Source organism: Panthera leo, chromosome A1 (genome assembly GCF_018350215.1).
Source record: "Panthera leo isolate Ple1 chromosome A1, P.leo_Ple1_pat1.1, whole genome shotgun sequence".
Classification (NCBI taxonomy): domain Eukaryota; kingdom Metazoa; phylum Chordata; class Mammalia; order Carnivora; family Felidae; genus Panthera; species Panthera leo.
The window spans coordinates 28,881,088-29,136,309 of NC_056679.1; the positions used below are offsets into that span (position 1 = coordinate 28,881,088).

The 255,222-nt window shown below is 38.1% G+C and overlaps 4 protein-coding genes and 1 long non-coding RNA gene across 31 annotated transcripts; 3 read left to right on the forward strand and 2 right to left on the reverse strand.

The window, feature by feature from the left end:
- Positions 1-1,786: 1,786 nt before the first annotated feature.
- NAA16 (N-alpha-acetyltransferase 16, NatA auxiliary subunit) lies at positions 1,787-66,342 on the reverse strand. Of its 9 annotated transcripts, XM_042927101.1 has the most exons (22): positions 66,017-66,342; positions 60,965-61,049; positions 59,047-59,147; positions 57,999-58,028; positions 57,288-57,317; positions 55,093-55,227; positions 52,338-52,491; positions 48,049-48,168; positions 46,954-46,980; positions 45,437-45,532; positions 38,907-39,013; positions 25,952-26,024; positions 22,681-22,850; positions 22,178-22,330; positions 17,149-17,277; positions 11,605-11,818; positions 10,341-10,534; positions 9,013-9,121; positions 8,478-8,576; positions 8,006-8,149; positions 4,330-4,427; positions 1,787-3,199 (listed from the first exon to the last, which is right to left on the reverse strand). In XM_042927101.1, exons 1-22 carry the CDS (start codon positions 66,068-66,070, stop codon positions 3,002-3,004), a joined length of 2,520 nt encoding a protein of 839 aa, XP_042783035.1. In that variant the 5' UTR covers positions 66,071-66,342; the 3' UTR covers positions 1,787-3,001. The 9 variants fall into 9 exon arrangements, with proteins under 9 accessions (XP_042783035.1, XP_042783006.1, XP_042783071.1 ...); XM_042927072.1 differs by lacking the exon at positions 57,999-58,028 and having other exon boundaries at positions 57,288-57,445; positions 59,043-59,147; positions 66,017-66,341; XM_042927137.1 differs by lacking the exons at positions 60,965-61,049; positions 66,017-66,342 and adding an exon at positions 57,520-57,563 and having other exon boundaries at positions 57,999-58,016; positions 59,043-59,083.
- On the forward strand, positions 65,931-134,593 carry MTRF1 (mitochondrial translation release factor 1). Of its 6 annotated transcripts, none has more exons than XM_042927179.1 (12): positions 65,931-66,034; positions 84,305-84,441; positions 84,588-84,720; positions 86,605-87,030; positions 91,432-91,523; positions 93,122-93,203; positions 93,412-93,519; positions 102,651-102,748; positions 110,369-110,486; positions 125,868-126,004; positions 129,471-129,569; positions 134,218-134,593. In XM_042927179.1, the coding sequence occupies exons 3-12, from the start codon at positions 84,600-84,602 to the stop codon at positions 134,329-134,331; spliced, it is 1,395 nt and encodes a 464-aa protein (XP_042783113.1). In that variant the 5' UTR covers positions 65,931-66,034; positions 84,305-84,441; positions 84,588-84,599; the 3' UTR covers positions 134,332-134,593. The 6 variants fall into 6 exon arrangements, with proteins under 6 accessions (XP_042783113.1, XP_042783120.1, XP_042783093.1 ...); XM_042927159.1 differs by having other exon boundaries at positions 65,932-66,034; positions 102,651-102,823; XM_042927171.1 differs by lacking the exon at positions 65,931-66,034 and adding an exon at positions 66,416-66,550 and having other exon boundaries at positions 102,651-102,823.
- Positions 68,278-84,254, reverse strand: LOC122213046. Of its 2 annotated transcripts, none has more exons than XR_006199420.1 (3): positions 84,166-84,254; positions 70,413-70,572; positions 68,278-69,061 (listed from the first exon to the last, which is right to left on the reverse strand). It is a non-coding gene; the product is annotated as an uncharacterized LOC122213046 (long non-coding RNA). The 2 variants fall into 2 exon arrangements; XR_006199418.1 differs by lacking the exon at positions 84,166-84,254 and adding an exon at positions 72,516-72,669.
- An 8,773-nt stretch (positions 134,594-143,366) lies between the features above and the next one.
- On the forward strand, positions 143,367-213,519 carry KBTBD7 (kelch repeat and BTB domain containing 7). 12 transcript variants are annotated; one of them, XR_006199428.1, is made up of 5 exons: positions 143,367-145,551; positions 155,863-155,999; positions 209,574-209,709; positions 211,254-211,325; positions 213,464-213,519. XR_006199428.1 is itself a non-coding variant. In XM_042927227.1 (3 exons), the coding sequence occupies exons 1-3, from the start codon at positions 143,772-143,774 to the stop codon at positions 160,969-160,971; spliced, it is 1,920 nt and encodes a 639-aa protein (XP_042783161.1). In that variant the 5' UTR covers positions 143,367-143,771; the 3' UTR covers positions 160,972-161,096. The 12 variants fall into 12 exon arrangements, 8 of the variants coding, with proteins under 8 accessions (XP_042783161.1, XP_042783199.1, XP_042783189.1 ...); XR_006199430.1 differs by lacking the exon at positions 213,464-213,519 and adding an exon at positions 211,629-211,659; XR_006199436.1 differs by lacking the exons at positions 209,574-209,709; positions 211,254-211,325; positions 213,464-213,519 and adding exons at positions 147,935-148,003; positions 154,403-154,465 and having other exon boundaries at positions 155,863-155,878.
- A 4,601-nt stretch (positions 213,520-218,120) lies between these two features.
- Positions 218,121-223,545, forward strand: LOC122213088 (kelch repeat and BTB domain-containing protein 6). 2 transcript variants are annotated; one of them, XM_042927303.1, is made up of 2 exons: positions 218,121-220,484; positions 223,508-223,545. In XM_042927303.1, the coding sequence occupies exons 1-2, from the start codon at positions 218,594-218,596 to the stop codon at positions 223,516-223,518; spliced, it is 1,902 nt and encodes a 633-aa protein (XP_042783237.1). In that variant the 5' UTR covers positions 218,121-218,593; the 3' UTR covers positions 223,519-223,545. The 2 variants fall into 2 exon arrangements, with proteins under 2 accessions (XP_042783237.1, XP_042783230.1); XM_042927296.1 differs by lacking the exon at positions 223,508-223,545 and having other exon boundaries at positions 218,122-223,025.
- The last annotated feature ends 31,677 nt before the right edge of the window (positions 223,546-255,222 follow it).

Sequence of the window (255,222 nt, forward strand, 5' to 3'; positions counted from 1 at the left end):
AAGCATCTGACTTTGGCTCAGGTCATGATCTCGTGGTTCATGGGTTCAGGCCCCTTGTCAGGCTCTGTGCTGACACCTCAGAGCCTGGAGCTTGTTTCGGATTCTGTGTCTCCCCCTCTCTCTGCCCCTCTCCCTGCTCATGCTCTTTCTCAAAAATCAACATTAAAAAAAAAAGGCATTTTAACTCTCTTGTATGTCTTAGTCAATACCTCCAACTCCAATCATGATAGTAATGCCTAGAATTTTAACAGTTGTAAAGTTTCTCTAAAGATAACAGTACAGTTTACAAAAATACTTGATTACTTTTCTTCCATATCTGTTGTAGCATCTTCCAGATTTTGTATCTTTTAATATTGCTCCAAAAGCATTTTTTGTGATAACATTTGTAAGGGGAAATCTTCTGAAGTCTGTATACTTGAGGATATTTATGCTGTCGCATTCCAATACTAATTTGGCTGGATATAAAATTTTAAATTCAAAGGTATTTTTCTTCAAAAAATCCAGAGGGAATGTTTTCTTCAATATTCAATGATGCCTTTCATAAATCTGCTTCTCTTTCGAGAATAATCTGCTCTTTTTCTCTGTAAACTTTGAGACTGTTCTTTTTCTCTTCTATTCTAAAATTTCATTATAATCAACACTACTCTCATACTGTGCTTGATTATTCTTCATGGTAGTTATCACTACCTAATATCATATCCTATATGTTTCTCTCTCCTCCCACCAGAAAAAAAAAAAACTCCATGAAAATAGGATTTAATTTTGTTCACTACTGTGTATATCATACCTAGAATAGTGTGACACATAATAGGTGTTCAATAAATACAAACTGAGTTATGGTTCTTTATCTTCTAGGCTTTGCCCATGAAACTCATTCAGTTCCTCAAGAAAGAAATCACAAGAAACTTGAAGCCAAATTCTTAAAGTACCACATTATGCCTTGACTCTGTGTCTGTTCCTATCTGTTCTGATAAACTTGGCAGGTTCACCCAAGACAAAGGACTTCTCACTTTTCTCTTGAGACTAGACACTTCTCTAAGTATTTGGGTCTCAGATGCCTGTCCTTTAGCTTTCTGAACTGTAAAGGGCAATCTGCCAAGGTCGGAGGCAGGCAGGGTGGAGATAAGAGGTGGGGGGGGAGGGGTGTGGGACATGACACACCCTTGCCTCCCTTAACTAAGAAGGATCCCCAACCATATCCCAGGATTATTTAATGTTTACACTCAAAGTGGGATGGGAGTAGGGAGAACAGATCCAACCTCTATCCGCTGACTAGATTTCACCCTGTATCCTGCCTTCCATACCTTGAACCTGACTCCTCACATTTCAAGTATACCCACCCAATAATTCTCAGAAACCCTAAATGATCCCAATGGAATACTTTTTAAAAGACTGCTGCTGCTGCTGAAAAAAATAAAAATAAAGAAAAAATTTAAAGACTGCCACTGCAGCACATATTCCACATTAATTACAATTAACGGGAATCTCTATGCAAGTGGCTTCTTGCTGAAAGTAACATAACACATTACAGATTTGCCAGGATTATTCAGTGACAAAGGTTACCTAGTTCTAAAATTATTAAAACACTAAAAAAGAAGTCAAGCTGCTGTGGCACCAGAGTTTATTGGTAGGTGTTTATTTTAATATTTTAATATTTTTAATAACGAACTTTCTTTTTAAAAACTTGTAAAAATTAAGATGATTAAGTTTTTATTCCCTCAAAGAAAAAGAGAAAACATTTTGCAAAAATATTTTGTGTGAAGTAATAACACAAATACAAATAAGCAACTGTGTACAAAATAATTTATTACAGCATATATAGGTTGGCATTATTTTACAGTGAGTTTTTTTTCTCTTAACAATTATGAATCTAAACAGCTTAGAGTGAAGGAAAATCATTTTAATTAGAATGGCTTCTCTAAATAAAATCTCCCTTTTTGAATTTGTATTTGCCTCAAAGGAAAGTATTAATATTAGACATATTTACACAATTCTGAAAGAAATCTACTGAATGATTCCATTATTGTTTTCTGTACAGACAGAACAAAAACCTTTTACCCCCTCCCAAAAAAATATTGCTGAACCATGTTTTAATAATTAAACTAACAGGAGTTTAAATTCTCATTTTGCTGATACAAAAACATTTAATAGTCAATGCCTGGCTGTAAGAATAAGAACGAATGTTTCCTTGTCATTTGCATTCTTCCCTATTATGCTCCCTTGAAGCACACTGTTCAGATATCAAATACTTGTTGACACGCAAGCAATTTAGTCAAGGAAGCATAAGTCTTACCCGGGAGTCTTTAAAAGACTGGTCTAGAGATATGCAACAAACTTACCAGTGAATTTCCATGATTAAGAAGCAAACCAATCCCCACATTCTGAATCATCTACATAAAACTGGAGTACCCTTACTCAATAGAAAGTATCATTTTCATGGATACTAAAAAAGAAGTGGTAAATCACGAAAAAAATTAAGGTGGAAGGAAGGGCAAACTGAAATAAATTTTAAAATAAACCCCAGTGTCTGCCAAAAAAAGTTCCATATTGTTTTTAACAGTTAACACTTTATAACTGACATGCTTTAATTAAAAGGCAAGCAAATAAACAAATACAACAAACCAGTAAGAGATCAAAACATAGTTTCTGAAACCAGCATCTAAAGAAAATAATACAGTGGGGCTGTATACAACTTAGCTTAGTAAGAAATTATATTTATGATACAGAAGTGACAGCACCCATCACAATGCTGATAATTTGAAAGTTTAAGAAAACTGTACAAGTATAAACAGGTAATTTTTAACAGATGTTTATGTAAATTGGCAGAGTCAGATAAAGAATAAAATAAGCTTACAGAATACTCCATTTAAAAATTCTATCCAAAAAAAAAAAATTCTATACAATTATTTCATTTCATATCTATATTAAAATACACCCTGAAAAAGAAACCCTGATCTGAATTCAGCTCTGAGTCTTACAGGAGTCAACCTTCTATGGGATTTCAAATCTCATTTGCCAAGACATCATAGTTAGCTGTGTGGTTTAGTGCCACATTGTGACTGTCGACCTCATTCACAACGGGCAGGAAAGCGGAAGTAAAAGGAAGCAGGTTATGACAGGCCATCCTGTATTCTTCATACTGGGAATTACAGTTCCCAAAGCTGCCATCAAGCAGTGCCTCAGAAACCTTTATTAAAGTCTATTGGAAAAGGGGAAAATAAAAATTATTTTTAAGAGAAAATGTTGGTTAATCATCACTTTAATCAGAAGATGCAATTTGTTAATTAAGCAAAAGAAAACTGGTTTCGCCTCAGTGTAAAAGAACTTCTTGCTACCCACAGTAAGAAATCACCTCAAAACAGGAACACTTTAGAAGTCAAATCGACAGAGCCTTAAAAAAGCCATATGCTTCTAATACTTGAAAAAGTGAATCTCTGAACCTAATCACTAAACTGGAAATATCCTTTATTAACAACAATCAATAGTTCCCATGTACTGAGTGTTTACTGTGTGCCAGGCAGGTGCCAAGCCCTTCACAGTTTATCATTTCAATTAACCCTTAAACCAAGTACATGAGGTCAGGAGTACAGACACACCTCATGTTATTGTGCCCGCTCTGCTGTGCTTTGCAGATACTGTGTAGCAACCCTACACTGAGCAAGTCTATCAGTACCATTTTTCCAACAGCATTTGCTCACTTTGTGTCTCTATGTCACATTTTGGTAATTCTTGCAAATATTTCAAGCTTATTCATTATTATTATATTTGTTATGATGATCTGTGATCAGTGATTACGACTCGCTGAAAGCTCAGATGATGGTTAGTATTTTTTAGTAACAGGTTTCTTTTTTTAAATTAAGTAGGCTCCACACCCAACATGGGGCTTGAATTCATGACCCTGACATCAAGAGTCACACCATCACTGACTAAGCCAGCCAGGAGCACCATAATAAACTATTTTTTTAGTTAAGGTATGCACATTTTTTTTTTTAGACATAACACTTTTGCATACTTAACAGACTACGGTATAGTACGAACAGAACTTTTATAGGCACTGGAAAACCAAAACGCTGATTTGACTCACTTTAGTGTGATATTCACTTTATTTGCAGTGGTCTGGAGCAGAACCCACAGTATCTCCCAGGTATGCCTGTATTTTCACCCTCGTCGTATGAGGAAAAGGAAGCTAAGAAATGGAAACTTGCCTAATGTGACTCAGATCCAGACCCAACTCTGAAGGCCCACTTAAGAATTAGGTTGTAAAGACACACATTTTGCCAGATCACTCAGTATCCATCAATTTGTAAAACTTATTCTGAAAAATCTTACCTTTACATTTTTATCTTTTATCGTTTCATCCAGTCTAGTGGCAATAGCAATTGCTTTTTCTTGCCTTGACTTGTCCAGAAAATACATCATTTTAGCACCTGAAATACCAAGACACTACAAAATGAGCAAACTCCCATATCTTACAATTGATTTGACTGACATTAACCAGTGGCTTAAAATCTGGTTCCAATGACTTAAAGTCAGCAGTGAGTTGGAGATGCCTCCTACCAGAACTGGTGAGCCAGGTACAGTGTCTCTTCCCAACTCCCAATTTAATGACATCCTCTTGACAGCCTGGCACCACAATGGGAGTGCTTGTAAATGGCAAAACACTACAAAGCAGGGCTTCTGTCACAAAGAGATGGTTGTTAAACACTTACCAGGAGACCAGATTTAACAACCGATCCTTTCCCAAAGAAACACTGTAACTGGAAATATAAATATGGGCTGCCCTGTAGTATCAATCGACATTTCAGCTAAAATAATTTTTTTAAGATGATACGCTAAAATAATACATCTAAGGAACAAATTACTGTCACAGAGAAGTGTGGTGGAGGGACAAAAGGAAAATGGTTGCATGTTCACAAAGAAAATAAGTATTTTTTAAAGCTTTTTTAAAAATCCTTATTCCTATGTAATTTTTCTGCATCTACTGAAATGATCACATGGTTTTTATCCTTTCTCTCTTACTGATGTGATGTATCACACAGACTGATTTACAAATAGTGAACCATCCTTGCAAGCCAGGAAGAAACCCCACTTGATCATGGTGAACGAATTTTTAATGTATTGTTGGACATGGTTTGCTAATATTTTGTTGAGGACTGTTACAAGTATGTTCATCAGGGATACTGGCCTGTAGTTTTTTGTTTTTTGTCTTTATCTGGTTTTAGTATAGGGTAATGCTGGCCTCATAGAATAATCTGGAAGTTTTTCTTCCTCTTCTGTTTTTGGGAATAGTTTGAGAAGAATAGGTATTAACTCCTCTTTAAATGTTTGAAGTCGCCTGGTCCTGGACTTTTGTTTGTTGGGAATTTTTTGATTACTGATTCAGTATCATTACTGGGTAATTAGTTTGTTCAAATTTTCTGTTTTTTCTGGATTCAGTATTAGGAGGTTATACGTTTCTAGGAATTTGTCCATTTCTTGTAGGTTGTCCAGTTGGTTGGCATGTGCCTTTTCATAGTATTCTCTTACAGTCCTTTTTATTTCTATGGACTCGGTTGTTATTTCTCCTCTTTCACTTCTGATTTTGAGTCCTTTTTCCCTTTTTTTTTTTTTTGAGTCTGGCTAAAGGTTTATCAATTTTGTTGATCTCTTCAAAGAACCAGCTCCTGGTGTCATTGATCTGTTCTATTGGTTTTCAGCTTCTATTTCATTTATTTCTGCTCTAAATCTTTATTATTTTCTTCTACTAGCTTCGTGCTTTGTTTGCTCTTCTTCTGTCTCCTTTACGTGTTAAGATTAGGTTGTTTACTGGACAGTCTTCTTGCTTCTTGATGTTGCTCTGTGTTGCTATCAACTTCTCTCTTAGAACAGCTTTTGCTGCATCCCCAAAATTTTGCACCATGTGTTTTCATTTTCATTTTTTTCCATGTATTTTTTTTATTTCCTCTTTGATTTCTTGGTTGACCCATTCATTGTTTATTACCATTTTATTTAACCTCCATGTATTTGTGTTCTTTCTACATCTTCCAGAAAATGCTTGCATATTCACAAAGAACATATTTTTAAAGCTATTTTTCAGTAATATTCAGTTTACATTTCTCCTGTAAATTTTGGAGATTTTTGTTTCACACCTGGGGTATATGGGCTCAAAGCTCTTAATTTCACCATTAGTTCCAGCTAGGGTAATGGGATAATGACCAGTTTGGGTAGTGATGCAGGGTCACAGCAAGCTGGCTCATTCATTCACCATTCACTAAGCTACTACGCCTGGCTCTATACTGGACAATGTAGGAGACACGTTAGTGACCAAGACAGCTCCAAGCCTTGCCCTCAGGGGCTCCCAGAACAGCACATCAGACAGTGCCAACCAGTGTGTCAGGACTGGGATGAGGAGGTACAGGCAGAGGGGTCAAGGCCAGGGAGGGGGGAAAGGGGATACTTCTGGTCAGAAACACCACAACGTATGGTGTCTCTAAATAAGACCCTTTGCTGGGCACTGGGTACACAAGTGACCAAGAGAGACGTGTTCCTTCCCTTTCAGAATGGAGGCAACCAGTATTCATTCAATTAATAACCTCTTTCTCCATGACGGTATCTCCTGGTCCATGTTCTATGCTCATTTTTCTACTGGCCTTTAATCAATTTATATTTTTTATTGCTAATCTATACGAACTCTACATATATTATTAGCCTTCTATTAGTTACATATCTGTAAATATTTTTTTTCCAATTGGCCTTTTGACTTTCTTTCTTTCTTTTTTATTTATTAAGTAACCTCTAACCCCAACATGGGGCTAAGAACTCACAACCCCAAAATCAAGAGTCGCATGCTCTACCCACTGAGCGCCAGACTGGTCTTTTGACTTTTTTTTATGGTGTTTTAACTTTTATGTGGCAACATTTAACTTTTCCTTAGAATTTCACATAATATTTGGGAAGGTATTTCCCTAAAAACAATAAAAAAATGTTTTCGTCCATTATCCTGTGTTCTTGAGAAGTTCTTATTTCCCTTTGTACCAAGAAGTTGCAGTTTTTCACAGGAATTAACTTTTTTTCCCATAGATATCAGAATCAAGAAGTTTCCCTTTAGAACAAGAAAGCTTAAATTAAAATATTTAAGTATATGCTTAACGTAGGAGCTTAGTTAACTATATTATGTACTTCATTTTGTCTCCAATTCCTCGTCCACAATCTTTTGTCCAATTTACCATCTTGTCCATCCAAGCCATTCTGTCATTTTATGAAACTGAATAAACTCCCTAAAATCCTTCTGTACAGGCAGGATATAAGTAAATCCTCAAAATATAAAATATGGCAAGTAATAAAAACACAAGAAAAAATAAATCACTAATAACCACAACACACGAAGGCAACCATTAAAGCTTTCATATGTATTTCTTTTCAACCTTTATCCCATGTATTTTTTTTTACAGTTGAAATTATATTGTATGTTACTTCCGTGTACGTGTTATGAAATTATTTACCCCCATTATTACAAATCATCCAAATTAACATCCCTTTACAGGACTGCTGGGTTTTCCATTCCACTACAAACCTGCTACTATTTCCCCTACTATCAGACATACATCAGCTTTGTTTCCATTCTTTTCCCCACACTTACAGCATTTCAGTTAACGTCTTTGCGCTTAAAGCTCTATCTCTGCTTTGGATTAATTCTTTAAAATTATTTACAAAAGTATGATGACAGCGAAAATCACAGATAATGTGACGCTCCTCATAAGAGGACAGGTTGCTTTCCTAAATGGCCGGGCCAGTTTACATTCACAGCAGCGAGATACACGAGTGCTTACCCACCACATCTTTACCGTACTTCCGTCTCCTTTTTCCAAACAAACAGACCTTCCTTAACTGGAAAGATCAAAAATGGTATTGCATTCATTTCTACTTCTAGGATAACTTGTGAGGTTGAACATCTTTCCAAACGTTTATTTTCACCACATTCTAACCCTTTCCAGAACTGTTTTACCCCTGGGAGTCCAATACCAACCTGAAAGCAGATGCTGAAGAGAGGTAGCATTGTGTCTGAGAAAATCCTCATTAAAACTTTCCAAATCCTTGTTGACAAATATTTTCTGCATTTCTTGAGATAGAACTTTACTCACAATGTCTGGAAGATTACTATGATTAGACACTATAAAAACAAAACATTTGGAATTAAAAAAATTTTTAATCTATCCTTTGAAACAAAATCAATGGAAATACATTTATATTTGTTATTAAGCTTGATACATTTCACACAGTAAAAATATTGCTCCTTTGGAATACTAAATATATTCTAGCTTAAAAATGCACTAATTTCTAACATATCTTTGCTAGCATGTTTAATTTATAAACACACCATAAATATTATCCTTTCCTTGCTTTACATTAATGTAAATCTCTTTAATATCCAGCTTAATGAGAGGCCTCTGAACTGTCATACTTGCTTTTACATAAATATTACCTTTTTTCATACTTACCAGATTTAGAAAATTTAATTAAGCATTCATGTAACCATGGGTTATTACTGTTGATGGCAAAAGCTCGTTTGACAGACTGCAGCATTAACAGAAACTTCCCTGTGTCAGAAAAACATGGAAAGGTAACAGCATCAAATATTTATGTATGTTATTTTAGTCACTTTATTTTAGCCTCACTTAAATTCCAGTAACAAAATGCTACCTTTCCTATAACATTCATAAGTAAAATTCAAAGCTGACTTTGGTTATCAAAGACAACTTTTATTTTCTAAAGAAAAGTTTGAAATCATGTAGAACTGCTTCAGGTAAACAATTTGTATGACTGTTCAAACTCTTCTTAAAAGGGATTTGAACACAATTTTCTAACTAGTTACCCCAAAAAGTTTTGAGTAGCAAAGGAAAAAGGGATTGGGAGCCTTTTGTGGAAGGCTGAAATGGATCTTTAAGAAACAAAAATCAATCTAACTTGATAAAGATTATGCTGAATATGGTCACCAATATAAGTAAGGATTAACAACTGAATTCAAACTATTACCTTTTCTAAAATATATTTCAAATGCTAATAGATGAGTGTCAATGTTATCAGCAACAAGGTTCTTAAGAGGTATAAGGAACTTGATAGCTTCTTCTAATGGATTTTCTATCTATTTTGAAACAGAAAGGAAAATTATTACATTTAAAAACAGCTACACAAGTCAGTTTCCCCCAAAATCTCATATTAATATGTCTCTAAAGTAATTTACCATTCTCTTTATATGACGAAACAAGCAAGAAAACATTTTAAAACTATCATCTGTAAACAAATTCAAAATAGTAATTTCAAAATGGATATGGCTCTATTGTTTCTTCTGATTATAAAATCATTATAATCTCATAAAAATCCAAAAAAATACAGGAAATTATTCCATAGGCTTAAGGAGATGGGACACCAAATACTGATAGCCCCTTATTCTTCAAACATCTATAGTAAAGAGGCAAATATAACTGTATCGTGTGATTGGAAAAAATGACAAATTTGAAATACACTAGATTCTATAGTGAATAAACCTGAAAACTAAAATATTTCCCTAAACCTGGTCCCTAAATAACTACCAACACTTTGAGAAAATCCCAGCCATGAAGTGCTTTCTCTTTGTAGCTAAAACATATCAATATATATAAAATGTTTCCAGATGTAATAATTATATTGCTGCTGTAACACATTACCAACAAGTTAGTGTTCATAAAACAACACCTATTCATTATCTTGCAGGTCTGTAGGTCAGAAGTCCAACATGGGTCTGGCTGGGCTTAAAAATCAAGGTGCCAGCAGGACCACCTCCCTTTTGGAGGTTCGAAGGGAGAGTATGTTTCAAGGCCCTTTCAGCTCCTCAAAGCTGCCCACAATCTCCATTTGTGGCTCCCTCATTCCCTCTTCAAAACCAGTAACAGGCTGAGTTCTCCTTACAGGACTCCAACCCTCTCCTGTCTCCCTCTACTCTAAAGATCCACTGTGATTACATTCGGCTCCCCAGACAATCCAAGCTAACCTCCTTACTTGAAGGCCAGCTAATTACAATCATAAATCCCATCTGCCACCTTTATTCCCCTTTGCCATGTAATGGAACATATTCCCAAATTCCAGGGATTAGGATGTGAAGAGATTTAAAGGGACATTATGCTGCCTACCACAACTACAATTCTACGTATAATCTGCATTAACCAAAATTTGCGTATTATCACTCAAAACTAACTGACTAGTATCATGACCTTGAAATATTACAAAGGGCTTCTGATCTACAGATGTAATTAAAACACATTCGTGACCAAAACAGAACCAAGTAACATAAATTCTACCAAATAAAGACAGTAAGTTTATCTCACCCTTTCTAATTTTTCAGGTATAAGTTCTTCTTTGAGACCACTGCCTTCTTCTTCTTCTTCATCTCTTTTTTTCTTTTGATTTTTTTGTTGACGTTCCCTTTCCGCATGCTTTCTCTCTTCTTCCAGTTTAGCCTTTTTCTGAGCTCTTCTCTGCTTGCTAAGCATTTTCTTCAACTCTTTGGCTGACAAGTTTTCTACAAATATCCAAATGAATACAAATTCTAAGTCAGTGTTTCCATGTTCCTCACATTCTTCTGCAATTTTTAGTACAGCTTTTACAAGGGAAAAGGGGGAAGAGGCAATGATATGGAGGTTTTTAGGAAGTGCCACCACCTATCACACACCTGACACACAAAAGGCAACTGGTAAACACTGCATTGACTAAAATGAACCGATTCTAAAAAAAATATATAAAAATAATAATAAAATAAAATTAACCAATTATGGCCTAGTTCTGCCTCCCAACATGATAACATGACTTTATTTAGGTAAATCACTTCATCTCACTGAGTCTCAATCCCAATCTGCGCACAGTGGGGGTGATGACACCAGCTATCCTCTTGGAATATATCAAGGACAAGTGAGACAATGCATACACACAGAATTGTGATCTGATCCGAAATTTTCCTCCACATTACTATCTCTCAAATACCTGTAGATACTAACATTCTAGTGAATAAAAAGCTGGACAAATATCCTCATTGGCAGTATTATTTTCAATTAACTAGGCACTAGAAACTGTAAGAACATGTATTTTTCCCAAAGGGGCTCAAAGCTATTTTCACTTACAATTTAAAAAAAGAGAGAAAAAGAACCCAGTCCACAGACATTTCTATTTTTCCTTAATTGGCCTTACTGAAGATAAAAATAAAAATGATTGCAGGGCACCTGGCTGGCTCAGTCAATGGAGCGTGCGACTCTTGATCTCAGGGCTGTGAGTTCAAGCCCCATGTTGGAAGTAGACATTACTTAAAAAAAAATAAAATCTTAAAAAATTTAAAAAACATAAAAAAATAAAATAAAAATAAAAATGATCACAAGTCATCAAATTAGGGCTATTTAGAATTATTAGCTACAGAGCACGATCCTGCTGACTTTTTCTAAGCTCCCCCTATCCCCTGCACTGTTTTGGGGGCATACAGGCTACCTGATGCCGTCTTCACATACATTTGACAAAATGCTTTTGTATGTATTGTTATGCTAAGGACATTCTGAAATTTTGTGTTCTTTTCCATCCTTTTACATCAAGTTCCTTTTCAGTTACCTGAATTTATTTCTTGCTGTTTGCTCTCACTGGTTAAGGGGTTATCATACAATTTCAAGTATATTTCAATCGCTGATCTAGCAGCCTTGAAATAGAAGGCATGTCTTCTGAGTATATCTTCTAATCTCAAAAGGTCAACATAGGCACGAAGGGTCATCTTTCTCATGCAGTATGTATGGAAGTCAAATTGATCATCGGTTATCTCAAAAAAATGCTTCAAAAAAAACACAAAATTATCCCTTATATATATGTCAGTAATGTCTATTTTTTGAAAGAAAGTCATAAAAAACCCCAAATACAATGTTAACAGTCACAATTTCACTTAGTTGCCCCTCTCCACTGTTCAACACTACAAAGAACATCAAATTATTCTTTGCATTCAACTTAAGTTTCTGTTACTTGGCCATTCCCTGTATCACTTTTTGTGACGACACTCAATTTCTGTGTAATAAGTCAGATAATCAGATTTTTTTTAACCTTGAAATCAGTACATATTGATAATTTTGTTTTAGTGAAATATTTCTCCTCCATATTCCCCCAAAATGAGCAAGGCAGAGTTAAATGGAGCTCTGAATGAAGGTCAAATATACACAGGTTCACATTAAATGTTTACAAATCAGACTGTTCTACTCAACTTTGAGGACAAGCCCTGTCATCTCTATCCCTACTGCATGGCACAGGCCTAACATTCAATAAGCACAGTTTTTGCTAACTCAAGAGAGAAAATGCTTATCACGCATGTGACCTCTTAATTTCCTACAGCTTCAATTATTTAAATTAGGTAGGAATAAAGAAATCCACATAGCCAATTTCATAAGGTTGTTAAGTGATCAAATAAGATAGTTTAAAAATTTCATTGAACACAGAGCATTCTAGCTTTTTCTCATTTAATAAACTCCCATTATTCTACCAACATTCCATTTTAGCAATGGTTCCTAAACTAGAGTCTATGTATAAAATAACCATAATAACATTGTCCTAAGCAGAGAGTTCAAGGCTTTCATCCAATTCCCAAAGGGTTCATGGCCCGAAAAGTTAAAGAACCAATTCCTTACATTGCAAGGAGATGATTAACAATTCAAAACAACTGATACTTTTGTTTTCTTTCCTATATGCCTCTCTGCCTCCATCTTCTTTCTATTCCCCTATTTTAGCTTCTCCAAAAATATACACAAAAATGAATGATTCAATACATGAATACAAATTAAGCTCTTCTGCTACTTCATCTCCCCTCTGTCCTGGGGGCCTAAGTACTAACTCACTGTGCAGAAGACACATTAGCAACTGTCCACATCATTTCATAATTTTATTTGTGTTGGTAATTAGAAATACACTACACACAGAATGACATTAAGTACCTGAGACTTTAAGGGAAGAATTCTAAGGTAAGAAGTATAAAAGCACACAGTGTGGAGGGGAAAAAATGGGAAAAAATAAACATTCAACATTAGTTTATAACTTCAAGAATCATGCTTTAATGTGTTATATTTGAAAATTGCACTCCTCCCATCAATAAGACAAATCAATTCATAAGTATCAACATAAACTTGTTTTTTTATCAAAGGATTACAGGTTTCATAAAGCTGTTCGTGGTTAATATAAATCAAGTTATGTCTAGCACCAAATCTTAAAATTCAATACAACTGAGGAAAAATGGCAGTGCCCACATCAAGGAATACATAATGAGATGATAACATCTAAGAGATTACAGGACCTTTTTTTAAGTTAAGAAACATTTATGTGTAAAAGGCAGACACAAGTTTTAAGAGATACTCTAGCAGCTTTAGTAGACGTATATTCTAGGTCAAGTCTTAGAGGGAGCAGTAGAGAACCACAAACATTTAAGCCGCCTCTTTATCAGTAACAGCCCACAGGCTGCCTCTCTCCAGTTAGTCTTCCATATATAGGGTAACCAACTTATCCTGGCTAGCCTGGGGCTTTCTCAGTTTTTCCAAGGAAAGTCCAGTGTCTTAAGAATACGCTTTGCCCCGGGCAAACCTGGATGTTGATCACTCTATAGTAAGCTCATAGTTGTGGACAGGATATGGCCAGAGTTAATTAGAAAAAGTAGGATACTAACAAAATAATTTTGCTTTGGGAAGAAACGCTATATTGTAGAATCCTTTTAAGAAACAACTAAATAATCTTAGCTTGACTTTCTTTTTTTTTTTTTTTTTTAATTTTTTATTTTCAACTATAGATACATAAGAAGTTACAAAGGTAGTGCAGAGATACCCCGTACACTGGTCTCTCAATTTCCTCCTAAGAGTTATATCCTCCATAATTATAGTGTGAGAACAAAATCAAAAACCTGACATTGATACAATGTGGGTATATAGTTCTAATGCGATTTTATCACATGTGTAGATTCATGTAACCACCACCACAATCAAGACACAGGACTATTCCATCCCCACAAAGATCTCCCTTATACTATCTTGGGGTGATTTTTAAGTCTCTAGATTGATAAAACATAAAAATAAGCTAGATGACACAAACAGGTGAAGTTAGCTTCCCCATACTCCAGCATAATACGGTCACTTATCAGCTTCCTGCAGAAACCAGGTAACCAAATTTTAATAGACAGCTCACACTCTTAACTCCATTTTCCCCTCATCATAAATTACTAGTTCTTTGGGGGAGGGGCAGGAATTGCTTAATTTGTCAAAATTAGGCTTGAATCAAAATAAGACGAGTCAGTAGAGAATAAAGAAATGCTATTCGTGGCCTAAGAGCACGGTTTCCTTTAGGAATTCCGTATTAGTCCCTCTCTTCTTACCCAGGTTCCCCCACCCCCTTACTTCTCGGCAACCCTGGAGGAGCCCAACAAAAGGTCATATACAGAAAGGCAACAAAAACCTCTGATTTGAAAAATAATAATAATTAGACGAACTAGGGTAGTAAGCAACTCTACCCCCATTATAGAAAATCTGTTATTATAAAGCACACATCAACTAGATAAAGGTTAAGATATGCTAGAAGATAAAGTTATGAACTGCCTATGGTTCTGATCTATCAGAAATCCTAGATCTTATCATAAAGTTTTAGAAATAAGTATTACTGATCCATTTCAGACATAAATCAGCATACTAAAATGAGAAACTAATCCCTGGGAAAAAAGAAAAGAAAAAAGTCTTGAAATATAAAATTATTATGAACACATGTTTATATCTAGTATCTTTAAAGATGGCTGTTTTATTTTTAATAAACCTCAAGTTCTAAACATCAGATTAGGCTGGACTTCATAACCTTTACATATAATCCTAAAATCCTATGAGGGCTGCAAGATGAAAGCAAAAAAAATACTATCCTGGGCCATTCTAGAATTCTAACATTACAAATGCAATTAACTAAAAGCTTACAGCAATACATGTCATGGCTGAAACTGCCTTCAAGGGGAGAATTCTTGAGTAAGTTCTTGAAGGCAGAAGAAAGGCCTAGACCTTATTTGAACTTACATCCGTATTCACTGAAGGTGAAGGTTAACTGCAAAGTTTTACTTTTGAAAGGTCATCATTTCTTTACTAAAATACTTAAAATCCAGGCACAAAAGTAGGTCATGAAGATATTTATCATAATAAATCACTGAATTCTGTAATTACTCTTAAATCCTAACAAATTATATCATTAAGAATTCTTTCAGATTATGTTAATTTTATTAGAAATGAAATTAATAGCATTACTAATTTAGTATTAATCAATCGGCAAATATTTAATCACCTTATTTATACTAAGCACTCACATTTCTACATACACTAGAAGAGTTAAGTCTTACTTTTACTATGAATAACTCACTATAAAAGACTAGCTCACAAATGGCATAAGAATAGGCTCTTCCCTCACTTATCTGTGTCTGGTTCTTTCTGTCCTCAAGCACTAACAAATCCAAAACAGAAACAGTAAAGTTTCTAGAAATGATTATATAACATGACCAGAGGGTGACAATTTCTGCCTATTTTAATCTCTGATAGCCAATGGTTTTCTATTTTTTTTTTCTTCAAAAATGCTTTCTACCAGTCAAATCCTATTTCTTGAACAAGAGACACAGTTTATCTGACATTACAGACTTTTATTTCATGTCACTCAGACAAAAGTCACTAAAAATTTAAGGGAGAGCATAATCTAAATGAAACTTAGTAATGGAAGAGCTATTAATCATATTCTAACAATCCTCAAGAAATACCACCAAGAGAACTATTGATAGTCATGAATATTAGGAGGGGTGGGCCTGAAGCTGGAGACACTCATAGTTATAATGACCCTAAGGATGTGCAAATTTCACTTTCACAGAAAATCTGGTAAATATCTAGCCATGCCCTTGCTGGAATTACTGATCCATAAGTGCCTAGTAGCTTCTTCATTCAGGAAACAATCTATTGCTCCCTGAGAATGTCCTGGGTAATAAGCATGTATCTTTCCTTAGTAACAAGAATGCTTTTAAAGTGCTGGTCATCTAAGGAATGTTGAAACAAACTGGTGATCTATGGTTTTATCACAGAAATAAGAGCCGGGTTTAAATTAGAATGCTTGGATATTGCCTAAGTATTTCGCGTATCATCTGAGGGCTTTATATTTTTCAAGGAGAAGATATGGATTTTCCCCCAGAGATATAGCCAGCAAGCCCAGGCTCAAAAAGAAAAAAGCAAAGAAACCAAACAAAAACAAAAAACTAGGTTATTTCCAAAAGGGATCAGGTATAATCCTAGTTCCAGTTCCCAGCAAAAGCCACCCCCTAAGATTTAGGCTTTCTTTTGGGTAACCTTGGAAGTTTCACATGGGGAAAAAGGCCAAAGTGACTGCTAGAGTGCAGACATCAGGCTCACCTGACTACGACGCCTGTGGTTTTATACTGCGTCAGCATGGGAACAGTGCTGCCGATTGACCCCACAACTGAGGGCTGCTGAGGACTGCCTCAGGGGTGCTTTTGTGGCTCTTTTCCTCCTGTTGTCCATTTGGAAGGAGAGTGCTTCAGAGATGACAAAGAACAGGAAAACAAAATTCACACAAAGGAAAAGAAAAGTCCCCTCACTAGGACACATCACACATAATCCTAAAAGCAAGTAATAAAATAAGCCTGCAAACCAGCCACAGATTGCTGTACAAAGTATCGGACATGAGAACAAGTATCCTGGGAAGACAAACTGGAGAGAGGCTGGCTCCAGAGCAGATCCTGATGTAAAGGGGAAAGAGGTGGCCATCAGCTTGTGTGTCCTTCTGGGCTAGTGAGGAGATCAAATAATGGCCGGATTAGGAAAAACAAATTTTGAATATATGTTAACAATAACAGTAATGGCTTGATAAATTCATCTTTTCCTTCTTCCCTCAGACCAAATTACGCAGACCTGTCTCAATCATAACCGTTTGAAGATCAAAACAAAGCAATCACTTATTCACAACTTCTGAATGTTTGAAAAGCTAAAGACCAAGCATGTTTTTCACAGTGAAGTTTCCAAAGCAGAACAGGTAGATGATCCCATGTAGAAATCAACCCGCTTTTTTCATCACCTTACAGGAGAAAAGTAAAGTCAAAGTTCTACAACTTACCCTTTCTACTTCATGGCATTTTTTCAAGGCATCCCCATATCTCCCCAAACGCTGGTAAGCTGAAATGCATTCTGTCTGAAACCACATGCATTGCATCTCATTTAGATTTTCCATAGCAGATGTTCCTTCCTGAAACAGAAGCATTCATAAATATAGGACACAAACAACAAAAGAGATCCTAAAGACCTCATTTTCTCTTTTACAACTGTGGCTACAAGTATCATTATGACAATACATAGCAATAGAGAAATAGCTCAAGGTTCTTCCAAAGGCTCCTACTGATGCGAAATTACGTAATGTCTTATTTACCCAGCTCTGTTGGGGTATTCAACACCCTACCCAGAAAAGACTCCAGATTGCTGAAACTAAGTTTTTGAACACTTTTATTTAAAATATTCATTTATTTAGATATTTAAAATATTTAACAGTAATCCTTAGGAAGCACTGCTTATTTTCTTTTTAAGCAACCGCTGCTTAACCTTTCCTTGCTGACTCGGTCACTGTGATGTACACCCAGTTACTGCTGAATCTGTTAGTTCCAGGGCTCCTTTGGTTTCCTGGTCTCCTCCCTCCACCTCAGGCTATCAGCTGGCACTATCTTTGTGTCCCTGGGTCTGCTTCTTGTTCCATACCAACTCCTCCCATTTGCATTAGGCTGACAAAGCCAAATAAGGGAATTTGTAAAGAATATCTGTTAACTTAGGGGCACATGGGTGGCTCAGTCCGTTAAGTGTCAGACTCCTGTTTTGGCTTAGATCATGGTCTTGCAGTTGTGAAATTCAGCTCTGCATCAGACTCTGAGCTTGGCATGGAGCCTGCTTAATTCTCTCTCTCCCTCTCCCTCTGCCCCTCCCCTACACATCCTTTGTGTGTGTGTCTCTCTCTCTCAAAAAATAAAAATAAAAAATAAATAAAAAGAATATTTGTTAACTTGGGTTCAATGAGAATTCTGAGAAGAGTGTAAGACCTAAAGTACCTAGTTTCAATGGAGGGCCACTGGAGTTTTATCACAATTTAGAAGAGTTATTTCAAATATATTTTATGTGACCCCAGGGAAAAATGGCAAAGGTACATATTCATAAATAATTTCAGTCTTCAGTTCTTTTTCACACCCATTTTTTGTGACCTGTTCCAATTTCAGTATTCTCATTAAAAGTGTAAAAACTGGTTATCTCTCAGTGAATGGAATTATGGGTGTATGTTATTTCTTCCTTATGGTTGTATATATTTTCCATCTTTTGGTGACTACATATTTTTATAAGAAATCTACATTTTTCATTTCAAAATCTTTACCAACTAGAACTGTCCAGCTTGCATCAGCAACTCTGTACACAGGTTCTAAAACACTGAAAAATCTGCCAGAAGAAAATATGCACACTTCACTCACTTATTAGTGATCAGATAGAATCACTTATAATCAGACATAAACTGGTTATTTGAGGTTAGCAGTCTGCCTCTGCTGGCTCACTCCCTGGGCTATCCACCACACGTTCTGGGCCCATCTGGCCCAGGAACGAGGGTGGCTGAGCAGACCCAGGTCTCCATCCAGCAGGACAGCTTGTCAAGAGTGAATTACCAGAGGCAATTCTGACAAGCCAGCTGAGCCACGGGGTTTGATGACTCCTCTCCTCAAACAGACAACCATTCCCCTTCTTCTTCATTCTGTGGTGCCTTTTCAAACACATCCTGGTTGTCTGTGACTTGGGTGCGTGCGTGCGTGCGTGCGTGTGTGTGTTGGTTGGTTGGTTTTTAAAATCACTGGACTTGATCTAGTTAAGAAGTTTTGTATATTCGTTTTATTTTTTTTTAATATTTATTATTTGGGGGAGAGCACAAGGTGGGGGAGGGGCAGAGAGGAGGACAGAGGATCCAAAGCGGGCTCTGCCCTGAGGCTGACAGCAGCGAGGCGGATGTAGGGCTCGAACTCACAAACTGTGAAATCATGACCTGAGCCGAAGTCAGACGCTCAAGAGACTGAGCCACCCAGGAACCCCTGTATATTCATTTTAACTGCACTTTCCTTCCGATCTCTGCTTTGGCTTCCAGGTGGTACTTTCCTGCACAGACACCGCCTGCTTCTGTATCTACTCCTGTACTTCTTACCGTCTCCAAATCTGTGCCGCAGGGCAAAGGGCATCAAAGAGTTTGAACCCCTGCACTATCTACTACATGACCCCTTCAGAGCCTCACCCACCTTGCTGCAAAACGTCAGACAAACACATGAGTCAGTGGTAGGTGAACATGAACACTAAGACGATTTTGCTCATTTTAGTTTTCTTCTCCTAATACCCATCACTCTTGCTACTTCTTTCCCTCTACATTACATCTACCACTTCGCAATCTATTGATCCTGTGGTGTGTGAATTTCTGAAACACTAGTCACTACAGTTTCTGCTCCTATTACCATTCTAAAACATGGGCTTTAGTATCAGAGACTGCTAAGCTAGAATCCTGGCTCCAAAAGGAGTGACTAGCTGGGTGATCTCCAATGGGCACAGTACCTGACTTCTCTAAATATTTTCTAAGTATAACATGAGAGTAATGATATCAGAGGACTGATAGGATTAAATGAGATTATGTATATAACATACTTAGCTCAGTGCTTAATAACTGTTAAAGCTACTTTACATTTCCCCTTACAAATGGTATATAAATTATTAGCATTACTCTAAATATGAGAAAGGAGAGCTCAGGCAGGTTCAGATGCAAAAGCCATTTTTATGATGAGAGAGAGAGAACAGATGGTCTATAAGTAGTAGCCTTTAATGAAAACTTAAATGTCTGTACATACACACACAGAGCTCTCTCTCTCTCTCTCTCTCGCTCTCTCGCTCTCTCTGAGGGGAGAGCAACAGCTGAGAGGGAGAGCGAGAGCTGTGTGTGTATGTACAGACATTTAAGTTTTCATTAAATGCTACTACCTATAGACCATCTGTTCTCTCTCTCTCTCATCCTACATATACAGGACATGTATTTCGTATACAGTAAAACCTTGGTTTGTAACTATAGTTCATTCCGGAAACATGCTTGTATTCCAAAGCATTTGTTTATCAAAGCGACTTTCAAGAACCATTGGCTCAGTTGTGATCATGTGATGTTCAGCATCACGTACCACTCATATTGCAAGACATTGCTCATTTATCAAGTTAAAATTTATTAGAAATGCTTGCTCGTCTTGTGGAACACTCGCAGAACAAATTACTCATAATCCAAGGTTTTGCTGTATGTGATCCATATGTTTACATAGGAGATATGTGTATATATGATATATATGACATATTATTTACCAATACCTATGAATACTTATGCCACTTTGATGGTACGAAATGAGATCTTATTGTTTCTCTAATTACTAATGCAAGCATCTTTTTTGGCCATTCCATTTTCCACTTGTGTGAGCTAACTATTCACATCCTTTGCCCATGTTTCTCTCATCTTGTCTTTCTCTTATTGAGGTTTAGTGTGTGTGTTTTTGTTTCTATGACATTCTTGTAAGTAGTTAAGATTTCACAACAAAATTCAAGCTATTCTGTGACTTCTAAATTATAAGCAGTTTTGACAAACACCCAAACACAACCAGAATCTAGTTAACATTTAAGGAAGGTGGTACGCTGGGGCTGCATGAGGAAAACATTAGTATCACAGGGCACAGGGGTAACTTACTTTCATCCTAAATCACTCACAAACACCAGCAATAAGGCCCTCCATTGTATACATAATGTGCACTCGGAGGTAAAAGTTATTTATTCCAGGGTATCTTAATTAAAACTTGGAAATTAAACTTGGAAATGTGGTTTCCTCTTTATGCCTCAATGTCACATTCAATGTGTATTAAGGAACTATTTCAGTGAATTCTTTGTGGAGTTCTTTATAAATTCTTTTTTTTTTAATTTTTATTTTAATGTTTATTTTTGAGAGAGAGATAGAGCACAACAAGCAGAGGCAGAGAGAGATGGTGACACAGAATCCGAAGCAGGCTCCAGGCTCTGAGCTGTCAGCACAGAGCCCAATGTAGGGCTCAAACCCACAAACTGTGAGATCATGACCTGAGCCAAAGTCAGATGGCCAACTGACTGAGCCACCCAGGCACCCCTATAAAATCTTATTCCATCATATGGTTTGGAAATACCTTCTCCAATTCTATGGTCTACCGTCTCATTTTGTTGATGGTTATTCCTTGTTATATGTACACTTTAATTTTTAATATGGTCAAATATATCAATTTTACCCTTATACTTAAATTTTTTTAGTTTCTTAACAAATGCTTCCTACCTCAAACTCTAAAGATAAATTTAATACTTTCTTTAATCAACCTGGAATCTATTTGTGTGCAGGAGAAGAATGTCATTTTATTTTTGTCAGTTGTGCCAGCAATATCTTTTCATCTCTGATTCTGAAAGCACCTGTGGCTATATACCAAGTTTCCAAATACATGTCAATCTGTTTCTGAGCTTACTATTGTGTTCCATTAGTCTACATATATTTTGAACCATAAACTTACTATTTTCATAATGAGATAGAAAGTTCATGTGGAAAGAGATGTACGGATGGGGAAGGAGGGACAGGAAAGGAACAGATGTTCAGCCCAACAATTTCAGAGAACTTAAATTCTGAAATGTCAGAAATTATAGCTCGAAGAGGCTGGTTCTATATAGAAAAAACTCTATGAGCAATTCAAAAGAAACTGAAAAGAGAAATAAAAAGCAGCCACAAATTACTAATGAGACAAAAGAGTTGTGAATTGAATATTACATATAAGCACTGAAGTCTGGTATATTGCTTATTTTCATATAATGATACTGTGCTCCTATCATTGTCTTTCAACCGTCCCCCACCAGAAGCACACGCATACACACACTGAACCACAGTAAGAAACCATCCTTAGGACACAAGCTAGATGGGATTAATAAAAATAATGACAAAAATGAATTCTTATGAACTTTAGTGGCAAACTTCACAAATCATCATAGAGCTTAAGTTTAATTGTACTAACTCAGAAAAGTACACACTCGCATATGGCATTTCTTACCCTTGTGAACTTGGAACACATTTCCTCTGCTTCTTTTATCATGTTTGCTCGAAGCATATATTTTGCACATTTGGAGTTGATGAATCTATCAGCTGTGTCCAAAGACTGCGCTTCATCCATCCACTTTACAGCTTCTTTGAGATTACCTATATGCTTTAAGAAATGAAAGCATTATTAAAGAAATCACAGTATTTGTTACTAAAAGAATATGGGTGAATATAAATCATACAGACAAACTAGAAATCTGGTACCATTTCTGTCAAACTTCTCTAGAAATCCTTAGATAAGTTATAATTTACATTTACTAAGAGATGATTCAAGTAATTAACACTGATTATACACTGCTTATACAACTATGTAACATAAAACTCCCTAGGACTATTAGAGTATTAGAAATAGATTATCAGGGTACCATAGGAGTTATTTCTATATGGAAAAAACTCCAAGGGTCCTTAAAGTAGCCAAATTCTTCAGCTATTCAAAAAACATGACTAGGATTTTACCTTGTAAATTTTTGCCTTCATATAGAATAATTCTATTAGAGTGGGAGTACCAGCAATTGCAGCATTAATGTAATCCAAAGCTAAAGAATAATGCCCAAGTTTATCAAAATGCTGTGCCAGGAAATACTGAACCCAGAGAAGTGTTGTTGGGGGTTCCTTCTCTCCATTTTCTGCAATCAAACAAATATAAAATTATTATAAAGAAGAAGGCAAAGTAAAGTAAGTCATATACTTTCTCTCCCTTAATGCATGATGAAATTAATAATTACTATAAGAATAAGCAGTAAAAAACCCAGAAAAATGACCAATGTCAACAGAGAGAGGTAGGACTTTATGCCATAAAGTTCAAAAAGTAGCAGCCGGGAAGAGAAACAACATGCTGGTTTCACAGACTTCTGACCTCTACTTCACTCCAAAGAAACAGTGCTGGGGAAAAGAGGTGAATCAGTCTAGCCAGATGCATTCTCCGGCTGAGAACATAAGGCAGCAGGCCCAGAAAAATCAAGGTCACAGCTTGTGAACAGATGTCCCTAAATACCACTGCAAGACTGTCACAAAGACAAGAACTGCCAGGGCTTTGCACTTCCTAAGACTCAACCCCAAATCAGGGAAACCCCAAGTTGAAGGGTATGAAGATACCTTCCTGACAAGGTGGAATTAGCCCTGCCATGTGACAAAAGCAGTCACACATAGTCAGCTGAGCTCCATGCCATTCCTCAAGCTACAGAAGAGTAGATAAATAAATATCAAGCTCTCAAAATGGATTTTAAAATGGATACAGGTATGAAATCAGGTAGAAAAAGTAGAATGGAGGATTTACCCATACCACAGAAAAAAAAAAAGTCTTGTAAACACAGAAATTAACATAAATTAAAACAAATAATAAAGGAAAAGACAAGCATTTATCTTGTTCTTCTTATATAAACTATATCTCAGGGAAACCAAACATTTGATAAAGAAAAGTTCCTTTTTTAAAAAATTTTTTAATGTTTATTTTTGAGAAAGAGAGAGAGAGAGAGAGAAAAAGAGAGACAGAGCACAAGCAGGGTGAGAGGCAGAGAGAGAGGGAGACACAGAATCTGAAGCAGGCTCCAGGCTCTGAGCTGTCAGAGCAGAGCCCAACATGGGGTTGAACGCACGAACCATGAGCTCATGACCTGAGCCTAAAGACACTCAACCGAGCCACCCAGGCATTCCTGATAAGGAAAAGTTGTTTATAAGAGAATTCTAGCTATTATAAATGTAGAGGGGAAATGATTATAGAATAAAAGGGATTGAGGCAGTGATCCTCAGTGACTGCTAAAATCATTAGGTAAGAGGAACTTTTTAACCAGCAGATCAGGCTGTAACATCTGAACCCTGATCAATCTTCACATCACAAAGACAAATAACCAGAATGTCTTCTGCCTCCAGATGTGATACAACAGGAAGTACAAAGCATCACATAAGAAGTATTCATAAGGAACCTGGATCTAATCAAGCCTGTAAATCTAACTAGAAGTTCACATGAAATCTGGATAGCAAAATATATTAAATGATACCAGGAGAAAGCATTCAGCCAAATCCATAATATGGGACATTCCAAAATACAAATGACCTACTACAAATAGTGATTGTAGTTTTTTTAATGGCAGGAGGTTAATTATCACGATTAAAAAATTATCAGAGACATAACCAAATATAAAGTGTGGACCTATGCTGGAGCCAGATTCAAATAAGCCATTTATGCAGAGACAGTTTTTGAGGAAACTGGGGAAATTTACATTTGGACTGGGTATTAGATATTAGGATATGAGTGTTAATACTATGTGAGATAGCACTGTGGTTGTATCTTCTAAGTGTTTTAAACAGAGATGTACACTAAGGTACTGACAGGTGAAACAGTATGTCTGCTTTAAAAATACCCTAGAAATGGGGGGCCTGGGTGGCTCAGCTGGATAAGCATCTGACTCTTCATTTTGGCTCAGGTCATGATCTCATGGTTCATGAGTTCGAGCCCCACATCAAGCTCTGTGCTGACAGTATGGAGCCTGCTTAGGATCCTCTCTTTCTCTCTCTCTGCTCCTCCCTAGCTCATGCGTGCACACATGTGTGCTCTTTCTCTCAATAAATAAATGAACATTAAAAAAAATACCCCAGAGAAAAAACTAGACAGGAGATAACTTTACATAAGACTGGCAAAATACTGGTAATAGAGGCTGGGTGAAGGGGACACAAGGGTTCATAATTCTATTTATTTCTGTTTCTGATATTTCATTATGAAATTTATTTCAAACAAAAACAAAAGAGCAATAACATGTAAAAGATACACGAAGAACTCAGACTAAAGTTACCATCTGCATGACTGAAAGCATTCTAGAGTGTTTTCTAAACTAAGATGCCTTGAATTACACATGTCCCTACAAAGAGAGAAAGAACCAAATCATTCAGAATTTTTAAAAAAATTTTTTTAATGTTTATTTACTTTTGGAGAGAAACAGAGCATAAGCGGGGTGGGGGCAGGGGGAGCAGAGAGAAAGGGAGACAGAATCCGAAGCAGGCTGCAGGCTCTGAGCTATCAGCACAGAGCCCAACGTGGGACTCAAACTCACGAAATGGGAAATCATGACCTGAGCTGAAGTTGAATGCTTAACTGACTGAGCCACCCGGGTGCTCCTAAATCATACAGAATTCAAAGTAATGAACTAGTAGAAAGAACAGAGAAGTAGGAATTTGGGAAAAATAGGTTTCAGTGTAAACTAACTATATGACCTTAAACAAGCCACTCAACCTCTCAAGCGCTTACTCATGTTAAAACAGAGTTAGCTCCCACCTCACAAGATTGTGGAAAACTTAAGTAAGATTGAAAGTGATCTTCTCAAGGGGCACTGGGATGGCTCAGTTGGTTGAGCGTCTCTTGATTTCAGCTTAGGTCATGATCGCAGGTTTGTGGGATCAAGCCCTGCCTCAGGCTCCTTCCTGAACATGGAGCCTGCTTAAGATTCTCCCTCTCTCCCTCTCCCTGCTTCCCTCTCTCTTTCTCTCCCTCTCCCTGCCTCCTTCTCTCTCTCTCCCTCTCCCCTCCCCTCTGCCTCTCTCCCCAACTTGTGTACTCTCTCTTTCTCAAAACAATAAATAAATAAAAGTGCCCTTTTCATTATTAATTCAAAAACAACTATTTAGTAAATAGGTATGTGTAACACATACATAAAATATGTTAGTTTTACTTTAAGTGATTAAAAATGGATTGAAATGAGTATTCAAATTCCAGTTTAATCTAATTTAAACTTACCATAAGGGCTAAAAAAGTCACACGTTTTAAGAGAGGCTTCATAATTCGTAACAAGCTCCTGGATTATAGAAATCTGTTAAAGAAACATAGTTTTAAATTTTAAAAATATTTTATTGAAGGTTATTTATATTTACTGTGCAGTATATTAAATTTGGAAACAATGTGAAGGTTATTTCAGGACTATAAATTAACTATTAGTATATCTATTTCCCCTCTCCCCCTCCCGCCCCATCGTGTGAGGGGAAAGCAAGAAAAACACAGAAAATATACTGCTCTTTATTAATAGTAAAACAGCATCTCAGTCCTCAATCTCCCATCTCAGTAAGTAGCTTTGAGTTTTCAAAGGACAAATCATAACTAATTACTACAAAACCTTTTTTTTTTTTTTCCAACAGTTTGCCTTTTGCTTCTCATGGTTATATTGTGAAGTTGTAAACCATTACATATTCAGATTTTCTAAAGCCACTCATAACAAAAAATTCAAGTGCAGTGACCCAAATGACACAGTGAGTTGATGGAAAAGGTGAAGTAAACTCCTAAGCAGATGTTTAAACCCCCTTAATTTTTAGTGATCATTTTAAGAAAGAGTTACATTTCAACACTCCCCTCAAGTAGGACTGAAATACTAGAAACCACACTGTTAATGTGCTATGCCCTGAAAGAGGCAAACTAAAAGTGACATGAATTAGAAGTGGCAAAAGGAAAAAAAAACAGCTTATATATATAACTGATTTTAAATGCCTATTGATGTTAACTGTTCAGAATAAGTTGGAAAAATATAACTATCTTACTTGTGAAGTTCAAAAAAAGTAATGATTTAAAAGTGAAGGGAATCCATTAAAACGCTTAATAGTATCTGACAAATATGGTATTATTTTAATTGTGATAATTTTTTAAGTTTTCTAGTTTTAAAACATCGGATGCTGCTAATACCACCAGACAAAGGGAACATACCAGACAAGGGAACAACAATAAGAAGCCACGAACTGTCAAAAGCACTTTACATGTATTAAAGTAATAATTATAGGGGTGCCTGGGTGGCTCAGTTGGTTGAGCGTCCAACTTCAGCTCAGGTCATGATCTCATAGCTCATGAGTTCGAGCACTGCATTGGGCTCACTGCTGACAGCTCAGAGCCTGGACCCTGCTTCAGATTCTGTCTCCCTTTCTCTCTGCCCCTCCCCCCGCTCATGTTCTGTTTCTCTGTCTCTCAAAAATAAACATTAAAAAAAATTGTAAGTAATAATTACAGTCAACCCTACATGGCACTGTTTTAGGTACTTTACTTATATTAACTCACTTGTCCTCCAAACAACCCTATGATAGTATATACTATTATTAACTTGAACTTATAGGCAAAAGGAAAATAAAAATAAGCTGAAAGTATACAACAGTGGAGCCAAAATTTAACCCAAGTAATAAGGCTCCAGAATTTAGCTTCTGACTACTTGCTGTATCAATCAGTGGATGGGACGTGGCACATTTATAACTAAATGGCAATTCTCTCAGATTCACAGGGGGTGCATTAAGACTAGAGACTAATAATAACAGGGCAAGAAACTTTCCCCAATCAGTTTTAGTGCTCAAAACACCAAATGGTGCATATTAAATCAGCCAGAGCATGGAAAACATACTAAATGCATCAAAATTAGAGAGGGGGTAAGCTTTAAACACACACACACACACACACACACACACACACACGAGGGACAACAGGAAGGGGAAAATATACAAGAGAGAAAAAAAGTAAGAGAAGGTTTAGGAGGGACAAGCTTAGTACACTCTGATGTGGCATTAAGGCACATATCTACAAATACACATTTCCAAATTGAGTGCCCAAAGAATGTTATTTTTTTTTTTAATTTTAATATTTATTTTTGAGAGAGAGACAGAGACAGAGAGACAGAGCAGGAGTGAGGAGGGACAGAGAGAGACACACACAGAATTGGAAGCAGGCTCCAGGCTCTGAGCTGTCAGCACAGAGCCTGACGTGGGACTCGAACTCACGAGCTGTGAGGTCATGACCTGAGCTGAAGTCAGATGCTTAACTGACTAAGCCATCCAGGCGCCCCCCCCCCCCCCAAAGAATGTTATTAATAAGTTCTTGAAATTGAAAGAAGTTCTGTTCTGTCTGATCTGGGAGTGGGGGTAGGGTGTGTTTCAGAGGGACAAGCCAGCCAATCAGTCTCTCTGGGAAGTCCTAACTACCTACTTTCAGGGCCCTGTATGTATTATGATCTCTAACATCAAATGTTGTTAGTAAGTCTCTTATGTTAGTAAATAAACCATGATCTCTTTTTTCAAGTTTGTAAACATCTAGGACAATCTAAAAATGTGAAAATATAAAATTAGCAAGTGACTGCATCCATTGATGAATCCTTAGCATATCTACAAAAAAAATGAAAAAGGCTTAGTGAAATTTCACATGACTGTTAGCAGCCTTGGTAGGCAAAAAGTGAGAATCTCTACTTAAAACGATTAGCGGTTTTCCTACCCAAATTCATTGATCTACCTACTATTAAAATAAGATCTGAAATCTTACTATTTCATAAAAATTGAAACTTTAGACATTTTTATTTTCAGAAAGACAATTATATTCCTTTTCTTTCCCTAGACCTCTTTATAAACTAACCAAAATTCACTATATTTCTAGTGCCACTGGAGAGCAGACCATGTATCAAAAATTCCTAAACAGATTTTGATATGTATGGCTACAAAAGAAATCTCTTCACACATTCAATGTAACATAAGATAGTATGTTTTAATCATATTAATTCTGAATCCAAATTAGAACCCCATCCCACAGAGTCACAGGGTATAGTATCCATGAAGTCATGGACCATCCCACTGGCATCAGTAAAAAAAAAAAAAAAAAAAAAAAAAAGACCAAATTAAAACACTTTTCTACATGAGATAGCATCATATGGCATAATTCCCTAAGATAGAAGGCAACAGGGAAATAGGTGAAACTATACATTCATAGTGGGGAAAAATATGTAAGCAACAAAAAAAAAGAGAACATGAAAAGAATTTACACACATTATGACTTCACTAAAAAATGTATGTATAGATACATACTCAGCAAAAATGTGACCAAATGGTTTAGGGTAACAGAATACAGGTACATTCTTTTGAAACACAATAATCGTGCTGTTTTGTATTAATAAGGCTTTTAAATGAAGATTGTTTAAAAAGAGTAGTACTTGGAGTGTCTGGGTGGTTCAGTTGTTTAAGCATCCGACTCTTGATCTCAGCTCAGGTCATGATCTCACGGTTTGTGAGATCAAGCCCCATGTGAGGCTGTGTGCTGACAGCACAGAGCCTGCTTGGGAGTCTCTCTTGCCCTCTCTCTGCTTCTCCTCCACTCATGTGTGTGCTCTGTCTCTCTCTCTGTCTCTCTCTCAAAGTAAATAAGTAAACTTAAAAAAATAAAAATAGTCTTTAAAATATAAATAGGTATACAACTAAGAAAGAAACTGAGTCAGCAATTAAAAATCTACCAACAAAGAAAAGCTCTAGACTCAGTGGCCTTACTGGCTTTACTCCCTCTCTCTGCCCCTCCCTGCTCAAGCTCTGTCTCTCTTCTCTCTCTCTCAAAAATACATATTAAAAATAAATAAATAAATAAAATGGAAAGCAGTACGGTTAGTTCCTCAAAAAAATTATAAACAGAATCACCAAGTGATCCAGCAATTCCACTTCTGGATATATACCCAAAAGAAGTTAAAGCAGGGTCTTGAAGAGATATTTGTACACCCATGTTCATAGCAGCATTATTCACAACAGCCAAAATGTGAAAGCAGCCTAAATGTCCATGGACAGATGAAGGGATAAACAAAATGTGGTACATACATACAATGAAATATTATTCAGCCTTAAAAAGGAAGGCAATTCTACAATATGCTACAACATAGATGAATCCGGACCAGAGCACGCTATGCTATGTGAAATATGCCAGTCACAAAAAGACAAATGCTAGGATTCCACTTATATGAGGTACTTAGACTTATAAAAATCATAGCAACAGAAAATATAATGGTGGTTGCCAGGTGCTGAGAGAAAGAGGACATGGGAAGTTATTATTTAAATTAGAGTACAGAGTTCTAGAAGATGAAAAGAGTTCTGGGGATGCATGGTGATGATGGTTGCACAACAACGTGAATGTATTCAATACCAAAGAACTGTACACTTAAAAATGATTGAGATGGTAAACTTTGTTTTACTACAATAAACAAACAAACACGTGGTTCTTAAAGTGTGGTCCTGAGATCATGTGCATCATTAATGTTAGCATCAGCATCACCTGGTAATTTGTTAAGAGATGCAAATTTTGGTACCAAACCCCAGATTTACTGAATCAGAAACTCTGAGCGGCACAATCTATTTTTAGCAAGCTGCTTTGTTAATTCTTGTGAACTGATAAAAAAAAGTTACTAAAACAAAAGCAAAGACAAACAAAATAACCACCTATTATTATAAGACAAAATGAAAGGTAATAGACATTTTTAACCCACCATGACCAAAACTGCCCCATCAATCTCACTTAGAATATCTGTAATTTTATAACTTTCCAGGCTTAGAATTCAGTATTCAAGTTGTTGAATTTATGGAGGCAAGTATTTTTTCATGAACTTACAATGCCATCTACTGGTATTTGCAAAAACTGCAGCTAGAGCAGGTTTTAGGTAAAGGTGTATTTTTGAATTTTTAGAGTGAAACATTTGTTTTAATAATTTAAAAAGTATAACAAAACACATACTAAAATTACATATAATTCTTAATAAAGGAGTATAAGAACTACTGAATGAAACAGATCTCCAGCTTCAGGACTTCACAATAAATGTGATTAAAGAAAAAAAATCAAGATAATAGAAAGTCCACATTAAATCTCCTAAATAAATTAAATTTTAAAAAAGTGTGGCTAACACGAGCAATCCTAGTTCATTAGTCATGTTTGTTCAATCCAAAAAATGCGTATTATAATCATCAAGTTAGTAATTAAGTGAACAATTCAATTTTCCAAATTTGTCTATGAAAGGTAGTCTAAGGAATTTTATTCAGATAGAAGGATCCATTTTATTTCAAGTTTACTTACCATTTATATCTCGATGAGAAAATATACTCAACTCCTTTCACATAAAACTCAATATGTAATGGCTCTTTTTCTTGAAAATAGTATTTTACCACGGTCATTTAAAATCAAGACGGGGCATCTGGGTGGCTCAGATGGTTAAGCGTCTGACTCCGGCTCAGGTCATGATCTTACAGTTTGTGGGTTCAAGTCCCACATCGGGCTCTGTGCTGACAGCTCAGAGCCCGGTGGCCTGTTTTGGATTCTGTGTCTCCCTCTCTCTCTGTGCCTACCGCATTCGTGCTCTGTCTCTCTCAAAAATAAATAAACATTAAAATCAAGAAATCCAGGGGCACCTGGGTGGCTCAGTTGGTTGAGTGTCTGACTTCAGCTCAGGTCATGATCTCACGGTTGGTGAGTTCGAGCACCATGTCGGGCTCTGTGCTGATAGCTCAGGGCCTTGTGCCTGCTTTGGATTCTGTGTCTCCCTCTCTCTCTGCCCCTGCCCCACTGGTGCTCGGTCTCTCACTCTCTCTCAAAAATAAACACTAAAAAAAGAAAATTAAAAAAAAAGAAAAGAAATACTGGGGCACTTGGGTGGCTCAGTTGGGTAAGCATCCAACTCCTGATCTCGACTCAGGTCAGATCTCACAGTTTGTGAGATCAAGCCCCACATCAGGCTCCAGGCTGGAGCTCCATGTTTGGGATTCTCTCTCTCCGCTCTCTCTATCCCACCTCCCTGCTCACGGGCTCTGTCTCTTAAAATAAATACACGTTTGAAATCAAGAAATCTAATCCACTTGAGTTAGATATCTAAGATCACAATAAAAATTTAAAATCCTTAAAATGGACATCTTAAATTATAAAGCCAAAATTTTTATGAACCGAAAAAATTTCCAAGTTTAACCACCTTCTCTTGATTTAAATATCTGATCAGGATTGAAGCAGCTTGATTTTGCTAATAAAATCTAACCTGAGCAAATACTGTGACTACTATAATTTCCTAAAGTATGGCCCTTGACTCACTTTTCTTATGTGCAAAAGAATTTTATTAACCTCACTTAAGGACAAAGTTCTAAAACACCATATCCGATACACGATTTTACGCAATACAGGTTTTTCGCATATAGATATAAATCACATGGTTAAAATGTTATTGCAACACAAAAGCTACTGAAACTTTTTGGTTTTTACCCAAATTAAAAAACTAAGCACAGTAGTTTATCAACAAGGACCAAAACTGCTAGATTAATTTCCAATAAATGTGTAATTGTAGTGACAATTTTGGTTTTGAAGGAGTTAGTCACAGAGATAAGTTGTCCAAGAACTATGACATCAAAACAAAATTAAGTAATTTCCTGCAGAGATGAGGCGTAAGGGATGGAGTGGTAACAGAATGATAGTTCTGGAACATCTCTGAATCAACAAGCACTTTACAAATGTTATTTGGGGTGCCTGGGTGGCTCAGTCGGTTAAGCATCCAACTCTTGGTTTTGGCTCAGGTCATGATCTCATAGTTTGTGAGTTTGAGCCCCACATCGGGCTCTGTGCTGACAGTGCAGAGCCTGCTTGGGATTCTCTCTCCCTCTCTCTCTGCCCCTCCCCCCACTTGCTCTCTGTCTCTGTCTCTGTCTCTCTCTCTCAAAAATAAATAAATAAACCTAAAAAAAAAAGATAACTACAAATTTATCATTTAATGAAAACACACGTTTAAGTTTTATTTTTAAGTGTTTTATAAAAAATATATTAGCACAAGCCCATGATTTTTACAAAAACAAAAAAGTAACCAAATTTAGTGAAAATATGAAGTAAATAACACTATTGGTATTACCTAAATTTGGCAAAAATCACGAGGGAGATTAATAAATGAATGTCAGCAGACATTATACTATACTGTGACGCCTTCCTAGGTAGGAAAAACACTTGCTTTTATTTTCCTCTCCCCAAACTTAAAACTCTCTTTAAACAAACAAAAAACGAATTCATGCACATAATTACAATTATCATTAACTGTTGATCAGAGTGTCTCAAAACTACTGGCTGCTTCGGCTTCTGTGTCTCCCTCTCTCTCTGCCCCTCCCCCACTCGTGCTCTCTCTGTCTCTCTCAAGAATAAATTAATTAAAAAATTTAAAAAAAAAGACGAAAGTATAGAACACTAAGAACATGTTAGAAAAAAGACACTGGAAAAAGGCAAGCAAAATAAACTTAAACGGAAGTAAATAAATAAAAAAGATCAGAGTGAAAATTAATGAAATGGGGGTGGGGAGTAGTCAACAAACCCCAAACTTGGCTCTCTGAAAAGATCAACAAAATTGGCAAACCTGTGGTGGATTGACCAAGAAAAGAAAAAAAAAATTTGAATTATTAAAATTAAAAATGAAAGAGGAGACATTACTAGTGACTTTACAGAAATAACATGATTATAAAGGAATACAATGAACAACTGTATGCCAATACGGGATAACTTAGAAGAAATGGACAAATTTCTAGAGACACAAATTTCAGAAACCATGTCAAGAAGAAATAGAAAATATAAATAAACCAATAACAAGTAAAGAGTTCTAATAGGTAATCAAAAACTGCCCACAAAGAAAAACCCAGGTCCAGATGGCTTCACTGGTAAATTCCACCAAATATTTAATAACAATACCAATGTTTTACAAACTTAAAAAAAAAAAAAAAAAAAAAAGAGGAGAAGAAGAGGAGGAAACACTTCTCAACTCCTTATAAGGCCTTTACTACCCTGACACCAAAACCAGACAAAAACCTCACAAGAAAACTACAGACCAGTAGGAAGAGACAAACAAAAATCCTCAATAAAATGTTAGCAAACTGAACCCAGCAATATATAAAAAGAATTCTACACCATGACCAAGTGGGTTTTATCCCAGCAATGCAAGGTTGCTTTAACATCTGAAAATTAATTCATGTAATACATCATAGCAAGAGTATTTAAAAAAAAAAAACACATAATTATCTCAATAGACACAGAAGAAACATTTGACAAAATCCAACACATGTTCACCTTAAAAATGCTCAGTGTCCTAGGAATGGAAGGGAACTTCCTCAACATCACAAAGGGCATATATAAAAAATTCATGGTTAACCCAATACTTAATGGACAAAGACTAGATGCTTTCTCCTAAGATCAGGAACAAGACAAAGATATCCACTCTAATCACTTTTCTTCAACATTGTACTGGAGATTCTAGTCAGGGCAATTAGTGAAGAAAATGAAATTAAAAGGATACAAAAAGGAAATGAAGAAATAAAACTTTCTATTTGCAGATGACATGATCTGCAAATCAGAAAATTTGCAAATAATTTGCAAATTAATAACAATACCAATGTTAGAAAATCTGCAAATTTAGAAAAATCTGGAAAATCCTAAGAAATCCATTACACCAACTATCAACAATAAATAATAAACAAATAAGTTCAGCAAGGCCACAGAATCAATATACAAAAACCAACTGTATTTTATACACTAGCAATAACAAAATGAAAATAAAATTAAGAAAATAATTCCACTAGAATAGTATTAAAAGGAATAAAGTACTTAGTAAATTTCACAAAAGATGTACAAGATGTATGCTAAAACCTACAAAATACCGTTGAAAGAAATTAAAGAAGATATGTCTAGATGCAAAGACATCCAAAGTTCATAGACTGAAAAACTTAGTATTGTTAAAATAAAGTGATCTACAGATACAAAGCAATGCCTGTAAAATTCCAGCTGGCTTCTTGCAGAAACTGAAAGGCTAATTCTAAAATTCAAATTGAAAAAAAAGCAATCCTGAATGGTCAAAAGAATCTTGAAAAAAGAACAAGCTAAAAGATTCACACTTCCTAATTTCAACTTACCCCAAAGCTACAGTAATCAAGACAGTGTGGTACTATAGCATAAGGACAAATATATAGATCAGTGAGTCCAAAGATGAACCTTCTTTATGGTCCATTTATTTTCAACAAAACTGGCAAGACCTTTCACTGGGTAAAGAACAGTCTCTTCAACAAATGGTTCTGGGAAACTGGATAGTCACATGCAAAAGCTGGATTCCTGCCTCACATCATATATAAAAATGAACTCAAAATGTATCAAAGACCTCAGTATAAGAACTAAAAATATAAAACTCTTATTAAATATGTATAAATCTTCATTATGCTAGATTTGAAATGGTTTCTTAGATATGACACAAAAGCTCAAGCAGTAAAAGGAAAAAACCATAAAATGGACTTTAAAAACTTTTGTCATCAAAGGACACTTTAAAGAAAGTGAAAAGATAACCCACAGAATGGTAGAACGTATTTCCAAATCACATATCTGATAAGGGACATGTATCTAGAATATACAAAGAACTCTTCCAACTCAAGAATAAAAAGACAACTCAAAGAGTCTGAATGGACTTTCTCCAAAGAAGATTTACAAATGGCAAATAAGCACATGAAAAGACACTCAACATCATCAGTCATCGGGGAATTGCAAACTGAAACCATGAGACAGCACTTCACACCCACTAGGCTGGCTATAATCAAATGCCAAATAATAGCAAGTGGATTATTGGTGAGGATATATAGGAATCAGAATCCTCATACACTGCTTGTGAGAATATAAAAAGGTACAGTCACTTTGGAAAACAATCTGGCAGTCTTTTTAAAGTTTAAACACAGACTTGCCATTCGAACCAGCAATTCCATTCCTGGGTATACATGCCCAAGAGAAATTAAAATGTATATGGAAAACTGGCACACAAGTGTTCACAGCAGCATTAGTCATAATAACTAAAAGGCAGAAACAACCAAAGTGTCCCTCAACTGCTAAAATGTGGCACAGCCATACAATGGGATGTTATTTGGTGATACAGGGAATGAAGCAGTCATCCACGCTACCACATGGATGAAAACATTATGCTAAGTAAAACACACTACAGAACAAAAGGTCACAAACTGTATGATTCCATTTGTGTGCAATGCCCAGAATAGGCAAATCCTCGGAAAGAAAGTAGACCAGTGGTTGCCTAATGTTGCGCGGGTGGGGAAAGGATTTCTTTTTGGGGTAATGAAAATTTTCTAAAATTACAATGGTAATGGTTGCAAAACTCTGAATATATTAAAAATCACTGAATTGTACACTTCAAGTAGGTAAATTTTATGATATGTGATTTATATCTCAATAAAGCTGTTAACAATAACAAAAATACTGGGGGGGAAGCAACTGGTATCTAGTTGGCAGAGGCCCAGGACACTGCTAAATATCCTATAATGCAAAGGACAGCCCCTTATAACAAATTATCTAGCCCAACAGGTCAATAACAGAATACTTCATTGTGGGGAGCTGTCCTGTTGATCCCTGGCTGCTACCCATTAGATCTCCATAGCATACTTCCCAACAGTGACAAAAATACCCCCAGACATTGCAAAATGTCCCTTGGGGGGACAAAATTCCCTCCCTCATTGCACCTTGAGAAATACTGCTCTAGAGGAAGAGGACCTTCCAAACTGTTTCTATGTTAAAAAAAATACATCTGTCCATGGAAAAGAAAATACAAAAAGGGAAAATACAAAAAGGGAAAATACTAGAATACCTAATGCTGGTGAGGGTACAGGGAACCTTGCACACACATACACCACTAGTGACAATACAAATTGGTGTTTACAACCTCATATAAACCAAAGTACCATTATTAACTGAGAACCACAGAATGCACATACCTTTTACCAATTAATTTGAGAATTTGTGAGAAGGAAATAATCCTGAGTAAAGCTATGGGTACAAAGATATTTATAATGTTTGCTTGATTTTAACAGTGAAAGTTTGGAAACCCAAAGTTCAACAATAGAGGAATGGCTCTGATATGTAGTCATCAAAAAGGAAGATAATGAAAACCATACAGCAACATATAAAATGCTTGTGCACTTGCTAGACAAACTTTCAGGTCAAAATTATTACAGCTACCTACAAATACCACAAATAAATTCATGGGGAAAAAAACCTTGACAGGAATTACACAAAAAAAATGCTCTTCGTGTCCCTAAATTATATATTCATGTTTTAAAATGCTGCAGATGTTTTTAAAATACTTTTCTATAGTTGTGCTATATCCTGGGCTGACTTCAAAAGATGATTTTATTTTCATGCTACCTAACATGGATCATTCTTTAAGATCTGGAAGTTTATGAAGCCATAACTTTATCAGCCTTCACCGCTTTTTAATACTTCCTCCAGAGTTAAAATGCAATCTTTAGCTAAAAGCAAGACTACCAGTTATAAATGAATTTTCGAACACCCTTATGAGACGTCACAAATCTATGTGGCCAAAATTATTTGAAAAGCACGTCCCAGACTTGTACATTTTTTACTATACTAAGTTCTGACAACCTCAGTTTTCTGAGGTTTGATTCAATTCTCAAAAGCACTTGGTCTCTCTCTCTCTCTCTCTCAAAAAATAAATTAACATTAAAAAAAATTTTTATAAAGGAAAAAAAAGTACTTGGTAAACACGCCTATTCCATGCTTAGAAAATAACACTAAAGAGATGTCAAAGGTTCCTATATAAATCAATACATTTTCAGTGCCTTCTTTAAAAATGCAATTCCCATGCTTTATAAAATACCAACAAATGCTTTACACCCTTATGATGATAATTTTGGATCTATATTGGAGGGATTTTAAATTTTTTTTTTTTCCAACGTTTTTTTATTTATTTTTGGGACAGAGAGAGACAGAGCATGAACGGGGGAGGGGCAGAGAGAGAGGGAGACACAGAATCGGAAACAGGCTCCAGGCTCCGAGCCATCAGCCCAGAGCCTGACGCGGGGCTCGAACTCACGGACCGCGAGATCGTGACCTGGCTGAAGTCGGACGCTTAACCGACTGCGCCACCCAGGCGCCCCTGGAGGGATTTTAAAAAACGAAAAGTCTGTGCCCCATGTGAAAATGGACAAAGCCAATGAAAGCTTAGTGATAGTCCAAGAGGAACAAATTCTTTAATGACCACTATATTTAGCAGCTTCTGCAAGATGTTATTACAAAAGCAGTACAGGTAGCCCTCTGGTTTTGTGAAAGTTTGTATTACACCACTTTCACTTTTACCAAAGACCTACAGTGGTGCCTTCGCTTTCACGGAAAAAGGCAAAAAGTGAAAACAGCGCTCAGCATTGGTTTTGCAGGGAGCCCTCACAGAGGCATCGCACACTCTCGGCAAGGAGAGGGACACCATCAAGTTCCTTCCTCCAGGAAGGACACTCAGCATCAGGCCACCATAGATTTGAACTGTGTCTGTGAGCATCTGTGCTTTATCTCGATTTATTTTGTGCATCCATTAGCAAGATGCATCCTAAGAGATCAGAAAAGTCGGAGAGGTTATTTTTGGGGTCTGGGAATGTTCAAGAATTTTTAATACAAACTAATGCTAATTGTGCTTCACTTTACACCATTTCAGCTTGAGAGGTTTCACAGGAACGCTCTACTTTCAGACAGCAGGGAAAATCTGTATTCGAATTCACACATGTAAGCTCTTTACCATTTCTGACATCTCACCTCCCCTTTCTTCTCTGTCACCCTTATCCGAAAGAGTAAGTGGCGAATTTTGGCAAATGCTACCTTAAATAACCTACAGAAATTATTGGTAGGCACTGCTCCATGTTTTCACATGAATCAACCACTATTTACCAAAAACTCAACAGCAGTGCCATTACAGTCAAATAAAGCATACTACACACATATAATTTCAGCTCAACTATTATTAAACTAAGGTGAATAGTTGCTCTATTAACAGAATAGAAAAAAATTATTAAATCATAGCATATTATTCACATGGAAATGTTTCTATAATAAGTTAGTAAAAAGATTACAGCAAAACTGAGTAAAGACCAAATTTTACCTTTTCTGTATTGTAATATAAAGATTTCAAAGTAGTGAACAAGGGTGGGCAGCCTTTACTGAAGTTAATCCTCAGGAACTTATCCATTAGTTCTCTAAATTTTTCACCTAGAAACAAAAGTGCACTTTGTTATATTTCAATTGATGCAAACAGTTCTCAGTGATTTTACAAATAAAAATAAACCTCCCTCAAAAACAATGATCCCCCCCCCCATCCTATTTTTAAACCCAAAAGTCTGTCAGCATTTATTGCTTGACTGTTACCACCCAAAAGGATAACACTAAATATCTTAGTTGGCAACTATCCTTTTCCCTAGATCTAGGTTAAAATATCTTCAAGGAACACTTCAAAAGATAAGTACACCAAATAACTGTGCAGCTTTAAGTAGTAGAAAAAGTTACTCACTATCCATTCTGAATACAGTCCCCATAGCAAGTCTCTTTCCTAACCTCACTGACTAGCACAGACTCGTCCTCATCTGCAGATACCTCATAAGGCACGCTGAAGACTATAAAGAGATCCTACTGTAACCAGCAGCATATTTAATTGACAGCCAAAATATATTTTTAAACACTAAAGTAGTATTTGAAAATGTTTTCCAAACCAATTAGTGATTTACCTCAACATTCATTCCACAATCATCTTTCAAGCACCCACTATGTGCCAGGCACTGTTCTAGGTATTAGGGATATAGCGGTGACTAAAACAATTAAAAACAAATTCTGGGGCGCCTGAGTGGCTCAGTCGGTTAAGTGTCCAACTCTTGATCTCCGTTCAGGTCACAATCTCACACTTCATGAGATCAAGTCACGCTGTCAACGCAGAGCCTGCTTGGGATTCTCTCTCTCCCTCTCTCTCCCCCTCCCCCGCTCATGCTCTCTTTCTCTCTCTCAAAATAAATAAATGAATTAAATTCTGCCCTCTTGGAACTTAACATTCCAGTGGGTACGATGAATAATACATAAAATAAACATATGTTAGACATTAGACTGAGCCCCAGAGCATTTTAACATTAGAAGTAAATAATTCTATCATTATTAAACCCTTCCAAAAAAAACTTGGCATCACTTTCTGGAAGCAGGGGAAAAAATGGAAACTTTTTCATTTTAAATACAACACAAAGGCTTTAACTCAGTTAAGGCTTTAACTTTTTTGACAGGAAGAGTTATTATATAACAACACGGATTTGCCCACTCATTAAAAAGAAAAAGATTACAGGGGCGCCTGGGTGGCTCAGTCGGGTTAAGCATCCGACTTTGGCTCAGTTCATGATCTTGCGGCTTGTGAGTTCGAGCCCCACATTGGGCTCTTTGCTGACAGCTCAGAGCCTGAAGCTTGCTTCAGGTTCTATGTCTCCCTCTCTCTGCCCCTTCCCCAGCTCGCTCTCTCTCTCTCTCTCTCTCTCAAAAATAAACATTAAAAAAAATTTTTTTAAGAAAAAGATACATATGTCATAAATGGCTTAACCTAAAGTAAAACTATTAAACAATCCCTTAAAGTTTCATTATGAATCACAACACTTCACAAAAAAAATACCAGCAACCCAAAGCGGTTATTTTTGTTTGTTGTGATTGTATTGAACAAAACATGCATACTCAATATAATTAGATGTTACAAAAATTTAAAAGAGATACTTAAATTTTATTAAGGGGAAAGTTTACCAAATATAAAAACAGGTTCAACATTCGTTAATGTACTATAAAAACCATTTCCAGATAATCTCTAATCTTTTATTAGATCATACACAAAGTACATTCTGGGTTAAATAGACATCATTACTTCTTTAAAAATCAAAAGTAGTTTTAGAGATCAAATCTTTCCAGCACTTCCTCTGATATAAGGCAAAAGTTAACAATACTGGGGCGCCTGGGTGGCTCAGTTGGTTAAGCATCTGACTCTTGATTTCAGCTCAGGTCATGATGATCTTAAGGTTCGTGAGTTTTGAGTCCTGCCCTGGGCTCAGCACTGACAGCTCAGAGTCTGCTAGGGATTCTCTCTCTCCCTCTCTCTCTCTCTCTCTCCCTTCCTGTGCTTGCTCTCTCTTTCAAAATAAATACTTTTTTTTTTTTTTAAGTTAACAATATTGTGGTGGACCAGTGGGATGCAGCTGTTTAGAGAAATGTGTATTCTTCCACTTCTGTGTGACCTTGGACAAGTAACCAACCTGTCCACTAGAATCCTCACTTTCCCCACTGTAGGTGAGGGTAACAATGCTAGCAGCCTCAAGAGCCCTCCTGCATGGCTCAAACCAGAATATAAGTATATAGCAGTAAAGAGTGTCTGGCACACAGTAACTATTCAATAAATGTTGTCTATCATTACATGCCCTGATAACCTGACAGCTACTGCATTTCTATAGTTAAGAATCTTTTCCATATTTGCAGACATCCACTGAGAAACCAAGCATTGTATCTTCATGTCAGAGGCTATTCTGAACTCCTCTTCTTCCTCAACTTTCTCAGTCAATTCAGATCATCCTGGCAGATTGAAGTTAAAAGACAATGTAGTCCATTCTCAATTATCCATAATTTTGAAAGCCCCTTCTCCCGTTAAACTGTTAGACTGTGCAGCTGTGAGAAAGAATGGGGAAGTTCTTCATGTGCTGATGTAAAGCACAGACACAGAGTTCAGTGGAAAGAAAACCCAAGTGCACAGCAATCTATGCTACCATTTTTGTACAAAAGAGGGAGAAAAAAAGAAAGCTATACACAAACCCACACACACAGTTGTGCTTGTATATGCACAATATGTTTATGGAAGTATACACCACCTACTGGTAACAATGCAGCCACTAGAGAAGGAGGTGGTCAGAGGAAGGACAGGAAAAACTTTCCACTTAAAAAATCATTTTACCTGGAACTATAATGCATTATCTAAATAAGAAGCCTACAGACAGCTATTCAAATGCTCAGTCACACACTATATTCTAAAATTACTTACCATGACTCAGCTCATAAGGTTTTCTTTAGGCATAAGAAAAACCCCTTCACAAAAGCAAATAATCTCTCTTCTTCCTAATTATTTTTAAATAATCTTTAGTACCCCCCACAGTGTTTCCTTTAGGGGTAAAAAAAAAAAAAAAAAAAAAAGACTGTCAATCATTAAGTGCCTGCTTAGCATTACCCCTTACCGAACAGGTTATCTGTTTACACAGATGCTATGCTAATTCTTCTCCAGATGTGTAGTATAGATTCAATAAAAACTGCTGTCTCAAAAACCAGTGCTAAAATAATACAATCAGCAAGATCAGACTGTATGTGATTCACTGGGAATTTATTCTAAATAATGGAGAATGTTCTCAATATAAAAAAGAAATAATTATATGACCTGATGAAGGTGTTAGCTAGCATACTATGGTACCACTATGGTAATAATACAATGTATAAATGTATCAAATCAAGAGTTAAACACCTTAAACTTCTATAATGTTATATGTTATTATATCTCAATAGTAAATAATCCAATAAAAAAGAATGGAGTAAAATTTGATCAGAACTTTGTGTTTAATACTCTGGATTATCTCCTTCCCTCTCTCCCCTGCCTTGGCCAGTGAAGACTAATAGAACATGATGAAGTAAACCAGTTCTTTTGAAAAGTAGCTATATCCCTGCATTATTTTCATAGCGCTTAATATTTTCGACGGTTGGAGAACCTACCTAGGAGTTCTGTGTTCACTACTTGACAGTTTTAAGCCTTTTTAACTAAAAACTGAAAACTCTTTTTTAAAATTTTCACCTTGCATTCTCAAGTTCCATGTTTCTTGAATAAAAATCTTACTGTTTCTGACAATATCAAGATGCTTTTCTTATTACACATAAAAATATTTCTAGACAGGCAAAACAACATGAAGTATTTAGCTTCTACAGAGGTACAATTAGGTATCTGTGTGATTTTACATATGCTCACTGGAGCTTTGTAAGTCCATGGATGTTAGAACCTCACAGTGATGTTGACCTTGAAGTCCGTGCCATCAGACCCTTCAACTGAGCCCTATGTTGTATAAAGATGCCTTTAGCCTTTCAAAGACAGAGTGCCCAGAGAGTCCAAGATAATTCCACTTAAAGCTAAATTGCACTTTATAATCAACAGTTGGTTCCAAGCTATCTTTCAGTAAAAATATATTTCCTGTCATGTACTAAGAGTTTTTAGCAAACTTTATTAACTATGAGAAAAACTCAAGGCAGTGTAAATTTGAAGTTCCATGTTCCATTAAGGAGTAACAGAACTAAGATATCTTGTTAATAATCTTAAAGTTAGGGGTGCCTGGGTGGTTCGGTCAGTTATGTGTTCAACTCTTGGTTTTGGCTTAGGTCATGATCTCAAGGTTCGTGAGTTCAAGCCCCGCTATGGGGACTCTGTGCTGACAGTGAAGAGCCTGCTTAGGATTCTCTCTCTCTCCCCCTCTCAAAATAAATAAATAAATAAACATTAAAATAATAACTATAAAGTTAAATGAGTTTTCCTTCTTTCCTAAGAGGCACATAGATGCATCTGAAAACTCCAAACTAAGAGAATATCCCCACCCACAACGTGACACAAGACATACATTATATATGGAGACCAATTTTAAAAAAAAAGAAGCCAGACACAAAGGCCTCATGTGGTATGATTCCATTTGTATGAAACGTCCAGAACAGACAACTCCACAGGTACAGGAAGTAGATTAGCGGCCGCCTGGTGCTGGAAGTGCAGGGGGAGTGCAGCCTGACGCAGGGAGTGCGGGGAGTGAGGTTTCTTTTGGGAGGGACAAAAACTTTCTGAAACCAGATCGTGACAACAGTTGCACAATTCCATGAATACACTAAAACGTGGAGTTGCATACTTTAAAAAGTGAATTACATGGCACGTGAATTCTATTTCAAATGCTGTTATTTAAAAAAAGACATATAAAAATGTGAAGCCAAACATCCTCAATGAAACACACATGGGAATGCTCCTCCTTGCATAGGACATCCCATCTCAGAAATTCACAATGCAGGTATGAACGTTCTAACAGGCCCCACAGAAACCTGACTGCTGTGTTCAATCCAAAGTTTCCCCAACTCACTCGACTGACGAACATCTCAGCACACCAGTACCCTCCCCACCAAGTCTGATACTAGCCACGTGAGCATAATGTTCCCTGAAAAACATCAGGGAAATCTGCTTTCGGTATTCATAAAGCCAAAACAAAAATGAGAGCATCAGAAGAATACCATTTATCATCTGTGGAACTAAGATATACTAGTGGAAAATGAACTGTTTACAATAAACTCGTACCAACTATCTGATACATTTCTAACAGGGACTTCATACATTTTTAAAGTCAGTAACTAAAAACTTTTTAATTTCCATAAATCTTTAGATAAAGAAAATTATAACCCAATTATCTGCACTATAAGTGAAAATTCATTAGAAAATATACCCCCTCCTCCCCCCATGCCTAGAATAGATTTTTTTTAAGTTCTATTAGCTTTCTAGGGTCTGACTTAATATCAAAAGACATGCCAGAAGTCCTAACAAATAATTCATAATCTACAGCACTTCCAGCTAAAAACAGAGACAACTGACAACTTTAAGAAAAAGGCACAAATCTTCAGATGTTAACTATCTGAAGAACTAATATACTTTTACTTCCTCTAGACCCCAAAGTGAAGGAGTTCAACCACTTGCACAACTTGGATCACGGTCATGCATATACTGCTGTTCGATAAAAGCAAGTCACAGAATACAAACCATAGTGCGCCAATTTACATTATGTACAAAAGCAGGGAGGGACGGGGGGGGGGGTTGTTTTTCTAGGGCTACAAAATACATGGAGCTCTGTAAAAACAAGGGCATGATAAAGGCGAATTTCAGGGAAGCAGACAACTCTGAAGACAGAGTGCCTTCACAGGGAATAGTAATGTTCTTAAACACTGTGGTGGACACAAAGGGCTCCCCACTCTTTCTCTGAATTTGTGCTCTAAAAAGAAGACCCAGGGGCACCTGGGTGGTTCAGTTGGTTAAGCATCTGACTTCGGCCCAGATCATGATTTCTCGGTTTGTGAGTCTGAGCCCCGCCTTGGGCTCTGTGTGGACAGCTCAGAGCCTGGAGCCTGCTCCAGATTCTGTGTCTCCCTCTCTCTCTGACCCTCCCCCACTATCCTTTCTCTCTCTCTCTCTCTCTCTCTCTCTCTCTCAAAAATAAATAAAAACCATTAAAAAAAAAAAGACCTAAAACTTCAAAACTTCTACCACTTAAATCATAATACCTCACATAGGATTTGTCGTTTCTAGGGAATTTAATTGATCTTCTAAATCTAGTGTTTAATTTTTAAAGTCACATGAGAAAAACAATCTCTAAAAAGGTAATTTCAAATACTTGAGACAAACATATAGCCATATGCTCAACATTCTTATTAACACATGCATAATAAATTCATAACTGATCACTCCCACCCCCAAGATTGGTGACGATATAAACTCTGTACAAGAAACAAGTTTTTTAAATGTGAATGATGTTGAATAACAAATAATTATTAGTGTTACAAAAGATATCCTAATATTACCTGGGGCAAGATTCAAAGGTAATCTTCTAGGTGAAATTGCTCTGGGGTGCTGCTTACTAATTTCTTCATAAATTTGGAGCCTCTCTTCTAAAGTGCCTATTATCAGTAAATATGTGTGAGATTCAAAGCATCAGAACTTTTTATCTATGAAAAAATGCTAATAAACTTTTTAAAAATGTTATAAATAAAGATTGCATTGTCAATATTAAAGCTGTGCCCAATTTTTATAAGAATGACATGAAAACTCTGTGGTGGTGAAACACATAATCAGCAAAACACCATTTTAAACCCAACCTCCAGATAAATCCAAAACTTCTTTCATCACAACATATTCTAAAACCAACTCAAATCATACCCATGCAAGACACAGAGACTCAAGATACACAGCACTTCGATTCGTTAGCGCACAACCCATGAAAAAGAAAATCCTCCTTCAAGACTTATCTTACACAAACTCTCTAGCCCGATGAAGCCTACACACCTCCCCACAAAAGGCTGTAACACCCATTGATTAGGTTTTAAAAAGCAACTGTTTCAGCATCATGAATGTGAATGTCTTATAGTTTAAAAAGGGAACTAAATTTCTAAGGTAGCTTTAACACTTAAAATCTTCAATGAAACTCCATTATAAAGAATCCGATTCATACAGATTGTTTAAAGTGGCAAATTATTTCTCCCAAATATAGTGATACAAAATGTACTTCTAACAGAAAGTTGGGTCTTCCCTCCCAAGACCAAATTAATTTTATAGTACTGAATAGAAAACATATATATACATATATATATACGTATATATATATATATATATATATATATATACACACACACATATACATATACATATATACATATACACACAAACTACATGTGACTCTGCAATAACAATTTGCAAGGTAGGATCTGGGTCCAGTTCATTATTCTAAAATAATATCTACCATAATTTACAAAGAGAGATTATATGCACTGTTTCATATAAGCAATAAGACAATTTACAACAGAATTTTAAGAGAAAGCAAACAAATTTGATTTTAAACTGTAAGGTTTTTAATTGATTTCAACTCAGAAAACGGAAATATTTTTTAAGAAGAACCCTTGGCGCTAGCAATCAAGGTATCTCCATCCTAAATGTAGTGTTCACTATCGAGACTATAAATGTAACACTTAAAAAGGTAATGTTTGATTTTGTTTAAACTCTTTCCTTCCCCCAGTAGTATGTTTTGGAGCTCCAATGTGGTAGGATTCAAAACCTGGGATACATGAAAGATAATTTTTACATTCTGTTAACAATCTGGAGACTTCATGAAATATCAAGGACCCTTATACTAAAATTTACATGAAGGCTATTTACTGCTTTTAAAAGGCAGGTCTCATATTTAAGCCTAATCCTAAGAATATAAGAAAAAAAAATTCCCCACTATCCCAAATATAACAAGTCTTATAAATGTAGTTAAGTTAAGACAAAACCAAACCATTCCAATGTCCTATTTGAAGCCACAAGTTGGAGCTCCAGAACTTACCATGGGGGAGAAAAGGTCCTATGGAACCTAAAAAGATAAAGTAATATAATTAGTTTGTAATCAAAATATTTTATAGTAAGCATGGTTCTTGACATGGAACAGGTTATATTCAACTTACTAAACATTTAAATATCTGTATTATTAACTACATGTCAGTAACTGATAGTTTAAAGAAAAACATCACAGTTATCTTGCATTTCCAACCTTCAAATAGAAAACTTTTGTCCTGATTTTTTAAAAACACAAATTATTGATGTAATCAATAATTTTTGTTTTCATCATTTTCTTAAAAACAATTTAAAGGAAACAATTAACGACCTGTGATATTAAATTTTAAACACTAACAGAAAACCTGGTAATTTATAGTGATGAGAACACAACAAAAAATTTTTCTCATGGCTTACACTTCTATAAATGAGTATGAGTAGCTACCTATTTTTACCATATCTTTAAATTTAAAAGTTCTGCTGTTTCAACACCCTTGAGCCATATTTTCAAAATTATTTCAGCCATGTATTTATCCATGAGTAAATATACTAGGAATATTAACTGCTCTGAACAACATTTAATTATGAAAATACTAGGGAAAATTGCAATTCTAGATTTATAAAAAGGATAGTTTACCTAATTTGAAAAGAAGATATGTGACATTTTGCTCTATGCAAAGTAGCCCAACCTGAAATTAAGAGGATAATTTTCATGCTGATGCTATACAATACATATCCTCAGCAAAACTGCTTTGGCCTAATTCTTATGTTTAAAGGCTGAGGGTAACAAATCTCTAATTCTTTAAAAAATACTAAATAACTACGTTTCCCAGAAATGGAACGGCTCACTTTCCTCCCCAGCTCTCTAGTTAGCCTAAATTGGTAACATTTTAATGGGTCAAGGAACTTAAAATTATCTGTGAGCATTTATCACTAAAGTATAAATAAATATCTGAACTCATCTTCACTGCCATGTTTAACCTGTAATTCTCCTAAATGGAAAAATAAATGCTAATGCTAAAAATATCTGTCCTCAAATATTATTACAACTTTGCATTCACTTCAAGCACTAGTGAAGATAAGGTAGAGGAGAAAAATAATTACATACTAAGTTGCAGAGCTTTTTCCAAGCCTTCATAATAACACCAATTTTCTGCATTCCGATCAATCAAGTTTTTGAATACTTCACTGGCTTCTTTTAATCTTCCCAATTTCAACAGCATTTCCCCTAAAATTAAGTTTAAATTCACATTCATTTTACTCAAACATTAAATAACTTTCTGATCTCATAGATTTCACTAAGCAGTATTAACACACTGGATATTTATGAAAAAACTGTATGTGCTTCCCTTTGGGACATGTTGCAGTTTATACCACTAGACACAGATTAATTCACAGCTTGCCTTCAGAAGTGAACCTTCATTTACACATTCTATTATATACAAACATTCTAATATTATAATTATATTATAAATAGCATAATAAATATTAATATAATTATTAATTATATATAATTAATATTCACTTCAGAAGTGAACCTTCATTTACACATTCTATTATATACTAACATTCTAATATTATGATATTATAAATAGCATAATAAATATTAATATAATTATATATATTATATATAATATTATAATTATAATTATAATATTATAAGCTAACATTTTGGCTCCCTCCCACACTCCAAATATACATATAGTATATTAAGTTCTTGGTAAAAATATTTGTATTATACACATTTTTATATACCCTTAACAACAATTAAAGACTCCCAACACAGATTGGTAAGTAATTCGAATGAAATATCCCTACATTCCTACTGCTAGATTTGAATGTACTTTTCCTGATCGATTCCTATATTAAAAATTTTCCATTCAATTCTCTTAGATTCCTTTCTACATCACTAAAACTGCCGAAGTTTAACTCAGTGAAGCAAAAACACTAAGTACCACTTCACAGCTAGAAACCACATAAACCAGATTCACACGTGGATCACCCCTAAGGTCCAAATCCTTTTACCAAGCCACACAAATTGGAAGTAGGTTTGGAAAATGAGTATCTAAACTTCTCAGGTAGAATACAAAGTGCACGTAATCCAAGGTAAAAGAGAGATTCTCAAAAAAGAGTATACCTCAACTTCCTATTGCTATTTCCCCTTCCCCAAACAATCTATTTCAAAGGAAGAAACCTTTGAAATGTCTTCAGACATATTATTTCAGCTTTCATCATCTGGGAGGGGACAATATATTAAACTGGTTATTACATGCTATTATTTTACTATTTTTATGTATTACTCAAGCTCTAGAAGAAGACTAACTCGATATAATTTCCAGCTTTACCATTTTCTAACTCTGTGACCCTGAGCATGTTACAAGCTTCCAATGTCCACTTACCTATAAAATATCGACTACCTCTGTCTGCTTTTGTGATATATTAATTTAAACTAGTTAGTTAGCACAATGCTTGGCACAAAACGAATGCACACAAGTGTTTGCTACTTAAAAGTATAAACATGCCACATTCCTCCACAATTAATTTCTGGCTAGTCCAGTTTTTACCTGGCTTACCCTAGGTAAATAGACAACAACACAGATTTCAATTCCAAAAACCTTTGTTTTCTGCTACCATCACAGGCAAAGATTATTACTAGAGGACTACACAGAACAAGAAATACATTTGCATATTCATAAAGTAAGTGAAGATTTCTAACATTTTTTGTTTATTAAAGGATCTTAATATGCTAAGGACTACAAAAGACATCAATGTGTAAATGTCAAAGGTCTCTCTGGGCCCTGCGAAGTTCACCAAAAAAATAATACTCTAACTTGTCTCTATAAGCAGTATAAAGTACTGGCTTTACATTCAAGATGATGGCCCCCAAATTCCCCTCACTAGCAACATATGGATGAATGTGGCCACACTGCAACTTGCACACTGTTTGAACTAGAACTGATCTCACTATATCTTATCTACTTTTTAATCACTGCATTCTGGACTGCTGTTACAAGAGAGAGAGAAAGCAACCCGAGTTAAGAGTTAATCAAGAAATAGCAATAATACATCAGAATATAAAAATAATTGCCATTTTCTTTGCTCCCATCAATTATAAGCGATAGAAGAAAGAAACCAGAACATTAAATAATTTATCGCCATTTTACCACTGGTTTAAAAAATACTGTTGTTCAATAGCCAAATAATGAAAAGAGCCCAAATGTCCATCGACTGATGAATGGATAAAGATGTGGTATATATATACAACAGAGTATTACTCAGCCATAAAAAAAGAAATCTTGCCATTTGCAACGACATGGATGGAGCTAGAGATCATTATGCCAAGCAAAATAAATCAGAGAAAGGTAAATACCATATGATTTCACTCTTATGTGTTATTTAAGAAACAACAGATGAACACAGTGGGGGAAAAATAGAGAGGCAAACCATAAAGCAGACTCTTAACTATAGATATCAAACCGAGGACTGACGGAAGAAGGTAGGCATGTGGAATGGGCTAGATGAGTGATGGGTACTAAGGAGGGCACATGTTGTGATGAACATCGCGTGTTGTGTGTAAGTGATGAATCACTAAATTCCACACGTGAAACTAAGTATTACACTGTATGTTAACTAACTGGAATTTTTTAAATAAAAACTTGGAAAAATATAAATAAATAAATAAATAAATAAATAAATAAATAAATAAATAGAAAAATAGTGTTGTCATTCGTATTATCCACAAAAATTAAATCAGTAAGTTGCTATACATTAACTAGAAGAGTTGAGAATAGCAGTTAAAAGTAAGGACTCATGAAAAGAAATGAAGGAATCTTAAATTACTATGTGAAAAAAGCTAATCTAAAAAAGCTACATACTACATGATTCCAACTATATAACATTCTGGAAAAGGCGCACCTATGGAGAAAGTAAAAGGATCAGTGGTGGTCAGGAGCTGGGGGCAAGGAGAAACAAACAGGCAGAGCACAGAGGGTTTGTAGAGCAATGAAACTACTCTACGTGACACTACGGTGGTGGACATATGTCAAAACCTAGACAGTACATAATACCAAGAGTGAACTTTAATGTAAACTGTAGACTTTGGGTGATAATTACATTCAGTGTAGGTTCACTAATTGCAACAAATATACCATTCTGCTGGGGGATGTTGATAATGGTAGGGGAGGCTGTGCATGTGTGAGGACAGAGAGTATATGTGAAATCTCTGTACCTTCCACTCAATTTTGCAGTGAACGTAAAACTGCTCTATAAAAATGAAGACTTTAAATTTAAAACAAACAACAATAAAAAAAAAAAGTAGGGGCACCCGGCTGGCTCAGTTGGTAGAGCATACGGCTCTTGATCTTGGGGTCCTGAGTTCAAGCCCTATGTTGGGTATAGAGTTTACTTTAAAAAATAAATAAATAAAATAAGTTAAATAAATAAATAATAATAATAAATAAAAATAAAATAAATATAATATACAATAAAATAAAAATGAATAAATCATAATCATGATCATCATAATAATAATAAATTAAAATAAAATAAAATAAAATAAGGGCTCTGAAGCCCAGGAAGATGTATTTACAAATTAACTCTACCACCTAAAAGGCTGGGTGACTTTGGGCAAGTCTTTAACCTCTCTAAACTTTAGTCTCCTCAACTATAAAATGGGGATAATCTACCCATGTTAGAAGTGCTAAAAAATGAAATGAAATAAAGAAGTTTAAGCAATTATCATACTCTGAGACACAGGGAAAATAAATAAATGTTAGCTATTATTTTTATGAAGTTTAGAAGTCCCGCAACTATATGAAACTTTAGTTTTAAGCTAATTATTGCTTTAGTTGGACATTTTATTATGTACTGTTCACAGAATGTTAACTGATGAGCAAACTTTGTTTTAAACAAATGTACTTGACCCTTTGTTGATGAACATTTTAAACAAACTATTTATTATCAGGATCCTGCCTTCATAATTAGCCCATATTGAAAATAAATCAATCTTACTTTCATAATGACCCCAGTGTCATCATTTCATGGATATATATTTGGGGGTGAGAAGTATGAAGGGAGTATGAGACACTGCCTATGAAAATGGAATCTGGAGCCAAAATCCCTAGACTCAAATCCAGCATTACCCAGCTTACTTAGCTATATGACTTTGGGCAAAGCACTTAACCAGTCTGATTCCTCAGCCCCTCCTCTCTAAAATGAATATAAGAACCATATAATGATATTGTTCTGAGGATTAACTTAATAGACATTAGATTAATAATAAAAATGTTTTTTATTACATACAAAGTCTTATTTAAGTACTAGGGCAGAGTAAAGTATGTAGCTTTTATTCTTTTCTTTAATTGAGGCCACTGATAAAGAAAAAGCAGATCAACTTACCTTTAATTTCTTCCACCAAAAGTTTATCACATATCTGTTTCTCATATGTTTCTATATGTTCCAAAGATTCCTGAAATAGGTCTGCCTCTCTCATCACTTGATTCTGGTATAGTATCAGTTCACTATATTCATAGTCTATTTTGTTGGGAGGAACCTGAAAAAAATTAACAAAAATTATTTATATAATTATATAAAACAGTTATACACCTTTAATCGCTTCCTCAGAAGAGTCACTCACATAGATTAAAAAAAGCAACTGAGATGCAATTACAAATAGAAGAGTGATTAATAGTGAAGAAAATTAATATTCTTTTTAAGTTTATTTTATTTATTTATTTTTGAGAGAGAGACAGAGAAAGCAGGAGGGGCAGACATAAAGGGAGAGAGAAAGAATGAGAGAGAATCCCAAGCAGGATCTGCGCTGTCAGCACAGAGCTCGATGTGGGGCTCAAACTCATGAGCCATGAGATCATGACCTGAGCTGAAATCAAGGTTGGACGCTTAACCGACTGAGCCACCCAGGTGCCCCAATACATTCTTTAAAACAAACAAAAAGGTGGCACTTCTGCCTATGGCAAAGTCAAGATTCAGGTCAGCAAATCCTATACCCACAGAATATGAAAATGGTTAAAATCCTAAAGAATTTAACAAAAACTACTAGAATAAAAAAGTTTAGTAGGGTGACAGAATACATGATCAAAATACAAAAATCAATTATACTTCCATATGCTAGAAATCAACAACTCAAATAATTTCATTTATGATAACATCTAAAAGAACAAAATATTTAGGAATAAATTTAGGAAACAAGACCAATACACTGAAGATAACATGCTGAGAGAAATTAAGAATCTATTATAAATGGAGACACTCTAAACCCTGTGCATGGGTCAGGATACTCAATACTGTTTTGATGGCAATTTCTCCAAATTGTTCTACAAATTCAATGCAATCCATATAAAACTCTCAGCAAGCTTTTCTGCAGAAATTGACATGCTAATCCTAAAACTCAAATGGAAATAAAAGAAACCCTGTATAGCCAAAAGAATCTTGAACAAAGTGGGAGGACATGCATTTCAAATTTCAAATATACCATAAAGCAACAGTAATCAAGATAGTATGGTATTGGCATAAGGAAAAAGTGGAATTGATAAACTATGGCTTATTTATATAATGAGATACCAAACAGCAGTTAAAAACAGATAAACTTGGGGCACCTGGGTGGCTCAGGTGGTTAAGCATCCAACTCTTGGTTTCGGCTCAGGTCATGATCTCATGGCTTGTGAGTTTGAGCCCCCACGTTGGGCTCTCCACTGTCAGCACAGAGCCTGCTTTGGATCCTGTCTCCCTGTCTCTCTGCCACCCCCCACCCTCCCTCCCTCTCTTTCTCTCAAAAATAAATAAACTTTTTTTTTTTAAATGGATAAACTAGCCCTACATGTATCAACACAGATATGTCTCAAGATGCGAAAACACTGCATATTGTTCTGTCAACTTTTAAATACACAAAGTAACAGTTTGTAATTTTTATGGGCTTATATATAACCTAAACGTGACTAGGAATGATCTATAACAATTTCAGAATAGTGGCTACCTCTAGGGATGTGGGAGAACTTTGTAACTACTTCTCTAGTATTTCTTTCTTTATAAATTTTTAAATTTTTAAGGTTTTTTTAGAGAGAGTGAGAAAGAGTATGCACATGCAAGCAGGGGAGGGAGGCAGAGGGAGAGAATCTTTTTTTCTTAAAGTTTATTTATTTTGAGAGAGACAGAGATATCCCAAGTGGGGGAGGATCAGAGAGCAAGGGAAGAGAGAGAAAATCTCAAGCAGGCTCCGCCCTGCCACAACACAGAGCCTGATGTGGGCCTCAAACTCACAAAACTGTGAGATCATGACCTGGGCAGAAACCAAGAATCGGACACTTAGCTGACTGAGTCACCAAGGCACCCCAGGAGAGAAAGAATCTTAAGCAGGCTCCACACTCAGTGCAGAGCCCAATGCGGAGCTCAGTCCCATGACCCTGGGATCATGACCTGAGACGAAATCAAGAGTTGAGCACTCAACCATCTGAGCCACCCAGGCGCCCCAAATATTTCTTTAAAAAATAATAAAATCTGGAGAAAGTGTGGCAAAATGTTAGCATCTATTTATCTAATGACGCATAGTATATATTTTTTGCATTTTTCTACTTTGCATATGTATTAAAATGTATTAACATATTTACATAAAACATAAAGCTATATGTATGAGGAATAATTCTGTAATCACAAAACTATTTTCATTTTTATGTATCCTTTTCTTTAGTCATTTGAATATCATCAAAATAATAGAGTACAAAATTTTTCATAATATTTATTCTCTATCAAGAATTCAGTGTTTTAGGAGCACCTGGGTGGCTCAGTCAATTAAATGTCCAACTTTGGCTCGGGTCATGATCTCACAGCCTGTGAGTTTAAGCCGCGCATTGGGCTCTGTGCTGAGCTCAGAACCTGGAGCCTGCTTCAGATTCTGTGTCTCCCTCTCTCTCTGCCCTTTGCCTGCTCACACTCTGTCTCTCTCTCTCTCTCAAAAATAGATAAGCATTAAAAAAAAAAAAGAATTCTGTATTTTAATTTTTACCAATTATTTCAAAAATTTTTTAAGTTTTTCCATGGGTCCCAAAGACTTTAATGCATAATTGAGAATCAGAGCAATATAGAAGTCAACTATTTTAGTTTGTGTGGGTAGGAGAAAATGTAAGAATGAAGTTCTTACTTGCTGAGTTTGTCTAAACTCTTCCAATAGTTTTAGTGCCATATCATAATCTTTCAGCAAATGGTATGCAATAGCATATCCAATCCAGGAAGCACGCTGCGTTGGGCGCAACTGAAGAAGCTGATACCTTGTCTCCTAAAAAATAAAAAAATAATTAAAAATTGTCTTTTTCTCTTTTCACTTTAACTGTCTCTAAAATATTTGTATTTCAACACAGAGCTGTAAGAAAACAATTTAATGCTTTTAATTCCTTTCTAATGAATTCAAGGAATAAACATCAGTTCCTGAATAGAAATAGTTTTTATGTTCTTATCTAAATTACTTAAGTTCTAGAATACTCTGTTAATGCTCACTGTAAAGCTTTTACTAAAAAGCTATTCTTGGGGCCCATGCTTTTGGGTTGCCTTATAAAATTACTTTTATATAATGCATATTTCTTTTGGTAACTAAACATCTTTGAAGAGAGACTAAGATACCTTTTTATTAAACTAAATTCTGCTGTTTATAAAATCACTGTGAAATTATAATGTATTCACATTGTTACAAGAAGCTCCAGAAGCAGGGCGGACAAAGCCTGAGCAAATACTCAAACATCAGCCTGGAATTTTCTAACAGAACACTGCTGCTACTCGAAGACAGTGTAATAATAATGTAAGACATTAGGGAGAAAACCCCAGAAATTCCACCAGGGCTACCCCAAAGAATCCAGACATCTTCGCTAGCACAAAATACAACCTTCCTACACAGCCCCCACCCCTTCACAGCTCGTATTGACTCTGAGTTTTAGGTGCGTACAACTGCGTGGGGAAACAGGGTCTCATGAAGAACACTAGCTGCAATGAAGTTCTGAAAATGTAGTGTTTTTAGCTTCTATTGTTGGAATAGGTGCCAAGTGAGTCCATCCACACTATATGTCACAAGGAGAACACGATCAGTCTTTTCAAGAAAAAGATCTTTGAGCAAACGACTTAGTATCACTCCTCTCCCCTTGTGTGCCTGGTTCATTTTAGGCACATGAAATTAAGCTGTGTTACTCCCATCTCTCCTTTTCACCACTGTTTCTGTCACTTCCTTTCTTCATTAAAGTCTGGTCAGTTTTCTTCTCTCTGCCAAATCCTGCCACTATCCTGCTGCAAATGCAACACTGTGGATCACCCATCCGAAACAAGCTATTGTCTTAGAATCAAGATTTCCCCATCTTTAATGATCTCCTTTACCCCACTTCAGGGCCCCATGAGACTTTACTGCAACCACACCCTAGACCTTACTACCACCCAGAAATCATAAATTCAGATATCTCACTCTCTGGCCAACACTCTTATTCAGTGACATTCCTACCCTTTTTCTGGGAAACCACCAGTACCTCTGGTTCCTCAGGTCCTTCACTTCTAACCACTGCTCTTGTATCTTCACTACCCCTTTTAGCAAGCACGGTTTGCCAGTATTCTTAATTTCCTTGCCTCATTCCTATGGATAACTGATTTTAACTCCCACCGCACCTAGGCTAAACGAAAAAATCATGATCTGGAAGAATGATACCTTTATTAAGCTCAGCAGAATGCTCGAAACCTGCAAAAATCTAGGCACAGGGTATAAGGATTTGTATGGTAGTAGAAGACAAAAGTAAAAAGTAAATGAAAGAACTTAATTTATTTAAAGAGAACTGTTAAGAGTTGGTGGTCTCCTTCATACAAGGGAGAGAATTCCATTGTGGACGTACTGAAGTCAGGGTACTCAATGGAGTAAGCACACGGAGATACCCAGCAGATTGGAAGGTGCCAGTATGAAGAGGTCTGGACCAGAGAAAGACTGCTTTATAGCAATCCTGCCACATCATTTTATATTTACTAACCCATAACAGAGAAAGCTAATTAATCCCTACATTTAGCTTTCAATTATAAAAGCTTTGTTTACCAAAGCTGTAAATAGGAGGTAGTCCTTGCACATAGGAGGTAGTCTAGTTTTTTAAAAAGCATTAAATGAATAAACAGTTACCCTCTTTTTATGATTAACTATGTAGTTCCACAACTGTTAACTGGGGAAGAATGTCTCAGGTGACTTTCCCCTTCTGCTATAGATGATAATGAACAATCAAATCTACATAGTCTTGGCCTATGCTCATCTCATTCTGAACCCAAATGTTTTCAAATTATGTCTGTTGTAAGAACATGTACACTTAAGACTAAAGTACTTACTCGATAACCTTCAAGGTCTCTCATTTGAATCTGCAACAGAGAGAGATCTCTCAAAATTTGTAGATTATCTTTATCTAATTTGAGGGCATTTCGATAGCACTTAATAGCTTCATCATACTTCTTATCAGAACGTTGCAAGAGTCCATAAACATGCCAACCTACTAAGTTAAGGAAATAGAGACATTCACAGATACTAAAATATGCTATGCTACATATCTAATATAAAGCTTACCTTAACGAAGTGGTAAGTTGTCTTGGATTTTACTTCAGAATAATCTGGGGTCAGAGGGAGGGGGCAGTGAGCAGGTGGTAAGAGATCAAACCAGATTAGTCCTGACCGACAAGTGTTAAATTATTAAAGTTGGGTGATGGGCACATGGGGTTCATTAGTCTATGCTCTCCACTTACACGTGTTTGGAATTCTCCATTGTATTTATGTAACCTTAGAAAATTCTTGGTAAAAATTCCTCACGTTTCCTACTTCTTATCCCCTTAGTTCCTCACCCCAGCACCTCAATACTTACTGATGCTTCATTACTATACACACAAAAGCTGCCAACTATCTTTTAAATCTAGTTTATAGTCAATCAATTCTCAAACAACACATAACCATCAGTTAATTCAATAGTGACACTAACAACCACAAAATTTTATTTACTATAAATTAAAGTCTGAGCATATCTTAGAGCCAAAAAAAACTATCATACTTACATGCCCTTTCTCTTCATTCTGGGGTAGGCACTGAGATAAAGAAATAAGTATTTAGTATTTTGAGAGAACCCTAAGCTAAATACATGAAAACACTACTTAGACTACTGATGTTCAATACTGGCCAATACCTAGATGAATAAAATATTAAGATCCAAGGGCAACATGTGAAAAGATTGTGAATAAGCACACAGATTAGCCAAACAAAAATGAAAGTCAGTTTCGATGACCCATCCTTAAAAAGTACTTTTGGGGGCGCCTGGGTGGCTCAGTCAGTTAAGCGTCCGACTTCGGCTCAGGTCACGATCTCGCGGTCCGTGAGTTCGAGCCCTGCGTCGGGCTCTGGGCTGATGGCTCAGAGCCTGGAGCCTGCTTCCCATTCTGTGTCTCCCTCTCTCTCTGCCCGCCCCCGTTCATGCTCTCTCTCTGTCTCAAAAATAAATAAACGTTAAAAAAATAAAAATAAAAATAAAAAAGCTTTAAAAAAAAAAAGTACTTTTGTCTGTTCACATACTGAGATATCAGCCAATGAAAAATACAGTAAGTATCCAGTGAAGTTACCAGCTTTGTCCCTGTGCAACAGAAACCAAACTGAAGAACCAGTATCATACTCAATACTAAATAAACTGTTTTAAAACAGGGTGTTTCTGAATTTTTCTTCCGAAATGTCTAAAACAAAGTTTAAAGAACACAAATTTTACTATACAAGTCAGTTGGAATAACAGGTTTATGGATATGTAAGACAAAAATGGGTTTCAAGTCATGTATCAGTTCCTTTTCCCTCACACTAAGCACAACTGAAGTGAATACATACTGTACAGGGATTCTCTTTCAACCAACTGTAATAAACAAGGGATGGGGACTAGAAGAAACTAATATTACAAAATGTTGATGATTATTGAAGCTGAGTAACGGTACACAGAGTTCATTGAATTCTTTCTTCTATGCAAAACTTTCCATAGTAAAGGTCTGTTTTTTCTGAATTAGAAAACCCCACTAAATGGAAAGTAAATGAAATAATAAAGTTCAATTATTGCAAAAGGATACAGACATGGCTCTTGACATCATTACGAAGTCCTTTACGAACAAATTCATACGCTTCTTCTTTTTTTCCTAAGCAGTTCAATGTTAACCCCTTCATAGCCAAAGTCTCTGAAAAATATTTTTAACCTCTATTTACGCACAAAGAATTCATATTCTCTTAGCACTATTTTATTTTGTTTAGCTCTTAATACTATTTTAATATGATATCTGCCAATGCTTACATTATTTGTCTTTTTAATCACATAGTTAGAAACTTCTCTCCAGAGAGCCAAAGCATAAGAGACTCTTAAAAACTGAGAACAAACTGAGGGTTGATGGGGGGTGGGTGATGGGCATTGAGGAGGGCACCTTTTGGGATGAGCACCGAGTGTTGTATGGAAACCAATTTGACAATAAATTTCAAATATTGAATAAATAAATAAATACATACATAAATAAATAAATAGAAACTTCTCTCCAATACAAAAAGTAAAACTACATTTAAGTATTTACTGAAGCTTAGCCTGAATCCTTTTCTGAAATCCCTTAGGCTACGACTGAGGACTAGGGACTGAAATCCCTTAGGCTAGGACTCCTACAATGCTTTCTGCCTTTTAGAAGACTGTACAAAGGGGGTGGAGATTATTCTGCTGAGAAAAGGTAACACAGTAGGCACCGAGTCCTGTTGAGTTAACTCTACTACAGTGGCTCCACAGCTTTCATCCAAGAGCACTTCTATCCACCATCTGATTTACACCCCACAAAAACAATCTTCCTTAGCAAAGAGATGTATGCAATGTAAAAATAAGCCTATTCAGTACTGGAACACACTTTATTTTTGGCCACAAGTTTATTCCAACTAATTCTAGTTGGAATATCAGTTTGCATTTCAAGAGTATAAGACTGGTGAAGGAGTAGCAACCCAAGAATATATTTAAGGCAGCTAATGAAAGATGGCTTATAATGAAATGATTCTCTGAATAAATCCACAAGCAGGGAATTAGACAAACAATGGTTTTCAAATGATCTCTGTGGACTCTGGTTTTCAGAACACAGTGATTCAGCAGTCAGACCCCTACAAACGTCTTCATTTATCTGTCATTTTATACACATTTATCTGTTTTTTCCACATGCTGCACTTTGGATAAGGGTTCCCTGGAGAAAAAAACTTGAAAACAAGCTTTACATTTTTAAAATTCTATGAAATGAAGACTTCTTTCCATTTCCTTCAAAGAATGCTTTTAATGTTATTCGAAAGCTGAGCAGAGTTAGCCTATTTTCTCAAGAAGATGGTCTCAAGAGTTACCCTCGTCTAATATTCAGAGACCCCAATTAGCTATGCTCTGCTGTAGGACCATAACTTGCATGTCTAACCTGATCCATCCTTTAAATAAACACTGGTCACCAGTGAAAAAGGATGAGACAAGCAAATACAGACCTATTGACACCCTGCTAACAACTCAAGATAAACAATTTAATGGTAAATCAATAGTATCTAATTTAAGTATTTATATAGAAAGGTCAGCATATATATAAAAAAGACATCTACCAAAGAATAAAATACATCTGACTATTTTTATACTACTTCTGTATTGCAGATATGATCCTCATTTCAGACAAGAAATCAAAGTATAAATTTAAGTCCTACTCAAAGTAATAGATGAAATGACATCTATAAAAGTACTGTTATATACTCCAATTATTCCCCAACAGATCAACCAGTCACTTATCTGAAAGCAAAGACTGTGCATACACCTAAGCATAATAAAAGGAAAGTGACCTAGAATAAGATTGATAAGACACATAACCAAAAATGTTTATATACTCTAATAGAGAGCTACAAGGCATGGAATCTGGAAGTATTCTTCTTTCACTGTTAGGAATCCTATCTGTCTGATTTTGGAATTACAGTTCCCCAAAGCAGTCTCTCACAGATGAGGCAATACCTCCATGTTCAGCAAATTTTGGATTTGAAAGAATCATCTTGCAAAACTTGAGGCCATTTTTGTACTGCTTCTGTTCGTAACATTTCTGTAAAGAAATATGAACAAGAATTAATTAATAAAATGAACAGAGCAACTTTTCTTTGCATTATATATATTCTAAATTTAAGATCCAAAAGTAGGTTTAAAATATATACAATGGGAAGGTTTTATACCAATTTAAATCACTTATAGCATGAAGTATATTTTCGTAAACTACTCCTTGCCAAGTTGTGCTAGTATGAGTATTTTCACTTTTATAGAAGAAAAGGAAAAAAATACTTAATAAATAGGGAATTTAGGGGCATCTGGGTGGCTCAGTTGGCTAAGCGTCTGACTCTTGATTTTGGCTCACGTCATGATCTCGCAGTTCATGGGTTTGAGCCCTGTGTAGGGCTCTCTGCTGTCAGTGCAGTCTGTTTCAGATCTTCTGTCCCCTCTCTCTCTCCCCCTCCATCACTTGCTCTCTCTCTCTCTCTCTCTCAAAAATAAACATTAAAAAAAATACAAATAAAAATAGGGAATTTAATTGCCAACCAACACTGCTACATTTTGTAAAAATTCAAATCCAAAAGCAAAAAATATGTGATAACAACACAGAAAAAAACCAGAAACTGCATTAGTGCCACTTCAAATATGGAACCAAGGCGGGGCGCCTGGGTGGCTCAGTCGGTTAAACATCTGACTTCAGCTCAGGTCATGATCTCACAGTCTGTGAGTTCCAGCCCCACATCGGGCTCTGTGCTGACAGCTCAGAGCCTGGAGCCTGCTTCAGATTCTGTGTCTCCCTCTCTCTCTGCCCCTCCCCTGCTCATGCTCTGTCTCTCTCTGTCCCAAAAATAAAAACATTAAAAAAAAACGAAACCAAGGCATGCCCGCGCACACACACACACACACACACACACGAGCAACTACTGTATGTCCATACAAAACCTATTATATCTCATAAGTATTCCTTAAGGTAGGTGTCATTACCTCCTCCCTACAGACATAGAAACTGAAATGTAAGAGTTCATAAAATTTGTTTATAAGTGGCTCCGCGTACTTGCAAACTCTGGTCTGACTCCAAAGACCATGATCTTTCCATCACTAGTCTAATACATGTGTGAGCAACACCTAAGTGCCACCAGCCAGGCTCAGTAACCAGCGACTGTCCACCACAGCCACTGATCACATGAACATCTCATCATCTTCCAAATGAGACAGGCATGTCTCATTTAAACTGCCATGCATGCTCTTTCCAGCACTCAACATGCCAAGTTTATGCCCACTTAAGGGCCTCTGCACGTGTTCCTTCTACACGTGAAATGTTCTTCCCCAGAGCTTCCTTACTAGTGGAATCTCACATGTCACCTGCCTGACCACTCTAACACTGCCAGTCTCCCACCCCCCCCCACCCAAAACATACACTCTCTATCATGTTACTCCATTTTCTACACCGCACTATCATTCCCTGAAATTGTTATTTGATTACTTATTTAGTGTCTGTCTTCTTCACCATACTGTATAACCTCCATGAGAACAGAGATCTTATCTATTTTAAACGCTGCATCCTCAGAGTCTACACAAATTAGAACTGCTCAATAAATACAGTATACTAAAAAATATAAATAAGAGGCATTTGGGTGGGTCAGTCAATTAAGTGTTCAACTTTGGCTCAGGTCATGATCTCACGGTTCTTGAGTTCAAGCCCTACATAGGGCTCTCTGCTGTCAGCAAGGAGCTGGCTTCTGATCCCCTGTCCCCCTCCCTCCCTGCCTCTCCCCAACTCATTCTCTCTCTCTCTCTTTCTCTTTCTCTCTCTCAAAAATAAATAAACATTGTTTTAAAAATTTAAAATAAAATAAAATACATACATATAGTCTATAAGGTTCAAAGCAAAACAGTACCAGGAAGGAAGGAGGAAGTGGTTAATCTACGCAGCAGGGGTGGGATGTGGAGAGAATTAGAAAAGTGTTCACAGAAAATGTTTAAATTGAGACTTCTTGGGGCACCTGAGTGGCTCAGTCAATTAAGTATTGACTCTTGACTTCAACTCAGGTCAAGATCTCACAGTTGGTGAGTTTAAGCCCTGCAACTCTTGATTTCAGCTCAGGTCATGATCTTGCAGTTTGTGAATTCGAGCCCTGTGTCAGGTTCTGCACTGCTTAGGATTCTCTCTCTTTCTCTCCCTCTCTCTCTCTCTCTCTCTCTCTCTCCCTGCCCCCCCCCCAACTCTCTCTCCCAAAATAAATAAATAAAATTTAAAAAATAATAATAAATTGAGGCTTCTTGATCATCTCTAGGGAAGGAAACTTAGTTGGAAGACAAAGATGGGAGACAAATCTGACTTTTGAACCATCTGAATATATCCCCTATTCCAAAAATATTTAAAATAAAATAAAAATAATCTGAGTTTGACTTTAGGAGTTCATCTGACAAATGACAAAAACACAAGCAGAAGGAACCACTAGGGAACAGGAAAAAAAGAAATATTACAGGTTTTTTCTGACTTAACAAGTGATCTGGAAATACTAATACTTGTATTACCAATAACAACAATAATAATAGTTAATACTTATTGGAAGCATTTACTAGTGTCTGGTACCATTCACTTAATCCTTATTTAAATCCCAGGAACACCTATGAGGTTATCTCTCCATTTCAGATGGCGAGAGTGAGGCACATGGTTACTGAATTTACAGAGCTAGTAAGTGTCGGAGCCATAATTCAAACCAGGTAGTCTGGGGGCACCTGGGTGGCTCAGTCGGTTAAGCATCGAACTTTGGATGACTTACTACTTCAGGTCATGATCTCCCGGTTCATAAGTTAGAGCTCCACACCAGGTTCTCTGCTTGGGAGCACAGATCCTGCTTCAGCTCCTCTGCCCGCCCGCCCCACCTCTCCCCCTCTGGTTCTCTCTCTCTCTCTCTCTAAATAAGCTCTAAAAAAACAAACAAAAAACCAGGTAGTCTGTCTCTAGTATCTAAATACACAGGTTAAAGAAAAGCATTAAGTTTGGTAAGGAATATATACTCAGTACAAAAGATAGATTCTGGTTTCAACTTTGCTACTAACCAGACAGAGAACCTTAGACATTTAGTCACTTACCATTCCTGGGTTTGTTTCATTCGTAAAAGAATGCATGGAGTAGCTCCAAAATTCAACAAAACATAACGCCAATAGCCAGTTTGGGGAATAAGACAGGCATGTACAAGCCATGCAGAACATGTAATCAGCTAGCTGGTAAATTTGTACAGATGTGTTCAAGTACATTCATAATTAATTTTTAAAAACTTACTGGCAAAGCACTTTGGTCCACCAACCAAACTTGAAAAATAATTTTGTGACTGTTCATGGAGTTGGTGTAGCAAAATGATACCCACATTTATTGCAACTGTGAAATGATAAAATCATTCACTTTTGCCGCACCTTCCTAAATTCATGTAACCTTATAGTAAATATTACAGACCCAGATAAGAACATGTTTAGCATTTCCCAATTTACTTAGGAATAAAGTTAATTCAGCAGCTATAACTTTTTTGTAACTAGAGTATAATAAATCATATAATGGTTTTTTTTATAATCTATTGATAACACGATTGGAACTAGAAAATATCCATATAGAGTGAAAATAAGTGTTGTCATCTTTTAGGTATAATGCCAAATGTCCTTAAATCCAATTAACAACTTATAGATGAACCTGAATGGGTCAAAAAGTTCACTTCTCCAAATCCATCCTGTGATAAGGGTATGGAAATAAATGAAAACTAAACTAACAAAAAATATATACAAGGCCCAAGGAAGCAATCTGCCAAAATACTGTAATTAGAATTTTTTGTTTTTACACTTGTCTCTCATTGTTTGCTCAACACTAAGTACCACGTAAAATTAAGACTTAAAATATTAATCCCATCTATTATGTATCTTTTTAACATTTTGAAGAAGCATGAAGTTTCTATTGGCTTGAAACAGAACAGCTAATATGAGTTCTTACCTTCTAACCTACCTTGATAATGCTTAAAACTATTCTAAAGGTAGGATTTTATTTGTAGTAAAGGTAAGCAACAACTTACCATGTAAGTCATGTAAGTAACACAAGCTCTAAGTAATAAATTCACTCTTAAAATCTAAACGCTCATTTTCAGATGAAATGATACACTAGAAAAGACACTATTTACAATATCAGTTTAAAATCTACAGTCTCCAGCGCACAATGAGAAAGGCAAAAAGGCATGTTGCCTCTCCTCCCTGGAAGAATGGCCCTGGGAAACAACTGAAGGCACCAAGGACACTGGCACAGAACCCACGGAAAGCTCTCCCGTCTGGGCAGCAGTCATCTCTTTCCGGGTCCTATTCAGGTTTCTGCTTGGAAACAAAGTAAAGGCTCCCCTCAAGTGTGAAATCGGCCAGTCGGCGCGACTTAGCCAATGCAGGGCCTGAATAAGTTAAAAGAGACCAAAGAGCTGTGTTCGACTTTTGACTTTGAAATGCAGTTCAAGTCACTTGGTCTCTTCCAAAGGGGTAAGTACGGCACATCAAAAACAAAAACTCTTTCTACAAGGGAGGCTTGGCCTCCTAGGATTTAATTTTCCCGTAACCGGTATAAGTCGGAGCCCCACTGCACCAGAGGATCGCCCCCTCTTTAGCAGGTATCAGCGTGCACTGTGCAATAGGTTAAGCACGAATCAGTGAACGAACACACCTGGCCAAGGGGAAAAGAAACAAACGGGAGGACCGGTAGGGCTGAGGTCGTGAGTTTGGCCGCAGAGCGCCGCAGAGGCCAAGGGGGCCACTCCCGGCCGACGCGTCCCGGCCCAAAGGTACTGCGGAGCGCGGCGGGGGTGCAGCGAGAGACGCAGCGAGACGAAGCGCGCGGGGGCAGGGGGAGGCCGGCCGAGGCGGGGAGTCGGGTCGAGACGGTTCGGAGGTAAACAAAGAACGGAACCGGGGCCGAGCCCAGCTCGCGGTGGCGACGCCGCCTCCGGACCGATCGCCGCGCCTGGCCGGGTCGGAAGCGCGGCCTCGGCCACTCACCAAGATGCGCTTGAAAAGGTTGCTCTCCTTGGGCGGCAGCTGCACGTTCGGCATCGCGGCCGGCGGGGAGACCGGGTGCCCGGGCGCTCCGTTCCGCAGGGGTGGGCACCGGGGCGGACCAATGCTAGGAGTCGGGCAGCGGGCGATGGGTCACTTCATGGCCTGGAGTAGGGGCTGGGCAGGCCGGGCAGGCCGTTGGGCAGGGCTGGCAATGGAAAGGGAACGCGATCTGGAATGGACAACGTCGACTCCGGTCTACGGACTGGTGAGCGGCGGTGGCTCCCGCGCGCGGCAAGATGGCAGCTGGGGCCCGTCCCCTAGAGCGGGGCGGCGTGCGCCTGCGCGGGGCGCTCAGCAGGCCAGAGGCGGCGGGGGCGTCCGGGCGGCGGGGACCGCAGTGTGCGGAGTGTTAGGTTGCTTCTGTCACCGGCACCTTGGACGCTTAACCGACTGAGCCTCCCAGGCGCCCCAAGTGATGTTTATCTTTTATGAAAGTTTCCTGTGGGCCTAGTACAGCCTGACTCATTACAAATCGTAAGTTACTGATTGTACTGTGCTCTGATTGCTAGGCTTGTGGCCCAAGAGAATGTTTGTTATACCGCACTCACTTTTTGATTTCTCTGCACTCAGGAACTTTACACAGTGCTGGGCTCAAAGTAAAGTCTTGTAGGACGAACTTGTTTCCCGTCCTTTCCCCTTCACTTAGACTTTGAGAGAAGGCTTCTCTTTTCAGTGCAGACCAAAGACGTGTTTACAACGTATGTGAAGTCATTGGGTGGGCCTGGAAATGGACTAATGTGAAAGCATGTTTGAAGTGTCAGTAAACAATACTGCCCCCAGTTTAGAACACCTAACGTTGTCAGTGAAAAACCTTCTCGTCAGAAGGTTCCCCTTCATACAAGCCATATAATCATGACAGAAACAGGATTCAAACCCAGGATCTTCAACTCTGGGGCACTATCATATGTAAACAGTAGCACAGTGATAGAAACGTGTGAGTCTAGAAAGATACGGATATGCATCGATGACAAGCATAACCATGCGTACGATGTAGGTTTAATATTATGGAATATGTAAATATTAGATGCATAAATTTAGGTACACATGTTCTGAATCTTAACTTGTGCATATTTGTGTGACTACAGAGTGACTGATGCATACTTGCATTTAACAGGCTGTAATCAAAGCTGGCTTGAGGCTTATTTGATTTTCCCTCTAGACTGAGTTGGTTGGAGATGGGAGAAGTTATCACAGGAGTCTTTTGAAAGTTTTTTTTTTCTTTTCTTTTTTTCTTTCTTTATTTTGAGAGAGAGAAGCCGGGGAAGGGCAGAGAGAGAGGGAGAGGAAGAATTCCAAGCAGGCTCGGCCAGCACAGAGCCCGACATGGGGTCTGATCTCATGAACTGTGAGATCCTGACCTGAGCCAAAATCAAGAGTTTGTCACTTAACTGAATGAACCACCCAGGTGCCCCAGGAGTCTATCAAAATAGGGTAGGAGGGGGCTTGTCTGGCTCAGTCAGTGGAATATGCAACTATTGATCTCAGGGTTGTGAGTTCCAGCCCCATGTTGGGTGTAACGATTACTTAAAAATATACATATTTTAATAAAATAAAATAAAATAAAATAAAATAAAATAAAATAAAATAGGGAAGGGACTTATTAAAAGGGGGAAGGTCCATAAGGGCCTATGTGTTCTAGACAGACCCTAGGCTTCTCTGCAGCTTCCCACCCACTGCCAACCTCTCCCCTTCCCACAGCCTCCCCAGCATCTCCCAGCAGTGCAAAGGAAACCTTTAATCCCAAACACTGAGAAGTGGTAGTTATTAATACTCATATTTAATATTTTCCTCATCTGCCTTTCATACACCATGACATGCAATGCACGCATAGTGTGGTTGTCTACACTAGGATGGGAGTGAAGGCAAAGACTTGAAAATGCCAATAGTGTTGCTGGTAGTTGTCATCGTAAGCCTTGGAGTGTGTGAAGGATGTAACGCGTGCACAAGTCAGAAAGCCTGGATTAGCCAGTGACTGTAATTTTTTTTAATGTTTATTTATTTTTGAGAGAGAGAGAGGGAGAGAGAGAGAGAACGAGCGGGGGAGGGGCAGACAGAAAGAGAGACTGAGAATTCAAAGCAGGCTCCAAGCACCAGTCAGTGCAGAGCCTGATGTGGGGCTCAAACTCACGGACCACCAAACCGAAATCAAGAATCTGACACTCAACTGACTGAGCCATCCAGGCACCCGAGGGACTGTAATTTTTTATTACTGACTTCTTGTTTAGTCTGGAGCAAATCTCATTTCCCCCTTTCAACAGAAAATGAGGTTATAATAACATTACTGTAATCTTTCACAGCAAGGTTGTGTGAATGTAATGCTTTATCATTTCTAAGCCCCCAGAAAACAAACCAAAAAAGCACCTGCATTATAACTCTCAGTCCATTGTCTCTCAGAAAGAATGCTGAAGCCCCACTGGGGGCATCTCGGGCGTCCACCCAAATGTTGCTTCCTGGTGCTTCGGGCAGCATGTACCTCCTTTAGAATTATGCACACAGTACAATAAAAGCAACAATGTCTGTGAAGACCTTTTTACATATAAGACATGGGCCAGTGATTCTCTTGCTAAGCTCAGTAGACCTAAGAAAAAAAGAATCTAGAAAAGGATGCTCTCCACCCCCATATTCACAGCATATTTTACAGAACCAGCTGACAAGGTAAAATCAAGTAATTTGCTGCTATTCCCACAACCAGTTTAACCATGTAATTAAAGGCTGATGGGAAAAGAACTCATCAGGTTGCCTAATGCATTACACCTCAGATTCCCTAATGTGTCTGCTCTTGTCTACTTTCCTTGCTCTTGTTTTAGAGGAAGCAAGAGTTCTTCATTCCTCCGTTGGAACTCTTGATCCCATCTCCTTTTGCTTCTCCTGAGCTTTTATTCATCGGTTGTTCCCTCTGCCGTTTGCATTTTCTCCCTCATTTTCTAATGGGAAGAGACTGTCAGTAAACACATAAATAAACAAGATGTTCCAGACTAGGAAGTCCTAGGAAAGAAAGAAAACAAGGTCATGTGAGGGGAGTGGGGCTTGAGGCAAGGACTACTTTAAACCAAGTACTCAGGAATGATCTCTGGGAGAAGTGATAACATGTGAACAGACCTAAAGAATGAGAAGCAAGTTAACAAGTAAAAAGCTGGGACAAAAAAAAAAAAAAAAAAAAAAAAAGCTGGGCCAGCATATACTAGCCAAAGGGAACTACATGCAAGTGCCCTAATACAGGGACAAGATGGGCATGGTCAAGGCATTAAAGGGACAGGTAAGAACTTCAGGTTCAAGTTGGTGACTGGAGGGTAGTATATGAGAGGGATAGTGGCCTATGGTTCAGTTGAAAATATAAGCCAGGCTGCACCGGGATGGCCAGTTCAGGCAGTGTGGTTTGTATTGGTTTGGGTTGGTTTGGTTTGGGCTAATCCTAAATTCAGCAAGAAGCCGTCTTTAAGCAGGAAAGTGGCATGCCATGATTTATTTTTTAAAAGGTCACTTTGGGGGTGTCTAACTGGCTCAGTCCATAGAGCATGCAACTCTTGATCTCAGAATTGTGAGTTCAAACCCCATGTTGAGCATAGAGCCTACTTATACACACACACACGTACACACACACACACACACACACACACACACACACACACAAACACACTTAAAAGGTCACCCTGACTGCCTATGGAAAATGGACAAGAATGGGGTTTCTTCCGGGAAAGTGGCAATTCTATTTGTTCCTTTAGATTTGGCTTCTACCTCCAGAAGGCTTCTGAAAATGTCTGAAATCTCAAGAATTAATTTGTTGAATACTTAATTATTGAGCACAATGTGACAGGCAATCTTCTAGCAAACAAAAACATCTACCGTCATGGAGCTTACATGTTAAGGATTACCCACTAGCCAACACTAAAGATTAGTTTAGCCCACAGTGTACCACCTTGTCCTGCTTGACTTTTCTGCCTTAGGGCACCAAGACCCTGCAGAATCCTGGGTTTTTTCCTCTTCCCAGTCATTCTCTGGTTCCTCCATCAACTCTTCTTCCTTCTAAATGTTGGTTGTCTAGACAATTCTGCTTTCTTTTTCAACATCAGCAATAAAATGTGTCCATCAAGGGGCATCTGGGTGGCTCAGTTGGTTAAGCATCTGACTTCAGCTCAGGTCATGATCTCAAAATTTGTGGGTTGAAGCCCTTCATCGAGCTGACAGCTTAGAGCCCGGAGCCTGCTTCGGATTCTGTGTCTCCCTCTTCCTTTGCCCCTCTCCCACTCATTCCCTCTCTCTCTCTCTTTCTCTCTCAAAAATAAATAAACAATAAAAAAAATTTTTTTAATGTGTCCATCGAGTACCTCCTACTCACCAGCAAAACAGAATTAATAAATCCTCCTGCTCCCATACCTTCCATTACTAACGCCAAACAGATTTCAAATGTGTCTCCAGTTCCAAGCCTTCTTTTGATCTCCTAGCCTTTGTTTACACTTGTTTGTTAAACTGCTCCAAGTCTTCCAAGCATTTTCTACCTGGACATAAAAATAAAAGTTATCTTCCCATCAAACCAGTCCAAGTCCTGCCTTCTCTGTTTTTGTTAATGACAGCACTCTTGTAGTAAAAATCCTCTGGTCACCTTTGGCCTCTATTATTCCCCACATCCAAGTTGCCTAGTCATTCAGATTTTGGATCTGTCACGTTGCTCCCTTTCCTCCCCTGCTTTCCATTCCCTCTCTATCTTAAAACTAAATATTGTAAAAACCTTGTAACTGATCCCTCACTTTCAGACTGTTCTCTTCATTTCATTTTGCACATTGTTTCTAGACATGTCGTTTCTATCCAGATCTCTAAACGGGTCTCTCGGTCGTATCAAAACTTTCAATAGCTCCCCCACTGTCTAGAACTAAGTCTATTCCCAGATTTTTCTTTCCCTTTGCTCCTACAATTACCTTATGTTGCAGGGGAACCGGTAGCTATAATCGATCTAGTATTTTCTAAATTCCATAGTCATATTCAACCTGATAGTTTTATCAGAGATTGTTTTTCAATACCTGAATCTTTTTTTTTTAAATCCTTCATCTCAGATGTCATGACTTTCATAAAGTCTTTCTAAGTTTTTCCAGTGGATCTGATCTCTCTTTTCCATGAATTTACATAGCATTTTGTCCTTCTCTTATGCCTTTATCTTACTGTTTTCTGTTTTATAAATTATAAGTTGTCTGAAGGCAGTGGTTCTCAAACTTAGCTGCACTTTTGTATCACCTTATCCTTAAAAAAACTCATGTCCAAGGGGTGCCTGAGTGGCTCGATTGGTTAAGCATCTGACTTTGGCTTGGGTCATGATCTCATGGTTCGTGAGTTCAAGCACCACATCGGGGTCTGCACTTATAGTGCAGAAAGGTAAGGAAAGGAATTCTCTGCTACAGCCTCCAAAAGGAACATAGTCTTGCAGACACATTTCAGATGTCTAACCTCCAGAACTCTAAAATATAAAAATAAAATAAAATAAAATAAAATAAAATAAAATAAAATAAAATAAAATAAAATAAAAACAAAATAAAACTGATGCTCAAATCCTACCTCCATAGGCGGATTCAGTTGGGGTTGGGTGGAGATTCAGTTGGGGTGGGGTGGAGAATAGGTTTTTTTCTTAAATCCTCCTAGATGATCATAATGTATAACCAATTTGGGAACCACTACTTCAAGACCATTCATCCTAACCCAGGTTTAAACATGCCCCCCATTCTTGAAGTTAAATTTAGATATAAGGCACAAAAACAAACAAAAAACGCTCATCACCAAAATTCAATTTGGAACCCTAGGTAAAAACCATTGCTGATGGCCCCACAAACAGTAGGTGGGGTCTAGAATTGGCATCATTTAAAGTGTCTGGGTTTGGGGTACCTAGGTGGCTTAGTCGGTTAAGCATCCGACTTCAGCTCAGGTCATGATCTCACGGTCTGTGAGTTTGAGCCCCATGTTGGGCTCTGTACTGACAGCTCAGGGCCTAGAGCCTGCTTCGGATTCTGTTTTCCTCTCTCTCTCTCTGCCCCTCCCTGGCTTGTGCTCTGTCTCTCAAACATAAATAAACATTAAAAAAATTTTTTTTTCAAATAAAGTCTCTGGATAAGCACAGAAACATTATTACACAAGAGTTCACTCAAAACCAGTCAGATTTACACCCCTCCAGGCATCTCACTTCAACAGACTTACCCTCGTAGCACTGTTCTCTATGCCATACCTCCCCACTGGGCTTCATCCTCAACCCCTTTACTGAGTACTCTCTTCCTCCTCCTTTTAACTGCTACCCAACCCTTCACTAAGGACTTTGTCTCTCATTTTTCATCTTCCTCTCTGCATGTACCATAGGTGTTGGTGGGGGGAGAATCAGCATTTTTTCCCATCCCCCTGCCTCCTCCAAATCATAAGACTTCACCTTCATTTAAGGAAAAGGAAATCAATTTTGAGTCTATACCCATCAGCTCTGTCACTCTCTTCTTTTCATCTTGGTCACTATCCTCCATCTGGTCATTTGCCAAGTGACAATAGATGTCCTTTCAACTTCACTCATAATATCCATCTACTATGACTCCAATATCCATGTGAGTGATTCAAAACCCTAGCCTTGGACAAACTGTGGTCCATCCAGACAATGGAGTACTACTCTGCACTTAAAAAAAAAAAAAAAGAACTATCAAGCCACAAAAAGACATGGAAGAATCTTAAATGCATATTACTAAGTAAAAGAAGCCAATCTGAAAAGGCCACATGAGTCCAACCATATGACATTCCAGAAAAGACAAAAGTATGGAGACAGTAAAAAGATCCATGATTGCCAGAGGTTGGAGGAGGGAGGGATAAATAGAGCACAGAGGATGTTTAGGGTGGTGAAATTATTCTGTATGATACCATAATGGTAGATACATGTCATTATACACTTTTCAAAACCTAGAGAGTTTTGACCAAATTTTTAATCAGCAACACTGGCCCTTCCTCTCAAATCAGAAATTCCAGGAATCTACTATCTTATTTTTCTAATTACATTTATTTTTTTTTAATGCTTATTTATTTTGAGAGAGAGAGAGAGATTGTGAGCAGGGGAGGGGCAGAAAGAGGGGGAGGGAGAATCCCAAGCAAATTCTGAGCTATCAGCACAGAGTCTGACATAGGACTTGATCCCATGAACCGAGAGATCATGACCTAAGCCAAAATCAAGAGTTGGACACTTAATCAACTGAACCACCAAGGCGCCCCCTCATTATTTTTAAAATACAAGAGATTTGCCAATATTCTTTCAACTCCAAGGAAACTTCCTACAGTAGGCATGATGTACCTTTTATTAGAAATGAGATGCCAGCTTGTGGGATTAATAGCCTGTTAGTGTAACATTGAGAGAAGTCTTTTTGCCATTGCATCAAAGCTCCAGCATCCTGCCTTCAGCATGAAGCCAAGAGCTATTGCTCTCAGAGGGTTGTTCTATATACATCTGTAATTTCTGACGATAGTGACTCCAATCAGATTCTCCTGGGGTTACCCCACATTCTGATGACAATCTCCTATTGTTCTTTCAACAAATTCAAACAAATATTTGTTGACTCCTTTTTAAGTGCCATTCACTCTTCAAGATGCAGGGGATCTGGGCTCACTCACTCTTCTATCCTCCATACACCTCTTCTTCAACTGCATCTAACTCACCAGTGCATCTAACTCACACCATTATCTCCTTGTCTATTCACTCATTCAGCCCACAGTTGTTGAGCACCCATCTGTACCCATTGTTTTCTTCTTTCTTCCCTTCTCAGCCAAAACAGTGCCTTCTGGCCTATGCCAGAATTAGTTTCTCCATCTGTGCTTAGAAGAGAATACGTTTCTACCTTCTTTGGAGACTTTACTGCTCTCTCCTTATTCTTCCTTCTCTTCTTAATTACTTTTATCATTTTTTAAATTACTGTTATCAAACAATTATCCTACTTATACAAATGAGAACTGAAGTTTTAAAAATAAATTTGGGGCTCCTGAGTGGCTCAGTCGGCTGGGCGTCCAACTCTTGGCTTCTGCTCAGGTCATGATCTCGTGATCTTGCAGTTCATGAGTTTGAGCCCCACATCGGGCTTCGTGCTGACAGTGTGGAGCCTGCTTGGGATTCTCTCTCTCTCCCTCTGTCTCTCTGCCTCTCCCCAGCCCACTTTCTTTCTCTCAAAAATAAATAAATAAACTTTAAAAAAAATTTTAAGTAAATTTGCACTAAATTAAAAAACTGAGAAGTAAGGGCCATCTTGCCAAAGCTCAGGCACCTAGCCTCTGTGCTACACTGCCCCCCACAGCATATGAACTAGTTTCCATGGCTTCTTGACCAGCCTCCTTCATTGTCTGCATAGCTGCCGAGGGAGTCTGTATTAATTTCCCATTGCTGCTGTAACAAATTGCTATACATTTAGTGGCTTACAGCAACACAGATGTATTACTGTAGAGTTCTGGAGGTCAGACGTCTTAAATGTGTTTTGCAAATTATGTTCCTTTTGGAGGCTGTAGCAGAGAATTCCTTTCCTTACCTTTCACAACTTCTCCAGACCACCTGCATCCCTAGGCTTGTGGCCCCTTTTTCCATCTTCGAAGCCAACAGCATAGATTCTCTCTCCTCTGACCTCTGCTTCCCCCTCACATCTTCTCTCTGACTCTAACTCCACCACCTCTCTCATCAGGACTCTTGTGATCACACCCACCAAGATAATATAGGGTAATCTCCCCATCTCAAGATCCTTAACTTAATCACATCTGCAAAGTCCCCTTTTTCCATGTAAAGTAACACATTCACAGATTCCAGGGATTAGGATGTGAATTTTGTCAGGAAGCAGGGCATGATTCAGCCTGCCGAGTTATCTTTGTAAACTACAAAATCCTTCTGTGGCTTTCAAGAGAAAGCTGAACCTCTTTGCCTCAGTATGCGAAGCCCTTTATGATTCTGTTCCTGCCTGCCTGTACAGCCTCGTGTCCCACCACTCAACCAGACTGTGCCACTTGTCATTTCTCAGATTCTCAGTGTATATCTGTGATGCCCTGTCTGTGACTCGCTAACTCCATCTTGTCCTTCCAAACTCAGATTAAGTATCATCTTGTCCCAGAAGCCATCCCTGCTCACTACTCTAATGTGGTTGAACCTCCTCCACATTGTCAAAACACTCAGCACTCACCTCTAATACAGCACTCTTCACACCATGTTGAAGTTAACTTACTGGTCCATTTCCCCCATTAGACTGAAGATCCTCTGGATTGGACACTATGTCTTACTTGACTGTACTCCCTGTGTTTTACAGTTGGTGCTCACAGATATCTTTGCTGAATTAATCATCTTCCTGCCATGCACATGGCATAGAATTTTACACGTAGCAGAGAATCAACAAAGTCATGTTGGTTACATTGAAAGGCCATTGTTTTTACCTCCTCAAGAATCAAAAGATAATGTATCATCTTATACAAAAGATATTCAGAATTTGGGACTTGTGTCCTGTTCCCCAGAACTACAAAATCCAGTGTGAACAATACATTGCCAATTAAGTATGATACAAGAAAAGATTGAGCAGCATCACAAGAGATGTAATGAGTAATCACATGGGAGCTCAAAAGGAGATGGAACTAACTGTGATTAGGTGGATGGGCTGATCTATAAAAAACGGTGACAGCAGGAATGGTGTCTATCTTCCTCACCACTCAACTCCTAGCACCGAGCAGCATGCTTGGCACATAGTGGGTATACGCCAAGTGCCAGTTTGATGAAGACAATTCCACTGTATTCACTCCAGACAGAGAAATTAATGTGAAGAAAAACCGTAAGGCTTTGAAATGGGCAAAAAGATTATGGGACAGTCCGGCGGCGGAATGGACTGTTTTCCCTTGCCTTTGAGCTGTTTTATAACTCTTTTAAGTTGCAGAAAACTGCTAACAATGCAAAGGATTCTTGTTGCCAGCAATGCAAATTGTGTGTGATAGAGATGCAAATTATTACTGTCTTGTGTATATTGACCAGCTTTTCATCTTTTTTTTCTTTTCTTTTCTATTTGAGAGAGAGTGTGCACCTGCATGAGCAGGGAAGGGATAGAGGGGGAGGGAGGGGGAGGGAGAAAAAGAGAGAGAGTGAGAGAGAGAGAGAGAGAATCTTAAACAGGCTCCATGCTCAGTGTGGAGACTTACACGGACTCAATCCCACAACCCTCGAATCATGACCTGAACCAAAATCGAGAGTTGGACACTCAACCAACTGAGTCACCCAGGCGCCCCCGATTTTTCATCTCTTAAACAAATTCATTTTAGTGTTCCTTATGGCATATTTATGTCTTCTCTCAGGATTTTTCTTTAGTTGTAACATCCTTTATTCATAATCAAAATTTTTAACAGATGCACATCTCATACCAGTACAAGGATCATAGTCTTACCTTTAAAAAAAAATACCATTTAGCAATATGAACAAAAAGACAAGTTTGAAATTGTGTTTTGGGGAAATAAGGAGTCTTCTGGTTGAACTGAGACATGAGGTTCTTGGAGGGTATCACGAGCGAAGAAAGGTTGATTGGAGTCAGATCAGTGCGGTGCTGAGGGGATGATGCACCATTAAATGAGACAGAAAACAGGTGGCAGAAACAAGGTCACAGTGTAGCCCCCCTGTCTTGGTTCAAACCCTTCTGGCCAATATATTGTCTCTTGGGCACAACCTAGAGCAAGTCATGTAGGCATACTGTGTCTGTTTCCTAAACTGGGCTTTGCAATTGAACCGACTTCATAGGGGTTTTGAAAGATTGAATGAGTTAGTTCAATGTAAAACATTCAGAGCATTACCTGATAAAGAATAAGTACTCAGTGAATGTTAACCACTGTATTATTGTCACAGTTCACCATTCTTTGTCTGAAGTACTTGGGAGCACATGTTTTCAAATTTTGGAGTATTTTGGACTTAGAAAGGAAAATGTGTGTGCTGTTTGTTACATAAGACTGTTAGTGGGATCCGGGCCAGCACCCTATAAATACATGAATATTTTTTCAATAAAATATATGAACATTTATTCCAAGTGAGATAAATAAAGATATAAATGGCCTCACATCAGTCCAAGTCAGGATTGCCTGACAAATTCGGAAGCTTTGCCCATCCAATAATTTACTAAGACTTCAGTTTTCAGACATTTTTAAATTCAAAATAAAGTTTTTCAGAGCTTTGGGGACTTGGGAATTACAGACAACTGTCATATTACTGAAGTAAGAAAAGATCAGATTGAAATAGAATTTGGAAATCCTGGAAATGGTTTGGAAAGGAAGCTTTTGAATTTGATCACCTCTCCACTTTGGCAAAGTTTTCACTTTTCCTTTTAAAAATTTCAAAGCAAGGGCAAGCAGTAGTTGAGGAGGATAAGTTTTGTAACCACACTCAAGGGTTTCACTGCTTGGGGTGCATTAAATCGAACACGACCCAAAAGAGCATTGAAAGCAAAGAACTTGCTATTACTTATTACAAGTAAGGAGACAGGGAGATAGCTCTCAAAGCACTGTCTCCCCCAGAGGGTTAGTACAGGAAGCTTTTATTCAGTATATTGGGGACAGGGTCAGGATGCTTGCAGAGACACTGGTTCAATTGTGCATGCCTACCATGTCGGCACACTAGGCATACATTTTTCATTCAAAAAATGGCAGAAAACCCCACCCATGGCAGATCTTAATATTATAATGAGCTAAAGGTACCCTCGGGACAACTGGAGGTCATCGGAGCAGGTACTCAGCCCCAATTTGGCTCAAACCTGCTCAAGGGAAGGGCTGTCAAGTGAGACACACCTAGCCAGATATCTCCTTGGCTAAAACTGTTGGTTCTGCAAAACAAAACACATTCCATCCCGGTTTTGCCCCCTCCTTTTCCTCCCTTCTGCTTATAGCTTTCAGCCCTCAGATTTGAGTAACATCCCAATTGCATCCTAGTTAACATTTTCTCTTTGTAGACATTCTAGCTAATAAATTAAGAAAGAATGATAAAACACCACCATTTTGCAGCCTCTAGTGAAATAATGGATCTAGGCAATCAGGAGCTGCTAGTATCATTTTTAAAACACACAACTAAATATTTTGCACCTCCCTTTGGAAGCGTCTAACCCACCTATAAGGTACTTTTGCCTCAAAAATTGTAATCTGAATTGATCAAGCCAAGGAGCAGTTTATAGGAAATACAGGTAACAAAGGAACATGATAAACACTGCAACACAATTCTGGGAAAATCCAGATTGTGTGAAACTCCTCAAGGCAAAAGATCTGGTTTCTTCAACACATATATTGCAAGGGGAAAAAAGGTGGGGGGGGGAGACCTGTGGATTAAAACAAACCAAAAATATAGCAAGAAATTGCAATACGTGGACCTCATTTCAATACCAATATGAACAAACTGCCAAAGAAAAAATCTGATACAGTGAGAAGAATTTGAACATGAACTGGGTATTTGATAATGTTAGGAAGCTATTTTTTTTAATATTTATTTATTTTTTAGAGAGAGAGAAAGAGAGAGACAGTGTGTGAGCAGGGGAGGAGCAGAGAGAGAGGGAGACACAGAGTCCGAAGCAGGCTCCAGGCTCCAAGCTGTCAGCACAGAGCCCGAAGTGGGGCTCGAACCCATGAGCTGTGAGATCATGACCTGAGCCGAAGTCGGACACCCAACCGACTGAGCCACCCAGGCACCCCAGGAAGCTATTTTTAATTTGAGGAGGTAATTATATTTTTAAAAAGGCTTTATTGGGGCGCCTGGGTGGCTCAGTTGGTTGAGCATCCGACTTCGGCTCCGGTCATGATCTCGCGGTCCGTGAGTTCGAGCCCCACTTCAGGCTCTGTGCTGACCGCTCAGAGCCTGGAGCCTTTTTCAGATTCTGTGTCTCCCTCTCTCTCTGACCCTCCCCCGTTCATGCTCTGTCTCTCTCTGTCTCAAAAATAAATAAACGTTTAAAAAAAATTTTTTTTAAATAAAAAGGCTTTATTTTCTGGAACTACCTACTAACATATTTACAGATGTTTTGTATTTGCTTCAAAGTAATTCTGTGAGGATATGGGGAGCAAGGCTAGGGAGGAGGGCAGGTTAACACTGCATTGATAACTTGAGAATTTGGGACCGGTGCATAGAGGTTCATTATATTGTTCTCCCTAATTTTGAACTATTTGAAAATTGTTGTAATACAAAGGGAAGAAATGGAAAGATAAATATCTACACATACACACACTATAGATTTCCTCCACGTAGACTACTTTGGATCTAAGACAGAAAAGACTTTAATGCTTATAAAGGGTATTTAAATACCACTGTTAAGAGAAAAAAAGAATAAAATTTACTGAAACAACTATATGAAAATATATGATTCAAAACTGAAGTAAATGATTTAAGAAAAACATTTAGCCTGAAATTCAGGATGATATATGGAAGAGATGAAATTACCAAGGAGTCTTAGGAGAGCTTATCAAAGCTGACTTCAACCTAGGCTAATACCAGTTTAGGATAGAATAAAAATGAGTTCCCAAGATCGCTTCTTTGTCCTGCCTATGCTTTTTCTTTTCTTTTTTTTCTTTTCTTTTCTTTTCTTTTTTCTTTCTTTTCTTTTTTCTTTCCTTTTCTTTTTTTCCTTTCCTTTCCTTTCCTTTCCTTTCCTTTCCTTTCCTTTCCTTTCCTTTCCTTTCCTTTTTAATAGGAAAAGGAAGAGAGTAGGTTGACTTCTTTAGACATCTCTGACTCTGCAAATAAGGAGAGATCCAGTTTCAATAATGCCAGCAGGTGGCGCGTTTCCTAGCTTTTTTTTTTTTTTTTAAATCAAAGCTAAGAAAAATTTGAGCACCAGTATGAATATATGAAAATAAGAAACGCTGCCTTTTCATCTTCGTATTCTGCTTCTTTCAGGGAAAATACTTTACAAGAATACAGGTAGAATAACCTTTGTTTTGCTGTTTCTTTTCCATGTAAGTGAGGGCTTGAATTCTGTATTAAATTGATGGGGTGCCTGGGTGGCTCAGTCGGTTGAGCGGCCGACTTCGGCTCAGGTCATGATCTCGTGGTCCGTGAGTTTGAGCCCCGCGTCCGGCTCTGTGCTGACAGCTCGGAGCCTGGAGCCTGTTTCAGATTCTGTGTCTGTGTCTCCCTCTCTCTGACCCTCCCCTGTTCATGCTCTGTCTCTCCCTGTCTCAAAAATAAATTAAAAAAAAAAAAATTAAAAAAAAAAAATTGTTAAGTAATTCCTAGTTTCACTTTTTCTAGAATAAAATATAGCTGGTTAAAATACCAAATGGCTACCAATCTTCACATTGTGGAACGCCTCAGGATGTGGTAAAGACCCTAAACTGAACCAGAGAGCCAACATGCATTTCATAGTGGGCTGTGACCCACAGTGTTTTATGGCTTGCGTCCTGGGATTTTATGTTGCTTTCAGTACCTCGGAACATTTCCCAGATGGGCCCAAAGGTTTCAACTTAGCCTGGAACAATCTCTACACCCACCCTGGTTTGACTCCCCAAAGAATATCCAGAGCTGAGGAAACCCTGGTGCTCTGCTTCTCTCAGGGAAAAAGCCCTAAGTGGATGCTTTTTGATGTGGAATCTCTGTAGAAGGACATAAATCAACCTTCTCTTAGTACTGCAGAAACAAGAGTGTCCCCAGAATCTTTAAAACAATCTGGAGGTTGAGGCGCCTGGGTGGCACAGTTGGTTAAGTGTCCTACTGGCTCAGGTCATGATCTCACAACTGGTGAGTTGGAACCCTGCATCAGGCTCTGTGCTGCCCCTCCCCTACTAGCGCTCTGTCTCTCCCTCTCTGTCTCTCTCAAATATAACTAAACATTAAAAAATTTTTAAAAAATAATAAAACTATCTGGAGGTCTCTGAGAAGAAGCTAAGTGAAAATCCCCATTCTCTACCCTTTGGAAATTGGGCTAAGTTTGCTGTATGTAAATGGATCTGAAAAATCGCTGCAAATATTTTGGTGTTTGAGCTTGCTCCAAGACAGAGGAAAGGGACATAGGTCATTTAGTTTTTAAAGGCATACCAAATTGTCAGTGCCCATTACACATATATTCTTAAAAGAAATTTTTATGAGATCAACTTTATAGTGAGAAATATTTCAGACATAATAGCTCTTGTTGCTAATTTAATCAAATGCTATTATTTTCACTGAATCAACCTTTTTATTACTATTTCCAGAAAAATGTTTCCTGTAATATATCAGGCTCTTTGGAAGTAGAAGTTAGCTTTATAAAATGATTCAATAATAATAACTCCCATAAGGCTTTTTCAATCAAACACTAAAGAATGTACTCTTTTCCTCTTTTGTAGCTGTCTTATTTATAATAATGCTTATTAAAAAACTTCAGGAAATCCAGAATACTATAAAGAAAATAAGAATTACCTATAATTCCACTGGACTTTTATTTTATTTTTAAAGTTTATTAATTTGTTTTGAGAGAGACAGAAAGTGTGAGTGGGGGAGGGGCAGCAAGAGAAGGACAAAGACCGAATCCCAAGCAGGCTCCTCACTGTCAGCAACAAGCCCAACATGGGGTTCAAACTCACAAACCATGAGATCATGACCTGAGTTGAAGCTGGATGCTTAACCAACTAAGCCACCCAGGTACCCCTCCACTGGACTTTTAAATATATATGCATCACATGTGTTGTTCAAATGGAATAGTTTGCTGAGTTGTTTTTTTGTCCCCCTCACACCTTCCCCCCCCCCTTTTTTTGGCTGAGCGTTTTTTTAGCAATGTCCTTTTCGTTTAATGATTTATTGTGGACATTATTGTGTATTAATAAATGTAGATATACCACATTATATTCTTTTAAAAAAAAACATGGAGGAGGAAGCAGTATTTATAACACCAAGGATAAACATCTTTAGGGATTTTTTTAAATTGAGAAATAAAATACATAAAGTACGTAAAGTTTCATGTACTATATCTCAATAAATTTTTACATATGTAAATGTCTTAGTCCACTTGGGCTGCCATAACAAAATACCACAGCCTGAGTGACTTAAACAACAGAAAAACCTTCACATTTTGGGAGGCTGGGAAGTCCAAGATCAAGGTGCCAGCAGGGTAGGTTTCATTCTGAGGCCTCTTTGTCTTAGAGAAAGAGGGACAGAAAAAGAAGAGACAGCTTGCACTCGCAAGCTTCTTACAAGGACACAAATGCTACTAGATCGGGCTCTCACCTTTATGGCTCACTTAACCTTAAAGGCCCGATTTCCAGTGCAGTCATATTGGAGGGTAGCTTCAACATATTAGACTTGGGAACGCGGGGGACACAATTCTGTCCATAGCAGTAAGACTTATTTTTTAAAGAGAATAAATCTTTATATACTATAATACTTAAATTATTATGTCTGCATACACAAATCAAAATAAAGAATTAAAGGATTTCATTGGATAATTTAGGAGAATGATTTATGTGGATCCTTTGGAATTTGTTCTCTACTGGAAAATAAACTCCATATAGGCAAAGTTTTGTCTTTTCTAGTCATTGTTAAATTTTCATATCCAGAACACAATGAGTAGACTTAACTGGTACTCATTATTGAATGAACGATTGTTTTCCTTTTTCTTTCTTTTTTTGAAGGAAGGAGAGTATCAGAGCTTAGGAGCCACAGATCATTAAGACAAACTGCCTTGGGGCGCCTGAGTGGCTCAGTCGGTTAAGCGGCCAACTTCGGCTCAGGTCATGATCTCGCGGTCCGTGAGTTCGAGCCCCGCGTCGGGCTCTGGGCTGACAGCTCAGAGCCTGGAGCCTGTTTCAGATTCTGTGTCTCCCTCTCTCTGACCCTCCCCTGTTCATGCTCTGTCTCTCCCTGTCTCAAAAATAAATAAAACGTTAAAAAAAAAAAAAAAAAAAAGACAGACTGCCTTGACTGAATCTCAGTTCTATTACTTATCAGTTCTTTTACCTTGGACAAGTTACTTAAGCTCTCTATGCCTTAGTTTTTTCCTCTTCCACAGAATGGATATTTTAGGGTTGTTGTAGTATGGATTAAACTAATAGGCTTAAACCATTTAGTATATAATTTAATATATACTAGATAGAAGTAGATACCTTTAACTAGGTAATGTTAGATATTTACATTTAGGGTTAATTGTCCTTTTTATATGTGGTTGTAACCTAAGAAAATATCCTATGAATTTGGTTATATGGGTTGATGTTTACCTTGGCTTTTCAGAAAGTGATATTGAGACACAGCTGTCGTGTAACTTGTAAATGTGATCGCCACTGGAATATCCAAAGTAAGGCAATATGTTTGCATTCTCCTGGAATTGTCTATTAGTTGGTTTATTTAATCGGTAGTTTACAAGCTATGAACCTAGTTTGAGCCCCTAAATTCTGTATGTGCATGCAACATCTATAAAGTCATTAATTGTGGATATATGTAGTCTTCTATCTTTAAGATCCTGTTATGATTTTTAAAAATATAAATTTATATCCTCCTTTAGTTACTAGGTATTTTTTCAAGCAGTGGAAGTTTAAAGTACAACTATTAACATGCAAAATCCTGGGGCGCCTGGGTGGATCAGTTGGTTAAGTGTCTGACTTCAGCTCAGGTCATGATCTCATGGTCCATTAGTTCAGGCCCTTGTCAGGCTCTGTGCTGACAGCCCAGAGCCTGGAGACTGCTTTAGATTCTGTCTCCCTCTCTCTCTGCCCCTTCCCTGCTCACGCTGTATCTCTCTCCCTCTCAAAAATAAATAAATAAATAATAATAATAATAATAATAAACATTAAAAAATATTTTGTTAAAAACATGCAGAATCCCACAGGAAAAAAAAAAAGAAATAAAAATGAAAAAACCATGCAGAATCCCCAAATTTGGGGGTGATGAAAAGGGAGTCCTCAAAAAAAAAAACAACACTGCTTTAGTGGCTCCACATATAAGGAAATTCTTTTAATTTCAAATTACTATATTGTAATTGTTGATCTCCTAATCAGAATGGTAGAGAATCTCTCTCATGTTATTTGCCTGTAACTATGAAACCAAAGGTCCATCAAAGGCAGCCTGGGCATAAACTACAACTCCCAGGATTCCCGGGTGGGAGCTCCGGGAGTTGTAGTTCATTCTACATTTCACCACCGCCCACCCTCCCTACCCCATCGCAACCCACGCCCTGGGCTCAGGTTCCGGATAAGTACTGCGCGGGTGGTCATCTCCTGGGATATTCATTTTTGCCTTATCATTTTTTTTTTCTTTCTCGATTTGTCATTTTTCCCTTGCGTTTCCCCTGTTAGCTGTTAACACGCACGCCCACGACGACTCCGGAGAGGCTGAGAGCAAGCGTCCACCCGGAAGGAGTGATACCGGAAGTGAAAGTAATCCCGTGTGTGTCGGGCTGAAATGTAGCAGGTCACAGAGAGTTACGGCTACAGTAAGGAAAGCTGTCGTACTTTCTTATATTTCTTAGGTACTCACTTTTTTTTTTTTTTCTATTTTAGATCTTTTAAAGGTCTTTTTTCTATCCCCATTTTTCTTTCATGTTGCCTCTTTGGGATCACTCCGTATTCTGAATTACAGAATCTGGTTTACATGTGCTGCTCTGGCGCAGGCTTAGTATCACTTCTGACCTGCCGACTCTTGAGAATTGTCCTTAGAGTACCGACTAATCCTGCTCCTGTGGTGGGTGACGGAGAAGACTTGCCGTTCCCAGGTATAGGTAACACTAGCGAGTAAAACGTCTTGGGTTGTTTTTTTTTTTCCCCTCTAAACATTGAGGTTCATGACCTTAAGAGTTATTTACTACTGTTCCTAGGATGGAAATTTTAGCTAGAAATGTTCTTACAAAAATTTGTCATCCTTTTGATTTGTCCTTGTTTTCAATTGAACACTCTTCTCCGATGTGCTTGAGACTGCATGTAAAGACATTGGAAACCTGCTGAAGGACTGTCACATTTATGGCTGTTGGGTATTGGTGCATCCTTCTACAGTCTTTTTCCAAATGTGATTCAGTATGTTAAAGTTTGTTAGTAGAATCCTACAAAATCTGTAGATTTTGGAGATCATTCTGAATATTTTATTTCCTAGGAGATTATGATATTCAACTTAGCAGACTTACAGTGATCAAATGAGTTAATATATGAATGTACCTCCTAGCATAGCAGGAACACCAGAGACAATAAAGATTGATTCTGATAAAATTTTGACCCTTACTTCAACTTTGAACCTCGAATTTTAGGGGCAAAGTGTTTTTATCTTTATCTTTCCCCTTTCTTTTTTTTTTTTTTTTTTCAACGTTTTTTTTTTTTTTTATTTATTTTTGGGACAGAGAGAGACAGACAGAGCATGAACGGGGGAGGGGCAGAGAGAGGGAGACACAGAATCGGAAACAGGCTCCAGGCTCTGAGCCATCAGCCCAGAGCCCGACGCGGGGCTCGAACTCACGGACCGCGAGATCGTGACCTGGCTGAAGTCGGACGCTTAACCGACTGCGCCACCCAGGCGCCCCATATCTTTCCCCTTTCTTAATAAAACTACTTTGTGCTTTTGTTAGCTTCTGATTACATCTATTAGAGGGAAGAATAGGTAAATCAGTAATAGGTAAATCAGGTAAAACAATTTCACCTAACTTGTAATTTTTTTAAGCAACTGTTTTTTCCTGATTGTGGAAGTAATACATGCTATGCATATAGAAAAATTTAAAACGCCGAAAGGTAGAAAAGCTAGAAGGCAAGCAAAAGGTATCCACAAGCCCACAACTAGAGATCATCTTGTTAACATTTTCCTCTATTTCTTTTTTAGGTCCCCCTCCCAAAAAAATACTGTTTACCTTTTTTACATGTATACCATATGTCATAGAAAAATTTAAAAACCTAATTGAGATTATATTGTTTTGCATTCTGCTTTTTTCATTTAATGCAGATATCACCACTGTCCCTTTTTACCAGACCTACTTTCTTAGTATAATATTTGAAGTTTTCTTCCTTTAGGGTCTCAGCTAAAAGGGAAGCACCTGATTGCAGAATTGAGAATGGAAAGCACTGAGCTTTGAACAAGCAAACTGCAGTCTAGTATTAGCTCTGCCTGTCTGGCTGAGTGAATAATCATGATTAAGTCAGTTGACTTCCTTGGACATCTGGATACCTAGAATTAATGAATTAGACAAGAAAACAGTTAATATCTTCTTCAAACTTCAGGAATCTATGAATATGTGAACTACCTAAAGCTTGCATGATTATTTCATACCTTTCAAGTGTTTGTTCACATAGTCAATTCTAGATTCCAAATACTTTCTAGAAAATCGCTGATTTAATCCAGTTTATTAATATATTTATCAGTTATGCTCCTACTTATTTGCCTTAGCTAATTATATACATTGGATGAATAGGAAACAGTGCTATATTCATTTATTTTAATATGTTATACTCATGTTGGAGTATATGTTTGGAGAATTATTTTCTTTTTATGGATTATTGAATTTCAGGACAGTGTTTGGAGCTGGCTGCGGCTGTGAACTGAGCAAGATTTCTTGAGACTTCTTCCAGCTTTTGTATTTGCAGAGTTGATTTTTTTTCAGATTGTGTTTATTATATTTCAGATGCTGAGATGAATCGTCACCTGTGTGCTTGGCTTTTTAGACTTTCATCTCGTAATGGTTACCACCAGTGCCACATCCACCCCCAGTCTCATCAGTTTACACAGAGACATTTTGATACAAGACTGTGGGTTTTTAGACAAAACAGGCATCCCATTTTCCATCATCTGTTAAATAAGAATTGTCCCAGGAGATATTGTCATCAAGACACCAGGATGCTGTGGAAGCATAAAGCACTACAGAAATATATGGAGGACCTGAGTAAGGAGCACCGTATGCTTGATCAGTGTTTGCAGCGAGTGTCTCTGAATGAAGGGGACCGAAGAGCCTTGAATAGAAGGCATGCCGAGTTGGCACCACTCGCAGCCATTTACCAAGAAATTCAGGAGGCTGAGCAAGCAATTGAAGAATTAGATTCAATGTGTAGAAGTAGGTAAAAGATACATGTGTGTATAAGAACATGATTGATTATAGGTTAAAGCTTTATTGAATTGCAGTCTTTTAAAAAACCTACACTCAGCGAAGACAGGATTCTCCCCTGGGTGTTTAAAGTATTTCAGCTACTAAAAATCAACTACTAAGAGACCAAGCTCCTTGTGGTGCTTGCCAAGTTTTTAGGGTCTAGGAAACTGAATATTAATCTTTTCAGAAATTTTAATTTATTGAACAGGACTTTATTGAGCACTGTCCTACGTGTATAGCAGAGACACAAAAATATGGTTCCAGCCCCATCAAAGGGCTCATATGGTCTAGGTGTTATTTCATCTTCCCAGAAAGAAACTCTGCACCCTGTAGCCATCTTGTCCCAATTCCCCCTTCCCTACCAACCAGAAGCAACTGCTAATCTACTTTCTAGATTTACTCACTTCAGGCATTTATAGAGTCATGCAATATATCCTCTGTGATTGGCTTATTTCATTTAGCATAATATTTTCAAGGTTCATCTATGTTGTAGCATGTATTTGTCCTTTTTATTGTGGAACTGTATTCCATTGTATGGATATACCACATTTTCATCTATCCATTCATCAGTTAATGGATATTGAATTGTTTCCACTTTTGGTTATTAAGAACAATGGTGCTACAATTTCTGAGTCTTGTAACTCTACATTTTACCTTTTGAACAGTTGGAAGACTGTTTTCCAAAGTGGCTTCACCATTTAAATTCTGCCCTTTTGATTCTAGCTATCCTAATGGGTGGAGATGGTATCTTATTGTGGCTTTGATTTGCATTTCCCTGATTAATGATGTTGAGCATCTTTTCGTGTGCCTGTTGGTCATTTGTAATTCATCTTTGGTTAAATGACTGTTCAGATCCTTTGCCTGTTTTTAAATATTTTTCTTGCTATTGACTTGTGAGAGTTCTTTATATTATAGCTACAAGTTTCTTATCAGATATATGCAAAAATTATCTCTGTGGGTTATTTTTTGAATCACTATAATTTTTTTTAGGATCTTATTTTTTTTAATGTCTGTTTATTTATTTTGAGAGGGGGAGGGGAAGAGAGAGAATTCCAAGCAGGCTCTGTCAGTACAGAGCCTGATGGGAAGCTTGAACCCACGAACCGTGAGATCATGTCCAGAGCCAAAATCAAGAGTCAGACGCTTAACCAGCTGAACCACCCAGGCGCCCCTGAGATTTTATTTTTAAGTAATCTCTACATCTAACATGGGCCTTGAACTCACAACCACAAGATCAAGAGTTGCATGCTCTCTCTACTAAGCCAGCCAGCTGCCCCTTCCCCCCTTTTTAAAACAAGATTGAAGCACCATAATATTTAATTTTCATGATGTCAGATTTATCTTTTTTTTTCCTTGTTGCTTGTGTTTTTGGTGACCTATCTAAGAAACTGTTGTGTAATCCAAGGTCACAAAGGGTACATCGTGTTTACTTCTGAGAGTTATATTTTTAGCCTTATATTTAATTATTTGATCTATTTGAATTAATTTTATATATGATGTGAGATGTGTATTTTTAATTTTAGTATTTCTTAATATTGCTGTTGCCTTAACATTTTTCCTTATATGAAAATTTTTCAAAATGTACACAAGTTGAGAGAAAAATATGGTGAACTAACCTGGGATTCAACATTTATCCAGATAGTGCTTTAAGCTTTTAGTTTCTAAATTTTCCCCTGTGCTTCATCCTGTTTCATTAAGTGTTAGAGACATTAAGCAACATCAAGGCCAGTCACAGTTACACCTATAAATTTCTGGATTTCCAAAGACTTGTATTCACCTGCCTTCTGTTGGTGGTACCATGAGTTTCTCACCTATTGTTTAATGAGGACTTTTTTTACTCTTCTGTATTATGCCAGTCAAATTTGTAATTCATTGGTTTTGGGAAAGTTCTTTGCACATAATAGGAACTGACTAAATGCTTTGTAAATTAAATTGACATAACCTTCTTCAGCCTTGGTTGTATCATGTATAATTAAGACTGGATTGGATTGCTTCTGAAATGTCTTCTAGGTCTGCAATTCTGCTATTCTCTAATAAAAGCTACATTTCCTGTCTTACTATGTGCCAGGCACTTAAGCTAAGTATTTTACAAATATTACCTCATTTGAATATTCACAATAATCTGCTGAGGTAAAATCTTCATTTTATAGATGAAGCAACTGAGAGCTTAAGATGTTAAAGGTCACTCGGCCAGTCAGGTGAGGAGTAAGGATTTGAACCCAATCAGTGAGACTCCACAGCCTCTGTTCTTATCCACTGCACAATGATTCAAAGTCCAGGAGGCTCTACCTCTGTGGTATACCTTTCAATAGTCCCCTTCTATTCTTTCTGCTCATTTATATCTTTATTATATCTCATCCTGAATGATTACAATAAATTCCTAACTTGTGCCACTTACAGGCTTTCCCAGTCCAAGTGCAACCTTAATCTATTACTCCCCTGCTCAGCATTTTCAGTAGCTCCCATTGCGTATAAATACATATTTCTTGATTTGGCATTTAAGAGCCTCTGCAGAGTGACACCAGCCTCTCTGTGTAGTGCGTTAATTCCCATTGCATACGCTACTTTCCAAGAAAAATAGATAACTCACCGTTCCCTGAATATTCCAGTATCATCCCATGTCTGTCTTTGCACTTACTGTTACCCACCAATGTCACCTTGTTAAAATTCAGTCCCCTTTTACGTATGGCTTGGATGTCATACTTTGGCCTCAATCCCCTCTGTAAAACAAATAAGTTTACCTTTCTCTGTTTTAAATTTTGATCCTTTGTCTTAAAAGTTAATTGGTTTGGGGTCCCTGGGTGGCTCAGTCGGTTAAGCGTCCAACTTCAGCTCAGGTTATGATCTCGCAGCTCATGAATTCGAGCCCCGTGTCAGGCTCTGTGCTGACAGCCTACTTTGGATTCTGTGTCTCTCTTTTTCTGCTTTCCCCTGCTCTGCTCGTACTCTGTCTTTGTCTCTGTCAAAAATAAACAAACGTTAAAAAAAAAAGTTAATTAACTTCTGCCCCTTCCCTCATCATCTGTTCTCAAGGACAGAGCCTGTGTCTCACTCATCTTTATATTTCCTGCAGCACCAAACATAGGATACAATAGACAAACCTTTGTTGATATAATGAAATTGAATTAAGTTGGATTTTATAGATCAGTAAACAATTAGAGGCCACAAAAATGATTTTATGTGACTGCAAATCACGTTTTTCTTTTGACCGACCAAGTATCTATACGGAGTATTGTCATGCTGGTTTCCATTCATACTGTGGGGCCATTAGTGATATTACAATTCTGCAACAGATGATCCATAATTAGAATTTAGTTTGGCACCTTATCAGAAAGCCTTTCTCAAGTGCTGAAGTCTGGGTTAGACCCCCTCCTTTATGCCTCCATGGCACTGTCATCACATGTTTTAATCGTGTACGTGTCCATCTTTCCCACCACGCTGAGCCACTTGAGGCCTAGAATCCTGTTTTATTCATCCTTGTGTTCCCAACAAGTAGCAGAGTATCTGGCGCATAATAAGTGTTAAATGTTCAAAGCATGAAAGAGGCATAGAGTCCCACCAGACCTTAATGGCTTCCATGACTAGGGAAGAAGTTTCAAGAGCCTTCTCTCTTCTATGATTATGATTTTTTCATTTCTGTTTTCTTACTAAGAATCAACAATTTCTACCTCAATTTGCAAGCATTGCCACCAACAAATGGAGTCTCGGTATCCAGCAATGGAGGCAAAGGTTATGAGATCCACCAAGCTTGGCTACTGTCTCTCATTGTTAGCTTTCTTGTTGGGAGTTCTATGATTTAACTTTCTGCTTTTGAAATGATGTGAAAAGGACCATTGTTTCCATAAAACAGAGGTTACAAAGATGTTTTGTTTGACCTGCATGGTGTTCTTAAAAAATGTTTACTAGGGATAAACATTTCAAGAGACTTCAAACTTTGAAGAGTTCTTATTTCTGACTTTGAAAAAAATGGAGGCTCTACTAGCCATGCTAGATTACCCACCGTGTGTGGAGTAATGGCTGCCACCTTGAAGACAAAAAGTGGTCACCCCAATTTTCTCCAAAACTCGCCTTACTTGGGTTTATATTTATTTAACCAGTTCCTTAAACAATCATCGATTTCTAGAATTAATTGTACACATTCAAATCATAAACTCTTTGGGACACCAGTCATACTTCTTTTCACACTGACTTTTTTAGACAAAGTTCACAAGTACTTATTAACTGATATTGTCTATTCTAACTGTCCTTTTGTATAATCCCTTTACTTCACAACTGAAATAAAACTTAGTAGGCAGAGATTAGGTAGCTGTTTAAGGGTTTCTCTATGAGTATTTAAAAACACTTATCATTTCTGTTGCTGTTTTGTAGGTCTAAATCAACAAGATGAAAAGCAGTTACAAGAACTTGCATTGGAAGAGAGACAAACCATGGCTCAAAAAATCAATATGTTATACAGTGAGGTATGTTTTAGGTGGCAGACTACTCAATTCTGTTAATATAAAAGAATATTGTTTTGCTAGGATATATTGTGCTCAAAGTACTTTCCAACACCAGTTTATTAAGCCTTCTTTTATAATAAATGATTAAGCTGGGTTTAATACTGTAATCTGCTACAGATTGAATAATGAGATTGAAGCCATTGGGATGCCAAAGAATAAAATATCACCTTTCCCCCTCCTCCAAGAGCAACCATATTCCAAAGCTATTAACTTGCCAGGCAAGGAGACAGATGTTAGTAAAGAAATTTAGTTCACCAAGAGGAAGAATCAACAGTTTTTAAGCCTTAGAAAAGGGGGAGGTATTTGCAGTGATTGTGTTAATTAAGGATTGAAAATTTGCTTTCTGGATAGAATGGGACGAATCAAAGGGTGTAGACACAGTTGGTTCACACAAGTCTTTAGCTTCTTGTAGTTCAACGGATGATTTGTTTAAAGGACAGTGAGAAACAGTGCTGTCTGTATACTGTCTTTGCTTCTGTCCTATTTGCCATCTTCCTGCATTCAGTCTCCCTATTCTGGGATCCATAGTGGGGCTTGTTGAGAGGAATGAGGTGGAGTTATCGGTTCTGTGATTTAACCAGCAAGTCAACCAGAAGTAGAGTGTCACTCTTGGTCTGATATTCTCTCCCATAAACTATCATTTCTAGCAGAGACGGCGGATTTCAAAAATTAGCAGTAGAGAGAGTCATGACACGTAGGTACTTTTAGTTTGATTTGCAAGACCTTTTAGTAATAAATAAAAAATAAAACTGCTTCCTTTTTCTTCTTTAGAGGGAAGCTAGTTACTTTCTTTATTAGGAAGCCCCTTGTTTTCTTTTCACAGCTCAAACTATTTGGGCCTTATCCTGGGGGACCTCAGTACATTCTTTAAGCAGAGCAGCTCTCCTGAGAACACAGGGCATGACCTGGGGCCTGCTGTCCTCTATGGCAGGAGATAATAGTCATATGGAAAGAGTCCTTATTTTCAGCAAGTGAAGACTTTCAAAGCTTTACTTCATTCATTAGATGAAAGAAGCTACTGTTCAGAACTAATAAGAGGCAAAATCTGAAAAAATTGAATGGAACACTCTGGACTTTGATGTACACTTGGTAGAAAATTAAGATTGTCTGATAGCATTGTGGAGAATACCCTGACAAGTAATTCCATTGTTAGCATGAACTGATCACTTATTTTAGGTCCGGTCCACTTACAGCATTTAATGACTAGACCTTGTTGGGATGCTATATGATTGTGTTATATATTTTTTTTTTCAATGTTTTTTATTTATTTTTGGGACAGAGAGACAGAGCATGAAAGGGGGAGGGGCAGAGAGAGAGGGAGACACAGAATCGGAAACAGGCTCCAGGCTCTGAGCCATCAGCCCAGAGCCCGACGCGGGGCTCGAACTCACGGACCGCGAGATCGTGACCTGGCTGAAGTCGGAGGCTTAACCGACTGCGCCACCCAGGCGCCCCTGTGTTATAGATTTTTTAATGTTTGGAGGTCTTTTATCTAAAATCAAGCAATAGTATACCATAGAAAATATACACACAAATGCTGATTTTTCCCCCTTTTTCAGCTTTTCCAGAGTCTAGTGCCAAAGGAGAAATATGACAAAAATGACGTTCTTTTAGAGGTGACATCTGGAAGAACTACTGGAGGTCAGTTAAATAATTTTATTGTAAATGATCCAAGAAAAAAATACTTAAATTTTACCTTGGTTTGACACACTTTAACTTTAAAAGTCCGTTAAATGTGTTTCACTGTAGAAACAGTTACTCATTTCCTAAGGGGCCTGTACCTAAGAATGGCTCTCTTAAAAATTTGTGCTGAATATTTTTTGTATGTATATATATATATATTTTTTAGGTGATATCTGCCAGCAGTTTACCCGGGAAATATTTGATATGTACCAGAATTATTCAAGCTATAAAAACTGGAAATTTGAACTTCTGAATTATACACCAGCTGATTACGGTAGGCATATTTGAGGATTTTGTCCATAGAAGATGCTAAAAATTATTTTGCATCTGATCTCCATTAGAACCATGTGGGCCCATTTTTTATTTAAACTTTTCTTTTTTATTTTGGAAGAGAGAGAGCGTGCACGCATGTACAAGTGGGGGAGGGGCAGCGAAAAGTGGGCAGAGAGAATCTCAAGCAAGCTCCGTTCCGTGAGCACAGAGTCCAACACGGCTCGAGCCTACAAACCGTGGGCTCATAACCTGAGGTGAAATCAAGAGTCTGATGGACTTTTAACCAACTGAGCCACCCAGGTGCCCCTCCCATTTTTTAAAACATTTTATCTGTATCTACTAAATGCTGTGATACAGGTTCATCATTCTCAGCGGCTTTACCCTAATAGGGGTCTTAACCAGGAGTGGGACATAGTGAAGGAAGGAATGTCTGAGTTAGAGAAAACTTCTCTGGGAAGGATAGATATACCTTGCCTTGAAACTCATTGTTCTCTATTCAAAGAAAGATGTGTTAAGGTTTTTGCTGCTAAGAACTTTATCATTTATGGGATACAACCTGAAAGTATTACCAGTTAGACTGAGTGGCTAATGATGTATTAGATTCTTTTTTAACTTCTTTAATTTTTATAATCTGAAAGGTTAAATATTCATAACAAAATAGTCTTTCCAAAAATCTGGTCTGCCAATGGTTCAGCCTTATGCTTCTCTGCCAAATCCATAGAAATCGTTCTTCATAAAGGATTTTAACTTTCTGAGCTTTCTTCAAGCTCTCTTTTGAATATATTCCATCCACCTTATATTCTTATTATCGTAATGTTGAAGTTAAAAAAAGAATCTTCTCCCTATTTCATATTATCTCAAAAACTTTTCTCACATTTTTATTCTCTCAACTTCTCTCTTCATTTCATTGCCCTTAGTAGTGTTTTCTCTACCTTCCCTCAGCACCATGTGTGAGTTTCCTGACTTTGCATCTATTCTCTTTTTTTTATGTGTTCAATTTTTATGGAAATGCAGAAAAAGTTAATCATTTGTCTTTATTTTTAAGATACCACTCTAGTTGGGCAGATAAAAACTTATACAATGTAAACAATAGCAAACAATACAAGTCCTTCAACTTTTAAATACTCAATTATGTTAAATCAGAACATCTGGTAGTAATTTTTTTTTCCCCCATTCTTTTAAGCCATATGAAAGTTTTTATCTTCTTGGTTGTACGTTGATACCCAATAATAAACTGCAAACTCTCAGGAAAAAGGAAGAAGGATTGAAGTAAGTTAAACAGTGGAGGAAAATGAATGAATAAGAAAGTTGTGCTTGGTACAGGTTTTCAATACAGCCAGTGGTCAGGAAAGAGGAATTGAAAGCAGAGGGAAGGAGCTACCAGAGCAACAATGTGGAGGTAGGAAAGATCTTGGTGTGTGTGAAGGACAATGAGGACCCCAGTTTACCCAGGGCACATTTGTGATAGGAGGTCATAGGAAATGAGTTTAAGGGAGTAGAGTTTGAACAGCCTTGAAAGCTGAACAGGCCTTGATTGTTGGGGAGTAGAGAGCTGTTGGAGATTTTATCAATAAGCATATGACTTGATAAATACATATTTTAAGATTATTTAGACAGCAATTTGCAGGATGGATCAAGAAGCTAGATTTAAGCAGACTGCAGAGAGGTTATTAGAGAAATCCAGGTATAACTAAGATTTACACTTGGCAGTAGACACATGGGAGATCTTCAAAGGAAGAATGGACAAAAGAGGGCCTAGTGCTTGCCCCCATGTCCAGGGTGCAGTGTAGGTGGTTTGATCTTCATAGCCCTGTGAGATAGATATTATTAATCCCATTTTACAGATGAGGAGTCAGGCTCAGGGAGTAGTACCTAATCCAAGATCACATGGTAAGTAATGGCAGTCCCAGGATTAAACTTAAGTTTGTCAGATCCAGAATCATACATCCCCATCCTCATAGTCTATTCTGACACAAACAAGATGAGCCACCGGGATTCTAATCTTTCTAGCTGGGAAGACTACAACATTCATTCAAGATGGAACGCAGAGTGAATTATTAAATCTCTGGTTATAGTGAACACCCATTCAGAAATATGCACTAAATGCTGAAGTTGTGTAGCCAGAGCTTGGGTGAGAGAACAGCATCAAGGAGAAAGATTCAATAGCCACATCTAACACTGAGAGAATACATGAGGGAGAGTCTATGGAGAGGGAACATGTAGGCCATCGGACCTTAGAGAACGGCCACATTTAGAAAGATTAACTAGTTGGCAAAAGAAAGAGAGGAGTCAGATAAGCAGAAAAAGGATGAGGACTGCATAATAGTATGTTTAGAAAGTAATATCTATTCCCAACATGGGGCTTGAACTCATGACCCCAAGATCAAGAGTCACATGCCCTACCGACTGAGCCAGCCAGGCGCCCCAAGGACAATATGATATTATGGAAGCAAGAGAGGAGAGAGTTTAAAGGAGAATATAATCAGAAATAGCAGCATTATGGGGCACCTGGCTGACTTGGTTGGTGGAGCATGCTACTCTTGATCTCAGAGTTACCGGTTCAAGCCCCGCGTTGGGTATAGAGATTACTTAAAAAAATAAAATTTTTAGAAACAGCATTATAAAAGAGAATAGTGGTAAATGTCATCATGACCTCTCAGATGTATATTTTGAATCCAGTTTTCAAGAACAAAAGATGAACTCAATAACAACAGGGAAAGAGATTCTGTTCCAGGAGTGTAGAGCAGCCTAAACAATTCCTAGACAATGTTTGGGAAACCTTTCTTTTAGATAGACTGACTTACTGGAAAAATAAAATAGAGATACCTTAAAAAGTAAAAAAGGCTTTTTTTTTAAGTTATTTATTTTGAGAGAGCGTTCGTGCAAGCAGGGGAGGGGCAGAGAGAGAGGGAGAGAGAGAATCCCAAGCGCAGAGCCCCATGGTGGGCTTACAGACTGTGAGATTGTGATCTGAGCTGAAATCAAGAGTCAGACCCTTAACCAACTGAGCCTCTCAGGCATTCCAAAAAGGACTTTTTTTTTAAAGGAGGAAAAATTTAAATATTTTACTCTATACCTTTAAAATTAAAGACTAAGTGGGGTGCCTGGGTGGCTCAGCTGGTTAAGCATCCGACTTCGGCTCAGGTCATGATCTCACAGTTTGTGGATTCAAGCCCTGCATCGGACTCTGTGCTGACAGCTCAGAGCCTGGAGCCTACTTCAGATTCTGTGTCTTCTTCTCTCTCTGCCCCTCCCCTGCTTGTGCTCTGTCTCTCTTTCTCTCAAAACTAAATAAACGTTTAAAAAAATTTTTTTAATTAAAGACTAAGAATAAACCTCTACTTATTAAAATTATTAAATACTTAAAAGTTGATTTATTTATAATTAGGAGAAGAAAAGATGTGACTAGGAAGGCTAAAATAGAGGGGTAAAAAGTACCTACCTTATAAACTATGTACGTTAAATTCTCTCTATATATTTTAATATTTAATTGAAATGGAGAGGAACTCCAAAGATTCACACAGCCCTAAAAGCTAAGGTTGAAAGGAAACACTTTCATGCAAAAATTCATGTATCGAGTGACTTAAAGTCTTGTAGTTTTGTGACCGTAGGTACAGATAGGGATAATACTCAGTCATTCCATAAATAGTCCAAACTAAATGATTAAAGATAGTTTTTGTGGAAGCAGTAGAGGGCAATAGCTCTGGATTTGTAGTATAAGTCTGAAATGTGTTATTTTGTATACTGGGTATCTGATAAATTGAAATATATTCCAAGTTAAAGGGATTCTATGAAGTGTATTACATTATCTCCTCCCTCCCAACAGTTTAATGTTTATAATTATGTTTTGCTATACTCTGCTTGCCAGTTAAATTCAGGGAAAGGTCGCTTAACGTAATGTGATGATTCATTTTATGTGTCCAGAAGACATACTTTTTACCACAGATGTGAGAAATAAATTTGTAAGGGGAGCCCTGGCATCCTTGAAGAGCTCTATGATTGCTCTTCTCTGTCGGCCAGACCTTAGAGTGGGGACTTTGGTAGCTCAATTGGGAAACCTAAATGCGATGGGAGTAATTGGATTTCAGGGTGGCAGTGGGCAAGTGGCAGCACCCAGCAGCAGAGGCAAGGTGGGTACAGTTGCTGTCATGGACAGCAGAGTCAAAGCAGCAGTCAGTAGTCTGATGCGTATAGACCTATGGCATTGGCTAGTTGACCATGGCGTCTCTAGAGGGAAAATAGATAGGAAGCCCCGTAAATTCTTACTTGATCTGTATAAGCAGAAAAGTGTTAGGTCAAGTGAACAGAAATCTAACTTTAATCATAAAAACAAGTCATGGCTCCTCAATCAGTTCTCAGACCTGAGCCAGTTTACAGGCCCAAACCCCTTGAATAAAGGGGACGCTGGGCCCCCTTGAGGAAAGACCCCAGTATATTGCCAAATATTTATACTCTTCACTCTTCTCTCAGCATTCTCCCAAAAGGGATCTGTGGCCTTTTCCAAGGGTAACTGTGTCCTGCAGAAAAGGAAATAACCACACTTTTCAGGGACTACTGGACACTGGCTCTGAAATGACACTGATTCCAGGAGACCCAAAACATCACTGTGGCCCAGCACTTAGAAGAGAGGCTTGTGGAGGGCAGGTGAAGAATAGTTTTAGTACAGGTTCCTCTCACAGTGGGCCTGGGGGGTTCCCAAACCCATCCTGCAATGGTTTCCCAGTTCTGGATACATAGCTGGAACAGATATACTCAGCAGCTGGCAGAATCCCATATTATTTTCCTTGACCTGTGGGGTGAGGACTGGATGATGAGAAAGGCCAAGTAGGAGCCATCAGCATTGCCTGTACCTAGGAAAATAGTAAACCAAAAGCAATGCTGCATTCCTAAAGAGATTGCAGAGATTAGTGCCACCATCAAGGACTTAAAAGATGCATGGTTGATGATTCCTACCTCATCCCTTTTCAGCTTGTTTATTTGACCTATAAAGAAGGTAGATCAGATCCCAGTGAATGACAGTGGATTATTATAAGCTTAGCCAGCTGGTGATTCTAATGACAGCAGCTGTACCAGATATGGTTTCATTGCTTGAGCAAATTCACAGCCCCTGATACCTGGTATGTAGCTGTTGATCTGACAAATACTTTTTTTTTCTCCACACCTGCCAGTGAGGACCACCAAAAGCAGTTTTCTCTCAGCTGGCAAGGCCAGCAGTGCACCTCACTCTCCTACCTCAGAGGTATATCATTTTTGCCCTACATCATAATTTAGTTCACAGGAGCTTTGTTTTTGAGAGAGAGAGAGAGAGAAAGAGAGAGAGAATGAGCAAGCAGGGGAGGGGCAGAGAGAGAGGGAGACCCAGAATCTGAAGCAGGCTCCAGGCTCTGAGCTGTCATGACAGCACAGAGCCCAACACGGGGCTCAAACCCATGGACTGCGAGATCGTGACCTGAGCTGAAGTCGGCCGCTTAACTGACTGAGCCACCCAGGCGCCCCAGTTCACAGGGATCATCATTCTCTTCCACATGATATCAGACTGGCCCAGGAGAGCCAATGATACACTCTCAGTAACTGAACTACTGATACTTATTGATGGCTAAATGTCAATACTGCTAAATGCTCTACAAGTGTTTATCTCAGTTATTCCTCACAACAACCCTTGGAGGTAGGTTGAATTCAGCACTATATCATATGCTTACTTATGCCTTGAAGCACTACTCACATAGTCTGCAATGTGAATGGCTTTCCATACTATAGCCCTAGTTACAATTAGCATTTACAAGTAAGGAAACCAGAACATGAACAAATGAAATAACTTGCCTGTGGACACACACTAGGAAGAAGAAAAGCTTAAATTTGAACCCAGGCAGCCTAAGATTGGCTCTAGTAATCTGTACAGTAAAGTTGCAGCCTTCTCCTTTCAGGTCATATAAATTCAAATATGTGCCCTCAACATGAAGTAGGTAAAGGGGGGTTAGGGGAATAATATTAAAAGTACAGAGTGAGTATGAGATGGAAAATTTAATTGTTGTGGCCTCACTCTGTCTCAGTTTCTAGGTATCTTTCACAATATGACCATCTGACTACACTGAGTATTAATGATAAACAATTACATTTTTCATATCATCTGACTGCTAAATGCTAGTCAGCTTCTTTATCTGGTATTCAAGAAAATAAACAGTAATTTGTTCCATCGCTGGAGGAAGACCAGCCGTGTTGGACTTACTAAGAGGCAGTGTGTCAGGGGCGCCTGGCTGGTTCAGTCAGTGGAACGTGCGACTCTTGATCTTGGGGTTGTGAGTTTGAGCCCCACGTTAGATGTAGAGATAACTTAAAAATAAAATCTTAAAAAGAGAGGGTATGTCAGTTTCTGATAAGTTACCTTCCTAAGTCATTTTCTAGGGTAATCTAAAATTATGGCCAATTTTTGTCCACCATGCTGACTTTAGAAACCAAGTGGTTAGATCTGACGTCAGAGCACTGAGTCTTCACTGGAAACATCTTAGGAACATGGCAGCAGCAGTGGCAGCATAGTTAACCCAGGGGAAGGAAGTTTGAGTTAAGGATTTTATAAGCAGCAAAACTGACTTATAAGTATACAAACTTCTCAATATGCAGGGATTCAAGAAGTCCTTTTCCCATGTTTCCTTTCTGAGGAATCTACTAGAAGATAAAAGTTTAGACAACTAAAATATGAAGTATCAACATAAGGAGTAGAGGTGAGCATGCATGTGGTTACCTGCAGAACTAGGTCTATTTGAGGACTAAGGAAAATAATACAGTGTTTTAGAACTGTATCTGACAGTATAGAATACAATCATTTGAAAAATGGGAGAACAGGAAGAGCAACTTTTAATGTTTTTAGTAATCATGTTGTGGCAGAACTAGCATAGTTATTCTAGACTGTTGTATGTGTACTATGGGATAAAATAGATGAATAATTATGAGATATTGTAGTATCTTCCCTGTCCTTAAGAACCAAGATTCTTGGAATGGAAGACAAGAGCAATAGAGAAGAGGCTGTCATCTTGAATTTACCCTGGAAGTATTAATTGTCAAGAACTGCCAATGGTCTGAGATTTTGCCCTACTTGCAAGCTAACAAGTTAGCACGCCACAGTTTTGTGGGTCAGAGACAGAGGACAGGTTATTGCTTGCAATAGCAGTAAGCAGAATATCACCATTTTTGTTTTGGTTCAATGAGCCCCAGGTCCTATAAGGCAACTCGAAGCCAGATAACTGCCTATGCAGTAGGTTTCATTATATGAGAGGAACTCTGAGCTTAGAGATCTCAAAATTTTTAAGTAAGCATGCTTGCCCATTGCTCTAACAAGGAGACGCTACCTTTACCTTCCAAGGCCATAAGCAAACTTGTCCTTTGCTGTGGAGGGAGATGCACCTCCAAAGCTGTTTCCTATGCAAACACTCTTAAAAATATTTTCTGGAACGAGAGGACAGGCAGTGCCTTATTTGCAAGATGTGCAGAAATGCAAGAAACCGATACAGAGTTGTCTCCCAACATCGGTATGAACTCGACGTATTTCCTGTCTCTGTCTACGCGAAGACCTGGAATCAATGACCGACCCAGTAATAGTGAACATTCCTATTGCCCAAATAATAAAAATATTGAAGTATTATTTCTCTCTGAAAGGGATGAAGTCTTCTTGGAGAGATCACTGGTTCCAGGTTTTGGGGAGGAAAAGTTCAGGATAATCCTGGGAAATTTTGTTATACCATAGTAAGAACTCTGTTATACTCTACAAGAACTCAGAAATTACCTTGAAAAAGCACCTGCTGGACAAAGATGGACAATTTGAGCTTCATTGATAATAGTTGCAATTGATTTAAACATGATAGATATACTCAAATCCTGGATTTATAGTGGTATTTTAAAAATAGTATCTTCATATGATTAAAATGACCCTAGTTCATTATAGTGTCAGAGTGTAGCCTGATGCAGGGCTCAAACCCAAAACTGTGAGACCATGACCTGAGCCAAAACCAAGAGTCAGATGCTTAACCAACTGAGCCACTCAAGTACCCCATGTCTGTATTATTTTATAATAAAAATATTAAAAAAAAATATGTCCAATAAGAAAAGGCTAACCTAGGCATGAAGATTTTTTTGTGTTTATCTTCACGTTCCACAGATAAATAAGCAAGAGCTAAATTTCAACAGATTCTTGAAAACTTGGGAGGACCTGTATAGAATTATTCATCATGCAAAAATAAATAAACATTAAAAAAATATTTTTTAAATGAGCACCTGAGGGGCACCTGGGTGGCTCAGTCGGTTAAGCAGTTAAGCGTCTGACTTCGGCTCAGGTCATGATCTCATGGCTCGTGAGTTTGAGCCCCCCCATCAGACCCTGTGCTGACTGCTCAGAGCCTGGAGCCTGCTTCAGATTCTGTGTCTCCCTCTCTCTCTGCCCCTCCCCTGCTCACACTCTGTCTCTCAAAAATAAATAAATGCTAAAAAAAATTTTTTTTTAATAAAAAAAAATAAAGGTGTACCTGGATGGCTCAGTCAGTTAAGCATCTGACTTCAGCTTAGGTCATGATCTCACTGTTGGTGAGTTCAAGCCCCACGTCAGGCCCTGTGCTGATGGCTCAGAGCCTGGAGCCTGCTTCAGATTCTGTGTCTCCCTCTCTCTCTGCCCCTCCCCTGCTCATGTTCTGTGTCTCTCTCTCTGTCTCTCAAAAATAAACAGTAAATAAATTAAAATAAATACATAAATTCTTATGTTAGTGAGCCTTCTTTTATATAGGCACCACACTGGCCTACCCTTGCATAGGGTAGTTCACTGAAGAAAATGTCCCAGTATTTTTTTTCTAGAAGAATTTTTATAAAAGTAAATTTTGTTCATTACAGAATATTTAGAAACAAAAGGATAAAAAGTAAAATAAAAAAATATATTGTTCTTCTGTTCCCCAGAGATAAACATGAATAATATTTTGGTATATTTCCTTTTATATATTAATACATTGACCTTGGGAAGATACAGTTTTGTACCTAGTTTATGTTCTCATCTTTGGCTCTGTACTTGGATTCAGGCCTGGGAGTAAGGGCATTTAAGGTCCAAATCCCTTTCAAAGTAGAACTAGTTAATATTTTTGGATTTTATGTTCCTAGGTGGGCTACATCATGCAGCTGCCCGAATTTCTGGTGACAGTGTATATAAGCATTTGAAGTATGAAGGTGGGATTCACCGAGTTCAACGAATCCCCGAGGTGGGCCTGTCATCAAGAATGCAGCGTATTCACACAGGAACCATGTCAGTCATTGTCCTCCCTCAACCAGATGAGGTAACCTTACCAGGAGGCATTGACAACTTCAGCTTAATAGGTGTTTTGCTGACAAGCCTTAGCTTCTAGGAAACTGATTTTTTTTTTTTTTTAATATATGAAATTTATTGTCAGATTGGTTTCCGTACAACACCCAGTGCTCATCCCAAAATGTGCCCTCTTCAATACCCATCACCCACCCTCCCCGCCCTCCCACCCCCCATCAACCCTCAGTTTGTTCTCAGTTTTTAACAGTCTCTTATGCTTTGGCTCTCTCCCACTCTAACCTCATTTTTTTTTTCCTTCCCCTCCCCCACGGGTTTCTGTTACGTTTCTCAGGATCCACATAAGAGTGAAACCATATGGTATCTGTCTTTCTCGGTATGGCTTATTTCACTTAGCATCACACTCTCCAGTTCATCCACGTTGCTACAAAGGGCCATATTTTGTTCTTTCTCATTGCCACGTAGTACTCCATTGTGTATATAAACCACAATTTCTTTATCCATTCATCAGTTGATGGACATTTAGGCTCTTTCCATAATTTGGCTATTGTTGAGAGTGCTGCTATAAACATTGGGGTACAAGTGCCCCTATGCATCAGTACTCCTGTATCCCTTGGGTAAATTCCTAGCAGTACTAATGCTGGGTCATAGGGTAGGTCTGTTTTTAATTTTTTGAGGAAACTCCACACGGTTTTCCAGAGTGGCTGTACCAGTTTGCATTCCCACCAACAGTGCAAGAGGGTTCCCGTTTCTCCACATCCTCTCCAGCACTAGGAAACTGATTTTTGATGATACACATTGAACTTTGTAGTCTATATTGGGAAATAACTCTTCCCAAGGTAAAGTTGCCCTTCTTATGCCTCACCAGGGTATTTTCTTTTGCTTTTTAAATAGAAGCCAATTCTCTTCATAAAACAGAATTCACAAAGTTTTTATAATGTTGCTTAAATTTTATCTGTGGAAATGAATTCCATAGATAATATGTTGAGGGCAGTGACATAATATCTATATGGGGTCTATTATCTTATTAGTTGAATACAGCCATATTGCCTATTTTTTTTCCTTTTTAAAATTTTATTTTAAATATACAGAAAATTGAAAGACTGCCACTAAAAACTTACATAACCTTCACCTGTAGTCAATACCCATTTACATTTTGCCATATTTGCGGGATTCCTATGCGTGTACGTGTACACATATTTTTAAATAACTATAAAGAGTATAGCAGACACTATGAGGCTTTATCCTCCAAATCTTCAACTTAACATCTTTTAAGATTAGGACATTTTCCTACTTAAACAATACCATTATCTGTGAAAATCAGCCATAATTCTGTAATATTATCTTCTAGGAAAAACTCCTGCACATTCTGTTTACTCACAGAATACTCCTCCACTCTAAGTGTGTCGAGCTTTTTTTTCCACGAGCAAGCAATTTCTCAGTAATCTGTGGACACCAAGTGGCTGTCCTACAAGTCAACTCAATTCTGATATGACCTACCAGGAAATAGCATCAGACCCCACAGGCTAGGAGCTCATTCCCACCGGTCTCCCTTCCCTCCCACCTCAGAGCTCAGTCACCAGTCCAGGGTGTCGCCTGTGCTTCTGACCAAGTGGCTATGAATTGAGAGGTTTCCACAACCCCCATCCTTGGGCTCGATAATTTACTGAAGTAGCTCACAGAACTCAGTTACTATGAAAAGTTGTTTATTACAAAAGATACAATTCAGGAACAGCCATATGGGAGAGATGTATGGGGCAAAGTACGTGGGAAGATGTGCAGAGCTCCCCTACCCTGTCTAGGTTCACTACCCTCCTTGCACCTCCACGTGTTCACCAGCCTGAAAGTTCTTTGAACCCTGTGTCTTGAGGATTTTCATGGAAACTTCTATACATAGCCATGATTAATTAAACCATTGGGCACTAGCGATTAATTTGACCTCCAGCTCCTTTCCCTTCACTGAAAGTTGGGGTGGGGGCAGTAGAGCTGAAAATTCCAGTCCTCCAATCACATGATTAGTCCCCCTGGCAGTCAGCCCCCATCGTGTGGTTACCTAAGGGCTTTAGAAATCACCTCTTATTAACATACACTTAAAAGGGGGCTTGTTGTGTACAACAAAATACCTTCATCAGTCTTTATTTTTTAATAATTTGTTTTTAATTTACATCCAAGTTAGTTAGCATATAGTGCAATAATGATTTCAAGAATAGAATCCAATGGTTCATCCCTTACATATAACACCCAGAGCTCATCCCAACAAGTGTCTTCCTTAATGCCCCTTGCCCATTTAGCCCATCCCCCTACCCACCACCCCTCCAGTAACCCCGTTTGTTCTCCATATTTAAGAGTCTCTTATGTTTTGTCCCCCTGTTTTTATGTGGTTTTTGCTCCCCTTCCCTTATGTTCATCTGTTTTGTATCTTAAATTCCACATATCAGTGAAATCATATGATATTTGTCTTTCTCTAATTTCGCTTAGCATAATTTTGCTGACTAATATTCCCTCTGTGTATATATGCCACATCTTCTTTATCCATTCATCCATCAATGGACATTTGGGCTCTTTCCATGCTTTGGCTGTTGGTGATAGTTCTGCTATAAACATTGGGGTGCATGTGCCCCTTCAAATCAGCATTTTTGTATCCGTTGGATAAATTCCTAGTAGTACAATTGCTGGGTTATAGGGTAGTTCTATTTTTAATTTTTTGAGGAACCTCCATACTGTTTTCCAGAGTGGCTGCACCAATTTGCATTCCCACCAGTAGTGTGAAAGGGTCCCTTTTTCTTTGCATGCTCACCAACATCTGTCATTGCCTGAGCTGTTAATTTTACCCATTCTGACTGGTGTGAGGTAGTATCTCATTGTGGTTTGGATTTGTATTTCCCTGATGATGAGTGATGTTGAGCATTTTTTCATGTGTCTGTTAACCATCTGGATGTCTTCTTTGGAAAAGTGTCTATTCATGTCTTTTGCTCATTTCTTCACTGGATTACTTGTTTTTTGGGTGTTGAGTTTGATAAGTTCTCTATAGATTTTGGATACTAACCCTTTATCTGATGTGTCATTTGCACATATCTTCTCCCATTCTGTCAGTTGCCTTTTAGTTTTGCTGATTGTTTCCTTCACCATGCAGAAGCTTTTTATCTTGATGGGGTCCCAAGAGTTCATTTTTGCTATTGTTTCCATTGTCTCCAAAGACATGTTGAGTAAGAAGTTGCTGTGGCCAAGGTCAAAGAGGTTTTTTCCTGCTTTCTCCTCTAGGATTTTGATGGCTTCCTGTCTTACGTTTAGGTTTTTCATTCATTTTGAGTTTATTTTTGTGTATGGTGTAAGAAAGTGGTCTAGGTTCATTCTTCTGCATGTTGCTGTCCAGTTTTCCCAGCACCATTTGCTGAAGAGACGGTCTTTATCCCATTGGATATTCTTTCCTGCTTTGTCAAAGATTAGTTGGCCATATGTTTGTGAGTCCATTTCTGGGTTCTCTATTCTGTTCCACTGATCTAAGTGTCTGTTTTTGTGTCAGTACCATACCGTCTTGATGATTACAGCTTTGTAATACAGCTTGAAGTCCAGCATTGTGATGCCTTCAGCTTTAGTTTTCTTTTTCAGAATTGCTTTGGCTATTTGGGGTCTCTTCTGGTTCCATACAAATTTTAAGATTGTTCTAGCTCTGTGAAGAATGCTGGTGTTACTTTGTTAGGGATTGCATTGAATATCTAGATTGTTTTGGGTAGTATTGACATTTTAACGATAGTTGTTATTCCTATCCGTGTGCATGGAATCTTTTTCCATTTTTTTGTGTCTTTTTCAATTTCTTCTGTAAGCTTTCTATAGTTTTCAGTGTATAGACTTTTCACATCTTTGGTTAGGTTTATTCCTGGTATTTTATGGGTTTTGGTGCAATTCATCAGTCTTATCATAGGAAATTCAGAAGGTTTTAGGAGTTCTGTGGAGTTATTTCTAGGTTGTTTTTTTTTTAAATCAGGATTCCATCAAGTTCCATACCTTGCCATTAAGTCATATATATCTTTAAGGTTGGAACAGTCTCCCAACCCTTTTTTTTTTAATTTTCTGAAGCATCTAGACCATTTGTCTTATAGAATTTGTTTCCTCATGGTACTCTTTAACTCATTCCTTTATCCTATTGCATTCAGATTATATGTTTTTTGTGTTTTTTTTTTAATGTTTATTTATTTTTGAGAGAGACAGAGCATGAGGAGGGGAGGGGCAGAGAGAAGGAGACAGAAGATCAGAAGTAGGCTCCATGCTATGAGCATAGATCATATGCTCACTGATATGTGGAATTTAAGATGCTATGACCGTGAGATCATGACCTGAGCTGAAATCAAAAGTTGGACATTTAACCAACTAAGCCACCCAGGGCGCCTCAGATTACTCATTTTGATCAAGAATACTTTATAGGCACTTATATTCGTGTTGCATTTTATCAGAAGACACATAATATCAGATTGTCTGACTTTAGTGAGGATTAGTTTAAACATCGTGACCATAAAACTATCACCGTTTTAAAATTATATTTTTCTCTTTGCAGTTCCTGAGGAATCTCTAGGGTACATATATCCTATTTCCAACAACTTTTCAATGATCTTAACATCCATTAGTGATCTTTTTGCCTGAATCAGTTATTTTCTTTGGGGTTGCAAGATGGTAATATTCTAACTGTCTTTTCTTCTGCATTTATTAACTGGCATTCTTTTCTGTAAAGAACTTTCCTCACTAATATATCCTCTCTCCTCCTTCCTTCTTTCTTTGTCTTTTATTTTACCTCATTATAAACTCAATATTATTTCATTATTGACCTCATTATAGACTTACAGTTTGTGAGTTCTAATCACTGTTGTGTTTAATGTTCAATTTGTCCCTGATTTGGTCAGTGGTAGCCTTTTTAGGGCAGCTCTTTTTGAAATGACCCCATTAGTTTTTGAGCATACCCTTGCTTTCTGGTATAATTAGATATCCTAAGCCCAACTTCTATCTGTCTGCCTCAGACTTGGCATCAGATCTCATTTCTTTTGGTGAGAAATATACCCAGAAATTAAGAGCTGGGTACTATGTATGCTCATTATTATTAATGTGTGCTTACATTTAGATTCTTTAATGTACAGAGCTAGGATATACATATGATTTTAAATAACTGGTACCAATCACTAGTATTACCAACTCAAATTTAACATTAAGGGAGTATTTCCTCCTCACCATCTTGCATTTTGTATTTATATCTCTTTACACTTGAGTAAAAATTTTATTTCTTAATCACATTAATATATTTATGTTTTTCTTTATTATGTAGCATATATAAAATGTTTTTAAAATTAGCAAACTACTGAGTACTGTTTAAGAATTCTGTCCTTAGGATAGATCTGAAATAATGTTTTTCTATGTGCTTATGATATCATTATGGTAAATATTTTGATTCATTTGTTTCTGTTCCTATTAAGTATTAGCATTTGAGTTTTCTTTTCTCTTTTATATAATTTCACTCTTGGTGTATGCAAACATTTATGTAGTTCAGAAATCAAAACCATAGAGTTTTCTTGCTTCCCTCCTTATTCCTTCCACCCCATTTTCACCTATCCTCTTATTCTCTTCATATTCTTGAAAATTAAACTCATGTAGGGGAGTTTCATTTTCATAAAAGAGCAAAGTCTTATTCTCTTAATTGACATTTAAAATTCTTTGTATTTCATTAAGTCACTGTTTCTTTGTTCAGCATTTTCCAACAGTCATTAGGTAGTTATAACATTTAAGAGACTAGGACATATAATATACATATATTTACTACATGACTATTTAATATACTGTAACCACAAAAAATGGGAAATTACTCTTCTCTTTAGTGTTTGTTTTTAAAAAAGTATTTATTTTTTGGGACCGTGCAAGTCGGGGAGGGGCAGAGTGAGGGGGACAGAGGATCTGAAGCAGGCTCTGCGCTGACACTCTGAGAGCAGTGAGCCCAATATGGGGCTTGAACTCACAAACCACAAGATCATGACCTGAGCCGAAGTCGAATGCTCAACCGACTGAGCCACCCAGGTGCCCCACTTCTCTTTAGCATTTATTGAAATTTTAAGGTAGCCAACACTGACATATTTTAACAAAAGCTGTATAATCTTTTCTTCACAGTATAGTATTCATTTTAGAGAAAACAAAAAAATAACCAAATTGTATATTAGAGTCTAAAACTGACCCTGTTATTACTCTACAAAGAGAAAAATCATACTCGCTGCCATTCATACAAATAAATGATAAATGTGGAACAAGATGTTAGTTCTCCCCTGAAAAACATCGTATTTTGTAATGTGTGTGTGTGTGTGTGTGTGTGTGTGTGTGTGTGTGTGTAACAAATTACCACAAATTTAGGGGCTGGAAACAGAAAAAAAAAATTTATTTTCTCACAGTTCTAGAAGCCAGGAGTCTAAAATCAAAGTATTGGCAGAACCATACTCCTTCCAGAGCTTCTAAGGGTGAATGCTGCCTTGCTACTTCCAGTTTCTAGTGTCTCTAGGTGTTCCTTGGATTCAAGCTAGATAGCTCTGAATGCACACGTTCCTCTCCTCTACTTTCTCCTCTAAGGACACTTCTTACTGGATTTAGGGCCTATTTGAATAATCCAGGATGATCTCATCTTAAATCAATTACAGCTGCAAAATCTCTTTTTCCAAATAAGGTTCTAGTGGTGAGAACATGAACATATCTTTTTGGATGCTACCATTTAGTCCACTAATAAGTACACATAGTCGATTCTCAGTATTCACAGTAGTTATGTTTTGTGAAGTCTCAGCGAACACTGATTTAGCAAATATTGAACCATTATTTCCCCTAGGGGAAATATGTATGTGTATGTATACATATATTTATATACCTATATATTTCTGTATCTATTTATCTTACATGGATTATAATCTTAAAAGTAACCTGTCATGGTAGAGTCTATTTTCTTTATTTTACAAAGAGAAAATGAGGTTCACAAGTATTAGGTGACTTGCCTGAGGCTGCTTCATTAACAGATGCCTAAGTTGGGGTTCAAACCCCATCCAACTGACCCAAGAGCCAAAGCTTCTTGCACTACGCTGCTCTGCCCCCTCCTGTCTTCATTCTCTGGCCATACTGAAAAAAGAAAGCCAAGTGTCACCTTGTTCGACCTCAGCTGGGAATATGCACATATAGAGCAGCTTGGAGTTTCTACAGTTCTGCGCATGTCACCTTGTGACTGTGAAAGTGCAGCAATAATTGATATGGGGAACAAATAAAGTAGGTGAATTTGCATATAGTCAGGGAATTATGAGGATCAACTTTATGCATACACGCATACGTATATATGTATATTTTCTATCAAATGTGGCTTTGTGGCATGGTGTGTGAGGAAACTTGAGAGATTGCCTAACCCCATGATCTCATAGCAACATAATCAGTGTCAAAAAATAGCATCAGTTGATATAGGGAGTTTACGGTTCTTTCTTGGGTATAAGCTCTTTCTTAGTTTAAGTATTAAAACATTTGTTGGACGTAGAATTTACTTACGTTGTACTTTTGGTTCTAGGTAGATGTGAAAATAGACCCCAAGGATTTGCGAATAGATACATTTCGAGCCAAAGGAGCAGGAGGTCAGCATGTTAATACAACTGATAGTGCTGTCAGACTCGTCCATGTCCCCACAGGTAATCAAGTCCCTTTGCTTTTGTACTTTTAACCTGTTTTTACATCTTACAAAACTATTCAACATTGAGAAGAAAATAGTTTTGTGTTAGTGTCTTGTTTCTTGCACCAACTCTTTAAGTTGACATTGGGATCATGGGTCTGAGGTCCCCAGTGTGTTCATATTCCACTTTTTTTCTCCGTTTCAAATTTTTATTTAAATTCTAATTAGTTAACATATAGTGTCATAGTTGGTTTCAGGAGGAGAATTTAGTGATTCATCACTTACATATAACACCCAGTGCTCATCCCAACAAGTACCTTCTTAATACCCATCACCCATTTAGCCCATCCCCCCCGCCTCCATTCCAGCAACCCTCAGTTTCTTCTTTGTTTTGAAGAGTCTCTATCATTTGCCTTCCTCTCTATTTTTATCTTATTTTTCCTTCCCTTACCCTGTGTTCATCTGTTGTGTTTCTTAAATTCTACATATGAATGAAATCATATGGTATTTGTTGTTCTCTTATGGACTTACTTCACCTAGCATAATATACTCTAGTTCCATTCGTATCATTGTAAATGGCAAGATTGCATTCTTTTTGATGGCTGAGTAATATTCCATTGCGTATACATACACACCACACCTTCTTTTTTTTTTAATTTTGTTTTTTAACATTTATTTATTTTTGGGAGAGAGAGAGAGAGAGAGCAAGTGGAGGAGGGGCACAGAGAGAGGGAGACACAGAATCTGAAGTAGACTCCAGGCTCTGAGCTGTCAGCACAGAGCTTGATGTGGGCCTCAAACCCACAAACCGTAAGATCATGACCTGAGCTGAAGTTGGATGCTTAACCAACTGAGCCACCCAGGAACCCTGATATACCACAGCTCCTTTATCCACTCATTAGTCAATGGAAATTTGGGCTTTTTCCATAGTTTGGCTATTGTTGATAATCCTGTAATAAACATCAGGGTGCATGTGCCCCTTCAAATCAGTATTTTTCTATCATTTGGGTAAACACCTGGTAGTGTAATTGTTAGGTCGTAGGATAGTTCTGTTTTTAATTTTTTGAGGAACCTCCATGCTGTTCTCCAGAGTACCAGTTTGCATTCCCACCAACACTTTAAGAGGGTTCCCCTTTCTCCACATCCTCACCAACATCTTTTGTTTCCTATGTTGTTAATTCTGACAGGTGCAAAGTGATACTTCATTGTGGTTCTGATTTGTATTTCCCTGATGACGAGCAATGGTGGGCATCTTTTCATGTCTGGACGAAAGCCATCTGGATGTCTTCTTTAGAAAATACATCTATTCATGTATTCTCTATCCCTTTCTTAACTGGATTATTTGTTTTGGGGATTGTTTGGGGATTGTTTTGGATACTAACCCTTTATCTGATATGTCATTTACAAATATCTTCTCCCATTCTGTCAGTCGCCTTTTAGTTTTGCTGATTGTTTCCCTCACTGTGCAGAAGCTTTTTATGTTGATGAAGTCCCAATAGTTCATTTTTGCTTTTGTTTCCCTTGCCTCCAGTGACGTGTTTAGTAAGAATTTGCTATGGCCTGGGTGAAAGAGGTTGCTGCCTGTGTTATTCTCTAGAATTTTTATTGTTTCCTGTCTCACATTTGGATCTTGCATCCGTTTTGAATTTATTTCTGTGTAGGGTGTAAGAGACTATATTTTTTCCATTGGATATTCTTTCCTGCTTTGTTGAAGATTAGTTGACCATATGGTTGTGGGTCATTTTTTCTGGGTTTTCTGTTAAGTATTCCATTGATCCAGTGTATGTTTTTGTGCCGGTACCATGTTGTCTTGATGACTACAGCTTTGTAATACAGCTTGAAGTCCATAATTGTGGTGCCTTCACCTTTGTTTTCTTTTTCAGGATTGCTGTGGCCATTCAGGGTCTTTTGTGGTTCTATACAACCTTGTTTGTTCTAGCTCTGTGAAAAATGCTGCTGGAATTTTGATAGGGATTGCATTAAATATGTAGATTACTTTGAGTCGTATGGACATTTTAACAATGTTTGCTCTTCTAATCCATGAGCATGGAATGTCTTTCCATTTCTTTGTGTCATCTTCAATTTCTTTCATAAGTGTTCTATAGCTTTCAGAGTACAGATCTTTTATCTCCTTAGTTAGGTTTATTCCTAGTTATCTTATTATTTTTGGTGCAATTGTAAATGGCATCAATTCCTTGATTTCTTTTTCTGCTGCACTATTGGTGTATAGAAATGCAACAGATTTCTGTACATTGATTTTGTATCCTGTGACTTTGCTGAATTCATGTATTAGTTCTGGCAATTTTGTGGTGGAGTCTTTCATGTTTCCTACATAAATGACATCATGTCATCTGCAAATAGTGAAAGAGTGACTTCTTTCTTGCTGATTTGGATACCTTTTATTTCTTTTTGTTGTCTGATTGCTGAGGCTAAAACTTCCAAAACTATTAAACAACCATGATGAGAATGGACATTCCTGTCTTGTTCCTGATCTTAGAGGAAAGGCTTTCAGTTTTTCCCCATTGAGGATGATATTAGCTGTGGGTCTTTCATATATGGCCTTTATGATGTTGAGGTATGTTCTATCTATCCCTACTTTGTTAGGAGTTTTTGTCAACAATGGATGCTTTATGGGGCGGCTGGGTGTCTCAGTCAGTTAAGTATCCAGCTCTTGATTTCAGCTCAGGTTGTGATTTCACGGTCATGGGATCAAGCCCCACGTCAGGCTCTGGAGCATGGAGCCTGCTTGAGATTCTCCCTCTCCTTCTCCCTCTGCCCCTCCCCACTTTCATGCTTGCTGTCTCAAAAAAAAAAAAGAATGGCTTCTGTACTTTGTCAAATGCTTTTTCTACATCTATTGAGAGGATCACATGGTTCTTATCCTTTCTTTTATTAATGTGGTGTATCATGTTGATTGAATTGCAAATTATGACTCACCCCTGTAGCCCAGGAATAAATCCCATTTGATCATGGTTAATAATTCTTTTAATGTACTGTTGGATTCAGTTTGCTAGTTTCTTGAGAATTGTTGCATCCATGTTCATCAGGGATATCGGTCTATAATTCTCCTTTTTAGTGGGGTCTTTGTCCAGTTTTGGAATCAAGGTTATGCTGGCCTCATAGAATGAGTTTGTAAGTTTTCCTTACATTTCTATTTTTTGGAACAGTCGAGAAGAATAGGTAGTAACTTTTTTTACATGTCTGGTAGAATTCCCCTGGGAAGCCATCTAACCCTGGACTTCTGTTTGTTGAGAGATTTTTGATTGTTGATTCGATTTCTTTGCTGGTTATGGGTCTGTTCAAATTTTCTATTTCTTTCTGTTTCAATTTTGATAGTTTGTATGTTTCTAGGAATTTATCCATTTCTTCTAGATTGCTCAATTTGTTGGCATATAATTTTTCATAATATTCTTTTACAATTGTTTGTATTTCTGTGGTGCTGGTTGTGATCACTCCTCTTTCATTCATGATTTTATTTAGTTTGGTCCTTTCTCTTTTCTTTTTTGATAAGTCTGGCTAGGGCTTATCAATTTTATTCATTCTTTCAAAGAACCAGCTCTTAGTTTTGTTGATCTGTTCTACTTTTCTTGTGTGTCCATATTGTTTTTTTCTCCTCTACACTTTATTATTTCCCTTCTTCTGCTGGCTTTAGGCTTCATTTGCTGTTCCTTTTCTAGCTCCTTTAGGTGTGAGGTTAGGTTGGGTCTTTGAGATTTTTCTTCCTTCTTGACATAGGCCTTTATTGCAGTATACTTCCCGCTTAGGACCGCCTTCGCTGCATCCCAAAGGTTTCGGACTGTCGTGTTTTCATTTTCATTTGCTTCCATGTATTTTTTTTACTTCTTCTTTAATCTCCTGGTTATCCCATTTATGTTTTAGTAGGATGTTCTTTAACCTCCATGTTTTTATGATCTCTCCAAATTTTTTCTTGTGGTTGACTTCAAGTTTCATAGTGTTGTGATCGGAAAATATGCATGGAATGATCTCAGTCTTTTTGTACCTGAGGGCTGATTTGTGACCCAGTATGTGATCTATTCTGGAGAATGTTTCATGTGCACTCGAAAAGAATGTGTATTCTGCTGCCTTAGGATAAAATGTTCTGAATATATCTGTTAGGTCCATCTGCTCCAGTGTGTCACTCAAACCTATTGTTTCCTTGTTGATTTTCTGCTTAGATGATCTGTTCATTGCTATAGGTGGGTGTTAAAGTTCCCTACTATTAATTGTATTATTATCAATGAGTTTCTTTATGTTTTTTTATTAATTGACTTATATATTTGGGTGCTTCCAAGTTGGGGCATCAATATTTATAATTGTTAGATCTTCTTGATGGATAGACCCCTGAATTATTATATAGTATCCTTCTTCATCTCTTGTCATGGTCTTTGGTTTAAAATTTAGTTTGTCTGATGTAAGTATGGCTACTCTGGCTTTCTTTTGATGTCCGTTAGCATGATAGATGGTTCTCCATCCCCTCACTTCCAATCTACAGTTGCCTTTAAGTGTAAAATGAGTCTCTTAAAGGCAGCCTATAGATGAGTCTTGGTTTTTTTGTTTCGTTTCATTTTGTTTTTATCCATTCTGATACGCTATATCTTTTGATTGGAGCATTTAGTCTTTTTACATTCAGAGTGATTATTGGTAGATATGAATTTAGTGCCATTGTATTACCTGTAAAGTCATTGTTTCTGGAGATTTTCTTCATTCCTTTCTAGTCTCTGTAGCTGTTGTTCTTTCCTTCCCACTCAGAGTCCTCTTTAATATTTCTTGCAGGGCTGGTTTAGTGATCACAAACTCCTTTAGTTTTTGCTTGTCTAGGAAACTCCTTATCTCTCCTTCTATTCTGAATGACAGACTTGCTGGATAAAGTATTCTTGGCTTCATATTTTTTTCTATTCAGCCCATTGAATATATCATGCCACTCCCTTATGGCCTGCCAAGTTTCTGTGGACAGATCTGCTGCAAACCTGATTTGTCTTCACTTGTAGGTTAAGGACTTTTTTTCCCCTTGCTGCTTTTTGGATCTTTCCCCTATCTCTCTATTTTGCAAATTTCACTAGGATATGTCTTGATGTTGACTGGCTTTTGTTGATTTTGATGGGAGTTCTATGTGCCTCTTGCATTCTGATGTCTGTTTCCTTCCTCAGATTAGGGAAGTTTTCAGCTATAATTTGTTGAAATAAACCTTCTGCACGTTTTCCCTCTCTTCTTCTGGGACTCCTATGATACTAATATTATTACACTTTGAGGAGTTGCTGAGTTCCCTAAGTCTTCATTCATGGTCCAATACTCCAATACTTTTTCTTCTCTCCTCTTTTCAGCTTCATTATTTTCCATTATTTTATCTTCTGTATCATTGATTCATTCCTCTGCTTCATCCATCCTCAGTGTCATTGACCACTCAATTTTACATCTCCATTATAGCATTTTTTTATTTCAGCCTGACTAGTTTTTAGTTCTTTTATCTCTGCAGTAAAGGATTCTCTAACATCCTCTATGCTTTTCTTAAGCCCAGCTAGTATCATTATTATCGTTGTTTTAAATTCTGGTTCAGGCATCTTACTTGTATCTGTTTTGATTAAATCCCTGGCTGAGACTTCTTCCTGTTCTTTCTGTTGGGGTGAATTCCTATGTCTTGTCATTTTGTCTTGGTCACTGTTTATGTGTGTGTATGTCAGGAAAGCCTATTATATTCCTGCTCATGAGAGTAATTGCTATATTGAGAAGAGGTCCTATACTGTCTTGGTACTGGTGCTTCAGGAAGTATTTCAGAGTATGCATTCTGTTGTTGTGCTTTAGCTGCTCTTTCCCTCAGGTCAATCCTTTGCAAAGTTTCTCCTTGCCTGCATTGGGGAGTGTTTGGACACTGTCCACTGTGTGCAAGTTTTAACTAAGTATGTTTCAGTCTGCTTGTTAAAAGAGGCTAGATCCTATTTCCCCTAGAGCTGAAGCTTTGCAGCACTCTGTGATCAGTATACTTGGTGCACATGAGGGGTTTGTGGTCTTCTGAGGGAGGATCCTGCTGTACTGGTTTTCAGGAGGACTTGCCTAGGAAAGATGCACCTGCAGGGCGCAGTGGGGCAAGAACTTGGTGTAGGCAGTTCCGGCCTTCACTGGGGGTCTTGTGTTGCTCACTGAAGTTAGTCGGTGCCGATGGGGAGGGGATAATGGCATCACCCCACTCTCTTGTCTCCAGAGCAGGGAGTTCAAGCCTGCTACTCTTCAGGAAGCCCTCACAGAAGAGTGAACAGCCTCCCTTCCTGTGTCCCCAGCTTCCATCACAGCCCTGCCTTCACCCTGTCTGCGTCCAAGCTTTCTGCCTGCCAAGAGGCACAGTACTCCTGTGTTTTATCTCAAGAATGTGGCTGGGTGTCACAGTTTCAAATTTTAGGGACCTGGTGCAGCATGGACCCGCGCTGATCCTCTGGGGGAGGGTCTTGCTGCACCGTGACTGGTGCTAGTTTGTCCCTGAAAAGCAGTCACTCAACCACACAGTGGTTGGGAGTTTATGGTAAAGCACATCAAAAAGCCAGCACAAAGATTTGCTGCCCTCAGCAGGTGTCTCTGTTCCTATGCTAATGAACAGGGCAATACCTTGGCACTTTCCAGTTTTTTTGTCCCTGGAAAGTCCATGCCACCTCTCCAAAATGCACTCCAAGAAGGGAAATTGTTTCTCCCCATGAGACCAAGGGGATCCTCAGACCACGCCGTCCACTTCCAGGCTTTTTCCCTCTTTCCCTAGAGGAGTAACACTGAGTCCCCCAAGCATGACCCCAGCAATGACCCAAACTTCTAAAACTTCAGACTTTGAGCTCCACTGCTTATAAAAACTTGCAGGAGTCAGCCCCTCTCCTTTTCCCAGTCATTGGTTTTGGGGAAGACTTTTTCTTGTACAATTTCCTATGTGGTTTTTTTTCTCTCTTTCTCTCTTTCTCCCTCGCTCCTCTCTCCATGATCAGGGCTCCCTCTCCTCCGCAACACCTGCAGTTCTTTTCTCCCTCAAATCAACTCTGCAGCCTCTTCCTTCCACAGGGTGGCCATTTTTCTCCCTTTAGATGTGCAGTTTGTTCTCAGTCCTCAGATCAATTCAGTGTTCAGAATGATTTGATATTTATCTGGCTGTGTTGAGAGACGAGGCAACCCTACCCCTACTACTCTGCCATTTTAACTCTCCCCTCCCTATTCCACATCTGTTTGGTAAAGGTACTTCTCTCAAAGGATGCAGATAGTGAGTGGACCTATTGAGAGAAGCCACCAGGTATTCTGGACAGCGGTGAACAACCAGAGATGTCCCAGCCTAAAAATAAACATGAAAGCAGTATTGGACATGCTACTGTTATGGATCTACAAGTCACCTTGGAGACTGAATGCTAGCTCCATTGGGCTGTGTTGCATTAATGCTGTTATTTTGAATGTTGGTAATTGTGGTATACTATGAGGTAGTTTTGCAGCCCTTGACGTGATTTCAGGTATTTCTATCATTTTTCAAATTTTAAACTTACTTTAAGCTTTTAAAATTTCCTTTTTATGTTTTTATTTATTTTTTAATTTTTAAAATGTTTATTTATTTTGAGAGAGGCAGAGCACAGTGGAGGGGCAGAGAGAGAGAGAGAGAGAGGGAGAGGGAGAGAGAGGGAAAGAGAGAATCCCCAGTAGACTTTCCTATCAGCACAGAGCCTGACATGGGGCTCAGTCTTACCAGTCATGAGATAATGACCTGAGTTGAAATCAAGAGTCAGATGCTTAACTAACTGAGCCACCCAGGAGCCCCTAAAATTTTCCTTTTTAAAATTAATTTTTACATTATATATTACAAGGTTTTCAAAGTCAATGGTAAAATCCTATAACAAAAAACAGCAGCTCCTTAGACCTCTTTTTCCTCTGCCTCCCTCCTTCCTTGACCCTGAAGTCCCATTACCCACAGGCAACCAATTTAAACTCTTAGCTATTTTTTCTGATAATTACCTCAGTGTTTCTAAATATTAGATTGTGCTCTTTTTTTTTTTTTTTAACAGTTATTTGTTTTTGAGAGAGAGCAAGAGCACAGGGGAGAGGCAGAGAGGGAGAGGATCCAAAGCAGCCTCCACACTGTCAGTGCAGAGCCCAATGTAGGGCTGGAACTCAGAATGACCTGAGCCCAATCAGATGCTTAACTGACTGAGCCACCCAGGTACCCTAACATATCATGCCTCTTCTGATCAATTAGTTACAATATTACATATTGACTTCTTAATGTAGTAGGTAAAGATTGGGGCTCTTTTATTATATCCTCTTTTCTTCTACCTAATATATTTCTATTTTGGCAAAATTAACCTTCACTGCTTTCATACACAGAGTAAATCGTGTTCGCTGCTGAGCCACATAGCACACAAGTATCCCCCCAGCTTTTCAAAAATTCACATTAAGCTGCTTCACTTTTATGAAAGACCTACATTATGCCTGTTTTCACCAACCAGGAGAAGTCCAAAGAGGATTTTCCCTTTTACAAAACAAAAGGTGAAAAGAGAAAATAGTGTTCAGCATTTATTTTGCAGCCAGCTGTTGTTGAGGCTTCACATACGCTGAGCAGTGAGAGTGGCCCCACCAAGCTCCTTCCCCAGGAACTACACTCAGCACCTCAGCATCAAGTTACCACAGATTTGAACTCTGTCTCTGAGCATCTGGGCTTTATCTCAGTTATTTTGTCCATCTGTTAGCAAGATGTGTTTAAGGAATCAGCCTTAAACAGAGGTTACTTTTTGGGTGTGGGAATGCTCAATAAATTTCCCATGTAACTTAATGGTAATGGTTCTTCACTTTACACCATTTCAGCCTTTGAAAGCTTTCATAAGAATGTTCTACTTTCTGATAGCAGGCAAGACCTGTACTGTGATGTCGTTTCCTAGAGTTAATAATTACCTCATTGGTTTTACATTTGCTTAGTTTTCTTTGACTCTGAAGTCTTGCTTGATCTTCCAAAAGCTCTATAAAATGAAACTTACCAGATTTTCTATGGAGCTAACGTGTTTTGGCAACACCGTTTATAGAGCCCTGGATTATCCTGCTCTAGTCTGGGTGATTTACTCTCCAAGGCTACGGCACAGGGGCTGTTCCGGACACTGACCGTCTGGGAATTCCCCTCATGTCTGTTCTGTGTTGGAGCCTCTCGTTTCTTGGATCCCATCTCATCTCTCTTAGTTTACTCCCCCATTTTAGTGAAGCCCTCCTCCAAGTGGTTTCCTAAGAAAAGATGCATGAGACAGACATACTTTGAGACTTTGTACATCTGAAAATAGCTTTATTCCAAGCTCACACTTCATTGATCATGAATACTTGATTGGAAGTAATTTCCACTTAGAACATTTAAGGCTTTTGTCATTCATTGTATTTGTTGTTTTCAATTTGGAGACTCATGCCCTTCAGTTCCAAAATATCTTCCTCAATAATTTATTTACTGTTTTCTTTCTTCTTCCTGGAATTTCTGTTACTCCAGTGTTAGATCTCTTGAATTTATTGTTTGTCTTCTTTTTTTCTCTCACATTGTCTATCACTTTGTGTTTTAGGTTTTTTTTCTCCAGCGCTTTTACTGAGTTTTAAAAATGTGGTTTTTTTTTTAAATTTTCACAAGTTTTTTTATTCTCAGAATTGTCCCATTTTGATAACATCCTGTTGTTGTCATTGATGGAATTTTTTTGTTGTTGTCATTCAGATATTAATTTTAGTTTCCCTGAAGTTCTTTTGCTTCCTGCAATGTCTGTGTTTCCTCTAAGTTTATTTTTTCTGTTTTACTCTTACTTTCTTGTTGGAAATGTCTAGGAATTCCTTACTGTCTATATATACATACTAGAGGGAGGTTCTAAAAGCTCTGGGGTGCTTGGATGCCACTTACCCAGTAGGAAGTTTCACTGAAGAGCAGTTAGATGATTAATTAGCTTTTTTATTAGGGACTACCAGATGTCAGTGTTTATAGATCTTTTTACTTGAGTAGTTTGTTTTCTCCCATATAGGATTGTCCGTGATATATTTAAAAGTAAGGTTAAGGTCTCACCATTCACTAAGCAACCTTACTTAATCCTCTTATTTTCAGTCCCATGTCTCATACTTACTCTCCTTTGTCGCAAGTCTCAAGTCTGAAACTTACTTAATTCCCTTACTTAATTCCCTAAAGACTATACCTTCTTCTGCCTCCTACAGATTGAGGGAGGGGACTTAAAGATACACTTCAAGACTTTTTGTTTTTAGTGACCAACTTCCGAAGTACCTGGTGCCTCAATTCCTGAGGCTTTCTGGCACTCAGCAGGGCAAATAGGCTTGTTACTGGTCAGCTCTCCCTCTACATGGAGTTATGTTTCACTTCCCCTGCCATAGCTAAGTCATTTACCATTCTTCATGTGCTTTCTGTCTGTATATATCGTGTTTGGGGCTACATGCATCATATGTTTTTATTTTGCATTTCTGTTTCTTGTTGTTTTAGTATGATTTTTAAAAGAAAGAGGAGGCCATCTTGAGATCAGATGTCACCTTTAAATTTTCAGCCAGTTATTGTTGCTTGCACTGCTCGTAATAGCAAAAGTTAATATAGCCTAGGGGCACCTGGGTGACTCAGTCAGTTAAGCATCCCGACTTTGGCTCAGGTCATGATCTCACGGTTCATGGGTTCAAGCCCCATGTCAGGCTCTGTGCTGACAGCTCGGAGCCTGGAGCCTGCTTCAGATTCTGTGTCTCCCTCTCTCTGTTCCTCCTCCACTCACAGTCTGTCTGTCTGTCTCTCTCTCTCTCAAAAATAAATAAACGTTAAAAAAAAATTTTTTTTTAAGTTAATATAGCCTAAATATCCAACAACAGGATAATTTTATAATCTCAAGTTCTCTTTGATTTGTATTCCATAAGAAACTGTAAAAACCTAGAATATATACAGGAGCAAAAGAACAGAAAACATCTGTCACCATTCCAAATAACCACTTTGGTATATATCTTTAGTGTATATCCTTTTGAATTCTTCTCTATGCATATAGAAATAAATCCCTTTCATCAAAAATTAGATGATAAATTTTGTAGCCTACCATAATTTACCTATGAAATCCACAAACTGTTGGATACTTAGTGTGTTTCACCTCAACCCTGTATTGTGGAATATTGTTCTATATTATACTATCCAGAATAGTAATAATGAGTGTACACTGAATTAAAATTTTAAATGAGAGAAAGTCAGGTAGAAGTGATAAAAATTCTAACAAAAATGAATCAAAATATTTTTAAAACATACACCTTGTACAGCTATAAATTACTCACTTTACAAAAAGTGACCAATGGTTTGTTGCCAAACTTACCTTGAGCCAAATTATTTTTTAGCTACTTAGATCTGGTTCCTTGATTTTAGAGAGGCGTGGGGTGCCTGAGTGGCTTGGTCAGTTAAGCGTCCTACTCTTGACTTCAGCTCAGGCCATGATCTCATGGTTCGTGAGTTAAAGCCCACGATGGGCTCTACACTGACAGTGTGGAGCCTGCTTAAGATTCTGTCTTCCTCTCTCTCTGTCCCTCCCTCATTTCCTCTCTCTCTCTCTCAAAATAAAAAAAAATTTTTTTTTTAAAAATTGAAAAGAGACCTCAAGGCTTACCCTCAAACTTCCCTTTAAGCAATGCATTACAAAGCCTCCTAACTTTTATGAGTCCATGTTGTTAGGAGCAGGTGATTTCTTGAATCTACTGTGTACTTTGAGGTCGACCATCATTTCAGCATCTACTGCAAAGAAAACTCAGCCTTTCTTCTATCTTTTCTACTCCATGACCCTTAGAATGGGAACCGTGTCCCTGCTGGACTTGAAAGTGAGAGCTATAGGTCATTCTTCCATTTTCTCCTTGCACATGGACTCTGAAGAATCACATTTTTTTCGACCTACTGCTTCTATATAACTCCATTTTTTTACCATTGGAAGAGAGTAGTACTGTAGGGGTATGACTAAATGTTTGTTCAGGGAAAAGTTACTTTTGTGTGTGTGTGTAAAATTTAACAAATCAAGATGAAGACAAATTAATATTTTGTGCTTTAAAGCAAGCTTTTTGGTTTTTTATCAGTTAGTGAGTGAAAGTGGGCCTCAGTAATTCTTACACTATATTCCTTCATCATTGTAGATTATGGATAATACCTAATTCTTCCAAATCAGATTTAAGTTTTTACATCAATTTGCATTTAAAAAAAAATTTTTATGTATATTCATTCTTGAGGGAGGGAGAGAGAGAGAGAGAGAGAGAGAACACAAGTTGGGGAGGGGCTGAGAGAGAGGGAGACACAGAATCCAAAGTAGGCTCCAGGCTCCGAGCTGTCAGCACAGAGCCCGATGCGGGGCCTGAACCCACAAACTGCAAGTTCGTGACCTGAGCCAAAGTCGGATGTTTATCTAACTGAGCCACCCAGGTGCCCCTTCATCATTTTGCATTTTAAGATTACAGGGTTTTTATTTAACCTTTGATTATATATAATTTCATCTAATGTAAGAACCCAATGATTAAGACATCATGATTTTGTTACTATGAACATAGAAAACACTACCAATTAAGCAATGATATGTCAATGAATGTAAGATGCACTTTAATTTCAGAGATGTTAATTTTTTAATGGGCTATTTTAGAATGAAATATGGTATATTTGTTCTCATTTATAATTAAAAATCCTAAATAACAAATGTAGTTATTTAGCAAACACACATTTAATACCTACTTGGTACCATTGCTACTTGGAATTTTGGAACCTTTTTTAGAGTATTAAAACAATACTGAGAAAAGTTTTAAATTTATTTAATTATTTTTATTTTAGAAAGAGAGAAAGAGACAGCACAAGTGGGTGAGGGGGCAGAGAGAGAGAAAGAGAGAATCTTAAGCAGACTCCATGCTCAGCATGGAGCCTGACATGGGGCTCGATCCCACAACCCTGGGATCATGACCTGAGCAGAAATCAAGAGTCAGGCACTCAACCAACTGAGCCACCCAGCTGCCCCTAAAAGTTATTTTTTTCCAAAGCACTTTTACAGTTTTTTAATCATCCTAGTACCTTATTCAACAACTCTTCTATTATTCAGCGTAGTTCCCCCGGACCCAGGTCCTCTCTTCCTAAGGGAGTACTTGTGATTAAGTACTGGTCTTTAGAAAGTGTATTAAAATATAAGACCAAGTGATTTCCTTGGGAATCACTGAGCTGGTAAGTAAGAGTTTTAAGCTCAAAGTTCTGATCCGAGCCACTGGATGGGAATAGTATCGATGTTTAGGTAGAACTTACTGCTGGTCAACTGAGAAGAAGAAGAATTTGAAGGAAAGCTTATGAGCGTCTAGCCATCTTGAAATAAATATTTTCATATCCTTTTAGATGGTGAAAAAAAGGATACCAGATTCAGGACAGCTGCAGGAAAGTGCCCCAGCCCAAACAGAGGGCTGCATGTGACTGTACAGCAGTCAAGAATAAACTAATAGAGGTGAAACCTAGGTATCCTAGTAAAAGTATTTAGCAGCTGTAGATTGTAGCTTATTTAGACAGGGCAAAAGCACAATTTAGAGAGTTAAATTTGGGGGGTTTTTGGAGGGTAGAATTTTACAGAAAATTTTTAAGTCTCCAGCAAAATAGTTACTTACGACTGTATCAGTTTAGCTGGCCTAAGCCAATATGGATTTTGGGTTTTGTGGCTCACCTCTAAGGTACTTGAGAGCAGGATCAGACCTAGACCTTCAGAATGGTAGCTGCAAAGTTAAGAACAGCACAGCCTGAAGTATCAAGGGTCATTATTTCAGGTCGAGATTCAGGCTAGCAACTGGGCTACACAACAGGCAAAACCCACCCAAATCCAGAAGGTGGCTAACCAAAACATGTATGATCAGATGTGGGATTAGCTGATTTTAGAACCAGGACAACTGAGAAACATTCACTATGAACTCTTCCTTATAAAGAGTTTTATAAATAGTTTCTTCTCATTAGTTTCTATAAACAATTGACCCTTGAACAACATGGAACAACATGGAAATTAGGAATGCAACCCCTTGTTGCCAAAAATACACCTATAAATTTGACTCCCCCAAAACTTAATAGCCTACTGTTGACCAGAAACCTTACTGAAAAAATAAACACATACTTTGTGTTGTATGTATTAAATACTGCATCCTTATACTAAAGTAAGCTAGCGAAAAAAAAAATGTTACTAAGAAAATCATAAAGAAGAGAAAATATGTTTACAGTACTGTACCGTAAAAAAATAAATCTATGTATATACGTGGACTTGTGCAGGTTCAAACTTTGTTCAAGAGGCAACTGTATCAAGTCATTTTTTTTTCTTTTCAACTTATGTTTTTAATTCCAGTATAATTAATTTAAAGTGTTATATTCATTTGAAGTATATAATGTAGTAGTTTAACAATTTTATACATTACTCAATGCTCATCACAATATGTGTATTCTTAATCCCCTTCACCTCTTTCACTCATCCCCTCACCTACTTCCGCCTGGTAACCACCATTTTGTTCTATATATTTAAGAGTCTATTTTTTTGTGTGTCTCTTATTTCCTTTGTTTGTTTGGTTTGTTAAATTCCACATATGAACGATATCATATGGTATTTGTCTTTCTCTGACTGGCAGTTCACTTACCGTTTGTACCCTCTAGATCCATGTTGTTGCAAATGGCAAGATTTCGTTCTTTTTCTTAATTCTTTTTTATGGCTGAGTAATAGTCCATCACACACACACACACACACACACACACACACACACACACACTTATAAATGAATATACACCAGCACTCCCCACATCTTCTTTATCCATTCATCTATTGACAGACATTTGGGTTGTATAAAGTCATTTTTAAAACATTAGCTCTGTGTGTATTTGTGGCTTAACGGGGAAAAGCTGAGTGCTCTTTGACTAAAACAGAATGGAGCAGCACTGCATGGGGGTAGCAGCAGTTCACTCTGTCGGGCTGTTGTGTGAATGAGCTGGGAGGGAGAGGCAGAGCTGTGGGATGCAGATGCTACTGCTTCCACTCTTCTCATCTGAAGTATCTCATTCAGATATCTGAATCTAAATGGCCATCTACTGCTGGTTTCTAAAGTACGCTAAGTCTGAAATATTCCTGAGCTCAGGGCACCTGGGTGGCTCAGTCAGTTGAGCATCCAACTCGATTTCGGCTCAGGTCATGATCCCAGGGTCATGGGATCAAGTCCCACATCAGGCTCCGTGCGGAGCATGGAGCCTGCTTACGATTCTCTCCCCTCCACCTCCACTCCCCTGTTTATGGTCTCCCTCCCTCCCTCTCTTTCTCTCTCTCTCTGTCTAAAATAAAAATATATTTTTTCCAGTTTTATTGAGATATAATTGACATCTCAGGTCTATCTTAATTTGGCTTCTGAATGCTACAGTTTACCTCTGATTCTTGTTTTTCAGGGCTTGTAGTAGAATGCCAACAAGAACGATCACAGATAAAAAATAAAGAGATAGCTTTGCGTGTGTTGAGAGCTAGACTCTACCAGCAGATTATTGAGAAAGACAAATGTCAGCAACAAAGTACTAGAAAACTGCAGGTAAGATTTATTTGGTATAATGATACCTCTGCACAAAAAGTCATCATTGTATGTAGAAAATACAGCGTTTGTTCTTGATCAAATGGGAATATCTGATAGCATAGAGAAACTTGCTTATTTGTAAATAAACAATAATTTTATTGCATATGGACTGGCAGGTTAGCGCTAAATTTGGATGTGTCAGTTTACAAATGAATAGATGAGAGGGGCGCCTAGGTGGCTCAGTCAGTTAAGCATCTGACTTCGGCCCAGGTCATGATCTCACAGTTCGTGGGTTCAAGTCCCACGTCGGGCTCTGTGCTGACAGCTCAGAACCTGGAACCTGCTTCAGATTCTGTGTCTCCCTCTCTCTGTGTCCCTCCCTAGCTTTCTCTCTCTCTCTCTCTCTGAAAAATAAATTAAACATTTAAAAAAAAAATGAATAGATATGCGTAAACTCCGAATTATTTCCCAGTTGTTTCCCTCCAGTGTTTGTATCGTGACTATCTTGAGAGGAGATTAGGTTAAAAGATAAAAAAGTTCTCTGGAAATTAGGATAGTTGCAGATTTTTTAATTTAAAAACCTATGCTTTTTTAAAAACTCTGTGGGATCAAAAGTAAATGTCACTGCAAAAAACCTATAATGGTGATTGCTACTGATGGGATGTGGGGTGGGGGTAGAAGAGAGATTTATTGGCCACTATATATACCTTTTGTACTTTCTGAATTTTGTACCATATAGATGTATGATATTTATTCAAATATGTAGATGAAGGTTAAACAAAATGAGTAAGTGTCATTGATATAAGTAAACAAATTGTTGTGGGATTTTAAATCCTAAAAAAGGTTAAGTTTGTCTTTGAGAGAGGTTGGAAGAGAAAGTGTGCTTTGTATTGTTTGTGGATAGGTATGCTACCCTAACTTGGGAAGGATAATGAATCATATAAACTTTAAACATTATTCTTTTTACCTGGTCTCTTCACACTTTTGTCCTTCTGGCTTTCCTTTTGCACATTCTAACTTCCAACTAGTAAAAGTGATGGGATAAATGGGAGAATAATCCTCTGTTTGTGGTAATCCTAGACTGTGGTTCAGGATCAGTATATACATTTGCAGATAGGAATGCTCACTAACAAACCATTGCTTCTTGGCAAGTAAGTGATAATGTAAACACGATGAATTTTGTGACATTTGGATTAATAAAAGACATTGGGATTTACTTGCTATTTGGCATTTCAGTACCAAATGTTCACACAGTAATTTTTAAAATGAGTATTTAATATTGGTCTGATACAAATTGTGTGTGTGTGTGTGTGTGTGTGTGTGTGTGTGTGTGTGTGTGTGAGTCTTCAGAAATTTTTGGCTTCAGGCAGCAGAAAAGGCCTCCCAATTAACTTGTCCATCTGTGTGAATTTTTTAGTAGGTATTTCTAATGCTTAGAGAAGTTTTGGTTCAGCTAATATATACAGTAGCTTTTATATGGAAGGCATTATATCAGGTTCTCAACTCTGGCTCCATTTATCACCTAAAGAGCTTTGTAGATCCCTCAGCCCCCCACCCCCCACCCAGAGTCTGACATAATTGATTTGGGTGGGATCCTGGGCATTAATATGGTGATAGTAGTTTCCATACCTGGCTGGTTGCAGAATGGATGGCCTAGGGAATATTCTAAATCTACATAATCCATGATTCAGTATATCTGAGGTTGGGCTTTAGCATCTTTAATTTTTAAAAATTCTCCTGATGGTCAGTCATATTTAATTTAGTTCCATATCATTTGCCTAAGGGGTTAAGAAAATAAGTTATAGGGGCACCTGGGTGGTTCATTTGGTCCAACTTTGGCTCAGGTCATGATCTCACGGTTTGTAGGTTAGAGCCCCACATCAGGCTCTGTGCTGACACCTCAGCCTGGAGCCTGCTTGAGATTCTGTGCCTCCCTCTCTCTCTGTCCCTTCCCTGCTCACGCTCTGTCTCTCTCTCAAAAATAAATAAACATTTTTTGAAAAAAAAGTTATAGAAATGTCTTTTTTTAGTCTTAAAAAGTGGAAGTGTGTGAGAGGGGGTATTGTGTTGGGGAGGTAGTGGAGGTGAGATTAGGAAGAATACAAATAACCATGGGGTACCTGACCTGCAGCGGCCCAGGCGGTTAAGTGTCCGACTTTGGCTCAGGTCATGATCTCACAGTTCGTGGGTTCGAGTCTGGCAGGCTCTGTGCCGACAGCTCAGAGCCTGGAGCCGGCTTCAGATTCTGTGTCTCCCTCTCTCTGCCCCTCCCCCATTTGCACTCTCTCTCAAAAATAGACAAACATTAAACAAAAATGCAAATAACCATAACATAAGGCAAACTGTAGTGTGCTGTGGAGAAGATTCCAAGTGTAAGGAGTTTCAAAGGAGAAAGTTAACCTATTTCAGTTGTTGCTAGCTGGAAAGGTGGGGATGATAGAGTGTTTGGGAAGGGCATCCTTTGAGATGATGTTTTAGCTGAGTTGACAGAAATGCACATAATTTTGATATGGTTTAATAAGTGGCATTATAGTGGGTCACATAGTTTTAAGAAATGATGTTGGGAAGGTTGGCCACATTATGAGGTACCTTGAATGATGAATTGAGTTGTGTCTGCTTAGTAGACAAGAAGAAACCGAAGAAGAAAACTTATCAGAAAACTGTTTTAAGCAGGCTAAGCAGGGCAACACAATGTAAGCAGAGAAATGGAAGAGGAATCAGGAGATTTTTACAGGAATGAAGGTGAAAATAACAAGCCCTTGAATGATAGAAATGGAAAGGTCAGGATGTAACAGGTGACCCATGAAACCATTGGGAATGGGCAGGTAGAGAATACGATGAATTGAAGAGGGATTCTCCCCCGGTGTCTGTGTCAAGCTCCCATGAAATGTGAGCTAAGTTGCGGGATGTCAGAGTTTCCCACTTGGAGCCAAGGGCATGTGGTGGTGTTATTTATAGGACAGGAGGAAGAACTGATTGGGATGCAAAGATAATTTGGTTTTATTTTTTATTTGTTTTTTTAATGTTTATTTTTTGAGAGAGAGAGAGAGAGAGAGAGAGAGAGTGGGGGAGGGGCAGAGAGAGAGGGAGACCCAGAATCCGAAGCAGGCTCCAGGCTCCGAGCTGTCAGCACAGAGCCCGATGCGGGGCTCGAACTCACAAGCTGTGAGCTCATGACCTGAGCCGAAGTCAAACACCCAACCGACCAAGCCACCCAGGCGCCCCAAAGATAATTTGGTTTTAAATATTTGAAGTTTAAAGTACCAAAGAGACATTCATTCTTATTCCATAACTAAGCTTTACAAACCTGTAGTCTTAAACAGTAAGTTTTGCCCATTCTTGTTCCTTGTTTGTCACTTTGTATATATGACTTTTAGAAAAAATTGAAACTGTTATAATAGAAAAGTCATTTACAAGTATGTTGCCATTATAATAAAGGTAATTATAAATTTAAAATATGAATTGCCTTTTTGTTATGACACAGGTGGGAACAAGAGCCCAGTCAGAGAGAATTCGGACATATAATTTCACCCAGGATAGAGTCACTGACCACAGGATAGCATATGAAGTTCGTGATATTAAGGTAATATTACTGAATATGCTTTATGTACTTTGCTTTTCAAAGAAAGTATACTCAAATTCTAGAGAGTTATGTCTAAAATCTTACCAAGTAATTTAAAATCATTAAGCCAGTTTAAGATAGTACCCTAAAATTTGCAGATACTTGTATTAGTTTCATGGTAAAAAATGTGGTCTTTATGCCAGTTTCAAACAATTCTCTTTGAACTCCAGATTCTTTGCTATGCAATCACAGTGTACTAAGGTATATTCAATATGCATGTATACACTGTATCAGTTTCCTGTTGCTGTGTAACAAATTACCACAAATTTGGTGGTTTAAAATGTTATCTTAATGGTTATATAGGTTAAAAATCTGGACACAACAGAGATGAGTTCAGAGCTCTCAGGTCCAGTTGCTTGCTCAGTGGCCCTTCCATATGCCCAATCCCACTTTGAATCTTTTGCAGGAATGGCGCAGGCCTTTTTAAGGGCTCATCTGCTTAGGTCAGGCCCATGCCAGTGATACTCCTTTTGAATGACTCAACGGCAACTGATTAGTCACCTAATCACTGGAGTGATATTCTGTCATATTCACAGCTTCTGCCTTGACATAAGGGAGGGACTTCTGCAAGCCCTCCACCAGGGGGCATCTTAGAGTTCTGCTTACCACGATGTATTATTGTTCATTAGATTCAGGAGTTACAATTATGCTGTTGGGGAAAGACCCTCTCATCATGGTTTGAACATTAACCTAACTAAATCCCATTTGGCCAGATCACTGACATAAATCATTAATGATGAAGCACAGGAAGATTCCCCTTTTGCTTCCACTGAAGGGGAAAACGAAGTGGTTCTCATAAAGGACTGTGTACAAAAGGCAAGGGATGGAAAGTTCTGATCTTTTTCCTTGATGCCATGTGATACATAATGCTTCTTTCATTTGATTCTGTCCCATTCTATACTCAAAATTAAAGTCCTCATTTTACAAGGGGAAATGTCTGTGTTTTCAAAATATTTAGAAATTTCTGTGTATCTTATGCCACTTCCTCTGTCTTCTCAGCAATTTAATACTGTCTTAAATAGGAACATAATAGCCTTGTCAAAAAGGAGAAAATATTTGCTCACTTCCCTTTCCTCAGGAAACACACAGCAATAACCAAATATGTTTGGCCATATTGTTGTAATTACGCCATACTCTTTCATTTGTTTTCTGGTAGTGGTGATGGTTTTTCCTGAGACAGCTGCATTCTTATGACCAGTAATATTTTTTAGAATAGCCCTTAGGTCCTCAGTTGGTATTCAGTATTGAAACAGGCAAATTAAGTAGCTTTTATAGTTATAAAATACCTGGCTTTGGCCTGGTTATAATAACCAACATGTTATTACTGACGAAACTAGCATGCCAGACTCCAAAATGTAAGGGAAATTATATTTGTGTGCTCTCATTATGACTAACCCACCTATTGGAAAGAAAGAAAACATCCCATATTGGTGAAAGGAGGAAATTTGGAAATGTCATGAAAAAAATGTAGTAAAACATTAAAATTTATATGAAGGACAGTAAAGAGACAAGTAGAAGTGAATAATTTAGGAACTGTAAGAGTTGTAGATGAGGCAGGAAAAGTGATTGAGGGCCTTAATCCGAGGGCAGTAGCCCCAGGACAGAATGGAAGGCGTGGAGGGGAAAGAAAGTGGATGTCTGTGGGACTTAGCTCAGCTAAGCTCAGCTCTGCTCCTTTATTTTAGAGCCTGACCTCCTTCCATTTACATAGTTCTTGATGAAACTGTTCTGCTCTTACACGATTGAAGACAATAATTGGTTTGTTTGGGGAGGAAATCCGAACAAGCCCCCACCAATGAGTTCCTTCCTAGCATTTTTAAACGGGAGACAAAGAGGGTTAGTCTCTCTCTTGGCTAAAGCTGAAATACGTAAGATTTACAAGAGGCTAGAAGCCACATTTCCAAACCATGAGGAGAAGGCAGTGTTCAGTAAGAGATGAAGCTGATGAATTGAAAGGAGCAAAAATAGAACTGGATGGAAAGAATCTTGATGATATTAATCCCCGCATTCATTTATTCGTAGGCTGCATTCCCAGGGTGGTGGCACCAGCCTTTACATTCCTATCCTTGGGTTCTGTGAGATCACCTCATATTCTTAGTGTGAGTTCTCGTGTAGGTGATTTTGTTTTTATTTTCATTCATCTAGATAAGAAGCACAGACTACCCTATAATATATTGTTTTATGTTTCTATTGTTTCTCAAAGTCCTTGTGCAAATTCCTGAACATCAACCTATCTCCTGCCCTGTATTTCCCTTAAACTGAAAATTTTCCCTTGCCCTGAATACTTTGTTTTCATGCCTTTCTTCATCCTCCTTTTGACTGAAATGCTCTGCTCTCTATTTAGAGAAATACTATTATCTTTTTAAGATCTAATGCAAATTTTTTCTTCCTGCCTAAACTCTTCCCTGATGCCACCTTCTTTTTTTTCTTTTTTAATGCTTATTAATTTTTGAGAGAGAGACAGAGAGTGAACAGGGGAGGAGCAGAGAGAGAGGGAGACACAGAATGTGAAGCAGGCTCCAGGCCCTGAGCTTTCAGCACAGAGCCCGACATGGGGCTCGAACTCACAAGCTGTGAGATCATGACCTGAGCTGAAGTCAGACGCTTAACTGACTGAGCCACCCAGGCGCCCTGCCACCTTCTTTTAAAATTAACCTTACAACCCTCAGTTGCTTCCTTGATTTCTTGCTCTGATTGTGGTGCCTCACTCTGTCACTAGATTATGAGCTTCTGAAGGTTAGGAACCACAAGTCATTCACCCTTGTTCTATCTCTAGCACTCTGGTTAATCCAATTGAACTCTACGTGTGATGTGATTATCATTTAAGAGGGATGATCCTTTTGATACAATTTCCAAATGATGAAATCACCTTGGCAATACCATGATCATTTGAGTTCTGGGCCTGCTAATTTTATAAGCAGTTTCCATATTATGCTCAAAATGGTTTAAATCTTAATTTAAAAGCTTATCATAGTGCTTTTGCTTTACTTTTAAAGTTTAATTGAGGTTTTAATATATGCTGGTGTTTTGTGGAATGCAAAGATAGGAAGGCATCGTTCCCCCTATAGTTTAATCGGAGAGATAAATGTATACGCTTAACCTAAAATTCAACTTTAAGATCATTCAAGAAAGACCAAAATAAGATTAGTTCATACCTACATCAAAACTTTAAATGTTCTGTGTTCCGGATGCTGACATTGAAATGGTTCCATTAGGCCAATGTCTAGATTTTGAACATTTCTAAAATATAGGACTCTGCTAATTCACTGTTCCCAACAACTCTGTTACACAGAACTTCTGTAGCACAGGAAAGGTACTTAGTCATTATTTTAGTGACTTGTAGAGATGAACTGTAGGGAAGACTACAAGGAAGTCTAACTGAACAGTTTTCACCCAATAGATATATTTTGAGGTAAACATAAGAGCATTTATTTTTCTGAACTTTTTATTTAGAAACTTCAAGTATACTTTGAAGGCTGGTTCAAGGGGCGCATGGGTGGCTCAGTTGGTCAGGCATCCAACCCCGGCTCTGGTCATAGCTATGGGTTTGAGCCCAGTGTCACAGCTCAGAGCCTGAAGCCTGCTTTTGTCTCTCTCTGCCCCTCCCGCATGCATTCTCTCTCTCTCTCTCTCTCTCTCTCTCTCTCTCTCTCTCTCTCTTCCCCCTCCTCTCAAAAATAAACATTAAAAAAAGAATCAGTACACACGCTGTACCTAGATGCAACAGTTGTTAACATTTGCTGCCTTTGCCTTCTCTTCCTCCTCCGCCTCCTGTGTTGCTGGTGAACCATTTGAAAGCAAGTTGCAGACCTCAAGACGTTTGTCCCCTAAATATTTTGGCATAAATATTTTTTTGGTTGCACAGGACTTCTACATTTTAAAACCACATTTCCAATTTAAGAAAAAACAGAACTAGTAGAAGCCACTTATGGATTAAATACAATCTAAATTCGAGGGTTGGCATGAGAAGTTTGAGCTTGAAATGGTCCTGGGAGGTCCAGAGGACTTGGCAAGGCTGAGAAGGGCAAGGAGGGGCTGTGCATGTTAATGTGGCAGCAAGGTGCCTGGGGCATTGATGGAGGCATTTCAGTCTTTCTTGCCCTTGGGAAATAATGTGTTATGAATGAAAAGGGTGGAATTTTCAGGGCAAGAGTAAAAAGCCTTATCTTTTCTGGGGAACAAAAGAAGGCAAACATCCTCCCAAAGATGGTTTGAGACGTAGAACCCTGTTAGGAAAGTCAAGCAAAGGAATTTTAAAGAGAGAGGTGGTAAATTTCAAGTCTATTCAGATCTCCTTTGTTTTGGTGTCTCCAGAGTTGGAAAGATCCAACTTCTAGAAGATTGATTTTTAAATAAAATGCTAATGGAAACAAAGAAAGAGTAGAATTCCATTTACTCTTTTGGATTCACTTTTTACATAAAAAGCCAATATAACAGGATCCTCCCAAGTTAGCAATTGTGTTCATTATGTTGTAGAACCACTTCAGTAATCCATTGTTGCTATTAAATATGGACTGTAAAGAAACAAAGTAAATATACATCTGATTCTTTGCTTTGTTTCTCTTATTTCTACTAATCAGGTTTTTATAATAACTGTCTCTTTTACCAGGAATTTTTATGTGGAGAGAAGCATCTGGATCAGCTAATTCAAAGACTACTTCATTCAGCAGACGAAGAAGCCATTACTGAATTTTTGGATGAAAACCTTAAATCAGCAAAATAAATGCTGATTTATTATATATTCTTCTATAAATGAAACAGACCTATCTCAAGAAGCAGCTGTTCATAAAGTGCAGCTAAAATTACACAGTACGTACAAATATATTTTTTAATGAATTAAGTCACATTTCTTGACCTAAGAATTTATAAAATACAGTCCCAACTCTTCAAGCAGAAAACAAGCATGCAATGAACATTGCAAAAAACAAAAAAATAAGCATGTATTTTTGAAAAGAGAAATAAAGTATTGGGAATTGATTATGTAATATAGGTCACTTGTTCTCTTTATATGCCTTTTTTTTTTTGAGAGAGAGAGCACGTGCAAGTTGGGGAGAGGGGCAGAGAGAGAGGGACAAAGAATCTCAAACAGGCTCCATGCTCTGCATGGAGCATGAACGGGGGCTCGATCTCATGACCCCGGGATCATAACCTGAGCCAAAACTAAGACTTGGACGCTCAACCAGCTGAGCCACCCAGGCACCCCCAAACATGCCTTTTTTTTAACCATCTATAAATTAAACACATTTTCCATTTATTACTTCAGGATTTTACCACATGGTAAAATTTAGTGATACAAGATTTATAAACTTCTTTGTAAACCCCTATTTAAAGAAAAAGTATTATTAACCATGTTAAAATTAGGCTTTAAACTGCTGCTTTTATTTTTTTATTTTCTCTCTTTAAACTAATTTTTCTTATTTTTTTTTTTTAATATTGGTTTATTTTTGAGAGAGAGACAGAGACAGAGACAGAGTGTGAGCAGGGGAGGGGCAGAGAGAGAGAGAGGAAGACACAGAATCCGGAGCAGGCTCCAGGCTCCGAGCTGTCAGCACAAAGCCCAACGCGGGGCTCGAACCCAGAAACCACGAGATCATGACCTGAGCCAAAGCTGGACACTTAACTGACTGAGCCACCCAGGCGCCCCAACCTGCTACTTTTAAATAAAAAATAAATATTGTGAAGAATATGAGTCAAAAATAATGATTTTAGAGCTCTTTGAGAGCAGAACAAATTCTCTACTGTATAAACTACACGCCAATGTTTAAAGTGAACTCTCTGCTTGGCTTTTATTTCTTATTTCACTTTGGCTTAATTTATAAGCATCAACAGATGTGGTGTAATGTGTGTAATTCTCTATGCCTGGTTTTGTGCAGTGATACATACAAAACCCCGTCCTTACCTTACGGAGCTTCCAGTTGAGTGACAAAGCCAAAATATAAACCGCCGACTCTAATACAAAGTGGCATGATATATTTAGTAGTTGTGCTCAGGAAGTTTCTTGAGTTCAAAAGAGAAGGGTTATTATTTTAGACATTCCTCAGAGGGAAAGACTAGCTAAAATAGAGTTTTAAGACCAATGGAATTAGGAGGTGAAATTTTTTTCAGTGAAATTTTTTTCTCAGTTTTTTATTTTGAAACTTTTCAAGCACATGGAAAAGTTTTTAAAATACTTTTTAAAAAATAGTGCAACGAACAGTATATACTCTAGTGTCCTACTATTACCCTTTTGCCATGGTTGTTTTTTTCTCTATATATACACATATACATACCTGTGGTGGTTATTGGACCATTTAAAAGTTAGTTGCAGGGGCGCCTGGGTGGCTTGGTCAGTTAAGCGTCTGACTTCGGCTCAGGTCATGATGTCACGGTCCGTGGGTTCGAGCCCCGCGTCAGGCTCTGTGCTGACAGCTCAGAGCCTGGAGCCTGTTTCAGATTCTGTGTCTCCCTCTCACTGTGACCCTCCCCCATTCATGCTCTATCTCTCTCTGTCTCAAAAATAAATAAACGTTAAAAAAAAAAATTAAAAAAAATAAATAAATAAAAAATAAATAAATAAATAAAAGTTAGTTGCAGACTCTGTAACACCACGCCAAACTATCTCAGCTTGTCCTGAGAATAAGGACATTCTCCTACAAAATCATAACTCCATTATTACACTTAGTTATGTAATAATAATTAATAATGACTGTATAATATAGTTTAATATCTATCACATGTTAAAATTTCTTCAGTTATCCCTGAAATGTCTTTCTAGCTGTTTTTTGTTAGTTTTGTGCAATCCAGGATCCAGTCAAGATTCACACATTGTATTTGGTTGTATCTCTTTAGTGTTTGGATTAATCCCCCAACCTTTTTTTCCCACATGACATTGACCTTTTAAAGAATCCCACAAGGTTGTTTTGTAGAATGACCTACATCCAGTTTTGTCTGGCTGCTTCCTCGAGCTATTGGTAACTTTTATCCATCCCTTTAATGTACTATGAAGTAATATTAAGTCGAAAAATTAATTAAATTTAGTAAACACATTTGACAAGGCTACTTCATGGGTAATATTGTGAAATTCAGCGTATTGTGCCAGGAAGTTCTATGGAGTTATACTTTGGCATTATATAAACAATTTCATTCCTTGGGGCGCCTGTATGGCTCAGTCAGTTAAGCGTCCAGCTTCAGCTCAAATCATGGTCTCACGGTTCATGGGTTTGAGCCCCATGTCGGGCTCTGTGCTGACCGTGCGGAGCCTGGAGCCTGCTTCGGATTCTGTCTCTGTCTCTCTCTGCCCCTTCCCTGCTCGCACTCTGTCTCTCTCTGCCTCTCAACACTAAATAAATGTTTAAAAAAAAAAAAACCATTTCATTCTTCATTTAGTGTTAGGCAGCTTCTGAGATGACCCCAGTGACCTCATTCTTGGCCTTCGTGCACTTTTGTAATCTGTTCCCCTTGAACATGAACTGGATTTGTTGACTATCTTCTAACAAATAAAATGTATAGAAGTGGTAGGATTGTCACTTCCACTATTGGGTTGTAAAGAGACCTGCCTCTGGCTCAGGCTCTCTGGCTCTGCCTCTCTTTCTGGCCACGCACACTGTTGCTGGGTAGATTGGGGAGACCCTGGGGCCCTGAGACCTCCACCCAGCCTATCTCCAGAATGTCACCAGAGGCTCTTGGCCTCATCACAAGAAAGAATCTAAGACCAGACACAACAGTTGAACAGTGCAAGTAGGAAAGTTTATGAAAGTGAGAGTACACTCAGGTGAGCTCAAACAAAAGCTGGTGGAATATTTATTGCCTGGGGAGGCGATTTGTGGGGGAGCAGGTTTTTGTGCCTTTTCTCCCTTACTTGGTCAAGGTTTCTGGTCTTCCTGGTCTTGGGCCTCTCTGGTTTGATCCAGCTTCTTGTGGCTTTGTTTCTGGAGTGCTGCCAGGACAGGTCTCTACTTTCCCCGGGAGCTGGCCATGACTCCCCTTTTGCTGGCCTACAGGCATTCTGTTAAAACCTAACTAACTTCCTACTCTAACAACACAGGCGGAAGCAAGGGGATGTGAGCAGCTCTATAGAATAGCCTGCGCTGTGTGACAGAACTGAGGACCATGTTCCAACAGCTCTCAAGAAATTAAAGTCTGCCTCCTAGCACATGTATGAGCTTGGAAGCAGATCATTCGGCCCCAGAGGTGTCTTGAAATGACAGTGGTCCTGGTCAGCAGCTTCACTACAATTTCATGAGACCCTTGAGGCAGAGGCACACCACTGAGCTGCTCAAGGATACCTGATTCTTAGAAATTGAGTAAATGTTGTTTTTAGCTGCTAATTTGGGCGTAATTTCTTACACTAAATATGTAACTAATACACCCGATGACCTTTCATCTCATTGATTTAATATCAGTTAATGATGCTTGCTTTGCCTGAATCAGCTGTTCCACTGGGAGTTACAAAATGGTGATGTTCTCATTCTTTCTACATTAATAGCTGGCATTCTTTAAAGAAAGCTTTCTTTTGTTTTTCCTCTCACTTTCTCTGAGTTGAGAGATAATTTAATCTTATTTGAATCAGTATCATTATTATCTCCCTAGGAGTAGGCATTGCCCTCTAAAATAATTGATGTCTCTGGAGAATCTGATTTAACTTGAAATAATGTTCAATTAAATAGGGAGTTTCAGGGTAAAGGTTAGAAACACAGAAACTAAATTTTGTTGTCACGTATTTTACATAACAGAAACATTTATCCAAGAAAATGTAAATATTAAAACATTGTGTGAATCAAAGCAAAATGAACATGGTCTAATAAGCTATGCTATGTCAAGTGTTAGATCACATCATTTTCATAATTCTTTTTTTCCCCAGAAGAAAACCAGTAAATACATAAACCCCAAAACATGATTTCTGCAAAACTTCACTAAGAAAGTGAAAAATTATAAGAGGGAAAGCAGTAGAAAAGGATACTGATTTGTTACTATTTATTCATTTGGTGATCAGTGTTAACACTCTATACATGCCAAGGAAGGGTGGGCTCTAAGAGGGAATGAGGGCAAAAGGAAAAGTACTTCTTCAGCCAAAGAGAGGCTCCACCTTCCTGGAAGGAAGCCCAGACTTTAGAACCACCAAGGTCTTTGCCCTTCCCTCGTCCTCCAGCTCTGGCTTTTCCTTCAAGCACACACTTTATTTGGAGGGAAAAAATCAAAAGTTGGAACTATGAACCTATTAAAATCTTGGATGCTCTTTTTTTCCAAACCTCTATATATGTACAAATCACTTGGGGATCTTGCCATGACGTAGATTTTAATTCAGAAGGTCTAGGGCCTGTCGTTCTGCATTTCCACAATTCATTTCATTTCCACAAGGTCCCAGGTCATGGCAGGTACTACTGACTAACAAACACCACTTGGAATAGCAAAAATCTAGGATCTCTATTATTCAGTGAGTACTTTCAGTTGTCATGCATACTATTTTTGGACAATGAGTTTCAATTAAACCTGTAATCCTGCTTCATTCAGATAGACTGATTAGCCTCTCACACTATGAAGATAAACTTGACATCTTTTAATTGTTAGTAGAAAAATGTTAGGAATCAACTAATAAGCCAATAATAAATCAGGGTTCTTTGTAAAAAAAAAAAAAAATCTGGAAAGCCAACGTTTATTGCCTCATACGCACAATACCTTTAGAATACCAAGAAATAACAAACTTTATTTAAAAAATAAACTTAGGGGCACCTGGGTGGCTCAGTCGGTTGAGCGTCCGACTTCAGCTCAGGTCATGATCTCATGGTTCGTGAGTTCAAGCCCTGCGTCGGGCTCTGTGCTGACAGCTTAGAACCTGGAGCCTGTTTCAGATTCTCTGTCTCCCTCTCTCTCTCTGACCCTCCCTCGTTCATGCTCTGTCTCTCTCTGTCTCAAAAATAAATAAACGTTTTTCTTAAATAAACTTACGGGTGGCTGGGTGTCTCGATGGGTTAAGTGTCGGACTTTTGATTTCAGCTCAGGTCATGATCTCCATTCATGGGATCGAGCCCTGAATTGGGCTCCACACTTATAGCACAGAGCCTGCTTGGGATTCTCTCTCTCCCTCTCTCTCTGCTCCTCCCCCGCTCACACACGCACTCTGTCTCTCAAAGTAAATAAACTTTAAAAAATAACACATAGGGGCACCTGTGTGGCTCAGCCAGTTAATCATCCAGCTTTGGCTCAGTCATGATCTCACTGTTCATGGGCTCAAACCCTGCATGCGGCTCTGTGCTGAGAGCTCAGAGCCTGGAGCCTGCTTCAGATTCTGTCTCTCCCTCTCTTTCTCTCCCCCTCCCCTGCTTGTGTGCTCTCTCTCTCTCAAAAATAAATAATTAAACATTTTTAAAAAATAAATAATAAGTAAGTAAACTTAGAGATATTTTTCCTCTTTTTTAAAAGTCTATTTATTTTGTTTGTTTTGACGCGGGGTTCGATCCCATGAACCGGGAGACCATGACTTGAGCCAAAATGCAGAGTCAGATGCTTAACCAACTGAACTACCCAGGTGCCCCAACTTAGAGATATTTTTAATTGACTTTGAAATTGAGTCAAGGGATCTAAAATCAGCAAACTACTACAAACAGTCAAAAAATTAAAAGACATGGTCTTTAAAAGCATATTCTTGTGTTGGTGGTCAATAATGATTAGAAGGATGTGGAGGCGGGTGCTTCCACATTGCTGGCAATGTTTTATTTCTTAAGCTGAGTAGGGTTACACAGGTGTATTCATTTTGGAACGAAAACTGGGAGGAAGGGGTTCCAGAAAGCAGAGTACTCAAATACCTGGAAACCAGTCCACAGAAACAATTTCCAGAAGTCCATGAGACATACACGCATGTGCATACACACAAAGTCAATCAGGAGCAACATTCAGAGGGAAAGGTGAGAGGCGTTGCCCCAGGGAAGAGGATGTCTGATCTGTAAGAAAGGAATGTTGAAGTCACCCAGAAATGGAAATGGTGGCAGTACCAGTGAGACACTTCAGCCTCCTCAGAAGAAAAGGGCCAGAGTAGATCCTGCTGTTGGAAACATTCATGAGCAGAGTTGAAGTTAAACATTTCTGAAGAACTAGGGGCTCCTGGGTGGCTCAGTCCGTTAAGCATTCGACTTCAGCTCAGGTCACAATTTCAAAGTTCATGAGTTCGAGCCCCGCATCGGTCTCTGTGCTGACAGCTCAGAGCCTGGAGCCTGCTTTGGATTCTGTGTCTCCCTCTCTGCCCCTCCCCTACTCATGCTGTGTCTCTGTCTCTCAAAAATAAATAAATGTTGGGAAAAAAAACATTTCTGAAGAACTAAAACCATGATTGTTGATGACTGAGGTGTAATTGCCAAGCAAAAACAGTTCTTTTATCTTCCTGTCAAGAAGAATATGGAGTCCATTGTAAAGGATTATGCAAATTATAAGAAATCTTGAGGAAACACAGAAAATAGAGGACTTTATTTTAGTGCTGTTAATGAAGTTGTGGCAGGAATTTAAAAAATAAAGTCTTTAAATAAATAGGTAAAATGGGTATACCAATTTATATTCCTATGATTAGTATATAAAGGTTCCAAAGAGAACCTACCAACACCCTGTCTCTATCATCACCAACATTAGCATTTGTGACCTTTTTAAGTTTAGCCATTCTCATGGGTATGCAGTGTTTTCTCATGAATTTAATTTGCATACATCTGAGAATGAATGACAATGAGCAGCTTTTTCATGTTTTTATTGACCACTGATTTGTGAATTACATATATATATATATATATATATATATATATATATATATATGTAGCTTTTGCCTATCAAAAGCAGTGAAAAAAAAGGGCAAGCATAGCAATATATGACTTACCTTTTTTTTTCACTGCTTTTGATAAGCAAATTTTGTAATTTTGTCGAAGTTCATTTTACCATTTTTTTTTAATGATTGGTGTTTCCTGTGTCCTAAAATCTTTGCATACCTCAGAGTCAGATTTTTTTTTTTTTTTTTTTTTTTTTTTTTTACATTGTGCACCAGTTGTTCAGCACCATTTGTTGAACAGACTTTCCTCTCCCCATTGAATTGCAATGATACCAATGCTGGGTTTCTAAAATTTTAAATTCAGTACCTCAGTTGCATTAGCCACATTTCAAGTACTCAGGTGCTATCCGTGGCTTCTGGCTACCTTATCAGCACAGACATGAAATGTTTGCAGCATCATGACCTACTGTGGCAGCACTGCTCTAGAATTTCGGGCACAGTACCAACTAAATACTTTGGATTCTGTAAAAGGTTATCTAAACCAACTAACAAAGAGCAGATATAAGGAAGTTAAAAATCAATCACTGAACTGATACACAGTACCTAACAGTCAAATTCAAAGAGACAAAAAGTAGAATGGTGGTTGCCAGGGGTTTGGGAGAAGGGGGAAAGGCGAGTTACTGTGAATGGGGACAAGCTTCAGTTCTGCAAGGTGGAAATAGTTCTGGAGATGGATGGTGGTGATGGTTGCAAAACAACATGAATGTACTTACTGTCAAAGAAATGTACTCTTAAAGAATTGTTTCAAACGGTAACTAATGCATATTTTACCAATATAAAACATTGTAAATTGCTTTTTTCCCCAGCTGTTTTAGGGCAGGGGAGAAGCAATCAGTGTTACTAATGAGCTTATTCTCTCAAATGTATCAAAGGGATACCCAACAAAGGTACAGGAGCCCAGAGCCCTGGAGTATTTCCAGTAGAAGCTCTTCAGCTAATAGGAAAAGAGAGCAAAACAACTGTTATTCTCCTGCTATGTGTTATCCACCTATCAATGTAATACTAAAGATTTCATTAAGTTGTGGTAACACATGACAAGCTAGCGGCAAAAGCAACATACTTTTTAAGTAAAACTTCTCTAAAACAGAACAAATCTCAATCTTTAAGCACTTGATTTTAACAATTTAATAATATTAGTCAATACATATATAAAACACTTTTGTAAAGCATAGACTGAACTATATTAATTCAAAATATCAGGACATGTACGAATAGGAAGCTCTGAGGATCTTGTGCTTTAGTACAATACAAGGTCTGTTTAAATATTTTATTTTAAAATTCTCGTTTAAACTCCTTAATAAAGACAATTCCATAGTCTTCAACTGATTTGTGGAAAGGAAATGAAAGGAGCAGTATTAGACGACTTGAAAACACTAATATTAAGAACTTTATGAAAATAATCTTGCTCCCCAGGAGGAAATATTTGGTGAGATAACCCACCTCTTTATGTGCCTGCTTTGCATTTTTGAGGCCACCTGTATGTGATCCTCTAGGATCTCATCTTTGAGACATCCTAATGAACCTACGGATATCGTTTAGTATTGAAAATATTGTAATAACCTTCGGAACCTTTCAAAAGAAGTGACACTAAGAACTGGAAGTTTTCTTGCAGAAATTGCTCACGGTTTCACATGCGGGTACGTTATTTTTTAATAAATTCCAAAAGAAAGGCTAACAATGAATCTATATTCTAGGTACGGTGTTCAGCATGTAATTACTCTAATCAACAAATATGTATTGACGCGTCCTATGCAATTTATCTCATTTCACTCCCACAATCCTATGAAAACCATTATCCCCATTTTATAAAGACGAAAAAGTTCTCAGAGAGTAGTCACATAACGAATACTAAAACAGAGATCTTGCCCTGGAACTTCAAAGCCAATTCTCCAAACCAACAAACCCTGAAGAATTAACGCTTTCAAATTCTGTTAACTAAAACAGTCCGCCCTAAGAAACCTCGCGATATCACTCAAACTACTACTCCCAACATGCACAGCGGCTTCGGTCCATCCACCTATCCCCTTTATTCTGGAGGGCCCCAGCGTGCCTCGAGGCACGAAAGGCAGCCTGGGGGTTGTAGTTCTCGTGGACGCCTACCGGTATTGCCAGCGCGGCAGTGGCGGCTTTCTCGGTTCGGTCCAGCCGGTCTTGTAAGGTAGCTGAGACGGAGAAAGGGCGCGGAACTGGAAAAGGGTGAGTCAGGCACTGTCTACGCGATAAAGGGAGGCGGCACCGCGGCGTAGAGCTGAGTTAAGTAAGTGCGGCCCCTGCTTATTCAGGGACGCCGCGATCTAGCGCCAGCGAGAAGAGGGCGAGGAGGAGCCAGAGCCCGGTCCTTGCACCCATTCTCGCCCTCGCACCCCGCCGCCATCTCCATCATGCAGTCCCGGGAAGAAGCTCCGCGCTCTCGCCGCCTGGCCAGTCCCCGCGGCGGGAGGAGGCCCAAGAGGATTTCCAAGCCTTCAGTTTCGGCTTTTTTCACGGGCCCGGAGGAGCTGAAGGACACGGCTCATTCTGCAGCTCTGCTGGCACAGCTGAAGTCTTTCTACGACGCGCGGCTGTTATGTGATGTGACCATCGAGGTGGTGACACCTGGCAGCGGGCCTGGCACCGGCCGCCTTTTTTCCTGCAACCGTAACGTGCTAGCTGCCGCGTGTCCCTACTTCAAGAGCATGTTCACTGGTGGCATGTACGAGAGCCAGCAGGCGAGCGTGACCATGCATGATGTGGATGCCGAGTCCTTCGAGGTGCTTGTCGACTACTGCTACACAGGTCGCGTGTCACTAAGTGAGGCCAACGTGCAACGCCTTTACGCGGCCTCTGACATGTTGCAGCTCGAGTACGTGCGGGAAGCTTGTGCCTCCTTCCTAGCCCGCCGCCTTGACCTGGCCAACTGCACTGCCATCCTCAAGTTCGCTGATGCCTTCGACCATCACAAGCTGCGATCACAGGCCCAGTCCTTCATCGCCCACAACTTCAAGCAGCTCAGCCGGATGGGTTCAGTTCGGGAGGAGAGTCTGGCAGACCTGAGCTTGGCCCAGCTGTTGGCCGTGCTGCGTCTGGATAGTCTAGACATAGAGAGTGAGCGGACAGTGTGTCATGTAGCAATGCAGTGGTTAGAGACGGCTCCCAAGGAGCGCGGTCCCAATGCTGCGGAAGTCTTCAAGTGTGTCCGCTGGACACACTTCAGAGATGAAGATCAGGATTACCTGGAAGGGCTGCTGACCAAGCCCATTGTGAAGAAGTACTGTCTGGACCTTATCGAAGGGGCCCTGCAGATGCGATATGGTGACATGTTGTACAAGTCTGTGGTACCAAAGCCAGAGAGCAGCAGCAGCTCTGTTGTATCTGTAGCAGAAAATCCACCTCAGAGACTGGGTATGTGTGCCAAGGAGATGGTGATCTTCTTTGGACACCCTAGAGACCCCTTTCTCTGCTATGACCCATACTCAGGGGACATTTACACAATGCCATCCCCTTTAACCAGCTTGGCTCACACTAAGACTATCACTTCCTCAGCTGTCTGTGTCTCTCCAGACCATGACATCTACCTGGCTGCCCAGCCCCGCAAAGACCTGTGGGTGTATAAGCCAGCCCAGAATAGTTGGCAGCAGCTTGCCGACCGCCTGCTGTGTCGCGAGGGCATGGATGTGGCCTACCTCAATGGCTACATCTACATCTTGGGTGGGCGAGACCCGATTACCGGCGTTAAATTGAAGGAAGTGGAATGCTACAGTGTTCAGAGAAACCAGTGGGCACTGGTGGCTCCTGTGCCCCATTCCTTCTATTCCTTTGAACTAATAGTGGTTCAGAACTATCTTTATGCTGTGAACAGTAAGCGCATGCTGTGCTATGATCCTAGCCATAATATGTGGCTGAACTGTGCTTCTCTTAAACGTAGTGACTTTCAGGAAGCCTGTGTCTTCAACGACGAGATCTACTGTATCTGTGACATTCCAGTCATGAAGGTCTATAACCCAGCCAGGGGAGAATGGAGGCGGATTAGTAATATTCCCTTGGACTCAGAGACCCACAACTACCAGATTGTCAATCATGGCCAAAAGTTGCTTCTCATCACTTCTACCACCCCTCAGTGGAAAAAAAACCGGGTGACTGTTTACGAATACGATACCAGGGAAGACCAGTGGATTAACATAGGTACCATGTTAGGTCTTTTGCAGTTTGACTCTGGTTTTATTTGCCTCTGTGCTCGCGTTTATCCTTCCTGCCTTGAACCTGGGCAGAGTTTCATTACTGAGGAAGACGATGCACGGAGTGAATCTAGTACTGAATGGGACTTAGATGGATTCAGTGAGCTGGACTCAGAGTCAGGAAGTTCAAGTTCTTTTTCTGACGATGAAGTCTGGGTGCAGGTAGCACCTCAGCGAAATGCACAGGATCAGCAGGGTTCTTTGTAAATATTTTGAATCACTAAGATGTTTCTACTGCTATGGAATGTATCTTTAAAAGATATCCTTTCCTTTTCCAAAAAAAAAAAAAAAAATGTTGATTAGGACTGCAGATTTGGTTTAGAAAGGGTATGTTTGTTTGAATTATTAATGTAATGTTACAAAATTTTAACAGTCCAGGAGATCAAACTATATAATAATTTACTGTGCTAAAAGTTGAGATTAAAATATGCAAAAAACAAACTATATAATTGATTAGAATGCTTTTTTTTCATTGTTTGAGTATTTGTTGCACCAGTGGATTGTTTTGGTTAGTTACACCGTTTATATTTTAACGATCTACCTTAGTCTTCTGTTAACTTCATAATTCTGTTTAGTGCTGCAAGGAATTTAACTTTTTAATTTTCATAGTATAAAATTGGACTAGAAGTTGTTTGTAGGGAGTTGAAGGTTTATATTTTCTTTCAGAGTAATGAAAGTAGATTTCCCAAGTTTTGAACTAGCCAGTTTTTAGTATTATAAGTTAATACAGTTTGTTCAATTTGGTTTGGTTTTCTCCTCAATGCAAAGGAAAAAATCGGATATATATATATAGAGGTTATAAAATAGAGATTTCGTTCTGATAATGTGCAGAATGGTCTTAAGAGATCACAGAAAGTAAAAAAAAAAAAAAAAAAAAAAAAAAAAAATCAGGATTCTACTGCTTTAAAAGAAATTTCACTTTTAATTTTGGAATATAAAATGTATTTTCTAAAAGTGACCATTTTTCTATCTTAAAAAACATCCATTCTGGTAGTGTCACCAATTATTTAAACACCCTTCTAAACCAAAGAAAAAAAAAGAAAAAGAAAAAGTAACTTGCTTTGTAAGATCATATTTTTAATCTATCTCTTGTACATGCTTCATTGAATCAAAGGAACAATCCTTTTGTTCACTGGACATATGCTTGAGTAATGTAAATTTTTATCCATTGGTCATTCCTAGTCTTAAAAAGTTTATATGCTCTCCTAAAATATTTTGGCTGTATAGTTTTGGTGTTCATCTTAGAGGATTCTTCAGCAGGAAGTGATTTATTCTTTACTGTTTTTGTGAGGTAATACTGGTTTTGAAAATACGTTTAAGCTAAAAAGAATATTTTATTGAGATCAGTGGTTACTGTGTCTATCAACTCTAAAATCAAGTGCCAGCAGAGAACTTTAAAACTTTAAGCTGTGTATGGAGCTGTTCTGTGTAGCATTGAAATGTTCTATCAAGTTTTGTCAGTCACTGTATGTGATTATCAGCTTGAAGGTATTTTTGTATTAAAAGTTGACAGTTAAAGAACATAAGTGGATGATGGCATTTGGGGCCAATAGTGAAAGTATGTTTCCTCTAAAATATTTCCCTAGCAGTGGTATATATACATGGTTATTTTATTAGGGTATTTCTCTGTGAACCATGCTGCAGTCTTTGTTTTTTGTCTCTTTGCTTGTTTTTGTATCACCATAAAGTAAGGGAAAATCCAGAAATAGAGACTAAATCACACAAAATTGATCTTGTTAAATACAGAGAAATAGAGGTGCTTACCTTTTGAGGATCTCTTAATACATATGATTGTCACAATGCATATCCGTGATAAATGGTGTACATAATATAGATGCTTATAGCCTATAAATTTTTCTATACCGACGTAGAATCCTCTTTCTGCATCTTTGTTCAACATGTTAATTCCTCTTCTGTTTATTCTCTAGTAGCCGAATGCCAGCATTTTTTACACCATGGCACAGTACTGAGAAGTGTGCTCCAGGATAGGGAACTGAATTTTGAATGAAAAAAAGAGAGGGAGAGAGAAAAGGATTTAAAAAAACAAGCACACAAATGTTTTCTTAGCCATTTTCATTGGGCATCTGAAGAGTCCATAGGACGTTCCTGTTTAACATTATTTCTAGTGAAATAAGATTCTTGCCCTAGCAATATGTTCCTAAGAATGTCTTCCCTCAAAACAGTAAACGTGCTCTAGTGGCCTCAGGCTACTGTTTGTTCGTTGTGATATCAGGGATGTTGTTATAAGCACTGGTCTCAGCTTAGAAAGCTGTTTCTTAATAGTGTTATTTTTTGGCCAAATTTCTTCACCAGTAACTTCTTTTTGATAGCTTTTTGTTTTGTTAGGTTGAAGTAGGACAGTGCTGATCTCAACCAGATTATCCATCTGCAGAATTAAGGTATGCAACTAATTGATAAAAGACAAATTCTGTAATTTGTCATTTTCATCCTTCGAGTTAAGTATAAGCTAATTAGCAGTAATATCGTGGTTTACCAAGAAGTTTTTTGGGGGAAGAATTTTGGTTTCGTGATATATTTGTGAATTAGGGAATAGATGTTAACCATTATTTTATAGATAAGTGATTTGTATATGGTTAGTTACAAATAAAAATGGCACTAGAACCCAGGCCTTCTGAACTCTTAATTTAGTGTTTCTGATAAATGTAGATTACTCTTGCTTGTGCAGCAAGTGACCCAGCTAGCAATGTTGAAGTCCCTTCTTGATGGGAAAGCAACTTTGTCTCAGTTTTACAATTAATTGACACACCTTTTAGCAAATGCTCAATAAAATATTGTTTGCAGGGGCTCTTCTTTGTGAGATTTAGAAGGATCTTAATTATTTTTTTGTATCTCTATGTCTGAAAAGCTCAGAGAATCCAAATTATTTTACATACTTCAAGTGATAAGTGTCACTGGCATTTTCAGAAGGATAAAAGACTAATTTAGCAAATAATTTGCTTAATTTGGGTTTAGGATTAAATTTTAATGATAGTTCCTTTCTTTCTCATCTAGTTGTAATGTTTTTTCTGCTTTGTACCTGGACCTGATGAATGTGTTGAAAGTTTTTGACTCATTGCCCAGAAAAATGTACATGTTCATGTTTTCATAATTTTAAGGGTGTTATGACACTTCTCAAGTTCTTCCACACACCCAGGATAAGAACACTTGTGACAGAGTCCCAAGAACACTTCTACAAAAGGAATTTACATTTTTTTTCACAAGGCATATTGCTCAAATGTTTGTAAGGGGAGAAGAGCATTATTAAGTTGTTCCCAAAATAGAGCTAAAGAGATATTATATACTTACCATCTGAAAGGGATGTGAATATTAATGGGTACCTCACAACTGAGACAAATTTGACATTTCTGCAGTGCAAATTTCTTCATGATGATTAACATAAGAATAGTTAAGTAACTATGGGGCGCCTGCGTGGCTCAGTTAAGCGGCCGACTCTTGATTTTGGCTCAAATCGTGAATTCATGGTTCGTGAGTTAGAGCCCTCTTGGGCTCTGTGCTGACAGCTGTGGAGCCTGCTTGGGATTCTCTCCCTCTCTCTTGCCCCTCCCCTACTCGTGCTCTGTCTCAAAAATAAATAAACATTAACAAAAAGAATAGTTAAGTAAATGTAAGTGGTGTAAAGAAATGAATAGATGCTTATAGCCTGTAAATTTTTCTAGACCGACTTAGAATCCTCTTTCTGCATATATGTTATGCATATGATTACTATCTAGGACAACTGTGTATAATGAGAATTCAAAACAAAATATAGGTTCCAGATGTTTCAAACTGCCAATATCATAGCTTTTTATTAGACATATACCTAAGTAGCAAGAGGTGTTTATCTCCTAATGACCAGGTTAATAGGTGGTTGGAAGAGGGCATCTACCCATAAGAAATCTATTTAAAATATAATCAATTTGCTACTCACTGCTCAGTAAACTAGAAACCAGTGCTTTGCCTGATGTCATTTTTATCAATTTGTACTGAAATGAGGAAAATATATAAAACATGGATGAATGAATTGTAAAATTATTTAATGGAACTTGTTTTAATGTTCATAAGTTAGAAATTTGTAAAAAGTTTGCAGCTTTATATTAGTCCATTAAACTTTTTTTTTTCATTTTCTTAAGTTTATTTATTTTAGAGAGAGAGGGAGAAAATCCCAAGCAGGCTCCATGCAGTCAGCAACAGAGCCCGATGTGGGGCTCAAACTCAACAAACCGTGAGATCATGACCTGGGCCCAAATCAAGAGTCAGATGATTGACCGACTGAGCCACCCAGGTGCCCCAGTCCACTAAACTTTAAAAGAAAGTTTGTCTTTAACTTTCTGAAGTGTGGTCACCAGAATGTAGACATCTCTAGTCTGCCTACATTTGAACTTTGGGGATCATTTTATGTTGTTTCTTAGCTGTTTCACTTTGCCTCTGTCCTCCCATCAGATCTCACCCACGTCTTCAACAACACCATTTCATCATTACAACTAATTTCAAGAAATATTCATTATAGCAAATATGACGGAGCAGGAAAGTACTAGGAAAAATTATTTCTAGAGAATGTAACTAGCAATCCTAAGAGAATTGATAAGCTACTTTTAGAACCATCAAATGGTTAAATACGTACAAACTAGGTTTTTGTTTGTTGTTTTTTGATGAAGGAGAAAAATGGTGGTCATCGAAGCTGCCAAGTCTTAGAGAACCATATTGGCAATAGGTTCTGTGTCCTTTCCTTGACTCTGGGCCATCCTGTCACCCGTATCTATTCCATCAGCTCCAGTTCCTTGTTTCTTTAACCTTATGGACTAAACATGCCTTAGACACAGGGTGGGTAAGGAACAGATATTGTAGCATATCATTTCCACCATTTTGAGACATATTTTCTCAGTAACTATTCCTACTCTGGATGGTCACCTCTGCAATGGAATTAACAGTTTATAGATTCACCTCCAAAGCAATTTTAGCAGCTTGAAATCACCATATCTTAGTCCAGAGTGTTGAGGGAGGGGAGAGAAAACTATTCCTTAATTCTGAGGTAACTAGCAAATAGCAATGGCTCTTACTTCAAGGCACAGTCTGATCAGAGTCTCAATGTCCTTATGGCTGTCTTTGTATAGAGAAGATACCATGGGGCAATATTTTCCTCTCAGTTATACACTAGTTATGATCTAGGTGTTGTTGTATGTATGTGGAGACCCTAGAGCTGTTTTAATAAGATAGAGGATTCTCCTATAAAACTCCAGTCTGTTATGTTGCCCCTCTTCTAAAAAGTCATGTGAGGACAGGCTCTCTGTTTTCCCATTCTGCTATCCTTAGGGTATAGTTTTGGTCCACATGGTCCAAGCTGGTTTACACTCATGTCCATATTCCAACTATAAGGAAGAGGGGAGGGGGAGGACACGACCCTTGCCTATAAGGGAAGTTGCATACATCGCTTCCAGTCACATGACACTGGCCAGGTCTTAACCACGTAGCCACACTTAACTGCAAGAGTGTCTGGGAGAGGGGTGCCTGGGTGGCTCAGTTGGTTAAGCATCTGACTTCAGCTCAGGGCATGATCTGACAGCTTGTGAGTTTGAGCCCCGTGTCAGGCTCTGCTGACAGCTCGGAGCCTGGAACCTGCGATTCTTTTTCTCCTTCTCTCTGCCCCTTCCCTTCTCATGCTCGCTCTCTCTCTCTCTCTCCTTCCTCTGTCTCTCAAAAATAAACATTAAAAAAAGAGAGAGAGAGTGCCAGGAGAGGTAGTCTTTTATTCTGGGTCAACATGTATCACATTAAAATTTACAGATTCCTTTTTGTAGAATGCTGAAGACAGATATTGTATAAATCGCAATCTCTACTGTATCATCTGTCAGGCTAGATTTTATGACATGACAGCCAAAATTATTCCCAGGATGCCCAATACCCACACCCTACCAACTTACAAACCCTAGGGGGAAAACGCAGTATTTTCTGACATCTCTGGCAGATATTCCTGTCTGGATAGCCATCATTTGTAATAGATGAAGTTGGGGGATTAGAATGTTGAGGAAGACAGTTAAGGAAATACCTTCAATAAAGAGATATAGTTCCTACGGACAGTAATAGTTCCAACAATGGGAATGTTCAGGTTACAGCATGTATTTTGTTTTGACCAGATCCTAGGATTTGAGGGGAAGTTTGGAATGAAAACAACCTGGCAATGTTGGTTAGTTAGGATCAGATCATGGAAGCTTTGTATGCCATGGCAAGGAGTTTTTGCACAGAGTGTGAATTTATTGAGAATTTTTAAGTAGGGGCTTGACACAATTGAATTTGTTTTCTTGAGACTCTTCTCCTGAATGAATTGACAGTGCAAGACTGTGGGGGCAAGAATGGTTAAGGGAATGCTGTTGTAGTCCAGTGAGATGATGTGGTCCTCAGTAGGGGCGGCAGCGGTGGGCTTGACTAGGAAGACACAGATATGAAAGGTTAAAGAGATTGAGCTGGACCTATAATTGTATGTTTGGGGATGCAGAGAGCCATCGGGTATATGAGAAAGGAAGGACTATAGACTATCTCCCAAGATTCTTGCTTGGATATTGTGTTAGTGTATAAGCCAAACTTCTGTGCCAAAGAGCCCCTAAGATCAAAGATGGAAACCTGTTTCTGTCCATTGAGTCCAGAAGTGAGTAGTAATAGGGCTGGCAAGGTGGTTCTGCCCAGTAAGGTTCTTCATGAGTCCAGGTTCCTTTATCATTTTTCCTCTGACTCCTAGTGAGTTGTCCTCATCTTCACAGGCAAAGCACACTCACTAGAATTATATCTATATTGTGGCCTGCAGGAAAGAAGAAAGAGGAAATGCAAGCAATTCCTTTTTTAATGGACTTTTATGTAATTTTGCCATTTTTCACTGGGGAGAATTTACTCTTATCACCATATCCACCTGCAAGGTCGACTGGGAAATAGTCATTAAAGGGGTAGCTCTGTGCCCAGCTAAAACTCGGTGTCTATTACTAAATAGAAATAAACTAACATATTTTAAAATAGACATGTCCAGGCTTCCTGTATTCAAATACAGGCAATTCACAACAGCATGCAGGCTTTATTGTAATGGTGGTCATTTCAAATCTCCCTCCTTCCACAATAAGTTCACACCCACAAGTTAAATTCCACGTAATCCTAGATAATGATTTTTCACAAACAAATGTGCCCCTGAGATGCTTTACACACACATACACACACACACTCACACACACTCATCACATCCTTGTCATTCAGGTCTGCCTCAGCCCAAGTATTCCTAGAAATGGCAGAAATTCAGCTTTCAGAGGTCAGGGTTCTCTCCCTGCATGCCTGAACTCGTTTCCAGTCCCCTCTTCTCTGGACACCTACTGCTTAGTCTTTTCACTCATCCCACACCCCAAGAGCTCTCCATATTACCAAAAGGAAAAAGAGAATGAAGAAGGGCAATTAGATGTTTCTGTCATGGTTGACTAAGTGGACAGCGCTGTCAGTGTATTTGAGACTCTAGGAGTCAGATCAGATTTGGAGACACTGGTAGATGCATGGGGTGTCCCATGTCACACCAACTTCTGATTTCAGCTGAAGCTATGGCAGGCACTCCCAGACCATGATAACAGGCCACTTTGCTTTTCTGGCTCAAGGTTTTCTCTTGAAAGATCGTTCTCTTTGGCAGTGCTCTTGCAACAGCACAGGAGTTCAAGGGGAAGTGCATGCCCCCAGAACAGTCTTTAAGCAAGGGATGATGGGAATTGGTAGATCTATGCTACAGCATCCCAGTTTCAAGAAAGGGACAGCTGTGCAGTGCCTTGTACATGGATCTTCAGAGGGCTCCCTGCTGGACTGAACCCCAGTCTCTCACCACAGTAATCAGTTCTGTAACACATCTTCCCTGTATTGCTTCAGGGTACAGCCAACCATGTCACATCACAGAAACTTGATTTGGTCACTGGTGGTATTTTGCAAGAAGTTTCAGATTTGAAGATTTGCTTGGGGGCAGAAGCCAAGAAAGAATTAATTAGAATGAGTGAGATGAAGCTTTGCCACGTGCCAAATATAGGTATACTCAGCCACTAAAGGACACAGGCAAGTTCAAGCCTCACAGCCCTTCTTCTAACACAACAACAATAAAAAAATTCATGCTCTTATAAAACCTGCGCTGACAAAAATGTTCTGCCTGAATCTAATTAAGCCATTAGAACAAACTTCCAGTTGACAGGAAAGACCTGCCAGAAGGATGAATTAAAATCCCTATAAAAAAGCAATCAGCAAAATCCAGAATGTGAGATATCCAGCAGGACAACAACACAGTGTCAACGGTAATCCATCTTCCCTCACATGGTAAGATGTGAGGAAGTGGGAACAGCAAGCATGGGCTCTTCTTTGCAAGCTTGGATGGTACCTAGTGAAGGAGAGAATACCTCAGGTCATGGTTTTGGTTGCTTTGAGTCTTAAACACTTTACTATGCATGGAAAAAAAAATCCATTGAGAAAATAATGAGGAGCCTGAGCCCAGAAGCTCAGAAGAAGGGAGGAGATGGACCAAAGCACAAGGGCCAGGATCATACCGGAACAAGAGCCACAACCCTTCTTCTTCCAACCTTGGAGGAAGAAAGGGAGGCTTATAGAGAGGGACCTGGCCTGGCTGGCTCAGTCAGAAGAGCGTATGACTCTTGATCTCAGGGTCATGAGTTTGAGCCCCACGTTGGATATAAAGATTACTTCAAATAAATTAAAACTTTAAAAATTTCTTAATAAAAAAGAAATTTAAAAAGAATCTCACAGAGATAGAGATGTATTTCTTAATTCTTTATTTGAATTAGGATGCAAGTTTTTCCGCTGAAAGAAAGGGAACAGCTTGGAGGAGAGGGCGTACCTATTCAAAGGTGAGTTTCATAAGAGCTGGAGATAGGGTCAACTTCATCTTTATATCCTTCATAACACCAATCAAAGTGCTTTGAACAGAGTTGAGAAAAACATTTAAGACTGGAGCTGTTACTGTAAAATATGACTGCTCATATCCTAGATTTTAACAATATGATGTATATTACAAAAATTTCTATTTTAAAAATAATCTTTAAGTAGCTTGAATTTCTTTATATCATTATATTGTTTTAGGGAGAGAGAATCTCAAGCAGGCTGCATACCCAGTGTAGAGCCCAATGTGGGGCTTGATCCCACGATTCTGGGATCATGACCTGAGCCGAACTCAAGAGTGGGACCTTCAACTGACTGAGCTACCCAAGACACCCCTTTATATTGTTTTAATCACTAGGTGATTCTTGATTTGGTGTCAATTAGAATCATAGAATACTTTTCTTATTTAAACCTAAAGAACTTTAAATAATATAGCAAGGGTCACACTGCTAGTTATTAAGAACACTGGGATTAGAACTATGTTTCCTCTCTCTTAAATCAGGGCACTTTCTAGTGCACCCTCTTGCCTCCCAAGTATGGTTTATGATGAAATCTACACCATTTTTTGACATGTACACCACCATAAGCATAGGACTGGGAAAGTAAAATCTCAGTTGTTCTACTTGAGATATATTCTGTCCTCCAATCTAGTTTTTATGCACCATAGAGCACTAAATCTGGAATCTCTGCACCCCATACTAAGAACTCTGAATAAAGAGATTTCCAGACTTAACACAAAGTCATCTCAGCATAATTGAGGAAGAAAATGAAAAATTAGTTTTAGTTCAAAATAAAACCCAAGAAAACCTCCAGTGATGAAATTATAAATTTTATATATCAAAAGACATAGTATGATTTTTTAGTATTACATTATACATTTATTTTTAATATTATATTTGATATTTATACTATTTATCTTCAGTATTATATTTTGACCATTTCAGTTCAGATATAGTTCAGTAATCTGAAATCAGAGCACTGAGCTAATTTAATAAATGTCAAAGTTTTCTTACATTTAAATGCACAGCTATGATATTAAATATGTCAGGGTAATAATAAAGTGTACTTTCTCAAACACTACCTCGATTCTATGTGTTTACTGAAAACCTTTTTAATATATGTTTGATGAGCAATAAAGCAGTCTCTAAATTTGAATCAGTTTGTACAGTATTGAGGTTCAGATTTAAAGATATGATTATGTCATTTTACTTCAAAATATAATCTAAATTTATCAAAAGTCTGTATACATTTCTCATCATGAAATTTTGAATCACAGCTGGAATCAATATGAAAATAACTATGATATAATGTTTGAGGTCTCTGAAATGTCGAAGACTCTTAATACAGTCAGTTTCTGATTTTCTAGGAACTCAGGTCCTTCCTTTTTTCCATGCTGGCTGTCTACCAGCTGTGTTTGTGAATGTTCAAGAGAAGATAAAGGATGGAGAGCTGGAATCAGTCAACCGAATTGCTTGTCAGGAGACTCAGAAGATTTGGAGAAAGGTGAGGCACAACCAAGTATTTAAAATAAGATCTCTAAGCTCAGGATCCTGTTCATTTTTCTCTATGTGGTTACATCAAGTTTTCCCAGGACCATTTGTTAGAGACTCTCCTTCTCTCATTGGGTATTCTTGGCTCCCTTGCCAAATATTGATTGCCTTTATATGCAGGAGTTTTTTTCTGGGCTCTCTACTATGTTCCATTGATCTGTGTGTCTATATTTACGCCAGTGGCATACGGTTATAATTATTATAGTTTTGTAATACAGGCACACTTTGATTTACTGTGCTTTGTTTTATTGTACTTCACAGATATTGGGGGGGGGGGTGTTTTTTTGTTTTTGTTTTTGTTTTTTACAAATTGAAAGTTTGTGGCATTCCTGCACTGAGTCTATCTATTGGCATCATTTTTCCAATAGCATCTGCTCACTTTGTGTTTCTGTCACATTTTGGTAATTCTTGCAATATTTCTGAATTTTCACTCTTATACTTGTTATGGTGGTCTATAATCTTTGGTGTTACTATAGTAACTGTTCTGGGGTACCACAAATCTCACGCATATAAGATGGAAAACTTAATTGATAAAAGTTTTGTGTGTTCTGACTGCTCCACCCACCTGCTGTTTCCCTGTCTTCCTCTCCTTGGTTCTCCCTATTCCCTGAGATACAACAATTTTGAAATTAGGCCATTGAGTAACCCTGCAGTGGCCTCTAAGTGGTCAAAGGAAAGGGAGAGCTGCACTTCTCTCACTTTAAATCAAAAGCTAGAAATGATTATGCTCAGTGAGGAAGGTATGTCAAGAGCCAAAATAGGCCAAAAGCTAGGTCTCTTGCACCAAACAGCTAACTTTTTAACACAAAGGAAAAGTTCCTAAAGGAAATTAAAAGTGCTACTCCGTTGAACACACGAATGATAAGGAAGTGAAACAGCCTTATTGCTATTTTAGTGGTCTGGATAGAAGATCAAAGAGGCACAACATTCCCTTAAGCCAAAGCCTAATCTAGAGCAAAACCCTAACTCTCTTCAGTTCTAGGAAGGCTGAGAGAGGTGAGGAAGCTGCAGAAAAAAATGTGAAGCAAGCAGATATTGATTTATGAGTCTGAAGGAAAGAAGCTTTCTCAGGGCACCTGGGTGGCTCAGTTGGTTAAGCCTTTGACTCTTGATTCCCGCTCAGGTCATGATCTCACAAACCGTGAGCCCAAGCCCTGCGTTGGGCTCCATGCTCACAGCACAGTCTGCTTTGGATTCTCTCTGTCTTTGTCAAAATAAATAAAAATAAACATTAAAAAAAAAAAAAAACAGAAGCTGTCTCCATAACATAAAAGTGCCAGGTGAAGCAGTAAGTATTGGTATAGAAGCTGCAGCAAGTTATCCAGATCTAACTAAAATAATTAATGAAGGTGGCTACACTAAACAACAGATTTTCAGTGTAGATGAAATAGCCTTCTATTGGAAGAAGGTGCCATCTAGGACTTTCATAACTGCTATGCTTTTATAAACACACCTTTTCCCTCCTCACTTCCATAACCCTTGCCAACCCTAGACTGTAATCCATACCTATAATTTTTTTTATTAACAGAATGTTATGTAAATGGAACCATATGGTATGTAACCTTCTGAGACTTTTTTTTTCACCCAGCAATTTTCCTGAGATGTATCCAAATTTTCTGTTTATCAGTAATTCACTTTTTGATGTAGACATTCCAAATGTAGTAACAATCCCCGCAAAATCTTCTCCTCCATAAAAGCAATGAAAACACTAACAAAAACTCTTAAAATAAATTTATTGGAACTATGGAAATTAACTAAAGGCCCACTACATTCTGAGAAGTGTTTATTCAAGAAAAACAGATGAATCTTAATAAGAACAATAAGTCTGGTGGCCTTTTAACACACCCTAATCCCATCCCTCTCTCCTCAGCTTTATGGGAGCCTTAAATTCAACAGTTTCACAACTATAGTACCTGTAAAAAATAGCAATTTAGCAGCCACCGGAGGAGACATAATGGATTTGGAGATCCCTAAAAGCCCTATCCCCAGAGATTTGCCTCTCTGATGGCTCACTTTAAAAGCTCCATTACCAGGACTCATCTTTATTTGACCTATTTCAGAGTACACTCTGTGAAAAAAGCTTAACATACAGGGCTTTTGGGGGAAAAAAATCAGTGACACAACAAAACAAAAAAATAGGTAAATTGGACTTAATCAAAATTAAACTTTTGTTCTTCATATGATACCATCAATAAAATTAAAAGACAATGTAAACAGAGAAAATATTGTCAAATTATATATCGGATAAGAGATTTGTGTTTAGAATATATAAAGAACTCATACAATTCAATCATAAAAATATAAACAACCCAATTGAAAGTGAAGAATGGGTTTGTATGGACATTTCCCCAAGTGGCCAACAAGCACAAGAAAAAATGTTCAACGTCAATAGTCATTAAAGGAAATACAAAATCAAAACCATATTGAGATGCCCCTTCATACCCTCATGGATTGCTAGAATCAAAAACAAAATAAGGGGTGCCTGGCTGGCTTAGTCAGTGGATCATGTGACTCTTGATTACAGGGTTGTGGGTTCAAGCCCCTCACTGAGTGTGGAGACTACTTAAAAATAAAATCTTTTTTAAAAAATGAAATGAAATAAACAAGAACATCAAGAAACTGGAAAATAAAAAGTTCTGGGAAGGATATGGAAAAAATGACATCCCCATAACCTGCTGCTGGGAACCTAAATGGTGCGGTTGCCTTGGAAAACCATTTGCAGTTCCTCAAAAAGTTAAACAGAGTTACCATATGACCCAAAACTATCACTTTTAGGCATATACCCAAGAGAACTGAAAACATACATCTAGAAAAAACTGGTACACAAATGTTCATAGAAGCATTATTCATAACTGACAAAGAGTAGAAAAAACTAAATGCCCACCAAGTAATAAATGGATGGAAAAATGCCAATATCAATGCAATGGAATATTATTTGGCCATAAGTAGGACTAGAGTTCTGATACATGTTATGGCTGGATGAACCTTGAAAACATTTTGTTAAGCAAAAGAAGCCAGACACAGAGGACACATATTGTATGATTCCATTTAAATGAAATATCCAGAACAGCCAAAAACACGGAGACAGAAAGTACATTGGTAGTTAACTGGACTGCGGGGCTAAGCATATGGAGTGTCAGGAGGAAACAGACATTCACTGCTAATAGGCATGGAGTTTGGGGAGGGCACTGAAAATATTTTGAAATTCATGGTGATTGTTACACAACACCTAACTAGATTAGATATCTAGTTTTTACATCATGACTATACTAAAATTGAGTGAATTGTAAACTGTAAAATGATGAACTCGGTGGAGACTTCCAAGGAAGATGGTGGAGTGGAGGATCCTAGACTCACCTCGTCCCATGAATACACCTAGATAACACCCACATCAGTGTAAATAACCCAGAAAATGCCCCAAAGCCTGGCAGAACAGTCTCTCCACAGTTAAATATAGACAAGAGACCACACTAAAGAGAGTAGGAAGGATAGAGATGTGACCAGAAGCCACAGTCCCTGGGAGGGAGGGATGCCACTGGGCAAAAAGAAGAGAGAGGAGCAGACCCCCATCAGGTACCCCAGGCATGGGGAACCCACACTAGAAAGACAAATCCCCATAACTTTAACACCTAGCACTTTAAATATCAATCTCAGAGCATGTGCTAGAGGGACGGGGATCTTTGGGTGACCTCTCCATAAACATCTGACTGGTGGCCAAGTGCCATTTCCCTCCCCAAAGCCCCAACCTAGATGTACAGACACCTATGGTAACCAGCACAGTGCCAACACTCTCCACCTAACTTGGTAACAGTGTGCCCTGCTACTACCCATGTTCTGCAGATACATGCCCTCCATCCCAGCCTTGGCAAGAGTTTTCCCAGGTACAAGGCCTCTCCCTCAAAGGACCAGCACCAACCTTGCTAACTGCATGTCTAGACCCTGTGTTCTTCTACAGACCTCTTTCCTCCAACATGCCCTTGGCAGGAGTCAATCCAAAGCAGTGCCACAGGCTTGGCACTGTGCAAACAGGAGCACCACTCCAAAGTGACTCCTGCCCTAAGGAAAAGGAAAGATAACCACACATATCAGTCTAATGCCCCACCAGTGGGCTGGGGGCAGACATCTGGTCTAACTGCAGGCCACACCCACCAACAAAAGCTTCTCATAAGACAATACAGGGGGACACCCTGTAGCTCAGAGCTACCACAGCTCTGGCAAATGTCTTATCTGACTCAACACAAGGCCAAGGCAGCCCCAGACTGGCCCACTAGCAACACAGAGATGAAATCTTACCACAAAAGGCAAAGAAAACCATTGCAGATGACTGGACTGAAGGCAAATGTTGTTCACCCACAACAGTAGGATGTATGCAATACACATTAGATAAACCCCTGAAGAATCAGGTTCTGGTGAGCAGGAGACATTGCACTGCAGGGCACTACAGGATCTCTTCTTCCTAAGGCCACTACTTGTAAGAGGGGGAGATGTAGCTGACTTTCCTAACACATAGATACAGAGAATTTGACAAAATGAGGAGACAGAAAAATGCGTCCCAAGTAAAAGAACAGGAGAAACTCACAAGAGAGCTAATTGAAACAGAGATAAGTAATATGACTAATAGAGAATTTTTTTTCTTGATATTTATTTTTTTTAATATGAAATTTATTGTCAAATTGGTTTCCATACAACACCCAGGGATCATCCCAATAGGTGCCGTCCTCAATGCCCATCACCCACTTTCCTCTCCCTCCCACCCCCCATCAACCCTCAGTTTATTCTCAGTTTTTAAGCGTCTCTTATGGTTTGGCTCCCTCCCTCTCTAACTTTTTTTTTTTCCCTTTCCCCTCCCCCATGGTCTTCTGTTAAGTTTCTCAGGATCCACATAAGAGTGAAAACATACCTGTCTTTCTCTGTATTTAAAGTAATGGCCATAAAGATGCTCACTGGACTGGAGAAGAGAGTGGAGGACATCAGTGAGACCATCAATAAAGAGATGGTGCAGAACCGGTTTGGGATTCTGTCTCTCCTCTCTGCCCCTCCCCAGCTTGTGTGTGTGTTCTCCCTCTCTTTCAAAATAAATAAACTTAAAAAAAATTTTTTTAAGAGATAGAAATTGTAAAAAAGAACCAGAGATGAAGAACTCAATAACTGAAATTTCAAATACACTATGGAAAGCAATCAAGCTGAAGAAGAGAGAGAAAAAAGAATAATAAAAAATGAAAATATATTGAAGGAACTCAGAGAAACCATCAAGCATAATAAGATTACCATTATGGGGGTGCCTGGGTGGCTCGGTCAGTTAAGCTTCCAACTTCAGCTCAGGTCATGATCTCACAGTCCACAAGTTCGAGCCCTGCATCAGGCTCTATGCTGACAGCTCAGAGTCTGGAGCCTGCTTCGGATTCTGTGTCTCCCTCTCTTTCTGCCACTCCCTCATTCACATTCTCTCTCTCTCTCTCTCTCAAAAATAAACATTAAAAACATTTTTTAATAAATAAGATTAACATTTATAGGGATCCCAGAAGAAGAGAGAGAAAAAGGTGTGAAAATGTATTTGAAAAAATAATAGTGGAAAACTTAACTGAATCTGGAGAAGGAAACAGACTTCTGGATCCAGAAGGCACACAACCCAACAAAATCAACCCAAGGAGGTCCACACCAAGACACATAGTAATTAAAATGGCAAAAAGTAGGATAAAGAGAATTTTTAAACTACCAAGACAAAAGAATACGTTTACATACAAAAGAAACCCCATAAGGCTAACAGCTGATTTAGGAGCAGAAACACTGCATGCTAGAAAAGAGTGGCATGATTCAAAGTGCTGAAAGAAAAGAACCTACAACCAAGAATACTCTATATAGCAAGGCTAACATTGAGAATAGAAGGAGAAATGAAAAGTTTCCCAGACAAACAAAAGTTAAAGGAATTCATGACCACTAAACCAGACCTATAAGAATTGTTAAAGGGGGTAAGGGCGACTGGGTGGCTCAGTTAAGTGTCCAACTTTGGCTCAGGTCATGAACTCGCTTTTGTGAGTTTATGCCCTGTGTGGGGCTCTGTGCTGACAGCTCAGAACCTGGAGCCTGCTTCGGATTCTGTGTCTCCCTCTCTCTCTGCTCCTTCCCTCCTCACACTCTGTCTCTCTCCCTCTCAAAAAAATAAATAAAGATTTTTTTTTTTAATGTAAAGAATTGTTAAAGGGGACTCTTTGAGTGGACAGGAAAAACCATAAACAGGAGTAAGAAGTAGGTAAGACGTAAGAAGGAGTAAGAAGTAGGAAGCACAAAGCAGTAAAAATAAGTATATTGATAAAAATCAAAGGATCCAGAAAACAAAAGGATGTAAACTATGACACCATATACCTAAAATATAGGGGGAAAGGGATAAATAAATTATAGTTTTATAATGGGTTCAAACTAAAGCTACTATCAACTTAATATAGACTGATATGTGCATAAGGTATTATATAATAAACATAATAGCAACTACAAGTTAAAAACCTATAATAAATTTGAAAAATATAAAGAGAATGGAATCCAAGTATATGACTAGAGAAAGTCAGCAAACCATGATAGAAAAGAGAGAAAGAAGAAAGGAACAAAGAACTACAAAAACAAAACATGTAACAAAATGCCAATTAATACATACCTGTAAGTAATTATTTCAAACGTAAATGGTTTAAATGCTCTAATCAAAAGACATAGGGTGATAAAAAAAAAAAAGATATAGGGAAATGGAATAGATGAAAAAGGAAGACTCATATGCTGCCTACAAGAGACTCATTTCAGAGCTAAGGACACATGCAGGTTGAAAGTGACAGGAAGGAAAAGCATTTATCATGCAAATGGAGTGAAAAGAAAGCTGGGATAGCAATGTTTATATCAACAAAATAGACATTAAGACAAAAGCTGTAACAAGAAACAAAGAAGGATACTATATAATCATAAAGAGAACAAAAAGAAGATATAATAATTATAAAGATTTATGCATTGAACATGGGAACACCCAAATACTTAAAGCTGCTAATAACAAACATTAAGGAAGTAATCAATAGTAATACCATAATAGTAGGGGACTTTAACACCCGAATTACATCAATGGATACTTCAGACAGAAAATAAAAAAGGAAACAGTGACCTTGAATGACACATTAAACCAGATGGATCTAAAAGATATATTCAGAACACTCCATCCTAAAATAGCAGAATACACATCCTTTTCAAGTGTACATGGAACATTCTCTAGAATAGATTGCATAGTAGGCCACAACACAAGTCTCAACAAATGAAAAAGATCAAAGTCATACCATGCATCTTTTCCAACCACAACACTATGAAATTAGAATCAACCACAAAAAAAAAAAAAAAAAATCTGGAAGGAACACAAATACATAGAGGTTAAATAACATGCTACTAGATGATGAATGAGTCAACAAAGAAATCATAGAGAAAATTAAAAAATACACGGAAACAAATGAAAACACAATAGTCCAAAATCTTTGAGATATAGGAAAAGCTGTCCTAAGATATAAGTTTATAGAAAAACAGGCCTACCTCAAGAAGCATCTAAATAAACAACTTAAGCTTACACCTGAAGGAGCTAAACAAAAGAATAAACAAAACCAGTAGAAGAAAGAAAATAATAAAGATTAGAACAGAAATAAATGAAATAGAAGCTAAAAAATAATAATAAAACAGATCAATGAAACCAGAAGCTAGTTCATTGAAAAGATCAACAAAATTGATAAATACTTAGACTCATTAAAAACAGAGAGGACTAAAAGAAAATCAGAAATGAAAGAGGAGAAATAACAACCAACACTACAGAAATATAAAGGATAATAAGAGATAATTATGATAAATTTTATGCCAACAAATTGGACAACCTACAAGAAATGGATAAGTTCCTAGAAACATATAACCTTCTAAAACTGTATCAGGAAAAACTAGAAAATTTGAACAGAGTGATTACCAGCAGTTAATTACCCTGATAACAAAACCAGATAAAGACACTGAGAGAGAGAGAGTGAGAGAGAGAGAGAACTACAGGCCAGTATCTCTGATGAAGATAGATATAAAAACCTTCATCAAACTATTAGCAAACTGAGGGGTACCTGGGTGGCTCAGTCGGTTAAGCATCTGACTTTGGCTCAGGTCATGATCTCACAGTTCTGTGTTCCAGCCCCATGTAAAGCTCTGTGCTGACAGCTGGGAGCCTGGAGCCCACTTTGGATTCTGTGTCTCCCTCTCTCTCTGCCCCTGCATTCGTGATCTGTCTCTTTCTCTCTCTCTCTCTCATAAATAAGTAAATAAATAAATATATTTTTGAGAGAGAGAGACAGAGCATGAGAGGGGGAGAGGCAGAGAGAGAGAGGGAGACACAGAATCCAAAGTGGGCTCTGGCTCCAAGTTGTCAGCACAGAGCCTGACATGGGGCTCGAACACACGAACTGTGAGATCATGACCTGAGCCAAAGTCAGATGTTTAACCGACTGAGCCACCCAGGTGCTCCCAACAGTACATTAAAAAAATCATTCATCACGATCATGTAGGGTTTATTTCTGAAATGCAAGGGTGGTTCAGTATTCACGAATCCATCAACGTGATATATCACATCAACAAAAGAAAGGATAAAAACTATATGATCATTTCAGGAGATGTACAATAGCATTTGACAAAGTACAACATCCATTCATGATAAAAACCTTCAACAAAGTAGGTTTATAGGCAACATACTTCAACATAATGAAGACTATATATGCAAAACCCATAGTGAATATCATACTCAATGGTGAAAATCTGGAAGCTTTCCCCTATGATTAGAAACACAACAAAGATGCCCACCCTCACAACGTTTATTCAACATTGTACTGGAAATCCTAGCCACAGCAAGCAGACAACAAAATGAAATAAAATACATCCAAATTGGTAAGGAAGAAGTAAAACTGTCACTATTTGCAGATGACATGATACTATATAGAGAAAACCCTAAAGACTCCACCAAAACACTACTAGAACTGATAAATGAATTCAGTGAGGTCTCAGGTTACAAAATCAATATACAGAAATCCACTGCATTTGTATACAGTAATAATGAAGTAGCAGAAAGAGAAATCAAGAGAATAATTCCATTTATAATTGCACCAAAAATAATAAAATACGTAAGAATAAACTTAACCAAGGTGGTGAAAAACCTGTGCTCTGAAAACAAACACTGATGAAGGAAATTGAAGATGACACAAACAAATGGAAAGATAGTCCATGTTCATGGATTAGGAGAAAAAATACTGTTAAAATGTCCATACTACAAAAATCAATCTACATATTTAATGCAATCACTATCAAAATACCAAAATTTTTCACAAAATTAGAACAAATAATCTGAAATTTTGTATGGAACCAGAAAAGACCCTGAATAGCCAAGGCAATCTAGAAAAAGAAGATCAAAACTGGAAGTATCAAAATCCCATATTTCAAGTTATACTGCAAATCTGTAGTAATCAAAGTAATATGGTACTGGCACAAAAATACATAAATCAATGGGACAGAATAGAGAGCCCAGAAATAAACCCATGCTTTTATGGTCAATTTATCTTTCACTAAGGAGACAAGAATATGCAATGGGAAAAAGTCTCTTCAATAAATCGTGTGGGAAAACAGGATAGCTACATGCAAAAGAATGAAATTAGACTATTTTCTTATATCGTACACAAAAATAAACTCAAAATAGACTAAAGACCTAAATGTGAGACCTGAAACCATGAAAATCCTAGAAGAGAGCTCAGGTAGTAATTTCTCTGACTTGAACATAGCAATATTTTTCTAGATATTCTTCCTGAGGTAAAGGAAACAAAAGCAAAAGCAAACTATTGGGGCTACATCAAAATAAAAAGCTTCACAGTGAAGGAAACAACCAACAAAATTAAAAGACAACCTACTGAATAGGAGAAGATATTTGCAAATGACATATCTGATATATGGTTAGTATCCAAAAATAAAAAGAACTTATACCATTCAACATCAAAGAAAAATCCAATTAATGGGAAGGAGTTAGTGAAGATGGCAGAGTGGTGAGAGGACCCTATGCTTGTCTCATTCTGGAATACAGCTAGATATATATCAAATCATTCTGAACACACAAGAAATCAATCTGAGGACTAAGAGAACAAACTACATGACTAGAGGGAGAGAATAGGCCACATCATGGGAGGTAGGAGATGTGGAGATGTTATTTGGGGGAGAAAAGAATCTTAAGTGCTGTGGAGGGAAGGGAGCCCTAATCATGCAAAAAGGGGGAGAGAGCGCACAGCACACAGGAAATTGCATAAGAAAAACATTTCCCCAAAACAATTGACTGGGAAACCAAAAAGGGCTGATTATCACAAGTTTTTACAAGCAGCAGAGCTCAAAGACTGAAGTTTCAGAAGTCCATGCCATAATGGGGGTGGAGCCTGGTAAGCCTAGCAATGCTCCTGTGAAGGAGCACATAGGCCTGGGAGTGGACAGTGTGGTCTGAAGATCCTATGGGACACACTGGAGAGACAGTGTCCTTTCTTGGAGTGCATTTGGGACAGGTGGCCCTGCCTCTCAGGGGACAAAAGAGCCAGTGGGCACTATTGCACAGCTCCATTCACTAGCACGAGCAGAGACACTTGCTGAGGACAGCTAACCGGGAAGCCAACTTTTTGCTGCACTTTATTATAAACTCTAAGCCCCTGTATGTTCATGAGACTGCCCTTCTGGGACAAACTGGCACCAGCCATAGTGTGGCAAGACCCTCCCCCAGAGGATCAGAGCAGGTCCCACGCCACACCAGGTCCCTTAAATTTGGAGTTTTGAAATCCTGCTGGTGCACCTGAGATAAAACAGGAGCACTGCGCCTCCAGGTGGGCAGACAGCTCAGACACAGGATGAACACAGGGATCTGAGAGATGCCTGTGACACATGAGGTGAGATTGTCCACTCTTCTCTGAGGGCTTCCTGAACAGCAGTGGGCACAAATTCCCCTCTCCAGGGATGAAAGAGAGGGGGCTGATGCATTCCCTCCCTCCCCCCGCCGAGCAACACAGAAGGACTTCTGTGAGCAGCACAGTGCCCAGAGTGGATGTTTGAGTTGCTTACACCAAGCCCCACCCCTCTGTACCCTGCAGATGCTTTTTTACTAGGTCAAGTGTGCCTGAGAGCCAGAGCATCAGCCTGCTCCTCCCTCCCCCTCAAGACCAGCACAAATCCCCCTTAGGCACCAAGTCTACTGACCATGGAGTGCTGCAAAGCTTCAGCTCTAGGGGAAATAGGATCTAGCCTCTTTTAACAAGCAGACCAAAGCACACCTGGTTAAAACTCGCCACACAATGGACAAAGTCCAAACACTCCCCACTACAGGCAAGGAGAAACTCTGCAGAGGATTCACATAAGTAAAAGAGCAGCCAAAACACACCAGCAGAGTGCACACAGCATACACCAGAAACACTTCCTGGATTGCCAGGCCCTGGACAGTATATGACCTCTACTTAATATAGCCATTACTCTCAGGAGCACAAAACATAACAGGCTTTCCTAACACAGAAGACAGAGAACTAGACAAAATGCCAATATGGAGGAATTCATTCCAAAAGACAGAATAAGAAAAGGTCATGGACAGGGATCTAATCAAAACAGACATAAGTAATATGACTGAACCAAATTTTATTTTATTTTATTTTTTTTTAAATTTTTTTTTTCAACGTTTTTTTTTTTTTTTTTTTTTTTTTTTAATTTATTTTTGGGACAGAGAGAGACAGAGCATGAACGGGGGAGGGGCAGAGAGAGAGGGAGACACAGAATCGGAAACAGGCTCCAGGCTCCGAGCCATCAGCCCAGAGCCAGACGCGGGGCTCGAACTCACGGACTGCGAGATCGTGACCTGGCTGAAGTCGGACGCTTAACCGACTGCGCCACCCAGGCGCCCCTGAACCAAATTTTAAAAAATCAGAAGGATACTGGCTGGGCTTGAGAAAAGCATAGAAGACACCAGGGAGTCCCTTGCTGCAGAGATAAAAGACCTAAAAACTAGTCAGGCCAAAATTAAAAATGCTATAACTGAGATACAAAACGGACTGGTTGTAAGATCACAAATATGGAAGAAGCAGAGGAATATAAAATTATGATATATGATATGAAGTGATATAGAATAGAAAATTATGGAAAATAATGCATCAGAAAAGGACAGAAAAATATCAAATCATAAATTTTGACTTAGGAAAAATCAATGACTCCATAAAGGATAAAGACATTAGTATCATAGGAGTCCCAGAAGAAGAGATTCTTCTTATATAATTATAGCTGAAAACTTCCCTAATCTGGGGAAGGAAACAAATATCCAAATCCAGTAGGCACAGAGAACTCCCATCAAAATCAAAAGCCAGCCAACACAAAGACATATCCTAGTGAAAATTGCAAAATAGAAAAGGGGGAAATCTTGAAATCAGCAAGGCGGGAAAAAATCCCTATGCAAGGAGAGACAAATAAGGTTAGCAGGAGATCTATCCACAGAAACTTGGCAGTCCAGAAGGGAGTGGCATGATATAGGAAAAATATGCCACCAAGAACACTTTATCCAGCAAGCCCGTCATTTGGAATAGAAGGAGAGATAAAGAGCTTCGTAGACAAACAAAAACTAAAGGAGTTCGTGACCATTTTTTAAAAATTTTTTTAATGTTTTATTTTAAGGAGTTTGTGACCATTAAACCAGCTCTGCAAGAAATATTAAAAGGGAATCTTTGAGTGGGAAGGAAAGATCAAAAACAAAAAGACTAGAAAGGAACAGAGGAAATCTCCAGAAACAACTTTATAGGAAATACAATGGCACTAAATTCATATCTACCAATAATCACTCTGAATGTAAATGGACAAAATGCTCCAATCAAAAGATATAGAATATCAGAATGGATTAAAAAAAAAAAAAAACAAGACCCATCGATAGGCTGCCTATAAGAGACTCATTTTAGACCTAAAGGCACCTGCAAATTGAAAGTGAGGGGTTGGAGAACCATCTATCATGCTTAATGGATGTCAAAAGAAAGCCAGAGTAGCTATAGTTATATCAGACAAACTAGATTTTAAACCAAAGGCTGTAACGAGGTGAAGAAGTGCACTATATCATGAGTAAGGGCTCTATCCCATAAAAAGATCTAACAATTGTAAATATTTATGCCCCCAAATTGGAGTTCCAAATATATAAGTCAATTAATAACATACATAAAGAAACTCACTGAGGCATGCCTAGGTGGCTCTGTTCGTTAAGCATCTGACTCTTTATTTTGGCTCAGGTCATGATCTTATGGTTCATGAGATTGAGCCCAGCATTGGGCAGAGCTTGCTTGGAATTCTCTCTTCCTCCCCCTCTCTCTCTCTGCCCCTCCCTTGCTCACACATTCTCTCTCTCCTCTCTCAAAATAAATATAAACATTAAAAAAAAGGAACTCACTAATAATAATATAGTAATAGTAGGGGACTTTAACACTCCATTAGAGCCAAGGACAGATCATCTAAGCAGAAAATCAACAAGGAAACAATGGCTTTGAATGACACACTGACCAGATGGATTTAATAGATATATTCAGAACATTTCATCCTAAAGCAACAGAATACACATTCTTTTCGAGTGCACATGGAACATTTTCCAGAATAGATCACATACTGCATCACAAATCAGGCCTCAACAAATACAGACTGAGATCATACCATGCATATTTTCCGACCACAACACTATGAAACTTGAAGTCAACAACAAGAAAAAATGTGGAAAGACCACAAATACATGGAGGCTAAAGAACATCTTACTAAAGAATGAATTGGCTAACCAGGAAAGAAAAAAGAAAAAAAAATACATGGAAGCAAATGAAAATGAAAACATGACAATCCAAAACCTTTGGGATGCAGCAAATGCAGTCATGAGAAGGAATTATAAAGCAATACAGGCCTACCTCAAGAAGCAAGAAAAGTCCCAAGTGCACAACTTAACCTTCCACCTAAAGGAGTCAGAAAATGAATAGCAAATAAAGCCTAAAGCCAGCAGAAGAATAATAATAGGGAAATAATAAAGATTAGAACTGAAATAATAAAGATTAGAACAGAAATAAATAGAAACATAGAAACAAGAAAATCTAATTAATAAGTGGGCAGAATACATGAATAGACATGTCTCCAAAGAAGACATACAGATGGCTGACACATGACACATCACTCATCATCAGGGAAATTCAAAACAAAACCAAAATGAGATATCACCTCTCATCTGTCAGAATGGCTAAAATCAAAAACACAAGAAATAATAAGTGCTGGTGAGGACATGGAGAAAAAAGAATGCTCATGCACTGTTGGTGAGCATGCCAACTTGTGCAGCCACTCTGGAAAACAGTATGGAGGTTCCTCAAAAAATTAGAAATATCAGGGTGCCTGAGTGGCTCAATAGATTAAGTGTCTGGCTCTTGATGCCAGCCCAGGTTATGATCTCATGGTTTGTGAGATCTGTTTGCTGTTCTGACAGCGTGGAACCTGCTTGGGATTCTCTCTCCCCCTCTATCTGCCCCTCCTCTGTGCTTTCTCTCTCTCTTTCTCTAAACAAATAACTTAAAAAAAATAGAAATACCCTATGATCCAGTAATTCCACTACTGAGTATTTACCCAAAGAATATGAAAACACTATTTGAAAGATATATGCATCCTTATGTTTATTGTAGCATTATTTACAATAGCCAACTTACAGAAGCAACTCAAGTGTCCATCAATAAGTGAATGGATAAAGAAGAGGTAGTATTATACACAATGGATTATTATTCAGCCATTAAAAAGAATGAAATCTTGCCATTTGCAACAACATGAAAGGTTCTAGAAGGTATAGTGCTAAGTGAAATAAGTCAACCAGAGAAAGACAAATACCACATGACTTCACTCATATGTAGAATTTAAGAAACAAAACAAATTAACAAAGGAAAAAAGAAGAGACAATCCAAAAAACAGACTCTTAACTATAGAGGACAAACAGATGGTTATAAAAAGGGAGGTAGATGGGGGTGGAGGAAATAGGTAAAAGGGATTAAGAGTCACACATATCATGATGAGCACTGAGTAATGTAAAGAATTGTTGAATCACTATATTATACACCTGAAACTAATATAACACTGTATGTTAATCATACAATATTAAAATTTGATAAATAAGTAAATAAATAAGATTAACTTTATGGTATGTGAATTTATATCTCAATAAAGCTTTTATCTTTTTTAAAAATATTTAATTTCTTTTTCATTGCTGAAGAGTACATAGAATGTATGTACCACAGTTTGTTTACCCATTCACCAACTGAAAGACATTTAGGTTTGTTGCCAATTTTTGACTGTTATTAGTAAAGGAATGATTGATATGAAAAAATACTCAGTTTTGAAATACACAAACAATTCTTATTCTCATGTTGAATCCACCCAATTTGAGCCAAAATAATAATAATGCTTTAGTTAGCAGTTTTGTTTCTTTTTTTTTTAATGTTTATTTTTGAGAGAGAGAGAGAGACAGTGTGAGCAGGGGAGGGGCAGATAGAGAGGGAGACGCAGGATCCAAAGGAGATTCCAGGCTCCCAGCTATTAGCACAGAGCCCCATGCAGGGCTCGAACCCACGAACTTTGAGATCATGACCTGAATTGAGGTCAGATGCTTAACCGACTGAGCCACTCAGGCTCCCCTAGCAGTTTTGTTTCTATTCTTTTTTAGTTGTTGTTGTTGTTGTTTAGTGTTTATTTATTTTGAGAAAGAGAGAGCAGGGGAGGGGCAGAGAGAGAGGGAGACAGAGAATCTGAAGCAGGTTCCATGCTGTCAGCACAAAGCCCAATGCAGGGCTCGAACCCACAGACCATGAGATCATGACCTGAGCTAAATTTGGACACTTAACCAACTGAGTCACCCAGGTGCCCCAGCAGTTTTGTTTCTTAAATATTTTTTATTAATAAACTGTAAGACCCATTCTCTATTTCTTCACTTTACTAAAGCTTATACTTAAAGTCACTACTTATAATATATCCATATTCTGTACTGGAATATAGAAAGAACAGGAGTTCTCTGCTTTGTCAAGTGTCAGGGTCTGTTGTTTTATTTCCTATAAAGCTCTTCTCACATGTTGGAAATATTACTGTATTGATGCGTATACTCTTTATTTTCTATCTCCTCCACTAGAATGTGCCCTCCATCAAAAAAAAGGCCATGTTTATTTTTTTCACCTGTTCCTAGCATTGCATCATACATAGAATTGGTGCTCACTATTGAAGAAATAAATGAATGTGTTTGGTGGTTGTTTGCATTTATATGACAAACACCTATGTTTATAGATCTCATACTTTAGTGAGTTATCTATCTTTGAGAGAAAGCTATTTATTATTGCACCATTTTTTTCTGGTTGTTATAGCAACCCACTGTCCTCCAGAGCTACAAGTTAATTCTGATGTATTTATTTTCCCAGAAGAACAAACAGCATTTTCAGTTATGAAATAATGATGCTGTTATAAATCACATTTGTCATACTATAAAGGGGGCATTGGAGGTTTTCTCTTTATCTTTTGTAAAGATGGCAGAAGACTAGAAACTAAAACAAATCTGTTCAATCCAATATATGCTAGGAAAAAAACCAACCAAACAAAGCAGTATGACTCTTATCTCTACCCCTACCCCTTTTTATATTTCCTCCAAGTTCTCCACGTTTCCACAAGCATCTGTGTATTTGGTTGTGTTTTTTATACAAACTGTTAAAGCTTCAACAAAATTTATCTTCAAAATCCTAGTCTCATTAAATGAAATAATGTATGTAGTATATAATACAACGTTTAGCATGAAGTATATTATCAATAAATATTAGTGCTTAATAATATTATAGACAAAATGTTCAGCATACCATAAGAGGTATCAGTCACACCAAGAACCAAAAATATCACAACTTGAATAAGACAATCAACTAAAGTCAACATACATGAATCATAAGTTCAAATTAAGTTACTTTAGTAACTTACTATAACGTCTCCTGAAGTGCCTGGAAAAAAATAAAAAAATCTCAGCAAAGAGATCAAACTTATAAAAAAAGTACCAAGTGGAAATTATAAAATTAAAAGATACAGAAATGGAAATAAAACAACTGTTCTACTGGATGGACCCCAAAGTATAGTGGTGATAACAGAAGATAGAATCAGTTTCGTTCAGGAAAGATCAGTAGAATTCATTCAATTCGAAAAATAGACAGTAAAGTTAACTAGAGGAAAAAATGAACAGAGCCTCAGGGACCTGTGGGACAATAACAAAATAGCCAACATTTGTATTATTAAAGTCCCAATGAAGATGAGTGGGGGAGGAATATATATATATATATATATATATAGAGAGAGAGAGAGAGAGAAAAGAAAATATATATATATTTAGTTCAAGACTCTTCCTCCCCACCCCCCTTCATGGGACGTTAATAATATATATAAAATTATATATATGTATATTTGAGGAAATAATATACATTTATATGTATATGTGTATATATTATAATATATATGTATATTTGAGGAAATAATTGCTGAAAATTTCCCATATTTGTACACAAACTTACATATTCAAGAAGCTGAGCAAACCCCAAATGGGATAAACCTAAAGAAATCCATTCCATGACACATCATAATTAAAATTCTCGCGGGGCGCCTGGGTGGCTCAGTCGGCTTAAGCGTCTGACTTCGGCTCAGGTCATGATCTCACGGTCCGTGGGTTCGAGCCCCATGTCGGGCTCTGTGCTGATAGCTCAGAGCCTGGAGCCTGTTTCAGATTCTGTGTCTCCCTCTCTCTCTGACCCTCCCCCTGTTCATGCTCTGTCTCTCTCTGTCTCAAAAATAAATAAACGTTAAAAAAAAATTAAAAAAAAAATTCTTGAAACTAATGACAGAGAAAAACTCTTTAAAGAAGCGAGAAAGAAATGACTCATTGCCTATAGGACAATATCAATCCATCAGTGGATTTCTCATCTGAAACCATGGGGAATGGAAGCAAGTGGCACAGCACTTTTTAAATATTAAAAGAAAAGAACTATCAACTGTAGAGCCTACATCCAGCAAAATCATCCTCTAGAAAGAAAGGGGAAATAAAGACATTCTCAGATGAAGGAAAAATAATAGAGTTTGTTGCTAGCAGATCTATTCTTAAAGACTGGAAAAGAAATTATAAAAGAAAGTATCTTGTATTAGGAAGGAAGAAGGAACAGAGAAACCAGAAATATGAATACACACAAAAGTATGTTATTAATCATACAATGGCATATTTTATAAATCATAACATTTGTAAATCATATTTGACGATTGAAAAAAATTATAACACCACCTGATATTCAAGATAATGATGATTAAAAGTAGATTTCCATACTTCACTCAAAAATGGTAAAACGTTGATTATAGTAGGCTGTGATAAGTCACATATGTATTTTTAATACCAAAGCAACCACTAAAAAACATACAGGGGCTCCTGGGTGGCTCAGTCAGTAAGCATCTGACTCTTGATTTCAGCTCAGGTCATGAACTCACGATTTGTGAGATCCAGCCTTGCGTCAGACAGGCTCTGTGCTGGCACTTGGGATTCTCTCTCTCCCTCTCTATTTCTGCCCCTTCCCTGCTCGTGTGAAAGAAGAAAGAAAGAAAGAAAGAAAGAAAGAAAGAAAGAAAGAAAGAAAGAGCAAAGAAGGAAGGAAGGAAGGAAGGAAGGAAGGAAGAAAAGAGAAAGAAACATTATAAAAACATACACATATATGCATTCAAAAATACTACAAATAAATACAAATGAATCCCTCAAAATGTTCAGGTAATTCACAGGATGGCAAGAAAAGAGAAAAAGAGGAAAACCCACAAGAACCAGAGAAAACAAAGAAAAAATAAATAATAAAATGGGAGGCTTAAATGCTAGCATATCAATAATCACCTTAAATGCAAATGGTCTAAATATACCAATCAAAAGAGAAAGACCAGCAGAATAGATAAAAAACATGACCTCATCATATACTGTTTATAAGAAACTCATTTCAAATTCAAGGACACAGCTAGAGTAAAATAAAAGTTTGTAAAAACATATACTACACAAATATCAATTTTTAAAAAGCATAAGTGACTATATTAATATCTGAAATAGTAGATGGTAGAGCAAAGAAAATTTCTAAAGTAGAATGGAGATGATAAAAGGAAATAATACATAAGAAAATCAACAGACTAGGAAAACATTAATGATCTTTAATGTGTATGAACCAAACAACTGAGTTTGAAATACCTGAAACCAAAACTAATAAAACTGAATGGAAAAATAGGCAACACTTCATTTATCATTAGGGAATTCAAGATGATCTCTCAACAACAATTACTAGATTGAAAACAAACAAGGATAGGGAAGATTTGAACAACACAACTAGTCGAGGAGTGACCTATCACTCCACCCAATAATAACAATACACATTTCTTTTTGTCTGCCCATGGAACAATTACCAAGATCTATCATGTCTTATACCATAAAACAAACCTTGGTGCACCTGGGTGGCTCAGTCAGTTAAGCATCCAACTCTTGATTTCAGCTCAGGTCATAATCTCAGGGTCATAAGACCAGATCAAGCTCCCAGTTGGGCTTTGGGCTGGGCATGGAGCCTGCTTAAGATTCAGTCTCTCCCTCTTCCTTTGCCCCTCCCCCATGCTCAGGAACTCACGTGCACACTTTCTCTCTCTCATGAACTCATGCGCACCCGCGCTCTCTCTCGGGAAAAAAAAAAAGAAAGAAAGAAAAGAAAAAAAAACAAACTTTCACAAATGTATAATAAGTCAAATCACACAGTGTATATTTTCTGGACCTTTGGAATCAAACTAAAAATCAATATCTAGAATGACAGTAAGATGATCTCTAACCACACAGAAATTAAACAACACAACTTAAAATTACCATGCATCAGAGAAAATCTCAAAGAATGTTTAAAAATTTTTTTAATGTTTATTTATTTTTCTAGAGAGAGAGAGAGAGAGAGTGAGAGCAGGAGAGGGGCAGAGAGAGACACACACACAGAATCTGAAGCAGGCTCCAGGTTCTGAGCTGTCATTACAGAGCCCACCATGGGGCTCAAACTCATTAACTGCAAGATCATGACCTGAGCGGAAGTTGGACGCCTAACCAACTGAGCCACCCAGATGCCCCAGCTCAAAGAATATTTTAAAATAGAATTGCCTGAAAATAAAAATACAGCATACCAAAATTTGTTGGATGCAGATAAAACATTGTTGAGAATGAGATTTGTAGCATTAAATGCTTACATTAGACATGACAAAAGGACTCAAGTCACGAATCTAAATGTTTACTTAAGGCGGAATTCCTGGCTGGCTCAGCCAGTGGAGCTTGCATCTCTTGATCTTGGGGTCATAAGTTCGAGCCCCACGTTGGGTGTAAAGATTACTTAAATAAATAAATTTAAAATAAATAAGTTTTTGCTTAAGACACCGGCAAAAGAAGAGAAAAATAAATCCAAATAAGTAAAAGGAAGGAACTCATATAGATCAAAGCAGTAATTAATTACATCGAAAATAAGAGAGCAATAGAGAAAATCAATGAAGTAAGAGAATGGTTTGTTTTAAAATCAATAGAATTGATAAAATTTAGTAAGACTGACAAAAATTAAAAGAGAGAAAACACATATTACCAACATAAGGAATGAAACATGGATGTCACTACATATGCAGCACTTAGATAATAAGGGAATACTATAGAAAACATTACATTCATAAATATGACAACTTAGAAGTAATGGACTCCTTTTCAAAAACCACAGACTACAAAGCTCAACAAAACTCAAAATGAAATGGATTATATCAATTTAGAGCTTTATACCAATTTTTAAAATTGAATTTATTTAAATAGCACCTAAAAAAAGAAATTTACAGTCCCAGATGATTTCACTGCAGAATTCTACCAATCATTTAAAGAATTAACACCAATTTCACACTATCTCTTCCAAAAGAGAAGAGAACACTTTCCAATTCATTTTGGGAGGGCAGTTACACCCTGATATCAAAACCAAACCATACAAGTACAAAAAAGAAAACTGCAGGCAAATATTTCTCGTGAACATAGATGTAAAAATTCTCAACAAAATATTAGCAAAGTGAGCACAATAATGTATAAAAATAAATTATGCACTATGACCAAGTGGGATTTATTCCAGGTTTCAAGCCTGGAATAAATTTTAAGCCTGGTTAAATAAATATTTAAGCCTGGTTCAAAATTTGAAAAATCAATGTAATACACCAGATCAACAAAGTAAAAAAGAAAAATTATATGATTACATTAATTGATGCAGAAAAAGTAGTTGAAAAATTCCAACATCCATTCATGATTAAAAAAAAAAAAAGTTATAAGGAGTGATACCATGGAAATGGTAGAGTGGAGAGATCTAAGAACTCATCCTTCCACTGAAGCAACCAGTAAGCTGACAAAAAATGACAGAACCCATTTCTTTGGAACTCTGAAATCTAAGCATAATCTTACAGTAAGCAGGAAAGTGCTTAGTGAAGAGACTGTGAAACTTCAATAAGAAAACATTATGTTCTTATTTACCCACCTATCATCTCCATTCCCCAGCTAAGTGGTGGCTATGCAAATGGCAGACTGAAATCGAGGTGCACCTTTCTGGTGCTATGGGGGCAATGTGGATTTTGTTCTCAAAAAATTGTAGTAATGCATTTTGGTCTGCCTGGTGATCAGCATAGAGGCTGACTTTTGTTTTATTCCCATTGGGCTGGAACAACTACCCAGGAGACATATGACAAAAACATTTAAAGGTATAGACCACCCGTAGCCACCTGAGCCAAGAGACAGCAGAGGTAGCAAAGCCTGGGAAGATCCAGAGCTTGGAAAGTAAGAGGCTGTGGAGGAAGATTCTTGGGGGAATAAGGGCTTTGAAGGGCTACTGTATATACCACTGAATACAAAATTCAACACATGCCTAGAGCCATCAGCTTGGTCAGAAAAGATTTGAGATGACCATTGGCTTGCACCTCTGGCTAATTTTTGAACAAACAGGAGGGCAGAGTTGGAGGTAAAGGCTAAGGCAGAGTTGGAGGCAAGTTGGTGTGGTGTTGAAGAAGGGCCCTAGCTTAGTTTCAATCTACAAATAACAGGTATTGTTTTTCTTCTTCCTTTGGCCTCACATGTTTAAGGAAATCTGTCAGCCTTCTTGGCTAACTGCTGAAATAACAGAAAAGAGACTTCGGTGACCACACATGACACCAAAGACAGTGTTTGCAGAGATAGTTTGGAAAAGCCACTATACAAGGACAACTGCTCACCTCAACAATCAACAACAGTACATCATGGAGAAGAGGAAATTCTGACTTCCAGAGTTACTTAATTATAATATTCAAAATGTTTGGTTTTCAACAAAAAAATTACAAGGCATGAAAAGAAACAGGAAAGCATAGTCCACTTGCATGAAAAAAAAAAAATTGACATAAACTATCCCTGAGGAAACCCAGACACTAGATAGAGTAGACAAAGACTTTAAGACAGCTGTCTTAAAAAAAAAAAAAAAAAAGACAGCTGTCTTAAATATGTTCAAAGAGTTATAAAGGACACCGTAGACAAAAATATAAAGGAAACCTGGAGGGGGACCTGGGTGGCTCAGTCAGTTACGCACCCAACTTCTGCTCAGGTCATGATCTCCTGGTTTGTGGGTTCGAGCCCCACGTCAGGCTCTCTGCTGTCAATGTTGAGTCAGCTTCAGATCCTCTGTCCACTCTCTCTCCACCCCTCTTCCACCCACTCTCTCTTTCAAAAATAAATAAAAACCAAAAAAACTGAAAATAAAACAATAAAGGAAACCTGGAAAACAATATGTGAGTAAAATGAAAATATCAATAAAGATGTAGAAATTACAAAATGAAACCAAATAGAAACTCTGGAGTTGACAAGTAAAATAATTGAAATGAAAAAGTCGCTAGAGGGCTTTAACAGCAGATTTGAGAAGCAGAAGAAAAAAAAAATCAGCAAACTATAGGACTATTGAAATGACATTGTGAAGAGAAGAAAAATTAACATAAAATTAACATAACCTAAATGATCTTGGGGACACCGTGAAGAATACCAATATTCTCTGGGAGTCCCAGACAGAAATGAGAGAAAGAAAAAAGGGGACAGAAAGAATACTGCAGGAAATACTGCCCAAAGACTTACGAACTTTGATTAAAGACTGAATCTACACATCCAAGTAGTTTAATGAACTCTACATATGATAAGCTCAAAGAGACTGACACTGAGACACACAGTCAAAAATTTGAAAGACAAAGACAAACAGAATCTTGAAAGTAGCAACAGACAAGCAACTTCACACATAGAAGGGATCCACAATACAATTAATATCCAATTTGTTATCAGAAACCCTGGAACCCAGAAAGCAGTGGGATAACATATTTGAAGTACTGAAAGGGGAAAACAATTGTCACCTGAGAATTCTGGCAACACTTTCTTTCAGAAATAAAAGAGAAATTAAGACATTCATAGATAAACAAAAACTGAAGGAGTTAGTTGCTAGTACACCCGCCCTACATGAAATGCTAAAGGGAATCCTTTTGACTGTACTGAAAGGACACTAAATAGTAACTTGAAGTCGTACAAAAAAATAAAGAACTCTGGTAAAGATAGTTACATGGGTAAATATAAAGCATTCTGTTAATGTTGTAATACCTTCTTTCCTCCTATATTATTTAAAGCACATGCAAAAAAAATAATTATAAATCTATGCTAATAAGCATGCAATATGTGAAGATGCAATTCATGACTATAACAACACAGAGGACAGGGGTGCATGGGTGGCTCAGTCAGTTAAGTATCCAACCCTTAGTTTTGGCTCAGGTCATGATCTCAGAGTTTGTCAATCCAACTTCCACCTCGCACTGACAGTGGAGATCCTGTTTGAGATTCTCTCTCTCCCTCTCTTTCTGCCCCTTCCTGGCACTCTCTCTCTCTCTCTCTCTCTCTCTCTCTCTCTCTCAAACTAAATAAACTCAACAGCAGCAACAACAGAGGACAGAGCGGTATGGGAACAGAGTTTCTGTATGCTATTGAAACCAAATTGGAACTGATTCAAACTAGATTGTTATAAATTTAGCATGTTAATTATAATCACCATAATAACAACATAGAAAATAACTATAAAATAAAAAAGAAATTGAGAAGGAAATAAAAATGTTATACTAAAAAAAACTTAAACACAAAAGAAGGCTATATGTGAGGAACAAAAAATGAACAACCAAAAAGCTCATAGAAAATAGCAAAATGGCAGAAGTTAATGCTTGCTTATCAGTACTTTAAATGGGAAGAGATTAAACTCACCATTAAAAGATAGATTGGAAGAATGGATTTTAAAAATAATTCATATTATGAAATTAATAATTCATGATATTATGAATGATAATTCACTTGCATTGAAAGTGAAAGAGTGAGAAAAAATATTCTATGCAAATAATAACTAAAGGATAGCAGGAGTGACAATACTAATATCAAAAAATATATACTTTAGGTCAAAATTAATACAGAAGGGGGGCACTTGGGTGGCTCAGTCTGTTAGACGTCTGACTTGGGCTCAGGTTATGATCTCACAGTTCATGGGTTCAAGCCCTGCATCGGCTCTGTGCTAACAGCTCAGAGCCTGGAGCCTGCTTTGGATTCTGTGTCTCCCTCTCTCTCTGCCCCTCCCCTGCTCATGCTCTGTCTCTGTCTCTCTCAAAAAATAAATAATAAACATTAAAAAAATTAAAAAAATTAATACAGGAGAAAAAGAAGAATACTATATATTGAGGAAAGGGCTAATTCATTAGGAATATACAACACAACAATTTCAAATATATATACACCACTAGCAGAGCCCCATAATACATGAAGCAAACATTAAAAGGGAGACTTAAAGGGAGAAATAGTCAACTCTGCATAATCATTTGAGACTTCAATAACTCATTTTTTAAAATATTCTTTTCTTATAAGTTTATTTTTGAGAGAGAGTGCATGCGAGCAGGGGAAGGGCAGAAAGAGGGGGAGACAGAGAATCCAAAGCAGGCTCCATACTGTCAGCACAGAGCCCCATGTGGAGTTCAAACTCACGAATCGAACCGTGAGATCATGTCCTAAGCTGAAGCCGGAGGCTCAACTGACTAAGCCACCCAGGTGCCCCAATAACTCATTTTTAATAATGGATAAAACATCTAGATAAAAGGTCTATAAATAAATAGAGGTCTTGAATGACACTAAACATCAATTAGACCTGACATACATTACATATAAAACATTCCACTCACCATAGCAGAATATACACTGTTATCAAGTATACATGGAACATTCTCCAGGATAGATATTTTAGGCCACAAATTATACAAAGCACTTTCTCTGAACACCATGGAATGAAGCTAGAAACCAATAAATGAAGGAAAACTAGAAATTCACAAATGTGTTGAAATTAAACAACACCCTTTTAAATAATCAATGGGTTAGAGAAGAAATCAACAAGGGAAATATGAAGGTACTTGGATATGAATTAAAATGAAAACACATGGGATACAGCAAATACAGTGCTCAGAGTGAATTTATAGTTATAACTGCCTACATTAAAAAATAAATAAGATCACACATCAACAGCCTAACTCTACAATTTAAGGAACTAGAAAGAAAAAAAGAAAATATTAAATAATGAAGAAAATTAAAAAGATTAGAGTGCAGATAAATGAAATGGAGAGTAAAAAAACAATAGAGAGTATTAAAGAAACCAAAAGTTGATTCTTGAAAAGGTCAGGAAAATTGACAAACTTAAGTAGACTGACTAAGAAAAAAGGGAGAAGGCACAAATAATTAAAACTAGAAATAAAAGTTAACATCAATATTAACCTTACAGAATTAAAAAGGATTATGCTGGAGCCTGATTTTGATTCTGTGTCTTCCTCTCTCTCTGCCCCTCCCCAACTAGCACTCGTCTCTCTCTCTCTCTCTCTCAAAAATAAATAAACATTCAAAAAAATTTTTTTAAGGATTATGAAAGAATACCGTGAGCCTACATCAGGCTCTGTGCTGTCTGACAGCTCGAGCGTGGAGCCTGCTTCAGATTCTGTGTCTCCCTCTCTCTCTGTCCCTCTCCCCTTGTGCTCTGTCTCTCTCTCAAAAATAAATAAAAAATTTTAAAAACAAACAAAAAAACACTTTTGAAGCTCACATTCAGAGGTATAGGCTCACTAAAAGATTGAGACCTAATCACACCTTACCACAGGCCTATTTACAGGCGTATATCATGTCTGGCTATCAAGAAAAAACTGAAAGTCATACTAGAAGGCAAAAAACACAATCTGTAGAGACACAACAAGTATCAGAACCAGACATGGCAGTGATGTTGAAATTATCAGACCAAGAATTGAAAACAACCATAAATAGTATTCTGAGGGCTACTCTAATATTCTAACTATAATAATATTCCACAGATAAAGTAAACAGCATGTAAGAACTGAAAGGTAAAGAGATGGAAATTCTAAGACCCAAAAAGAAATGCTAGAGATCAAAACAACTGTAGGAGAAATGAAGAGTGCCTTTGATGGGCTTATTGGTAGACTGGACACAGCTGGGGAAAGAATCTCTGAGCTTGAAGATATATCAATAGAAATTTTGAAGACTGAAAACCAAAGAGAACAAAGATAGTGGGGTGGGGGTCAGGAGTGGGGAGGAGAATGGAATAGAATAACCAAGGACCGTGGGACAACTACAAAAGGTGTAACATACACAAAATGGATTTAATCCTTTTCAAGTTAATTGTTGTGTATGGGTCCAATTTCATTCTTTTGCATGTGGTTATCCATTTTTCAACACCAATTGAAGAGACTATTCTTTACCCATTGTATATTCTTGCCCTTGTCAAAGATTAGTTCACCATATATGCAGAGGTTCATTTTTGGGCTCTCTATTCTGTTCCATTGGTTTATCTGTTTCTATACCAGTACCATACTCTTGTGATGACTGTAACTTTGTAGGATACAGTTCCTTGAACAACATGGGTCTGAACTGCATGGGTCCACTTATACACAGAACTTTTTGATAAATACAGTACTGTAAATATATTGTCTCATCCTTATGATTTTTAAATAACATTTTCCTTTCTCTAGCTTACTTTATTGTAAGACTACAATATAATATATATAACACACAAAATACATGTTAATTGTTCATGTTATTTGTAAGGCTTCCAGTCAACAGCAGACTATTAGTAGTTAAGTTTGGGGGGAACCCATAGTTATACTCAGATTTTGACCGCACAGGGCACCTTCACTTCTGTGTTGTTCAAGGGACAACTGTACTTTAAAATTAGAAATGTGATGCCTGTGACTTTGTTCTTCTTTTTCAAATTGCTTTAGCTATTCGGGGTCTTTTGTGATTCCATACGAATTATATGATAATTTTTTTTCTATTTCTGTGAAAAATGACATTGAAATTTTGATAGAGATTGCATTGAATCTATAGATTGATTTGGGTGGTATAGACACTTTAACAATATTAATACTTCTAATGCCTGAACATGAAATATCTTTCTATTTGTTTGTACCTACTCAAATTTCTTTCATCCATGTCTTATGTTATGTCTTTCAGTATACAGATCTCTTACCTTCTTGTTTAAATTTATTCCTAAGTATTTTATTGTTTCCAATGCTATTTTAAATTAGATTGTTTTTTTAAATTTTCTAAAAATGTTTTATTTATTTTTGAGTGGGAGAGACTATGAGAGAGAGAGAGGGAGGGAGACATAGAATCCAAAGCAGGCTCCAGGCTCTGAGCTGTCAGCACAGAGCCCGACACAGGGCTCCAACTCGTGAAGCACAAGACCATGATCTGAACCAAAGTTGGATGCTTAACCTATTGAGCCACCCAGGTGCCTGTGAGATTGTTTTCTTAATTGCACTTTAAAATAGCTTGCTGTTAGTATATAGAAATACAACTGATTTTTTAAATTGATTTTTGTATATTGATTTTGTGTCTTGAAATTTTATTGAATTTGTTGTTTAGATATAACAGTTTTGGGTGGAGTCTTTAGGGTTTTCTATATACAAAATGATGTCATCTGAAAACAAAGATAATTTTACATCTTCCTTTCTAATATGGATGCCTTTTATTTATCCAATGTGAATTCCTAATTGCTCTGGCTAGGACTTCCAGTACTGTGTTGAACAGAAGTGATAAGTGTGGGCACTCTGTATTGTTCCTGATCTTAAATAAAAAGCATTCAGCTTTTCACCATTGAGTATGATGTTAGCTGTGAGCTTGTCATACATGGCTTTTATTATGTTCAGGGGCATTCCTTCTATACCAAATTTTTGAAGGTTTTTATCATGAAAGAATATTGGATTTAGTCAAATTTTTTAGCATCCATCGAGATGACCATATAATTGTAATCCTTTGTTTTGTTAATGTGTTGTATCACATTTATTTTTTTTAATGTTTATTCATTTAGAGAGAGAGAGAGAGAGAGAATGAGCAAGGGAGAGGCAGAGAGAGAGGCACAGAGCCTGACATGGGGCTCACTCTCACGAACTGTGAGAACAGGACCTGAGCTGAATCAAGAGTCAGATGCTTAACTGACTGAGCCACCCAGGCACCCCTGTATCACATTCATTGATTTATGTATAAGCCAACCTTGAATTCCAAAGATAATTCCCAGTTAATTATAATGAATGTATGATCTATTTAATGTGCTTTGAATACAGTATGCTAGTATCTTTTTAAGTATAGTTGACACAATTTTACATCAGTTTCAGGCATACAACATAGTGATTTTGCAACTCTATATGCTATGCTATACTGTGCTAGCATTTTATTGAGGATTTTTTAATCTATGTTCATCAGGGATATTGATCTATAATTTTCCTTTCTTATAGTATCCTTATCTGGCTTAGGTCTGAGAGTAAAGATAAAATGAGTTTCGAAGTGCTCTCCTTTTCAATTTTTGGAAGAGTTTAAGGAAGGATTGGCATTAATTATTTAAATGTTTTGTAGAATTTACCAACTGAGCCATATGGATGTGGGCTTTGCAGGGGGTAGTTTTTGATTACTGCTTCGATCTCCTTATCTGTTATTATTCTGTTCAGATTTCCTTTTTCTTCCTGATTCAGTCATAAGTTCAATGTTCTAGGAAAGTGTCCATTTCTTTCTAGGTTATATCTAATTTGCTGACTTATGATTGTTCATTGTAGTTTCTTAAATTTTTTTAATGTTTATTTATTTTTGAGACAGAGAGAGATAGAGCATGAGCAGAGGAGGGGGAGAGAGAAAGAGGGAGATACAGAATCCGAAGCAGGCTCCAGGCTCTGAGCTGTCAGCACGGAGCCCAACGTGGGGCTCAAACTCAGGAGCTGTGAGATCATGACCTGAGCCGAGGTCAGATGCTTACCCAACTGAGCCACCCAGGCGCCCCTGTTCATAGTAGTTTCTGAGGATCCTTGGTTTTTGAGTCTTCCTTTTCTTCCTACTTAGTCTAGCTTCAGGTTCATCATTTCTGTTTCTTTTGAAAACGCAGCTTTTACTTTTGTTGATCTTTTCTATTGTTTTTCTAGTCTCTATTTCATTTATTTCTGCTCTGATCATTGTTTTATTACTTTGCTATGTTTACTTTTTGTTTTCATTTTTGTTTTTCTAGTTCCTTGAGATGTAAAATTAGGTTGTTGATTTGAGATATTTTTTTTTTCTTAATGTAGGTATTTATTGCTATAAATTTTCCTGTTAGAACTTCTTGTCCTGCATCCCATACATTTTGGTATTGTGTTTCAATTTCCATTTGTCTCAAAATATTTTTGGATACCCCATTTGATTTATTCTTTGACCTATTAGTTGTTCAGACGTGTGTTGTTTAATGTACACATTATTTGTGAATTTTCAAATTATCCTTCTATTACTGATTTCTAGTTTTATATTATTGTGGTCACTAACATATTATCTATCCTGGAGAATGTTTCCTGTATGCTTGAGAAGAATATATATCCTGCTCCTGTTGGATAAAATGTTTGTACATGTCTGTTATATCTATTTGGTTTATGGTATTGTTCAAATTTGCTGTTTCCTTCATTTCCTGTCTGGATGATCTATCATTGTTGACAGGGGAGGGGGGTATTAAAGACTCATACAATTACTTTATTGTCTTTTATTATTGAATGCTTTTATTTATTTGTCTTCCTTAATTGCTTTAAGACTTTCCATATTGTGTTGAATAAGAGTGATCAGAGTGGGCATTCTCATCTTGTTCCTGATCTTTGAGGTTAAAGCTTTCAATCTTTTGCTGTTAAATCTGATGTTAGCTACGGGTTTGTCATATAAGACGTTTATTATGTTGAGGTATGTTCCTTCTGTACCTTATTTTTTAAGCATTTTTATCATGAAAGGATGTCATATTTTGTCAAATGCATTTTCTGTATCTATTGAGATGATGATACAATTTGTATCCTTCATTCTATTTAATGTGGTGTATCACATTTACTCATTTGTATTTGTTGAACACTCTCTTGCATCTGGGTATGAATCCTACTTGATCATGGTGTATGATTCTTTTAATGTGCTCAACTAAAGTTTGCTAATATTTTGTTGAGCATTTTTGTATATTCATTGGAAATATTGGTCTGTAGTTCTCTTTTTTTGGTAGTGTACTTATCTGGCTTTGGTATCAGGGTAATACTGGTCTCATAAAATGAGTTTGGAAGTGTTCCTTTCTTTTCAATTTTGTGGACCTTTGAAAAGGATTATCATTAATTCTTCTTTAAATATTTTATAGAATTCACCAGTGAAGCCATTTGGTCCTGAGCTTTTCTGTGTTGGAATGGTTTTGATTACTGATTTGATCTCATTACACAATATTGGTCTGTTCAGATTTTGTATTTCTTCCTGATTCAGTCTTGGTGGATTGCATGCTTTTAGGAATTTACCCAATTCTTCTAGATGATCCAATTTATTGGCATGTAATTGTTCACAGTGGTCTTTTACCGATTCTATGAATTTCTTCGTATCAGTTGTAATGTCCCCTCTTTCATTTCTAACTATTTATTTGAGTCTTCTGTGGGTTTTTTTCTTAATTAAACTAGCTAAAGTTTTGTTATGTTTATCATCTATTTATCATTTTGAATTTTGTTTATCATTTTGAAAAAGCAGCTTTACGGGGCGCCTGGGTGGCGCAGTCGGTTAAGCGTCCGACTTCAGCCAGGTCACGATCTCGCGGTCCGTGAGTTCGAGCCCCGCGTCAGGCTCTGGGCTGATGGCTCTGAGCCTGGAGCCTGTTTCCGATTCTGTGTCTCCCTCTCTCTCTGCCCCTCCCCCGTTCATGCTCTGTCTCTCTCTGTGCCAAAAATAAATAAAAAACGTTGAAAAAAAAAATTAAAAAAAAAAAAAAAAAAAAAAAAGAAAAAGCAGCTTTACTTTCATTGATCTTTCGTATTGTCTTTCTGGTCTCTATTTCATTTATTTCCACTAAGATCAGTGTTATTTCTCTTCCTTCTGCTAACTTTAGGTTTAGTTTGTTCCTCTTTTTCTAGTTGCTAGAGTTGTGAAGTTAGGTAGTATTTGAGATCTTGCTATTTTCTTAAAATATGCATTTAATGCTATAAATATCCTTGTTAGAACTATTTTTGCAGCATCCCAAATGTTTTGGTATGTTGTGTTTCCATGTTCATTTGTTTTGAGATATGTTTTTTTATTACTTTTTTCATTTTTTGTTTGACCTATTCATTGTTCTGGAGTGTGTTATTTAGTTTCCACTTGCTTGAAAATATCCAGCTTTCCTTTTGCTGCTGATTTCTAGTTTCATACCATTGTTATCAAAAAAGATATTTGGTATGATTTCAATTATCTTAAATATTCTAATATTGTTGCATGGCCTATCATGTGATCTGTCCTGGAGAGTATTCCATGTGTGCTTCAGAAGAATGTGTATTCTGCTACTGGGTGGAATGTTCTATAAATATGTGTTAGATGTGTTTGTCTAAAGTGGTTCCAGTCTGGGACATCTGGGTGGCTCAGTCGGTTGAGTGTCCGACTTTGGCTCTGGTCAGGATCTCAACTGCTTGTGGGTTCTAGGCCCAAGTCAGGCTTGATACTGACAGGTTAGAGCCTGAAGCCTCCTTTGGATTCTGCATCTTCCTCCCTACCTGCCCCTCCCCCACTCATGCTCTGTCTCTTTCTCTCTCTCTCTCAAAAATAAATAAACATTTTTAAAAATTCGTAAGTGGTTCAAGTCCAATGTTCCCTTCTTGATCATTCCCTGGATGATCTGTCAATCGCTGAAAGTGTACTATTGAAATCCCCTACTATTATTGTATTTTAGTCTGTTTTCCCATCTGAAGGGAAAAACAGACTAAAATACAATAATATATATTGTATGTATATTGTATATATTGTATTGTATATTGTATATATATATTGTATGTATATTGTATATATTGTATTGTATATTGAATGGAATATATTTAGATATTCCATTCTGGGTGTGCATATTTATAATTATTATATGTTCTTGATGAATTGACTCCTATATCATTATATAAATATCTTCTTTGTCTCTTGTTACTGTTTTTGGCTTAAAGTCTATTTTGTCTGAATCTTTTGGATTCTGCTTGCATGGAACATCTTTTTCCATCTCTTCACTTTGAGCTTATGTGTGTTCTTAAATTTGAAGTGAGTCTTTTATAGGCAGCAGATAGATGGTTCTTGGTTTTTTATCCATCCAGTCATTCTGTGCCTTTTGATTGGTGAACAATCCATTTATATTTAATTATTGGTATGTAGGGACTTACTAATACCATCTTATTAATTGCTTTCTGGTGGTTTTATAGTTCCATTGTTTCCTTCTCCTCATGTTTTGCCTATCTTTGTAAGTTGGTAGTTTTCCATACTTGGATACTCTGTTTCTTCTTTATCTTCTGTGCATCTGCTCTAAGGCTTTGCTTTGTGGTTACCACAAGGCTTACACAAAACATCATATAGAAAAAATCATTCATTTTAGGCTGATTGCAACTTAACTTTGATCACATAAAAAAACTCTACCTTTATGTCCACCCTTTATATTTTTGGTGTTATGACTTACTTCCCACTAAAATGTGTACTTATTAACTAATTATAGTAGCTACAGTTATTTTATTTTACTCTATTCCTTCAACCTTTATATTTCAGCTAAGTACATCATCCTATTACAAAATTAGAGTTTTCTCCTTTTTAAATGTTTGTTCATTTTGAGAGAGCACAAGTGGGAGGGGCAGAGAGAGGGGGAAAGAGAGAATCCCAAGCAGGTTCTGCGTCATCAGCACAGAGCCCAACATGGGGCTTGATCCCACAAACCTTAAGATCATGACCTGAGCTGAAATCAAGAGTCAGATGCTTAACTGACTGAGCACTCAGATGCCCCCAAAATGGGAGTTTTCTAAATCTGACTGTGTATTTACCTTTACCACTGTGTTGGATGCTTTCACATGTTTTATTGTCAATAATTAGCATCTTTTCATTTCACTTAACATTATAATGTCCAGATCCATTTATATTGTTGCAAATGGCAAGATTTCATTCTTTTTATGGCTAAATAATACACATTACCTCTTCTTTATTCATGTATCTATTGATGGACACTTGAGTTGCTCCCATATCTTGGCTATTGTAAATAATGCTGTAATACCATAGGGGTTAAATTCATGTTTTTGTTTTCTTTGGGTAAATACCTAGTAGTGGTATTACTGGATCATGTGGTATTTCTATTTTTAACTTTTGAAGAACCTCTACAATGTATTCCACAGTGGCTGCATCAGTTTGTATTTTGACCAACAATGGATGAGGGATAATTTTTCTCCACATCTTCACCAACACTTCTTGGTTCTTGTGTTTATGTTAGCCATTCTGATGGGTGTAAGGTAATATCTCATTGTTGTTTTGATTTGCATTTTCCTGATGATTAGTGATGTTGAGCTTCTTTTCATGTGTCTGTCAGTCATCTGTTTGTCTTCTTTGGGAAAATATCTATTCATGCCCTCTCCCCATTTTTTAATTGGATCATTTGGGTGTTTTGGTGTTGAGTTGTATAAGTTCTTTATGTATTTTTTATATTAACCTCTTATTAGATATATCATTTGCAATTATCTTTTTCCCAAAAAGATTCCCTTTTTGTTTTAGTGATAATTTCCTTTGCTGTGCAAAAGCTTTTTTTTCTTTTTAATGTAGTCCTAATAGTTTAATTTTCCTTTTATTTCCCTTAACAGTGGAGACACATCTAGAAAAATGTTTTTATGGCTGATATCAGAGAAATTACTGCCTATGTATTCTTCTAAGAATTCTATAGTTTCAGGTCTCATTTTTGGTTTTTAATCTATTTTGAGTTTATATTTTTGTATGGTGTAAGAATGATATATGGTGTATGGTGTCCGGTTTCATTTTTATGGCATGTAGCTGTTCAGTTTTCCCAACAATATTTGTTGAAAAGACTGCATTTTTCCCATTGTATATTCTTCCTTCCTTTGTCATAGATTAATTGACCAGAAATTATTGGGTTTATTTCTGGACTTTCTACGTGGTTTTCCATTGATCTATGTGTCTGTTTTTGTGCTATTACCATACTGTTTTGATTACTGTAGCCTTGTAGTATATCTTGAAATCTGAGATTGTGATACCTTCAGATTCGTTTTTTGTCTTTTGCTTTTTCAAATTGCTTTGGCTATTAGGGTCTTTTGCGGATCCATATAGATTTTAAGATTATTTGTTCTAGTTCTGTAGGAATTGCTGTTGGTGTTTTGATAAGGATTGAATTAAATCTATAGATTGCTCTGGGTAGTATGGAAATTTTAACAATATTGGTTCTCCAAATCCATGAGCATGGAATATCTTCCTATTTATTTGCATCATCTTCAGTCTCTTTCATCAGTGTTTTATAGTTTTCAGAGTATGATGTAGATTTCTCCTCTTTGGTCAAGTTTATTCCTATATATATATATTTTTTTTTTGGTGCAATTTTAAATGGTATTATTCTCTTAGTTTCTCTTTCTACCACTTTTAGTGTATAGGAACACAACACATTTCTGCATGTTAATTTTGTATCCTGAGACTTTACTGAATTTATTTACCAGTTCTAGTAGTGTTTTGGTGAAGTCTTTAGGGATTTCTCTATATAATATCATGTCATCTGCAAATAGTGACAGTTTTACTTCTTCCTTACCAATTCGGATGCCATTTTTGTTTGTTTGTTTGTTTGTTTGTTTGTTTGTTTGTTGTCTGCTGTAGCTAGGATTTCCAGTACTATGTTGAGTAAAAGTAGTGAGAATGGGCATCTTTGTCTTGTTCCTGACCTTAGAGGAGAAGCTCTCAGTTTTTTACCATTGATATTAGCTGTGGATTTTTTATATATGTCGTTTATTGTGTTGAGGTGTGTTCCTTCTAAATGTACTTTGTTGAGTTTTCATCATGAATAGATATTGGACTTTGTCAAATGCTTTTTCTGCAACTATTGAAATGATCATACGGTTTTTAATCCTTTCTCTTCTTTTTTTTTTTTAATTTTTTTTTTTAATATTTTATTTATTTTTGAGACAGGGAGAGACAGAGCATGAACAGGGGAGGGTCAGAGAGAGGGAGACATAGAATCTGAAACAGGCTCCAGGCTCTGAGCTGTCAGCACAGAGCCCGACGCGGGGCTCGAACTCATGGACCGCGAGATCATGACCTGAGCCGAAGTCGGCCGCCCAACAGACTGAGCCACCCAGGTGCCCCTAATCCTTTCTCTTCTTAATGTGAGGTATCACACTGATTAATTTGTGAATATTGAACCACCTTGCATCACTGGAATAAACTTCACTTGATCACAGTGAATGATTTGTTAATGTACAGTTGGATTCAGTCTGCTAATATTTTGATGAAGATTTTCACATCTATGTTTATCAGAGATATTGGCCTGTAGCTTTCTTTTTTTTTTTTTTTTTTTTGTATTGTCTTTATCTGGTTTTGGTATCAGGGTAATGCTTGCTTCATAGAATGAATTTGGAATCTGTCCCTTCCCTTCTATTTTTGGGAATAGTTTGAGAAGAATAGGCACTAACTCTTCCTTAAACATTTGGTAGAATTCACAGTGAAGCCATCTGGTCCTGGACTTTTGTTTGTTGAGGGTTTATTACTATTACTACTACTACTACTACTGATTCAATTTCATTGCTAGTAATCAGTCTGTTCAAATTTTGTATTTCTTCCTGATTCAGTTTTGGAAGTTTATATATTACAAGGAATTTATCCATTTCTTGTAGGTTGTGCAATTCTTCTAGGTCTGTTGGCATATAATTTTTCATAGTATTCTCTTGTAATTCTTTGTATTTCTCTGGTGTTGTTTATTTCTCCTCCTTCATTTCTGACTTTATTTATTTGAGTTCTCTCTCTCTCTCTGTGTCTCTTTTTCTCCGCACCGCCCTCCACCCACAACCCCATCTCTTTTGATGCTGCTAGCTAAGGATTTATCAATTTTGTTGATCTTTTCAAAGAACCAGCTCCTGGTTCTGTTCTATTGTCTTTTTAAGTCTCTATTTCATTTCTTTCTGCTCTAATTTTACCCTTTCTTTCCTTCTACTTGCTTTGGGCTTTGTTTCTTCTTCTTCTCCAGTTCCTTTAGGTGTAAGATTAGGTTGTTGAGATTTTCCTTGCATCTTGAGGTCAGCTTTTATTGCTATAATCTTCCCTTTTAGAATAGTTTTTGCTGTATTCCAAAGATTTGGGACCATTATGTTTTCATTTTCATTTGTCTCCATGTATTTTTTTTATTTTTTTATATTTATTATTATTTTTTTAATGTTTATTGGTTTTTGAGAGAGACAGAGACAGAGCTTGAGCAGGGGAGGGGCAGAGAGAGAGGGAGACACAGAATCTGAAGCAGGCTCCAGGCTCTAAGCTGTCAGCACAGAGCCCGACGCAGGGCTTGAACCCATAGACCGTGAGATCATGATCTGAGCCAAAGTCGGACACCCAACCGACTGAGCCACCCAGGTGCCCCTCCATGTATTATTTTTAATTTCCATTTGATTTCATGGTTGACCTATTCATTGTTTAGTGTCATGTTATTTAAAATCCATGTATTTGTGTTCTTTCCAGATTTTTTTCTTGCGATTGATTTCTAGTTTCATACCATTGTGGTTGGAAAAAATGCATGATATAATTTCAGTCTTTTTGAGTTTGTTGAGACTTGTTTTGTGGCCCAACATGTGACCTATTCTGGAGAAGTTTCCTGTGTTCTTGAAAAGAATATGTATTCTGCTCTTTTAGGATGGAGTATTCTGAATATATCTGTTAGAACTATGTTGTCTAATGCATCATTCAAAGCCACCATTTCCTTGTTGATTTTCTGGTTGGATGATCTATGCATTGATATAAAGTAAGCTGTTAAAGTCCCCTACTATTATTGAATTGCTATCAATTACTCCCTTTATATTTGGTATTAGCTGCTTTATTCATTTGGGTGCTCCCATTTTGGGTGATAAATATTTACAGTTGTTAAATCTTCTAACTGGATTGGTCCCTTTATCATTAGGTAGTGTCCTTCTTTGTTTCATATTATAGTCTTTGAAAGTCTATTTTTTTTTTTCCAATGTTAGGAATGCTACCCCAGCTTTCTTTTCACTTCCATTTTTGCATGATATCTTTCCATCCTTTTACTTTCCATCTGGATGTGTCTTTCAGTCTGAAGTGAGTCTCTTATAGACATCATATGGATGGATTGCTTTTTTATCCATTCACTAACCCTATGTCTTTTGATTGGAACACTTACTCCATCTGCATTCAAAGTAATTATTGATAAGTATGTACTTACTGGCATTTTGTTACTTTTTTTATGGAAGGTTTTTGTAGTTCTTCTCCATTCCTCTCTTCTCTTGCTCTTCCCTTGTTGTTTGATGGCTTTCTTTAGTGATATGTTTATATTCCTTTTTCTTTATTTTTTGCATGTATATTACGGGTTTTCAGCTTGTTGTGACCATTAGGTTTATATACAACATCTTACACATATAGCAGTCTATATTTAGTTATTGGTTGCTTAAGTTTTAACCCATTCTAAAAGCTCTGAATTGCTAGTCTCCCCACCCCTATTTTACATGTGATGTCCTACTTTACATTGTTTTATTCTGTGACTACTTTGACAAATTTTTATAGATATAATTGATTTTACAGCTTTTGTCCTGTTCTTTCATTTAGGGTATATTCCTCTGTCTCATTTTGTCTAATTCTCTGTGTTTATTTCTATGTATTCGGAAAGTCAGCTACATCTCCTGCTCTTGAAAGTAGTGGACTTATGAAGAAGAGGTCTGTAGTGCCCTGTAGTGCAATGTCCCCAGCTCAGCAGGGGTATCTCCTGTGTGTTTTGTATGCCCTACTATTGTGGCTGAGCCAGGTTTGCCTTCAGTATAGTTGGCTGCAGTGGCCCACTTTGCCTGTGGCGAGCAAGGTTTGTTCCCTGTGCTGTTAAGAGACCAGTCTGGGGTACCTTGTGTTTGCAGTTGGGTCAGACCAGATACCTGCCCTCAGCCCATGTGACAGGGCTGCAGTTGCACTAAGCTGCAAAACACTCTCCCTGTGTTGTCTCCTGAGAGGAATTTATTGGGGGTGGAGCCTGCAGTCAGACCAGATGTCTGCCCCCAGTCCTATCTGTTGGGGTTGCAGTGACCCCAAACTATAGGACTCTCTCCTTGTGCTGCCTTCTGTGAGGTTTTGTTAGTGGGCAGTGCTGGCAATAAGATCAGATGTATGATCTGTAATAGCTTCTCCAGCCTACTCCTGGAGCTGCAGCTGCACTGTTGTGTGTGTGCTGTTATCTTCCCGTCTTCCCAGTGCAGGAGTCATTTTGGAGCGGTGCTACTCGCTGTCAGGGCTGCTTGCAGAATGAGACACATCAGGAGCACTGTGGAGAGATTCCTGCTGAATGGGCAGGTTGGAGTAGGAAGATCTGCAGGAGAACATGGGAGTGGGACATGTGGTATTAGCAAGCTAAATGGAGAGTGTTCAAGCTGGTTCCTGCAGGTGGCCAGCTATCTAGGCTGGGTGGTGGAAGTGGGGAAGACATGGCACCCATCATCTTTTTTGTTCTTGGAAAAGCCTCCTAAAGATCCCTGACTGACTTGCACATGTTCTGAGATTAGTAAATAAATCTCCTTCCCCTATCCCCCAGGCTCTTTTCAAACTGCTGCTTCTATGCTGTATCTTGGCAGGATTGTTTGTTATGTCATCTCTTTAAGGACAGGAACTCAGTTTTTTATCACCATCTGGCTCTCCCAAGAGCCGAGCTTGTTCATTTTTAAAGTACCTAGAGTTAACCTCCATTGGTTTTACAAACTCTTGAAGTTAAGCCCTACTGGTTTTCAAAGCCAAAGGTTATAGGGACTTGTTTTCCCGGTGCAGGTCTCCTGTTACTGGGATGCCTGGTGTGGGTTCTGTTCCTCTCCCTTCTCCATGCTTGTGGTGTCCCTCCCTTTTGTGGTTAGTCTCACAGGAGAGTTTGGTTCATCTCGACTTCCACCACTCCTACTCTTTCTGATGTGACCTCCTCTCTATAATTAACTGTAGAGACTCTGTTCTGCCAGTCTTTGGATTGTTTTCTGGGTTAGTTGCACTGATGTGACTGGTATCTAGGTGTATCTGTGGGACAAGATGAGCTTAGGATCCTCCTACCCCACCATCTTCCAAGCTCCTCCTATCTTTGATTTTTGACAGTTTTAATATAGTTTGTCTTAGACAAGGTTGTTTTGCATTGAGATTATAGGGTGATCTATTATCATTATGTACTTGGATATCTAATTCTCTTCCCAGGATTGGAAAATTCTCAACTATTATTTCTTTAAATAAACTTTCTGCCCCTGTTAACCAGAGCCCAAGGGTGCAAGGGCGCCTAGTTCCCAGGGTCCCAACAGACCAGGTTCAGCAACTCATCACTGACAAATCCAGAGGCATAGAGATGAGTGGTGGTGAAATTAGAAAGGAATTTATTTCAGTGAGGCCAACACTGGGGAAACAGCAGACTAGCTTCTCAAAGACAGTCTCCAAAGTGCTGAAAATTCTTTCAGGTTTATATAAGAAAAATGTGGGATCAAATTTGGTGGGTACATGCATCTGGGCAGTAAAGATAGATCACTGTCTAGGGGTCAATTACATGGGGTCTGTATTCCTTGAAGAGGTAGCTTCCGTTCTCATCACAGGATGCTTTTGGCTGCTAGGTCTTTTGCCTGAGTTAGAAGATAAGCTGGAAAGAACTTAATTAAAAAATACAGACTGAGGTCAAATGGAGGTAGTTGAGGTCCTCTTCCTCCTAACCCCTTCTCCCACTATTCTCCATCTGGAAATCATGATTTTTCTAATATTTCTACATTTGACACAGTCCTCTTTACTATATAGGCTTTCTTCACTTCTTTTTGTTTATTCTTTGTTTTCCATTGATGAGTTTACTTCAAAGTTCCTATCCTCTTCTTCATTTATTCCCTCTTCCATTTGGTCTATTGTGCTGTGGATACTCTCTATTGCATTTTTCATTTTATTGATTCTTTTTCAGCTCCAAAATTTATTTGGTTCTTTTTTTAAGTGTCTCTGTTAAATATCTCATTAAATATCTCATTTTATCTCTGCTAATATCTTATTTTGTTCAGGAGAGCCTGGGTGGGTCAGTCAGTTAAGCATCTGACTCTTGATTTTGGCTCAGGTCATTATCTGGCAGTTCATGAGATGGAGTCCTGCGTCGGGCTGTATGCTTACAGTGTAGAGTCTGCTTAGGATTCTCTCTCTCCCCCTCTCCCTGCCCCTCTCCTGCTCTTGCACTCTCTCTCTGTCTTTCTCTCTCTCTCTCAAAATAAATAAATATTTTAAAAAAGAAAAAAAATTTAAATATCTCATTTTGTTCATGTATTATTTTACTCATTTTATTAAATTGTGTTTGTGTGTTTTCTTTTAGCTCATTGAAGTTTCCTCAGAACAGCTATTTTGAATTATTTATCAGCTAGATCATTAAGTTCTGTGTCTTTGATTTTGGTTATTGGACAACTTTTTTTTGTTTGATTTTGATTATGTGTTTCCTTGATTCTTTCAATTCCTTGTAGTTTTTGCATTGCTGCTTTCACATTTGAAGCAGCATAAAATTCTCAGATCTTTATGTCTTGCCTTCATGTGGGATATGCTGTTTTTTGGTCCTCTTATATCTGGGTTTTACTCAGACCTTCTATGGATACAATTGCCCCATACTTCTTGCTCCCTCTCATGGTATATTTCTTAAGCTTTTATGTCTTCTCTGGTTCTTAAAACACACAAGGCTGGTTTATAGAAACCTTTCTTTTACTTTCCAGAAGGTGGAGATACAGCTCAAGATTGTGCTTTTTCCTTTGCCTGCAGACCCTGGTCTATTTTTCTGAGAGCACTCTGTTTACTGGAGAGAGCTCACTCTCACCATCACACTCAGGAGCCAGATATGGGACAAGTGTAGGTTTAGCACACAGGGCATTGGTAGTGCCTATGCGCCCAGTGGGGGATCCTAGGGTAAGGTTCTTCCAGAGGCTTCAGGGTAGAATTCCTGCTGAAATCCTGAGTGCAGTCAGCAAGAATGTGTTCTTTAATGCCCTTAGATATTCTTATCTGCATCTTTCCCAATCTCTCTCTTCTGAATCATGGAGGTCATACCTCAGCACCCTGGGTGCTGCTGGAAAGAAACAGGTTTCTCCAGCAGCATACCTCACAGCAGGGGAAGCCTAGCATTCACTCACTGCTCTCTTTCTTACCATGGGGGAGGTCACTGCCAGCTGATCTCATCCCTTGCAGTGTTACCTTTGGGGGCATGGTGACACGGGAAAAGTTCTTACTCTCTCCAATGTATCCAAACCCTTTCTTTCTTTCTTTTCTTTTTCTTTCTTTCTTTCTTTCTTTCTTTCTTTCTTTCTTTCTTCTCCAACAGTGTATTCAAATCTTCCCTTGGGAAGGCTGGACTTCTACAAACTCCCTATTACCTGTGGGTTTCTGCCCAAGTTCAGCACTCTTCCAGGTTTTCCCCAAATGCAGTCTGGAGGCACTGAGACAGGTTTGCTGGAGTTTTACTGTTTCTGTCACCCATACTGAGGGCTGTCTGGATATTACTGCATACACAGGTGGGCAAGACTACTCCAAGATCCCTTGGCATATGGTGCTGGATCCCACAGTGCCTCCCACAGAGGCATTTTTATTTATGGGTGGATGTCTCTTTAGTTGTTTAATAGGAGGACAAAAAGATAGATGCCTTACACTGTCATGATCCTGGTGTTACTCTTCATATAATCAGTTTTCCATTATTCACAAAATAACTTGGTGGTATATTGGATGGAGTTGCTTGAATCTATGGATCAAGTTGGGAAGAAGAGTGCTACTGTTATTTTAAAAGAGTATTTACAAATTATGAAAAATCTGAGTCACTCAATGAGGAGCTCTAGGACACAGATATAAAGTTCTTTGAAAGTTTAATGAGTTCTATAATGTATAAACCATATTTAGAGTGTTGGCTTACCACTACTTATGTGCTTAGCTTCTAATTCTTGTTTTTCTTTGGCTTAACTAAAATGAGCATCAACAGATGGTCTAATAAGAGTAGTCTACTGTGTAGGTTTATAGAAATGGCAGTGATAAATAAAACACAGTCCTTTTTTCAGGAGTTGCCAATTCAGTTCTTAGAAAAATAACTGCACAAAAATTTAGCATGATATATGTAGTAATTGTTCTGAGAAATGATTTTGAGTAAGGGAAACTATTATTTTAGGCATTTCCCAGAGAGGAAATATATGCCAGAAAAGACTAGCTGAAACAAAGCCCAGTGGAATTATTTGAATGAGAGAGATTTTCACCAAATTTTTATTTTGAAAAATTTCAAGCATACAGAAAAAATTTTTAAGTTTATTTATTTTATTTTGAGAGAGAGAGAGAGCACACTTGAACAGGGGAGGGGCAGAGAGAGAGGGAGAGAGAGAATCCCAAACAGGCTTCCTGCTTCAGTACAGAGCCCAACATGGGGCTCAATCTCACGGACCATGAGATTATGACCTGAGCTGAGATCAAGAGTCAGAGGCTTAACTGACTGAAGCACTCAGGTGCCCCCAAGCATACAAAAAAATTTAAATACTTCAATGAACATTATATATGCCACACATATTTTAATGACTGTTAATTTTTTTACATTTGCTTTTCTCTTTTCCCTGTACTTCCTCCCTCTCTCCCTCCCTCTTCATATATATATACATATACATATGTATATATAGTGTACATATACATATATACACATATATACGTATATACGCATACACAGTTGACATTTGAATAATATGGGTTTGAATGGCATGAATCCACTTATGCCTGGATTTTTTTTTTAATATTTATTTATTTTGGGGAGAGTGAAAGCAGGGGAGGGTCAGAGAGAGGGAGACAGAGGGTCTGAAGAGGGCTCTGTGCTGACAGGCCAACAACAGTGAGCCTGATATGGGGTTGAACTCACAAATCACGAGATCATGATTTGAGCCAAAGTTGGATGTTCAACTGACTGAGTCACTCAGGTGCCCCATGCCTGGATTTTTTACAGTACAGTACTGTAAATGTATTTTCCTTATGGTTTTCTTAATAATATTTTCTCTTCTCTAGCTTACTTTATTGTAATAATACAGTATATAATACATATACAAAAAATGTGTTAGTCGACTTATCAATTTTATTGATAAGGCTTCTGGTCAATGTAGGCTATTAGTAGTTATATTTTGGGGGAGTCAAAAGTTATGTGTGGATTTTCTTTCTTTTTTTCTTATTGTTTATTCATTTATTTTTGAGAGCAAGAGTGTGAGCAGGGCTGGGACAGAGAAAGAGAGACACAGAATCCAAAGCAGGCTCTAGGCTCCAAGCTGTCAGCACAGAGCCTGATGCAGGGCTTGAACCCACAAACTGAGATCATGACCTGAGCAGAAGTAGGACACCTAATCAACTGAGCCACCCAGATACCCCTACAGGGATCTTCAACTGTGTGGGCAGTCGGCACCCCTAATGCCTGCATTGTTCAAGGGTTATGTTTGTTTTTCCCAATCCAGAATCTAAGATTCATGCATCACACTTGGTTGCATACTTTTATTTTCTAGATTAATTCCTCTAACTTTTTTTCATATAACACTGACTTTTTAAACAATCCAGCAAAATGGATTTGTCTGGCTACTTCCTTAGGTGTTAGTAATTGTGATGTTTAATTTCATATGTCAACTTGAGTGGATCACAAGGTGCCTGGATTTGGCAAACATTATTTCTCGGGTGTGTCTGTGAGGGTTTTTCCAGAGGAGATTAGCATTTGAATTGGTAGACTGAGTAAAGCAGATTGCCTTTCCAATGTGGATGGGAATTATCCAATCGACTGAGGGCCTGAATAGAATAAAAAGGCAAAGGAAGGGAGAATTCACTCTCACCTGACTGAACGGGGACATTGGTCTATCCTCTTACTGGGACTTGCACCAATGGTGCTCCTGGTTGATCTCATACCTTCCAACTCTGACAGGAACTACACCGCCAGCTTTCCTGGGTTTCTAGCTTGTAGAAAGTGGATTCTGAGACTATATTTGCATGAACCAATTCCTTGTTAATAAATCTATTCATATATATGTCCTATTGGTTTTATTTCTCTGGCATACCCTGAATAATCCAGTGACTTTCATCTATCCCCTTGATATATTATAAATTAAATTAAGCCTAAAGATTAGTTAAATTCAGGTTAAAAGCATTTGGCAAGATTTTCATAGATAATGTTATAGAGTTCATATTGTATGTATTATATCACATTTGTACGAACATAATCCAGAAAGTCTCACTAAAATAACTGTCATGTCTCTTTATTGTAATGGTTCATTTTCCAATTAATAATTAGTATGCAATCTGTGGCATCATATAAACATTTGGTTCCTTGATGTGGTAGGCAGCTTCTGAGATTATCACCAATGATCTCTGCTCATGTTACGTACTTATGTAAACTCCTCCCCTTGAATGTGGACTGAATTTATAGCCTCTCTACTAATAATAAGATACAAAAGTAGTGGTGGGATGTCTCCACCAAGATTAGGTTATGAAAAAAAAAAAAAAAAAACTGAAGTAGCTTCCACTCCTCTCCTTATCTCTCTGTCCCATCTCTCATGCTGGGGTAGCCTGGCATGGGGAGAACCTGAGGCCCTCATTCCAACAATTCTTTTTTTTTTTTTCTTTTCTTTTTTTTCATTCCAACAATTCTTGAGGAACTGTAGACTATGGAAGCAGATCCTATAGCACAAGTAGAGGCTTGAGATGACTTCAGTCCTGCCCAATAGTTGCCTCCCAACCTCATGAGAAAAGTTGAGTCAGAAAAACCCAGCTAAATCCCAGCTAAATAAATGGATTTCAGGTCTGCAGGAACTGCAGGACAATAAATTTTACTTATTTTAAAGATGCTGAATTTGAGTGTAGCTTGTTTTCCAATGATAAATAATTGCCCCAAAACTTCGATCTCATGATTGTAGCAACTGCTAACAATCATTCCCTGACTCAACTCTTATACTGACATTGCAAATGGTGACTTTCTTTTTTTTTTTTTTTTAAACGTTTATTTATTTTTGGGACAGAGAGAGACAGAGCATGAATGGGGGAGGGGCAGAGAGAGAGGGAGACACAGAATCGGAAGCAGGCTCCAGGCTCTGAGCCATCAGCCCAGAGCCCGACGCGGGGCTCAAACTCACGAACCGCGAGATCGTGACCTGAGCCGAAGTCTGACGCTCAACCGACTGAGCCACCCAGGCGCCCCGCAAATGGTGACTTTCTAATTCCACCTTTCTTTCCATTCTTCTGTAAAGAAAGCATTCATTTATTTTTTTCCTCAGCTGAAAGATAATTAAATCTTAATTGAATAAATGCCAGTACTTCTATTTTGAAAACAAGATGGCGGGATAGGAAGTCCTGGAATTTAGTCCCCCTTACAAAAAGACCAACAAGCAACTATTCACAGAAAATAACATCAATGTGAAAATCCTAGAACCCAGGGGTGAGGAAGACGCACCCTTGAACAACAAAAATGGATAAAAGCCACATTAGAAGTCTAAAAGGAGTGGTTTCACTTTGACCAACGTGCCTCTCCCACAGGTTGGCACAGTGCCACACAGAGTTCCCCTGGACCCATGGTTTCTCCAGTGGAGAAAAGGGGGCCTGGGGTTGACATCTAGTTTATCCAGCCTTCCAGCATGCTTCCGAGAGGCTTGGCTCTGTCTCACCTCACATGGAACACTGGGAAAATAAGCAGAGCTATACAAAATGGGGTCAGCTAGAAACAAAGAAGAAGGGACAAACTCACAGCAATCAGTGCAATGATCATGCTGTGGCACTGCATTCCTACTGGTGGTGGCGACCCAACCAGAGAACCCAGCTAGTGACTTCATTCACCCATGGATCTGAGCCAGTTATTCCATCTGGTCAGGGAACGCAGTTGGCAGTTCTGTCTAGTATTGATCCTCAGTCAACAGTTCAACCCCGCTATGGAGACCATTCTAACACCCCAACTGAACAGAAAGCCAAGCCAGCAGCCTCACCCAATTGCAAAGCATGGCCTCTGGCCCCACCCAACCCAGAGACCCTAACTGTGCAAGGATCCTGGACAGCAACCATGTCTATCTGTGGAGCTCAGCCTTTAGCCCCACCTGCTTGCAGAGCTCAGCCTATGTCCCTGCCTGTTTCCTGAGCACAGCTTGCAAACACACCCAAACAGAGAGGTCAACCAGTGACCTTGACCAGTTGAGAAGCATAGCCTACAGACTCATCTCACCAGGGACCCTAGACAGTTACTTTGCCTGACTGCAGAGCAGTGCCTTTCTCAACATCAGAGCACAAGCAATGGCCCTGCACAACGAGAGATCCAGAGCAGTCCCTGCCTTCCAGCTGAGACACCCAGAACCCCAGGCTGGGCTGACTGGGGAAGATCTTTCCCGGTTAAAGTAAACCAGTAAACAATGGAGGAAGACACCTCTTCCTCAAATATGCAAATACCAGTGCAATGATCCAAGAATCATGAGTAATCAGACAAACATGACACCATCAAAAGAAACTAATAAAGCTCCAATAACCCTTTAAAAAATTAGATCTATGAACTGAGTGACAAAGAATCCAGAATATTCATCTTAAAGAAGTTCAGTGAACAAGATGAAAACACATATAGACAACTAAATGAAATTAGGAAAGCAATACATGAGCACAATAAGAATTTCAGCAAAGAAATAAAAATCATTAAAAAGAAAACAAATCTTAGATCTCAAGAATACAACACCTGAAGTGAAATAGTCAATAAAGAGCTTCAATAGCATGCCAGCAGTCAGATGAAAGGAGCTGTGAAGTTGAAGATACGTCCTTTGAAATTTTCCAATCAGAGAATCAAAAAGAAAAAGAAAAGAAAAAGAATGAAGAAAGCATATGGGACACCATCAAAGGAAGCTTTATATGCATAATGAGGATCCCAAAAAGAGAAAAGACAGAGACAAAGGACAGAAAGTCTATTTAAAAGAAAAAATGGCTGGGGGCCCCCTGGGTGGCTCATTTGGTTAAGCATCTGACTCTTGATCTCAGCTCAGGTCATGATCCCAGAGTCGTGGGATCGAGCCCAGTGCAGGGCTCCACACTGAGTCTGGAGCCTACTTGAGATTCTCTCTCTCTCTCTCTCTCTCTCTCTCAACCTCTTCCCTTCTCCCCCACTTGTGCTCTCTCTTTAAAAAATGAGAAAGAAAAAAGAAAAGACAAGAAATGTCTGGTATCAAGAGCAATGTGTAAAGGAAATAAATGTCCAATGCAATGACATCTACCCACCGACCTCTCCCACCCTCCTCTCTCCCTCTAAAAGTTTATTTACTTGGTTTTGACTCACTTGTGACCTTTTATTATATTTCTAAGGGGCCAGAAGAAGATATTTATGTCACAGAGGTCAGAGGCACTTGAGCTAGGAGGCCGCTCCCCAACTCTGGCATTTGTGGCTTGGGGGGTAGGGGGAGGCATTTCTGGGGAACACAACCAACCTAGATAACAGGAACTCACAGAGCACCAAAAGCTGTGACAAGTTTAGTAGTTTCTAAGTGGGTTATACCCTTCCCCCATCACATCAGAATCTTGTGAAATAGGAAAACAACAGAAAGAGTGATCAAAGGAGGCCAATCTCACACTTTCCAGGCAGAACAGAGATGGGAGTCAAACCAGGATGAGAGGTGGGTGGACAGTCCTGTTTGAGGTTGTGGCTGATCTCTGTGGAAAGCTTTCCCTGGAGGAGGAAGCGCTAAGAAGAGGGGGACCCCTCTGTAGGGTCCCCAGGGGATCTTTCCTCCTTCCCCTGCATAAGGCAAGTTGCCTGCCAACCCCCTCCATCAAGGAATGGCCTTGCTTGGGAATGTTCACCACACATGCCCTCTTCTATTTTCTAGTCAAACTCTGTTTACTCCTTGGCCTGCCTCCCTCCCTCCCCTCTAATGTACTTCTGATTTCTGTTTCAGAAATTTGGGATTGAAGTTAAACTACAACAGTGCTGTCAAAACAAAGTCTTGCAGGAAAAAAATACAAAGAAATTTAACAAAAATATATTAATAGGGGCATCTGAGTGACTCAGTCAATTGAATGTCCAACTCTTGATTTCAGCTTTGGTCATGATCCCAGGGTCGTGGGACTGAGCCCCTCATCAGGCTTTATGCACAGTGTGGAGCCTGTTTAGGATTCTCTCTCTCTATTTGCCCCACTTCCCTGCTCGTCTCTCTCTCTAAAATATATATATATAATATTATATATATATAAATTCAAATATATATGTACACACACACACACACACAGATATATGTATATTAAAAAAATGGCTGAAAACTTCTCAAATTTAGGGTGAGACTTGGACATCTGGGTTCACGAGTCCCAAATGTCCCTAGTATGAACCTGAAAAGGTCACCAGGATGCATTAAAATTGTCAAAAGTCAAAGATGAAGAGAATTTTGAAAGCAGCAACTGATTCATCACATACAAGAAGTAACATAAGATTAGCAGATTTCTCAGTAGAAAGGCCTCTACTGAGAAAGGCCTCTTGAAGGCCATGAGGGTGTCTGAGAATATATTCAAACTATTAAAGGAAAAAACTGCTAAACAAGAATATTATACCCAGAAAAACTGTCCTGAGAGACAGTGTACTCTGAAACAAGCAAAAGCTGAGGGACTTTAGCACAACTTGATCTGCCTTACAAGAAATGGTAAAGGGACTTCTTCATAGTGAAATGAAAGGACTCTAATTAACGATGAAAAACATATAAATAAATAAATAAAAACTCAATGGTAAAGACAAATATATAGTCAAAGTCAGAATTTTTTAATGTTGTAATAGTGGTGCATATATTACTTTCAACTCTAATTTAAAAGTTTCAAAAATTAATATAATGGGGCACTTGGTTGGCTCAGTTAGTCAAGTGACCAACTCTTGATCTCAGCTCAGGTCTTGATCTCAGGGTCATGAATTCAAGCCCTGTGTTGAGCTCCATGTTGGGCATAAAGTCTACTTTTAAAAAAATTAGTGTGTTAAAAATAAATATAACAATAATAATTTGATAGTGGATACACACTATTTAAAATATGTATATTGTAGGAGTGCCTGGGTGGCTCAGTCTGTTAAACATCCAACTTTGGCTCAGGTCATGGTTTCACAGTCTGTGGCTTCGAGCTCCCCACCAGGCTCTGTGCTGGTGGTGCAGAAATTCTGCCTGCTTGGGATTATCTCTCTCCCTCTCTCTGCCCCTGTCCTGTTCGCATGCTTGCTCGCTCTCTTTCTCAAAATAAATAAACTTAAAAATAAAAAGTGTTGTTATAAAAAAAATGTATATTGTAACATCAATAACCAAAAAGGGGGGAGGGTATGAGTAAAGGTAGAGTTTTGTATGCAGTTGAAGTTTTTATCAGCTTAAAATAGGATAATTATAAAATACTTTATGTATGCTGATAGGTTACCACAGAGAAAAAAACGTGTAGAAAAACACAAAGATTGGGGTGCCTGGGTGGCTCAATCAGTTAAGCACACAATTCTTGGTGGTTCTCATCAAGAATCCCATCCCATGGGATCTCACGGTTCATGGGATCAAGCCCCAAGTTGGACTCTGCACTGAGCGTGCAGCCCACTTCAGATTGTCTCTCTCCCTCTCTCTTTGCCTCTCTCCCACATACGTGCTCTCCCTCTTTCTCAAAATAAATATACTTTAAAAAAAAAAAGAAACACAAAACATTAAAAAAAAAAAAGAATCAAAGTATACCACTACAAAAAAGTTCATCACATCACAAAGAAAAATAGCAACAGAGGAAGTACAGAATAAAGGAACTACAGGGGTGACTGGATGCCTCGGTTGGTTGGGCCCTGACTTCTGCTAGGGTCCTGATCTCGTGGTTTGGTTTGTGAGCTTGAAGCCCACATTGGGCTTGCTGCTGTCAGTGCAGAGCCCACTTGGGATCCTCTGTCCCCCTCTCTCTCCTCCTCCCCTGCTTGCTTACATGTGCATTCTCTCTCTCGCCCTCTCAAAAATAAAGAGTAAAGAAAAAGAATAAAGGAACTACAAAAATCTGAAAACATTAAGACAGCAATAGTAAGTCCTTACATATCAAAAAGTACTTAAACATAAATTCTCCAAGCAATAGCATAGAAAGACTAAATGGGTAAATAATAAATTCCAATGATATGCTACCTACAAGAGACTCACTTTAGCTTTAAGGACACAGATAGGTGAAAACTGAAGGTATGGAGAAAAATACTCCAAGAAAATGGACACCATAATGAGCAAGGGTAGCTACATTTATATCAGACAAAATAGACTTAATGTAAAAGAGGGTAACAAGAGACAAGGTCATTATATGATGATAAAAGGGTCAATTCATCAAGAGGATATAAATTGTAAATATTTATACACCCAACATTAGAGCTTCTAATTATAAAAAACAAATAATAATGGAAAGGAAAGTAGAAATGAACAAAATAAAATAATTATACAGAATTTTAATACTCTACTATAAACAATGGAGAGATCACCTTGACAGAAAATAAATAAGAAAATAGCAAGTGTAAACAATACTATACCAAATGGACCTAAGAGACAAACAGACATTCCATCTAATACCAGTAAAATACACATTCTTCTCAAGGGCACATAGAACTTTGTCCAGGAAAGATCATATGTGAGGCCACAAAGCAACTCTTAAAACTCAAAACGTTGAAATACCACCAAGTATCTATTCTTACCACAATAGTATGAAACTAGAAATCAATAACAAGAGGTTAATTAGAAAATTCACAAGTATGTGGAAATTAAACCACACACTTCTGAACTAACGGGTCAAAGAAGAAATCAAAGGAAAAGCCAAAATATTTTGAGACAAATGAATAGAAACAACATACCACAACGTATGAGATGCAGCAAAAGCCATTCTAACAGGGAAGTTTAGAGCAATAAATGTCTAAATTGGGAAAAAAGAAAGTCTCAAGTAAACAACCTAACTTTACATCTCAAGAATTAAAAAAAAGAGAGCAAACTAAATCCAAAGACAGGAGAAGAAAAGAAATAAGAAAGATTATAACAGAAATAAATAAAAGAGACTAGAAAAACACACCATAATCAGGTGAGATTTATCCCTGTGATGCAAGATTGGCTTAACATAAGCAAATCCATAAATGTGATACATCAATCACATTAACAAAATGAAAGATTAAAGTACATGAACATCTCGATCAATGCAAAAAAAAAAAACCCATTTGACAAAATTCAAGATCCTTTCATGATAAAAGGTTTCAACAAATTTGTTATAGAAGAAATGCTTCTCAACACAGTAAAAGCCATATATGAAAAGTCCACAGCTAACATCATATTTAATGGTGCAAAGTTGGATTTTTTTTTTTTAAGATTAGGACCAAGACAAGAGTGTCCACACTTACCACTTCTCATCAATACATAATCAACTTAATCATCAGGAAAAAAGAAATCAAATCCACAATGAGCTGTCACCTCACTTCTGTTAGGGTGATAATATCAAAAAGACAAGAGATAACCAGTGTTGGTGATAACAAGAATGTGGAGAAATGCTTTATTCAGCACTGTTGGGAGGAATTTAAATTGGTGTAGCCCTATGTAACACTATACAGAGATTCCTCAAAAAATTAAAAATAGAACTACTGTATGATCCGGCAATCCCACTTCTGGGTGTATATCCACAGAAAATGAAATAAATATCTTGAAAATATATCCCCACTCCCATGTTCATTACAGCATTACTCACAAGAGCCAAGATATGGCTATAGCCTAAGTATCCATTGATGGATGAGTAAAGAAAATGTAGCATACACATATAATGGAATATTTTTCAGCCATTAAAAGAAGGAAATCCTACCATTTGCAACAACATGGGTGAACCTGGAGGATATTATGCTAAGTGAATGAAATAAGCCAGGCACAGAAAGTCAAATACTGTATGATCACTTATATATGGAATGTAAAAATCTCAAACTCATAAATCCAGAGAATATATGGTGGTTGCCAGTGACTGGGGTTGAGGAAATAGGGACAGGTTGGTTAAAGGGTATGAAATTTCAGTTGTAAGATGCATTAAGTTCCAGGTGTCTAATGTACAGCATGGTGACTATAGTCAATAATACTGTATTGTATACTTGAAATCTGTTAAGAGTAGATCTTAAATGTCCTCACCACAAAAAAATTTTTAAAAGGTAACTATGTGAAGGGATGGCTGTATTAATTTAGTTGTGCTAATCCTTACACAAAATATCTTAAATCATCATGTTATACACCTTTTAAAAATCGTGTTGTACAACCTTACTATATATAATTTTTATTTGTCAATAATACTCCAGTAAAGCTGAGAGGTGGGAGGAAAGAAGTGTGTTGTTTACCCCTTACACATGTTGGGGTTCTCCAGTTATTTTTCTGTTAATGATTTCTAGTTTAATTCCACAGTGTTCGGAGAGTATACTTTACATGATTTCTATTCTTTGAAATGTGTTAAGGTAAGCTTTATGGCCCAGAATGTGGTCTATCTTGGTGAATGTTCCATGTGAATTTGAGAGGGATGTATATTCTGCTGTTGAAAATGAAGGATTCTTCAAATGTCAGTTTAGAGTCAGACGATTGATGGTGCCTTTCTATTCAACTAAAGTAGTCCTCCTGTATCCATGGTGGATAAATTCCAAGGTCCCTCATGGATGCCTGCACAAGCAGATACTACCAGAACCTCTAAATACTGTTTTTTTTCCTATACATACACACCTATGATAAAATTTAACTTATAAATTAGGCACAGTAAGATTAACAGCAATAACTAAGAATAAACTAGAACAATTATAGCAATATACTGTACTGATAGTTATACGAATGTGAACTTTCAAAATATCTGACTGAACTGTACTCATCTTTCCTCTTGTGATTTGAGATGATAAAATGCATATGGGATGAAATGAAGTGAGATGAATAACGCAGGCATTGTGACATTGCATTAAGCTACTATTGACCCCCTGACAATTCGTCAGAAGGAGGATCATCTGCTTCCAGCCCACAGTTAACCACAGGTAAATGAAACCATGGACAACAAAACCATGGATAAGAGAGTGCTACTATATATATCCTTAATGATTTTCTGCCTGCTGGACCGATCAATTTCTAATAGGTGTTGAAGTGCATTTTATATAATTATATTTTCTCTTCTCTCTTGGCATATCAATTTTACTTCTATTTAATTTTTTCTTTCAGTGTTTCAGACTATTGTCTGTGCAGTGCCCTAGGGGTAGTAGACAGCTAAAAACCATCTCTGATTTTTACAATCCCATGGAATCCAGGACTGCAAGCCCTCCTGGCCTCCAAAGCCAGGCACCAGAAACGTATGAAGATTTGCTTTCTGAGATGCTGGCACTCTGGAGTATTGAACAGAGGGAGAGCACAAAGAAAGTGCCTTCCCTCCCTGGTCTCAGAAAGGTTTACAGTCAGCTCCTATAAGTACATTTAATTAGAAGCCTGGCCCTCAGGCTGCACCTATGATGATAAGGCCTCTTTCACAGAAAGAATGAGCTCCTGAGTCTGTGACCTCTTGCTATATCCGTGGTGGTATCTGTTTAAGAACTCTTTCTCAGTTGGTTTCAGTCCTGTGGGACCCACAAGCTTAAGCCCTGTTGGCCCCTAGAGTCAGGCAATGTAGGGGTGTTCCCTGAATACAGCTGCAAAAATCAGTGTACCAGACAAGTATATAAGCTCCTTTCTGGAAAATACCATTGAGAGGGAGTGAAGCAGCAGGAGAGCACAAAGATTGCATCCCCTGGTCTCTGTTTCCTGGGAATAGCTCCATAGAGCCCTCTAAGTGTGCCAAACCAGAACTGCTCCCCAAGACCAAAGCTCCTAGAGAAAGCACATAGGCCTCTTTCTCAGAAAGCCTGGGTGTGTGTTTCAGTTGGCTCTCTGTGTAGTGCCCTGGGAGAGGGAGTCTGCCAATAACTGTCTCTCTGTTACAGTCCTTTGGGACCCAGGCCTCCATGGCCAGGTGATTAAGGGGAAGCAGAAGGGGAAGTGCAAGGGGAAGGAGGAGGAGGAGAAGGAGGAAGAGGAGGAAGAAGAAAATGGAAAAAATAAAAGATGGTGTCCACTGGTTTTAGCAAGGCAGAGTGAGAACATGGAAGATGATTTTTTTTTTAATTTAAATCCAAGTTAGTTAATATAGTGTACTAATGGTTCCAGTAGAATTTAGTGATTCATGACTTACATATAACACCCAGTGCTCATCCCAACAAGTGCCCTTAATGCCCATCACCGATTTAGCCCATTCCCCACCACCTATCCTCTAGCAACCCTCAGTTTGTTTTCTGTATTTAAGAGTCTCTTATGGTTTGCCTCCCTCTATTTTTATCTTATTTTTCTTTCTCTTCCCCTCTGTTCATCTGTTTTATTTCTTAAATTCCACATATGAGTGAAATCATATAATATTTATCTTTCTCTGACTGACTTATTTCGCTTAGCATAATACATTCTAGTTCCATCCACTTTGTTGTAGGAAGAGGATGCTATTAACCTTACAAATAAAACTGCCAGTTATATTACCAGCAAAAGATAATTTTTTTTTTTTCAGGAACTGCAGAGAACTACAATCTAAGACAAGCAAGCTAGAAAACCACAAGCAAATCTGGAGAACAAAGGAAAGGTAGCTCTTTTATAGAGGAGAGAGAGGAGTTGGGAAGGGCTGTTATAAACAAAAACTCCATTGGCTTAAACTGAGAGCTGGAAGTATAGTGGTTTTTCATTGGCTGAATTATGACTCTCTCTCATTGGTTGGACTGTTGAGGGGGGCCAAGAAGAAACCTTCCTTCCTCTTGCTGGGAAAGTAAAGTAATATCCACTGGGATTGGCTAGGAGTGGTAGGGCTGAGCACTTGCCTTCCCCCCCCCCCCCATTCCCCAGTCCTGACTCCATTCTAAATGAGTTTTCCTTTTATTGATTTTCACAGTGTCCACCTAGTGGAGCATAAAGATGAGAACTGCTGGAAAGGAAAAAAAACAAAAAACAAAAAAAGGTGCCTATTGGCTCTAGAAAGGTAGAGGGAGAGCAGGAGGATGGCACCTACTAGCCTCCATTCCTGGAGAATATTCCATCAAGCCCATGCCCCTTTGACCAATGCTTTAAATGTGCAAATGAGTCTCTTTCATGTAAAGTCTAGGTGCTTTCCAAAAGGCTGCTTCTGTACTGGGCCCTGGGAAGGGTGAGTCTGCATGTGAGACCTTTAAGAGCCATTCCTCAGTTCCTGCAGCCCTTTGGGTCTTATGGATGGGAGCCCTGATGGTCTTCAAAGCCAGATGTTTTGGGGGCTCATCTCTTAATTGATGGTCTTAAAAGGTGGCATGCCCACGGTGGGGTATGAACACTTCATCCATCATGAAGCAGCTCTGGGTTGTGAGTTCTCTCCCAATTGTGTGTTCTTCCACTGGGGGTGGAGTAAATGGCAAGATTGTTCTCAGCCTTACTTACCTGGTTCCATGTGGATTCCCCTTTATTTGCTAGTGCAAAGGGGTCAGTCCATCAGTTTTAGGAATTTTTTTTTTTCCAGAGGAAATTTTTCTGTAAATAGCTCTAAATTCAGTCTGTCCATGGAAGGAAGTGAGTTTAGAATCTTCCTATATCATCATCTTTTTTTTTTTCTTTTATATATATATAGAGAGAGAGAGAATGTGCAAGTGGATAAGGGGCAGAAGAAGAGAAAAAGAATCTTAAGCAGGCTCCACACTCAAAGCAGAGCCCAATATGGGGCTTGATCTCATGACTGTGAGATCATGACCTGAGCCAAAATCAAGAGTCAGATGCTTAACTGACTGAACCACCCAGGGGCCCCTATATCACCATCTTGAACTGGAACCTACATCATTTCTTTTTTTTTTTTTTTTCTTAAGATGTCCATTTCTCTTCTTACATTGCCCAATTTTTGCATGTTGTCTACTTTAGCCTACAGCACTAAGCATGCTATTCATAATTGTTCCAGTTCCTAGTCTGATAATTCCAACACCCTTGCCATGTCTGGTTCTGGTGCTTGCTCTGTCTCTTCAAATGGTCTTATTAAATGCACTTGCTCTATACCCTTGAAACTAACATTATGTGCCAACTATAATTTTTAAAAATACAGTAACATAACCTTGTGTGTAAACTGTACTCAAATGCAAAAGGGGGGGGCATTAAACACAACAAAATAAAATAAATACTGCACCTGCTCTGTCTCTTCAGATGTTGGCCTTTCTTTCTTCATAGCCAAACATGATGTACTGGGTAAAAGGCACTGTTGTAAGTAGGCCTGTAGTGATGTGGTGGTGAGGTGTGTGTGGAGGGCACATGTTCTATGGTTCTGTCATTCTATGATTAGGTTTCAGAGTTCATACCTCTGAACTGTGAGCTTTCAAGGTTTTTGTTTTTAAATTCTTTTCCTTCCCCTTAGGTCAGATACAATTTGGATTGAGTGAGCAGGAGGTGGGTATTTCTCTTCCTTTAGGTCAGTTAGGCTCCAATAAGACCCCAGCAGGTGAGGCTCTGATTAACTAGTTTCTCCTGAGAATGATCCTTGTTAAGAACAGAGGGTTCTGACGGATTTAAAAATGGTTGCTTTTCCCTCTCTCCCTTCAGAAGCATGAGGGGATTTTTCTCTATATTTGTTGTGAAGCCTGGTCAAGGTCCCAGAGGTAAATCTTACAATTTGGTGCCCACCACTCGACCCCCACCCATGACTGGGTCCCCTGGAGTTGTTAACTCTCGAGTTGTCCACACTGAGCCCTCAGCAATTCATCAATTTTCATATTTCAGGTTTTTCCACCTTGGCACTGGTTCCTGCAGCAGTTTCAGCCGCTGGGTGTCTGCTCAGGTAAGCTGTGACCCCCTGTAGTCTCGGGTCTGTGTCTTCAGTCTTGGGAGCAGCTGTTTGCCCAGTGTTTTCCTGTCTGTCATGAATCTAAGAAGAGTTGTTGATATTTCAGTCTGTTCAGATTTTTACTTGTTTTTAGGCCAAGTGGTGAATTCCAATTTTATTTATTTATTTTTTGGTGAGATATAAAGTATGTGTTATTCTACCTTACAGTTTTTGTGGCGGTATTGGTGGGTAGGACATAATGTAAGATCCCTTCCACTTGGATTCAATATTGGTCTTCTGGTGATGTCTTTTCCTGAAAATTAAATGTCCAAGTTGAAGATCATGTAAGGACTGTGGTGGGAAAGTCAACCTGACCTGTTGATGATAAATGAGTGTAATTTAATACATGCATTTAATAAGACATTAGCAGTATTTAAGGATAGATGTTGGAGTGATCAAATGAAGGGCACCTAAGACCAGAAGAGGTAAGGAATCCTCACTGGCGTATTAATGAGGATTAATAATAATCCTCATTATTTCATAAGGGAATAATCAATGTTGCTTGGAGGAGGAGGGGTCAAGGATCATCACAGCTAAGTTCAAAACCTGTTGCAGGTTTAGTTCCTCAGCGTTTGGCTGTTTTTAATTTGAGAGCATCTCTGTGATTGGTCTGGTTTGGTCTGGTCTGGTTTGTTTTTTCCCCAGAGGACTGAGGAAGGTAAGGAATAGTGAAATTTTTGTAGCAGCGTAGGTACTTGTTGAATATCCTGAATAACCTTACCATTGAAGTGAATTTCTCTATCACTAGAGAAGAACAAAGGGATTCCAGAGCAGAGAAAATTCTCTCTGGTAGCAGCTTAACTATAGTGGTAGCAGTAGCCTGTTTGCAAAGAAAAGCTTCTAGCCACCCTGAAAACAAGGGTATGAATGTCCTTCCTTTTTTGTCAAAAAAAGGGGGTGGGGAAGCGTAATGAGTAACTGGAGAGTCTAAAAGTGGGAGAAACAGATAAAGAGGTTTTCAGGTTTTAAAATGCAGACCTGGAAGAGGAGTCCCAATTAAAGAGAAGGGCATTGTTTTCTTAGGGCATACAAGAGAGGGCAACAGCTAAAACGCTAGGGGTCTGGCTCTAGCAATTAGCCAACCAATCCTAGAAATCCTCAAGGTTGGCTTTTGGTCTCAGGGAAAGGGGAATTAATGATGATGTTAATACATTTAGGGGACAAAGTTGTCCCTTCACATGAGGAGATAGCATGTCCTAGCTAATGGTCTTGAGGGGGCTGAATAAATTACGTTCTGTTTTTAGAAACCGTATGTCTGTTGTGGGCAAGAGCTTGTAACAAACAAGTTGTTAAAATCAGATGAGCAGAGAAGACAGTCATCTGCATGATGGATAAGGAGAGAATTACAGGGAAAGATTAGATTTCTCAGGTTTGCATTTAGAGTCCTAGAGAAATAATTACTGGCCTCAAGAAACCCCTCAGGCATGGCAGTCCGTGTGTATTGTTGATTTTTTCCATGTGATAGCCCAAAAGATATTTGTGTCAGGGTGAAGGGGTGTAGTGGAAAAACAACCAAAAAAATGAAGAACAGAAGTTAATGACTGTGAAGTAAGTGGTGTTGGGTCACATATAGACCAGATGGTATTGGGGTTAGGAACTAAAGGAAACCTGGCTGTAACTACTTCGTTGCTCACAAGTGTTAAATTAAACTAGCCAGTCTCCTTGGTCATGAGGATTCTTTACTGGAGAGATTGGATTATTACAAGATGTGTCAACAAAGCCTTGAATCACGGCAAAAACATTGGAGAGCTTCTAGTTTTAAATATGTCATGGTAATCTTAAAAGTGGCATGGGAGTGGCAGAGGTTTGGCCTCCCAGACTTGGCCTGTGTCAGAGGGAGTGAGCCGCCCAAAGGGAGTCAGGTATTATAGCTAACATAGTTTGTACTTAAATAATTGGGGGATTTTTTACAGGAGCAAAAAAAGTCTGATGGTCAATGAGTCCTAAAAAGCAAAGGAACATAGGTACAGAGCCAGGTACTTCAACGGTGAAGCATTTGGGGGAGCAAAAAAACCCTGATATTCCTACTGGGAGGTAAATCTATTCCCAGAAAGGTTACTGGGGCAGTGGAATTAAGCACTAAGTCATGGTATGCAGTGAGAGGTACTAAGGAGGCAGAAAACGATGTAGACAGAGGCAAGTAATGGGTAGATGATCAATCCCACTGCAGGTATGATTTATGCAGTCCAAGGGAGGTTAGTGGGAAAATTACAGACGTAATTACAGAAAATTACAGATGTATTAGTTTTCTAGGGTCTACATGGTACTTTGTTACGTAGTACAGACTGGGTGGTGTAAACCAAAGAAATGTATAATCTCATACTTTTAAGTCCAAGATCAAGATGTCCACAGGATTAGTTCCTTCTGAAGGCTGAGAGAGAAGGACCTGTTCTAGACTTCTCTCTTTGGCTTGTAGATACGGAACATTTCATCATCACAGCAAAGTCTATTGAACAATACTGCTGTAGGCCTGAGAGTACAGTGTCTAATAAACATTTTACATTTTGTGAAAAGCAGTCTAAAGCAAATAATGCTGTTAAGGGCATATATGAAGAAGTTAAAACTCAGTGACTGAACATAATTTATTTTGAGGGTTGTACCCTGAGACGAAGTTGATAAATACAAATATTCGACACTTTCATGAAGCATAGATTATATAATTCAAGGGATGCTTAAGTATGTATGATACTGAGTTCTAAGGATCCTGAGCAGAGCAGGGTCTCTTTGGTGAAATATCTTTATTTAAAATTATCCACAATAATTAGAATTCCAGAATCTTCCATTGATTTGGGGATGGTAGTGCAAGAAGGTGTACTGGACTAGTTATAAACATTTACATTAAGAGATTAACGGAAAGACTTTAGCACTGCTTCCTGAACGTGAAATATTGAGACCGCCAAAGCATCTATTTATAGTCCTTATTTACATAATTTGACATAATCCATATATACTGCTCCCCAAGACTGAACTTTAATGGCCCTGAAGATACTGCTGAATGTTTAAAATACTATCCTACCCTTCAGAATTCTTCCAGAGGCAAGTTTAAAATCTGTAGGTCAAAAATTCAAATCCCTGACAACAGCAAATGCTAGGAGGGATATGGAATGAACAACAGGAATGCTCATTAATTGCTGGTGGGAATGCAGAAACAGGATAGCCACCAGTCTGGAAAACATTTTGGCAATTCCTTACAAATCTCAACATGGTCCTTATCCTAGGACCCAGCAATCAGTCTCCTTGGTATTTACCAAAATGAGTTGAAAACTAAGGTCCACACAGAAACCAGCACGTGTGTTTATAGCCGTTTCATTCACAATTGTAAAGACTCAAAGCAAATCAAACGTCATTCAGTGAGTGATGGATAAATTATGGTAAATCCATACAATGGAATATTATTCAATGATAAAAGAAATGAGCTGTTAAGCCATAAAAAGACAGGGAGTAACCTGAAATGAATATTGCTAAGTGAAAGAAGACATATTAAAAGGCTACACATGGTAGGATTCCAACTGTATGACATAATGGAAAAGTTAAAACTACCTAGACAGCAAGAAAATCAGTGGTTTCTATGAAAATCAGCAAGAAAATCAGTGGTTGGAGGGCAGGGAGAAGGAGGCATAAATAGATTGAACACAGGATTTTTAAGGCAGTGAAACTATTCTGTAACTGTAATGGTACATACATGACATTATACCTTTTTCAATACCAATAGAACTGTACAACACAAAGACTGAAACCTAATAGAAACTATATGCTTTAATTAATATTATGTACTGGTGTGAATTCATCACCTGTATCAAACACATACACTTATGCAAGATGTTAATAATGGGAGAAAACTGTAAGGAGATGGGAGTATTTGGAAGCTATCTACACATTCTGCTCAGTTTTTGGAGTACCTAAAACTGATCTTAAAAATAAAATCGTTATTAACAGATAAAGAAAAAAAAGAGACAAACAACAGCAAAAAAAAAAACCAGACTTAAATATAGAGAACAAACTGGTGGTTGCCAGGGGAGGGGGGGCGGGGTGTGGGGTGATGGTGAAAGAGATAAAGGGGATTAAGAGTACACTTGTCTTAATGAGCACTGAGCCATTAATGTATAGAATTATTGAACCGTTATATTGTACACCTGAAACAATATTTGGAAAAAGAAAAAAAATATTAAAAGGCGGGGGTGGCAGGGTGAGGGGGTGGAATCTCTGCAGAAACCTGCAGCATTTTGAATTTTTTCCTCCAGGCTCCTGATTTCAAATGAGTAGGTGCTTGATTTTTCACAAATGGTAGAAGAAAAGCTAAAACCTATCTAACCCTTACATTATAGACACTGCGTAAGCACTTTATTAACCTAATCCGCAAATATTTATTCAGAGCATCCTATTTAACCTACGCAATTCATGTCGTCGTCACATCGGGCTATGATATACTGTTGTTCTTCACATTTTTAAAACCAGTTCTGAGAGCAAAGCCAAACAATTGACAAATACATATCCGGCGTCTCATCTGGATTCCAAATCCAAAGTTCTAAACCATAAAACAGAACGAAAGAAAATTAGCGATTTCTAATTCCGTCACCCGAAACAATGAACGGCCGATAAATCTCGCGATACTATTGAAACTACTACCCCCAAAATGCACAGCGGCTTCGGTCCGTCCGCCTATCCCCTGGAGTCTGGAGGGTCCCGGCATGCCTCAAGGCGCGAAAGGCAGCCTGGGAACCGTAGTCCTCTTGGACGCCTACCGGTATTGCCAGCGCGGCAGTGGCGGATCTCGGTTCCGTCCAGCGGGTTCTGTAAAGCGAGCTGAGGCGGAGAAAGGGCGCGGAACTGGAAAGGGGTGAGTCAGGCGCTGGCTACGTGATAAAGGGAGGCGGCACTGCGGCATAAGACTGAATTAGGTAAATGGACCCGTGCTGCAGTCTCTCCGGAGACACCGCGATCTAGCGCCAGCGAGAAGAGGGCGAGGAGGAGCCAGAGCCCGGTCCTTGCACCCGTTCTCGCCCTCGTACCCCGCCGCCATCTCCACCATGCAGTCCCGGGAAGAAGCTCCGCGCTCTCGCCGCCTGGCCAGTCCCCGCGGTGGGAAGCGGCCCAAGAGGGTTCACAAGCCCACGGTTTCGGCTTTTTTCACGGGCCCGGAGGAGCTGAAGGACACGGCTCATTCTGCAGCCCTGCTGGCGCAGCTGAAGTCTTTCTACGACGCGCGGCTGTTATGTGATGTGACCATCGAGGTGGTGACACCTGGCAGCGGGCCTGGCACCGGCCGCCTCTTCCCCTGCAACCGTAACGTGCTAGCTGCCGCGTGTCCCTACTTCAAGAGCATGTTCACAGGTGGCATGTACGAGAGCCACCAGGCGAATGTGACCATGCATGATGTGGATGCCGAGTCCTTCGAGGTGCTGGTCGACTACTGCTACACAGGTCGTGTATCCTTGAGTGAAGCCAACGTGGAACGCCTTTACGCGGCCTCTGACATGTTGCAGCTCGAGTACGTGCGGGAAGCTTGTGCCTCCTTCCTAGCCCGCCGCCTTGACCTGGCCAATTGCACCGCCATCTTTAAGTTTGCTGACGCCTTCGGCCATCGCAAACTGCGATCACAGGCCCAGTCCTTCATCGCCCACAACTTCAAGCAGCTCAGCCAGATGGGTTCGATTCGGGAAGAGACTCTGGCAGACCTGACCCTCGCCCAGTTGCTGTCTATCCTGCGCCTTGATAGTCTAAACATAGAGCTTGAGCAGACCGTGTGTCATGTGGCAGTGCAGTGGTTGGAAGCGTCTCCCAAGGAGCGCGGTCCCAACGCTGCGGAAGTCTTCAAGTGTGTCCGCTGGACCCACTTCACAGATGAAAATAAGGACTACCTGGAAGGGCTGCTGACCAACACCATTGTGAAGAAGTACTGTCTGGACCTTATCGAAGGGGCCCTGCAGATGCGATACGGTGACAAGTTGTGCAAGTCTCTGGTGCCGAAGCCAGAGAGCAGTGGCGGCAGCAGCGGCAGTGGCACTAGCGGCGGTGGCGGCGGCAGCGGCGGCAGCGGCAGCGGCAACAGCAGTGGCGGCGGCGGCGGCGGCAGCGGCTGCGGCAGTAGCAGCAGCAGCTCTATGGTACCTACATCAGAAAATCCGCCCCAGAGGCTGGGTGTGTGCGCTAAGAAGATGGTGATCTTCTTTGGACATCCTAGGGATCCCTTTCTGTGCTGTGACCCGTACACCGGAGATATTTACAAAGTGCCGTCACCTCTGACCTGCCTTGCTCACACCAGGACTGTAACCACCTTAGCTGTCTGTGTCTCTCCAGACCATGACATCTACCTGGCTGCCCAGCCCCGGAAAGACCTGTGGGTGTATAAGCCAGCCCAGAATAGTTGGCAGCAGCTTGCCGACCGCCTGCTGTGTCGCGAGGGCATGGATGTGGCCTACCTCAATGGCTACATCTACATCTTGGGTGGGCGAGACCCGATTACCGGCGTTAAATTGAAGGAAGTGGAATGCTACAGTGTTCAGAGAAACCAGTGGGCACTGGTGGCTCCGCTACCCCATTCTTTTATATCCTTCGATCTAATGGTAATTCAGAACTATCTTTATGCTCTCAACAGCAAGCGCATGTTCTGCTACGATCCTAGCCACAATATGTGGCTGAAGTGTGTTTCTCTGAAGCGCAATGACTTTCAGGAAGCCTGTGTCTTCAACGACGAGATCTACTGTATCTGTGACATCCCAGTCATGAAGGTCTACAATCCAGTCAGAGGAGAGTGGAGGCAGATCAATAATATTCCCTTGGTGTCGGAGACCAACAACTACCGGATAATCAATCACGGCCAAAAACTGTTGCTGATCACGTCGCGCACCCCACAGTGGAAGAAGAACCGGGTGACCGTGTATGAATATGACACTAGGGGAGACCAGTGGATTAACATAGGTACCACGTTAGGCCTCTTCCAGTTTGATTCCAACTTCTTCTGCCTGTCAGCTCGTGTTTATCCTTCCTGCCTCGAGCCTGGTCACAGTTTCCTCACGGAGGAAGAGGATGTGCCGAGTGAATCCAGTACTGAATGGGATTTAGGTGGATTCAGTGAGCTGGACTCTGAGTCAGGAAGTTCAAGTTCTCTATCTGATGATGATTTGTGGGTTCAGGTAGCTCCTCAGTGAAATGCACAGGATCAGAATTTGTTGTAGACAGGTTGAAACACTACGGTGTTTTTACTGCTTTGGAAAGTGTCTTAAAGAGATACCCTTTCTCTTTGCTGGGAAAACAACAAAACAAAACAGGTTGATTAATTTCAGGTTTGGTTTAGAAAGGGTATTGTTTGAAATACTAACATATTTAATGTTAGGGAGTTTATACACTCAAAGAAATCAACCTATTTAATAATTTACTGTTCTAGAAGTCCTATATTGATTTGATTGTTTGGTATGTTTATGTTTGATTATACTAATTTAGTCTTCTGTTCTTAAATCTTATATTCTGTTTCGTGCCACAAGTACTGTGACTTGAATTTTGATTTTTAAAATAGAAAACTTACTGGCTAGGAATTACCAGGTGGGGTTTTGAAAGTATATATTTTCCTTCAGAACAGGGTAGTAGGTTTCCACAACTTTAAATTAGTGGGTTATTACAAAATGTGTTCTAATTTAAATATAGTTTGCCAGGTTTTAGCTTAGTTACCTCCCCTGTGTGAAGAAGAGAAACAAAGAAAGCTTATATGTTTAATGTGACTGGTGATTTCATTTGTAATGATGTGCAGAATGGCAGTAAGCTCACTAAAAGTAAAAACGAAGCAAACACAAACAGGATTCTACTGTTTGGAAAGAAATTTGTTTTAAATTTGTAATATAAAATGTGTATTTGCAAACAGTGACCAGTTTTCCATCTGTTCTAGTAGTGTCACCAGTCATTGAGAAACCTTAAAAAAAACAAAAACAAAACTAACTTGCTTTGTCGCTTCACATTTTTGACCTATACTTGATACATGCTTCACAGAATCAGAGGAATAATCCTCTTTTTCACTGGAGACGATTGTGTAAATTTGTATCCATTGTCTTAAAAAGTTTATGTGATTCTTAAAATACTTGGGCTGTACAATTTTAGTGTTCATCTGAGATTTGTCAGCAAAATGTGATTATTCTTTGCTGTTTAATGAGATAATATTCGTTTTGAAAATATGTGTAAGCTAAGAACAGTATTTTATTGAGATCAGTAGATATTGTGTCTATCAACTATAAAATCAAGTGCCAGCAAAGGACTTTAAAACTTTAAGTTGTGTATAGAACTGTTTTGTGTAGCATTGAAATATTGTCAGTTTTTGTAAGTCACTAAATGTTATTATCAGCTTAAAGGTATTTTTGTATTAAAAGTTTACAGTTAAATAACATAAGTGAATGATGGCATTTGGGGCCAGTAGTGAAAGTATATTTCGTCTAAAATATTTCCCTAAGCAGTGGTATACATGGTTATTTTATTAGGATATTTGTATTTGTTCTGTGTTTCTCTGTGAACCACGCTCCAGTCTTTGTTTCTGTCACACTACGTAAGGGAATGTTCAGAAACAGAGACTAAATCATACAAAACTGACATTGCTAAATACAAGTGCTTACCTCTTGAGGGTTTACTAGATATGGTTGTCACGCTACATACACGTGATAATGACCGGTTGCTTATGGTGTATATGTTTTTTCTATACCCAGTTAGAATTTTCTTCTTGAATCTTCATTTAGTAACATGCTAATTCCTCTTCGATGTTTATGCTCTAGTGACAGAATGCTAACATTTCTTACACCCTGGCTGAGTACAGAGGATTGTGCTCTCAGGTGGGGACCTGAATTTTTTAATGAAATACCATAGGATGAAAATGGAGAAAGGGAGACACAAAAGGTTGAAAAAAAGAAAAAAAGGTTGTCAGCCATTTTGATTGGCCATTTGAAGATACTACAAAACATTCCTGTTTAACATTTTTAGTGAAATAAGATGCTTGTCCTAACAGTATGTGTTCCTTCAAAAGGGCAAACATGCTTTTAGTTGTGTAAGACTACGTTTTGTTCTATTTAACAGCAGGGTTGTTACGAGCACTGTACTTAACACAAAGCTGTGTCTCAGTAGTGTATTTGGCCAATTTTTTCTTCACCAGTAACTTCTTGTGGGTAGCTTTTTGTTTTGTAAGGTTGAAATAGGACAGTGCTGATCTTAACCAGATTGTCCATCTGCAGAATTAAGGTATGCAAACGATTGAGGAGTGACAAATTCTCTGATTTGTCATTCTCAACCTTTGAGTTAGGTAAAAGCTAAGTAGCAGTGATATCTTGGTTTACAAAGAAGTTTTCTTGGGAAGAATTTTGGTTTCGTGATATATTTGTGATTTAGAGAATCGGTGTTAATCATTATTTTATAGGTAAGTGATTTGTATGTGATTAGTTGCAAATAAAACTGGTATTAGAACCTAAACTTCCTGACTTTTTAATTCAGTGTTTGTGCTAAATGTGTAATGCTCTTGCCTGTGCATTGAATGATGCAACCAGCAGTGTTGAAATCCCTTCTTGACGGGAAGCACCTTTGTCTCAGTTTTCCAATTAATCGGCACATCTTTTAGCAGATGTTCGATAGAACATTGCAAGACTACTCTTCTTAAGATTTAGAATGACCTTAATTACCTTTGTGTCTGTTCCTGTAGTCTGAAAAGTGTAACCCAAATTTTTATAACTTCTAAGTTTGAATGATAAGTGTCGTTAGGGTTTCCAAAAGGATAAACTAGAAGCTAATTTAGCAATTGGCTTGTTTATATATGGATTAAAGAAAGAAATTAAATTATAATAGCTCTTTTCATTGATTTTAGTTAAGCAGAGATTTTTAAGGTTTCTGTACCTGACGTTTTTGAGAATCTGAGGAAAGCTTTTGATCTATTTCTTTTTTAAATTAAAAAAAAAATTTTTTTTTTTTTTTAATTTTAGAGAAAGCGTGAGCAGGGAGAGAAAGAGAGGGAGAATCTTAAGCAGCTTCCATGCCCAGTGAGGAGCCCAATGTGGGGTGTGATACTACGACATTGGGGTCATGACCTGAGCCAAAATCAAGAGTCAGATGTTCCACCAACTGCGCCACCCAGGCACCTCTTGATTTATTCTTAAGAAAAAGGCAAATTTGTTATAATTTTATAATGTCAAAGATGACAGGACACTTCTCATCTTAACTGAGGTAAGAATACATGTGACAGTCTCCTTCCCTTATCTGTTTAAAAAGGTCAAGGCCCTTTTCATCTAATTTTAAGGAAACATTCATTATAGCAAATATGATAAAGCAGGGAAGGTTAGGAAGCAAAATTATTTACAGAAAATGTGACTCACAGTAGAAATGTAAGAGTTAATGTTTCTTTTAAAACCAACAAGAGTATAGAATATATACAAACCAATTGATTTTTTACATAATAATAAACGAGATAATGTTCACCGGAGCTGCCATGGAGGCAATAGGTTTTGTGTAGAACAGGAAAAAGGATCCCCTTCTTGACTGAGCCATTTGTCACCTGGATCTGTTTCATCAAACTGCCATTCCTTACATATATAACCTTGAGGACTCCACGTGGTCCAAGGCACAGAGAGAGTAGGGAACATATTGTTATATAACATCCCATCTGTATGTGAGACCCATTTTCTCTTAAAACAACCTAGTCTGTTGTCACCTAATGGACTCAACCTTTTACACTCTCACCTCCAAAGTTAAAATTGCTGCTTAGAAACACCATATCTTAATCAAATACTGTTTTGGGGCAAACTATTTGTTAATTCTAGGGAAACTAGCAAAAAGGGACTTTATGTGTCGGGCAAAATAATTTCTTTCAAACAAATGTTTATGCCTTAGAGGAAGAGAAGAGCCAGAACTCAATTGTAAGCAACATTACCTTAACATAGATCATCTTAAGAAAATTGAGTGGGTTTTTTTTTTTTTTTTTTTTTTTTTGCCTATTTTAACAGAAAAATCCAGCAAGGGAACTTACTTCAGGCACAGCCTGATCTAGATAGAGTCTCAGTGTCTTCAGGGCTTTCTCTGTTTAGAGAAGACCTAATGTTTTCTCTCACTTTGTATATTGGCTGGAATATAGGTCTGGTTGTTTGTAATAGAGACCCAATAGTTATTTAAATAAGTTTCTCCTATAAAAGTCCAATCTGTTATGTTTTTGCCCCTCATCTAGAAAATCCCCTGAGACCCAGGCTTTTCTGTTTCCCCATTCTGCCATCCTTGGGGTTATGTCCTGGTCCACACGGTTTAAACTGGTTTATACTTGTGTCCATATTCCAGCCATCAAGAAAAGAGGAAGGGGAAGGGAAAGGCATGAGCCTTCCTTATAAAGGAAGTTGTACACATCACTTCCAGTCACATGACCTACACCAGATCTTAACCACGTAGGCATACCTAACTTGAAGACTGCCTAGAAGAGGTAGTCTTTATTCTAGAACAACGTGTATTGAGTTAAAATTCAGGGGTTCCTTCTTATAGAATGGAGGAGAAAGGCTATTAGGTTAAATAGCAATCTCTACCACACCATCTGTCAGGCCAGATGTTATCACATGGCAGCCAAAGGGATAACACCATCCCCAGGGGTGATTGCAATCCGCGTAACATGGGCTGGGCTTTCCACTCCAGAAAGCCTTGGGGAGCTCCCTGGGCTCTTGCTGCTGCCCTGAACAGAAAAGGCAAGGAAAGGCACTTCATCTTGTTTTGACTAAATAAAGCTTCGTAGACTATGTGTATACTGAAACCCTAGATCATTAGCCAAAGTCTAGTGTTGGCATTATATCATGGAATGTTTCCACTTCCTGAGAGGAAAGAATAGAGTACTGACAAATGGCTCTGTATAATCAATGGTAGTATTAATTATCTTAAATAGCAAATGTTGCTTCTGTTAAAAAGAAAAGAAAAGATATCAGAATCACAGAGTAATGATGAAAACTGGAAGTTTCTTAGAACAAGCTCAGCTATTTAGCAACATTCTAGCATTTTCTGTCCCTCAATCATCTTTGCAGTGCTTTGTGAATATAAATCTATTCGTCTCCCCCTCTGTTGAAGCCCAGACAGTTAGCCACAATAGTCTATTCAAAACCTAGTTTCTTGCTGAATTCTTGTACTGACTTCCGGTTAATCATAGTTTATTCAATATACACATAAAGTGTCACTTTCTGTGTTTGTGAAAACTTCAAAACAGCTGCAGAGAACATTTTGAATAACCGCTTCTGTCAAGTTTGTGATATAGTTTTTATCATTATAATTTTCATTACAAATACCCATATTTATTTTAAAAACACATTCAAACAACCCTTGTTTTTATATAGAACCCTAAACTCTACCAGCAAGTAAAGAGTAATACTTCAGTTAGTAGTTCTGTTTCTATCCCTACGTTAATAAAGATTCTAAGACTCCATTTTCTATTTCACTTCTTTTAGATCTCCTATAAGCCCAAAGACACGATTTTTAATATATGCCGTGACTGGGTCCTTCTGCATTTTCTGCACTAGATACCTCTGGTTTAGTATCACAACCCAATTACTTTCTTTCCTGTAGGACCTTCTCACATGCGGGAATTATTCATTTTATTGATTTGTTTACTCTTTATTATCTGTCTCCTGCTCTAGAATATGAACTCCATCATGGAGGGACCACGTCTGTCTTTGCCTCAGCTCCTAACATAGCCAGGCACAGCATCAGCATTCAACGAATATTTGTTGAACAAAGAAATAAACGTATTTGGTGCTTGTTTGCATTTATATGAGAAACACTTGCATTTAGAAATCTCATCTTTTTGTCAATTTTCCAGCTTTGAGGGAGAGCTATTATTAAACTCTTTTGTCTGGTTGTCATAGCAACCCACTGGCCTCCAGAGCTACAGGTTATTTCTGATGGGCATATTCTACCAGACAACCAAACGCAGGGTTTTTTCAATTACGGAATAATGATGCTATTATAAATCACATTCCTCACACTGTATATTTCTTTATCTTTTATAAAGAATGCAGGGAATTAGAAAGCAAACAAATCTGTTCAGATTGTAAACGCTATAGGATATAAAGCAGTATAATTACTATATCTCTAAACCCCCAAGCCTTTCTATCCCCTCCAAGTTCTCCACTTTTCCACAAGTACCTGTGAATTTGGTTGGGTTTTCTGTCTGAGTTGTTAACGAAGTTTAAAAATTAATTGCTCCAAAACAAACTAAAGAGCTCTTGTCATGGCTTAGTTTTCCTTTTTCTCCTCCTTGCTTGTTTCTTTCTTCTTTATTTTTTATTATTTTTTTTTTTAGTTTGTTTATTTTTGACAGAGCATGAGCCGGGGAGGGGTAGAGAGAGAGGGGAGCAGAGTATCTGAAGCAGGCTCCGCACTGACAGCAGCCAGCCTGATGTGGGGCTTGAACCCCATAGACTATGAGATCATGACGTGAGCCAAAGTCAGATGCTTTATCAACTGAGCCACCGAGGTGTCCCACCTCCTTGCTTGTTTCTTAAATTTCACACAAAATTAGCGAATGATAATTTTACAAATGATAGTCTTACAAAAATTGAGATTTGTGCTGAAAAGGTCCCAAATTAGGTACTTCCCACCCTTGTTCCTTCCGCTCATATTTTAGTTTCAGGAGCCTCAAGAGGGTTTTATTAAACTGAGGTAGTAATCATAGAAATCATAGAAATGTTCAATACAGCAGGGTTTATCTGGGCCACTCAGCCAGCCGTCAATGTAGGTTTTCAAAGGCAGAGCCTGTTCTCTACTGCTGGATACGCTGAGGGCACCATTTTACCTGTATGTTATGACGCATTTTCTCTTCTGTAGGTTTTCATCACATACTGGGGAGTCAGGTACCGCCCCGTTCCAGTGTATACCCCTTGGAAGTAATCATTGTGGTAATCCAATGTGGTAATCGTTACCACACCCTTCCTCTGCGCAGTTCTGAATGCTTTTCTCATCAATAAGGTTATAATACCACCAGTGAGCAGTCTCACAACCTCATCTAAATGAAAATTGTCTTGCAGTTAACTTGCCTTCTGGGTTTTGACATAAAAGCAGTAACCACCCACAGCTGCCAGTTAGCAGGCATTGTAAAGGGATTCATGCTAAACGGATGATCTCGATTTGTCTTCCCCTTTTTTTTTAAAGTTTATTTATTTATTTTGAGAGAGAGCAAGCACATGCAAGTGGGGGAGGAGTAAAGAGAGGGAGAGCGAGGGAATCCCAAGCAGGCTCTGCACTGTCAGCATGGAGCCCAATGCAGAACTCACACCCATGACCCATGACCCGTGAGATCATGACTGAGCCACCCAGTCATTTTTAACACATTTAAACAGAGGGGTTCGACAGCAGGAAGAAAGGATCAGCAAACTCTTGTTACTTGTGGAATTTCAAACCATGCACCGACCCAGTTACCTTTTTATTATTTGTTTTACATGAGGGATACCGTCAATGTCACGTACTGACAATTGTACAGATATTAGTGATTCTATCTACTGGAAAAACAAGTCGAGCAAAGATGTTAGGAAACCATTACATCTGATACTGCTTTTCAATCTGAAGACTTCCTCTATCTCTATTCTATTTTATTTAAAAAATTTTTTTTAAATGTTTATTTATTTTTGAGAGAGAGAGAGAGAGTATGAGTGGGGCAGGGGCAGCGAGAGAGGGAGACACAGAATCGGAAGCAGGCTCCAGGCTCCGAGCTGTCAGCACAGAGCCCGATGTGGGGCTCGAACTCACGAACGGTGAGATCCTGACCTGAGCCAGTCAGACGCCTAACCGACTGACCTACCCAGGCGCCCCTATCTCTATTTTAAAAAACAGAACAGGGGCACCTAGGTGACTCAGTCGGTTGATCATTCGACTCTTGGTTTTGGCTCAGGTCACGATCTCACGGTTTCAGATGTTCGAGGCCCACAACAGGCTCTGCGCTCACAGCACAAAGCCTGTTTGAGATTCTCCCCCTCTCCCTGCCCCTCCCCTGCTTACACTCTCTCTGTCTCTCTCAAAAGAAATAAACATAAAAACAAGTTCTTTTAATAATAAACAGAACAGTTATGAGCCATAATGGAAATAAGCATGTGATAATACTGGCAGGCTATATGTGACAATTCAGCATCGAGGTTAGGGTCCATGTGAAGAACAGAAGCCCAAAATGAAGTCAAAATATCGTATTTTGCAATGAAACAAATACTGGCATATCAAAACGAATTAGAAAAAGTAAGAGTACTACAGAATATGGGGCGCCTGAGTGGCTCAGTCGGTTAAGTGTCCAACTTCGGTTCAGGTCATGATCTCACAGTTCATGGGTTCGAGACTGAGGTTGGGCTGTCTGCTGACAACCTGAAGCCTGGAGCCTGCTTCGGATTCTGTGTCGCACTCTCTCTGCCCTCCCCTGCTTGTGTTCTTGCTCTCTCTTAAAACTAAATAAACATTAAAAAAAAATTTTTTTTTAATTATCACATAATAATTCCAAGTTTATGTTTTAATGCTACACTTAAGGAAAGTTGGATTCAATTCAGGAGAATGAAGAGGTGAATTTGTGAATTTTCTAGGCTTAGAAATAGATTACACAGATTCTGTTTGGAATAACAAGTTATACCTTGAGATTTTAGGTATGATTCTGATCATTTTTATGTATATTAGGGAGCTGCTCAAAGACAGTAACTTAACCTCTCAAAACAAGATATTCATGTATTTTTTCATCTATTCTCAATCTCTTGCTTACTTTCTGGATTTGAAGATCGTTTTCTTTTGGACTCATAGTTATGTGTCATTGCTTAACCAACATCTTTCCTGACCCTCATCTAATAACTGGAATAGCACACCTGGGCAATTCAGTCAGTTAAGCACTGATTCTTCCTTTCAGTCGGGTCATGATCTCACAGTGGGAAGATCAAGCCCCACATTGGCTCCCTGCCGAGCAGGGAGACTGCTTAAGATTCTCTCTCTCTGCCCCTTCCCCACCCCCTCTCTGTCTAAAACAAAAATTAAACAAAAATTTAAAATTAATAATTGAAACAACTCAAGATTTTATGAGTTCACACTCACATGTTTCTTTCATATTCCAAGTTGGGTTACAGTACCCTTTTCATTTTGTCATACTTCCTCAAATCTTTTCTTGAAAACAAGTTTGGTTGTACAGATTTTATAGTTCATACTATAGATACGATTTTATGTGATTTTGTCACACTTCCTCATTTCACAAAAAGTTCTATATGTGTGCCCATGTGCATACACGAATATGATAAAGACTATATATGCAAAGATGTTTGTTGTAGTATTATTTATAATGGCAACGTTAAAAAAGTCATTAAAGTTCACCAGCAAATATTCATATCCTAAGCAAATACACAAATATTCAGTAAGGATTTACAGAATTTTCAGTAAGGACGACAGAACCACATGCAGCTATTCGAAAAAATGTGAAGCTGTGTGCACTGATATGGGAAAAAGTTTGCCATAGAATTTGTTGTGGTGCAGGGGCACCTGGGTGGCTCAGTCAGTTAGACATCCAACTCTTGATTTCTGCTCTGGTCACGATCTCATGCTTTCGTGGGTTTGAGCCCCGCATCTGATGGCTCTGTGCACTAACTACATGGAGCCTGCTTGGGATTCTCTCTCTCCCTCTGTCTCTGGCCTTCCCCTGGTCACACGTGTGCGCTCTCTCTCTCTCTCTCTCTCAAAATGAACTTTAAAAAAAAACCCACAAAATTTACAGAGTACAGAAAATATATAATGAGAGGTCCCCCTCCTTTTCCTTGTCCGTCTTATCCCTGTCCTCTGAACACCTAGTTTTCTTTTCCAATGTTACTAATTTTGTGTGAATCCTTTCAGGCATATTTTCTGGACATATTTGACAGTATGCATATCTTCTTTTTTTTCTTTCTTCTTTTTTTTTTTTTCTAAAATGGCAACATTCTCTATAAGTTGCTTCTGGGAGCACATTCTCTATCAGTATGTCAGGAACATGTTCATTCTTTGATAGTTTTAGAGTAGACATTGTACAAATATATCATAATCCAATCAGTTTCTCTGGATGGACATTTAGGTGGCTGACAGTCCTTTGCTATTACTAACAATGCCGCTGTGAATGCTCTTGTACTTGGATGCTTTTCATATCTTTGCCAAAATTTCTGTAGGACAAAGTTCTCAAAGGGTATGTGCATTTGGAATTCTGATGAGGTATTACAAAATTGCCGTCTGGAAAAGTTATGCCAACTTATGCTGCCACCAGCAGTGGGTAATGCCATTTCCCTACATCCTCTCCCAGAATGTGTTACTAGATTATAGATCTTTGCTCTGACTTGATTCTGACTTGACTTCTGCTTGTTTAAGAAATGTTTATTTCTGTATGTTTTCAGAGCTAGGGTTCTGCCTTTGCTTTTTCTGCCTAAATTAACCAGAGGAGGTTTCTGTTGTTTGCAACCAAGAACCTAGGCCTACATGTCCGTGAGCTATGATCAATTTTTAAGAAAAGAATCAAGGAGTGCCTGGCCGGCTGTCGATAGAGCATGTGACTCTTGATCTCAGGGTTGTGAGCTCAGGCCCCACATTGGGCGTGAAACCTACTAAAAAAAGAAGAGAATAAAATCAAGTTGACAAGTAATATGCATACAGTGATTCTTATTTTTATAAAGCCAAAACAAATCAAAACAAAACCAACATATACATGCATGTGGGTGTTTAGAGAACTATCTGTAAGGGCACATACAAGACAGTGGTTGGTTACTTCTGGGTAGAGGGGCTGACAGACAAGGTTAGGCGAACATTTTAACCTTCCCCCTCAGATACTTGAATATCACTGGAATTTTTTACAATGAGCATATTACACTTTTAATTAATTTATTTATTATTAAATTATTTTTTAATGTTTATTTATTTTTGAGAGACAGAGTGTGAGCCAAGAAGGGGCAGAGAGAGAGAAGGAGACACAGAATCTGAAGCAGGCTCCAGACTCTGGGCTGTCAGCACAGAGCCAGAGCCCGACGCAGGGCTCGAACCCGTGAACTGTGAGGTCATGACCTGAGCCAAAGTCTGGCGCTTAACCAACTGAGCCACCCAGGCGCCCCACAATGAGCATATTACACTTTTTAAAGTTTTAAATTAAAAAAAAAAATAGGAAAACTCTTCTCAAATTCTCAAATCCACAGTGCTGTATTAGTTTGCTAGGGCTGCTCTAACCAAACACCACAGACGGCGTGGCTCTGACAACAGAGTATATTTTCTCACAGTCCTGGAGGCTAGAAGTCCAAGATCAAGGTGCTGACAGATGCAGTTACCAATGTGTTCTCTCTGAGATCTGAGATTGAGGGGTAGCAAGAGACCATCTTTTTCATTCCTATCCATCTATCCATCTATTTCATTCCTACTTGGTTCCGTTTTTATGGGGAAGTCACAGTGATATTAGTTTTATGAAAATATTCCTCAAAATCAATGGACACAGGTAGTGTCTCAGACATAACAGTTTGGGTCAGAGGCCTCGGGAATGGCAGAAGGCAGGAAATAGCATTCTTACGTGGAGCTACAGTCAACAGACATTTTGAGAACCAGTGAACATCTTTACGGTCTGCATGAATTTGAAAATTGGCTACAACAGATATTCAACCCATGTGGGTAGAACTGAATCTTTCAAAGATGATGTGACATGCCCTTGTCCTATTTACATGGTTTGGGTCACAGATTTTACCTATGACTGCCTAGCCTTTAGTGTTATCATCCCTTGTCAATTTTCTTCCACTTCCACCTCAGGCCAGCCCTCTTCTCTTTTCCATCTGACCTTGTTCCAGGAAGCTCTTTCATCTGGGCGTAGGGCAAAGCAAAGGAGCATAGACCCTATGGCTGGATGTGCCAGATTCCCAGAGAAGCCCATTTTCTGTAATGACAGAATTTATTTTTCTCTTTTTCTCCTTTCTGTGGTCAGTGACAAGGGTCAAAGGCATTTAATCGAACCTTTATAGAGAGATGAGTCCCATCACCATGCAGTGCGATGGTCAAATTTTTCCTTCTGTCAAAAAATGTATTTGGGAACAGAGCTGAGCATGATGTGTGAGCTCTTTTTACAGTCGCTGTTGAAATATGTGTATGGCACAGATTTGCTAGGCCATTATTTCATCTGTCTCTGGATAAATATTGAAATTGTTGTTAGTATGGATAATACTTAGGAAACATGAGGACATGTTGTCTTTATTCCGCCAGCTAAATTCAGCTGAGTTCAGCCAGCTAAAGCCAAAATTACCTTCTGATCTCTGAACTGAAATAATGTTCGAGAAGGCAGTGCAACCACAGCAAAGTCTACAGTTCAGATGTCTGATTGCGGTTTCAGAAATAATGACATAATGAAGCTTATAGTAAGAAAAACAAAAACAAAAAACTTCTCAAGCCAGCATGTGGTGCCACAATTTATAATGTTTGGGCTACTTTAGGCTTTAGGAACAGCTTGCCAATAGCTTTGCCAATTATTTAAGTGATGTAATTTAACTTATTCTGCATCACATAGTGGTTTATTAAGGAACTCGCATTTAGCTCCTTGGTCCTGGAGGACCAGCTCATTTGTTATTGGTGCTAACAATTTCCAAGCTCTCTCTGCAGACTTGTCCATCATCCTAACTCCAAGAGGAAGGGAGAAATTTGATCTCAGGTAGTAATCAAGTGCTGATAAAGACTTACTTTATGAGCTAGACCTGATGTCTCAAACTTCAATTTGAACTTGTAAAGTAAGAAGACAGAATGATGTTCTAGTCTCAAGATATTGGAGAAAATCTAACTTTGATCCAGAGTAAGGCTCTTTCTCCTGAGTCCACTGCAATTGTTTGTTGTATGGCAGAGCCCTGGGCAGTCCTTTGTATAATTGCTTTCATCTTCTTTGTCAAAGAAGTGGAGAACTACATAACACAGGAGACAAGGAAGGGAAATGAAACACTAGCGAGAAGCTTGATGGGAAGGGAAAATTCCACCTCAGAAAAGAACTCCAGCCAGTAACGGGTCTCTAAGCACTTAGAGTGGTCCCTGTTTAATTTCAAGCCTGGGACCCTGAAAGCTAGATTCCCAATGCAAATTAAAGAATTAAGGAACTTGTCTGAACTGATAAGGAGAAAAAAAAATCTTGGGATTGATTCTCCATTTGCCCCAGTGCCAGCAGTTACTTGAGGTCTCTGCATTACCTTTTCTAGAAACACCCAGGCCAATACTTCCCTCTACCGCTGGGAAGCAATTCTACAACATGCATCGGCTAGAATTATACAAAACAGCATACCTGTTTCACAGGTGTAGAAACTGAGACATAGGTGTGACGTTGACTTTTGCAAAGTAAAGTCAAAAGGAAAAGTTTAGTAGTGGTTCAAGACTCACTTTTGTAGAATATCTATAGGTCAGTGCAGGCAAATTTGCCTTTCTGAATATAGATCTTAACCAATTTACGTGAAGATATGAGGCTTGTCCAAAGGAAATAGGTTTTTAAATATGTATTTGAAATAGATTTTTAAAAAAGTGGTAGGGGGTGCCTGGGTGGCTCAGTCGGTTAAGTGTCTGACTTGGGCTCAGGTCATGATCTTGTGGTTCATGAGTTCGAGCCCCACATCGGGCTCTGTGCTATCAGTTCAGAGCCTAAAGCCTGCTTTGGATCCTGTGTCTCCCTTGCTCTCTGCTCCTTCCCTGCTGATGTTCTGTCTCTGTCTCTCTCTCTTAAAAATAAATAAAACATTTAAAAAAAAATTGCTAGAATCTCAGCTGTAACACGTAGAGAGCTTGAAAGCTATCAATTCCAGCCCTCTCAAGAAGAAAAATGTTTCACAAAATTAAAATCAATAAATTTTCTTACAGCCATCAGAAAACTGGCTAGTCTTTACCAGAGAGACTAGTAAATACCGAGAACGTGTCAGCTTACCTGCTTAAATACCGAGAACGTGTCAGCTTACCTGCAGTAGAAGCCCTGCAGCCAGTACTGTAGGTAACAAAGGTAACTGACAAATCGCTGGAGGCTGAAGGTGGACTGCCTGAGTTACCAGCTCCTGAGAGCCCAGTCTAAGGTGGGGTGGGGGGGTGAGGGAGGACAAGCTTCTTTGACTTTACCTCCTGGAGCGCCACCAGTCCTCATAGTGAAGACCTGAGAAAAGTTCCCTCTGTTTGGCTCAGGGGGAGGGGGAAAATATCCATTTTGAAATATGCCTAGGGGGAAAAGAATCATTTTGAAATACCTTCAGGTGCATTGTTTTTCATAACAAAGGCCCACCATCATGGGAAACTGCTTTATCAGAGCCTTAAGGAAGGTAGGAGAAGGGAAATTCCAACTCTAGCACCTTGGAGTCTTCCAGTATCACCTAGGTGGGGGAGAGAGGACGCTGACAAGCACTTATGAAGGTCACAACCCACTGAACACCGAGATTTAATCACCAGATAATAGGATGCTTCCCTTCCACTTTAGCACCACATCAACAGGGTCCCCGTATAGTAACAGTGCAAACAGCTGAAAGAATGAACCACGAGGCTCAGGCTCTATTTAAGAAGGAATTTCTAGGCCAAGACAACAGAGGAGAGAAAAACAAGGACATTAGATCAAATTGAAACCTCTGACATCTACAGCTGTAGGAAACATTAAACACAGCCTAACTCCAAGGGAAACAAGCATAAAATCTCACAGGAAAGGCCTATTTACCTCACTTCTTTTTCCAATACATCATGAATGGCTTTCAACAAAAAAAATTACGGGGCATGCTAAGAGATAAAAACGAGTCTGAAGAGACAAAGCAAGTATCGGAAATAGATATAAATATGGCAGAAATTTTAGAATTATGAGAAGTTTAAGATAACTGATGAAAATGCTAATGGCTCTAATGGAAAAAGTGGTTAACATACAAGAACAGAAGAGTGATGTATAGAGAGATGGAAACAGAAGCAGAGAGAGAGAACCTCAAAAAAATCAAAAGGAGGTGCACCTTGGGTGGCTCAGTCAGTTAAGCATCTGACTCTTGATTTTGGCTCAGGTCATGATCTCACAGTTCAGTTCATGGGTTCGAGTCCCACATCGGGCTCCATGCTGACAGTGCAGAGCCTACTTGGGATTCTCTATCTCTCCCTCTCTCTCTGCACCTTTCCTGCTTGCTCTCTCTCTCTCTCTAAATAAATAATCATTTTAAAATATCAAAAGGAAATTCCATGAATAAGAAACATTGTACAAATGAAGAATGCCTTTGATGGGCTCATTAGTAGACTGGACATGGTCAAGTGAGCCATCAGTCAGCTTGAAGGTATGTCCATTGAAATCTCCCAGTGTGAAATGCAAAGAAATAAAAGAATGAAAAACAACAACACTGGAACAGAATATCTAAGAAGTATAGGACACCAAGAGTAAACTCTAACGTAAGCTCTGGGCTTTGGGTGATTATGTGTCAATGTAGGTTCACCAGTTGTAACCAATGTACCACTCTGTTGAGGGATGTTGAAAATGGAAGATATACATATGTGGGGGCAGGGAGTACATAGGAAGTCTCTGTACCTTCTTTTCTTTTTTTTAATGATTTTATTTTTTAAGTAATGTCTACACCCAATGTGAGGCTCCAACTCACATCAGCGAGATCACGAGTCACATGCTCAACCGACTGAGCCAGCTAGGCACCCCTGTACCTTCTTTTCAATTTTGTTGTGAACCTAAAACCTTTCTTTAAAAATCCCCATTTTACAGATAAGAAGGTAGAGGTAGAGAGTTTAAATAGCTTGCCTAAAATTTTCCAAGGTCTGCCACGTACAAAGGCGGGATTGGCAGAATCCATCTGGCAATAGAACTTTATCTTTAACCAGTGCACTTTTTTTTCTGAATCTTGCTTCTTTTACCTAAAAATGTATGTTGCAGATCAATTCATAAAAGCACCTATAGAGTTCCTTTTAATTTAATCTGTTTTGTGTTGCTAGACCTTCAAGTTGTTTCTAATCTGATTTAGAAATAATGCTACATTAATCTTATACATGTCACTGCTGTCAATGTGAAATGAACAAACCTTTCAGACTTTCTAACAGTAAGAAAGAGTTTTATTTGAGCCCAAGTTAGGACAGTTGCCTGGGAAACACACTCTTCACAAGGAAGAAAGTGCTTCAGAGAATGAACAGTTTTTACACAGTTATGTGCTTTTTTACATATTGTAACAGCTCATAAGATTATAGATTAGCAGATAGGCAGGAATCACAAGTTTTATCATAAAGGAATGCAGGGAGTAGAAGACTTGATCAATATCTCAAGGACAAGATGGTTTTCCTTTAGGCTACTCACTCACAAAGCAGATGTACAATGCATGTGTGGTGGGCCATAAATCAGGCTTTTGATTTGAACAAAGTTAATATATATAATCATGTTGACTAAGAAAGAAATCTAAAATGGCTTCCCTTTATATCAGGTCTTAGAGTTTCTTTTTCATCATTTTCTCCTTTTGATCAATAATCTTTTGACAGAAAGCACTGAGGATCAGTATTTTGTCCCTTGATACTAGGGTTATTGCTTATCTGCCCTGGGTCCATCACGTCCCTGCTTTGGATTACCTAGGAGTCTACGTGGGGGGAGGGATGTCAACCGTATGGCCTTTAATAGGGGATATTATAATTATATATATATTTTTTTAATGTTTATTTATTTTGATAGAGTTCAAGTGGGAGAGGGGCAGAGAGACATAGAGAATCCTAAGCAGGCTGAGAGCTGTCAGAGCTGAGCCCCACGCAGGGCTTGATCTCATGAACCATGAGATCACAACTTGAGCCGAAATCAAGAGCTGGATGCTCAACTGGCTGAGCCACCCAGGTACCCTGATATATATATATTTATATTTATTTAATATATATACTTATTATATATTTATATTTAATATATATATTTATATATTTAATATATATTTATATTTTATATATATATTTAATATATATTTATATTTAATATATATATATTTACTTTGAAGGAGAGAAAGAGAACACAAGTTGGGGAGGGGCAAAGAGAGAGGACAGAGAATCCCAAGTGGGTTCTGGGCCTGCCGTCAGTACAGAGCCCAAGGTGGGGCACAAACTCACAAAGTGTGAGATCATGACCTGAGCCGAAGCTAAGAATTGGACACTTAACCTACTGAGCCACTCAGGTGTGCCATCAATGAAATGAAACTGTGTGCAAACACTGTATGTGTGCTTTGTGGTGAGTTTTGCCTTCACATATTTTGGGAACACTTATAGCATAAATATAGAAATAATATAAAAATCCAGTTAATAACATTCAAAGTAACTAATGAAGAGTAGGGACAGACATACATGACAAGAGAAGAATCTAAAAATATCCATTACATTTATTTTGATAATCTTAAATTAATTTGAGTATCTGTTTACCTTTTTTATCTAGTTATTTGTACTTTATGATGTTTTATCTGATTGGTTTAAAATAGTCATTAAGGGGCACCTGGGTGGCTCAGTTGGTTAAGTGTACAACTCTTAATTCAGTTCAGGTCATGATCTCATGGTTCCTGGTGTTGAGCCCTGCATCTGCTTGCGATTCTCTCTCTCTCTCTCTCTCTCTCTCTCAAAATAAATAAATGAACTTAAAAAATAAATAGATAAAAATAAAAAATAGTCATTAAATTGTATGTTATTATAAATAAGTAATCATTTCTCTGGTCAATTAGTTTCCATAGATATTACATCTTGTGGTGGTTGTAATTCTATCTCCCAAAACATTTGGTTATTAATATCAATATTAGTATAATTTTTGTTAGAGTCAGGCAATTCTATTCGAGGTGTAAAGCCAATCTTATACTATATAGCAGTAGCATTATAATAAAAAGTACTCTGGTCACACAATAAATCAAGGAGTAATACAGAAGTGTTTTGTAAACCTTCCCAACAAAATCTTCCTTTTTCCCGTATACTGTGTGTTAGTTTGTATAGGCATAGCCATTACGGACCAAGTTGGAGTGAATTCGGGGTTCCATTGTTGTTCAGGGAATAATCATATATCTTGCCTGGATTCACAGATGTCTGTATATAATGGAATCCAATAAGAATCATTGGCTAATAAGGCCTATCTTCCTCTAATCAGAAGAACTCTGGTGGTATTTACAATAGTTTCTTTTTCTATTATGGTGTTGAAATAAGTCTGGTTGGCCATAAATTTGGGTATTAAGGAGGTAAATGAACATTATAAAACTTACAGAAGTCTTTAATGATTTTCCACACATTAGGAAAGCTGTACATTTTGGGTTTCTGCAGTTAATAAAGAAGGTCACGGACCCATATTTACCTCAGAACCTTATGGGTTGTATGGTAGAGTTAGATTTCAGAGGTGGCTGAAGCCACCAAGTTATTCCTTCAGTAGCATCTCTGACAGATAGCCATTGTTTTTTTCTTATTTTGTTTCAGGCCGTTCCATCCACACAATGTGAGTACATTTGGATATTTTGGCATGTTGGACAAGCTGTTGCTCAGTTTCTCCCATTGTTGTAGCTGGGGGGCTTGCTTCAATTATCACCTAAGTTTATAGAGATACAATCGTCAATCTGTTAAGTGTTATGTATAAAACAGGTTAAATGTGACTTAGGTAATGTTTCTTTTTTTTTTTTTAAGATCCATAGAGCAGACATGATCTTTTTTAAAAAAATTAAGTTTATTTATTTTTGAGAGAGAGACAGAGAGAGTGGGTGGGGGAGGGGCAGAGAGAGGGGGAGAGAGAGCATCCTGTCAGCACACAGCCCCATGTGGGGCTCCAGCTCACAAACCACGAGGTCATGACCTCAGCTGAAACCAATAGTTGGATGCTTAACTGACTGAGCCACCCAGGCACCCCCTGATCTTTTTGTAAAAAATGTTTATTTATTTATTTGTGTGTGTGTGTATGTGTGTGAGAGAGAGAGAGAGAGAGAGAGAGAACATGCAGGGGAGGGGCAAAGAGAGAGGGAGGCAGAGAACCCAAAGAGGGCTCTGCGCTGACAGCAGGGAGTCCGATGTGGGGCTCCAACTCACAAACTGCAAGGTCATGACCTGAGCCGAAGTCTGACACTTAACTGACTGAGCCACCCAAGCACCCCTAATATTACAATTCTAAAAGAAGAATGGAAATATAGGCCTGGTCCTGAATCTCGGGAAAAGCGGTCTACCCTGATGTCATCTACTTCTCATGGTAGTTTGTAGCTTGAATGTCTCTGATGATCTTTGAGTGGCCCACTGAGCAACAGGCACAAAGATCGATGCTGCATGAACTACTGCAGTAGTTTCTTTACATCAAGGTGTTTATATTTGAAATTTGCAGGGCTTCAGGGAAAAGGACAGTTTTAGTTCTCAAATGATTCCAAGTTAGAAAGGTGGGAGGAAAATCAACGTGTTGGTTTGGACAGCTGTAGCCTGGCATTGGAGAACACTGCTAGAAGAAGTCAGGATCTAGTCTAGTGCACAGTGAATAGTATTAAAATCTAATATCTACAAAGATGTGTTGTTGAAACATTTTTTTTTCTATTATCACCCTCATTTTTACCCAAAAGAGCCAAATTAAGACTGATTTGTTTGTAATCAGTTCTAATTAACATGGCCTCATTATTTACGTAAGCACAGGAAGAATAGTGATTGACCATATAAGTTCTTTTGGATCTGCTTTGCTGGAACTTTTTATAAGCAATTTTAGGTTGAACTTTTAATAGCCTCTCAGCCTCTCAAGACCAGAAGCCAAGCCGAATTCTTTTTTTTTCTAAAAAAAATTTTTTAATGTTTATTTATTGTTGAGAGAGGGAGAGAGAGCGTGAGCAGGGGAGGGGCAGAGAGAGAGGGAGACACAGAATCCGAAGCAGGCTCCAGGCTCTGAGCTGTCAGCACAGAGCATGACGTGGGGCTCGAACTCGTGAACTGTGAGATCGTGACCTGAGCTGAAGTCGGACGCTTCACCGACTGAGCCACCCAGGTGCCCCCAAGCTGAATTCCTGCTGTCGGGTTTGCCTGCAATACCTGTAGATATGGGGGAACTCCTCTTCTTGAGGTCTCCAAAATATCGTGAGGTTTCTGCACCTGCCAGGACGTGACATTTTTTACTCACCTGGTAAGGCTGGGGGGAACTCTGTAAGCAAAATATCAGGCTGATATTTCCAAGGGGCTTTGTTGGATCCATAAAGTCAGCCTTAATTCCTTAAAGCTGTCTGGTCATATCTGAGTATATGCATGTCTTTCCCAGATATGACATTCCAGTCAAAGCCTTGGTAACATAACCAGTATTTCCAATGGTGTCTTGTTACAAGGAAAACAGATTTCTTACTGAACATAAGCAAATAATTGTAATTGCCATGAAAGAAAGAATACTCACTGCGAGTTTCTGAATTCTGGAAGGTAAATGTTTCCATTTGTTCACAAAGGAATACTTTATCATATCTCTGTAAGTCATAAATGTCTTCCTTAAATCTGGAAGAGCAGATATTAGACGACCAGCAATGTTTCATTTTTTATTTTATTTTTTTAATGTTTATTTATTTATCTTGAAAGAGAGAGAGAGAGAGAGAGAGAGAGAGAGAGAGAGTGGGGGGGGAGGGGGAGAGAGAGAGGGAAAGAGAGAGAGAATCCCAAGCAGGCTCTGCACTGTCAGCACAGAGCCAGATGTGGGACTCCATCTCACCGACTGTGAGATCGTGATCTGAACTAAAATCAAGAGTCAGATGCTTAACCAACTGAGCCACCCAGGCACCCCAGACCAGCAGTGTTTCAAACAAAAGTGGTCACGACTATAATCATCTTCCTTAATTTATTCAGTTTCATGTTACTAATATTTGTTCTGTTTGAATGCAGCTTTTCCTTTAGATTTGCAAACTCCTACTCAGCTTAGTTTTATTGCTTTAAATATATCAGAAACCAGAGTTTGTCAAAAAGTTTCATGAATCTGCTTGAAGAGGAAACACGTTTTGCAAGAGCATCAGAACAATAACACTAAATGACAAAAGACTAAAAAATGGCCATGGTTAAAGATCTGATGAGTGTTCGTAATAATGCATTTGACAAGGAAATTCAGTTATTTCTGTGACACACGCATTTTAATAATTAGATGACCTTACACCAGAACATATTAAAACTTCAAGAATTTCATATAATTTCTAAAACAGTTACAGCATTTACCCATACAATATAACGTAAGAAGGTGTCTCATTCGTTGTTTGACAGTGCTTCCCATGTAACTTACCAAGTAAACAAGCCTGATTAGTCAAAATGACTTCATTTAGAATTCGAATCTTGGGAAGTTTTGTTAAAAACCTCAGAAGGTTTTAAAGCACATACCTAAGTGGGATTACAGATCATTAAAAAACTTAATTAAAAAAAATTTTTTTTTTAATTTTTATTTCTGAGAAAGAGAGAGAGACAGAGCATGAGTCGGGGAGGGTCCGAGAGAGGGAGACACAGAATCCAAAGCAGACTCCAGGCTCTAAGCTGTCAGCACAGAGCCCGACACGGCTACAACTGGGAGATCGTGACCTGAGCCGAAGTCAGATGCCCAGCCGAGTGAGCCACCCAGGCGCCCCAAAAAACTTAATTTTTAATTATCTATTTAACCAAGGTGGCAATAAGAGATTCAAAGGGCAAATACAGAAGGTTATCTAGTTCTTAGCAAAACTTAGATCCTTTTAATATTCAGTTTTAACTTCCTCACGTAATTAAAGACCTGATAAAGACAAAGCATAGAAAGTTCTTGAGGGTTTTTTTTGGAGGGGAGTGGGGGCAGATAAAAACTTCACTTACAATTTCTTATCAAAAGCAGACCAACAATCCAAGAAAACAGAGAGAAAGGCTAAATCTCAATCTTCTATCAATGTACATTTAAAACTCATTCATTCCAATTTTATTTAGCCCTGACCACGCATAAAATTCTTCTCCAAAGATTTCCCTTTACAAACTTTCTACAACTTTCTTTTTCATTTAGATTTTGTCCTAAGTCTTCTTTCTCTAAACAACCAGCCTTATTTAGGACAAACTTGCTTTCTTTTCCCTCAGCAAAAATGTTTCCCTTTTCCTCATACCTTCTTTCTTATCAAAAACACATCTTATTTTTCCTGCAGATGGAGTTGTTTCCCTTATCATTTCTAGCAGTCTCCGCGACATTTATCAGGATTTTAACTTTGAGAAACCTCAGACTCCACTGAAAACTAAATAGTAACCAATTGTGAACTGTTACACCAGAATTCCTTAGATTGGAAATTTATGAATACATTTTTTAATTTCTAGAAACATGTTTTTTCCCCCATCATACAATCTTTCAATTAAGTACAAAGCATGTTTATCAACAGACCCGAGTATCCTCCAGTTTCTCTGCAATAAGAGGCCAAAGCAGACAAACCTAAGGTCAGTAATCAGGTACTTTAGTATTCGTAGTTGGAAAAGACTTAGATACCTAGATACCCAATGAATTCAGCCCAATGTACCATTTAATTTAGCAGAACTTCAAAGTTTCAGGCTACCAAAGATTTTGAAAGCTATAAAACTTTTTATTTATTTAACCTATTTGCTCATACAGTTATGCATGAAAACCTAATGAGACAGACAAAACCAACCATCATTTTAAGTCATTTTTTGCTGACAATTTGGAACAGAGATAATGCAAGCTTATTTGACCTTTAGTATATTTTGGTAGAATAGCTTTATATTTAATGCTAGTAAATCTAAAGACATGTCTATTTTAATTAAACAACAAACTTCAACTCATTTTTTCTTTTTGAGTTTATTTATTTTGAAAGAGAGAGAGTGAGAGAGGGAGAGAGAGAGAGAGAGAGAGAGAGAGCACGCTTATGGGGGAGGAGCAGAGAAAGAGAGGGAGAGGGAGAGAATCTGAAGTAGGGTCCTTGCTGTCAGCACAGAGCCCAAAGTGGGGCTCGATCTCACAAACCATGAGATTATCACCCTAGCGGAAATCAAGAGTCAGATGATTAATCAACGGAGCCACTTAGGTGCCCCCAAACTTACACTAGTTTTAATTATTGAATTTTTTCTTACATCCTATGAACTTGAAAAACATTTGTGTTAGTCTCTTTCTGAGCTTTAGAATGCACAATTCCTGTAAACATTTGACTTTAAAACAATTAAATAGAGCTCTTTTACAAACTAATTTTAACAATACCATCTGGACATAGAAAAAATATCTCACATTTATAACACACACATACACAAACGAGGTGCAAACAAAATCTAGTCTTTGTTTCATTAATATTTGTGAAGAGGACATTAAAAGTGCAGTTTCCAAATCTTTCTCTTTATTTTGTTAGGAAAAATAATAAAACTCAAAATCAAATAGAAAGACTATTCTTTTCTCCAATTCTCCACTATTTTTTGGTGAGAATACCATTTTTTCCCACACCAGTAAGTATGTCATCAGGAATTGTAGTTCTTGCAAGTAAAACATAGTTTCTACATTTTTTTTTTCAGAAAAAAAAATGTTTAAGTAGTTCTCTGTCCAATGTGGGGCTTAAACTTATGACCCTGAGATCAAGAGTCACATGCTCCACAGACTGAGCCAGCCAGGCACTCCCAGAAATTTTTTTAATTAAGCTTTTAATTTTAATTCTAATATTTTTTTAAATTCCAGTATTGTTCACATACAGTGTTATATTAGTTTTTTTTTTTTTAATCCAAGCTAGTTAACATATAGTGTATTAATGGTTTCAGGAGAATTTAGTGATTCATCACTTACATATAACACCCAGTGATCATCCCAACAAGTGCCTTCTTAATGCCCATCATCCATTTAGCCCATCCCCTCACCCAACACCCTTACAGCAACCCTCAGTTGTTTATTCTCTGTATTTATGAGTTCTTATGGTTTGCCTCCCTCTGTTTTTATCTTACTTTTCCTTCCCTTCCCCTATGTTCATCGGTTTTGTTTCTTATATTCTACTTATGAGCGTAATCACATGATACATTTCTTTGACTTATTTCGCTTAGCATACACTCTAGTTCCATCCACAATGTTGCAAATGGCAAAATTTCATTCTTTTTGGTCGCTGAGTAATATTCCATTGTGTATATCTTCCACATCTTCTTTATCCATTCATCCATTGATGGACATTTAGGCTCTTTCCAAACTTTGGCTATTGGTGATAGTTCTGCTGTAAACATTGGGGTGCATGAGTCCCTTTGAATCAACATCTTTGTATCCTTTGGATAAATACCTATTAATGCAATTGCTGGGTTGTAGGGTAGTTATATTTTCCATTTTTTGAGGAGCCTCCATACTACTTTCCAGAGTGGCTGCCCTAATTTGCATTCCCACCAGCAGTGCAAAAGATATCCTCTTTCTCCGCATCCTTGCCAACATCTGTTATTTTCTGAGTTGTTAATTTTAATCATTCTGAGGTGGTATCTCATTGTGGTTTTGATTTGTACTTTCCTGACGATGAGTGATGTTGAGCATCTTTTCATGTGTCTGTTAGGCATCTGGATGTCTCCTTTGGAAAAGTGTTCACATTCTTTTGCCCATTTCTTCACTGGATTATTTGTTTTTTGGGGTATTAAGTTTGGTGAGTTCTTTATAGATTTTGGATACTAACCCTTTATCTGATATGTCATTTGCAAATTCTTTTCCCATTCCATTCGTTGCCTTTTAGTTTTGTTGATTATTTCCTTCACTGTGCAGAAGCTTTTTATCTTCGTAAGAAGTTGCTGTGGCTGAGGTGAAAGAGGTTGCTGCCTGTTTTCTCCCCTAGGTTTTTGATGGTTTCCTGTCTTACATTTAGGTCTTTCATCCATTTTGAGTTTATTTCTCTGTAAGGGGTAAGAAAGTGGTCCAGGTTCATTCTTCTGCATGTCGCTGTCCAGTTTTCCCAGCACCATTTGCTAAAGAAACTGTCTTTTTTCCATTGGATATTCTTTACTGCTTTGTCAAATACTAGTTGGTCATAGATTTGTGGGTCCATTTCTGGGTTTTCTATTTTCTTCTTTTGATCTATGTGTCTGCTTTTGTGTCAGTACCAGACTGTCCTGATGATTACAGCTTTGTAATACAGCTTGAAGTCCAGCATTGTGATGTCCCCAGCTTTGGTGTATTAATTTTGTGTATACAACATAGTGATTTAACCACTGTGTACATTAGTCAGTGCTCACCGTAAGTGTACTCTTTAATCCCTATTACCTATTTCACCCATCCCCCCACCTACCACCCCTCTAGTGACCATCAGTTTTCTATAGTTAAGAGTCTGTTTCTTGATTTGTCTCTCTCCCCTTTTCCCCCCTTGTTCCTTTGTTTCTTAAATTCCACATATGAGTGAAATCATATGATATTTGTCTCTCTCTGACTGATTTAAATCTTAGTGTTAATTATACTCTCTAACTTCATCCATGTTATTGCAAATGGCAAGATTTCATTCATTTTAATGGCTGAATAATATTCTACCGTATATCTGTCTGTTATTAAAGCAAATCTAATCATAAGATAGCATTATAATTTATGGATCCATTGATTAGTCTTTTCCCATTTTCTAATCTAACATGGCTGGTTTTGTCCAAAGTTGCCAAAAGTTGCAGAAACAAACCAAATGAAGCCCAGAGTGCCTCTGTGAGCATTGGTTCCTCCCAGAAGCCAGGGGCTTCACTGACTGAACCAAATGGCTTCCTAGTTTCTGGTTGCTTGGTCTTATGGCCAGTTTTCTCTAATTGTGCATGCAAGAAAACGAATGCAGACATGTCAAAAGAACCCTCTTTGGGCCATCTGAGACTCAAGCTATTAGTTAAAATTTCCCCCTTAGGTAAGCACTTCCATGTAGAGACTCTATGTGTGTTGTGTGTATACCTGCCAGAGTCCCTGTGAATTGTTGTTGGTTTCCTGGGAGCTGTTTGGCCTTTAAAGCTCAATTGTCTCCCTATTCATTTTAGTTTCAGTTTTGGAATAAGGTTTGAGCAAAATCTAAGGATGGTGAGTATGGTGGATTGAGAGGGTGCCGTTTGTGAGTGTCCCTTCCTCACAGCCGTGATACATTCTCTGATGTGCCTTGGTTTCTCTCAGTAAGACCTAAGACTATCAAGGGGCCTCGGAGCATTGGATAATCAGTTCTCACGTGTGTGTCCTTGGACAAGCCCATCATCAATTACCTTATGAGTTGGGAAATTCCTATGGGACCTCTATGGGTTTTGAGTACCTCCGCTTTGCTTTCAGTCACCCGAAAGTACTGTTCAGCTTGAAGAGGCAAGTGTCACTCCTCTTCAGAGCTGAATCATTCAGTCTCTCCTATTTCTAGCCAGAAAATTTACTCAGGCCTTATACAAAAAACATCAATTAGTATAATGCCAAATTAAAACAACCAACCCATCACCTCCAGCCTCTCTAGGTTATTCCCACCTAGAGATCGTTACTGATAACCCTGAACAGCTTGAGTAAAAATCAGGACCATCAACTCAAATTGAGGAGGACCAGATATCAGGAGAACTCACTGACATACCTGTGAGGTGCTGAGAAGTAGGAAGGGCACAAAGGGGCCCATGTTGGGACCAAGCACAGAGTTCCAGATAACCCCCAGGTGTCGTCAGGTGAGGCGCTCCGATATCCTGCCAACGATGACAAGAAATGTCAATGCAAATTGGATAGACCTTGTAGAATCTCTAAAAGTAAGACAGTTTTATTCGAGCCCAAGTTAGGACAGTTGCCCGGGAAACACACTCTTCACAGGGAACAAAGTGCTCCAGAGAATGAACAGGTTTCACACAGTTACGTGCTTTTTTACATATTGTAAAAGCTCAAAAGATGATAAATTAGCAGATAGGCAGGAGTCACGAGTTTTATCAAGGAATAGGGAGAGTAGGAGCCTTGATCAATACCTCAAGGGCAAAATGGTTTTCCTTTGGCTACTTATTCACGAAGTAGATGTACAATGCACGTGTGGTGGGCCATAAATCAGGCTTTTGATTTGAACAAAGTTAATATACAGTCATGTTGACTAAGAAATCTAAAATGGCTTCCCTCATCTATCAGGCCTTCAGAGAAGCATTCCTTCCCATACGTGTGAGAGTACTTATAAGATACCTATAGCATTCCTGAACATGGACTCACCAGCTTAACAGATACATACTTGTACATTTTTATATATTTTTCTCTATAAATGTTGTATTGACATAGTGTCGTACAAATGCACCTGTTGGATATGGCATCGTGAAGTAGGTGTGGCCACAAGAAAAGATAAGACTGGGGCTTGGAAGGAGAAAGTTTATTATATCAGAGAAGGTCACTGCATGCCACACTGGGCCACAGGGACACTACTAGGTTTTGGCAGAAGACAGGAGTAAGGGAAAAGTCTAGGCCAAAGTCTTTATTGAAGTGTTTGTGGGAAAAGCAAGGCAAGGTAGGGCAAAGTAAATAGGATTGGCAGGTTTGAATAATGCCAGGGGGTGGTGGGCTATTGAGTGGTCTCTAGTTGCTGGGCTATCTGGCCCTCGGATGATTTCTGACAGAGAGAATATTGGAATGGTGTGTGAGAATTAGATAAGGAGGTGGCTGGAGGGTGGGTTTGGGATGAGTTAATTTGTATGTGAAGGATGTGCTCCAGGGCAAGCCCTTTGCTATCTCTAAGAAAGGAGGGGCCAGCAAGCTTTTAAGACCTCAAAACATCCATGAAATACAGAAAAAAATTAATGTATATATTTTAACTAGCAGTGTATAAGATTCCTCCAGAATGGACCTCGTGGAGCCAAACGTCATAAAGGTTACCCACTGTATCCACAGTCTTGACATGCTCAGGAAAAAAAGCCCACAGTGATCATTGCAGAGCAGTGAGAGATTATCAGGACTTTTTTTTTTTTTTTTTTTTACTTCTTTATTATTTGGGGTTTTATATTCATAATAATACATATTATTTACGATCAATGTACACGTATATTAAAAATATGAAATAATTGGTGATGGTAGAAATGATGACATGAAATATTTAACTTCTTGAAAAATCCAGGTAATTTAAAGCTCGTATGTTCTCTAATCTTTCTTTTTTTTTAAACAAATTTTTATGTTTATTTATTTTGAGAGAGAGAGTAAATGCACACACAAGTGGAAGAGGCACAAAGGGAGAGGGAGAGAGAGAATCCCAAGCAGGCTCCACACTGTCAGCACAGAGTCCTACATAGGGCTTGAATTCACAAACTGTGAGATCATGACCTGAGCTGAGATCAAGAGTCAGACATTTAACCAAGTGAGCCACCCAGGTGCCCTTCTAATCTTTCAAAGCAAATAGAAAAGTACTGTTTTTACCGATTTGATTCCTTACATTTTTGACAACAGTTTTTTCTGAGCAATTTGTTTTTGTTTTGTTTTTTTTTATAATGTTTTATCTGAATTTTATTTTTTAAAATTTATCTGAATGTTTTTGTTAACAAATTAGCTGAACTAGAACGTACCTTGTGCATTTCTCTGAAATTTTATTTTATTTATTATTTTTTAATTAATAATTTATTCTTTAATTTACATTCAAGTTAGTTAGCATATGGTGCAACAATGATTTCAGAAGTAGATTCCTTAATGCTCCTTACCCATTTAGCCCATAGCCCATTCCCTGAGCAATTCTTAAAACTAGTTCAACGTAAGGAGATTTACTTCCAAAGTTTTGAGAATACTGTCTTTTTTATTTTCTTTTTTATGCTTAACATGGGGTTTGAACTCATGACCCCAAGATTAAGAGTCATGTTCTACTGACTGGGTCAACCAGGCACCTGGAGAATCCTTCTTATTCCAAAGGTAAAGGAAATAATTTAAAGAATGCATCAGAGAGAACTACTATATGATGAAGTGTGGTTTTATATTTATTTTTTTATTTCAAGTTTTTATTTTAATTCCAGTACTGTTAAAATACAGTGACATATTAGTTTCAGGTGTACAGTGTAGTGATTCAACCTTTCCATACTTCACCCTGTGCTCATCTGGACAAGGGCACTTCTTAATCCTGATTACTTATTTAAAAGACTCCCACCCCTCCCCTCTAGTAACCATCAGTTTGTTCTCTTTAATTGAGTCCCTTTCTTGGGGCACCTGGGTGGCTCAATCAGTTAAATGTTTGCCTCTTGATTTGGGCTCAAGTCATGATCTTGCGGTTCATGGGTTCACATCCTGTGTTGGGCTCTGCACTGGCAGCGTGGAGCCTGCTTGGGATTCTCTCTCTCTCTCTCTCTCTCTGCCCTTCTCCCACCTGTGTTCTCTCTCTCAAAACAAATGAATAAACTTAATTAAAAAAAAGAGTCCCTTTATTGTTTCTCTTTTTTTTCCCCTTGCTTGTTTTTTTTTTCTTAAATTTTACATATGAATGAAATCATACGGTATTTGTCTTTCTCTGACTTATTTCACTTGGCATAATATTCTCTAGCTTCATCCATGTCTCTGCAAATGGAAAGATTTCATTCTTTTTTTTATGACTGAATAATATTCCATAATAATTCCATAATATAACTGAATAATATTATAACTGAATAATAATGATACACACACACACATCCATCTTCTTTATCCATTTATCAATTGATGGATACTTGGGTTGCCTCCATAACTTGGCTATTGTAAAAAATGCTGTAGTAAACAAAGGGGTGCATGTACCTGTTTGAATTAATGTTCTTGTATTTTGGGGGTAAATACCCAGTAGCGCCATTGCTGGATCATAAGATAGTTCCATTTTTAACTTTTTTTTTTTTTTAAAGTAAGCTCTGTGCCCAATGTGGCACTTGAATCCAAGACCCTGAGATCAAGAGGTGCATGCTCTATCTGAACCAGCCAAGCACTCCACTATTTTTAACTTTTTGAGGAATCTCCATACTGTTTTCCACAGTGGCTGCACCAGTTTGCATTTCCACCAATAGCACACAAGGGTTCCTCTTTCTCCACATCCTCGTCAACACCTGTTGTTTCTTGTGTTTTTGATTTTAGCCATTCTGACACATGAGAGATGATATCTCATTCTCATTTTGATTTGCATTTCCCTGATGATCAGGGATAATGAGAATATTTTCATGTGTCTGTTGGCCATCTGTATGTCTTTTCTGGAGAAGTGTCTGTTCATGTCTTCTGCCCATTTTTAAATTGATTAGTTGTTTTTTCAGTGTTGAGTTTTATAAGTTCTTATATATTTTGGATACTAGGACTTTATTGGATATGTCATTTGCAAATATCTTCTCCCATTCCATAGGCTGCCTTTTAGTTTTGTTGATTGTTTCCTTTGCTGTGCAGAAAGTTTTTATTTTGATGTAATCCCAATAGTTTATTTTTGCTTTTGTTTCTTTTGCCTCAGGAGACATGTCTCGAAAGAAGTTTCTACGGTCCATGTCAAAGAAGTTACTGGCTGTGTTCTCTTCTAGGATTTTTACAGTTTCAGGTCTCACATTTAGGTCTTTAATCCATTTGAATTTATTATTTTGTAAAAAAGTGGCCAAGTTTCTTTCTTTTGCCTGTAGCTGACCAGTTTTCCCAACACCGTTTGCTGAAGAGACTTTTTCCCATTGTATATTCTTTCCTACTTTGTCAAAGATTGACCATATAATTGTGGGTTTATTTTTGGGTTTCCTATTCTGTTCTATTGACATGTGTGTCTATTCTGCCAGTACCATAATGTTTGGATTACTACAGCTTTGTAGTATAACTTGAAGTCCAATATTGTGATACCTCCAGTTTTGCTTTTCTTTTCTTTTCTTTTTCAAGATTGCTTTGGCTATTCAGGGTCTTTTGTGGTTCCATACAAATTTTAGGATTGTTCTAGTTTTGTGAGAAGTACTGTTGGTATTTTGATAAGGATTGCAATAAATGTGGAGATTGCTTTGGATAGTATAAACATTTTAATAATATTTGTTCTTCTAATCCATGAGCATGGAATATTTTTCCATTTCTTTGTGTCTTCAATTTCTTTCGTCGGTGTTTTATAGTTTTCTGAGTACAGGTTCTTCATCTCTTCAGTTAGGTTAGATTTATTCCTAGGTTTCTTATTTTTGGTACAATTGTAAATGGGATTGTTTTCTTAATTTTATTTTCTGATGCTTCATTATTGGTATATAGAAATGCAACAGCTTTCTGTACCTTGATTTTTTTTATCCAGGGACTTTACTGAATTCATTTATCAGTTACAGGATTTTTTTGGTGGAGTCTTTTGGGTTACCTGTATATAGTATCATGTCATCTGTAAATAATAAAAGTTTTACTTCTTCCTTACCCATGTGGATGCCTTTTATTTCTTTTTCTTCTATGATTGCTGTGGTTAGGACTTCCAGTACTATGTTGAATAAAAGTGGTGAGAATGGACATCCTTGTTTTGTCCCTGACCTTAGGGGAAAAGCTCTCAGGTTTTCCCCCATTGAATTTGATTTTGCTGTGGGTTTTCAATATGTGGCCTTTATTATGTTGAAGTATGTTTCCTCTAAACCTTCTTTGTTGATGGTTTTTATCATGAATGTTGTACTTTGTCAGATGCTTTTTCTGTACCTATTGAAATGATCATATGGTTTTTATTCTTATTTTTTATTGATGTGATGTATCGTGTTGATTGACTTGCGAATACTGAACCACCCTCAGAACCCCAGAATAATTCCCACTAGATCGTGGGATGGTTTTTGAATGTATTATTGAATTCACTTTAGTAGTATTTTATTGAGAATTTTTGCATCTATTTTCATCAGGGATATTGGCCTGTAGTTCTCTTTTTTAGTGGTATCTTTATCCAGTTTTGATATCAGGGTAATGGCATCATAGAATGAATTTGGAAGTTTTCCTTCATTTTCTAATTTTTGGAATAGTTTGAAAAAAATAAGTATTAACTCTTTTTAAAATATTTGATAGAATTTGCCTGTGAAGCCATCTAGTCATGGACTTTTGCTAAGAGTTTTTTGATTACTGATTCAATATCTTTGTTGCTTATCTGTCTGTTCATATTTTCTATTTCTTTCTTTTTCAGTTTTGGTAGTTTATACATTTCTAGAAATTTATTCATTTCTTCTAAGTTGTCCAGTTTGTTGGCATATAGTTTTTCATAATATTATGATTATTTGTATTTCTGTTGGTGTTGGCTGTTATTTCTGCTCTCTCATTTGTGATTTTATTTGAGTCCTTTCTCTTTTTTTCTTGATAAGCCTGGCTAGAGGTTTATCAATTTTGTTAATTTTTTTCAAATAACCAACTCCTGGATTCGTTGATCTGTTCCATTGGTTTTTTTTTTTAATGTTTTTTTATTATCATTTTTTTTTTTATTTTTGAGAGAGAGAGAGAGAGAGAGAGAGAGAGAACACAAACAGGGGAGAAGCAGAGAGAGAGAGAGGGAAACACAGAATCTGAAGCAGGCTACAGGCTCTGCGCTGTCAGCACACAGAGCCTGACTCAGGACTCGAACCCATGAACTGTGAGATTATGACCTGAGCCAAGGTGAGGTGGTTAAATGACTGAGCCACCCAGGTGTCCCTGTTCTGTTTTTTTTTTGTTTTTGTTTTTGTTTTTAGTTTCTATACCATTTGTTTCTGCTCTAATCTTTATTATTTCCTTCCTTCTGCTGGTTTTAAGTTTTATTGTTCTTTTTGTAGCTCTTTTAGGTGTAAGGGTAGATTGTTTATATGAGATTTATCTTACTACTTAAGTTAGACCTATACTGCTTTTATAAACTTCCCTCTTAGAACTGCTTTTGTTGCATCCCAGAGGTTTTGGATCATTGTGCTTTCGTTTTTATTTGTTTCCATGTATTTTTAATTTCTTCTTTTATTTGGTTGATCCATTTGTTGTTTAGCAGCATGTTATTTAAATTCCATGTATTTGTGTTCGTTCCAGATTTTTTTCTTGTGGTTCATTTTTAGTTTCATAGCATTGTGTTCAGAAAAGATGCATGGTATGATTTCAATCTTTTTCAATTTGTGAGACTTGTTTTGTGGCCTAAAATGTTACTGTTTCTGGAGAATGTTCTATGTGCACTTGAAAAGAATGTGTATTCTGTTTTAGGATGGAATGTTCATAATATATGTGTTAAATCCATCTGTTCCAGTGTGTCACTCAAAGGTATTGTTTTCTTGTTGATTTTCTGTTTAGATGATCTCTTCATTGATGTAAGTGGGGAGCTAACGTCCTTTATAATTAATGTTTATTTACTTTTGAGAGAGAGAGAGAGACAGAGTGCGAGTTGGGGAGGGGCAGAGAGAGAGGGACACAGAATCTGAAGCAGCCCCAGCCTCTGAGCTGTCAGCACAGAGCCCAACGTGGGGCTCGCACACACGAACCATGAGATCATGACATGAGTTGAAGTCAGACACCCAACCGACTGAGCCACCCAGGCACTCCATGTCCTTTATAATTATTGTACCACTATCGATTAGTTCCTTTATATTTGTTAGGAACTATTTTATGTTTTGGGGTGTTCCTATGATGGCTGCCTAAATATTTATAATTGTTATATCTTCTTGTTGGATCATCCCCTTTATTATTATATAGTGTCCTTCTTTGTCTCTTGTTACAGTCTTTGTTTTAAAGTCTCTTTTGTCTAATAGAAGTATTGCTACTCCAGCTTTTTTGACATCCATTTGCATGATAGATATTTTTCCATCCCTCACTTTCAATCTTTAGGTGCCTTTATATCTAAAATAAGTCTCTTGTAGGCAGCATATAGACAGGTCTTACTTTTCTTTTCCATTCTGTCACCTTATGTCTGTTGATTGGACCATTTAGTCTATTTACATTCAAAGTAATTATTGCGATACCTGGGTGGCTCCACTCAGGTCATGATCTCATGGTTGTGAGATCGAGCCCTGCTTTGGGCTCCGTGCTGGGTGTGGAGCCTGCTTGGGATTCTTTCTCTCTGTCCCTCTCCCTTTCAAAGAAAAGATTTTTAAAAAGTAATCATTGACAGATATTATTTATTGCCACTTTGTTACTTGTTTTGTGGTTGTTTCTGAAGATTTTCTCTGACCCTTTCTTGTCATTCTCTCTTTCAAGTTTTGCTGATTTTCTTTAGAAATTTATTTGGATTTCTTTCTCTTTATTCTTCACATGTTTATTAGTAGTTTTTGATATATGGTTACTATTAGGTTTGTATATAAATTCTTCTGCATTAGCAGTCTATATTAAGTTGATGATCATTTAAGTTTGAACTCATTCTTCTTTCCTCTGCATGTTTTAGGTATATATTATTATATCCTTTTTGGGGGTAGTTCCTTGACTGATTTTATAGAGAAATATTCATTTATACTGATTTTGTATTTCCTACCTTTTTACTGTCAGTTTTGGTCTCTCCTTTATATATATATATATACCAATTTGTATTTTTTTTTTATTTTTTAGAAGTTATTTATTTATATAATCTCTGCACCCACTGTGGGGCTCAAAGTCACATGCTCTACTGATTGAGCTAGCCATGCCCCCCTTTCTACTCAAAGAGTCCCATTTAATATTTCTTACAGGGTTGATTAGTGGTCATGAACTTTAGTTTTTGTCTGGGAAACTCTTAATCTCTCCTTCTATTCTGAATGATAACCTTGCTGAATAAAGTATTCTTGCCTGCAGATTTTTCCTATTCAGCACTTTGAATATGTCATGCCACTTATGGGGTTTCCCTTGTAAGATACTTCTTTCGTTTTGCTTTCTTATTTATTTATTTATTTAATTTACTTATTGAGAGAAAGAGAGAATCCCAAGCTTTCAGCACATAGAGCCTGACACAGGGCTTGAACTCAGAAACCACGAGCTCGTGACCTGAGCCAAAACCGAGTTGGATGCTCAACTAATGGA

Coding starts and splice junctions, on each gene's coding strand:
- MTRF1 (XM_042927159.1), top strand. CDS start 84,600: ATGTGCTGCTCTGGCGCAGGCTTAGTATCACTTCTGACCTGCCGACTC. Junction 84,721..86,604: donor AGAAGACTTGCCGTTCCCAG/GTATAGGTAACA, acceptor ATTATATTTCAG/ATGCTGAGATGAATCGTCAC. Junction 102,824..110,368: donor TCCTCCCTCAACCAGATGAG/GTAACCTTACCA, acceptor TTTTGGTTCTAG/GTAGATGTGAAAATAGACCC.
- NAA16 (XM_042927072.1), bottom strand. CDS start 66,070: ATGCCGAACGTGCAGCTGCCGCCCAAGGAGAGCAACCTTTTCAAGCGC. Junction 55,228..57,287: donor GAGACCTTGAAGGTTATCGA/GTAAGTACTTTA, acceptor TTTATTTTTTAG/GAGACAAGGTATCAGCTTCT. Junction 26,025..38,906: donor TATATTACAATACAGAAAAG/GTAAAATTTGGT, acceptor TTTCTTTAACAG/ATTTCTATAATCCAGGAGCT.
- LOC122213088 (XM_042927296.1), top strand. CDS start 218,594: ATGCAGTCCCGGGAAGAAGCTCCGCGCTCTCGCCGCCTGGCCAGTCCC.
- KBTBD7 (XM_042927211.1), top strand. CDS start 143,772: ATGCAGTCCCGGGAAGAAGCTCCGCGCTCTCGCCGCCTGGCCAGTCCC.